This window comes from Mus musculus, chromosome 13 (genome assembly GCF_000001635.26).
Source record: "Mus musculus strain C57BL/6J chromosome 13, GRCm38.p6 C57BL/6J".
Taxonomy (NCBI): Eukaryota; Metazoa; Chordata; class Mammalia; order Rodentia; family Muridae; genus Mus; species Mus musculus.
Window position 1 is genome coordinate 105,075,829 of NC_000079.6, and position 288,358 is coordinate 105,364,186.

The 288,358-nt window shown below is 40.1% G+C and overlaps 2 protein-coding genes, 2 long non-coding RNA genes and 1 other non-coding gene across 17 annotated transcripts; 3 read left to right on the forward strand and 2 right to left on the reverse strand.

Moving 5' to 3' along the window:
- The first annotated feature begins 6,293 nt into the window (after positions 1–6,293).
- Nt5el (5' nucleotidase, ecto-like) lies at positions 6,294–45,954 on the forward strand. The gene is made up of 8 exons (NM_025751.3): positions 6,294–6,522; positions 24,606–24,757; positions 33,448–34,028; positions 35,270–35,417; positions 36,524–36,689; positions 42,823–42,970; positions 43,983–44,169; positions 45,409–45,954. The coding sequence occupies exons 1-8, from the start codon at positions 6,332–6,334 to the stop codon at positions 45,591–45,593; spliced, it is 1,758 nt and encodes a 585-aa protein (NP_080027.1). The 5' UTR covers positions 6,294–6,331; the 3' UTR covers positions 45,594–45,954.
- An 8,784-nt stretch (positions 45,955–54,738) lies between these two features.
- Positions 54,739–218,990, reverse strand: Rnf180 (ring finger protein 180). Of its 13 annotated transcripts, none has more exons than XM_017315607.2 (8): positions 218,924–218,990; positions 195,077–195,211; positions 176,424–176,519; positions 173,783–174,739; positions 170,835–170,870; positions 105,622–105,847; positions 91,700–91,825; positions 54,739–55,735 (listed from the first exon to the last, which is right to left on the reverse strand). In XM_017315607.2, the coding sequence occupies exons 2-8, from the start codon at positions 195,209–195,211 to the stop codon at positions 55,536–55,538; spliced, it is 1,776 nt and encodes a 591-aa protein (XP_017171096.1). In that variant the 5' UTR covers positions 218,924–218,990; the 3' UTR covers positions 54,739–55,535. The 13 variants fall into 13 exon arrangements, with proteins under 13 accessions (XP_017171096.1, XP_030103273.1, XP_030103274.1 ...); XM_030247413.1 differs by having other exon boundaries at positions 176,424–176,522; positions 218,924–218,949; XM_030247414.1 differs by having other exon boundaries at positions 218,726–218,935.
- Positions 114,619–196,087, forward strand: Gm52064. The gene is made up of 3 exons (XR_003950705.1): positions 114,619–117,806; positions 144,912–145,001; positions 195,955–196,087. It is a non-coding gene; the product is annotated as a predicted gene, 52064 (long non-coding RNA).
- Gm25631 lies at positions 147,441–147,570 on the reverse strand. The gene has a single exon (XR_003950751.1). It is a non-coding gene; the product is annotated as a small nucleolar RNA SNORA17 (small nucleolar RNA).
- A 16,610-nt stretch (positions 218,991–235,600) lies between the features above and the next one.
- On the forward strand, positions 235,601–249,090 carry Gm41049. The gene is made up of 4 exons (XR_873896.1): positions 235,601–235,649; positions 236,104–236,188; positions 236,442–236,629; positions 248,771–249,090. It is a non-coding gene; the product is annotated as a predicted gene, 41049 (long non-coding RNA).
- Positions 249,091–288,358: the final 39,268 nt, after the last annotated feature.

The following is a 288,358-nucleotide window of genomic DNA, read 5'->3' on the forward strand; positions in this document are numbered from 1 at the left end:
TATATAAACAAACTCAAAGACAAAAACCACATGATCATCTTGTTAGATGCTGAGAAAGCATTTGACAAAATCCAACACCCATTCATGATAAAAGTTTTGGAAAGATCAGGAATTCAAGGCCCATACCTAAACATGATAAAAGCAATCTACAGCAAACCAATAGCCAACATCAAAGTAAATGGTGAGAAGCTGGAAGCAATCCCACTAAAATCAGGGACTAGACAAGGCTGTCCACTCTCTCCCTACCTATTCAACATTGTACTTGAAGTCCTAGCCAGAGCAATTAGACAACAAAAGGAGATCAAGGGGATACAAATTGGAAAGGAAGAAGTCAAAATATCACTTTTTGCAGATGATATGATAGTATATATAAGTGACCCTAAAAATTCCACCAGAGAACTCCTAAGCCTGATAAACAGCTTCAATGAAGTAGCTGGATATAAAATTAACTCAAACAAGTCAATGGCCTTTCTGTACACAAAGGATAAACAGGCTGAGAAAGAAATTAGGGAAGCAACACCCTTCTCAATAGCCACAAATAATATAAAATACCTTGGCGTGACTCTAACTAAGGAAGTGAAAGATCTGTATGATAAGAACTTCAAGTCTCTAAAGAAAGAAATTAAAGAACATCTCAGAAGATGGAAAGATCTCCCATGCTCATGGATTGGCAGGATCAACATTGTAAAAATGGCTATCTTGCCAAAAGCAATCTACAGATTCAATGCAATCCCCATCAAAATTCCAACTCAATTCTTCAACGAATTAGAAAGGGCAATCGGCAGATTCATCTGGAATAACAAAAAACCGAAGATAGCAAAAACTCTTCTCAAGGATAAAAGAACCTCTGGTGGAATCACCATGCCGGACCTAAAACTGTACTACAGAGCAATTGTGATCAAAACTGCATGGTACTGGTATAGTGACAGACAAGTAGACCAATGGAACAGAATTGAAGACCCAGAGATGAGCCCACACACCTATGGTCACTTGATCTTTGACAAGGGAGCTAAAACCATCCAGTGGAAAAAAGACAGCATTTTCAACAAATGGTGCTGGCACAACTGGCGGTTATCATGTAGAAGAATGCGAATTGATCCATTTTTATCTCCTTGTACTAAGGTCAAATCTAAGTGGATTAAGGAACTCCACATAAAACCAGAGACACTGAAACTTATAGAGGAGAAAGTAGGGAAAAGCCTCGAAGATATGGGTACAGGGGAAAAATTCCTGAATAGAACAGCAATGGCTTGTGCTGTAAGATCAAGAATCGATAAATGGGACCTCATAAAATTGCAAAGCTTCTGCAAAGCAAAAGACACCGTCAATAAGACAAAAAGGCCACCAACAGATTGGGAAAGGATCTTTACCTATCCCAAATCGGATAGGGGACTAATATCCAATATATATGAAGAACTCAAGAAGGTGGACTCCAGAAAATCAAATAATCCCATTAAAAAATGGGGCTCAGAGCTGAACAAAGAATTCTCACCTGAGGAATACAGAATGGCAGAGAAGCACCTGAAAAAATGTTCAACATCCTTAACCATCAGGGAAATGCAAATCAAAACAACACTGAGATTCCACTTCACTCCAGTCAGAATGGCAAAGATCAAAAACTCAGGTGACAGCAGATGCTGGCGAGGATGTGGAGAAAGGGGAACACTCCTCCATTGTTGGTGGGATTGCAAGCTTATACAACCACTCTGGAAATCAGTCTGGCGGTTCCTCAGAAAATTGGACATAGTACTACCGGAGGATCCAGCATATATATCCTCTCCTGGGCATATATTCAGAAGATGTCCCAACCGGTAAGAAGAACACATGCTCCACTATGTTCATAGCAGCCTTGTTTATAATAGCCAGAAGCTGGAAAGAACCCAGATGCCACTCAACAGAGGAATGGATACAGAAAATGTGGTACATTTACACAATGGAATACTACTCAGCTATTAAAAAAATGAATTTATGAAATTCCTAGGCAAGTGGATGAACCTGGAGGGTATCATCCTGAGTGAAGTAACCCAATCACAAAGGAACTCGCACAATATGTACTCACTGATAAGTGGATATTAGCCCAGAAACTTAGGATACCCAAGATATAAAATACAACTTGCCAAACGCATGAAATTCAAGAAGAACGAAGACCAAAGTGTGGACACTTTACCCTTTCTTAGAAATGGGAACAAAACACCCATAGAAGGAGTTACAGAGACAAAATTTGGAGCTGTGACGAAAGGATGGACCATCTAGTGATTGCCATATGCAGGGATCCATCCCATAATCAGCTTCCAAATGCTGACACCATTGCATACACTAGCAAGATTTCGCTGAAAGGACCCAGATATAGCTCTCTCTTGTGAGACTATGCCGGGGCCTAGCAAACGCAGAAGTGGATGATCACAGTCAGCTATTGGATGGGTCACAGGGCCCCTAATGGAGGAGCTAGAGAAAATACCCAAGGAGCTAAAGGGAACTGCAACCCTATAGGTGGAACAACAATATGAACTAACCAGTACCTGGGAGCTCTTGTCTTTAGCTGCATATGTATCAAAAGATGGCCTAGTCGGCCATCACTGCAAAGAGAGGCCCATTGGACTTGCAAACTTTATATGCCCCAGTACAGGGGAATGCCAGGGCCAAAAAGGGGGAGTGGGTATGGGGGACCTTTGGGATAGCATTGAAAATGTAAACGAGGAAAATACCTAATAAAAAAAAAGAAAAAAAAAGAAAATATTCTTATATGCTAATAGAATTAGAAAAAATGAATATGACTTCATATGATTTTGCTTAGTTTGAAATTTCCAGTTCTTTCTTATTTCTTGAAAATTTTAGAATAAGTTTTCCATTTTCTGCATACAAGCTAGCATCAATTGATCAAATTGTATTGAATTTTAATTTATAGATCAATTTAGATAGCCTTAAAAGTATTAAACCTTCAATTCCACACACACAGAATAGCTCTCCATTTACTTACAGTCTCATTTATTTTTCTAGCAGCAACACTTTGTTGTGATTATTGACGTACAAAGCAGCCAGTCCTTTTAAAGTTATTTGTATATAGTTTTGTTCTTTTGAGTCCTATTTTGACTTGAATTTTCTTACTATGATTTTCAGATTGACAGTTGGTAATAAAGTACTATGATAGATTTCTGTACATAGTCCTGTGTACTATGGTTTTGCTGAACTAGTTTATAAATTCAAACATATATATGTATTTACTTTTCTTTTTTTATTTGATATTTTATTTATTTACATTTCTAATATTATCCCCTTTCCTGGTTTCCCCTCTGCAAACCCCCTACCCCATTCCTCCTTCCTCTGCTTCTATGAGGGTGCTCCCCCACCCACCCACTCCCATCTTACTGCCTTGCCATTCCCCTACACTAGGACGAAGGGCCTCTCCTCCCATTGATGTCAGATAAGGCCATCTGCTACATATGCAGCCTGTTCCCTGGGTTCCTCCATATGCACTCTTTGGTTGGTGGCTTAGTCCCTAGGAGTTCTGGGGAGTCTGGTTGGTTGATATTATTGTTCTTCCTATGGGGTTGCAAACCCCTTCAACTCCTTTAGTCCTCCATTAGGGTTCCTGTGCTCAGTCCAATGGTTGGCTGGGAGCATCTGCATTTGTATTTGTCAGGTTCTGGCAGAGCCTCTCAGGAGACAGCTATAACAGGCTCCTGTCAGCAAGCACTTATTGGCATCAGCAATAGTGTCTGGGTTTGATGTGTCTATATGCGATGGATCCCCAGGTGGGGCAGTTTCTGGGTGACCTTTCCTTCAGTCTCTGCTCCAAACTTTGTCCCTGTGTTTCCTTTAGATAGGAGTAATTCTGGGTTAAAATTTTGGAGATGAACAGGTGGCCCCATCTCTCAACTGGGGGCCTTGCCTAACCTCTGAATATGGTCTCTACAGGTTCTCCCTTTGTTGGGCAATTCAGCTAATCTCATCCCTGTTGGGTCCTGGGAGCCTCTTGGTTTCCTGGCATCTGGGACTTGCTAGTGGATATCCCCAGTTCCCCATCCCCCATTGCTACACATCTCTGTTCAATTTCCTGATCCATTGTGTATCATTCCTGTCTTCTCCTATACCTGATACTGCCCCCTCCTTCCCCTCCCCCTCTTTCTCCCAAGTTCCTCCCACCCTCTACCTGCTGTGAGTATTTTGTTCCCCCTTCTAAGGACCTGGATAGCGAAAACTATTCTCAATAATAGAAGTACTTTTGTATTTACTTTTCAAAACAAACTTCTAATTAAATTTTTTTTAGATTGACAGGATTATTGTGAAGATAGAAAAGGATGTAGTTTATTTATTTGTATTGGATACCTTGGTATTTTCTACATGTAGAATATCATATATACATAAGGAGATAATTAATTATATTTTTAAAATCTGATTTTATAGTAGCCACACCACAATACTTTCCCATTAATAGTGTGTTAGAGCTTCTTTCCCTATATCCTCATCAACATTTGTTTCTTAATGATAGTCATTCTGACTGTAATGATATGGAATTGAAGAATAGTTTTAATTTGTATTTCTTTTATGGGTAAAGATATTGAACACTGATTAGCTATTTGAACTCTTTCTTTTGAAAGTCCATTAGCCCACTTTTTGACCAATTTATTTTTTTCCTGATTAATTTGTATCTATGTGTTCATGAATTCTAAATATTAATCCCTTGTTGTGTATATAGATGGCATAATTTTTCTTTATTGACTTAAATGTTTTAATACTCAATGATCTGTTAAAACAGAGGTGGTGATAGGGCCAGGCATATTAATTTATTGATGGTTTTATGGGAACATATTTAAAGTTAGTTTTGTAGAATTTTGCTGTTGCCTTAATGGAATAAGAAAGACCATTTCTTCCCTTATGCAGCTGCAAGTTTTTAAATAGTAACTGCTTAACTCTATCAAATATTTCTCGCACAATTCGGCACTAAGAACTTGATTTCCTATTTTAAGATATTTTATGGTGAATAACTGATAGATTTCTGTTGTTGCAAATTCTTATGATTGATGAGGTAAACTAAGCAATATTTACCTTTTTGGAAGTATTAGATTTAGTTTAGAATTCTTTTTATACCCATGTTTACAGTAAGTTTATATGTTTATCTTTTTTTGTTGCCTGGCTTTGGAATTTTGCTTATACAAACTTTACAAAATAGACTGGCCTGCTCTGTATAAATATTGTTGGCCTTTAGTTTTACAGGAGGGAGTTTTAGCCACTACCCAATCTTTTAATTTCATTTATTTGTTCAAGTTTTATTTTTCTTATTTTTCAAAGTTGGCACTTTGTATTCTTGATGTATCCATTTAATCCAAGTTCAATTGAGCAAATGTCTGGCTGGCAATATTCCAAGGGGTTGCAGCACTCTGGGGTACCTTATTGATCGCCTGGATGAATTCCATCAGGCCACAATAACTGTGTAAAATGTAACTCAATAGAAGCATTAGTTTTTTCACTTGCTCTGTTCTACAAAACAAGCAAGCAAGCAAGCAAGCAAACAAACAAACAAAAAGCCCGTCAGAGTCCACAGAACTACATTTCAGGGTCAGAATGTTAGAATTAAGAAAGCTACGAGTGAAGAATCATGTGGTAAATCAGAAAACAAGTTGTGAATTGTCTGGCTCTTAAATAAAACTGAAGGAAGGAAATGGCATTTGAAGTATGAGAGAGGCAGAAAGGGGCCCCAAAGATTACAACTTAGTCTGGAAATAAAAGGGCTGAGGCAAGGTGAAATGATGTAGAGTTCCCCAGGATAAGAACTGGGTCTGTTTTTCTCTTTTTGGAATCAGCACCAGGCACAAGTGTCTGGGATCAGTTATTAGATTAATGCATACTCAGGATGCCTCAGACAGAAAGGAATCAATAATTTCGATGTTAAAACATGTATTTGAGGTCCTTAACAGGTGTCCTATTTTTCTGAAAAAAAAAAAAAAAAATAAAGGCGGGTTGCTGCAGTGGAAAAAAGAAAGGTAAGAAAGAAACAAGTGTTGACTATGCTCCTACAACTATGACCTCATTCTGCCAAAGAAGAAGCAAGGAGCATCAGGGTTTCCGTTGGGGTCTCAACGGCTGTCAGGCAACAAGACAGCCACTTCTTGCCTTAGGCACAGTCAGGAAAGCACAGGGCTTGAGAGGCCAGGGAACAGAGGAGAAGCAGAGGCCTCAACCCATGGACCAGGCCCTGCAAGTGCTGCGCATGCTCTGGCTGCCATCCCGCGCATGTTCCCTCTGTTATCTGTGCATGCTGTGGCTGCTGTCCTGCGCATGCGAACAGGGCTGCCGAGGTTCTGAGAGAGGCGTCCTAGACTGTACCTGAGAAATGGAGGCCCCTGAGGAAGAGCCACCTGCTCTGGCACCCCCTCAGCCTGCGAAGCTTGGGGAAGAACTCTCTCCCCAAACCCAGGGGAACCAGTCAGGAGACATGGACTCCTATAACTTGACTATACTTCATTTCAACGATGTTTACGATGTGGACTCGAGTACTGAAGAGCCTGTAGGAGGCGCTGCTAGGTGCGGGCCGCCATGTTTCTTGCCAGACCCTGGAGGGGAGATGGAGGGTGGTGACTTGGAAATCTGCTAGAAGGTTTGGAAGCAAGCAGGGAGTCATCTGTGTTAACTCTTTGGGGGGCACTGTTCAGTCTCCCTTCTGGACTTGGGTAGTAACTCCGGTGGTTTTAGAGGGGGAAACTGGAACTAGTATTCTATCTGCACAAAAGGGGATTAGCAACTTTAAGTGAAATCAATGGGCAACATTCTCTTTGAATTCAAATCTGTATTCAGATTCAGCCGTTTCTCCTAAACAAAGGCAATATTTCTTGATCCTGTTTCATCAGTTTTTAAGCAGAGTTGTTTTTCTTGCAGCTAAGTGAGGTAAATAAATTATGGGAAGCATCTATGGTAAAAAATTTGTATTAGTTGAAATTTTTCTTTGTTTATACTATGAAAATTTAAGTTCTCAGTGAGACATCTATAGGTACTGTATATTTTTTCACTTCTTTATTTTGCCAAGATTTACAAAAACCCTACAGTAAACAAGAAAGGAAGGGATTTAAAGAAAGGATGTGAGTAAGTGGAGATGGGAACCAATTTAGGGTTGGGGTTTGTAGGACCTCATTTCCCATATAGTTTTAATTTTATTTTTCTTGTGTTTCTGTTTGATAATGGATAATCTGAGGCAAATTGCTTTAAATACCATGGTGGGCTTTAGTTTTCCCTTTAAGTTTTAGGTTAGGAGGGTTTCTCAGTGCATGTGATTGCTCTCAGTGACTCAAGGATGGGAAGTTATTTGGAAATATGGAAGTATAGTGGTGGGAAGGCAGGGCAGTGTGACGCCAATGTGAAGGAGTAGTTGGATATTCCCCCTGGTGTACTGGAATATAAGGAATGCTAGTCTAGTAGTCTAGGAGTTACAAAAGTTGTATACATTACTGCAGACTGTCAAAAGGCATTTGTGATGTGCCCCAAGAAGTGTTTGAAGAAAAGGTGCTTTTGAACAGAAGAGGTTAAAAAATCAGGAGGAGAAATCAGTTGGAGGCCTTTTGTGTGAGTGTAGTTACAAGTAGGGGAATAAGAGTCAAAAGAACAGTTGGATTAGGAAGACAAAACAGTGTTTAAGAAATGTTCAATAGCATATGAGAGTTTGTGTATGTACCTGTATATACAGGGTAGAGGAGAGCATTGGGGGCAGCTCGAAGAAGAGAAGGGACCTAGAGTTGTTCTGTTGCATAATACCAAGAATCAAGAATTTTGAAGTGATTTCTGAAGGTGTAGTTAATTTGAGGAATCGATGCTGGAAAGAATATTTACTTTGAGATGCTTGATGCCTGTGTAGGTAGAAGTGACTATCAGGTACTTGGGTGAATGGCATCTCCCAACTATTCCTTCAGTTTTCAATTATTTCAGTCCCCCTATATAAATTCTTTTGTACATATATTGCTCTTCTGTATTTTTGGGAAGAAATTCTTATTCTTCAAGTCCTGTGACTTCTTGGGAGAGTCCATTTATTATGTTACTGGTCATTGGGGGAATATGTTTAATAAGTGTCTCTTCAAAAGTGTAGGTTAGTTTCTTTTTTCAATATACCCTTACTTACAGTCTGCCCATAAACTTTCATTGACAAGTGTTTAGTCTAAGACACTATGGGATCCATAATTGATACTATGTGCAATAGATCATGTCAGAAGTTTCCAAAACCTCTGTGGTGGTTAATTTCTTCTGCCAGCTTGACTGAATTAAACACTTGAGGACGCTTATGAAGCAAACCTTTGGGTGTCTGTGAGGCTGTGTCCAGAGAAGTTCACCTGAGAAGCAAGGTCCCACTCTGAGTGTGAACAGCACTGTTCCATGGGCAGGATTCTTGAATGATAAAATGGGGGAAAGAAGACACCAAGTTGAGGAATGGCATTTCCATTTCCATATTTCTTAGTTGGCATCATTGACCAACTTATTCCTACTCCCATTCCTTCTTGGCCTCTATGAACTGTATTTCTATGCCTGCCTCCTTTTAAATTTTTTCAAAAACATATGTTTGGTCATAGCAATGAGAAAAGAAATACAGTTACATCAGAAAATAGAAAGGTCAATAGGAACATTGTGTTTATTATCACTCTGAGCCCCCACAATTGTGTGTAGTGAGGAGTGAAAATATAACATCTCTGAATGAATGACCATGATGAATAGCACTACATTCTGAACTGATAGAATGGTTCTGAATGGTGACTTTTCAACATAAAGTAACTACAGTGGGAGTGGCGAAGTGAATCCTCTTGGTGTTTGGTCTTGATTTACTTTATTTTTTTAATGAACATTTGAGAGTGTTTTAGACTTACATAAAGATATGAAACATTGCAAAGGGATCACATAGCCCCTGTTACTTACATTTTACATTAGCATTGAGGACATTTGTTACAACTAATAAAGGGAAATGTATAAATTATTAATCAACATCTGTATTCCATCTAGACATCCTTAGTATTTATGTGATGTTCTTTATGTGTTTCAGGATTACATGTCAGAGACCAAACTGTGTTTGATTTTTCTCATCCTTTAGACTGCTTTAGATTTCGGTGGTTTCTCTAGATACTCTTTGTTTTTAATGATCTTGATATTTTAAAGGAATATCAGCTAGGTGTTTTAAAAAATGTCTTTTATTTTACATTTATTTATTTATTTATTTATTTATTCATTTATTGTGTGTGGTATTTTTTATTTGCAATTTTTTATTAGGTATTTTCTTCATTTACATTTCCAATGCTATCCCAAAAGGCCCCCGCGCCCTCCCCCATGTTTTCTTATGATTATACTGGAATCTATCTATCTATATCTATATCTATATCTATATCTATATCTATATCTATATCTATATCTATATCTATATCTATATCTATCTATATCATCTATATCTATATCTAATCTATCTATCTATCTATCTATCTATCTATCATCTGTAAGAAAACCACAGAAATAGAATTCTATTTGTAAATTACACTTTTCCAGGTCTGCATCTTGTTTACATTGCATATTGTGGACATGGACTTTTGTGAAAATATTCTACTCTGAAGATGCTTTATACACCCCTCTCTGTGGTGTATCCTTTGCAATGAGGTCATTTTTATGTAATGAAATTTTGCATATGAGTTCACATTTAAGGAACAGGGCTTACACTTCATCCCTTCATGGAAAAGTAACTTTATAAATCCTTTGAATTATTCCCTAGTTGGAAGATATGTTACACCTCATTATTTAATTATATCACTATTGCATTATTTTTCTAGGACTGATAAGTAAAGTATTGTAGAGTGAGTAGCTTAAATCAGTAAAAAAAAAAAAGTGTTTGTCCAAGAGCTGCAAATTAAATGGCTGGTAGAGTTGGTCTTTTATGGCTTCTCTCTCCTAGTTTCTGTTGAGGGCAGCAATCCTTGGTAATATGTATGCATTACTCAATTTCTGGCTCTGCTTTCACATGGCCATTACTCCCTCCTCTTTCCTGTCCCTTCCTTTCTCCCTGCCTCCCACACCACCCTTTCCCTTTTCTTGTCCCCAGCTCCCCACACCTCTCCCCCCCCCCACCCCGACCCCCAATCCTTGTGTTGCCTTATGAGGATAAAAGTTGTCGAATCATTTGCATTGAGCCTGTTTCCAAATATGTAGGGCTGGAAACAATTCAATCTCAACAAAGATGCCTTTCAACCTTTTGTAGAGGACCAAGTGAAAAGCCTCATGTTGACCAATGAACACGTGTCTGATGGTAGGATGGTATTTGGGAAATGTTTTTCTTGTTCGAATCTTTGTTTTTTTATTTTTTTGTTTTTTTTGTTGTTGTTGTTTTTTAATGGATTGTGTAGCTTGACAGAGGCACTTAATGATTTTCCTGCAGCAGTTCATTCTCTTGTGTTTCTTTTCAAGCATACCACTAATATACATATCAGACATGTTAATGAGAATGCTAGTATCTAATGTTATTGAAATGTCAGTTAACCCTCAAGACCAGATCAAAGGAGAGCAGTGACTAGAGCACATAGTGACATGGCTTTGGAGGAACAATGTGTACCCATCTGATTTCTAGAATTACTATGGTGATGAAGGAAACAAAAATAAAATCCCGAAGTCATAGGTGAACGTTCTGTGATTGGTACCTCTGGGAACGTTTTCATTTTAAACTGTTGTTCCTAGAAAAGAAGTTGCTCGAAGAATGGATGCTTATGTAGATTGGCGAGAACTCTAGATCATTTAGTTATAAGAATACTAACAGAATTTCTAGCTTTAGATGCCATAATTTCTTTGTCCCTTAAATGTTATGTTCTGAAGTTCAGTTGTCAACCTCTCTGTTTACATCTTTGCTTACTGGGGCAGATGTGGACTCAGTGTGCATGTGGTTCAACAGATACTCATTACTAAGATATGGTGTGCCTGGCATGTAGTGTCCAATAAAAAAGTGAGTTATTGATGTAACTCATCTAAAACACTCCAGGTACAACACTGGGCACTGTTCTTAGCAGTAATAGTGTAGTATGGAATAGGGAAAAAAAAGACCTCACCCTTATGGGAGGTTTTAGATGGAAAAAGATAGTTATATAAAAAAAGGAATTTTATAATATGCTGGATGGAAACAAATGCTGTAGAGAAAGATGATACAGAATACAGAGAATATGAAGTGTCAAGGGTTAAAGTTAGGATGCTTGTCATTTTTAAAGAAGTAAGCCCTTCTTAGGGCTGGTGAGATGGCTCAGTGGGTAGAAGTGCTTGCTGTCAAGCCTGACAAACTGAGTTCATCCCCTGAGACCTAGGCGGTGGAAGGAGAGAATCAGCTCCTGAAAGTTGTCCACTGACCTACACACATACACTGTGGCATGGGCACCTCCATATGCACACAAAGTAAATAAATTAAATAAAAATAAATAAGACCTCATAGTCAAGGGATATTTGAGGAGATACTTGAATGAGATGAGGCAGCATGAATCATTTGACTGTCTGCAGGGAAATTGTTTTTGAATGAAGTTGTGAGAGCAAAGATTCAGAGGTGAAAATCTACACAGTGGGTTTCATGAACACCAGGAGGCAACGATGGCTAATAGGGCAAGCACTTGGTTCACAGGGATAGGAACGCGTCTCTGGGGGATGGTTAAGGTGCAGATTAAAGAATAGACAGAACGTAATTAGACAGAATGAATACCATGTAGGGCACATGCTTGTTTAGTTTTGAGGTTTGAACCATTGCCTGTGTTGCAACTATAAATTAGCAGTTCCCAAATCATAGTCGAAGCACCTTAGAGATTTTCACGAGATTCCTATCTGTGAAAATAACAGCCACAGCCATTTTCATTGCTGTCTTGCTAGATGTTGGTTGCTTTGTTCATTTTTATTTTGTTCTGAGTGTATAGAGTTTGATAAGCTAATTCATATGACTTGACATACCACATTGACAACTATTTTTGGTATAATAGCAAAGAAAAATATTCACAATTATCCAGAAAGTTCACTGAGACGTTTTCCTAGTTACTTATCTGTGCAAGGCCAGAGTTTTAAAAATTATACTGCATACAAAGCAGCCTATTCCAGTAAATCGAATGAAACAAGAGATAGCCTCTCACCAGTTTTTACTTAGCTAGACATGAGGTTTGCACAAATGTGCCATCTGTGTTTGCAAATATATTCTTTACAAAAATACATGTACTAGGTCTTTGTTGTTTTTTAGTTAGTAGGTGCGTATGTTAATTTCTTAGCTTTTAGGGACACTGGGAAGGAGAATCTTGAGATTGAAATTTTGAGAGCTTCTGTCTATATTATACATTTTTGACATCAATATCAAACTATTTCATAATCTTTGTTTTTCTAAGACCTAGTAGTATAAAGCAGTTTGTAAATTCTTTTGGCTTTAACTACTTCATCTGTTCTATTTGTGGATCTATAATTCAGATCTAACCTCCTTTTTAGACCTATATTTCCATCTGCCTACTGAGGATACTCATTTTGATGTCTCCTTGAATAGGCCTAAAATCAGCTTGCCAGCTTCCTACAAATTCTTTATTACAACTCCGGATCCTCATTTGATTTTTATCTCAATAAATTATAAGATATTTACAATGAATAAAAATGCAATTGTTGTATATGTTTATAGGTTTAAAATCTAGTTTCCTGTATAACATTATTTCTCAACTTAATTAATTAAAAGTGTATGGGTGTTTTGTCTACATGTGTGTCTGTGTATCACATGCATACTTTGTGATCAACCAGGCTAGAAAAGAGTGCTAGGTCCCCTGGGACTTGAGTTAGAGTGTTGTCAGATACCATATGGGAGCTCGAAAACCTAAATCCTTGCAAAGAGCAGCCAGTGCTTTGACCATTGAGCCATCTCTCCAGCCCATTTCTCATATATGTGTCAGAATTATCCAATGGAGTTGTTAAACACAAGTTCTTGTATCTTATCTCAGTGTTTCAGATTATGTAGGTATGGGATAGGACCTGAAAAATGAATTTTTATAGGCAGCTCCTGATACTGGTCTGAAAAAAACCCTAGTAAGTGCTTATTTATACTATGTTAACATGAACACATCAGTTATCATGTACAGTGATAAAACTTTTGTAGTTTTGCTCCTAAAGTTTTCCTTGTTTGTTTACTGGATTCGTAGAAATCAGACTGAATCTTGTGACATCTGCTGTCTTTCTAGATACAGAGGCCATGTTGTGAAATCCTTTGAACTCATATGCTGCTCAGGGCTTGCATTCACGTATTTTTGTTGACTTGTATAAGCATATGTATTATTTTCACTTTTTAACTTTTAAAAGTAAGTTATTGACCAGATCTACTGATGTTTACAATTTTTTAGTCTAGGATTCTATATGGTTTTTAAATAATCAAAATATGAACATTTCTAGCATATCCCTGGACCGCTCATTCCCAACAGTGAGAAGATGGACTTACATCCACCATGCCTAATCCTACAGTGTGAACTCACTTATGTGGGCTTTTATGTAGCGATATTTTGTTCTTTTTCTTACTGAATCATGTTCTAATGTGTGAACTATACCACAATTTACTCATCTGTTCTAATGTTGAAGGATGTTTGGACGGTTCTAATATTTGCTATTATGAAATCACTATTAGCATTCTTACATAATTCTTTTGGTAGCTAGAAGCAATCATTTCTCTTGAGTACATGCCCAGAAATGGTTTCTGTGTCATGTACAGACATATGTGTAGCTTTACTGAGTACTGCCAGACATTTTCTCAAAATAGTTGTACCATCAGCAGTATATGAAAATTTTGATTATTCCATTTTCTTGATGTTTTAGCATTGTCTATTTTTATCATACTGGTAGGTGTATCGAAACATACAATTGCAGGCTTACTTTGAATTTCTTGTTGAGTAATGCTATTAAACATTTTAATACGATTATGGGCCAGTTGTATTATTCATTAGTTGTTTTTTTTCTATTTTATTTTTAAATTTATTTTTATTTCTTCTTTTAGTTATTTTGAGACAGACTCTCACTGAATTGTATCAGCTGGTGTCAGCCTTCCTGAATGCTTGCATTACAAGTGTGTGCCACCATGCCCAAGTCTATGGTATTTTCCCCCCAATTAAAAAACGGAATTGTCTTTGTGAAGTTGATTTATAATGGTTGTTAATTTGTTTTAGATGCAATCCCATTGTTGAATATATGCTTTACACATATTTTATTTAGTCAGTGTTTTTCATTTTTTCTAATGGTATATCTTGATCAGTAGGAGAGTTTAATTTAAACTATTTTATTTACCAATATTTTTTATTTTGTGATTTGTGCTTTTTTTTCTGGTCTGCTTCAGAAACCATTGCTTCAAAATCATGAAGACATCCTTGTATGATTTCTTCTAAATGATGTATTATTTTGTTTTTTTTTAAAAATTATATCTGTGATTCTAATTCATTTTTATTACATTCCTATATCATGCTTATTTGTCCATGTGAGCATGTGCATGTGTGTATATCTCTGTGTGTGTGTGCATGTGCATTTGAGTCCCTGTGTGTGTGTGGGGGGGGGGAGGGGTGGGCAGTGACTGAGGATAACTTGTGACAGTTTTATTCCTCCACCATGTGGGGCCCTGGAATTGATTTCTAATAGTTAGGCTTGGCAGCCTAACTTTTACCTACTGACCCATCTTACCAGTCCTCAGATATCAAACAGGGTCTAAGATTGGTGTCATCATGTGGGAGGAATTCTGGGTGCTTGTGAGAGACTCCAAGAAAACAAGAGGCTTGTGACCTCGGTTTCTGTAAAAACAGGAAGTTGTTCTTGGAATGCACTTCACGCCCCTCCCAGGTATGGCAGATAGAGTGAGTTTACGTTCGATTATGAATTACAATTGGCTATTGTTGCTTGTTTTTAATGTCTTTATGGAAAAACGTGGTTTTGTCACTTGTGGCTTGTCCTTGTGATTATGTAATTTATTCATGTGGTTCTTCTTAACACTCAGAGAATAAGTTGTCCGGTGCTCTGAATAAAGTTGCCTAAAGTCTCATGCAATAGTCCAGCTCATAGTTTGGTTCCATTCTTCCAGGTTCAATCACCTTTAGAGCAGTAAACACTTAATTTTCATGTATGACTGAGAAGGTATTCATCTTTTAAGCTCGAGTATCATTTGTATAATTACACATATATTTAAATACTACATTTAGGAGCACCATTTTATATACTTTTATATAGTTTTCATTGAAAAAGAGTGCCTTTTTAGTACTGAATTTCAGGAAAGTGTACGTATTAATAAATCAAGTGACTGTGTATGTATGCATCTGTTTCTGGATTACACTTCCACAATAATCTAAGAAATCATACACTATATCAGTCTTCACATCTTTATCATAAATCTTCATGCTCAACAATAGAAATCCTCTAATTGCATTTGTATCTTCATGTAAATTTTATATGGAAATCCATGTGGTTTAATGTATTACGTTAAGGTTTTCTAGTTTGTATGTAATTTCAAAATTATGACTAGATGTTGAAAATTTTATGCATAATTAAAAAAAGAGAGTTGTAGGAGATGGTTGCCATTGAATAAACCCTGCTAGTCATGATGTTTTAATCCTTTAATATGTTACTTAATTTAATTTGTTAAAATTTAGTTTATGACTTATATATATGTATGTTTGTACAGAATATTGACCTATCTTATGGTGTGAAGGTAATGGTAACATAATATTAGTTGGAACATATTACTCTTTTTATCTGAAAGAGTTGGTATAAGAATAGTGTTATTTCTTTAAAAATCTTTGAAATAAAATCTAGAATTGAAGTTATTGTTGAAAAGTTCTAAGTATAGGTTCATTTTTTTTTTTTAGTGGTGATAAGAAAGGTCAGATTTTAAAAATATCTTTGTGTCAGTTTTGGTACATTGCATTTTTTTCAAATTTATTATCAGAAAAGTACTTATATAAGATCTGTAGTGTTACATCCTTTTTATTTTGCTATTAATGATGACATTTTTCTCAGTCTTGCTTGGGTTTATCAACTTTGTAAATGTTTCAGTGAATGAACGTGTGGCTCGTTTGACTTTATTTGTGTTTTTTTCTTTCTGCTTTAATTTTAACTGACATTGTTTTCTGCCTTTCAAGACAGAAGCTTGGGTGTACCATATACATATATGATTTTTAACGCGATGTCACTGGGTCTTTTATTTTTATTTTTAAAAATTTATTTATCGAAACTATCTTGCTATGCAACTCTGACTGGCACAGAGTTGACTGTGTTGACTGGCACAACTTGTTATTTAGACTAGGCTGGCTTTGAACTCACAGAGATCTTCCTGCTTCTGCCTCTTGAGTACAGAGGTTAAAGTCATGTGGTACCACAGCTTGATTAAAATGTTTTGAGGTTTTATAATTTTTGTTTTATGTGTATGGGTGTTTTGCTTGCATGTATGTCTATGCACCACATGTGTTTAGCATATGGGCTGGAGCTGAAGTTATGCATGGCTATTAGCTATTATGTGGGTACTGGGACCTGAACCTGGGTCCTCTGGAAGATCAAGCAGTGCTCTTAACTGCATAGGCATCCTTCTAGCTCCCTTTTAATTTTAAAATTTATACATGTATATAATGAAATATATCTACTTCTTATTTTCTCCAATTCTACCTGTCTGCCAGTTTGCACCCTTCCAACTTTGCCTTTTTAAAACAATTTTCTTTTTGAGATTACTACTTTTTCTTTAATTGCATATACATAAAATTGATATCTTTGTTATATATATGTATATATGCACATATATACATACATACACACACATATATATATATATATATATATATATATATATATTCCTTAATATATAAACACAACCTGTTACTTTTATGTTTTTAGGGTTGACCACTTGGTGTTGGATAACAATTCAAAAGTACTCACTAAGATAATTGTAAACTCAACAGACATCGGAAAGATTATCCATGTTGACCAAGTTTGATTTATGTAAATTAGTAAATGCAATAAATGGCACAATTTATCTTACTGATAAAAAAACCACTTGTCATCTTAATAGATGCAGAAAAACCTTTGAAAAAATCCAACATGATTTCATGATAAAGTCTCTAAAGATCTGGACTAGGAGGAACATACTTCAAAATAATAAATGCTATATATGGGAAGCCAACAGCCAACATCATTGTACGTGGAGAAAAATTTGCAACAACCCCACTGATGTCAGGAATGAGACAGGGCTACCCACTATTCCCACTCCTTTCCAAGTGTGTTTAAAGCACTAGTTGGAGCAATAAGGCAAGAGAAGGAAATTAAAGGGATATTAGTAGAGAAAGAAGTCAAATGATTCCTATTTACAGATGACATGATGTTATATGTAAAAGATCCTAAAAATTCTACCTGAAAGCTAAAAATGATAAATGCAACATGATAGGAAACAGAATCAACTTGCACAAATCAATATGTTTTCTATACAATATCAGCAAATATCAAGAAAAATATAATGGATATAATTCCATTCCTAATAGCCCCACAGAAAATAACATTTTGTAATAAACCCACTCAACAAGATGACAGACAGCTACAATGAAAACCTTAAAGCTCCGGAGAAAGAGATAAAGACACTCTAACATGGAAACACATCTGATGCTTATGGGTCGGTAGAATTAATATTATGAAAATGACCATTCTACCAAAAGCTGTTTACAGATTCAATACAACCCCAATTAAAATTTCCATTTCACTCTTCATAGAAATTTTAAAAAAATGTCCTAAAATTAACATGGAACCACAGAAGACCCCGGTTAGCCAAAATGATCCTGGGCCAAAAGAACAATGGTTGATGGCTCACCATTCCAGATCTCAAGATATATTATGGAGCCATAATTAAAATAATGTGATACTGGTGAAAAACCAGAAAGCATTTCCTCTACAATCAGGAATGAGAGGTTGATGGGCACAGCAGTCATGTCTCAGCACGGATCCCCATTTCCTAACTCTGACATTCTTTCCATCTCCTCTTCTGTGATATTTCCTGAGCCTTGAGGGAAATGATTCATATAGATACTCCATCTATGGCTGAACACTCACAGTGTTGGTGGGTTTGTGAATCGGGTTGTTTGTCTTATTTCTTAGTAGACTAGTGCCTGAAATAGAGAAAAGGTACTGTATTTTGTGCGCTAACTTCAAATCCTATGATCAAAATATTTGTCAGATCTAAGTATTTTGCTAGAGTCATTAGCTAGGCTTTTGAGTAAAGGATCAGGTCCTCTGAGAATAGGGCTACTTGAAAATTCTTCCTGTGTATTTTGTCTTATTGTTCTAGCTAAGAATTCAAATGCTCTATTGAACAAGAGTGAAGAAAGTACACACTCTGGATTTTAGAACTAAGACTTTTAGTTTTTATCCATTCACTATAATGTTGGCTACAGGTTTGACATATGTAGCCATTATCTGTCTATTTTTAACCCCCCCCCAGAGCTTTTGTTAGCCTTGAGGGGTGTTGCTTTTGTCAATGGGGGGCTTTCCTTTTTATGCATTTTGAGCATACGGTTTTTGCTCATGGTTTTATTTATGTGTTGTTACATTAACTGATTTGCATATGGTGAACTGCTCTTGCATCACTGTATGAGAGCAATTTGATCATGGTATATATAATCTCTTTAATGTGCTGTTGAATTAGCCTTGCAAGTAACTGGTTTTCAGAGGTGATACTGGCTTTGTAGAGTGAAGCTTACAAGCATTCACTTTTTATTTTGTAGAAGAATTTGAGGAGCCCTTGGGGTTCTTTAAATGTCTGATAGAATTCAGCCATCTATCCATACAGGCCTGGGCTTGCCTGTTTTTTTTTTTGTTTGTTTTTGTTTGTTTGTTTTGTTTTGTTTTTTGTTTTTATCTTCTAAGATAAATTTCATTAATGTTTGCGTCTCTTTGCTGAATATGTCTTTCTGTGCTGCTTTCATCCAGTTGATTTTGGTAGGTCATATATATCTAAAATTTTATACATCTCTTCTAGGTTTTCCAATTTATTTTAGTATGTTTCAACACAGTCCCTACTGATGCCTGTATTTCAGTTGTATCTGTTACAATAATATCTCTGATTTTATTAATTGATCCCACTGAGATCTCATTTCTAACTCCTCTTTCATCTCTAATTTTATTAATCTGGTTCTTTTATACTGTTGTCACTAGAGGCTTGTCTTTTTATTTTTTATTTTTTTGCATGGAAAAATTTGCCCATTTTTACTTACTTAACTGTATGTTTTAACAATATTTAGTGTGCATTTCTTCACTTTAAAATATTTGCTAATGTCTATCAAGCAAAAAAGCTAGACTTGATTCCTAAACTTGATCCTGTAATAATGGTAGGAGATGTAACTGAATTACACTTCATAAGGTTTTCTGATTTTAATATTCTATAAAACTTTAGGAGAATTCTAAATGATTTTAAAGCTGTTTGCCTCTAATTTCTTGCTTAGAACTATTATCGAACTGACCTGACATTTTACCCTTGCCTGTATTTATTTATTTTTATTTATTTTTATTTATTTTTATTTTTATTTTTTTAAAATTTTTTTCCCATTTTTTATTAGGTATTTAGCTCATTTACATTTCCAATGCTATACCAAAAGTCCCCCATACCACCCACCCCCACTCCCCTACCTGCCCACTCCCCCTTTTTGGCCCTGGCATTCCCCTGTACTGGGGCATATAAATTTTGCGTGTCCAATGGGCCTCTCTTTCCAGTGATGGCCGACTAGGCCATCTTTTGATATATATGCAGCTAGAGTCAAGAGCTCCGGGGTACTGGTTAGTTCATAATGTTGATCCACCTATAGGGTTGCAGATCCCTTTAGCTCCTTGGGTACTTTCTCTAGCTCCTCCATTGGGAGCCCTGTGATCCATCCATTAGCTGACTGTGAGCATCCACTTCTGTGTTTGCTAGGCCCCAGCATAGTCTCACAAGAGACAGCTACATCTGGGTCCTTTCGATAAAATCTTGCTAGTGTATGCAATGGTGTCAGCGTTTGGATGCTGATTATGGGGTGGATCCCTGGGTATGGCAGTCTCTACATGGTCCATCCTTTCATCTCAGCTCCAAACTTTGTCTCTGTAACTCCTTCCAAGGGTGTTTTGTTCCCACTTCTAAGGAGGGGCATTTGTCTTTTTATTTTTAAAGAAGCAACTTTGTCGTACCAACCCTTTGTATTCTTGTTATCTCCAATGACCTCTTGGTCAAAGCCCATCATCCAGTGTACAGTGCTTTCACTTTTCTTGCCTTGATTTCTAATGTGATCCCATTGTAATCTGATCTGATAAGTGGTTTTTTTTAAAAATATTTTCATGTTTGGTAAGACTTGCTTTATGGCATAAAATGGTACTATTTTAGAAAGAATTGCATGGGCTGCTGATAAAAATCTGAAGTGGTTGGAAGTGTAGATGCCTCTTTTGTCCATTTGATTGGCGATGCTGTTTTAGCTCTGAAGCTTTTAATTCTATTTTTAATGCATTACATGTGTGTTGCATTCATATTTTCACATGTGTTTATGGTGTATGCACCTATGCATGCCAGAGGTAGAGTTGGTATCATTTTTTCGTCATTCACTATCTTAGTTTTTGATACAGGGTCTCTCAGTAAACACTGAGCTGTCCTTTCTTTCAGACTGCTTGCCCAGCAACCCCCCAACTCCCCTGTTTCTGTCTGTCCTGTGGTTACAGATTACAAGGCCATGCCTGGCTTCAGTGGGTGCTAGGCAACCAAACTGAGGTCATTATGCATATTCAGCAAGCACTTTAGCCACTAGTTATCTCCTTGCCCTCTTTATTTAGTTGTGTCTAGGTGATCCATTGATGAGAGTAGGTATTGATTGCTCTATCTGGATCTATCCGATAATATCCAGTAGTGTTTATTTTTATAAAATTGGATACATCAACAATCAGAGCATATTATTTTTAATTGTTTTATATTCTTGCTGCATTGTTTTATTTACTGATAAGTAGTGACCTTATTTATTCCTCTTGGCTAACTCTGGCTTACTGTCTGCTTTGTCTGATCAAGTGGGGCTACTCTTAGCTGCTTTTAGATTCCATTTGTTGGACTTCCATCTTCCAGCCTTTCATTTTCATTCTGTGTCTGTGTTTTGCCTATGAAATGCATTTCTCATGGACAAGAAATGATTATATTTTACTTTAAATTTATTTGTCCAGTCTGAATCTTAAGTGGAAAGTTAAGACTGTTTATGTATAATATTGGTAAGTAAGTAGAAAGTTTTCCTTTCACCTTAGAGATTTGGTAATTTACTGTTAATAGTTTTAATCATTCCATTTACTATTTATCTTCCTCCTTACATGATTTATTCTGCCCTAAGATCTCATGGTTGTATATATCTTTCTTCCTCTGACCATGTCTAGGATTTCTTGGGAAATGCTGTGCCGCTTAGGTGTCATAGATAAGTTTAATTTATGTTTATTGTGGAAGTTCTTTATTTCTCCTTCAGCATTAAAGGGTGATTTTGATACAATAACCTTGGTAGGTAACTGTCTTATTTCAGGGTTTCAAATATTATCAGCCATGTTTTTTTGGTCTTTGGGGTTTCTTTTGATGGTTTGTTGTTATTCTGATTGGCTTGTGTATTTTTATAAGCAACCCAGCACTTCTGTTTTAAGCTTTTAATATCATTTCTTGGTTCTGTACTCTTGGCACTTAGGTATCATAGCACACAGAAAGCTTCTGTTCCAATCCTGCCTGTTTTCCTTGTGGACTTGAACATCCATTTGATTACCTAAAGTTGGAAAAGGTTCTACTCTGATTTCATTGAGTAAGTCTCTTGTGCCTCTAGTCTCTTTGTGATGACATCATATAGTCGTAGGTTTGGTCTCCGAGTCCTCTCTCAGAAATTGGCGTGTGTTTCTCCCGAATGTAAGAAACCCTTAACCTTATCCTCAACCCTGATTTCTGTATTTGCTCCATGTCTGTGTTGAATTACTTATGCAAGTTGTTGCGTATCTCAGCCAACTTGATGTTCTCAACTCATTTAAAAAAAATAGCCTTGTTCACTTTATTAGTTTAGTTAAATCTTCACTGACGTCAGTTGTCATTTTTAAAACTAGAATTTTGAATTCTTTGGTACATTAGTCATTATTCTATGTTTGGATTCAGTTAATTGAAGAGCTGTGAAATTTTGGAAGAGCCATGTTTCTAGTTTTCTTTTTTCTTTTTTCTTTTTTCTTTTTCTTTTTCTTTTCTCTCTCTCTCTCTCTCTTTTCTTTTTTCTTTTTCTTTTTTTTTTTTTTTTTTTTTTTGGTTTTTTGAGGCAGGGTTTCTCTGTATATCCCTGGCTGTCCTGGAACTCACTTTGTAGACTAGGCTGGCCTCGAACTCAGAAATCTGCCTGCCTCTGCCTCCCAAATGCTGGGATTAAAGGCGTGTGCCACCATGCCCGGATGTTTCTAGTTTTCTTTTTTTTTTTTTTTTTTGTGGTTTTACACAGTAATTTGTTCATTTTTTGGAATAACTATCTCTTCCAGTTTCATTTGAGGGTCTCCTTTACTGGTAGCTTTCTCTAGGGATGAATTTTCAGTACCACTCAGGAGAAAAACAACTGCCATAACAATAATGCTGAAACAAAGCAGATATAGAAACAGAGCTAATTAAAACTAACTGCTATGTCATCAATAACCATAGAAAATAAGATTGCAGGATTAATACAAAACTATAAAGCTCAAATTAATTAGCTCAAAAAATGAAGCTGGGACAAGATAAACAAAAATGAAAAATGTTAAGTAAAAAAGGAAAGAAAAAGAGAATACTGTGACAGAGGAAAAGAGCAAGTGGAAAAACTGGAAGAGAAATCAATAGAAATTAGATAAAACAAAGGGCAGCGAGAGAGAGAGCGAGAGAGAGAGGGAGAGAGAGAGAGGACCCTGAAAATCAAGAGAGCCCAGCAGAACGGAAGACACTGAAGTGGCTGAGTGGATTTGCTTAACATCGGGACATAAGTTTTAAGTCCACAAAGAAGCATTATCTTCTGTTAAACTTGATGCAATAAATTTATACAAAACCACCTAGTTCAGCATCACATACATCTTTCTTTTATCTTTTTTAATATTATTCATTTTTTATTTATTCACTTTGCTCACTGCCCCCTCACTCCTCCCACAATCCTCTTCCCATCTCCTCTTCCCTTCTCTGAGAGGGTGGGAGCCACCTTGGGTAACCCCTAACCCTGGCATCAAGTCTCTGTGGGGCTAGGCACTTCCTCTCCCACTGAGGTCAGACAAGGCGGCCTGGCTAGAAGAACATATCCCACACACAGGCAACAGCTTTAGGGACAGCTCCTGTCTGGTTGTTCAGGAGTCACATGAAGACCAAGCAGCACATCTGCTTCATATGTGCGGGGAGGCCTAGGTCCAGCCTGCACACACATCTTTCTTGGTGCTCTCTGGGGGCACAACTTGTATTTAAGAATATGCATTTTATGGAATAGTTTGAATATTCTGACATGTATTAGAGTGTTTTCTTTTTCTTAAAAATTTTTTTATTAATTAATTTTTTCATACTCCATATTTTATCCACACCCTCATCCACCCTCTGTCTGTTCCATATTCCATACCTCTTCCCCACCCCCCTGTCTCCATGTGGATGTCCCCACCCCTCACCCCACCTGACTTCTAAAGTCCCTGGGGCCTCTAATCTCTTGAAGGTTAGGTGCATCATCTCTGAATGAACACAGATCTGGCAGTCCTCTACTGTATGTGTGTGTTGGGGGCCTATATCAGCTGGTATATGCTGCCTGTTTGGTGGTCCAGTGTTTGAGAGATCTCTAGGGTCCAGATTAATTGAGACTGCTGGTCCTCCTACAGGGTCGCCCTCTGCCTCAGCTTCTTTCAAGCCTTCCCTAATTCAACAACAGGGGTCAGCTGCTTCTGTCCATTGTTTGGATGCAACTATCTGCCTCTGATTCTTTCAGCTTCTTTTGGGTCTTCCGGTGTGTGGTCATGCTAGGTCCCTTTTTGCGAGCACTCCATAGCCTGCCTCAGTAATCGTGTCAAGCCTTGGTGCCTCCCCTTGAGCTGGATCCCACTGTGGGTCTGTCGCTGGACCTTCTTTTCTCCCGGCTCCTCTCCATTTCCATCCCTGTAATTCTTTCAGACAGGAACAATTATGGATCAGAGTTGTGACTGTGGGATGGCAACCCCACCCCTCACTTGATGCCCTGTCTTTCTGCTGGAGGTGGACCCTATAAGTTCCCTCTTCCTACTGTCTGGCATTTAATCTAAGGTCTCACCCTTTGAGTCCTGAGAGTCTCTCTTCTTTAAAATAGTTTCACATTATAATTTCAGGATATCTTTTGAGGCATAATACATTTTTAATTTAAATGTGGGTTGTTTTTTGTTTGTTTGTTTTGTTTTGCTTTTTGTTTTTTGTTTTGTTTGTTTGTTTTGAATAGGGAGCCTAGCTTGTCTTTTTCAGAATGCAAATGTGCTCCTGAGATATCTTGGCTATGAGAAATAATCGTACTAAGAGCATCTTTCTATATATTTTAGTTGTGCTGATTTTAAGGAAAAGTCCTGTTGTTATTTGAGACATTGCCTTTGTGTTTCATAAAGGCATTCAGTGATAACGCAGGTCGTTGTTCTCTTAGGTTTGCCACAGCCGTGAAAAGATTCAGCATCCTGAATCCACTCTTGATTTTCAGTGGCGACTGCTTAAATCCTTCCATCTTAAGCACAATAACAAAAGGAAAGCATATGATCTCTATATTAAATGAGTTGGGAGTACATTTTGCAGTTTTTGGTAAGTAATACTCTTTTACTATTTGAAGTTTTAAAAGCAATTTATGTAAAGCTAAGTTATTTGATGCCAAACAATAACAGTTAAATGATCCTATTTATCAGCTGATAGGTACTCAGAAGCAATGATCAGGATTGCGCAATGAACAAGAACACTTGTCCCTAACCAAAATTTGACTTTCTATGGTGATTTCCAGTTACGCCTGTCTGAACATAAGACATATCACTAGAGTGAGACCATAGCTTTGACCCTAGCTGGAGCTGGGTTGTGGGTCACCACACTGTCACTGAGCGATGACAAAAAAGGGCTGCTGTGCTTAATGGTTCACTCCTGGAATCCCAGCCCTCAGCGGGCTGAGACAGGAGGAGGATCATTATCAGTCAGAGGCCAGTCTGGGCTACATAGTGAGTTCCTAGCTGTCCTGGGTTGTGGAGTCAGTCACTATCTCCCTCCCTCCCCCAGAAATCCCCACACTAAAACCAACAGCACAACAATATAGCAACAAAAGAAAATGGTCTCTCAGTTGTTTTTTTTTTTTTTTATATAAAATTGGGAAAATAATAACTCACAGAGCTTCTCTGAAGGTTGAGGAAGCTAGAAGCTATGCATACAAGACACATGGTAAGCAAGCATTTCAGCTGTTTCACTCTTAAGATGAGCAGGTCTTAGGTAAGGAAAACGAATGGTGTTCCCACTATTAGTACAGTGTGAGGGAATCACTTTGGCAGTATTTTGGACGTTGGCTGCTTACGTTGAAGTAATTAGAGTGTTTCAGCAAGGGCTGAGACATACAGGTTTCTGCTGTTTATCTAACTCCCGTCCCATTTAGGGGATATGCTGCAGCCAACAGCGCTTCTGTTGGGATGTTCAGATGGTAGAAGAGATAGGGGTTTTTTGAGATTTTTATACAGTGAATGAATGAAAGATCAATTCTCAGCTTTTGAGCATCTTTCTGCCCCGGTGTATCGCACTGTTAATATTTTTACATTAAAAAGTGAAAAGTACATTGTGAACATTTCCTCATTTTTTTTATTATGGTAAAATAAACATAATAAAATTTATGTTTTTACCATTTAAATGTACAGTTCAGGGTCACTAAGTTCATTCACATTGCTGTGAATGAGATTTTATTTTTGTTACATTGGTAGTTGCAAAGTGTTCCATTTATTGGACATTGCTTTATTTAACAAATGTACTATTATTAATTTAGGTGGTTTCTGTTATTATTATTATTATTATTATTATTATTATTATTAATTTTTTACAATAAAACTGGGAGTATGGAGAGGTTGTTGATCAGGAGTGTTAGGACATTTTAGGTCTTAGGGATATTTATCGTGAGAATAGATAGGATGGCGAGGCCAGCTGGTAAAAAACCAAATTACATAGGACACCAGCACTTATGTTGTCCTCTCGTAGACTCATACTTGGCTAGATTCCTTATACAACCCAGGGCCCAGGGAATGGTGCTTCCCACAGTGGGCTAGACACTGCCATATTAACTAACACCCAAATCGGTCCTCCACAAAATCCCACCTTCCAGCCAATCTGATCTCTGCAATCCTCTGGTTAAGACTTTCAAACTCTCTTCTTAGGCTACATTAGATTGTGACAAGGTGACAATGAAATCTAAGACATCATCATTTAGCTTCACATTTTGTAATATTTCTTTCCAGTTTCTTTTGTGTACATTTTTTCAAGTAAATGAAATCACATTGTGACTATACCACTTTGTGGTTTTTCTTGATCATTCTATAAGTCATTCCCGGAGTATGTAAGTTTTATTCTGACACATAATAAATGACACATTCATGTGAGAAAAATAGGAGCAGTATAATAAGAAGATTTTAAAGATACAGGGGAAAGAAGAAAATGTGTAAGGGAAGGAATAAGATAGCTTTGAGCACTTAAAAACGCGACTTTACCCTTAGGTGTGCTGTAAACTTTATATAGACACTGGCATTTTAAGACTATGAAAACAAGAATATAAAATAGCTTTTCTTAATTTCTATTAAAATTTGGATATAGAAAATATTAAAACTACATTGCTCTTGTATACTATTCTATTAACATTATTTTTGAGCGTAGTGTCATGAGGCCTGAAAAGGGAAGGAAGGAGTTCCGTGGGAAGATCAGCAGGTGGGGTAGGTGAATGGTTTTCAATAAAGGGCACAGTCAGTCTACAGTGACCTGGAAGGAAGGAGAGATCCGAGTCGTAAATACCTTGACCTTATTCTGTATTCCAGCCAGTGCTCTCACTCCCTGCCTGTATCTACAGTTGGTTTAGTCCAATAGGAAGCAAGCAGAAGGAGCCAGCTGGTGGGGTCTACTGAACTTGGACTATCCGGAACCAGAGCAGGGTAGAGGAAGAGAGTGGAGCTGGGGAGGAGCCCTACCAGTGGTGCATGCCAGGCTGTACTGCTAGTTTTGTGTCAACTTGACACAGGCTGGGGTTATCACAGCTTCCGTTGGGGAAATGCCTCTATGAGATTCAACTGTAAGGCATTTTCACAATTAGTGATCAAGGGGGAAAGGCTCCTTGTGGATGGGACCATCTCTGGGCTGGTAGTCTTGGGTTCTATAAGAGAGCAGGCTGAGCAAGCCAGAGGAAGCAAGCCAGTAAAGAACATCCCTCCATGGTCTCTGCATCAGCTCCTGCTTCCTGACATGCTTGAGTTCCAGTCCTGACTTCCTTTGGTGATAACAGCAATGTGGAAGTGTAAGCTGAATAAACCCTTTCCTCCCCAACTTGCTTCTTGGTCATGATGTTTGTGCAGGAATAGAAACCCTGACTAAGACACAGACCAACTTATTAATGTGCCCTGTCATAAAATTATGATATCCATAAATATGTGTCTAGATGATAAAGTCATCAGGCTTAGTAACTAGAACATTTCATTGTGGAGCAAAATGTTTCTTTTCTGTGCTTGGCCCCTTCTGCTTATTTTCCACACTCCTCAATACTCTTTGCTTTTTTTGGGTTCTGTCCAAGACTATTTTGTCTGTCTAAACAAATATGAATGTCAGTAATTTTTATTTTCATTTCTTCTTGTTTCATCACCATCTCACCTGCACCCTTAAAAATATCAGTTTATTTTGTTGAAATGGAGCAGGTTGTAATTATACATTTAGGAACACACACACACACACACACACACGCACACACACACACCAGTAAAATAGAGACCGTGAATTTGAAAGAGAGCATGAGAATTTGAAATGAATTTGAAAGAGTACACGAGAGGGTTGGGAAGGAGGAAAGGCAAGGGGAAATGGTGGAAGTATAATCTCAAAAGATAAACTTGTATTGTTACGTTGTGACTATTGTGAACTACTGTTCCTGGACTGGGAAGTTTTGCTGCTTTTAAGAATCTTCCTTTTGTTGGCCATGGAGGACACCAGAGAACATGGTCCTCTGAGTCAACTAACCAAGATAGATATGGACTCACAGAGACTGAAGCAGCAAGAACAGGGTCTACATGGGTCTACACCAGGGCCTTTGAGTATATATTATAGCTATTAGGTTGGTGTCCTTATGGGACTCCTGAGTCTGAGAAGGAGGGGGTCTCTGACTCTTGTGTGAGATCTTGAGACTTTTCCTCCTCCTCTTCGGTTTCCATGTCCATCTTCAATATGATGATTTTAATTTATTTTATTGTGTCATGTTTGGTTGTCACTTGGAAGTCTCTTTTTAATGAGAGACAGGAAAGGAGTGGATCAGGAGGGGATGGGTGGGGAGGAAGGAAGGAACTGGGAGGTATGGAGGGAGGGAAGCCTATGATCAGAATATATTGTACAAGATAAGAAACTATTTTCAATAAAAGGGAAAACCAGAGAATCTTTCTTATGGCTGTGGTGTACCAGTGCGACTCAGGATAAACAGATGATGGGGAGTTGGGTTTGGGCCTGTTTCACGGGCTGTGAGCAACCAGGAAACTGAGTCTTCTTCTGGGAAATTAAAGGCACTTATCTCATTATGTGCCAGAGGTGTGGTGTGCTTTGTCTGTTCTTGTATCAGGCTGTTCAGAGCTGGCTTGGCTGTTGCTCTCCCTTGTTTCATCTGAGTGTACTTCTGACTTAATGGCTGTGGTTAAGCACACACACACAGAGGGATTTGTACTTCCCAAGTACAAATGGAAGTGATCACATGTTTAGGAGTCTAATCAGCTTATAAGAAATATCTTTTAAAAGAAACTTCCAGGTGCTAGAGAGATGGCTTAGCAGCTAAACATGTTTTGCACAAGCATGAGAACTAATGTTCAAATCCCAGCACCCATGCAGCAAGCTTGTAACTCCAGCTCAGATACCACACACCCTCTTTTGGATTTTGTGATGCAAACACACATATATGCATACATAAATAAAATTTAAAACTCACATAAATAAAAGTAAGCAAACGAGAAAATAATGAGTAAAAGCAGCTTCTCATCTTTTAAAAATGTGGCTGAGGTCATAATCATGATTTTTCAGTTATGGCCTTGGTATGTGAATTCATGATGGCTGACTTTGTATCTATACTGATCTTCTGGTCTATATTTACTGATATACTGGTCTTCAGCTGCATTAGAAGTCTGATGTTCAAATTAAATATAAAACAATTGAATGTTGAATGAAATCTGATCTTCCTTCATTTTAGTGTTCTTGTCATTAAAAACCAAGTTTTCTAAGTGCATATTTTGAATAAAAATTACTATATATATTTTATTAGTTTTACTTTTAAAATTAGTATTTAAATTGGTGCTACAATTACTTGCAAACACGAGTAAAATGTGATAAGTAAATATAAATATACAACATGGCATAATTATACAATGTTGAGTAAAAACTTAGAATGAACTGACATAGTCTTTATTTCATGCAGTACTTTGGTGACATTTGAGATGTCCTACCAGTCATTTTGAGCGGTCACATTGCTGTGGACACGTGTGAACGTGTGGCACAGCTCATGTTCCGTTGGAACTTGATACTTTCTCTCTTTTTGACAACTTCCTATTTTGTAGACTTTCGTTGCCTCAGTCTATAAAATATAAAAGAGGTTAGCCATCATTCTATTCATTGCTCAAATAGAGTCACCTCTTTAAAATATCTCACACGTAAATAAGTACATGCAGAAGTCTTTCTGTAGTGTGGTTATCTTTTACTTTTAATTTCCTTATGTTTATGGGATCACAGGATTTCATCCTTCCTAGAGGATGAATAATAGTCCATTGCGCATATATACACTTAAGAAACAGATCTTCTACTGATGGACATGGAGGTAGACTCCAAATCTAGGCATTGAGACTAGTGCTGCGAATCTAGGCATGGAGACTAGTGCTGCGATGAACTTGGGAGAACAGATATCACTGTCACATCTTGATTTTAGTTTCTTTGGATGAATTTTTAGAAGTGAAATTGCTGGGTCTTACAATTGTTCTATTTTTAACGTTCTCGCTGCTTTCTATAATGAGTACTAATTTACATGATCACTGATAGCACAAGGAGCTTCCTTTTCCCCACAACCTTGGAAGCCATTCTAATAGATGTGAGGATGCACTTCTCTTATTATCTGTCTCATCCCAGGCTACAAGGACCCAAAGGCTTCTGTTTCACATCTGTTGTGTGTTTAAGACCAAGAACAGTGCCTGACACAGAGCAGTGCTCCACAGCGCTTAGATCTCTGCATGGTGTCTTGTTTTCTTGTGGCGGTGATCAAACACTTGACAAGCAGCAAATGTAAGACATGGAGGATTGGCTTTGGAGAGGGGTAGTCCATCATGGTAGAAAGGCATGGTGTTGAGCAGCTCTGTGGCAGCTGAGATGTGTGTTTGCATCTAGATGGATCAGGAAGCAGAGAAAGAGGACCCTCAGGACTTGGCCATTTTACTCCATTCAGCCACCCAGCTCATGATTCGATGCAGTCATATTTAAGGTGTGTCTTCCCCTTAGTTAATTATTTCTAGAGACAGCCTTACAGACATGCCCAGAGTCATGTCTAAACATCTAAATGATTCCCAGTGCAGTCGGGTTGGCCATAATGGTGATCATAGTAGGAGTTTACATGGTATTATTGTTATGATTATAAGATTTTAAAAATTATTTTATGAAACATGTGGCCTTTGTGTACAGGTTCACTATTCTTGCCTCCAAAATTCTTTTAGAATGGGGTAGCCTCTCTCATATGTAGGTTGCCAGGGTCTCTCAGTCAAGTCCAGAGGTCACTGGTATTCGCTAGTTTTCCTAGATTTAAAAAAATGTGACTATGTAGTTAAAACAACTTTGAATACAAATTGAAGGAGATGAACCTTCTCCACTGGATCGTCTTTACTCCTTGGTCAAAGCTCAATCTATGTAGTTTTGTGACTCTTTCCATCCTGCTGATGACTGATTTGATCGGTTTACTTGTCTGTTACTTGCATTACTGACTCCCTGTCATGAACACTGTTGATTTTAGTACATCTTCAAGTTAGGTAACAGTCAGCCCTCATTTATTTTTCCTTTCCATCAACATGGTGATGCATATTTTGGCTCTTCGTGTAAACGTTAGAATCAGTTTGCTAATACTCATGGAATGACTTTCTTAAGTAGAGATCTTGGGTAGGAAGGCATTGAATCTGTACAATAGTTGGAAAGAATTAACATGGAAATTATTGGGCTTTTTGTCCATCAACACATGATCTCTCTGTCTCTGTCTGTCTGTCTGTCTCTGTGCACGCACAGGCATATTTTCTCTCCATTCGTTGGCTTGCCTTTTCATTCTTCTGACAGTGTCTTTTAGTAACAGAAATGTTCAGTTTTAGTGGAGTGAAGCTTATGAACAAACACACATGTATATCTAAGCAATTTGTTAGACTTATTCCTAAGTATTTTATTTGAAGGGGGGGCAGTGTAAATGGCATATTGCTTTAAGTATCAATTTCCTGGTTTTCATCTTAGTTTATAGGAAAGATGATTTCTGTAGATTGTCTATATTATCACCTTGTTTTACTTTTTTTTTTGGGGGGGGGGAGTGTTGAGACAGGGTTTCTCTGTGCAGCCCTGGCTGTCCTGGAACTCACTCTATAGACCAGGCTGTCCTCGAACTCAGAAATTCACCTGCCTCTGCCTCCCAAGTGCTGGGATTAAAGGTGTGTGCCACCACTGCCCGGCAACCTTGTCATAAAAGCTTATTAATTTTATTGTCATAGCATTACTTCATAAGACTTGTGAGAATCAAAGTGTTATTGTAGAGAAATATAACTGGTTATTTAGCTAATACAGGCTGGACATTTCATACTCAAAATGTTTGGGACCAGAAGTGATTTGGATCTCAGAGTCTTCTTTATGTCACAGTATTTACGTTTTAATAATGAGATATCTTAGAAATGGAATGCAGGTCCAGGCCAAAATAATTTACATTCTATTTTTTCTTGAAGGAAATTTCATGCAATGTTTTACTTCTCTTTATTTTTAAGAATGACCTGTAGCATGGCGTCAGGTATGGAATCACCTGTTTGTGGGCTCAAAACACTTCAGGTTCGGGAGCATTTGGAATTTTTAGATTATAAAAATCTGCACTTCATCATTACATATAGAATGCCAGCAAAGAATTTCTCCCTAAACCATGTGGGAAGCAGTAGATATGCCAGGGTTTTCAATGACTGAAACCTCAGCTAAATATAAAAGTCTCTAAGCGTATAAAAGGCAAAGAACATTCACTTTGGCCTGTGACTTTTCTAAAGGATATGGTGCCACAGTCTCTCAACGTATCTTTTCAGAGGAAAGGTGCCAGCTTACATCTTAATGTTCTGCTGAATCGTTGGTTGCATATATCATATTGATTAATTCTAAAATGCTATAAATATTTTACTGTATTCTTAAAATATGCTGCTTTATGTAAATCCGGCGCTTTTAAATATGCAATGATGAGATGTAAATTCATGGGACATTTTTCTCTTTTGAATTTTTGCTTAGACAGGGGTCTGCCCCAGGATACTTTCAGTAGTAAGTCCTGGTTACTACCTAAGGGTCAATGGTGTTGCATTTTCCTTCTGTGTGCTAGGCCAAGTGTTGCATGCACGGCTCTGCTGTATCCAGCTTGCTTTCGCTTTCTGAGACAGGTATTACTAACTTGACCAACAAGTCATGAACTTAGTTTATAATACAGGCTTTGAACTTATGATTCTCCTGACTCAACCTCCCAAATCGCCAGGACTGCAGGCTTGTACCACTGATTCTGACTTTTATTTTCCTTATTACCACTTATTTACTCTTGTGACAAGTACAGTTCTTACAGAATGCAGTAGAGATATACCAGGACTTTCTTCTTATCACAGTGTGATTAAATTTTATGAAATTTTCAGTTAGGAGTAAAAAATTGTCTTTTTTTTATGAAGTATGTCTGCATGCTCACATACACTAAAAATAATTTTTAAATTAGGGAATTATTGCGCAGTTATTGGTCATACTACTGCATTTCCCTATATTGCAGGGCTTCTTTTTTAAACTCCTTAAAATTTTCTTTGGGACTACAGTGCTTTCTGGATTGCAAAGAGACATAGCTGAAGGTCTCTAAAAACCATGGCATTTGTAACTGAAAGTTGGGCTAATTAACAGACAGGTGTTAAAAATGCTTTCTCTTAAAATATAGTCTTGCACGTACTGAAAGTTGGGACTGGAAAAACATTCTTGTGATTTAAACTTAACTTTTCATGTGATTTTTTTTTTAATTTTAGGAAACCATGAGTTTGATTTTGGTGTTGATATTTTGGAAGAGTATATGAAACAAATGCACTTTACCTGGTTCCTCAGTAACGTCCATGACAGATTCACATCTGAACCTCTTGGGCATGGTGCAGTCAAAAAGATAGTTAACTGGAACAATCGGAAAATTGGCTTAATGGGACTAGTTGAAGAAGACTGGCTTGATACTCTGGCCACAGTTAATAAGGCCAATGTAAATTATAAAGATTATGTGGAAACTGCTAATGAGCTAGCCGTGGAGCTCCGAGCAGAAGGGGCTGACCTTGTGATCGCCATGACGCACATGAAGTGGAAAAATGACACCAGGCTTGCCCAGCATGCAGAAGGGCTTGATTTGATCCTGGGAGGCCATGACCACGAATATGGGATCAAGAAAGTGAACGAGACTTGGATTGTCAAGAGTGGATCTGATTTTAAAAATCTGACAAAAATAGACATACAGCTGTTCGATGCTTCGTTCCAGTATGTATTTGAGAAAGTGGAAATTTTGAGCTACTTGGAAGAAGATTCATATATCAAAGCAATAGTAAGAGATTTTACTCAAAACATACAGGTGGGTGAGGATTGTTAAGTTGTTCAGCTTGTGTGGGTTGATTACACGGACATTTTAGACAGCATTGTAGACCACATCATAGCCTGTGATTGATGAGCGACACTAAAAGAGCATCTTCAGTCACAATAAATTTGTGATAGTTTTCTATCTTTTTAAATTTACACATCCACTTAGTTTTATTTTGACTTTGTAAATAATGATAGGAATTTAATAAATTAGATTTATTTCTAATATGCTTTATATTATATTCTTGTTATAAGAGCTCATTAATTTTATTTTCATAACTTCATAAGACTTGAGCATCAAAAGTGTTATTGTAGGAAATATAATTGGTTATTTAGCTAATACAGGTTGAGCATTTCATATTCAAAACGATGTTTTTTTTACTTCACATATCTATAAGTTATTTGGATCTTAGAGTTTTCTTGATTTCATGGTATCTACATTTTAATAATGAACTATCTTGGAAATGGAAATAAATAATAAAAGGAGTTTAGACATTTCTGTCTATTTTAACTGATATCAATTAAATATTTTTCTGTACTCAAATTGTGCAAGTATTATGTCTTTAATAAAGAGATTTATATTTTTGTTAAGCATGAGGTTAGTACAAAAGCACAGGTGACTTTTGTAACAATTTGTATTAAAAATATTCCACCTTTAAACTTTTGTCATCTGGTCACTTAGGGATTGCCTTTGTTCTAGGGCCCCAAGCATGTTGAGCAAATTTTAGCTACTTAAAAGTGTGTGTGTACACGTATGTGTGTGTGTTCACTTTTGTGAAGGATTTGTGAAACATAAGCCATGCTATATTGATATCTATGCATTTATTATTTAATATAACCTTTGGCACATATGTTAATTCTGTAAGAAACAGAGGCTTCTGTTATATTTCAGTTGGAAGTAATTAACTGATCAGTAAGTAATTTCATGTTGGGTCAGCTTGTTTTCATGAATATTGCATATTTTTATAACAGGTTTCTGGCTCTAAAAGGCTAGGATAGAGGTTTCAAAACTGTATGGTAACGTGGTTTATTGCATAATTTAAAAGTGAATCTTTGTTGGGTGGTTATTAGTTTGGTATTCTTTTGGTACTGTGACATGGAAAAGAAGAGTTCCAGTAAATTCTTTGGATGTTTAACTTGAAGGTAAAAATAAGTGGTCAAATAGAGAAAATTAAATTTAAAAATCGATAAAACACAAGGAATGTTGACTTTAGAAAGCTATTTTTCTTCTTTTAGTATATGTTAGAAGAAGTTCTTTGCCCAATTGATGTGGCATTGGATGGCCGTGAGATTACTGTAAGAAGATGTGAGAGCAACCTTGGAAATCTGGTGACAAATGCAATGTTAGAGGCCACGCATGCTGATGTGGCACTCCTTAATTCAGGTGACTCGGGTGTTAGAGAGGACATAAAATGACCAAGCCCAGGTTCTCAGAGCTTGTAGTAATAGTAGTCATTTGTAAGATTCATAAAGTCCTACTTAGAAACGTTATTAATTGCATGAGTTCACCAACCCATCTGCTGCCATGATTGGGTATTTGGAACCAGACTCTGGAGATGAGTTTGTCAATGAAATTTTATGAAGATATCACCTGTCACTCATCTGCCTTAAACCTGTTGTGCTGTTAGATTTTTGACTAAAAGAAAAGCAATAGATGTAAGTCTTTCACTGGAAGTTCTTGCATTTTGACCAGTTTTGCCTTCCTACCTCTTTAATAAGGAAACGTTTTTCTGCTGGACTGACAGGGACCTGGTCTTAGCCTCTTCATTTTTGTTTGAAGTTGGTTGACTTAGGAGTTTTAAGACTTTAAGAGTCTACAGAAAATTAAAAACAATCCTCTAAAAACAACTTTCATTCATATACTGTAACTGAGAGACTCGGGCATTATCTAACTGCAGAGGCTGGGCCCCCAAGTTTCTACAGTTTAGAATGTAGGGTGGAGCTGAAGCTCAGCGGAAGAGCTCTGGGCGGGTGTGTAGCAGGCGTTGGGTTTGATCCCATTTCAGCTTCTGTGTTCCGCTCCCCAGAATTTACAGTGTAACCCCACTTAACATCCTAACGATAAACTTCTTAGAATTCTGTTTTTCATGGAAGATACAAATGGTCTTAACTACATATGAGTGCTTTAGAACTGTCCATGGAAACATTTCCCAAGAGTGAAATTTTTGTAGTTGTTTCTGTGTGAAGATCTCCATTCTGCAATTCATAGGCCTAGTTCTGTGGACACAGGGAGAGAGGGCAGAGGCTTTCCAGTTTAATACTACAACTTTTAGTTAAGAAGAACGTGGTAGGTAACATGAAATCAGATCTTCTAATGAATATGTTGTATGTAAAATTAAACTGAAAGTAAATGTGAGGCAGACATTAGAAACCAGATTAGGACCTTTTGTCCTAGGGATGTAAGAGTTGGAGTTTATGTGTAACACTGAATCATCCCAGCACTTCTGGATGGGAAAATGAAAGCATTTCTCCCCTTTGGAATCACTGTAGGTACTCTCAGGTATGACAGAATACACCCGCCAGGGAATTTCACTCTGCATGACCTTTTGGCCATACTCCCCATTGTGGACCCAGTTTTAGTTGTCAGAGCAACGGGTGCACAGCTGCTGGAAGCACTTGAAAATGGGGTTTACAAGTACCCAGCTCTGGATGGCAGGTATGTTCATATGTTGCTACTAAGTTATGTACTTAACTTCACAATGGGACTGTACAAAGACAAATTTAAAAATGGTTTAACAATTTAAAATCCATAAAAATGTAAGCATAGTTTAAAAGAATCTCTCACTATTTTTACTAAAGGATCTTGAGAGTGACAAGATATTGGCATGTAAAAAGTAAGAATCAGTATTACTTTTAGTGATATGCAAGTATATTTATGCACTACTTAATTTTAGTATTTAAGTACCTAAACCCACCTTTGAACTTCCTTCAGATTATTTAAAAAATAAAGTAGTGCTTTGCTGTTTAGCTTCCATATCCAGATCTCACTAGAATTCTTAGCTAGATGAGGCTAAGTGAGTAGACTTAGGTGCTTCTCCTTTGTGTTATAGCCTTAAATCAAGTATCTGAGAACATTACAATCTAGGTATTGTCATATCACACCTAGGCTACCACAGTGCCAAGAAATATAAGCTGAAAAAATATGAAAGAAATCCTCTGGAGAAAGAAGTCAGAGAAACACTTCATGCTTTCATAAATTTCTATGTCAAATTTGGTTAAAATATGTATCGGAACATTAACATACCATATGATTCAGCCAGTGAATCTGTACAGTTGTTTCCTAGCTTTTCAGGGTTGTACAGTTATTGTCAGAATCAATTCAGGAACATTTCATCACTCTGCAAAGGGACTGCCAGTTACTTCCCCTCAGCCTCAGCTCTAGGCAAGCATGGGCTCCTTTAATCTCCCTGGTTACCTGGTATGCCAGTTATAGGAGCCATTCCTGTAATGCGACCCCTTTAAGAACTTCTTTCACTGAGCATGCTTTCAAGGTTCATCCACGTTGTAGTATGCACCCGTATTTATTTCTATTTATTGCTGAGCAACACCCCCATATGTGGGTAATAGCACTCACCCATCTATTGATAGAACCTAGTGGGGAAGCCCCCACTCAATTTCCGATTCGGCGGGCACCCAAAGAATCATGAAAAGGCCTTGATGTAATTACATGAGGTAGTTTAATGACGGAGCTCCAGGCCAACATGTATCCCACACAGGAGATAATGGATGTCGGCCACGAGGCTCGGAAGCTAGGGGTTTTTATGGGGTAAGGGGCTTAGGGGTGTGGAATTCAGCATAGCGACACACTATTGGCTTATTCAAACATCAGCAAAAAAATTACATGTACGTGCAGGGTGTCAGAGTTCTGTGAGTTGTTGACTCAGTTCAGATAGCCCTGTTATGTCCTCACATTCCTCTTATCTTTATGGTCAAGGATGTTCCCAGGAATGTTTTAACTAAGGGGCATACCCGGGCTTGTTTTTCTTTATTCTCAGCCCCAGGCAGCCTCTAGGCTCACAAACAACCAGCAATTTCTGAGTACTTTATATGACTTACAGGTCTTGAAATTTCATCTTTCTTTCACTATCAGTTGATGGACACTTCAAGTGTTTCCTTTTTTTCTACCATTATAAACACTGCTGCTGTGAAAATCCAGATGCAGGGTTGGTTGGGCTCTCAGGTGTCCAGTACATGTCAGATTCCAAGTGCTGAGTCCTATGGAACCTGACAGGCTGTTTTCCAAAGTGACTGCACTGCTTTAACACTGTCCCTGCAGGATGTCACCTAGAGGCTTCAGTTTCTCCACTTCCCTGCCAACCCGTGTTCCCTTCCTTGCTATCTGTCCTAGTTAACGTGAAGCAGGGTTTTGTGGTGCTGGTTGGCATCTCTCCGATGGCTGCTGATGCTGACCATCTCTTCATGTACTTATTGGCCATTTGTCTGTCTTCTTCAGATGCGCCTCTGTCTTTACCCTTTTGTAAAGGTTGTTCTTAAAACAACTCTTACTGACTTACATGTTCTTACAGACGGAGCCTCAAAATCTTACGTTATTTATAGAGTGGAATGGAGATTGCCAGAGCTGGAGTGCAGGAATATTAGCCCAGGGATATAAAATTACAGTTGATAGGGGGAATAGTTCCAAAGATTTATTACACAGCACAATGATTACAGTTAATTAGGATATATTGTATGTTTAAAAATGATGTAAGTTGAGTGTGCTTAATAACAGTGACTATGTGAGGTAATACACATCAATTTGCATATTCTACCAAGTGCATTTACTTTAAAACATACAGAATATGCTAAATTTTAGTTTTGTTTGTTGATGCAGAAGTAAATTTTCAGGTTAAATGATATCAATAAGATAAGAGTATGATTATTATTGGAAAACAGTTGATGCAACTTTTTACTTACCTCCATCCTAAAAATGCCCTTCCGTCTTCCAGTGTTGCTTCCTCAACTCAAGGCAAGTAAATTTACCCAAAAGTTGTCTTCAGCTTCACCATATTTCTTATAACTGACATGTATCTTAGAGTTCCTAGTGCCATGATAAAAAGCACCATGACCAAAAGCAGCCTGGGGAGGAAAGAGTTCATTCATTGTACATTCATCCCTGAGGGGATGATTAGGGCAGGAACTCTCAGCAGGAACTTGGAGGCACGCTATGGAGGAATACTGCTAGCTGACTTGCTCCTCAAGGCTTGCCTAGCCTGCCTTCTTATAGCACCCTGGCCCATCATCCCAGGGCTGGGTGTTACTGCCCACAGTAAGCTGGGCCTCTCACAACAATCATCAATCAAGAAAATGCCTTACAGGCTCACTCACAGACCAAGCTGGGCCTCTCACAACAATCTTCAATCAAGAAAATGCCTTACAGGCTCACTCACAGACCAATCTCAATTGAGGTTCCTCTTACCAGATGACTGTAGTCTGTGCCAAGTTAACAAAAAACTAACCAGTACAGTATATGATAAGGAAAGCCTTGTCTGCCTGTGGGCAAATTCAATGAGACAATGATTTTTAGCCTGCTTATAAATGGAATTAGAGGTAGAAAAATGATTTTCAGGGAAATGAATAGTGTATATATATGGAGAGATGAATATTAGGCCCTGACCATGAAATTGATGTTCGAAGATAGACATACAAGATAAGCAATACTAATCAGAGTGTGCTGAGCCTGGTACATAATTAGAAGGGTAGTTTAATTGATGCCAAATATTGCTATCTTTCTCATGCAATTTAAAGATATTTGAGAATACCTTTGCATCTAATTTTAATCAAATTTCTGACAATACTTCTGCATATAAACTAATCAACTTCCACCTGAAATTTGACTAGGTAATTACAGCTGAGAAACCTCTCTGTGTCTATTCCCAACAGGCCTTCCACGGGACTACACTCCTCACATGTTAATGCACCAGTTATTTTTCTAAAAACACCAGTAGTCAATGTAGTGCTCCTGCTTAAACAGTTCCCTTAGCCCACAGCAAATGAGGTCAAGCACTTTGGAGGCATCTTCTCACATTGGCTCAGTGTTGCCTTTCCAAACCCAAGCCACCTGTCAGATGTAAACTGTAGTTCTGCTCTCTCATTTATTACAAATCTCATCTTTTACCTCCCAATGCACAGGCTGTCTCAAACCTGTGTCTCCAACAGCCCGGGACTTCTGCCTAGCATACCCTTCCTCTGTCACCTCAGATTAGTCATCCCTTTCTGTTGTTCTCCTGGTAGAAGTTTAATTACAGCTTTGAGATCATTGTTTTCTAATACAAACATTCAGTTTTGCAAATTTCTCTATAAGCACTATTTTCGTGGCATTATAAGATGGTTGATATATTGTATTCTTCTTCTTACCCTTTTTAGCTCATAACACTTAATTTTCTTTGATATTTTCTTCATTATGTATGGATACATATTTAAGTTTCTAAGATTTTCTTGTTACCTTTGCCATTGGTTTCTAGTTTCTACTCAGAAATCTTATTTTGTAGGATTTCCATTCTTTAGTATTAGAGTATTTGTTTCATGGTCTTAGTTAAATTTTCATGTATATTCTAATATATACTTTTAAAAATTGGTGGTGAATGTTTCTGTTCCTCTTAAATCCTTGCAACTTTTCTACCAATTGTAATATTTAATAAGGAACATGGAATGCTTCATTTGGTCATGACTTGGTTTTTCTCTTTCATTTGTTTAGGTCTTGGTTCAGTTTCGTTAGGTATTAGGTATGCATATATATATTCAATGTTGTACCATATTGACTATTTGGCCATTTTATTATATACAGTGAAGGGGTAAAAAAAAAACTATAGTATTTTTTTGTTGTTGTTTAATTCAGTTGTCTCTATTATTGTAAATAAACTTTGTTTCCTCTTAACCAGACATATTCATTTAGGTGTTCTCTGTGACTTAATACACTGAGTTAGATTTGTGTATTTGTGTAACAAAGGCAGTATGGCTTGTGAAGCCTAGAATACTTAGCTGCCTATTCTATGAGAAGAATAATATTCCCTTTCATCATTTGTCTCTTCATCTCTTTGCTCTGGAGTATACTGCGGGCTTAATACACCCAGTCCAGGTTTCTTGGATATGTCTTTGTGTTGTTCATTTTTGTGTGCTCACTTATTTTTAAATTATGCAAGTCATTGTTCTTTAAATTAGATACTTATAAGATAGAATACAATTTGTGGCTTATATTTAGTTTCATAATTTCTCTATTTGTGAGTTGAAACCTTTTGACTCTACTAAATTATTTTTGTTTTTGCATGTTTAAATACTTAGTGTTTATTTTGTATTTGATTCTTTTTTTTTATTCTGTATTTTGTGTGTTCTGTGGCTTTTGCCTAGCATACCCTTCATCTGTCATCACAGATTTGTCACCCCTCTCTGTTGTTCTCATGGTAGATGCCCATACATCTGATCTTGTCTGGCCTCCTACTGGGGCTAGACAAGGCAGCCCTGTTGGGAATCCAACAGAGGGCCAATATCTAATATCTTTCTATCTATCTATCTATCTATCTATCTATCTATCTATCTATCTATCTATCTATCTATCTATCCTATGTTTGATATATGTATATATGTATATATATATATATATATATATATATATAAATACATACACACACACACACATATGTATAAAACTCAAGAAATTAGACACCAACAAACCAAATAACCTAATTTGAAAAGGGGGTACAGAGCTAAACAGAGATTCTCAATAAAGTAATCTCAAGCGGCCAAGAAGCATGTAAAGAATTGTTCAGCATCCTTAGTCATTAGAGAAATGCAAATCAAACAACCCTGAGATCCCATCTCACACCATCAGAATGGCTAAGATCAAAATGGATCAAGGGGAATACTTCCTCATTGCTGGCCGAGTGCAAACTTACACAACTACTTGGGAAAGCAATCTGGCAGTTTCTCAGAAAACTGGAGATAGTTCCGCCTGAAGACCCAGCTATACTGCTCCTGGCCATATATAGCACCGAACCACAAGGGCACGTGCTCCACTATGTTTGTTCATAGCAGCTTTATTTGTAGTAGTCACAAACTGGAGACAACCCAGATGTCCTTCAACTGAAGCGCGAGAACAGAAAATGCGGTTCTCTTACACAATGGAATACCATTCAGCTATTCAAAACAGGGACACCATGAATTTTCCAGACAAATGGATGTAACTAGAAATTATCTCAAGTGAGGTAACCCAGCCCCCAAAAGACATGCATGATGTATACTCACTGATAAGTGGATATTGACTGTAAAGTACAGGATACCCAGGAGGACCCTCAGATTCACATCTTAGTCAATGTTGGTCTTGAATTTGTGATCGTCCTGCCTCAGTCTCTCAAACTCTCAGTCTGTGTTACCAAGCCCAGTGAGTCATTTTTAAAGATGGGAGTAATAGTAAACACTAATAGGTGTGTCAGGTTGTTTCTGAAGCTTATGGGGGCTGTAGTTAGGCAGCGTTTTGAAGATACATGTATGGTGTCTATTTTATTTTTGTATCCCTTTCGTAGCAGGATGGAAATTGAGGCAGTGGTCTCACAGGAATTCAGAGTTCTAGGAGAACAGAAATTCTCGAAGTAAGGATACAATTACTTAGAGTTGCTTTTATTGTTTGACGTTTTGAAACCAAAGTTCACTTGGCAAGTCTGCGGAGATGCACACAGCTTGTGTGCACCCTGCCTGACAAGTAGCCTCAGGGGAGATGCTGACCAAGTCTAGCATTCTCTCACTTCTGATTAGTGTGGTGCAGAACTGTGTGAGAAGAAGTCGTTTTTACATTTCAGGTTTCCTCAAGTTGCTGGGTTAGAATTTGGATTTGATCCAGATGCAGAACCAGGCCATCGAGTCATAAGAGACACTGTGAAAGTTCAAGGACAGTACTTACAGAGGAAGAAAGTCTATCTGCTGGCCATCAAGGAGTACATTGCAAACGTAAGAATGCTTTCCTTTGAAAGGTTTTAAGAAAACGGACTGTTTGGTGCTATGCCCACACACATGTAAGGTTCCTACCATGAATTCAGACACTTAGAAAATAATATATGTTTCCATTGCATTTTTATAATTCATGAAGTGAATAAAATTTATCTCATGGTATACAAGCACAATTACACTGTTTATTTATTATCAGATGTAAAAGTACAGGCCCTCTAAAGTCCATGCATAGCAATTCTGTTCCCTAAATGACTAGCAAATATAGCCGGAATTGTATAGCCCCAAAGTGCTAAATTGGATTGCTAAATTCAAATTTAATGATAAGTAGTCCTAAAACAGTTAATATTTCTACTTTAGATATATTTTAATTACGTACACATTACTCCATTACTTAGAATGAAATGCAGATGACTATGTTTTAAGGACTTTACATAAGAATTTGTTGTGTTTTCCTCCCTTTGATCTACAGTCCGGAGTGTGAGGAACTTTGTAAGATGCATTGATTATGTGTTCTAATCCTGAGAGCCCTTTAGTAAGTTTCAGATTAGAGCAGGCAGTAGTGGCACAAGCCATCAATCCCAGCACTCAGGAAGCAGAAGCAGGCAGATTGAGTTTGAGGCCAGCCTGGTCTACAGAGTGAGTTCCAGGACAGCCAGGGCTACACAGAGAAACATTGTCTTGAAAAATCACATACACAAAAAAATTTTCTGATTATATTCTTCAGTATCATCCTAATGGCCCTCTTTGTTAATGTTATTTCACAACCACCTTTGGAGACTGTAGGGGGCCTATTTTCACGGCCATGGAACAACTGAGGTGTCACAACAGGGTCACAGCCGCCATGTCTAGATTTATGGAGTAGGACAATTATTTAAAGTATATTAACTCAGGTTTAAGAAAATGTCATTATGTACAAAGGTAAGGAATTCCTTTCAACACTGGGATACATTTAAAATCTATGTCTGCTGTACTACCCCTGGCGTGGAACCTGAGTTCTGTTTTGGCATTTCAGGGGAAGGATGGCTACAGTATGTTTAGAGCTTGCCCTCGGATGTTTGACCCCGAGACAGCTCAGGTGCTGTCTACAGTCGTCATGAATCACTTTGAATCCATAAAAATTTTGCAAGGAAAGAAGAAGTGTCTTTCCGGCCATCGGATGAGTTTGATCACGACGACAAACAAATCGCCATCCCTCACAGGTGACAGACAGGATGGTCACGTTTCATGTGCTGCTGCCTAAATAAATGTTTCTTAGACTCTCATCTTTCGGTGGGCGTCCTGACGTGTGAAGAGAATAAAAATGGACCTGTATTTTCCAAGGTGAAATGACAGGTGCAAGGGAGAGAAGTCACAGGGCCCGCACAGGTATCCAAAGCTATGGAGAACAGAGACGGTCTAGAAAATCGTGTCCTTTTCAGGGTTTTCCGCTTCACAATCTTCAACTACCTTTGGAACATTTACCTTCTAATCCAGATGAAAAAATTATAACCTGCCAAATTAGCTTACTTCTGTCCAATTAAACATTTTGTCTTGTCCTACTTGATAGATGCTGTGCCTTGGAATACAAGTCCCCACTTACTGAGTTTAGAAACTTAGTTCTCTTTTTAAGGTCACATCAACAACAATCCAAGGCAAATCTTATCAAATCATAATTAGTTTTATAATTGGCTGATTCGTTGATAAATAATTATATTCCTAAATATATCCAAGTTCTAGAAGTTATAATTACACCTTTTGGAAGTAAAATGAACTAGCTTTTTTTAAACAAAAGAGTTCTTTTAATATGCCGGCCATATTTTCTGTCTAATTATTTTTCAAAAATGTACAATGGAAGAGAAAATGACAGCTGTCACATATGATCACCACTAAATAGACTCAGCAAGCTGTAAAACCCACCCACCCACCCACCATATATTTAACAATAATTTAAAAAATATCATGAATTTGAGAGGGGGTGGTGGAATGGGAGGAGTTGCCATGGAAAGAGAGATAGAAATGATGTAAATATAGTGCTCATGAACCAAAGTCTAGAAAACTTAAAAATATAATTATGAAGTAAATCCTTTTGAGATATTATGTAGTAATACTTTAAAGGTTTAAAAAGTTGACATAAAATTGCATCATGTGTATCATGTGATATTTCCATATGTGCATTCATTGTATAATGTTCAAATGAAGGTAAGCATATCTATTTTCTCAAACATTTATTAAGTATAAAATATCTTAAAGTCAAAATGAATTGACGCCTTTTTGTTTATTAATTTCATAAATTGCTTTATGTACTTTTGTTCATGGATGAATTCTGTGATGATGGAGAAACAAAATCTCACTACTGTTTATAAATTTCAATTCGTATTTTCTAATAAAGCTTTTGTTATGACTTTAGAACGTCTGTTTGGAGCGCATGCGTAGTATAACTGGCTCTTCTGCATTTCTAGCCTTTGAGGAAGAAACAGATGGGCCATTGGGAGTAATTGCAGTGCCTGGCCTAGAAGGAAGAATCTTCCATATTTCTCCAGACATGAAAGAACATTTGCACCAACTTAGAGCTGCGAGACAGCAAGGCCTGAGAACTTTCCCCACCATTAGTGACAGTGCACGTGAGACCTCTGATTCTGACTAACTGTAATGGAGTTGGTATGTTTTGTTAGTGCTCAAATGGATCGGACCAAGTTTAGCAGTGTTAGACATGGTAACAGAATCTTGATTGCATGTATCATTCTAGAATTGATGATAATTCTAGGGATATTGCTCTAAATGTTCTTTTCATTTAAATTTTATCAAGTCTTGTAACTTTTGACTCTTCATTGTGTTGGGCCAGAAACACAAACATTTGTGATTAAAGTGTAAACAGTATAGTGTTTATTATTAAATGAAATTCATGCTCACCTCTTCACAGTACTTATTTGTATAGTAACCTTTTTTCTCTTAGTATTGCTTATTTTTCTGTTCAAATGAGTGAATAAATACATATATATCCTCTCACTATTGGTTAATTATTAACTCTTTTGACCTTGTTGGAATTCTCTGATACAGCACCTGAACATATCTTCTTGGTAAAGTACTGAACTTTTATATTAATGACTGCAAACCATGGGCTTTATGCAATGTACTCACTACTGTTGTTCCTACTGAAGCCTCCTTTCTTACTACAGTGAAATCAGAGAAAGCAGTAGTATGATATCTAAAATAGACTTAAATATTAGCTAAAATCAGACAAGACCAAATTCACAACTGGCTTGTTAATGAGTAACTGATTGGCGATACTTCCTTGATTTACTTTTTCTTTGACAGTTTTTAAAAATTCTGTTTGTAAGTAAAAAGTTCCTATCTTTAAGTCTTCTGTTATTTTCAGAAACCACATCTGTTTTTGGAAGACCATGTGGGCCTTCTTTTAATTGGTGGGAAGTAAAAGGAGCATTCAGTGTTTATCTTCATGCTTGGTGGTGGCCACAGGAGCTGTGCACAGTACCACAGCTAAGGGAAGTGCAAGTTTACCTAATGGAAGGAGCTAGAGCTCAGTGCGCAGTTTCCAGCTCATTCTGCTTTGGTGTGCGCTCCCTATGTTCAGAAGTGAATTTGTGAACTTACATCACCTCTTAGTCATCTCTGATAATAGAGGATAAGAGTAGATACGTTTGCTCCCAAAAGTAATGGATTAAATTATTTTGTCTCATTTCAGTGATGAAAATACCCTCACAAAAATCAGCTTAAGGACAGTTGGAAGGGTTATCTGGGCTTATGGTTCCAGGGTACAGTTCACTGTAGCACAGGAGTCATGGTGGCAGGAGTTTGAGGTGGTTGTTGGTCACAGTGCAACCACAGTCAGGACGCAGAGAGAAGACGAGTGCTCCTCCCAACCCCCATTGTATTTTGTTTTGGCACTCCAGCCCATGAAATCAAGCTGCCTACATTGGGCACGGGTCTTCCTACTTCAGTAATGTATTATAGAAAAGTCCCTCATAGACAAAGCAAGAGATTTGCTTCTAGGATGGTGTTAAATCCCATGCAATTGACATTATTAATCACCACAAGTCATTTTGATTTCACTTGAATAATAAGACACCAAGCACATTTCTGAAATTGAAACCACTGTTACTGTTCTATGAAATGGACATGCGCATTAAACCATCTCCTAAGTAATTCCTTTAAAACCACAGAGTAGTGTTTCTCTCAGCCTTCATCTTTGTGCAGTAGATAATGCTTAATATTAAAAGCCACAAGTGGTCCATGTTCAGAGGCTAAAGACAGAGAATAAAGCAGCATGCTCAGCCCTAAGTGGGACATCTTTATCATATCGCTTCCTCTCAAGGCTCAGGGGTTACCATGGCAAAGGTGGTAGAGAGACTACTGTAAGACAGAGATCGTGCATGACTTCAGTGAAACTTTTTCTGACATGGCAGGTTCATTGCACATGTGACATCACAGAGGCTGGGACTGCACAAGTCCTACACTAGAGTCATCCAGACAAGATGCCAGCATGGGCGGGGGTGGGGCTCACACAGTGGGAACTGAGGAACTACAAGCAGCTGATGGCTTCTGGGAGAGGAAGAGTCAGTTTTCTTCAGTGTAGACCCGGAGAGCCTTGACACAATGTACTAGCCTGACACTCATGCACACAGTTAGCACTAAGGGGATTCAGACTCAGTGGACTTAAACGATCTGGATGGGGAAGTTTGAAGGAGTGGGGAGGAATGTTGCGCGCGCTCAACAGGCCAGGAAGAACGACGCTGCTACAGGATCCTTCTGCACACGTTTATTCAGTCCTGTTTCTTCTTGTTTATATCTCCCTTGTTTATATCTCCCTTGTTTTTATATCTCCCCCCTAATAGTAATCCTCTCTCGAATAATAATCCTCCCTCTAACCCGGGCCTCTCACTCTTATATACTCTCAGTTCCCATCCACGCACAGCAGGCCACGCCACCTCACCAGGCACACAGCTTCAGCTAATCAGGGCAGCAGGGGCAAATCTCCACCAAATTGGATTCACCTGTATCCTGGTACACCTGCGCAGCACTCAAGATGTTTGTGTCTTATATGAGGAAGTCAGGTGCAAGTCATATGACTTAGCTGCAGTCCCTGGCGCCTTTGGGACTGCCGCCACACCCGCTCCCCACAATTCCCCCTTTTTTCTTTTTTGGCAGAGAGAATGTCTGTAGATAGCCCCCCGCAGCCATGCCCCTTACCCGTCCTTGGGTGACAAACAGCATTGGTTTGATCCCTGTCTTAGGTTGGTGACATGCCCAGGGAGTCTTATCACTGACTACCTCTCAATCATGCCAAGCCACTCCTGGGGAGATTGTGTTTTGCTTGTGGCAGGTGCATCAAAAGGCCAGGATGTTAATTAACCTATGGCCAGATCTTAATTGCTGCAAGCAAGCCTCATGGGTGAAGGTAGAGGTCTGATCCCCAGTGTGCAAGCATAGGGGCCCTACACAAAACCATCCCTTAGGCTCATCACCCAGAGAGGTCTTGGCCAGCTCCCGTGTCGTTTTTCCTAGGGGAAGGGAACTAGGACACTGAACCTTCATGCAATCAGACGTACCTTCCACAGGATGCCAACAGCAAGCTATCCTCTGTGCAGTGCTTAGCCTCGCACCCCACGGCATAACGCAGCATAATTTCTTTTAGAGCGGCAAACCGAATCTGAGGAGATTGTCCCGCCTCCACTGCAGCAAAAGCCTACGCTACCATGGCGAAAGTGCGGGCCGCACACTCTGCACCTAACACATGTGCCAAACACAAAAAAAAACACACACTATAACAAGCATACATCCCAGGGCTCTCATCCCCGCTCATCTTCCCTGAAGCAAGGGATAGATAGCCAGAGGGGCTATCTCTTTAAGGGAAATTCAGGGATCAAAAAGGCATGGAAAAATGTGAACGTCATGTCGAGCTGGTATCGGCTTCTGGAACACTGAAAGGATCTCCCATCTCGGCTCCATCCTTTGTGCTTGTGGGATCATCCACCACATCCACAGGGGCAACTGGATCAGGAGCCTCATTCTTGTAGCGTCTCACCAATCTCTCCAGCACCCAAAGAGGTTCCGTCTGGTCCTGTGGAAACACACAAACAGACCCTCTCGCCCACGTCAACACCTGATCTACTCGATCCCCAGGGGAGATGGACACAATACCTCGTGGTAATGAGACCATAACCTCAATCACCTGTGTGTCCATCTGGGGAGTCAATACGCCAAATCTCTGGACAGAAGGTCCACCTATAGGTGGCTGCTGAGGAGGCATAGGGAGGGGGAGCAGAAGCTAATTCGCCTTCCTCCTCCACCTCGGCTCTTTTATTTTGTCCTTTCTGTCCACCTGATTTTACTGTGTCTTCTTTTTCCTTTTTCTTTTTAAGCCCTTCTCCTTTTCCGACATACTTTCTTGTTGCTCTATAAGGATTTTCTGACCTGTCTTGACTGCCTCTTGATTCAAACAGTAACAGAGTCCATATATCAGAACAAACAAGACCAAAACTATCAGACCTACCCACAAAGGGTCAATGGGAGAAAAAAGCATAACTACACAGCGAGGATCTATTGATCACTACACTGAGGTTATCATAGTTCCTTAACTTGTCCCCAAACCAGGAACCTTAACTTGTCCCAAAGCCAGGAACCTTATCGTTACTTTGTGCCTGCTTCCTGGCAACTTTATATTCCCCTCTATTTTATCCGAGGTCCTTCCCAAACTCCTGGGGTCCCAAGTTTCACTCACCATGAACTTACCCTGCCAGCAACCACTGACTGCTGAAAGTTCTGAACTCGGTGGGGGAGTTGGTTCCCCGTACAGGCCACCAATTGTCGCGCCCACTCTCAACCAGCAAGAACGACGCGACCACCAGTCCTTCTAACAGCAGTTTATTCAGTCCTCATCTTTCTTCTTTCTCTTCATCAGTACCGTTCCCCAGCTGAAGAGTTCTGAATCCACGCCGGATCCTTCTCAACAGTCTGTTTTATGAGAACCTTTATTAACCCCTTCTTCCCCGTTATGCAGTTCTGAATCCTCCCTGTAGCAGGGGGTCTTCACTCTTGCCTGAAGATGTTTCTTTTCCCGGGTTTCAGCACCACTTGTTGCGCGCGCTCAACAGGCCAGGAAGAACGACGCTGCTACAGGATCCTTCTGCACACGTTTATTCAGTCCTGTTTCTTCTTGTTTATATCTCCCTTGTTTATATCTCCCTTGTTTTTATATCTCCCCCCTAATAGTAATCCTCTCTCGAATAATAATCCTCCCTCTAACCCGGGCCTCTCACTCTTATATACTCTCAGTTCCCATCCACGCACAGCAGGCCACGCCACCTCACCAGGCACACAGCTTCAGCTAATCAGGGCAGCAGGGGCAAATCTCCACCAAATTGGATTCACCTGTATCCTGGTACACCTGCGCAGCACTCAAGATGTTTGTGTCTTATATGAGGAAGTCAGGTGCAAGTCATATGACTTAGCTGCAGTCCCTGGCGCCTTTGGGACTGCCGCCACACCCGCTCCCCACAATTCCCCCTTTTTTCTTTTTTGGCAGAGAGAATGTCTGTAGATAGCCCCCCGCAGCCATGCCCCTTACCCGTCCTTGGGTGACAAACAGCATTGGTTTGATCCCTGTCTTAGGTTGGTGACATGCCCAGGGAGTCTTATCACTGACTACCTCTCAATCATGCCAAGCCACTCCTGGGGAGATTGTGTTTTGCTTGTGGCAGGTGCATCAAAAGGCCAGGATGTTAATTAACCTATGGCCAGATCTTAATTGCTGCAAGCAAGCCTCATGGGTGAAGGTAGAGGTCTGATCCCCAGTGTGCAAGCATAGGGGCCCTACACAAAACCATCCCTTAGGCTCATCACCCAGAGAGGTCTTGGCCAGCTCCCGTGTCGTTTTTCCTAGGGGAAGGGAACTAGGACACTGAACCTTCATGCAATCAGACGTACCTTCCACAGGATGCCAACAGCAAGCTATCCTCTGTGCAGTGCTTAGCCTCGCACCCCACGGCATAACGCAGCATAATTTCTTTTAGAGCGGCAAACCGAATCTGAGGAGATTGTCCCGCCTCCACTGCAGCAAAAGCCTACGCTACCATGGCGAAAGTGCGGGCCGCACACTCTGCACCTAACACATGTGCCAAACACAAAAAAAAACACACACTATAACAAGCATACATCCCAGGGCTCTCATCCCCGCTCATCTTCCCTGAAGCAAGGGATAGATAGCCAGAGGGGCTATCTCTTTAAGGGAAATTCAGGGATCAAAAAGGCATGGAAAAATGTGAACGTCATGTCGAGCTGGTATCGGCTTCTGGAACACTGAAAGGATCTCCCATCTCGGCTCCATCCTTTGTGCTTGTGGGATCATCCACCACATCCACAGGGGCAACTGGATCAGGAGCCTCATTCTTGTAGCGTCTCACCAATCTCTCCAGCACCCAAAGAGGTTCCGTCTGGTCCTGTGGAAACACACAAACAGACCCTCTCGCCCACGTCAACACCTGATCTACTCGATCCCCAGGGGAGATGGACACAATACCTCGTGGTAATGAGACCATAACCTCAATCACCTGTGTGTCCATCTGGGGAGTCAATACGCCAAATCTCTGGACAGAAGGTCCACCTATAGGTGGCTGCTGAGGAGGCATAGGGAGGGGGAGCAGAAGCTAATTCGCCTTCCTCCTCCACCTCGGCTCTTTTATTTTGTCCTTTCTGTCCACCTGATTTTACTGTGTCTTCTTTTTCCTTTTTCTTTTTAAGCCCTTCTCCTTTTCCGACATACTTTCTTGTTGCTCTATAAGGATTTTCTGACCTGTCTTGACTGCCTCTTGATTCAAACAGTAACAGAGTCCATATATCAGAACAAACAAGACCAAAACTATCAGACCTACCCACAAAGGGTCAATGGGAGAAAAAAGCATAACTACACAGCGAGGATCTATTGATCACTACACTGAGGTTATCATAGTTCCTTAACTTGTCCCCAAACCAGGAACCTTAACTTGTCCCAAAGCCAGGAACCTTATCGTTACTTTGTGCCTGCTTCCTGGCAACTTTATATTCCCCTCTATTTTATCCGAGGTCCTTCCCAAACTCCTGGGGTCCCAAGTTTCACTCACCATGAACTTACCCTGCCAGCAACCACTGACTGCTGAAAGTTCTGAACTCGGTGGGGGAGTTGGTTCCCCGTACAGGCCACCAATTGTCGCGCCCACTCTCAACCAGCAAGAACGACGCGACCACCAGTCCTTCTAACAGCAGTTTATTCAGTCCTCATCTTTCTTCTTTCTCTTCATCAGTACCGTTCCCCAGCTGAAGAGTTCTGAATCCACGCCGGATCCTTCTCAACAGTCTGTTTTATGAGAACCTTTATTAACCCCTTCTTCCCCGTTATGCAGTTCTGAATCCTCCCTGTAGCAGGGGGTCTTCACTCTTGCCTGAAGATGTTTCTTTTCCCGGGTTTCAGCACCACTTGTTGCGCGCGCTCAACAGGCCAGGAAGAACGACGCTGCTACAGGATCCTTCTGCACACGTTTATTCAGTCCTGTTTCTTCTTGTTTATATCTCCCTTGTTTATATCTCCCTTGTTTTTATATCTCCCCCCTAATAGTAATCCTCTCTCGAATAATAATCCTCCCTCTAACCCGGGCCTCTCACTCTTATATACTCTCAGTTCCCATCCACGCACAGCAGGCCACGCCACCTCACCAGGCACACAGCTTCAGCTAATCAGGGCAGCAGGGGCAAATCTCCACCAAATTGGATTCACCTGTATCCTGGTACACCTGCGCAGCACTCAAGATGTTTGTGTCTTATATGAGGAAGTCAGGTGCAAGTCATATGACTTAGCTGCAGTCCCTGGCGCCTTTGGGACTGCCGCCACACCCGCTCCCCACAGAGGAACCGGAAGGAGGGAATGGGGATCAGAGTTCAAGAATGCATTATATGTATACATGAAATTCTCATTAAAAATAAATGACTTGATTAAAGTATTTAGAAATGTAGCTCATTCAGGTATTTATTATTATGAATATATATATGTGTGTTTAAAATTAAGCTTCCAAATTATTAAGCTCCATAGAAACAGAAATTGTTGTTGGTGATAAATCATAGGAATTAACTTTTAAAATAATATTACTGGGACAAATATTGCATTTCATTAGATTTAGGATTTCTCTTTTCCTTTCTTCGGTTCTTGATTGGAAAATGAAATTTTATGTGATTATATGAAAGATGCTGGAGAGGCTCACAGTGAGTTTTTGTGTTAAGTTTATGGGGCTAAAGAGGTGGCTGAGTTGTTAAAAGTGGTTGCAGATGCGCCTGATTATTGTATGCTAGAATGCAGAAGGAAAATAATTATGGTACTGGATATGGAGTCACCCAGTCAAAGTGTGGGAGATAGGCTACGCTGTAGCTGGGGTTCCTGGAGATCAGAAGGGAGCAAACACCGACCAGAGAGGAGCCTGGCTGTTCTGCCTCCAGATAGAGGGAAAGGCTTAGATGACTTCTGGGATGGGTCAAGTGATCATCATTTTGCCTGGACGACCTCAGGTGCTCTGACTCTTGTAGATGCTAAAATGCTTGATCTGGGACAGAAGGGAGTGCATGCTATGCATTTAACAGACAGGCTAAAGTCTCAGCAACATGCTTACCCTCCATCCTCCTGTGATCCCTACCTGTCCCAGTGTATGGACATATCAGGCCTATCTAGCTTGTCAGAAAGTGGGAGCTCTAGGAAGCACTACACTTAGTATTCTGTAGCTTTTACCTCCAGTGGTATAAAATGTAAACTTATTTTAAAGTAAAATTAGAGATTTATAATAAATGTTCCCAATGTAATTACTTTAGTGTTAGGACAGGCAGACAGATGTTTGTTTTTAGGTCCCAGGTACACAATAATAACTAATAAGTGCCAGAGACAAGTGAATGAATGTTTTCTGTGAAATATTATTCTTATTTTCTTAATTTGCATATAATAAAAAACTTCTAAAACAATTTAGGCATGAATCAAGACATACTTTCTAGGGCACACAAGCCATGAATTGCCTGGAAAAGAGCTGCATTTGGTTTTAAGGCTCTTAATACATCGTCCCTGTGTGTGTTTTAATTGTTTGATCAGTGCATGTACTGTGGGAGCAGCGATGGTTTCCCATATCCACATTGTTTTTATCCAGAACATAGCGAATATAGATATTCATTTATAAACACAAGCATGCATCTCTTTGTGAATTGTATTTAATTTTATGTTTTCTGGATTTGAAGGGTCTGATATAGTTGATTATGGTTTTTACAACTGTAATTGTGAAAACAGAGATAAATATTAGAATAATAATCTACACCACTTTTGTATGTCTTAGAAAATTGCACTATCAATCTAGGGCTTTTATCTGATGTAATCAACAATTGTGCTGGCGTTTTGGCAATTTACAGTCTAAATTGGTGCAGCGTATCTGTTTTGAACGGTGGTGGTATTATTAGTGCCACAAGTCACATGTTTCTTATCAGGTTACAGCAAGACAGGCAGAAAGGGTGGAGTAGCAGTTCATTACTGCTAATTTATAAAATCCTGTCTGAGTCAACACATTGGCTTATGTCTCCTTTTGCTTAGTGTTCTTCACTCTGAATCCCGATATTGTCCCCGTCTCCTGCTCACGTTGTTATGGTTATATGTTTTCTTTTCTTGGAAAGAACTTAACTATAACAACTGTAATAGAATAGAATACCATTTTCTTTATATAATTCCATAACTCCATTTGGCAACTCCTTATTCCACACATTAAGTCAAAAAACAATAAAAATGTAAAAGCCACTCTTTATTGCACATTGACAATATAGTTGACAACTGTCTAGTTAAATGAATCACCAGGTTAATTACAGTTTGGACATGCACTGATCAGTAAGGTTACTAAAAGTCAGATTTGTTATTTCTCAAGTGATTCATTGTGAAGTTGGAAGGTGTTAATATGGCTCTCAAACATAGCTCTTGGGTGTTAGTCTTACTGCATGTAATATTTTGTTCTTACAATAGTTAAAAATGTTGCACCAAAGCTATGAAGTCTTTACAAAAGGATAGTCACATTTTTGGTAATAGGAGACAGAAGTAGAGATATTCAGAAATCAAAATGCAATATATACCCTGCTTGATTAGTTCCCAGAGAATATGGTCTATCTTTAACGTACATCATTTGCCTAAGAATACATAGTGCTTGACTAAACATCTTAGTAATAATGATGGTATCCATCCAGATTATTCATTTTTTCTACTATTTTTAAATGGAGGTAAAACCTCAGTCTTTACAATCATAGTAAGTATAAAAATGACATTGTAAAATCAGAGCCCCAAGTCCTAAAGTAAAAAGTATGAATTAGTAGTGCACTGTTTCTAATGGCTGGAGACCAGCTCATGAATAAAGTTTAGGTTGTTACATGAAAGAAATTAATAAATAAATCCATTACCCTCAGGATTTCTATAAACACTAACAATTTTTATAATGCAATATTATAAAAACTTCGAAGCACACTTTGAAAATGTTCAAGCCATTGTTGTTTACATTTATGATTGTTCAATTAGAGCAGAGTACAACGATTCCTAAAACGGAAAGAAAAAATAGCAAAGAAAGCAGAAAACAACGAATCCAATGACCCAGTTCACTGAATAAATATAGATGATCACCATATCCATGTCAAACCACCATCCACGGCTGTCGTCCTCGAAGTGCAGGTAGTCCATCCTGTGAGCGCCGTGCGGGAACTGCCTCCGTGTCACTGGGGCGGCGCGCCTGTGGAATCCTAGGAGATACCGGAGGAAAATTACTTTCCAGCTCACTGAACTCAAACACTTGATTTTATATATATATATATATATATATATATATATATATATATGTATATATATATATATATGTATATATATATATATATGTATATATATATATATGTATATATACAGTAGTATCTCAGCTCTTGACAAAGCCCATCCTGGCTTTATTGGGTGGTGTCTGACAGTTGATATTTCAAAAATGAACAAGTGTCAGAAGTCCCAGTTTGGGGGGTACATAGGGCAGGGCAGCAGACACACTTGGATCAGTGACCTGGACCACATTATTCATAACATTGGCATCATCTGACATAACTTGTCAAGGTTATTTTCACTTACAAATTTTTCTAAATTTAAGCCCCAATCACAACTGCTGCTGGAACTTCTGCTTGTCCCCTTGGATACCAGCTGACTTTTGTACCTTCCACCTTAACGATTCTGTGCAGTTATTTGAGCAGAGTTCTATGAGAATGTATTCATGCTTTAGCCCTGAGTAAACTGGACAGACATAATACAAAGAATATTAGCTTTAATTTTCATAGTCTTCAAACTATGGGCCTTCTTAGGGGACTGAATGGCGGAGAAAAATATAATCCCTTGATAAATTTCTGAAAAATACCACATCTCAGGACATTCTGGGTGGACTACTAGCTAAGTGTCTAGTGCCTTAGTACAACCTGACCAGCAGAAACTTGGTTTTGTTGGTGGGCCAATGTAATGGCTAACTTACTGGCAGCTTGAGACACCTTGAGAGAGGGAAGATCAATTGAGAAATCATCTAGATCAACTAGTCTGTAGCCATCACCCTGAGGTATTTCCTTAATTGAAAAATGATGTGAGAAAGTCTGAGACGCTGTGGGTGGTGCCACTGCTGGGCAGGTGGGTCTGAGCTTTATAAGAAGGGCAGCTGAGCAGCCAGAGGGTGAAAAGCAGTGCACAGTGTTCGTCTCCAAGCTTTGCTTGCGTTCCAGCCTCCAGGTTCCCGATTGCTTTCCTGGGTGATGGACTGTGACCTGTAAGCCAAATAAGCCTCCTCCTTCCTCAGGTTGCTTCCGTTTATAGTGTTTGCCATAGCAACAGAGACGCAAACTCAAAACAGCCAACATGTAATATCTAAGCTTACCAAATACAAAGAACATTTAAGAAGATCTATACCTCACTATTAACTTTATTTTTGTTTAGCTATTGCATACTTTATTTATTTATTTATTGCTTAATTACTGTAGAAGAAGGCAGTAAAATATACTATTTGATTGTATGGAAAAAGCTTCTGGCACTTGCTAGTGATGGGTGGTCAAGGTCAGATGAGGCTCCAGCTCAAAGCAAATTCTGCTTCATCATCTGTAGCAACTGAGTGTGTGAAGTGGCCTGCTCCAGATTTGGCTGCTAATTCAGACAGCAAGGGTGGATTCACCTGGCTCTCGGCATGGCTATTTAAAGCCCAACCTCTTTAATCGGAACAGTTCTTGCTGCTGTTTGTGTCAAGCTATGGACTTATTTGTAGTATGTAGGCTGAAACCACAAAGGACCAGTTAAAGGGAAAACAGTGTATGCTTTAGAGTGGAATATGGGCAGGTTTTAGACAATCTGTAATCATCCTTACCTGACTTCCTATCATTTCACTTGATATTTTTAATTATTAACATTCATAGACTATAACGAGCTCAATTAGGATGATATCAGATTTTTTGTTTGTTTGTTTTTGGGGTTTTTTTTTTGCATTGTTAGCAATCAAACAGGCTTATTTATAGGACTCTATTTAAGCCCCTCTGTGAATGTGTCACCTTCAGTATACTGCAACATGTGGAAAAGGAACAAAGTAATGAAGTCAGCCTTGCTGGGTTGTCAAACATCTAGCTTTTCCTTCCCTAACATCACATACCATGTGCACACTCTGGTATAAGGCCTCATTAAATATTACTAAAATATTTTTTCCTATCCCAGCAGCTAGCAGCAGCTAGTAAGTGCTGGGAGAGAGACAGCCAATCTCCTTTAAGTGTGGTGATCCTTAGATCATCAACCATGCTCCGAGAGTAGGCCCCGTCCCTAAAGTGCTCTGGGCAAACACATTGGACTTGATGGGCTTAAAAGAAAATTTTAAGCCAGAATCATTCCTATCTAAAGGAAACCCAGGGACAAAAAATGGAGCAGAGACTGAAGGAAATGGCATCCAGAGACTGCCTCACCTAGGGATCTATCCCATCTGCAAACATCAAACCCAGACACTATTGCGGATGCCAAGAAGCCGACAGGAGCCTGGTATAGCTGTCCCCTAAGAGGCTCTGCCAACACCTGACAATACAGGTGCAAATACTCACAGCCAAACATTGGACTGAGCCCTGAGACCCCAATGGAAGAGTTAGGGGAAGGACTGAAGGAGCTTAAGGGGATTGCAACCGCATAGGAAGAACAACAGTATTGACGAATTAGACAGCCCCCCCCCACCCCCCGAGCTCCCAGGGACAAAAACCATCAACCAAAGAGTATATATGGGTGGGTCTACAGCTCCAGCTGTATAAGTAGCAGAGGATGGCCTTATCTGGCATCAGTGGGAGGGGAGGTCCTTGGTCCTCTGAAGGCGAAGGCCTGATACCCCAGAGTAAGGGGAATGCGAGGGTGCTCAGGCAGGAGTGGGTGAGTAGCTAAAGGAACACCCTCTTAGAAGCAAAGTGGGGGTGTGATGGGGAGTTTGTGGAGGGGAAACCAGAAAGGGGTCAACATTTGAAATGCAAATAAAATAACCAGTAAAAAAATTAAATAAAAGAAAAAAACCAAACCAACCAAGAAGCTGAAAAGTGACTAGGAATGTGGGAGTGTATCCATGAGGAGGTGGTCAAAATACACTGTATAACGTTCTTAAAGACATAAAATATTATTTTTTAAATTTAATTTTTCTGTGTTGTGGGGTAAAGCACATATGTGCTATCTTTTTTCATTCAGAGGAGCTGGACTGCTGTGCACTCAGCCTGTGGGCCTTATCACGAGATAAGAGAATGCCAATCTCAGCAGCCTTCCTGTTTACAAAGCTGAAGTCAGTACTGTAGGAGAAAGACGAGGCAGGGGGAGCTTTTCTCACACTCATAATCACCCAAAGGCACCAAGAGAAAGTCCCAGAGTTTTTATCACCTTTCACAGCGTCTCCACCTATGCAGGCTAGAGATGAGGCAACGCTGCTCATTACAACTCACTGTTAGGATTAAAGATGGGCTCTTTTCCTTGGTCCAAAAGGATGCTGTAAAGGCCTGCATTGTTCAGATTTCAAGCTGACTGGTCAGAACTTAAGTGCATGGGTCAAGTAACTAACATTGCTAGTATGTATTGCACTAGTGATACTAATGCCAGAGAACATGAGCCAGAGTGGACACAGGACAAGAACCGACTCATGATGGGTAGGGGTCCACGGCTGCTCTCTCAGGCATCCTCGGCTGAGTTGAGTGCTGTGATAGTGTCTTCCACCCTATCAGCGTTACCATTCTCCTGTGTGCCTATATCCTGCACATCTGGAAGAGGGCAGGAGGAGACAGTGGGGGAGATACAATGCATGGCACCAATTAGATGAGATGGTTTTTATGTGTGAACTAGATAGTGACCACAGGCTGGCTCATTTTCTTTGAATCTTTTTTAAGCAAGGAGGGAGAGAGTGGGAATTTACAATCTTTGGGATTTCTTTTTTTTTTTCCTTCTAGTTTCTTTACTTTTTTATTTGATATTTTATTTATTTACATTTCAAATGTTATCCCCTTTCACTGTTTCCCCTCTGCAAACCCCCTATCACATCTCCCCTTTCCCTGCTTCTATGAGGGTGCTCCCCAACCCACTCACCTACTCCAGCTTCCCGGACTTGGGATTCCGCTACACTGGGGCATCAAGCATTCCCTGGACCAAGGGTCTCTCCTTCCATTGACACCCAACAAGGCCATCCTCTGCTATATATGTGGCTGCAGCCATGGATCCCTCCATGTATACTCTTTAGTTGGTTGTTTAGACCGTGGGAGCTCTGGGAGTTTGGTTGGTTGATATTGTTGTTCTTCCCATGGAGTTGCAAACTCCTTCAGCTCCTTCAGTCCTTTCCCTAACTCCTCCATTGGAATTTCTAAATGGCTGTTTTTGAATCAAAGTGTAAAACGCACTTGACAGATATTCTGTAGGAATAAGTAAACTCTGAGATCCTATTAGAAAACGTTAGAATACAAACCTCCGTGTTTAATTTTGTCTCCACTAGACAATGATGGCTACACAAACACAAATGCCACGTCCAGTATGAGGATGGAATGAATTAACCCAAGCATAGGGATGGTCCACAAAGAACATTCAGTAATAGACAGACTCATGGTTTTGATACAGGAGGAACCTCATTGCCTTTTGTATATATATATATTTTTTTTTCTGAATTACTAATCTCACTATTCTTAGCTCAAATAATTTCTACTTTCCTTCAAATTCATTGATTTTTTTTTTCTCTAAGTCAGTTGGTGACCTTAAAAACACCATCAGGATATCACATGGTAAAACCAATTTATTAAATCTTATGGAGAGTATATGAACTATAATTTAGCAAAGATCTAAAGGTATTTTGATATGGTGCCTGCCATAAAGAATTTCAGGCTTCCGAGCTTCTGACCTAATATCCACTTATTAGTGAGTGCATATCATGTGTGTTCTTTTGTGATTGGGTTACCTCACTTAGGATGATATCCTCCAGATTCATCCATTTGTCTAGGAATTTCATAAAATTCATTGTTTTTAATAGCTGTGTAGTACTCCACTGTGTAAATATACTACATTTTCTGGATCCATTCCTCTGTTGAGGGACATATGGACTTTTTCCAGCTTCTGGCTATTATAAATAAGGCTGCAATGAACATAGTGGAGCATGTGTCCTTATTACATGTTGGAGCATCTTCTGGGTATATGCCAAGGAGTGGTATTGCTGGATCCTCGAGTAGTACTATGTCCAATTTTCTGAGGAACCACCAAACTGATTTCCAGAGTGATTGTACCAGTTTGCAATCCCACCAGCAATGGAGGAGTGCTCCACTTTCCCCACTCCTCGCCAGCATCTGCTGTCACCTGAGTTTTTGATCTTAGCCATTCTGACCTGTATGAGGTGGAATCTCAGGGCTGTTTTGATTTGCATTTCCCTTATGATTAAGGATGTTGAACATTTTTTTTTTTTTTTAGGTGCTTCTCAGCCATTCGGTATTCCTCAGTTGAAAATTCTTTGTTTAGCTCTGTACCCCATTTTTAAATAGGGTTATTTGGTTTTCTAGAGTCTAACTTCTCGAGTTCTTCGTATATATTGGATATTAGCCTTCTATCGGATTTAGGATTGGTAACGATCTTTTCCAAATTTGTTGGTTGCCTTTTTGTGGTATTGACAGTGTCCTTTGCCTTACAGAAGCTTTGCAATTTTTATGAAGTCCCATTTGTTAATTCTTGATCTTACAGTACAAACCATTGCTGTTCTGTTCAGGAATTTTTCTCCTGTGCCCATATGTTCGAGGCTCTTCCCTACTTTTTTCTCTATAAGTTTCAGTGTCTCTGGTTTTATGTGGAGTTTCTTGATCCACTTAGACTTGAACTTTGTACAAGGAGATAAGAATGGATCAATTCACATTCTTCTACATGCTAATTGCCAGTTGAGCCAGCATCATTTGTTGAAAATGCTCTCTCTCTTTTTTCCCATTGGATGGTTTTAAATCCTTTGTCAAAGTTCAAGTGACCATAGGTGTGTGGGTTCATTTCTGGGTCTTCAATTCTATTCCACTGATCTACCTGTCTGTTGCTGTACCAGAACCATGCAGTTTTTATCACAATTGCTCTGTAGTACAGCTTGAGGTCAGGGATGGTGATTCTACCAGAGGTTCATTTATTGTTGAGAATGGTTTTTGCCATACTAGGGTTTTTGTTATTCCAGATGAATTTGCAAATTGCCCTTTCTAACTCTATAAAGAATTGAGTTGGAATTTTTATGGGGATTGCATTGAATATGTACATTGCTTTTGGCAAGTTAGCCATTTTTACTATATTAATCCTGCCAATCCATGAGCATGGGAGATCTTTCCATCTTCTGAGATCTAGCACATGAAACTCAAGAAGAAGGAAGACCAAAGTGTGGATACTTTGGTCCTTCTTAGAAGGGGTAACAAAATACCCATGGAAGGAGTTACAGAGACAAAGTATGAAGCAGAGACTGAAGGAGTGACCATCCAGAGACTGCCCCACCTGAGGATCCATCCCATAGAAAACCACCAAACCCAGACACTATTGTGGATGCCAACAAGAGCTTGCTGACAGGAGCCTGGTATAGCTGTCTCCTGAGAGGCTCTGCCAGTACCTGACAAATATAGAAGTGGATGCTCACAGCCATCCATTGGATGGAGCACAGGGACCCCAATGAAGGAGGTAGAGAAAGTACCCCAGGAGCTGAAGAGGTTTGTAGCCCCATAGGAGAAACAACAGTATGAACTAATCAGTATCTCCAGTGCCCCCTGGGACTAAACTACAAACCAACGAAAACACATGGTGGAACTCATGGCTCTAGTTCCATATGTAGCAGAGGATAGCCTAGTCAGTCATCAGTGGGAAGAGAGGACCTTGGTCCTATGAAGGTTCTATGCCCCAGTATAGGGGACTGCCAGGTCCAGGAAGTGGGAGTGGGTGGGTTGGTGAGCAGGGGGAGGGGGGAAGGGATAAGAGGTTTTCAGAGGGAAAACTAGGAAAAGGGATAACATCTGAAACATAAATAAAGAAAATACTAAATAAAGAATTTCAGTCTTCAACGCTGATAATTTCTTAGAAATTATCGTCCTCATAGCATGTAAGTTTGATTTATTTTAAACTGATTTAATCAGTAAATTAAATCAATTTAAATTTAAAACCTTAGTTTCTCCTTAGCAAGATGAAATAAATAGTAGGCTAAGGATTTCATCTGATAGGGACTGGTTTCTGAGTGCCACTAATCACGGTAATAGCTGTTAAGTCTTTTCTGTTTCAGGAGCCATGCTTTGCCCCCATACAAACGACATCATCTCGGAATCAGTGTCCCTGAATCCATGGTGAGGCATACAAATACTTGAATATCTGTAACCCTGCCACGCTAGAAATATGTCTGAATTGGAGTCAGTGGAGCAACGAGATTCTGAACCTGGAGTTCACTTTCATGAGCAACATAAAACTTCTGTGTACAGCCAGGGTTAAGAATTACTTGATCCAGTGTATGTATGGATGTATTTCAACCATGCTGTATTAAAGTATAAACAAGCAAGGAGACCCATGTTCATGCATCCTGGAGGGCTTATCATTCCAGGGTGGGAGCATGAGAAAGGATATTATAATGAAAATTGCAATCTTCAAGGAACCTTAAATTGTGTATTTTTGTACCAATATTATGAATACTCTATCAACTCAAGATACTGTCTATGTGTATTTGGATGTCTACACAGTCCTCCCCCCGAACCTCCCAGTCTGCTAATAAGATGAATTCAGCTATATTTTCCAATTTTTCTAATGTGGAATAGCTTTTTAATGTATTTAAAGTTAGTATGTATTATAAATGGGTTATGTTATGCAGTTTCCATGCACTGTTCTTACTAGTCCTCCTACTGTGTTCCTCGCCCTGTGCCCCAGGTTCCAAGCCTCTCCTTGGTCTCCTCGTCCGTCCCCGACAGTCCTCTCTGTCTTCCTGCTTTGCACATTCTATCACCTGCTTTTTGCTTCTCTCTGTTGAGACTTCTTTTTAACTGTTATAGTATGTGTGTGAGTGCCTGTCTGCATGTGTGTAGGCACACATGTGCCTTGCACACTGTGGAAGCCTGAGGTCACTGTGGAGGGCCTTCCCTGACTGAGTCAAGGTCTCTCACCAAGCAGAGCAGGATTATCAGGGTAGTCAGTTGTCCTGCTTGCTCCTGGGATCCCACCCCTGCCCCTAAGCACTGTGAACATCATCGGGTGACCCCCAAGCACTGTGAACATAGTTGGGTGTTGGGGATCAGAACTCTGCTTCTTACACTTACGTGCCAAGTGCTTTATAAATCCACTCACTGAGCCATCTCTCCTGCCTTACGGTCTTTTTTCTTCTTACTGTCCTTTTCTTGTTCCATTACTCATATCTCCCATATATACAAATTAAAACACAGGATAACCATATGAATGGAAACATGGTATTTTGTCTTTCTGTGCCTGGTTTATTTTACTTTCCATAATAATTTCTAGTTCTTAATGCTTTAAAGTCTACTAAAGCGATAGATTTCCTCCATGTTTATATTTTAAAATCACATCTTTCTACACACTACCAGTGCCATACTGCCTGCTGTTAACTGGCTTACCTTGTTCCTATTTCATGTGATATTTCTTCACACTAAAGAGGAAGTGGGTCTGAGATACTGCTTTCCTGGTTTTGCCTGGTTTGTGTATCATGTCTTTTCTTTACTGCCTTTGTAAAAGACGTTTGTGGTCAGACAAGGTTTCTCTATCGTTGTGTGTCAATATGTTTTGAAAGCAGAGATAATGTCTGCATTCTGGCCTATCCCTCCAGTGATATTTGTATAGTACACAGTTGTGAAAGATAACGTGTTCCCACTAGAGCAGAGAGAAGGTTTGCACAGTTTGGAGGCACAGTACACTTAGTGCTTGCTATTAAAGACAGGTTCACAAGCTCGGTATTGTGCTGTGTCTCTCACCCCATGACACACACAGACAACACCTGCTCTCCTGTGAGATAGCCGATGGGCAGGAGGCTCAGGTATCTTGCACAAAGGCTGCCTCTCTGGCTAATCTGTCAGAAGTCTTGTGTACTTCACAAATATCCATGAAACTGGATAAATAATGTGTTAACTTGTAAACAGGTTAAATGTCTGAGGCTTAACAGTTCTGGACACTCGAAAACTTGTAATTGTTTTTTAGCTGCAGGAACAGTTTGCATAAAGTTAGAGTCCTTGAAAGTTTCTTAATGTATCCCATAAAACTACTTGAGTCTATAGTCTGCCCAGATGCAGAGATAATCTCTCTCTTTTTCTAAAATAAAGTTTTAATTCTTTGATAATAATTTCATTCAACATATTTTGATCATATTATTTTCCTTCCCCCAACTCTTCCTTGGTTCTTCCCCACCTCATTACCTGTCCGGCTAATATTATTTCTCTCTCAAAAAACAACAACATGGTGTCTGGCTGTGTGGGCCAACCACTCCTGAGCACAAAACCTGCACTGGAGTGTGGCTGATGGACCACACTGATGGATCAATGCAGCGAAGAAAACTGAGGGCTCCTCTCCTGTCAGCTGGCAGCTGCAGTGGCTTCTTGTGTTGGGGTGCAACTTCATTCCTCCTTCTCTTTTGTGCTGAGATTTTACAAAAACCTAACACCAGTTGATTTAATATCATGTTTTCTAGTCTTGAGTCATATATGTAACAATTAATATTATCTTATTATATACATTCAAATAAACTGAGCGAAACGTCTCACAGCTAGGCTACGCTTTGGATCCTTCATGGATATTCTAGTCTTGTTCTGAGTTTGGGGCTTATTTTTATGTCTTTGCTGCTGGAAGCCAGACACGACTATGACACTTGACTTTTAAAATGACTGCAAAGAACAAATATGTGCTTCTAGATGGATTTTTTAAACATCACTTTTAGATGCTGCAGGGGTCTCTTCATCCACCGCAGCAGCCAGTCATGTGACAGACAGTGGCTGCTCCGTTGTCCTAATGGCTGACATGGAACGGAGCAGCCTGCAGTCCAGGGAATGGTATTTTGGTGTTAATATGAATTCTAACAAAAAATAATGAACTAACTTATCAGACAGAATCTGACTGGTTTTATTTTATGAGAAAAACAATCTTAATGAAATGAACTTCAGTGAAATCAAGGAGCAAGAGAGACCCATTTAAAACTCTTCCAAATTGCTGTTAGGTTTTGAAGGTGTATAAAATCCATTAAACTTCCAGAAGTGACTGTTTCTATTTTGTAAAAAGAATTTTACCTCCGAATGATGACTCTCATATCTTACATAACAGGGCTGTGACCTTTTTCCCCTACAAAATATAGCTCCACTTCATCTTTTCTGTAAGGATTGTAAGGAGCTCCTTTCGAGGCACTCGGCGGTGTGAGCAGCGTGCAGAGTGTTGGTTCTCCGTGACTTTCTGTATGGTGTATTTGCTGCGTGAATGGGTGGGTGGCCGCCCATGAGCACAAAACTCAGTGAAGAGGGGAAGCCATTAGTGTCTCACTGAAGCATGTCCCGAATCAAGTCTTTCAAATGTATTTCCGCAGTGATTGAATCTTATTATGAATACACTGAAAAGACAGTTTGAAGTTCTCATGGAAAAAGTTCTTTACAGAGTCCTGGAATAATGCTCAGAAGGAGACATGCCCTGTTTTTCCTGTGGGATGGGCCAGGCGAAGGACAAACCCCGGTGTTTCACCGCTCTGCATCGTTCACATTACGTAAGGGGTTCTGTGTGTGGAAGGCTGACTGATGGAAGGAGGGCTTAGTGGAGGTGGAGCGAGATATTTATAGTCACAGATAGGTATAGACTTGCTTGGTTAATAGACTTGAAAAGTTAGTGCACTTGCATTTCAAATGTCATCCTCATCTTCATCTTCAAGTCCCCAAGTCTAAGGTATTAAGCCTGCAGAATTTGGCCTTTTATATAGAAGTTAAAATGTGATTACTTATCGCTCTAGCACACTTAGATTTTGGATCTTATCATTTTACCATGCTGAATTATGAAGTAAAATGGTTTTTGAATCTATAACCAAGTGAGAAGTACTATGCTAAAATTACACACACACACACACACACACACACACACACACACACACAATTTGCTATTAACTATCTTGGACAGAACAACTCAGTCAATGTCATTAATTAGATGCCCAAGGCTGTGCACACCATTACGACTGTTAATCCACCTGCCACCGTAACCCTCAAACAGAATCATAGTCAGCAAGCAGGAGCTTCCTTCCCCTCTTCCCTAGACTCTGCTTATCTCTGATCTACGGTCTGTTTCTGTGAGTTCACTTATTTCAGACATATCGGTGGGATCATGAGACTTGTGTCCATACTGCAGTGTGTACGGTCATGGACCTGCTTCCGACCTGTTCTATGTACACACTACGTTTTGTTTATCCATTAAACTGCACAGGGATACTTGGCTTCTTACTACCATTTGGCTACTGAGGACAATGGAATAATGAACACTGTCATGCTTGCAGCTACCTTGTTTCAGCTCCTGTTTGAACTCATGTGTGTGTGCGCGCGCTTATGCATGCAGGAGTAGAACTGTAAAGTCATATGGTGATTCTACATTCAGCCTTTTGAGGATCTTCCAAATTGCTTTCATGGTGGGCTGCACCATTTTACATTTTGCTAGCAAGGTATAAGAATTTCAATTCCCTCTTGCCAGGATTTCTTATTTTCTGTTTTAATTGATGTTGCCACCCTATCATGCCTAAGTCATCTTGTAGCTTCAAATTCCAGAATTAATTCCATAATAATACATGATATTGAGAAGCTTTAAATACACAATGTAGCCACTTGCATGGCTCATTAGGAGAAGTGTTGATTCAAATCCTTTAACTATTTCAAAGCCGATTTCTTACTGAAGTGTTTCTTTAATATATAATGGATATTAAGTGCTTGTGGAGTATGCAAATATTTTCTTATATTGCCCTTATTATTTTCTTGATAAATGTGATTTACACAGAACTCTATTTGTGATGAAGTACAGCTTACCTATTGTATCTTTCGCTGCTCGTTCTTTTCATATGTATCTAAAGTGTCTACTGAGCTTAGAGCTTCAGCCTTCTGCTTTATTTGCACAACTATATGGTGTTTAGGCCTTATTCTTAGGCCATTGCTCCATTTGAAGTTAATGTTTAATAATATATTTTAATGGACACACAGCGATTATTTACACTAACATTATTGGTGGGAGCTCAAACACAATACATTGCTCATTTTCTTTAATGTAGTATAATGTAGTTGTATTCTTTTGCATAATTTGCTGAAAAAGTTTCTCCTTGTTGAATGGACTTAGCACCCAGTAAACACCTATTGTCTATAGATATATGGTATGTTTTGAGTCTCTATCTCTCCCACCAATGTGTTTAGCTTTACATATGATCATACCATACTGTTTCAACTACTATACATCTATAGTAAGTTTTGAAATTGCTAATACTGCATTTCTTTACTTAAAGTGTCTTCCCATGTATTGATTTGTTTATTTATTTTGTGTACCTGTGTACACATGAGCCTGAGGACATTCATAGAAGACAGAAGACAACCTTGGGGGTTGGTTCTCTTCCCCCACCATGTGGGTCCAGGGAAAGTCTTTGAACCGAGGTCATCAGGCTTGGCACCAAGTACCTTTGTCCCACAAGCCATCTACCCAGCTTAAGACCTTTCCCTCTTAATTTACTCAGGAGTCCTTAAATTGTGGTAGGAATTTGTAAACTCATCTTTTAGTTCTTAAAGAACAGCTGTTAATATTCTGATACACATTGAATTGAAACTATTATTAGCTTTGTGTAGTACTTATATATATTACATTAATATTTTTAATCCAGTCACATAATTTTTTTCATTAATTTCTATTTTTTATTGCCTCTCAGAACTCCTATAATCTTCAGGCATGTTATTAGATACTACTGTATGGATTGCCTTTTAAATGACCTTTTTGCATTCTCAAGCCTTGTAGTGTAACAGACTAACCCTAACCCTGTAATCCTCCTGCCTCTCTCTGTTTTCTGAGTGCTGAGATTACAGGCTTGGACTACCACACTCAGTTACAATGGATATTGCTAAATTTGTTTACTAGTATTTGCAGGTTTTTAATTATCTGTGACTTTCTATATACATTTGCAATGCCATCTGTATGTAGAGAGAGTTTTATTTTCTGTTCTGGAATCAATCGTTTCTTTTTCTTAGCTGTGCTTAAAGCAGATACTTAAATGATTTCAATCTTTTTAAAAAAAAACATCAAGAATTAATTTGTGGCAGGGCTTAGTGTTTAACTTTTATATTACACCAGAAATGAATGTGGCTCTATGTATTTTAGTATTTTCCTTAGTTTGGGAGTAATATAATTCTCATTCCACTAGGTAACATAGCATGACACTATGTTTATAGTTCTATACAATCTAGGTTTTTATGATCTGTTAAAAAGTTACCACAATATGCTAGCTATAATTTATTTTTATTTCTGTTTCTAGGATAAACATGATGAATGCTAAAAGTACACTTTTTCTATTAAAAAAGAAACGAAGTAGGAATTATGAAGTCATTTAGTGCAATAGTTCACAACTTGTGAGCTGTGCCCCCTTGGGGAGGCTGAACAAGCCTTTCACCGGCACTGCCTAAGACCATCAGAAAACACAGATCATTACGCTTCAGAATAGTAGAAAAATTACAGTTGTGAAGTAGAAATGAAGTAATTTTATGGTTGGGGTCACTGTAACATGAGGAACAGAATTAAAGGGTCACAGCATCAGGAAGGTTGTGAACCACTGATAGAGTGAGATTAGTGTTAACTAGGGTGATTGCTTTATAGGATTTGGATAAATATCTCCAACATCCTTCTATTTTTAAATTAACATTATTAAGTATATGTGGGCCTAGTATTTATTCTTTTCCTTTTTATACTTTTGAAATATGGACCATTGAATTTAGGGCCTTCACACACCAGGCAGATACTCAGTCATTAGTTACAGTCTCAACTCAGAAGGTTTCAATGAAACAACTTCATAGTCAGATTTGAGGACCTTTCCCCAAACAGTAAAATATAATGTCTTTCTTCCCGGAGAAACAGAAATTGATTGTTTACTTCTTTCTCTGACTAATATTGAGTACAGAATAAAGTGGATGTGTCTTAGGGTTTTACTGCTGTGAACAGACACCATGACCAAGGCAAGTCTTATAAAAAAACAACAACATTTGATTGTGGCTGGCTTACAGGTTCAGAGGTTCAGTCCATTATCATCAAGGTGGGAGCATGGCATTAAACAGGCAGGCATGGCTCAGGCCAAGCTGAGAGTTCTACATCTTCATCCAAAGGCTGCTAGTGGAAGACTGACTTCCAGGCAACTAGGGTGAGGGTCTTAAGCCCACACCCACAGTGACACACCTCCTCCAACCAGGGCACACCTATTCCAACAAGGCCACACCTCCAAATGGTGCCATTCAATAGCCCAAGAATATACAAACCATCACAGGATGTTTATCAAATTTTCCATTTATAACCACTTAATGATATGTTAAAATTTTAAGTTTATTGGTGAAATTGTGACAGGAAGCTTAGCCCAAGGTCTCATTTCATTTTACACCAAATTGTACCATGTTGTGAATTAGTTTACCAGGAAATACCCATGCATGTTGGAACAGGACGTTCTGGGTCATCATAACCTTTAGTAAATTATTCACCTATCAGGAAGGCTCCACTTTACACATTAAAAATCAAGAAAGACTTGAGTTTGGCTAGCTTACTATGGATTACTTTTGAACTGTAGTTTCAGTTGGGACAGAGCTACAAAAAAGATACCAGTATTATGATATCTCATGCAAAAATATCCAAAATGCTGCTTTTTTTGTAAAGATAATTATTTTTCAAATCAAATTTGTATTTAGCCCCAGCTTGGTGTGTGTATAAATATGACAAATACAGACATATATGTCTTTTTAAAATTCCTTATGACATTTAAAGAACGAGCAACACCTTATATTCTAACCTGTCTGTGGCCTCAGCTGCACCCAAAGGTGCTGGCACAGACATCTGGGTATGTCTGGGTGTGGGGGCTTTTCCATTTGGCTGGATGTGCCAGTGTTCAGCAGTGCTGGGACCTTAGCAGCACTGGTGAACAGTGATGCATAAGCAGAGCTCTGGAAACACTGGAGTGGCCAGTTGTTTTCCAGGCTTTTTGTCAGCTAGAAGAGTAAATAAGCAGAAAATGGATGGTGGGAGGGAGTTAGATTATAATTAAAGCTTACTACTGGACAAATCTATCTTGGAGATCATGGCTTAAATATTTGAGGTATCATCAAAGCTGTGAGATCCATTTCAAATCAAAATATTTTCTGCAATTCTACATCTATAAATATAAGTTATTAGGGTGGTGAATTAACTTGCCCCAGGATTATCATGTAACACTTGGGTTTATAATCTACATAGTTGGTTAGAAGCTAAAAGGGAATATATTTTCTTCTGTTTTGATGTATGCAGTGATTTTCTGGTACTAGTTAAGTATTTTGAATTCTAAACCAATAGGAAATATTCAGAAAAGTCAGACTCTGCTAATTCAATGACAACTCAATTTATGATGCAACACTTTTGCCATTTTTAGAGAATGTTTTTCTTTTCAGAATTCGAGTCAAAGCACTATTGCTTCCAGATGTCCTCTTTCCACAGGCATGTAGAATTCCCAACATCAGTGCTCTCTTGACAGCCACATTATCAACAGAGCCCTGAGGGCCTCACATAGAGCTATCAGTTTGTGTGTGTGTGTGTGTGTGTGTGTGTGTGTAATTTTCTTTTAAGGAGAATTCACTTATCTACTCTTTTTTGATGTGTATGAACTCTTGGGACTTACCAAATAAAGAATCTGGACTACAGTAACTAGAAAAGGATAATAGCTATTTCAGAGTGGATTCAAAATTTCAAGTTATTTCAAATCTTTTTGGAATGTTTTGAGAAATTACAGCCTTATTTAGATCAGAAAAATTAACAAAAGAAAATATGTCTTAATGGAATATGTTAATGTTCTCTTTGGTTAGAATATAGGATTGAGGATAGAATAGTAAATAAATATTTTCAAATTATAACATAAAACCCATAACTCACCTGTAACCCTGAGTTCTGCTTAGCCTACCTCTAAAATATTTCAGCCCAACAAATATTTTAAGCAGTTAACAGTACCGTCAATTTTATATTACCAAAATGTCATTTTTTACCAAATAGTGATATTCATTACTTTTTAATGGAATCATTATTACAGTACAACCTTAGAAAACTTAAAGCATGATGTACAATAAATCCCTTACTAATAAAAACTGTTTCATTTCCAACATCCCTGTGAAGATTTTCTGCACTTAACATTTTATTCTTGAGTGATAAAAACTGTAACATATATGGCAAGGTAAAGAATTCAAGTTTCAAAGTGTTTGGTTGTTTGCAAGTTTCACTGAGAAATGACACTATGAACTTTAAAATGCTTTCATACTACCCTATAAAATTTAATAAGCTCATACAATAGTAGTTGTTGAAATTTGTGAGAGTAGACCTCTGCTTTAGTGTTCTTTTGTTTCAGGCCATAAGTCAGTTGCCCTGTGGAATCAAAGGAAACATCTGTAATACAACATCCTGTGGTAAGTCATGGTGGCCGCTCCATTAGCTGCACAGAGCTCTGAAAGGAGCAATCATCTTTATGTGTGTGCATGCCTCACATTTCCCAAGGGAGAAGCGAGACCTCACTTTCCTTGACACGCCTGTCACTTATTTTGGGCACTTTTTTCTCTTTTGTGAATCCCCTAGTGGCCATTCATTAACACACTTTGTTCTGTCCTGTGGATTTTGACAGTCTGATGCTCTGTAGCACAGACAGCACTTCACGGACTTCCTCCCTATTGTCTGTCTCATCATAGATCTTTCTGTCCTCTCTTCTGCTGTCTTCATGGTATCACATGACATGGTGAATGCAGCCATGAACTCAGAGCAGCAGGCTGCTGGGCAGACTTGATGCAAGGGCTGCCAACATTCTGTCAAGGTGATGGGCTGTGAGATCATGGGGACCTGTTGGGTATGGATAGATGCTGGAAGAAGACTCATCACTTTTAGTGATCAGCCCCTGGTGAGTCCCCTATGCACCTGTGGAAGGTTCCATCCCATGCCCATGTGGATGTTCCTGGTTTAAGTCAGTGGATCATGCACAAAGTGGTGGCAGACAGATGGGATGCAAAGGGTAAGAGAGGTTTGGAAGAGATGGAACGGAAATGGGACCAGAGTTATTACATACACATATTATGTCCATATATTACATTCCATGTATTACATACATGTATGAAACTGTCAAAGACCATGTTTAATAAAAATGAAAAAAAATTCAAAATTAAAAAATACAAAAACATGGTACTTTATGCAAAAAAGGGAAAGTACAATTAATGACTTAGACACAGCATTGCTGGTAGTAATAAGCAGTCCTCAAATACCATAAAATTTTCTCCCAGCATGGTGCTTTCAGTATATGTACTAAATTGTAATTTGGGAGATTGCAAATTTCTCAAAATTGGACTGCACTTTTAATTAAATTCTTATTTTCTAACCAAAACAAATGGGAAACTCCCACAGACTATAAAGTACCACTGTAGTAGGCTTCTATACCAGTATATAGTTAGCAACATTTTTATGTAAGATCAGACTCTGTTGACCGCTTTATAATGTCATATTCCCTCTGATGAATCTCACTCTTCGTAATAATTCACACATTACAATCTGAAAGTCAGAGATTTTTAAAAAAGGATCATTCAAGGTCCTTTTCCATTCAAGACTTTCCAATTCTACTGCTTTTAGAGTCTATGCCAACCCTACTGCCCTGCACGAACACAGAAATCACTCAGAGGGCTTTAAATAACACTGACCTGTGCTGGTTTCTTAGTTGAGAGACTAAGAAAATGCCTTCATGAGCTATCTGGTAAACACCCTGTGGGACATTTTCTTGATTAACGTTTCATGTGAAATGGATCCACTCACTGTGGGGTAGTGCTACCCCAGGCAGTGTCCTGAGTGGGATAAGAAAGCAGGCTGAGCGCGCCATCCATGCGAGCAGGTCAGTAAGCAGCACCCCTCCATGGCCTCGTATCTCATTCCTGTATCCAAGATCCTGCACGGCTTGAGTCTTTGTGCTGGCTTCCCTACATAGATGGAGTGGTACCTGAAAGTATATGTGGAGTAAACCTTTCCTCCATGCTATTTTACATCAGCAACAGAAATCTAAGATGGGATTCCTCTCCAGAGATTTTTGACTTAATTGGTCTGAGATTTGCCTAAGGACTAGGATTCATTTAAACTCTAAGTAACAAAAGAATAGAAACATAATCAGAGGGTTTTTTCCCCCCCAACAAAGAAAACAACAAAACCTTAGCTTTTCAGTTCCTTCATGTGGCAAAGAATGGAAAGTCTATGTTTGGGAGATAGGTCAGTTGTTAAAGCTACAGCATGAACAAGAGGCCTGAGTCTCATCCCATGTACAGAGCTAGTTATGGTCCTGTTATCCCACACTGGGAAGGCACCCCAGGGAGTTCCTGGGGGCTTGATGGTCAATTGTCCTGGCCTAATGGGTGAGCACCAGACTCAGGACCTAGTGAGAGATACTGTCTCAAAAGGTCAAGAAGGCCAGCTTCTACAAAAGGGACCTTGAGATTGGCCTCCATACATGGGTGCACACGTGACATACAAAGAAACATTTTACTTTTCAAATAAAGGTAGTTGAGAATTCTGAGTATTTCCAAGATGAGATTAAGACTTCTGTCTCATGTGAGTTGACTTCCTTTATGGCTGTTTTGGTTTGGTAAGCCCAATTCCCGAGGTTCTGGCTTGAGAACATGGAAGCTGGCGATTTTCCACCCCAGCAGCTTTTGCTGTTTATCTGTGCCATTAAGCTAAATGTCCACTCTAGTGATTGAGACAAAACCAACATTTTACTTTTCCTAAGGATTTCTTATAAGCTGATTATTTTATTCCATTTGAAATATATTTTAACTACACAAATATAATCATACCCTGCCAGAAAAAATTTAGTAAAAAATCTCTTAGGATTTTATTGGTTCTAAAACAAATTTATCACACACACACACACACACACACACACACACATGTATAAAAAATAATGGCTCATGAACAGAAGTGGGCTTTTGGCAATAACATGAGTGGTGTATCAAATAATTGCTCAAACTTTCACTTCGATAGAGGCAGCAAGTTGTTTATAATATACTCCTTTCTTATTTTCTGCATGTGTCAAAAGAGGTCTCAGGAGTGTTCCAGGTTGGAAGTGACCCAGGCTTTAAAAAGCAATTCCAATTTTCAAGTCATTAATTAAATCTTGAGTAGATTTTCCACTGATAATAGCTTAAGAAATAACAGAGCACATCTCTTCCATGTATCTAAAATAAACACATTTAAAATTCATTTTATTTAGGGAGTAGCTCTTTCTTGATTATCTTTGTCCTTGTAGAAATGTTCAGGCTATCATGATGCTTTATGATATAACAAGGCATGGGGGCCAAGGAGCACCCCTGTCAAAGGCAGTGACCTTCCATAATTATGAGGCTGTCCTCAGGACCAAGGAGCCAACACATAATTATTATCAGGGAAAAGACAAAGTAGACAGTGGCCATATATGGGCAGTTCTGCAATGCTCTTTTGTCGGGCTGCACACAGACAGCCTGGTCTTCAGTGGAGCATAGGTCTTTGAACCCCTGGGAGGGGGACCCAATGGGTGACGATTTCCACCTACATGGGACAGAAGGCGTTTGATCATGTCTCCTGGACCTCTGGCTCCTGTTGAAGTTACAGCCCCCACAGCCCCACAGGAGAGGTGTATGACCATCAGTCACGAAGACAATGTCCCAAGCTTCTGGCATTCTGGCTAGACTCCACCCCCACAGGTACCTGACTATAGCCAGGTATGTTCCTCCCCATAATTACCTGACAACAGCAAGATAGCCCAGCCCACTATAAAAGGAGCTTCTTGGCCCCTCCTCACACTCTTTAAGCTCTCACCTTTCTTATTCTCATCTCTAGCCCTCCTTCTCTCCCCCCCTTCCCCCCTTTTTCCATGTGGCCATTTTTTTCTTTTATTTTATTGGGTATTTATTTCATTTACATTTCCAATGCTATCCCAAAAGTCCCACACACACTCCCCCCCCCCCCCACTTCTTGGCCCTGGTGTTCCCCTGTACTGGGGCATATAAAGTTTGCACAACTAATGGGCCTCTCTTTCCACTGATGGCCGACTAGGCCATTTTCTGATTCATATGCAGCTAGAGACACGAGCTCCAGGGGGGTACTGGTTAGTTCATATTGTTGTTCCACCTATAGGATTGCAGATCCCTTTAGCTCCTTGGGTACTTTCTCTAGCTCCTCCATTGGGGGCCCTGTGATCCATCCACTAGCTGACTGTGAGCATCCACTTCTGTGTTTGCTAGGCCCCGGCATAGTCTCACAAGAGACTAAACGCATGAAACTCAAGAAGAACGAAGACCAAAGTGTGCCCCTTCTTAGAATTGGGAACAAAACACCCATGGAAGGAGTTACAGAGACAAAGTTTGGAGCTGTGACGAAAGGATGGACCATCTAGAGACTGCCATATCTGGGGATCCATCCCATAATCAGCTTCCAAACGCTGACATCATTGCATACACTAGCAAGATTTTGCTGAAAGGGCCGGTCTTTCTCTTTCTACCTTCTCTCCTTCTCCCTGCCTTTGTACAATAAAGCCCTAAAACCATAGACAGTCTCTGCTCATCAAGGCCTGCTGTGCTTGAACGATGGGATAGGCTTTCCTCTATAGAGCTATGTCTAACCTCCTGCCAGAAGGCCTTCCTGTGCTCCAGCCATGGACCAGACCAAGGACTCTCAACCCATGTGGGAACCACACAGCGCCTCCCTCTCTCCTTGCCCTCCACCCTGGGGATGAACAAACCGCTGGGGGGTGGGGAGGGCTCATTCTGTTCTCAGCTCTTCTGCAGTGTCCAGCTGTGTCTGGGATGCCGGAGGCTGAGAACCTGGTACCTGGGGTTGCCCCTTGTCCACCACCCACTGAGCTGGGGTCAGTAGCCTCCCACAGCCAGACACCCACCTGGGGCCGCGTGGAAAGCGTGCAGCAGTCCTTCCACACGTCTGCCTGCCCAGAGCACCAGAATTCTGGCAGGACACAGATTTTCTCCCACTCCCCTTATTCCTCCACACCTACTACCCCACACTCTATAGGATTCCAGACAGCACCTCCACACAGACCCCTGCCAATAGTGCCCTTGGAGATGAGCTATGTGGCATGTCACATGGTATGGCCCTCACTGCTTTGCTTTTTGAAAATGAGGCAGGTAAGCTAAGATAATCTTTTTGAAGACGCATCTTGAGGTTCTTAGGCTCCTATATACTGTACTTCATAGGCTGTATCACATTTCCTATAGAATTGCTTGCTAGCCCAGTGAGTCTCAGACATCACTTTAAAGAAAAGACAACCAGTAGCAGGCCTACAGAAGCAAGGTTTGTGGTAAATGAAAAGCAAGAGGTTTCTTGCTTCCTCTTTAGTCTACATCCACAGTAAGAGTACAACTAGGCCAGCATACCAGGCTCCCAGTCTTCTTAATCGATCCTGCTTCATGGAGAAAGTGGATGTGAAGATTCTGTTGCTGAAATCCATGACAGGCAGAAAAAGATTCGAATTGAGAATCGGCTTTAGAAAAGCTTATTTCGCCTCACAGAGGCCACGCAAGGGCATCTGCTGCAGTGCAAGACACAGGAGGAGAGCAGGCAGCAGTGCTCCTCTGAGGCAGAGTTGAACAGAGGCCCAAACCATAGTTTTATTCCACTGATTTCTAAACTTCAGCCTTTCAGACTACCTATTCCTCTCCCTGGGGAGCGGGGGGTGGGGGGGGGGGAGGGGGGGAGGGAACAACACCCCTGCATTGCATGTATGTTGCGTTTATGTCTGTGCGCACATGCACATATTTCCCTTGTGTTTTCCTACAGTCAATATTTTTGTACCCTTCTATTTAAATAGTTTCATAAATAGCACCCTAGTTGGCTCTTTTAATTTGATGCTCATATTTGCTGTTCCCATTCTCCACTGCCTTTTCACATTGTTTTCCGATGGGTTAATCACATTGTATTGCCAGTTTCTCCACATTAGCTGTGCTTTTGATGATGTTAAACTTTGAACAGCTTCAAATTTACACACATTCACAAGATAGTGTGGCGATCCCATCTAGTCCATACTTGCTTTTCCTTATTATTAATATCTCATACTTGGGCACTACAAGACACAATTCATGGACCCGTGTTACCATGTTATTGTTATAGTCTATAATTCTAGTGTCTGCCAGCATGGACTTACATGCTTTCAGCTAAGATGGCGCATTGCATTTAGTCATTGTGTATTCTTAGTTCTACTGGCTGCGAGTTTCCCTTGTAGTAGTTCAGAGGACACTGCTCAGATACGGTGCAGAGTGCCTTTTACTCAAGGCTTGCTTGGTTGACTGGAGTTACACATTTAGGAGTGGACATACAAATTTCTCATAAAATATACATCTCTACTTGCTCACCTTCAATTTTCTTTGTGCAGTGACTCGAGGCAGTAAATGTACAAACCTGGTTCACTACAGCGTATGGTACTTTTATGAGACCATTGCAGCAGTTTAACGTCACCATTGCCTTGGCTGTGACTATATAGGTTTGTTTCCAGTGTGTCAGCTTAGTAGATATTGCTGCAGCTGAATTTAAAGAGGGAACATTTGCATATACTTAAACCTGCCTCCTGCTTCCTCCCTCCTGCTGAAGTCCCCTGCTTCCAACTGAAGTGGTTCCCACTGCTGTAAACGCCCCCTGCAGGTGAGTGCAGGTCTGCTGGATGCCCAAAATGGTGTTCATTTCATCTTGGACAGTCAGCAGGGTTTTTTGATTTTTTTTGTTTGTTGTTGTTGTTGCTCTCTTTTGTCATAGCGCACTAAATATGTCATTCAGTGTCTTCTGGCCCTGGCTTCTGTTTAGAGGCCAGTCACCTTCACTACTTGGTAGGGAACACTGTTTTCTCTGAGTGTCCTTGAGACAGACCTCTTGCCTTCCTGTTTTTTTTTTTTTTTCTTTTGGTTTTTCGAGACAGGGTTTCTCTGTATAGCCCTGGCTGTCCTGGAACTCACTTTGTAGACCAGGCTGGTCTTGAACTCAGAAATCCTCCTGACTCTGCCTCCTGAGTGAGTGCTGGGATTAAAGGCACGCACCACCATGCCTGGCTCTTGCCTTCCAGCTTTGGCAGCTTTGAGCATGCCTTCTCTGGGTGTGGCTTTCATTATGGCTTGCTGAGTTTTAGCCACATATGTTGATGTCTTTTATCAGGGCTTGGAAATTTTTGACACTGAGTTTGTCTGATACTGTTTCCTGTCTAATCTCTTCAGGGACATCAACCACATTATGTGCTGTCCATATTGCTGCTCAACTTCTCTAACACATTTTTCATAAACATATATATATATATATATTGAAAAATATATTGAAAACATCATGCACCAAAATAAACCAGAATCGCATCATGGTTATGGAATGCCTGCTTTATAATTTGCACAGTCTTCATTATATAATTTTAAAAAGATTATTTTTATTTCATGTGTATGAGTGTTTGAATGTGTGTGGTTGGGTGCGTGTGTGTGAACACCTGCATATGTGTGTGTATCATATGCCTGTAGTTCTTGCAGAGGCCAGAAAGCATCAACTCCCTTGGAACTTGGGTTATAAAAGGTTATGAACTACTATGTAAGTGCTAGGGACCAAACCAGGATCCTCCCTGAGAGCATCCAGTGAGTGTTCTTCACCATGGAGCATCTCCAGCTGTGGCTCGATTAGTAATCCCCTCTCTTTTACCTAGCCTGTTTTTCCATATTTTTCTTCATCATAATGAACTAGAACAGAGGCCATTTGTTTATTTATACTTTCTATGTCATGGCTTCATGGGAACAAGTTCTAGTAGCTCAGGGTTTTTCTACTGATTTTCCCACAGGATGTGAAGATGAGATTCTCTGGGTGAGAGAGGCCAGTGCTTTAGTTGAATCCCATTACCTATTTGGCATATGTATATGTATATGCATATGTATATGTATTATATATACACATATATATTATATGTGTGTGTTTCTATTATGTGTCTTAGAAAGCTACCTCAGTTTATATCAGTTTCTCAGTTTGTCAAAACACACATTTGTGCTAGCAAAAAAAATAAAAATTAAAAATCTTGCCCTTCGCCAGTTTGTTCACAGTAATGTCAATGACATGCTGCCTTCTAGGTACACTCTGTGAGGCGTCCCTTTTGACCTGTGCCCGTTCTCTTGACGCCTCCAACATCATCATACTGACAGATCTGCAAGCAATCAGACAGAGGAACTGGAAGAGTCACTCTGCCTTCTGAGCAGGCTTCTAGAGCTGGCCTGGCTCTCTGCAGATGCCTGTGAGGAAACTGGCTTTGTGTCTGGTTTCCAGTCAGAGGACGGAGTCCACACAGCTATCAGAACCCCTGAAGACTTCTCTCACTGCTGCAGACCTCTCACCCTGCGGCAAGAATGATCTTCACTTACTTCCTAGGTCCAGAAAATATAAACAGTGATGTACACAAGCAGCAACATTAGCTTTTCTGGTGTAGGTGCTGTTGTCTCTCGATGAGGGGGTGTCTCTCAGCGTGGGGGTGTCTCTCAGCGTGGGGGTGTCTCTCAGCGTGGGGGTGTCTCTCAGCGTGGGGGTGTCTCTCAGCGTGGGGGTGTCTCTCAATGTGGGGGTGTCTCTCAGCGTGGGGGTGTCTCTCAATGTGGGGGTGTCTCTCAATGTGGGGTGTCTCTCAGCGTGGGGGTGTCTCTCAATGTGGGGGTGTCTCTCAGCGTGGGGGTGTCTCTCAACGTGGGGGTGTCTCTCAACATGGGGGTGTCTCTCAATGTGGGGGTGTCTCTCAGCGTGGGGGTGTCTCTCAGCGTGGGGGTGTCTCTCAATGTGGGGGTGTCTCTCAGCGTGGGGGTGTCTCTCAACGTGGGGGTGTCTCTCAACATGGGGGTGTCTCTCAATGTGGGGGTGTCTCTCAGCGTGGGGGTGTCTCTCAGCAGGGGGTGTCTCTCAGCGTGGGGGTGTCTCTCAGCAGGGGGTATCTCTCAGCGTGGGGGTGTCTCTCAGCGTGGGGGTGTCTCTCAATGTGGGGGTGTCTCTCAGCGTGGGGGTGTCTCTCAATGAACCAGAACTTTTGCCGAGAATGAACTTCACAGCTCTGGTGTATTGTTTATGAATGTGCATTTTTGGCATTTACCATTTCCTCAGCACTGGCACTGAGAATGACGGCTTTACATCCTTGATCCCAATCATACCGTGCTTAGAAACACAACTTTCCGCTGTTTGGTATCAGCAGCAAGAAGCTCAGCTTCTGTCTGCCACGCTCTTCCCTGGGGCTTGTAGCTGCCTTTGGTTTTGTGTTCATAAGCTGGGCCCTCATCCCTCTAAGAAAGCCTCATCTACCCGCGCTGTCTCTGTTCCTGTGGAACATGTGCGATCGATGCTCTTCCAGTGCTGGAGTGGGAGAGGGCTCACCCGTTCCCATTTCCTCTTTATAGCATGTCTCAAACATGTCACAGGTCCACAGCACATAAGAGGGCTGCCACGTTTACATAAAATGTTCCAATTATTGGCAAACACCTAGAATAACTGGTAGCAAGAGCAGAGACCCATCTGTACCCTCCGAGTATGTTCCTGCTGCTTGCTTATCTCCACATGCCAGGGCTGAGTACCTACCACCACACCTGTGTATTCTGCACACCATGACTACAACATAAAATACAGCACACTCTCCTAGCATCATCTCAGTTAATACAACCAGCTCACTGAAGCCCCACCTCCAGGAACATGCATGTTTTCCTGTGTGATTCCCAGTGCACGTCTCCTTCACTGCTTCAGTAGGGCTGTCTCATATTGGGAATCTTTAGAAAACCTGAATAATTATGAAGTTCTTTTTACGTCAAATGACATTGCTTATTGGCATCAACAGTTATGTTTGAGCTTGAATGTGATGAATTCATGTAGCTTTCCTTTGAAGTACAATAACCTACTTATCAGTATTTTATACATTTGACCATTTCATGTGGTGAGCGGTCTACACTGCACTTAGGGAAAGCATTGGTACAGCTCATTGTATAGAACTATGAACTGTGGGCCACGGTCAATAATAATTTTTCCCACAAGAATTTGTCTTTTTGTGCTAATTTCAGAGGTCTGTGGTTAATGGGTTTATTTTTGAAGTGTGCACATAGGTAAGCAAATACGTATTATATACTGTTTTAAAATTCAGGCAGCATTTTCTACCAATATGCAACTTCATAGGCAACCAAGCAAATCCTATAAATGTGAAACAGAGCACTGCTGGCTTTTGTGAGTGCTGTGCTGTGCATCACTTGTGAGTGTGTGGGGTGAGTGTGGGCAACGCAGGCAGGGAAGGGGGAAAAGGATCAAGAGACGAAAATCTTGTTGGAAATTTTCAAAGTAGTAGCTATGAAGAGATATTTAGATAAAATGCACAATTATATTAAAACGTATAATGTCTCATAAGCTTAAGGTAGAAACAAACAGGGCTTTCATTTTTAGTTCACTGTCTAGTTGAAATATTTACCTTTAGACACAGATCATGCTTTCAGTGGCCCAATATCAGAATTACAATGAGAACTTTGAAAATGAATGGGAGTAACAGGGATAGATGTGAGCTAGCCCTACATCTCTTATGATAACATCATGACTCATTTACCACTTCCAGGCCTCACACGGACAGTTAGTTTATCAGCATCCAACTGGTATCATTTTGCCTCTCTGGCATCTCTGGAACTGGCTCTTGAAATCCTTAGGAATAGTCAAAGGAACGCCCTTGAGCTATTGCATGAGTCTGTCTATGGATGAACAGTCATATAGGAGAATGCTACACTAAGACAGATCAGCCAAAGAGAGGGAGCTGTAAGGCAGCAGATTTCCATTCAATGCAGACTTTTATCTGTAGAGTTGTTAAAATGGAACAGCTTCTTCTGAAAGGTGCTGACCTCCCTGTCACCCATGTGACAAGCAGAGACTAGATGTCTACCTCCAAGTGTGATAGCTGAGGCAGTCTATGCAGCTGCTGTCAAGCTACTTTACCCATCCTCTAACCCATCAGAATTCTATATAACAGTGGGAATCTATTTCTCAACTTGTTTCTAAAGTAGCATATGATGCTGTGGGCCTTGCTATGGGATTGGCTGCTTTAAAGGTCAATGTAAGTGACACTGGTGAGAACAGAACCAGACTCTATCAGAATAGAAAGGAAAGGAACTTCAGAATTCGTAGTTTTTCTCCATAGTGTTCCCATGAATGAAGCTGTTGCCGATTAGAGTAGCTGTAAAGGCAACTGTACCTTTCAGTTAGAAGCCAAAGCACACTGCAAGTCTCTGATTCCCCCTTTAACATTCTGCAAAGGTGATTTCTAGCCTACATTTAAACTCATGCTTTTTGACCAAGCACGTGTGCTGGTGTTTTCTATTACAGACAAGCAATCTTTTCCGTGCGGGTATTCTTTGCTTTACCCCAGACATGTTTGTTCTTGTGGATGCAATCTAACACCTTCAGAACAACTGATCACCAAACAGCACTGTTCCTTAGGCTTTCTGAGAAATGGATACATCTGTCCTGTTTACATCTCTGACCTCTGCGTTTTACGTGACCAACAAAATCAGGGCATGGGATCCTAACTTTTAGCTGGTTGTTTTAGAATTCTTTCACTTAAGTATAGTTAGTAAAAGAATTCAATATGGAGCTTCTTTATATTTTTCTATGGTGAGGAGATTTAAATACAAATTATCAGATAGCTTCCATCTGCCCAAATATGTGAGTATGTTACACAGAAGTACAAGCATCATTTTGAATAGTTCTCCCTCACACACATATACGAGTGGGTTCTGGAGGACTAGCTTAATATGACTGAAAACCTTGTCAGTTTGACACTATTAAGGTGGAACACTATAAAGGAAACTATTGCCTAGAAATGGAAGGTACCTCACAGGGACATCTATGACCGTCAGCTGGTCAGCACAGCTGGACTTGCTAAAGCACACTTTTGTTTTATACTCTACTAGACTATCTGCATTTCTTTTCAGGAAATATTATTGGTTATATATATAAATACACAAAGTGTATGTTTGTGAGAAGAAAGTGATTAGAAAGATGTCTGCTTATTTAGTACAGATCATTTCATAAGCTACAAAGGAATGTGCCAATGATGAAAATGTTGAGTTCAAAATAGTTGATGTGAGTTGCTGTGGTTAGGAAACTTGCAACAAAGTTATATTTTCACCCGGAAACATTAATATTTAGATCTAGAGGTTGGAATGTTTATTTTCTCTCACAAGCTCCCTCTTCTTACCCCATCTCTTTCTTTCTAAACCAAATTCAGAAATGAAGCTGGACTGTAACTTCTTAGGGAGCCTTTGAACACAGCACAGGTGGCGTGGGGTGTGGAATTGTGTGGTGTAACCATAAGACCATAGCCAACTTGTCTTAAAGGAACCTGCTTTGTACAAAATGTGATTTCAGGTGAAAGTAATTAGGAATGAAGGGTAAAAATTACATTAGAGGAAAACTTATGCCCTTAAATAACACAGTAAAAAGGTTAAAAGTTATCATCTTCTGGATCATCTTAGTAAAGAACAAAAAGAAAAATAAGTCCAACGGGAATAGGGGAAAGTTAAGCAGAAGGCAATAAGAGACAAAGTAAAGGCATGATAACTCAGTAAGAAGTGATAATCTAAATGAGCCAAAAAGCATTTGTAAGTAATGTGAACTCACCAACAGCATTAGTTATGGATATACAGCCACCAGATGGAGTAAGATATATTAAAATATAGAAACAATTTTATTGCAATAAACTTGAAAGTAGGAAAAAACATTCCTTAACAAAAAGATACACTCTTAGAAAGGCAAATGTAAAATTCTGAAATGTTAACCAAATATAGCAGTATGCAAAATGATCATCTAGATGTATCCGTGGCGCAGAGCAGGAATCCACACAGGGAAATCGGCTGTAGTCCAGTAGGGGAGCACTGTGTACTGTGCACTGAGAGACTGGAGGGAGAGCTGTGTGTGTGTTTCTTGAGGCACACAAAACAGTCTCAGACGTAAAACTTTGTTAACAAAGCAGGAGACTGCAGAGGGGACAACGTTTCTTGCAAGGGGTGCAGGCTCCAAGCATAACACTTACACTCTGTGGTAAATATTTAACATGGCCCTATAAAAATCTGGGAGGTGCATTTTTTTTCATTTTTGTTTGTTTTGTTTAAGATCAGACAGGAGTACTAGATCATAAAGTCTGGCAAGGAAACAGAAAAAAAGTAAGTGCCCTAGATTTCAAGATGCTCTATCACTAGTAAAGACAACCATAGAATTGTTTTATTGAAAGTACCCAGTGACTTAATTAGAAGACTTAGTCAGTCAGGTTGTTAGGTAGGAAGAAATTATCTCATATTCAACAATATTTTTATAAATCAGTAGTTCATAAATGATCTTAAACCCAATGATACTGTAAAATAAATATTTGTGGAAAGCGAGTTACCGCTTCAAAAGGAGATGTGAACCTCGTGCAAACAGAGTGTAAGAGGTGGCTCTAGAAGAAAGCCTCAATGTGAAAGTTAAAGAAAAATGCAGTAAACAGAGAAAAATATCCAAGGGAGAACCTCCTGACCTTGGACAAGACAGAATTTTAAAATTAAAATCTACAGCATAAATGATGAAACACTGTGGATTTAATTACATCAAAGTGAAGAGATCTCATACCGAAGGGCAACACGTACAACCTTTTTATGTCATGATAATGCGGTAATATATTTCTAGTGTCTACCCAATGGAGAATATTAACATTGATAATGAGTAGAACAAAAAGCATAAGAAACCCTGGAGAATCGAGGGGAGGGGGTAGCAGCCCAATTAGAAAGAGAATCTAGATAGTCTTACGAGTCCTCCAAAAGACAAGGCAAACTTTAACAGATCTCAAACTGTTAGTGATCACAAAATGGAAACCAAAATAATGACTGAGGCCTCACCTGCCAACAGCTGTCATCTGTCATAGTCCCTGGCTTTTCCAAATGCTAACTAGAGCTATCACCCTGGCCAATCAGGGCTGACAGCACTGTTTCCACAGGCAGATTTGAACTCTGTGACCCAGACTGCTGCTCCTGAGTCTACACAGCAGTAAATACTCTCATGGTCTACGCTAAGATATTCTGTGAAGTGTTATTTTAGTGGTAGCAGGCTGGGAGTGTTAGATTCCAGTGAGTGAACACACTGATAGAACTTGGCAGATGCACACTTTGACAGAGGCCTAAGGAGGAGTCACACATTGGAAACACTAGGGTGGCTCAGAACATCAGGGAAACATGCAATACAGGAACCTTTCTGTTTAAAAACAAAACAGTGTATGCGAAGAAAGTACTATCCCTTATATAAGACTATAAACAAAAAATGAATATTAAATAAATCCAGTACAACGGGCTTGCTGAGTGACAAGAAGGGGACAGGAAGCTGGAGGGAAGTTAAAAGGAAAGGAGAGCATGTGGTCTAGCAGTGACAGGTACTTTGCATGGGGGGAGTTTGGCCATTTTCTGCATGCAAGGCTCAAAAGCAGGGAAGAGACCAATGATAAAGCTAGTATAGAGGGGCCAAAGAAGTGGACATTCAGGAAGGAAGTCATCTAACTGATTATAGAAGAGTGAAATAAGGAAGTCATCTAACTGATTACAGGAAGATTATAGGAAGAGATGGGCCGTAGCATTAATGGGTAGGAAGTTATTGCTGTTGACTTTCAATTCTCCCCAAATTATTTATGTTGATATTAGAATGTATGTATATATGTATGCATGCATATATGTATATATGCATGTATTCTTGTATGTATCTGTGTTTCTATTATCTATCTATCTATCTATCTATCTATCTATCTATCTATCTATCTACCTACCTACCTACCTATCCATCCATCCATCCATCCATCCATCCATCCATCCATCCATCCATCAATCCATCTATCTATCTACAGTATTGGGGACTGAACCTAGTACCTCTTGTATGCTAGGTTAGTGCTCCACCAAAGTCTAAGCACAGTTTAGATATTTAATAGCAGTACCCTATTCCTCCAATTTAACAAAGTTTTTCATGAAGCTTTACAAGATGATTCTAAAGTTCGTTTGAATGAGCAAAGGATGAAAAACGGCCAATATACCCTTGAAGGAACACAAGCTGGAAGAGGGAACATTAAAACATAATAATTTTAGTTTTGAGACAGTACAGTATTGTCGGAGAGACAGACAGACACATGGATCCCAATCAAGCTCTAGAAATGCCCCCCCCCCCGAAATTTGTATGTTATTCCATATTAGTGGAGAAGTGATGAATTGTTTTTAAAAAGTGGGGGTGGGAAGGATTATCAAAACTCATAGAAAACTGGATTCCTATTTGTAAAAAATGATATTAAAGAGTACTATAGCCGGGCGTGGTGGCTCACGCCTTTAATCCCAGCACTCAGGAGGCAGAGGCAGGTGGATTTCTGAGTTTGAGCCCAGCCTGGTCTACAAAGTGAGTTCCAGGACAGCCAGGGCTATATAGAGAAACCCTGTCTTGAAAAACCAAAAAGAGTACTATAATTCCATAGTTTTTAAAAACTAAAACATTTAAAGGAAAAAATCTTAATGATCTGGGGAAAAGTAATTTTTAAAATAGTATATACACTAGAAAGGTAAGAACAAAAAATGAAGAACTATAATGAACTATAATGTACTGAAAGACTCCATAAATTGAAAAACACAAAGCTATATTAAGATGATAGCCAGAAACATAATTAGTGGAAACGTAGCAGCTAGTATTGCAAAGCCAACCAAGTAGGAAATAAATAAGCACCTCAAAGAAGAAGCTCAAGGAACTTCTTCAAGTGATTCAGATGTTCTTATTAAATATTCTGGGTCTGGGGTATCCTTTGTAGCAATAAGTTAAACTCCATGCTATTAAAATAAACATAAACTTTTATGATTTTCTAAGAGTTTTCAAAGTCATCATCAGCATATAGTAATAATTTATAATATTTTATTATTATGAGATTAAAAAAGATTGATTTGTGGTACCAACAGAGGTCAGGGGAATCCCTGAAGGCAATTTTCTCCTTTAACTGCTTTGTCTTTGTCTTCCATCACTTGTGGGGAGGATGTGGTTTGTCCTGGCTCCTTTGACACCAGAGGTCCTGCCCTGAGTGCTCTACAGTGCTGCTTCTTGTCTCTAGCAGTTTTAGCTGATAAGCCCAGGTGTAGCTTTCTTTGAACATAGCTAGCTTGGGTTCATTATTATTCTTGCCTGTGGCTGGGCATCTTTCATACGCTCTGGAAGCCCTTGGCTATTATCTATCTCTCCCCTTTGACATCTAACTCCATCCCTTTTAGGAACTCCACCGCCAATCTCTTTATTCTTCCCGTTCCTTCTTTTTATCTGCACGTCACCTTAAATATTTTTACTCCCTTGTATCCAGACTTTCAAATGTCCCTAATACATGTTTAATTTATAACCTAAAAAAAGATTGTAGCCATAAACATAATTAGTGGAAAAAGTAGCAGATAGTATTGCAAAGCCAACCAATAGCAAACAAGTGGGAAATGAGCACCTCAGAGAAGAAACTCAAGGATCACTATGAAAGGACAAGGCTGTATCCAGCCTCCATCAACAATCATAATGATGCGAATTTAAACTGAGGTGAGGCTGGGGGATGTAGCTCAGTGGTAGAACACTTGTCTAGCGTGCACAAGGCCCTGGGTTAACAGTGCCAGCAGTGCGCCAGCACACACATGCTCACACTCAGCACACACAAGCTCAATGCAGCGCTAGCTGGTCTTGCAGATAACCTGACTTTCATTCTCATCAACTAAATGGTGGTTCAAACCTGCTTGTAACTTCACTTCCAGGGAATACAAGTCTCTCTCTGGCTTCCACAGGTACCAGGCACACATGTGGTACAAAGACAACACATGCAGGCAAAACACTCAAATAAAATTAAAAAGATAATAAACCAAACTACAGAACTTCCGGTGAGAATTTACTTTATAGGCATCAGACTAACAAAATCTAAAGGACTGAAAATTGTAAATGTGGCTGACAGAGGTGGTGACAAGCCAGGGTGTCCACATAGGGAGGACACTGATGTAGGTGACTGAGTGTAGGTTTACTCTCATGTGACCATCAAGCTGCTCTGAGCACATAGTCCAGAGGAGCTCTTATGACCCAGGAAAACGTAGGCATTTATAGCAGTGTTACAAAGACTGACACAACTTGGGCGTTCTACTGTCCTTCACTAGAGGATGGGTACATTTGGTATAGCCACAGAACTGGCCACAGTTCAGGAACAAAGCTCTTTACTGAAATAGATCAATTTCAGAAACCAAATAATGAGTGACAAAGCAAGTTTAGAATATACATATTTGTTATCAATGCAAAAGTGTAAAAGCAAGTATAAATAACACTGGTATTATATATATATATGTATGCTGGCATAAAAATGATAAATCTGAGTCACTGAGATGGCTCAGCAGCTGAAGGCAACCACAGTCAGGCATGATGACCTGGGTTTGATTCCTAGGACCCACAGGTGAAAGCCTCGCCTCCCCACCCCCTCCCTTTCCAGGATAGCAGGAGGTCAAGGAAAGGGAACGAGGAAGGTGCTTTGGGATGCTCTGTGGGCTAGAAGTGTAGTTCATGATAAAAATCCTATGCAGGGATTTTCAGGCCTGACCTTAGGCCATTACAGAGAATTCTCCTGCTGGGTTCTGCAGAAGCTGCCCTTTGTATGGCAGACTTGGTGACAGTGGTGCAGTAGGGTCTCTGTAGGGTTGGCAGGCTGGTCCCATGACCCAGTTGCTCATGCTTTCATGCAGGCATACTGATTCCCTTCCTTGATCCCTTTCTTTCCTTTCCTTTCCTTTCCTTTCCTTTCCTTTCCTTTCCTTTCCTTCCCCTTCCCCTTCCCCTTCCCCTTCCCCTTCCCCTTCCCTTCCCATTCTCCTTCCCCTTCCTCTCTCTTTCTCTCTCTCCTAGATTGAAGATATTCTACCTCTAACACAACTCAGTACCTAAGTCCCCCCCTCCCCCTCCCCCCGCAACTCCTCTCTCTGTTTGACCCCAGGGCCCATAAACTGCCGGAGCCTCTTGTCTAGGGCTCTTTCAACAGCAAGCCAACCCCTATATTGTCTCTGTCCCACCCGGTCCTGGACACAACACTGTTCTATAGAGGAAAGATAAATGGGCATGTCCTATGGTTTTGGACTCTTGTTTACGCTACTGGAGACGTGAAGTTTGGTTCTTTCCTCGTGGCTTGCTGCTGTACTTGGCTGGCTACCAGCTGCTCAGCTCTTCTACCACTTGGCTGAATTGGTGGCAGTGATGTATTTCTTAAGTTGGGTGATGTAATAAAGCTACTTTGAACTTTCTCCACAAAAGTGTATTAAGAATTAAGTTTGGAAGAAATCAACTGCTTATTCATCTGGTGTCTGACAATCTGAGGAAAAGTAAGATGCAGAAGATGCAGAGGGACACTGGGGATTGTGTGGAACAGACAGCAACATAAAAAAGCAAGATGTTGTCTACAGAGGGGCCCTATGGGGCTGTCTGCTAAGTCAGGTCAGAAAGTTGACCCTCACTCTGTGTGCCTCAAACTCTGTGACTGAGCTGTACTGTCCACCCATAGAAGCAACTGGATGTGAACATTTCTTACTCTTTCATTCTATACATCTTAATTCTGAAGAAGAAGAAGAAGGAGGAGGAGAAGGAGGAGAAGAAGAAGAAGGAGGAGAAGGAGGAGAAGGAGGAGAAGGAGGAGGAGGAGGAGAAGGAGAAGGAGGAGGAGGAGAAAAGAAGGAGAAGGAGAGAAGAAGAAGAAGAAGAAGAAGAAGAAGAAGAAGAAGAAGAAGAAGAAGAAGAAGAAAAAGAAAGAAAGAAAGAAAGAAAGAAAGAAAGAAAGAAAGAAAGAAAGAAAGAACGAAGGAAGAAGAAGAGAGGAGGAGGAGCAGCAGCAGCAGCAGCAGCAGCAGCCATCCCTGCCCAGTGCTGCTTAAAACCTTCACTTCAAATGCAATAGAGTTTGCATACAATTTGTTTTTTGCCTCAACCATACAAACTCTGCATGCATATGTCCTAGTCTCTTATTTGCTGAACAGATATGCTTGACCTTAAGTAGCTCTCCATGGTCCCTGGTCCCTGGTCCCTGGTCCCTAAGAACACAGTTACCCTATTTGGATGTTTCCTATCGGGCCTCGTGAATGATAAGTGGTATGCAGAGGCCTCAGGAGTGACACAGTGGGTAAAGTGCTTGCTATGAAAGCATGGGAGCTGAGTTTTGATCCCCAGAACTCAAGTAAAAGCTAGGGATAGTAGGATGTCCAGTGCTGTAAAGAGAGGAGAGAGAGGGAGAGAGGGAGAGAGAGAGAGAGAGAGAGAGAGAACACGAACCTCCTAGGGGTGCACCGGCAAGCCTGACCATCTAAAACAGCAGTTCAAGTCTCACTGAACTCCAAAACCGGTGGAGACAGATAAAGGAAGACACTTGGCATTGATCTGTGACCTCCACCTTCATACAATCAGGGCTGAGTTCATTTCATACACAGGTACACACATGTGCCCCCCTCCCCCATGAACTCACACAACACACACATGTGTGTACATACTCAAACAGTAAACACCAAGACTGCATAATGGTTCATGTTCTGTCAGATAACACTTTTATAAAACACTAAATTAAATTCCGTGTTTATATTGTATGGCTATGCAGTAACACCTTCTCGAAACTGAAGTAGAGGTCTGAGACTGCCTTACATTTTGATAGTTGTTTACATGGTGCCATTAGCTATAATGTATACTGTGCTTTCATGTTAGCTAATTTGATCTTTACCATGTCCATATAATTAGGTACATATTAATTTTTTATTTTTCATATAGATATTCCTTTTCTTCATATGTACTTGTAGCTTTTTACAAAGACATTATTACCGAAATTCCCGAAAGTGACTGATGTAGAGACTGGCATTTCTGACTAGGAAGCCGCTGGGAGCCCTTGCCTGGACACGCCCACCAGACAGCTTTGGTTTTTGGGTTGCTTTCCTTACCTCCGAAGAGATGGAATCCTTTCCTGCAGCTCGGCAAGGGCCACTTCGCAGAGCTGGATTTCTGAAAGCTTTGCTTGATTTTCAAATATTCTTTAGTAAAGAATGTCTTTGTGGCATTGTTCAGTTCTAGAGTAAAAGGGAAGAAAAGAGCATTCTGATCATTAATTTGAATAAAATGGCAAGAATGCAAATGAGTTTCATACGATTTTAATAATAAATTCAGATCTCTTTAAGTCTATAAATGTAAAAATGTATGTAATTTTAAAAATCCCTAATATGTCACCCAAATTCCTATTTGCAGCAGCTTTGGAACTGCTTACACACAGAACACATGTTTAGAAAGAGAAGCGTCTGCACTGGGAGTCATGCAGATCAACGAGATGACAGTACACACAGGCTGTCTGCTGTCCAGAGGACTGCTGCACACTAAAGAACAGAACCAAGAGACAGCAGAAAAGAACTCACAGGCCAACCTGAGGCTATGCATGACCTTTCCTTCAAACAGCAGATGGCCTGAGAGCCAGAGCCACACAAGGGCAGGCAGGCCTAACCTGAGCCTGACTTCTCGCAAGAGTTCTCCTTGGAGAGGCTTGTACTGGAGAGGGCACAAGAAACAGCCTGCGTCTCCATCAACCGCCTACCTTTATCTTCATCACCAATGATCCCATGTATCTATCACCTGGCACCTCCGGATTCTTTCCCTCTTCTTTCTGAGCCTTGGCTTATTCCAGCTGCGTACAACTGTTTATGTTTGACCTATTACTGCCTTATGCTGATGCTCAGGAAAGACAAAAGACAATCTCACTCAGGAGTGTACATTTAACAAGGCCATAGATGAAGGCGGCGACTCCTGCTCCATCCCTGAATCTATAGCTGTGGGCCAGTAACTCAAGCACATGAGTGAGAACAAAGGAAAGTTCTAGTCTTGATATTTATATAACCTGGGCTTGCTATGGCTCCTATACTCTTTGTCCTTTATATGTTTAAATGCCTAACTGCTTTCAGGGTGAGGATCCTTGTGCTCTTTTCTTCAGGGATACACACCTGTTTTCCAACAGTCCACTGCCAGGAGCATCCCTTCAGTCAAGTGACTATTCATCTCCTGACTAAGTGGAATCATTACCACCGTGCCTCCTCTGTGCAATTCACACTCTTGAAGCTGAGAACAGAAGCCATCAATGACTTATAACATTGTCCTCCAGGGCTACTGATTTTAATTTGCATAATTTCCCAATAACTCAAGTATCTGATAGGTGATATTTTATTGACCATTAGGGAAAATAACACAACATTCTAAATGCCCTCATAAACAGACCGAGGTGGTAAGGTAGATTCCAAGACACAGACAACATAAACTAAGCAGAGAAGCATCGTTAACTCAAGACTGTTTATTACTACCCCCTACCAAGTTCAAAATGTTGATGTAGTAAACAAGGACATCAACAAACTCTCTCTTATTTAAAAACTTATTTGGAAATATAACTGAACTCTGGCAAAAAAAAAGATTTAAAAAATATAAAAGCCAGTCATTAGCTTTTTCTAGGAGGAGATGGGAAAAGTCCAATCAGTAATGGTGCCTGAGCTACTGTTGGGACGAGCGAGAGAGAACCATTCAAAATGCCAGCACTTCACTCTCAGACTCCATTTAACCATAGTGAGAAACCAAGTTCAAGGTCCCAGGTCCTAGGGGAGCTGAGCAGTCTCCACTGTAAGAAACAGTCGTCTGAGTCCACACATCTCAAGGACAACTTCTCCATCCTCCTGGCAGGGTCAACCTGATTTCATGATCCTCGGAACCTACTCATGTCCTGATTGGTGAGAACTCTGTTGCTCAACCCCTTACATCAAAATATGACTGCCCCACTCCTCCATGATTTGTGGTCTCATCTTTAAAATATGCTGTGCAATTTCTCTTCGGGGTCACAGTTCACCTCTCAAGTTCATTATGTGGCCCTGATTGGTCAGTGGCAGCTTGATTACAATTAATTTTTGTCATCTACATTGGCCTAGTGTTTGAGTTATGTTGGATTTAAATGGACCCCACAACACTACTCCACTTCTGGCTTAAAGGAACTTAACAGGTAGTGAGCTTTAAAAAAAAATCAGCGCAGTGAAATACTTAGATAACATTCAGGGTAAACAAAGAAGAACAGTATGATTATGGCAATGATTACAGCTTGCAAGATACACTGCAGTTGAAGCTGTACATGCACCTGTGTGCCTACAGCCTGATCTCGTGAGACGGATCATTTTGGGTGATTTTATTTGCTACACTTGAATAGAGAGACATGTAGGCGAGAGAAGATCAGGAAATCATTGCTGCAATTATTGCTGGGCCAAGTTAGAGCTGGGTTTAAGGCTTTTTAACTGTGGGGTTCTCTATCAGCTAGCAAGCTGCTTTTTAATTCTGCTTCCCACCTAATCTCTAGCAGAAATTCACTCTGATCTGCTATGTGTCTGATACTTTGATGATGTATTTAGGGATAGAGATTAATTAAATATAATTATGTCTAGGACATTGTATTAAATCCACATTTTCAAAATGCCTGGGTAGGTGTCAAAATCACTAAGACACTTGCTAAAAAGGCACGTTCATCCAGCTAATTTGGGTCAGCACTGTGTGTATGTGGGCTGTAAGCCTCTCTTTAACAAGTTCCTTGAATGATTCTGATTCACAGCTAGAGTTGATAGCCACTGGGTAGAATGATCTTAAGTTCTTTTTTGGTTGTAATAGTATTTAAATGTATTAAGCCTTACCTTACATTTCTATAAACCTGAGTAGTACCATTATTGAAGGGTGCTATTATCCTATAGATATGTATTATTTCATCTCAGGGGCATTTAAGGTTAAAAATCTAGGCATAGGCAACAACAAATGGAACATCCAACATGACATCTCTTAAAACAACATATGAAAAAAACAAGGACAAGCTTGAGACAGGAGAAAGGTGACAGATTTTCTGTGTCACTTTCAGCTGCTACTACCAATTGGAGAGCACAGGCCTCCTTGTTTTGTTTGTTTGTTTGTTTGTTTTGTTTAAAAATGTATTTAATGGGCTAGCATTAAGAATGGAAACAGGCAACCTCGGAAGATAGGAATGGTGGGACCCTCTAGAGACCTGGAATTTGAGAGACACTTAGGATTCAGAGGGAGGGACCTTAGATGAAATGCCCAAAAGTGGGGAGAGAGACCTAGTAGAGTCCACCTCTAGTAAAAAGATGGGACATTAAGTAGAGGAATAGGGCTGCCATCCCACAGTCAAAAACTTTGACCCAGAATTGTTCCTGTCTAAAAGAATGGCAGGGACAAAAATGGGGAAGAGACTGAAGGAAAGGAGATCCAGTGACAGGCCCAAATTGGCACCCATCTCAAGAAGAGACTTCAAGGCCTGACACTATTACTGATGTTATGGGGTGCTTACAGACAGAAACCTAGCATGGCTGCCTCTGAGAGGCCCAACAAGTACTGAAAGAGTCAGATGTAGATACTTACATTCAATCAATGGACAGAAGCTCGGGACCCCTGTGGTTGAATTAGGGAAAATCTGAAAGAAGTGGAGGAGGAGGAGAAGGAGGAGGAAGAAGGGGAGGAGGAGGAAGAAGAGGAGGAGGAAGAAGAGGAGGAGGAGGGAGAGGGGGAGGAGGAGGGGGAGGAGGAGGAGGAGGGTGATCCCATAGGAAGACCAGCACTCTCTACTAACCTGCATTCCCAGGATCTCATAGACACTGAGCCACCAACTAGGCTGCACACACAGTTGATACGAGGTCCCCAACACATATACAGAAGAGAACTGCCTGGTCTGGCCGCAGTGAAAGAAGCACCTAACCCTCGAGAAACTCGAGGCCCTAGGGAGTGGGGAGGTCTGATAGGGTAGGGGTGGGGGTGGGGGTGGGGTGGGGACATCTTCTTGGAGATGGGAGAGAAGGAATGGGATGAGGAACACTCAGAGGGCAGACTGAAAGGGGAATGACTGGACTGTAAAAAAAATTAAATAATAATAATAATAAATAATAATAATAATAAGTAGTAGTAATAGTAGTTTATTTATTGTGTGTGTTGCAGAGGGGTCCATGCATGCCACAGTTTTGGCGTGAGGGTTGGGGTAGGTTCTCTTCTTCCTCTGTGTGTGTCCTGGAGATTCCATTCAAGTCATCAAGCTTGGCGATAATTGTCTTTGCCAGATGAACCATCTTGATGGCCCCGGATGTTTACTTCCTATTACAAAGTACACTAGAACTTGGCAGATACAATCAATATCCAATCCTATTGAATATACTAGAAAATACTGAAAGCTTTGCATCTGCTCAGATGAGACACTTAGTTAAACACAATGGAAATATCAGTGGAAACTGTAGTATGTCGTGCTTTCATTTAAAAACCAGTTAGTACTAGAGGCTGGGGAGGGGGCTCAGTCAGTATAATACTTTCTTTCCATGTGTGCTGATTTGAATAAGCATGGTTCCTATGGGCTCATATATTTGAGTACTTGGTTCCCAGTAGGTAGAAGTGTTTGGGAAGGATTAAAAGGCATGGCTATGTTGGAGGAGGTGGGGGGGGGGGTGCTTTGAGATTTCAAAAGCCCATACCATTCTCAGTTAGCTCTCTTTGCCTTTTTCTCCAGTGCCATGCTTGGCTGCCATGCTCCCTGCTATGATGGTCATGGACTCTAGGAACTGTGAACTCCAAACAAACTCTTCCTTGTATAGGTCACCTTGATCATAAATAAATGTGTTGGTAATAACATTGAAACTGTAGCATTTGAATGCAATCCTTCCATAAAAATCAAAGTTAATTATGACAGGATGGGGAAGAGGCCTATAAAGTATTTGCCATGGAAGGATTAATACTTGTTTGATCCCCATAAAAAGCTGGATATGAAAGCACAGAGTTTTAACCCCAGTACTAGAGATGTACAGGTGGATTCCTGGGACTTGCTGGCCTACCTGCCTGGCCAGTCAGCCAATCTGTGAACTCTAGGTTCAAGGAGAGTCCTTGGCTCAAAAAATAAGGTGGATGCTTCAGTTCTTCTTAGAAGGGAGAACAAAATACTCAAGGGAGGAAATACAGAGACAAAATGTGGAGCAGAGACTGAAGGAAAGGCCATCCAGAGACCTGGGGATCCATTCCATATACAGACACCAAACCCAGACAGTATTGCTGATGCCAATAAGTGCTTGCTGACAGGAGCCTGATATAGCTGTCTCCTGTGAGGCTCTGCCAGAGCCTGACAAATAGAGAGGTGGATGCTCACAACAAACCATTAGACTGAGCATGGGGTCCCCAATGGAGGAGTTAGGGAAAGAACTGAAGGAGCTGAAGGGGTTTGCAACTCATAGGAAGAACAATATCAACCAACCAGAGCTCCCAGGGTCTAAACTACCAACCAAGGAGTACCCATGGAGGGACCCATGCTTCTGATTTATATATAGCAGAGGTCGGCCTTGTTGGGCATCAGTGGGAAAAGAGGCTCTTGGTCCTGTGAAGGCTCAATGCCCCAGTGTAGGGGAATGTGTGGTTGGGGAGGTGAGAGTGGATGGGTGAGTAGGGGCACATTCTCATAGAAGTAGGAGGAGGTGGGTGGGATATGGGTTTTCTGGGAGGGAAATTGGGAAAGGGGATAACATTTGAAATGTAAATAAATAAAATATCCAATAAAAAATTAGAAGTAAAAAAATCTCTGGTTGGTGGTCACCACAAAATGAGGAGCTATATTCAAGGGTCACAGAATTCGGAATGTTGAGAACTACTGCCTTATGAAGTGTCCTTAGAATGTTTTTTACTATTCTGGGGAATATAATCCAGTTTTGTTTGTTTTGTTTAACAGTGGAAAGGGTGAGGTTGGGTTAAAATGCTATGTCAAGCACATCTGAGATCCCCTTCACACAGGGATGGAGAAGGGTAAACATGTTTGACACCTAGACACTGTTGAAAAGCAATGGAAATTAACAAGCTGTTACCAAGCTATTTTCAGGGCTTCAAGGCAATAATTATGTATACCTCTTCAGGAAGGGCAAGAAAGTTCCATTTGAAATGGATGCTAACACTCCTACTGAAATGCATTTTGCATACATTCAGGACACTTCAAAATGTTTAGTGTCAACAAGGTAGAGAAAGCTCGGTCTGTTGTAAAGGTCTAAATTTAATGGGAAATTACCAGTTTCAATCACAGAAATGCACAAGGTAAGACAGAACGGTATAATCATGGGGCCAGTTCTTTAGGCCTGGGGAGTTCTTACTATGTGCTAATTGAAGATCTGCCACTAACTCGGAGTCTAATGGGACTTACATGCTGGGAGGAAAAGCCAACCAGGACTCTCACTCAGTTCTGACAAAACCTAACCTATACAGGCTCATCAAGTAAATTTCAATCTGACTTTCGTATTTTCCTTGTGACCCATTCACTCATAATTAAATCTGCTTTGGGAAGTACCATTCTGCAGCTAAATATTCAGCCTGAAGAGACATAAAACAGGGATGGAAGTCTAAGGCCACACTCCACTTATTTATCATTTTGTCAAAGAGGAGCTACAGAGTTTATACTGTAGTTATCACTGAGAGCAACTTATGCTTAGCAGTTCTGTGATATGTAGGAGTTCTTGTCATTAGCAAGATAAACTTTTGTTGAAATTTTGTTCATTTTGATTACATTTTTCCCTTTAGCACTTGCTACTACAATATTTGGTTTTCATAATATAATTAAGGTAATGGTGTACCAGACTAAAGAAAGAGTTGGTATGATGATATTTTAACCCTTTAGTTACGAAGCTAGAATTCAAAGACTTTGCTTAATGACTTTTACTACATAAAACAAATTTAAAATTTAAATATATTTTTATTGTATTCTTTTCCTCCCTATGTCTTTCCAGAATCTCTCCCCATCCTTACCCATCCAACTTTTAGTTCTTTCTCAAAAACTGAAATAGAAACCCAGTAGAACAAAACCTTCTTCAAAACAAGAAAACAAAACACCACACACCCTTTCAAACAAAACAAAGGAAAAACTAACAATCAAAAAGCCCTCTTTACTATAACAAAATATAACATACACCCCCCCACACACACACAAACTGTGGAGTGCATTCTATGTTGTCAGCTACTCCTGCATATCTTGCAGGTAGTGCAGCATTTTAGATAAGAGTTTGTGGCTGGCTTGGTGTTTGTTTCTCTTTTGACAGCGTCTTCAACAAATGGTACTAGTCAAACTGGATGGCTGTATGTAGAAAAATCCAAATAGAGTCATATTTAACATCTTGCATAAAACTCAACTCCAAAAAGAATCAAATATGTCAGCATAAAACCAGGTACACTGTGCCTGATAGAAGAGAGATCAAGGGATAGTCTTGAATGCAGGCACTAGGATCAGCAATTAATAATTAATAAATGGGACCTTCTGCATGGCAAAGATCACTGTGATTTGAACAATATCAGAGACTACCGTGAGAAATATTTTATTTTATTTTTTACCAACTATACATCTGATAGGGGGCTAATACACAAAATATATAAAGAACCCAAAAAATCAGATATCAAGAAAAAAAATAACCAAACTAAAAAGAAGGTACAGATCTAAACAGAAAAACCCCAAATGGTTGAGAAACATTGGGAGAAATGTTTGACATCCTTAGCCATCAGGGAACTATAAATCAAAACTGCCGTGAGATTCGATATTATACCTGCCAGAGTGGCTAAGGTCAGTAAAATAGGCGGCAGCTCACTCTGAAGAGGGTGTGGGATACAGGAGCGAGCGCCTCCCCACGGCTGCAGGGACTGCCAGCATGGAAATCAGCGTGGTGGTTTCCTCTGGAAGATGGGAATTAACCTGCCACAGGATCCAGCTTGAGCTATGGGCAGAAAATGTTTCCTGTTATCACAAAGACACTTGCTCAACCATAGTTAAGCACTCCTCTCTTCAAGACATCCAGAGCTAGGAAACAACCTAGATATCCCTCAATAGAGAAGTGGACACAGAAAATGTGGTACAGTTACATAACGGAGAAAGACTATTTAATATTACATCTAACCAAACATTTTGCCTCAGACAATTATATTTATTTTGGATTACCAAATCTTTTGGTAGCTTTGGAAAATTATTTTCAGCTTTATTCAAGGATGGCCAATTGCGCCCATGATGAAAATTCCAAAATGCTATCTATGGAATTGAGCTCAGTTCAACAGTAACTGAGCTCTTTGAATGCTGTAGACAAAAACGTTAAGCATTCATAGTGTTGTAACATTTGTTATATGTTGTTGTAAATTACATTTCAAGACAACGTTTCTGAAAGCTATGGGAAGGGATACATTTGTGGCCCCTCAGAGGTGATTAGTATAGAAAATCTTGGCTTTAGCAAAATCCACATTTCTCTGTATTCTATGTAAAAAGAAATACTTCATTCTCCTTTCTCACTTAGTGCTACTAGTTTAAGCTATTTAGTTATTTCAGGCGATTGAGACAAAGTTTTACTCTGTATCCCAGGTGGGCCTGGAGCTTACTATATAGTCTAGCCTGTCCAGAAACTCAGTGATCCTTCTGTCTCAAGCTCCCAAATTATGGGTGAAGGTCTGACCCTGCTACATAACACTGCTACAGTATTTTGTAAAGCAGTCAAAGCAACACACTTCAATGGTTAAAATATCAAGTGTTAGAGGAGCTTAAGGGAAAATTAAGAAATGCAGTATTGTGCATCAGTAGCTGCAGTTCCTTGGGAGCCTTAGGAGAGATGGTTACTCATCCAGGGGGATGAGATAGCCTAGGTAACACAGCAGATGCCACATGGGTGATCTGTTACTCCTACTTAGCTCACTCCTAAGGAGGGTTTTAAATGTTTTGGGTTTTTTTTCTTCTAGAGGCAAGTCTCTGTAAGTGTGAGTCAATGTTTTCCAGAGATTGGGTTATAAACCATTAATGACATTTGAAGTGATTCTGGATAAGATTGGATATTTATAACTGCCACTTATGCTAAATTAGATACAAACTAGAATATCAAATCAATAAATTCACAGACATATTGCTAAGTATGAGGCTAAGATAAATACTTGACAATTATGTTCATAAAATCCCTTAGATAGGAAAAAAAGTCTCTCCTAATATGTGGACAGAGTAAATTTTATAAAGATGGTACAAAGATGCCAGAAGTCTGAGAAACCATACTTTAAATACTTTGTATATATTCTTATTTTTAATAATAAGAATGTTCACTTCCATAGATTAAAGTTTTGGAGTGACTACACAGAAGACAAATGGACACAGCCAAATAGTCTCCCTGATAGCGAATCCGTATGGGTTTCAGAGGCAGAGATCATTCTATATGAGATGAATTGGAAAAAAGGAATCCCAGAGGAACAAACAGAAGCAGAACCAGAGCCACATCAGCATAAGAATTAATAGACTAGACTTGCTGGTGTAGAATTGGAGAAACTGTGAAATGACCTTCCCATAAATTTGGACATGACCAAGGCAAATCACAGATGGTCACAGTAAAAAGAGGTTATTAAAAAGTGTGATATTCTTGCTGATAAGCTGTACATCCTGGAGAGAGTCCGGTAGGACATTGGAAGGTCAGACAGAAACAGGATAATTGAGAAATATTTGGGACTGTCCCAAAAGCTGCAAATGCCTCTGCCTCTGCCCTGCTGCTTAAAAGCAAATGGCATCTTAATGTGACAGCTAAAACAACTCTGATGCGGTATCATATTTCTCCTTTATGCTTAAAGTCTAAAGTCTCAGGTTAGCTTAAATGTTATTTCCTTGTTTGTTGAGAGATTTTCAAGGACTGCAATTTCTTTATATCTGTTTATCTATACTGAATTCTACTGAATCATGGTTAGGGAGACAGTCAAAGGGGGAAGGCTGGTTGAGAAGAGGAAAATATTAGAACACAGGTAGGGCTTTCCTTCTAAGATCAGGGTGTACTGTGAATAGGAAAGGGGGCAGGAGGTGTGAGTGATTGTCTAGTAGCTGTACTGACTCTGTAATTACCCCCTGTAATACCCGGGATATTCCCACCTTCTGGGTAACTTACAGGGTCTTTCCATATGGACCTCAAGTCTATTAGTCAGGATGTTTGTAAAAAGATCCTCACTTTGTTTTTTGCCCTTTTTTGATGTATCTACTTTAAAGTAAAGCTTAAAAAAGAAACTAATGAAGTCTGATTTATCCATTTCCTCTGAATGTTTGTGCCCTAGGTGCTGTATCTATGAAACCACTGTTTAATCAAAGTTCACGAAGTTAAAATCTTATGCTTTCTTCTAAGAACTTAGTTTTATTTCACTCTACATTTATGGCTTTGTTCTGGAGTTAACATACACACAGCTATTGCGAGGCAGGACTGCAAATTCATTCTTTCCATGTGGTATGCAGTGGATCCAGAAGTACCCGGTCAACCATCATCAGGGCTAATTTTTGGCACTTTTATAAAAAAAGCCTGAGACAAGGGACTTGTGTAGAATCCTCAGGTGCTATAAAGGACAGATTTTTTGCTATAACCTTTGACAATAACAATCCTATGGTCTACTCACAATCAGAATGATAACATTAGGAAATTTTTATGATTAATTTATTCACTAAGTAATTCCTAACACTAAGTCAGATGACAGAAACAGAAGAATGCGAGACGAGGTGACTTTTTCCTAACGTATCAATAAAAATAGCCAAAACTAAAAGAAAACAATCAATGTTATAATAACAACCAATGACTACATACACATAAAGTCAATATAAACTGTGCAGAGCCTTTACAAAGGGAATTATAGAACTTTACTGAAAAGTGACAAACTATAATAATCACTTTTATAAAATATCCACTAAAATGTCACTCATCCTCAAATTAATTTAAACTTTCTAGTTTTTATATACAAATACTAAAATAATTAGAAGTGAGATCATGGTTCCTGACACAGTAGCAAAAACAGCTGCCAGGAGAGACAGTTCCATTGGCACAGAGGCAATGCCTTGTTAAGTGTTGCTGGGACATGTGCCTAAGGATTGCAGAATGGCACTTTATCCTCAGGTAAGCCAAGCACCCCAGGAAAAGTGGGAAAATGAGAACAGAATGTGACTTAAAACCTAGGTAAAGGGAAGGCTTATAAACTTGTAGAGTTGCTAGGGTCTTTATTACCTAAGAATTAACAATAAGGACAAAGGTTAAACAACTGACGCTACCAAAAAGAAAACCAACCCAACCCAAAATCTAGATACTTGACACATTGGTAAAATATTGGAACCAAAAATTAAGGTGTGAATGACAAAGGGGCAAGATTGCTATCCACATATGGCAAAAAGTGGCATGAAACATAAAAGAATCCTATGGTCGGGAATTTAAAACAGAAAACTAGTTGACCAAGGTGGTAGAGACCAAGCCCTCACACACTGCTCTTACTGATAATTCATGGTCTACATTAAGACAAGAGTTTAACAGCTACCTCTGCTTCTCAAAGCTCATCACAAGGAAGCATGCTATGGTGTATTCAAACATTTATCCATGTGGGCCATTAATGTACAAATAAAATTATAAATAAAAAGTGTAAATATTCCATAAAAGTAAATGGGCCAAGTGGAACACGATGTCATTACAAGAAACACAAGGACTTTAGGTTAAACAAGGAAACAAATTAAAAACATTGTTCATATGATCTCATAGTTTGGGTTTAACAATGAGAAAAGTTTAGACATGCATACACCCCACATGCTCGCACCTTCACCCTCCCCCCCCCCACACACACACAGACAGACAAATACAATACTGTGTAAAGCAATCCATTAAAGGCTGTGCTGAAATGGTATGAATGAACACTGGTGAGTCTGAGCTTACTACCTGAAATTATTTTAACAAGAAAACTGAGCCATATTGCTTTAGCAATTAGCAATATGGCTCTCTCTAATTTATACTGGTATTTCCTCAGGTTTTATTTAAAATACCATAAGCAACAAAGAGAAGTCTTAATGCTACATTTTCTCTGAGGATGTATTTGAGGACATTGCTTATGCCTGATATGTTTCAGAGAAGTCACACGGAAGTTTTTCTTAGGACTAAGTACCAGAAACTCCTTTGCTTATCCTTAAAAATTCATATTTTTCCTTCTAATGGATCATGAAAATTACGTCTTTAATGACTTACTTGTACTTTTTTGTTATGTGTTAGAACATCAAAACTCCATCAACCTGTAGTTATTGGGAGGACCCCACAGCTTATGTTAACCTGTAGTTACTGGGAGGACCCCACAGCTTATGTTAACCTGTAGTTACTGGGAGGACCCCATAGTTACTATGAGGACCCCATGGCAAATGTCAATCTGTAGTTACTGGGAGGACCTCATGGTGAATGTTAACCTGTAGTTACTTTGAGGACTGCATGGCTTATATCAACCTGTAGTTACTGTGAGAACCCATGGTGAATGTCAACCTGTAGTTATGTGAACCTGTAGTTACTGTGAGGACCCCATGGAATATGTCAACCTGTAGTTACTGGGAGGACCCCATGGTGAATGTCAACCTGTAGTTACTGGGAGGACCCCATGGTGAATGTCAACCTGTAGTTACTGGGAGGGCCCCATGGTGAATGTCAACCTGTAGTTACTGGGAGGGCCCCATGGTTAATGTCAACCTGTAGTTACTGGGACAACCCCATGGCACACGTCAACCTTTAGTTACTGTGAGGAACCCACAGCTTATGTCAACCTGTAGTTACTGGGAGGACCCCACAGCTTATGCATCTGCATCTGTTCCTGTATGTAGTCTGTGTTCCATTCAACTTTTATTTCCCTTGTCTTAGTATTTCATTGACATATTTTTTAAGATTTTATCTTAAATCTTTTTGAGGTAGTAAGAAGGACACCCTCTATTTTATCAGTCTATAAATGAAAAGCATGCATAGTTTTCTCTTAAAGAGACTGTTAAAATGACTTATTTTAGAATAACAATTTGAAAATAAAGAAAAATGTGAATTTTTTTTTTCTGAAAATAAACCAAGAGAGAATTTAGTCATTATTAGTTTCAGGCATGAAGGAAATACATTTTATAACTGCTATCTGTATTAAACAAGATCCTAGAAGACATGGGTAAGATCGATCTGAACACTCTACAGTGTTTAGTGAGATCCTGTGAGGTAGGGACATCACAAACAGCTGCATCCCATCAAAACAAGCTCTTGGTAGGTGACAGTAGCTCTGGGGATAAGGTGCTCTCCCCTCCCCTGTTAGCTCATGGCACTGTGGCCAGGATCTGCTATGACAGCCGAATCCTTTCTTCCCACATCCATGTTCTAGTCACAAGACAGAATAGGAACATCCTGTAGGCTTCTGCCCTTTTAGGGACAGTTTTCCTCTTTCCATCTTTGATGCTTATGCTCCCACGAAAGGAGGAGTAACTGCTGAGAGACTTGGGCCCTGACCACATTTCTCTGCTGGGTAGTATTGTGTGCTCTTGGTGAGCACACAATTGGTCACGAGACGGGCAGTGATTCTGCAACAGTCTCCTTGCACAGGCAGATCAGAGGCCCAACACATTCATAATTAACAACATCACGTAACAGTGCCAAACATTAGGCATTCCTGGCTCAGAGATTTGGGAGTCTGGGTAACTGTCCTCAGACACGAGGGACACAGAAACAGCAGCAGAAGGCCAACAAGAGGGTTAAGAAGTGAGCAGTTTTGCTTCAGGTCACCATGGAGGTGTCTTTAGAGACATAACAGCAGCTGTCTAGGTGCTTAGCAGGATCCGAGTGCAGAGCTAGAGGTCAGCAGGAAGTCCTGCTTTCACCTGTGGTTCTGGGATAGCACTATTAGTTGGATAAGCATTGCTTTATACACTAGAGCAGAAGTCACATCATGGATGGTTTTCACTGATTGCACAATTATGCCTTTTGAGACAAAGCCAAGAGATAATCAGAAAACATTACTTGACTGTGATAATGAAAGAGAACATTACCTGTCTGGAGAAAGACTCTAGAAATAATTGTCCGGCACAGTGGGCAGGGAGTGCTTGCGGGGTTGTCTTTGGCCAGAGTTCGTAGGCAGGGCTCGCAGAAGATGTGGTGGCAGGGGTAGCACATGTAGGGGTTGAAGTACACATCCAGGCACACTGCACACATGTAGCTGTCCTTCTCCTCTGGGAACTCCGTTTCCTCATCTGTACTCATCTCATTACTCACGGTCTGCAACACACAAGGGAAACATTGTCTTAGTTTAGGATGAGGCTGGATTCCCTGAGAGAAGGTGACTTTATATTTTGTTAAAATTAAAATATTTATGAGATGCCTATAGTATCTGTTTCTGTAACACATTCCAAGTGATATAAGCTTAATCTGTTAAAGTGAGAAGAAAGAGAAAATAGAATATTTCTATATAAAACTAAGCACTAAACCATACCTAAGCATAGTAAGTATACCTGTGATTCTGACCAGTACTAGTTAAGAGTTACATCTACCAGCACTGAGATTATATCCCCCCACCCCCAATGAAAATGGTGACTGTCATCAGTTACAGAATGTTGCCATGACATCAGTCTCTCTTCCTTCTTGCACTGTACCTGGAACCCTTCTCCGTCTACCCCTTACATCTTTATGGGCCTCAATGCCAAAAACCTGTCAAAGTTAAGGGAATGTCAGGAGGGAGCCTTGGCAAAGCAATGTGGGTTGATTATGGGATTAGCTTTGTGGCTAGGAAATATGAGGAACTTCTCTTCCCACATGCAATAGTTTGGGAGAGGCAGCATAAAGTGTAGAGGAAGAGTTCCTATTGTTTAAGCTCAGAGTTGCCCAAGCTGTGAAGCTGTGGGGATTAGACCAGGTGATCCACTGAAAACACTTAGCTCAAATTTAGAAGATGATAACCATGGCCACCCTCCTCCTCATCTGCTCCTCTCATCTTCTCTCACCCCAGACTCTGTAGGTCCTGGGGAAGTCTTGGGGGAGGTTTTCTCAAGCTAGGATATATTCAGGGAAAAACTATCAAAATTGACTTCTTCTCTCCTCACCATGATGAGATCAGTGAGTGAGATTTGAAAGGACTTTGGGTTTATTAAATATCTCTAGTATGCAGGGAGATGTAGATGTATACAGAAAACAAAGCTTGAGACACAAATGAACAGAAATTAACTACCGAACCCTCTATTACACATTGAGTGTTCATCTCTTGAAAGCGTCTACTGAACATTCCTCAGTGTAACAGCATGAAGGGGTGAGACATAGGTGATAAGTCACAGAGCAGAACTCTCAGGAACTGGATTAGAAACCCATGTATGGGCTGAGGAGTAAACTCACCCCTTTCATTCTTCCATTCTTCTGTCAGTGAGGATTGCATTGCTTCACCTGACACTGACCTTTCTAAGACCTAGACTGTGAGCTTTCCTGCTTGCAAGAGTATGAGACATTCCTATCCTTATAGATTTCCCAGTCTATGGTACTTGTGTTGCAGTACCAAGACCTGGTGGTTTGTGCTGCAATAACACCATGGTATAAGTTATTATTTATCTAGATATGTTTACTTTCCATAGTCATTCTCATTTCATAAAAGAACACAGCTGAGTTTGAGCTAATTTATTTTTAATTTGAATTTTCACTTTTCTTTTAGGCATGGGGACATTTGTATTGAACCTCATTATTCGTTGGTCCTGAGTAATGTATTATACATGGTTTTCTCTGCTCTAGTTTGCCTTTTTTCCTTTCCTAGTATCATCCTTTGATGGAATGCATTCTTAATTGGACCACATTATTATATTTTATTTTTTCCATTTTGTATTTATGTAAGAACCATTGTCCTTTTCCAGGGCTATTAAGTTTGCATTATTTTTATACTTTGTATTATTTAAAGATATTATGTATCTGAGAATGATTCTTATGTATGGTGAACCTTACAGACAAGTATCATCCTCTTGCTTAATTGATTTTGCATTTTTTTCCACAAAGAACTTCCATTTGTACACTACAATGAAGAGTTACCTTACCAGCAGAAATCTGTCTTTTTTTAAAAATCCCAGCCCACTAGTGTATTGCCAATCCTGCCCCATAATCATAATTTACAATTTTAGAGTAAGACTCAGAATCTGACTGTTGAAAGCCTTTAATAGCTCAACAGTGCTATGGTTGTTCCTGACCATCCCTTGACCGTGTATAGTTTAGAATTACATTGTCATGTCATGGTTTAAAAGCTGCAATTTTTACTTGAGCTATATTAAGCCTATGGATAAAATTATGATGCATTAGAAATCTTTATAATAAAAAGTCTTAAACCTTAGAGGCTGGTATTTTCCCATTTAAACAAAAGCATTTAAGGTTATCTGGATGCAGTTCTGCTTTTATTTGAGCCAGTACTTGCCTTCATTCCTGCTGCTCACTCCCTCTTCTCAGCTAGCCCAGTCCTCTCAGTGAATGTGACATGCATGTTCCACAACCTTCACACCCAAACAAGTATGTAAAGAAAAACTGCCTCTCTAGTGCAGGCTGACTTTCTCTTCTCGATTTCAACAGTAAAACTTCCCAAGAGACTCAGCATGTTGTAGGTGATCTCTGCTTCTTATTTCCTATCCTCTCTTCATCCCACTAACTTGCCTTCCACTCTTAATATAAGGCGGGGACTCCTTGCTCACACAGTAGCAGCCCTGGGTGCAGCCATATCCAGAACACCTTCCAGACTGTTTTCCCATGATCTGTCAGCAGCATTTTTCAGATAGACCAGGAATCCTGAACTTTCAGAGCCCTGAAGCTGGAGTTCTAGGCAGTAGAAGTCACCTGATGTGGGTACTAGGAACTTACCCATACACTTTATTAAACACTGAATCACTTTCTCAGCTATGTCAAATGTTAACACTGTATAAGTATATCTTTTAAAGATATGACTGTTTCAGAAATATTACAAATTTCATGTTTTAGGTCAAATTAATTAAATAAGCAGTGACCATTACTAAATGAATAATAACTTTAAGTTTTGTGTTGAGACTTATGAAAACTTGTCCTAGGCTAGATGGGAAAGGGCTCTAACTATTTTTTATTGTCTGTAAATGGTCTTTGGAGAGGGTAACAAGTGCTATGTGAAATGTTTCCTATCCACTGTTTCAGAGTCGACAGGTTTTCTTTGTTTGTTTGTTTTGCTTTGTTTTGTTTTGTTTTGTTTTTCGAGACAGGGTTTCTCTGTGTAGCTCTGGCTGTCCTGGAACTCACTCTGTAGACCAGGCTGGCCTCAAACTCGGAGATTCGCCTGCCTCTGCCTCCCAAGTGCTGGGATTAAAGGCATGCGTCACCACTGCCCGGCAGAGTCGACAGTTTTTAATAATGATTTATGGATAGTTTGTATTACATTACCTATTGGCTGGTTTTACTCATTCAGTGGAAACAAGGTAATACATATTCTCATATATATATGTATATATATATATATATGTGTGTGTGTGTGTGTGTGTGTGTGTGTGTGTGTGTGTGTATGTTTATCATTATTAGTTTAAATTTACTTCATTTCCCAAGATGTCTTTTGTATTGTACTTATTAGATTCTACAGATTTTCCTTCTATTAAAAAGGAAACCCATTGGGCTGGTAGAAGTAGTTCAGGTGGTAAAAGTACCAAGCACAGAGATGAGGACTCACATGGTGGGAAGAGAGAACCAACTCCCTACATGTTGTCCTCTGATCTACAGTACACACAAAATAAATAAAAATGTAACACACAAACAAACAAACAAACAAACATCTTTATTGTCATGTTAGCTTTTTGATAGTTTCCCCAGTCAGAAAAAGTTGGCTCTGGTTTTAACATTCATGCTTTTCCTTAGTGAGTCTACCTCTTACCATGATATATTAATCAATGCAATACTTTTTTCCCTCAAATAGCTTTTAGATTTTTGATGTTTATTGTTTACATTTATCTATTTATTTTATATGTGTATGTGTATGCCATAGGCCACGGAACAACCTGGAGAAGTTGGTTCTCTCTGCCCACCATGTGAAGTCTGGCTCTAAAACTCTTGTCATAAAGAGTGGTAGTAGGCTCTTTTACCTGTTGAAAACCCCACTCGTCCTCACTCTTAGATTTTCAAACTGAGTATTAAACATGTTACAATTTGTGAGTAAATGTAATAACTCCACAGAAAGTAGATGGTGATGTTTATGCACACGCTCTTAAGGGAGTTGCTGAGTTCTGGCCAACACCCACAACTGTAGAACTTTATGCTATAGCTTATGGAAAGGCAGCATGGATGGGGTAGATGAGGCATCCATGTATCCATTTATATGCTTCTACCTACAAAGGAATTAATGTACTCACGGACATCAGACTACTCCAAGAAAAGTGAGCAAAGATAAGGAAAACCATATCTAATCAGTTTCCATAGTGTCATGTTTATAATTCTTCCAGGTCACCAACAGTGGTTGCTTTATCCTTCTAGATACAAGGATTAAACATCACTAAAACACAGCAGAGGACAATAAGTAACCGAAGAAAGAATTCTGTTGTGGGTAGCCACCGGGAAGCAGGAGCAGTCCATTATCACACTGGAGGTGACAAAGAGAAAGCAGGTTCAGGAACAGAAGTATCGATACAACACAGTCTAAACTACTGCATATTCATATAGTGAGTAAGCTGCTATTAGGTGCTAGAAAGTGACAACTCACTTTTGTCCTGGCATGCATTTGAGAGAAACTGTCACCTCCGATAAACTGGGAGTCAGACAGTGAGCAAAGCAAGCTTAGGAAGGACTCACTGATGTGACTCGGCTACTGTTGGTCTCATGTGACATGGTAAAAAGGAAAAGATAAGTTCAGGGAAAAGAGGATCCCAGACATGAAAGGAGGAAGGCGACATTTGGAAATTCTATAACTGGTAGCATTGAGAGCAGACAACTGGTTCTCATACTCAATCGATAAGGTACTCTAAAATGTTTAAGAAACAGAGATCACCTGGAGTCAAAGATCAAATGGGTGTACAACTGTCCAACGCGTCAGTGCAGAATCCCAGGGTAAACAGTGGCATTCGGTAAACGCTTTCTAGATTAACTGCAGTGTTCCCTATGAATTCTTGGGTAAAGTCAGTGAGAACCAAACGTGTGTCTTCATATATTAGTGTGGCCAGCTTCTCGCATCTGTGATTATGTCTAAAGTAGTGGGCATATGTTGAAAGTAATTTAATGTATGTCTACTGACAAATGTGATAAGTGAAATCAAATAGATCAAAAAGCAAAGATTAGACAGAATATTGCAAAGATTCATCCTGGCATGTGCCAAGATTATTAGAAACTTTAAGTGCCTTCTTCCACAACAACTAAATATTTCTTCATGGAGGATGTCATTTGCAACACACTGTGGTTTTAGTTCAGAATTTCTTTTAGAGATTCAAGATGCTAAATAGACAATTAACACAAACCTCCTCTTCCACAAAATGAACCAAAGTAGCAGGTAAGTAGCTACACTCTGAAATGAGTGATTGGTGGTCCACCAAAGATGAGCAAGAGAGGAACTGGTATGTTTTCATATTCAGAGACCTGTGCCAACAGTATAGTGAGAGGAACAAAACACAGTATTTGTCAGCCTGGTTCTTTGGGTGAGGTAAAATGAGTCTCCTGTTTGTAGGTATATGAGTCAGAGAAAGCCCCAGGATACTTGTGGATGCTGGCAATCTGCACTGTATGAATCCCACAATCCGTGTAAGCTTGTAGCCTACTAAGGTGGATAACCTGAAATTGGCACAGTGGCTTTGCTTGAGAAAGTGTATCATATCATGCGACCCAGAAATTGCCCAGAATGCTATACAGTAGCCATCTTGTGAAATGAGCTACTTGTCTGTATTTGGGTTGCCCAGAAATACCCATCTATTCTCATTGTATACACTGTGCCCGACATCACTAACCATAACAAAATTTATGAAAGACCATAATATACTCAGGTAGACTAAAAGTAATATTGTATAATAGATACTGTAAGGCATATTTTCAGAAGTAGGTCATTTACTAAGTCAAAAACTCTCTAAGTAGAGATATGTTAAGGTGCTAGACATTCACATATCTCCTGGGAACACAGAGAATACATGAAGATTTCAGGTTTCACAACGATCTCCAAAGAACACAGAACTCTCTAGGAGCAGATGGCAAAGAAATACAGCTTGAGATACCTATCAAATATTAAAAGAAGAATTACAACTAGGCTCAGTGACATTACACACTACAGATGGTTCAGTGGCTTAGAATGTGTATGGTGGCACAAGTCTGGCTGCTAGCACTCACAGCAGGCAGTTCATAACCTCCTGTAATTACAGCTCCAGGAGATCCAACACCGTCTTCTGGACTATGAAGGCACCTGTACCCATACATGCCCTATCTCTCAAGTGTGTGCATGCGTGCACACATGCAAGTACACACACATAACACACACACACCCCTAAAACTAAATCTTAAAAAAGGGGAGGGCGAGGAGGGGATGTAAGAACCAAGTGCAAGGAAGGGGCAATGATTAATCTGCAGATTTCAAGGACTTGGAAGTTGACTGGTTGCACTGGGGAGTTAAGACATTTCAAATAAAGTCAGCGGGAGATAATCCCCATGTGAGCCAATGAATGTAACATCGGTTGTCTAAGGAACATTTTCGATTTTTTTCTTTAATGTCTTAAATAAATCATATCTTAAGCTCATAGTTTTTGAGATGAAGTATTTCATTTCTTATGAAGATCACTCAATAAATAAAAGGCCTTGCTTCTGATTACTAGATAGGTAAGAGGTCTCATTGGGAGTCTGCTGGGAAAGAAACCCTACTCAGTACCATCTCTGACAAAAGTCTATCAGTTGGCTCCAGAAAACACTGATGCAGCCCCTCCTAAGTCAGGCTGCATCACATCTCGTGCACACACACGAGGCATGTCTGCTGGTCTTGTTTCTCTTCTAAAGCTTACAGGCTTCTTCCCTTGCCTTAGGCCTTACCATATTTCTTTGCAGCACATAAAACCCATGTATATATAAACCAAGGTGGTTTCTGTTGTTGTTGTTTGCAGTTTTATTAATCCACGGACCCTCTCTCTTCTTTGGGAAGAAGCAGATAATATTTTGGTGTCCCAAGGAATGGAAAACACACAGTATGTAGTTAACAAAGAAGTTAACTTGGTAAACCATGTAGCATTTTATTTTCCAAGTGTATGTATCATTCTCAGCACAAGTGGTGGATCTGGAGCATCTCCATCAGGCTCCTCCTATCTTGTCCCTCTGCAGTCAACACACACACACACACACACACACACACACGATAAATACACTGCAGCGTTATGGAAAGACACTGCACTCAACAAGCACTACACAAAGGTGCTATGGTAAGACATTGGTAGATCTCTACCTGATCCTCATGCTTCTCCTAGTTCTGAGTTGAATATTGCCCAGAATTGTGTAGGCAAGGAACGCCTACATCGTGCTATTTTCAGAATTACAGAGAAAGCAAGGCTCCAGAATTCTTTCATGCACAGGGGAGTAAGGAACAATGGAGGATGGTGCTGAGGCATCATGAGTAGACAGTAAGGGTTGCTTAGTCAGCACAAGGAAGATACTACACGGAATTGGGAGGCCGAATACTCAACAGGCATCAGTCAGGCCAACTACTCATCTCTTCTACCAACATCCTGACACTTAGAAAGCACTAGAAACGTGAAAACATAGGCTGAGGGGGATGGCGTGTTGACTCTACATAGACTAAGATTCCTTTTTTTAACCCACATAACATGTGTGATCAGACAAGTTATTTGACCAAACGAATATATAATATGCACTATTTTTATATCTTGCATGGAAGATAATATGAAAATGATGAAAATCACAGTTCTTAATATCCAACTCTATAGAATACACTTAGTACTAAGAATAAATTATTTTCTTTTCATTATATTATTTAACATCTTCACAAAACTACTTTATTTTTTATAAGACTGACATAGCATTCACACTATGTCATAGAAAGACCTTAGATATTAAGCTTATTAGATAATAGTAATGATTAAGAAAACAGCATATGGAAGTCATCTTAAATATAGCTCTTTCAGAATCCTTGAAATGTATGATTCTTAAAGAAATGTAAACTTTTACAAATGTCATTGTTGTGTCATAAGAATTTATATTTCTGTCTCAGAGTATGACTTTAAATTTGCATAAATACATATTCCAAATTTGACGGTTTGGGAGTTCTAACATATGCCAGTTTCCATAAGAGCCATCAAAAATTACATATTTTAAGAAATAACTAGAAGAGCTTTTTATATCACTGCAAACCCCTACTTTTAATGAATATAGAGAACCAGTCAATGCAGGAAGTCTCACTTCAGGGATGGTTGAGTAAAACACTAGGTGAAGGGTTCTCTCTCTCTCTCTCTCTCTCTCTCTCTCACTCACTCACACACACACACACACACACACACACACACACACACACATACACTGTAGACATAAATAAAGCTCTCATTTCTGTGTGTAAACAAGTGAGAGTGCTTGGTGTGACAAATGTGGATCAAAGGCCTCCTTGGCTTTGATAAAGAGGTTCCAGAAAGTCATCTGCACTCTAGTGTCCATTATTGGGGCTGTGGGCTAAATTAGTCCCTCTAATTTGGAAGCCTTGAACTGAAAAAAGAAAAAAAGGAACTCTAAAATAAGTCCTTCATTATTCCTGTATAGTCCTGAAATATCACTCCTAATCCATATTCTATTTGGTAATGCTTGCTCAATGTTGAATGAATAACACACACATATAATATTTAATGATAACATACATTATACATGATTTTATATATACATATAATGACTAGTGTGAATACTAACTTTTAAAAATTTCTTATTTCATTCTTTTTAAAACAAAAACAAAAACAAAAAGAAAACATGGATTCTCTACAGGTGTCTGGATGTCCTGGAATTTACTATGTAGACAAGCCTGTCCTCAAACTCACAGAGATGCACCTGTTTTTGCCTCCTGAGTACTGGGATTAAAGATGACATCATCACACAAGCTGACTTTCCTTTTAGGCACTATATTGAGAAAAGTAGGAGCAGTGTTTAAGCCTGGGTTGCACATGTGTATGGGCATATACATGTGTGTATGCGCATGAGTGTGGAGGCCTGAGGTCAGCCTTTAGTGCTGTTCTTCAGGTCCTGTACACGTTGGTTTTTGAGACACAGGCTCTCCTGGTGACCCAGGACTCACTAATTCAGGTAGACAGCCTGGTCAGCCAGCCAGAGATCCACCTGCATCCTCCTCACTGCTGGGATTCCCAGGGTGCCCCTACTGCGTCTGGCATACAATGCCGATGCTAGCGACTGAACTCAGGTCCTCATACTTGCATGGCAACCTCTACTAACTGCTGTCTTTGCGGTTTTCCTTCATGACCTTTATATAAAATTATGTAATAATCAGGGTTCACACCAAAGATAAATTTTGTTGTAATTTGAAGTTACTGACTTGCCTACTTATTCTTGATTCCAACAAGAACAGATGACCAATAATCATATGAAATTTAACTAAGGACATAAAATGCCCCATGAGATGTCTGATCTTCTGCATTTACATATTTATCTGTGCATGCATTTACTTATTTGGTGTATTATGTGCATGATGTGGGGACATGTGTCACACAAAGTACAGAGTTGGTTCTCCTTCCACCACGTGGGTCCTGGGGATAAATTTAGTTTGTTAGGCTTGGTGCTAGCCCATATATGATTCTTGGAAATTAAGTATTTTATGGTTTAATCCCGTCTTTGTCTCTTAACTCCAGAATGAATGAAAATAGTATAATTGTCTTTTTTAATTTTTAGATTTATTTTTATTTATTATATTTAAGTACACTGTAGCTGTCTTTAGACACACCAGAAGAGGGCATCAGATCTCATTACAGATGGTTATGAGCCACCATGTGGTTGCTAAAATTTGAACTTAGGACCTCTGGAAGAATAGTCCACTGAGCCATATCTCCAGCCCATAAATGAACTTTTAAAAATACTGAATTGTCTTAAAAGAACTTTACAGGTTGCTTGTTTTTCCTTTTTAAAAAATGTTTTGAGACAGAGGTTGGCTACATAGCTCAAACTGGTCTTGACTTGCAATATGCCCAAGATATAGTCTCAAAAACACAGTAATCCCTCTGCCTCAGCTTCCTGGAGGCTGCAATGCAAACATGTAGATATAACTTAATATCATCTTTATATTCATCAAAATTAAAAATAAGTAAATATAGCCAGGCATGGTGGTGGCACACACCTTTAATCCCAGCATTTGGGAGGCAGAGGCAGGCGGATTTCTGAGTTCGAGGCCAGCCTGGTCTACAGAGTGAGTTCCAGGACAGCCAGGGCAATACAGAGAAACCCTGTCTTGAAAAAACCAACCCCCCCAAAACAAAACAAAAAAATTAAATATAAATTTACTATAACATGCATTTGTAGTATATTTAGAATTATATGCTTTCCTCAGTAAATAAAAATATAATTTTGAAAAGACAAAAAGAAAACCACCAAAACATTAGTGGTAAGAAATAGAAATAAATGCTTTAAATATTTAGAAGTATATTGCTTCAGGAAGGCAAAACTGAGTTCCTTGTTTTCTCACTTGATGGACTGATCTTAGGCAAATTACTTAACATCTGAATCCATTTACCCATCAGCACAATTAGAATAATGCCAACCTACCTGATTTAAGAGTTACAAGAACAACCTCTTTAGGGTCTTAGGGACACAGAGCCCATGTCACCTAGGAGAATACTTTGCAATTTTTCACTGTGGGGATGGGAGCACAGCACTGTTCATCTGAGTTCCTTTTCCCCTCCCTACAACTGAAGGGATGAGGACAACGACCAACCATGCTCTTTCATGTGGACTCTGACATTGCTGAAGCTCTGTGTTTAACTTCATCCCATAGGGACAGGTCAGCAGCAGCAGCAGCACTCCTATCTGAAAGCTTTATGAATGCAGATATGGAAATCTCAATGGTTTACTCATTTATTCTAAGGAGATTCACAACTCCTTGTGTCTTGCTGTGAAATATATAAATCCTTCCAATCCCCAATAAGAAAGAGTGAACAGTTTTTTTGTTTTGTTGTGCACTGAGAAGTGAGGAGAGAGGGTGTGACTCTTAGCAATAACTATGTACAGACTTTATCTTACCCATGGATTTTAGCCAGGCAATAAATGCCTAAAGTGCTTCCTGTAGCAATGCCTGCAATAAATGAAAATGGTGGCTGCCTCTGTGTTCCACATTCAATTTTTATCTAGTAGGTCATTATTTCATATATATATGCCAGTACCTGGGATATTTCACAGGAAAGCCAGCCTAACTCAAAAAATAAATGTTGAGGCTTGATAATAAAGTCAGGAATGGTCTAGCGGCTAATCACAGTCTCTAATGCAGTGGTTCTCAACCTGTGGGCTGTGACCCCTTTGGGAGTTGAACAGATCATGTGTCCTGCATATCAGATACTTAAAATTCATAACAGTAACAAAAATCACAGTTGTGAAATGGCAACAAAAATAATTTTATGGTTGGGGGGTCACTACAACATGAGGACCTGTATTGAAGGGTTGGTTATAACATTAGGAAGATTGAGAACTGCTGTCCCAAAGGCTCCTGTAATCCAGTGTGCACTGCACAGATTAGCGCAGTAGGGCTAATTTGAATCACAGTTCATCTCAGACAAACACCCTGGGACCTCAGCGAGGGATCCTGAAAATTACTTATGCTTTCATTACAGATGAAACAGACCTTTCCCAGGCTTTTACCTGAACATACAGGAACACTTAAAAGACACTGCAGTGCTTTACAAGTCATGAAGAGACATGGAATAGGTACATCAAATTTGCCACATGTGGGTTGCAGCTGGCATGACAACCCATCACAGGAAATTTTAGGGAGAATAAAAGCATCACATATTTCCCCTTTAAAATTATGACAGAAAAAAATGTGATCGGTTTAAGCGAGGAATACATAAATTAAGACAGCATAAAAATAGTATAGACATGTCAAAAAAAAGTTAAAAAAACGAGTAGAGAAAGACACAGCAAATCTGCTGTTACATGGGATTTCTGCAACCATTCATCAAGGGAAGTTACAGGGCATCGAGAAGGCAAGCAGAACACAGGACATGAAAGACATGGACGAGACTGGACAGGAAGTGGCTGCAGACAGGTGTGTATCGCGTGGCAGAGCTGTTACAGCAGGGCCCGAGAGGTAAAGTGAATGTGAGCTGACAGTTCCCTCAGAAGAGAACGGCGATGCTGTGCTATGTACGGATCAGTTAATGAAGGGTTGCTTGATGAGAGGAACATTGGAGGAAGGAGGGTTAAGGAAGAGCTGGCAGCTCTGTAAGTGTCTCACAGAAGCTGAGAGGAATGACAAGCAGTCCAGCTTCTCAAAGACTCCTTTTCTGTGGTCCAAAAATGAGATGACAGGAGCTGGCCTGAGTTTTTGGCAGCTGAATTTGCAGAAAAATGAGCAACAGCTATAGTAAATTTTGCTGTGGATAGGGACACATTTGTTCTTTCTGTAATTCAAACAGTTTTCCCTCTCCCTCTCCCTCTCCTCCTCCTCCTCCTTCTCCTCCTTCTCTCTCTCTCTCTCTCTCTCTCTCTCTCTCTCTCTCTCTCTCTCTCTCTCTCTCTCTCTCTCTCTCTGTGTGTGTGTGTGTTATACACTCATGTGTGCAGGCATGACAGCCCATGGATGACCATGAAGAGGCCAGGAACACTGTATCTTCCTCTACTATTTCCCACATAGGTTTTTGCGACTTGGTACCACAGTGGAGCTGGGACGTACCTTCTTAGGTCAGTGACTGGTTAGCAAGCTCTAGGGTTGTACCTGTCTCAGCCTCCCCTGTGTTCTGAATTGGGGTTCTTGGCATGTGTAGCAGTTCTGGCTTTTGCATAAGTGCTGTGATTTGAACATGGGTCCTCTTGTTTCCACAGGAAGTATTCTTACTCAATGAGCTATGTTTCTAGTCCTCAATCAGCCATTATCTAAAGGGTAAACTTCTAAATCTTTGATATGTTTTTTTATATGTACAAGAGGTACTATAATTTTAGAATTTAAAGATTCACTTAGATGGCTGGATCAAAAATGTCAATACAGAAATGTCAGTGGAGGATATACAAAGAGGCTCATGTTCCCCTACATAAATTCTCTGTAAGATGTTTAGAAACCTTCTTAATTTAATTTAATTTTATATGTAATTCATTTTTTACACTCCATATTCCATTCCCTGCCCCTCCCCATCCACCCTCTAACTGCTGCACATCTCACACCTCCTCCCCACTCCACCCATCTCCATGTGGATGCCCCCACCCCCACCCCACCTGACCTCTAAACCCTCCAGTCTCTTGAGGGTTCGGTGCATCATGTCTGAATAGACATAGACCCGGAAGTCCATGGCTGTGGGAATTTTCCAGTTGGTAGAGGTATCAGCCATAGACCACAGATGGGCCTAGGGAGAAGACAGAGAGCAGTAAAGGGAAGATAGGAAGCAACTGTCTCTCACATGGAAGTGTTGGGGACTCTGGCTAAGATTCTTAACTCACAGTATACATTACTTGATGCTAAAATAAATTTTCTACATGAGAGCTATAAAATAAATCAAAATCCTCTAAGGACTCCATACATCAATGTCATTGTGTTTCTGAAATTAGTGTTGCCTATTGTAGTGGTTTGAATAGGTTTGGCCTCCATTGACTCCTGTGTTTGAATATGCTTGGCCCATGGAGTAGTGCTATTAGGAGATGTGGCCTTGTTGGAGGGGGTGTGTTCTGTGGGAACGGGCTTTGAGGTTTCATAAATATGCTCGAGTTTGGCCAGGGGAAGTCTTCTGGTTGTTTTCAGAATAAGATATAAAACCCTTAGCTCCTTCTTCAACACCGTGTCTATATGGACACTGCCATGTTTCCTGCCTTGACAGTAATGGACTGAACCTCTGAACCTGTTAGCCAGCCCCAAGTAAATGTTGTCCTTTATAAGGGTAGCCTTGGGCATCATGTCTGTTAACAGCAATACAAACCCCAACTAAAACACCTATGTAGGTTGCTTAAACGATACAATAGAATTTTAACTGAGTTATTTTTATTACTTCTATTGTTTTAAGAAGTAAATGATCGATCTCCCATTATGGCTTAGGCTTGCCTTAACCTCACTATGTAGTCCAGGCTGGCCTTGAACTTGTGACAATCTTCCTGCTCAGCTTTTCAAGTGCTTCAATTAGATAGACATTAATTAATTTAAGTTTTTTTCATGATTAAAAAGTCTATTCCCAGTAAACTGTAGATTTAAAATTCATATTAAATTTTAAGGCCAGGCATGGTGGCACATGCCTTTAATCCCAGCACTCGGGAGGCAGAGGCAGGCGGGTTTCTGAGTTTGAGGCCAGCCTGGTCTACAAAGTGAGTTCCAGTATAGCCAGGGCTACACAGAGAAACTCTGTCTCGAAAAACCAAAAAAAAGAAAAAAAAATTTAAGGGACACAGTGGCAGGAAAGAGATACATTTCTACAAATCCTATAGCAGGTTCAAATGGAGGAGGATAGATGCTAGCTTTTGGATAATCATTTCTGGAGTGTATGAAGAGCAATGTAAAATGAGTGGGTGCTGTATATTACCCAACACAGAGCCAGGGCATTGGTTCCAATGGCTGTCTTGTGGTTTTGCCAATCTAATTCCCCTCTGACTATTTTTATTTACTTTTGAATGTGATTAAAAAGGAAGAAGGCAGGAAATTTAAAGAATAGGTGATTTAACAATTTCTCTAATCTCCCTAGGTATTTGATTAAAACAATGTGTCCTTTTAGTAACTATATCCTGTAAGTAATATGACAGAGATCACTACTCAGATGTAATACTTACCAAAGGCAACACCAATATGAGAAAAGCATTCAGTGTATATAATAATGACACTTCATAAGAAGTTTCTGAGAACAGAGATGATACTGGCTGAGATCAATAACAATATAGCTTTGTCTTCTGGTCAATAAGTCATAGAAATTATTTTAACTAAGTAGTGTAATCTTCAGTAGTAGAAAAACACCAAAATCACAATGGAAATCACTTAGGCAAATCTAATACTAGTAAGTCATTTTGATCCCACTAACCTATGTTAAAGAGGACTATCACAGTTCATTATCTTTTTTAAAATATTTTTTATTAGGTATTTTCCTCATTTACATTTCCAATGCTATCCCAAAAGTCTCCCATACCCCCGCCCCCCACTTTTTGGCCCTGGCATTCCCCTGTACTGGGGCACAATGCAGGTAGGGGCAATGCTTTCTGATTTTTAAAGTCATAAGCAGTTGTGCTTGTATACAGCAATGAGCATGCCATTTTAGGGATACCATGAAACAAATTTGTGTTGTCCTCTAAAAAGTTGAGAGTCTAACGTAGGGTCTATCTCCAGGTAGGGAACAGCACACTGCACATGATAGCCTATGTGCACATGATACCCAACAACCCGACTTATTTCCATGATATTTCTTTCACTGTCAATAGGACTTATAGGGCCAAGATCCCTGGGTTCAAATTTTTTTCCATCATCATTAGGTGAGTGACCCTAGATAAATGACTCCATTGCTTATGCCCCCTTATCTATAACATAGGAAAGAATAAATGTATCTTCCTCATTGTATTTGTATCACATTACCACATGTGAGAATGACTGCCGTGAGACATGTTGCTTGAAGCTTGCCTTTACAAATCACCTTGTACCCAACCTCTTTCTCACCAAGTCAACAATGTCATTTGAGATCATTTATAAATATGTACTCATTTTGCTTATATGTTGTGCATTTGACCTGTTTGTAATTGAAAAGCAATGTAATCAATCTTACTATGCTTTGGAGTCACCAATGTATTATGCTCCCTATTTCCCCTATATGACCTATTCATGTCCTTGACGCAGAACAATGTGTGCATGCACAAGATGTGGGAAAATCATTTTCTGGAGGCAGAGAGCCATTGAAAGCAATGCTCCCAGACAAAAGCTGTCGATAGCAATGTGTGGGCATAGAATGATAATATCTGATTGGGGTTTTGTGTCCTATTCTGAGTCAACAGGGCCAAAAAACCAATTTCCTTCCTTCTGAGACTCTTGTAAAAGACTAAGACAAAAATTCCCCATTTTTCAATATCATATTTGCTGTGCTGGTCAGCAGATAGTTATGACTTTTTTTGTCCAGCAGAGATCAGAGTTCTCCAGAATAAATAAGGTCTACTCTTAGGTAAACAATACTAGACATCAATTTCTGTTATTTTATTTTATGTGACTTCATCACTAACATTTACTAAGGTATTTCTAAAAAGTATATTTTCATGATAAAAGAGCAGGAACATATTTTTAAAGATCTACTTTTAATTTTACTTGCATGAAAACTTACATGTCTGTATGTATATATGTCACATGTGTTCATGTGCCCAAGTGGGCAAGAAGGTGCTAGATCCTCTGGAACTAGAATTACAGGCAGTTCTGAGCTGCTCAATGTGGATGTCAAAAACAAAACTTGGTCTTTTGGAACCAAAGCCAACAGCATCCGGTCAAGGTGCACCTGCAGCCTCTCTGACTCCTCTGCTTCCTTGTCCCTCTGCCTGCCTCTGAGCATCTGCTAAACATCCTGAGAGAGGTAACTCAATCACAAAAGAGCACACATGGTATGTACTCACTGATAAGTGGATATTAGGCAAAAAGTGTGGTACACCCATGATACAACTCACAGACCACATGCAGCTCAAGAGGAAGGAAGACCATAGAGTGGATGCTCCAGTCCTACGTAGAAGGGGAACAATATACTCAAGGGAAGTAAAGGATGGGAGGGACTTGGGAGGAAGATAGGAGGGGGAGGGGTGAGGCCTCAGCTATAAAAGCTCCGAATAAACTGCCTTTGTCCTCATTCGGATGGTCTTCATCTCTGAATAGTAATCACCTATAAAAGGCTCAAGAGAAACTGCTATTTAAAGCATATGTTTACAACATTTAATCAGATAACAGTGTTTTTAGGGATAAACAGAAAGGACAGAGAAGCCAATAAATTCATTATGTCTGAGTGAGGCCCCCCCCTTTTTTTTCCCAGAAAAGAAAATGCTCTAAATGACACATAAATTATTTATAGTATTCTGAAACTTAATGAGTAAAACATACTGGTATCAGGGATTTGTAAAATGATACAATAAGCAAGGAAGAGTTTATTCTACCTAAGTAGCCTGTGGACAGAAGCGTAGTGATAAGTGATCTGGGAAATGATTTGTGATCTGTAACAACCAGAGATAAAGCTGCTATTCCTGCATATGTTTAAACAGGTCTGTATGAAATCAATGGGATACCGTTTCTATATTGTTTTACCTACTTGGTCACTGACACAGTCTGCATTTAATATACACTCCAGAAGAGGAGGGCAATTGAGATCAGCTCATCCCATAATGCACTGTGGAGAGGGGAGACTGAGCCAGGAAACAGAGAAGAGTAGAAGTGGGTGGTACTCACTCTTTGGAATGAACACAGGCCTCATACTATTGTTTTGTTTTGTTTTTTAATTTTTAAACTGGATATTTTGTTTGTTTACATTTCAAATGTTATCCCCTTTCCCGGTTTTCCCTCTGCAAACCCCCTATTCCATCCCCCCTTACCCTGCTTCTATGAGGGTGCTCCCCCACCCACCCACTTACTCCTGTCTCACTGCCCTAGCATTCTTCTACACTGGGGCATCAAGCCTTCACAGGACCAAAAACCTCCCTTCCCACTGATGCTAGATAAGGCCCCTTCAGCTCCTCTAGTCCCTCCACTAATTTCTCCATTGGGGTTCCTGTGCTCAGTCCGAGGGTTGGCTGTGAGTATCCACATCCATATTGGTCAGAATATGGCAGAGTCTTTCAGGAGACAGCTGTATCAGGCTCCTGTCAGCAAGCACTTCTTGGCATCAGCAATAGTGTCTGGGTTTGGTGTCTGCATGTGGGATGGATCCCCAGGTGGGGCAGTCTTTGAATGGACTTTCCTTCAGTCTCTGCTCCACTCTTTGTCCCTGTATTTCCTTCAGACAGGAACAATTCTGGGTTAAAGCTTTAGAGATGAGTGGGTGGCTCCATTCCTCCACAGGGGGTCCATGCCTAACCTCTGGATATAGTATCTCCCTCCTCTTTGTAGGGTATTCCAGTTAATGTCATCCCCATGGGGTCCTGGGAGGCTCCTGCTTTCTTGGCATCTGGGACTTTCTGGTTGCTACCCCTAGTTCCCCATCTCCCATTGCTACACACCTCTGTTCAATTTCCTGACCTCTCTGTACATCTTCTCCATCTCCTCCCATACCTGATTCTGCACCTCTTTTCCCCTCCCCTTCCTAACTTCCTCCCAAGTCCCTCCTACCCTCTACTTCCCTTGATTATTTTGTTCCCCCTTCTAAGTAGAACTGGAGCAACCACTCTATGGTCTTCCTCCCTCTTGAGTTTCATGTGCTCTCTGAGTTGTACCGTGGGTATTCCATGCTCTCTGTTTAATATCCACTTATCAGTGAGTACATACCATGTGTATTCTTCTGTGACTGAGTTATCTCACTCAGGATGATATTTTCTAGATCCATCCATTTGCCTGTGAATTTTGTGAAGTCACTGTTTTTAATAGCTGAGTAGTACTCCATTGTGTAAATGTACAACATTTTCTATATCCTTTCCTCTGTTGAGGGACTATGGGTTATTTCCAGCTCCTGGCTATTATAAATATGGCTGCTATGAACATAGTGGAGCATGTGTCCTTATTACATGTTGGAGCATTTTCTGGGTATATGTTCTAGAGCTTTCAGGTGTGCTGTTAAGCTGCTAATGTAAGCTCTCTTAAGTTTCTTTTTGGAGGCACTCAGAGCTATGAATTTTCCTCTTACCACTGGTTTCATTGTGTTTCATAAGTTTTTGTATGTTGTGCCTTCATTTTCATTAAATTCTGAAAAGTCTTTAATTTCTTTCTTTTATTTCTCCTTGACCAAATTATCATTGAGTAGAGTGTTGTTCAGCTTCCATGTGTATGTGGGCTTTCTGTTGTTTTTGTTGTTATTGAAGACCAGCCTTAGTCCTTAGTCCGTGGTGATCTGATAGGATGCATGAGATTATGCATCAGTCTTCTTGTATCTGTTGAGGCCTGCTTTGTGACCGATTATATGGTTTATTTTGGAGAAGGTGCCATGAGGTACTGAGAAGGAGCATATTATTTTGTTTTAGGGTGAAATGTTCTATAGATACCTGTTAAATCCATTTGGTCCATAATTTCTGTTAGATTCACTGTGTCTCTGTTTAGTTTCTGATCTGTCCATTGATGAGAGTGGGATGTTAAAGTCTCCCACTATTATTGTGTGAGGTGCAATGTGTGCTTTAAGTTTTAGTAAAGTTTCTTTAATGAAGGTGAGTGCCCTTGCATTTGGAGCACAGATGCTCAGAATTAAGAATTCATCTTGTTAGATTTCTCTAGGATGGTGATATACCCAGCCATTATTTTATTTTTTAGGATTGTTTGGGTTATTGCGGATCTTTTCTGTTACCATATCAAATTTAAGATTAGCTTTTTAATCTCTGTGAAGAATTTCATTGGAATTTTGCTTAGATTACATTAAAATCTGCAAATCCCAGAAGATGGGATGGCCATTTTCACTATATTAATCTTACCAATCCATGAGCATGGAAGGTCTTTCCATATTTTTTACCCCATTTTCATTTTATTTTTCAGTGTCATAAAGTTTTTATCATATAAGTCTTTCAGTTTCTTGGTAAGACTTACTTCATATATTGATGCTATTAACAATGGAATATAACTTAGGACTCAGATATATATCTATCCATCTATGTTCACCTAACTTTTGACAAAGAGTACAACAATAAACAATGGGGTAAAGCAACATGTTCAACTGGTTGTTTGGGTCAAACAGGATTCAATGTAGAAGAATGAAACTATATTCTTAGCTCTCACCATGCACAAAACTCAACTCCATAGGAATTAAATATCGCAACATAAGATCTGATAGAGTAGAAAGTGAATATTCTTGAACTCATTGATACAGTGAAGGCCTTTTTCAAACAGTGTCCTGAGAGCATAGGCATCAAGACCAACAATTAATAAATGGGACCTCATAAAACTAAAAAGATTCTGTATCGAAAAGGACACCATCATCTGAGTGTAGAGACAGCCTACAAAACTGGCAAAAACTTCATCAGCTACACATCTGACAGAAGGTTACTTTCTAGAATAGTCAAACAACTAAAAAAAATAATAAATAAAAAGACTCTAGGCATGGAACTGAACAGAGAAAAAAGTAGACTCAAAAGAAAATTACAAATGGTTGAGAACCTTTATAGAAAATGTTCAACATCATTAGCTACCTCAAAACAACTTTCAAAATTCATTTTACTCCAATCAGAATGGCCCCCTAAAAAACCCAAAAAACAAAAAACAAAAACAACAACAAAAAAACAAAAAACAAAAGAAACTAATGACCACAGAAGGGTGGTATGAGTGTGAATAAAGGAACACTAATTCATTACTGGTAGGAGTGCAAATTAGTGAACCCATTATCAGTGTGCAGGGTCTTCAGAAATTTAGAAATAGATCTGCCATGTAATTCAGCTATATCACTCTTGGGCATATACCCAAAGGACTCTGTATTCTACTTTAGAAATATCAGATCATTCATATTTACTGATACTCTACTCACAATAGCTAGGAAGTAGAAACAGCCTACATATCTATCAAATGAAGAATAGATAATGAAAATGTGGTACATTTACACAATGGAATAATACTCAGCTGTTTTGAAAAATGAAATTATGAGATTCACAGGTAAATGGGTAGACCTGAAAATAATCATTCTGAGTAAGGAAATATAGACCCAGAAAGACAAATGTCACATGTTGTTTCTCATATGTGGATATCAACTATGAATATGCAGATAAGTAAATTTCACTTCAAATACAGACAGAGGACAGAAAATGACTGAGGAGCAATGAGAAGGGGATTCAATTAAGGGGACAGAATGAAGTGCCATGAAGGGTTACAGCAGAATAAAGGAACAGGAAAGGCTAAATTGAAGTAGAGGAAGGGAAGGTATGGAGGGGAAGGTTAAATAACACTAACCGATCTTTTAGAAAAAAATCATATGGAATCCTACTAATGTGGAAACTTACACACACACACACACTTATTTATATATGGAAGTTAAAATTATTCACCCTATAATGGGGTGATGCTATCCCCACAAGTGAACAAATAAAAGCTCCCCTGCCTGGAATGGGTTATTTCTTTTGGAGTTTCTGTCTACTGAGGTCCCATAGGTCCCCAAATATTACAGGCTATTGTTGCCAATGTTCTTTGTTACCCTCCAAAACATGACAGTAAGACCCTATTGCTGAAAACACCACATACTTGAGTTATAGAACACTGTGATATCAGGCTGGTCCTGACCTAAAAGCTCCTTTCCTCCTGGTGAGTTTTCATAGTGCCAGAATGTACTGTGTATGCCTCCAGAGGAGAAAAGCAATAATGAAAGTTCCCCAGGAGTGAGCTTTGTAAGCTCCAGCACACTGTCCTGACAAACCATGTTCACATGCAATTGTGAAAGAGTGCAACAGTGGCATAAGCATTACAGAAACAACAACCCTCTTTCGGACTGCATTTTAGTCCTGCCCCACAAGATCGAATCCACACCTAACAAACTATCAGTCCAAGAGCCTGTGGCTAGACAGGTCACAGGCCCTAGAGGACATGCTACTATTATTCTGCAAAAAGAATATAATGTTAAACTGATTCCTAATGAATTATCATTACACCCACAGATATGGATATGCATACATTTTTCAACCTCCATAAGAAAATCTTCCATTAGTGGTAGATGGTAAATAACACAGAGACTTAGAACTGGAAAAGGTACAGAGACTAGGAGACTTTAGAACATTCAAGGATATCACAAGAAGAACTGCAGAGTCAACTAACCTGGGCCCCAGTGTGGGGGTGGGTCACGGACACTGAAGGAGCAAGCAAAGAATATACATGGGCTAGACCTATGTACACTTGCAGCAGATGTGCAGCCTGGTCTTTATGTGGGTCCCCTAACAACTGGACTAGCACTGTCTCTGACTTGGTTGCCTGTCACTGGGGTCCCTTCCCCTAACTAGACTGCCCTGTCTGGCTTCAGTGGAAGAGGATGTGCCTAGTCCTACTAGGACTATATGTCCAGGGGTGGGCTGGTACCCGAGGAATGCTTCCCCGTCTCTGAAGAGAAGGAGTGGCGGTAATGAGGGGAGGGATTTGTAAGAGTAGGGCTGGCAGGAGAGGAGGGGAGGGTCTGTGATTGGGATGTAAAGTAAGTAAAAAATAAATTAAAAAAAAAAAAAAAAAGAACTATGAGAACCCACTTAATGAGAACCCAGAGAAGCACATGGCTCTTCTTCGTACTTGTTTCTTGTGTTCTTTCTCCACGTACCATTCTCTCACAGACTTCTTTCCCATCATGCCCTCTGATGTATTCTGGGCTTTCCCAGGGCTCTCTAGCCTCCACTTCCTGCTCTCATTGTCTGGCCTGAAACTTTTTCCTTCCTCCCAAGAGACTGCTCCCACAGCATCTCTGCTAGGAGACAAGGAAGTGGGGCGGTCCACTCCTCCTTACCATCAGGCCACAGCTCTTCTAGCTGCCAGAAAAACAAGCTTTCAGTAGGGAAGTGAGTAAGAATATGCCCATTAACATACCTCTGTTACATAAGCCTCTCTCTGCCCTTGCCTTTTGTCATCACTTAAAAAACAAAAAACAACACTCTTTCATACTTCAACCTCAGCCTATTGTGTCAGGCTCTGCCTTGTCCACGCCTCATTTATTTCCTCAAGGTGTATCTACAACTCTTCATTTTGCACATTACCTGGGTTCCTTCCATAGACCCAGTCACCTGAGAGATTTCTCCAAATTGCATCTGGTACTTAAACATAAAATCAAACTCTGTATACGTCTCCATGCATGCCCCAGTCCACAGGTCCACAGGTTCCCAACCTGGCGGCATTGCCTGCTTCTGTGATCTAAGGAGACAGCACCCTAGATGGATCTATCAACCCCCTCCAGTCTTCTCCCTCTGTCAACCGTGACCACTGTTTAGGACATGCCCTGCTCAGACGCTCTCAGATTTGTCGTTTGTCATGTCTTTTTCCTGGTTATTCTCTCAAACTTTCTTATTAGAATTTCTGTAATAACCTTCTGAATCATTGGTTCTCAAACTGTGGGTCGTGATCTCTGTGGGGGTCAACTGACCTTTTCACAGGTTCACATACACATATCCTGCATATCAGATATTTACATTATGGTTCATAATAGTAGCAAAATTACAGTTATGAAGTAGTGACAAAAATAATTTCATGGTTGGGAGTCGCCACAGCATGAAGAACTGTATTAAAAGGTCACAGCATTAGAAAGGTTGAGAGTCATGGCTTCAAGTCATTTTTCCCCACACTCTAAGCCTTATTTTCCTCTTCCCTCCTCTCACCCACCCCTCATGTTTCTGGCTGAGTAACTTAAAATGCACAACCTTATTACATTTTTCTTAACTTTATTTAGCAAAGCATAAAATGGTCATATGGTTGTGTCCCCTGCAAAACTTTCCATTTTAGTTGCTAGTCATAGTGTTCCCCTAACTCACCTTTCTAACAATGTTACAAGACACTGAGGTAAATCCACATTGGGCTGCAGGCTCCTGAGGTATGAAATCGCCTAGTCAATACCCACTATTAAAAACTTCAGGAAGCTGGGCAGTGGTGGCGCAAGCCTTTAATCCTAGTACTTGGGAGGCAGAGGAAGGCAGATTTCTGAGTTCAAGGCCAGCCTGGTCTACAGAGTGAGTTCCAGGACAGCCAAGGCTACACAGAGAAACCCTGCCTCAAAACAACCAACCTCCCCCCGAAAAAAAAAAAAAAAAACCAAAAACCTTCAGGGATCCCAAGCAGAAACCCTCCCTGCGCCTTTTCCCCTCTGCAGTCTGATGTCCCTCCATTTCCCTTCCTTTGTTTCCTCACTAAATGGCGGTGCCCCACAGCCTCTATCCCCACCTCAGCTGTCCCTGAAAACCCAGAGGACAATCTCTGTCTTGTCTCCATTTTCCAACCCTCAGTCAGAGCACTCTCTATGGAGCTTTCAGGAAATGCTAAAGAGTGTGATATATACCATGAGTTTCCACTTCACTCAATATCTACTTTTTTTTCCTGTTTAAATGGATAAAGTTTAAGGCTTTTAAAAATGTCAAGAATTATAATTTACCTTAAAGCTGATTAATATTTCAAAGATACTTTCAAAATGTTTTGATTAAGACAATCATGACCTTTCTTTAGAAATATGGAGAACATAATTTATTCATAGGAAAATGTACAACTGGAGCCGGCTGTAAAGTGGGCTCTCCCCACAAAGATTGAGATATCAAGTATCGTACCAAGAGCCTCAGGTATATTGGCCAAATGACTTTCTGTATTCCCTTATGGACCTCTGAATCCAGAAATTACACTTAATTATTAATGACGGGAGAAAAGCATAAGAATTAACGTTTGCCACTGCTTTCTACATATGGGGGGAATACTTTGTTTTATGCCTAAAGGTTGCCATACTTTAATAATCAGTTACATCTATTCTGATTACATATTCTAATAAAAGGATTACATAAGAAAAATGAGTGATATTAAAAAACTATCCCTATAGGTTTACAACAGCTTGTCTCATAAGTTTTTCACTTCAAAATTTAATTTTAGAGTTCACTGATGAATTCATTTTCTGTAGCTTAACTGTTATGCATGCTTTTTAATATAAAACATTATAAAAAGAACATTGCAAAATGCCAGAGGCTTTCTTTGATTTCTCTAAAGCATAAAGTGAATATTTACAATTTAAACAAAAACGACGACCTTAAGTAAACAGTTCCTGTATGAAGACCTGTACATTGCCAGAAACAAACCATCAATATTGGTGCCTGTGTCTGAAGGAAATGAATGACAGATGAATTATCCTTTAGGCCTTTCATCTTTATCTAGTTACCAGATCTCAGTCACCCAATTACTACATTATAGTGACGTCCTTCAAAAGGGCTAAAGGTAGATGCCCTAAGGTTTGGGGTCTCTAAAAGGCACACGGGTGTTCCTGAAGCTTAAGAGGGTCTGTCCTTTATAATCTTGATTATTGACATCTTTTTATATAACTGAACAGAATTTAAAATACCTCCCATAAAGTAGAAAGTTTGGGGCTAGTTTTAAGCTCATAACATCTAAATATTCAGTTATACTTTTTATGTTAATATTAGTGAAGCCATTAAGAATATGTGAAGGCCTGGGAAGAGATGGCCCAGCCAAGTGATAGGGACAAAGTTAGTACAGAATAAAGTTTAATTTTAATTATAATAGCTATTTATCAAATGACTGCTGTATATAAGGTCTATTCTAAAAATTAAAGTGTATTATGTAATAGTAAAACCCAAAATAACCTTAGGGAGTCGGTAATGCTACTTTTAATGTGCTGATCAGGACACGGAGCCAGAGGGGTTGAGTTACTTGCCAGCTAATATCTGAAAGAGCCAACGTTCAGTAGTACTACTCTGATTCCAACATTTTGGCCTTAGTAGCTATGCTAACCTGTTTAACTTCTTTGATTAGTACCCAGGAGGCAATTTATTTAAAATGCGCTGAATTTATTAAACAGATGAACACAAAAACAGACAATTGATCATGCTAACTCCTCTCAGATCCAGCCCTATACCCCTCAACTTCATGTCCTCTTTAAGAGTTTAATTTTAATATTTACTTGCTTTTATATAGGCTTTTACTAGTTATCTTAATTTTACTTCTTTTATTTTTGACATTGTAATTACAGCATTCATCCTAAAATATTTTTATCCCCTGCTGTGTCTAATTTGTACTGTTCATATGCACATGTGTGTGGGGCCATCCACTTGCCAGGGACAATACACCTAAAGAAAACTGACAATCCTTCGGCTAGCATCCACCAAATGTCAATAGCTTCCTAGCTAGGGAAGGGAAGATTGTGTGATATCTTTACATGAGTCTTCTCAAGGATTCAAGGGAAGCTATTCACTTATTTAGTTTTGACTATTATTTTTATTGGATACTTTCTTTATTTACATTTCAAATGTTACCCCCTTTCCTAGTTTCCTCTCCGGAAAGCCTCTCTCCCATCCCTCTTCTCCCTGCTTCTATGAGGGTGTTCTCCTACCCACTCACCAACTCCCACCTCCCCACCCTGGCATTCCCCTAAACTAGGGCATTGAACCTTCACAGAACCAAGGGCCTCATCTCCCATTGATGCCAGATAAGGCCAATCCTCTGCTACATATGCAGCTGGAGGCATGGTAGCTCTATGTGTACTCTTTGGTTGGTGGTTTAGTCCCTGGAAGATCTGGGGGCGGGGGATCTGGTTGGTTGATATTGTTGTTTTTCCTCTGGGGTTGCAAACCGCTTCAGCTCCTTCAGTCCTTCCCCTAACTCCTCCATTAGGAACCCCATGCTCAGTCCAATGGTTGGCTGTGAGCATTCTCCTCTGTCCTTGTTAGGCTCTGGCAGAGCCTCTCAGGAGACAGCTATATCAGGCTCCTGTCAGCAAGCACTTCTTGGCATCCACAATACTGTCTGGGTTTGGTGACTGTATATGGGATGGATCCCAAGGTGGGGCAGTCTCTGGATGGAGTCTCCTTCAGTCTCTACTCCACACTCTGTCTCCACATTTCCTCCCATGAGTATTTTGAAAAGCTTTTAAGGCCCATCATGTAGCCTCTGATGTATTGTCATTTTCTAATGCTTTCCCAGTTCAAGGTCCAATGATGGCTCTCACTGTCATGATGCTCTTCTGATAAAGTCCAGGGTATTGTATATCAGCTCCTTACCCAACCTAAGCCAACTATGCATTTCCCTTTTTCTTTTGGGAAGGTATGATAGGTGAGCAAATCTGATAAGATACAGAAACTCTAAAAAGCAAGGATAGTGTAGGTGGGCTGGCTAGCCAGCTTCCATGATCCCCTTCCTAAGAAGTATATGTTGGGCACTATTTCTCTGTTACAACTGCAACAAATTTTAACAGATTGTGAAGAAAGCCCCCAAGTCTGTAGACCATACCCAGACAAGGAGTTAATGAGAAACAAATACAGCTACCTCTTAGGAGCATGCTAACTCCTAAATGTGGGATCAAAGACAGTTTAGTCTAATTAACAGCACTTGAGCCACCTGCATGGTGGGAGAAGTGAAAGGTCAGTTAAGTGCCAAACAATCAAGGTAGGAACTTACACAGCCTAAGTCAGAGACAGGTCCAACTAGGTACCTAGCACATGACTTGCACATAATCATCTCCCTTGTTGAGTCAGGGGGACATCACACAGTACCTTAGCCCTCCATTGGCTCAGCCCATAACAGTCTAGAGAAGAAACCAATCTCAATAGAAATGATGTCAACCTTTGTCCAGTTCTTGCTGTGGCCCTATAATAACTCCAGAAAGGAAGTTGGCTTTTTTCCCCTCCTATTTTGGAGTTTCTCTCCTTTCCCTTTAATTTCACACTTGTCTTCAACTTCTCACTTGTCATTTTCTGTAGCTTAGCTGTCATACATGCTTTTTAATATAAAATATAAAATATTACATAAAGAATATTGCAAAATGCCAGGGACTCTCGGATAACCCTAAGCATGAGATGACTATTTACAATTTAAACAAAAATAAATCATCAATATGGGTCTACTAGGGAAGGAATTATTAATAAATTATCTATCTATCTATCTATCTATCTATCTATCTATCTACCCATCTATGTAGGTGTGTGTGTGTAGGTGTGTGTGTGTGTGTGTGTGTGTGCGTGTCATTTAGAAAAAGACTCTCATAGCTCATGCTAGCTAGAACTTACTATGTAGTATAGGATGACCTTAGACTTCTGATCCTCCTACCTCCATTTAGTTTCTAAGATTGCAGGCCTCAGCTTCTCTCATATAAATGTCATCTCAGTGGTCCGTGGGATGCTTGGTGCAAACCATCCTCTGACTCGGACATGCAGTGGCAAGGAGCACTCAGGACTTGGATAAGGACTTGGATTCCATGACCCCAGGAAATGCTCACAGAGCTCAGGAGAGTGGCTCCGGGCCACGGAGTGGACCAAGAAACAGACAGAATAAGGTTCAGCATTTTTCCAGGTTGGCCCACAAGAGCTAAAAGTTTCAGTGAGGCCAGAAGTCTGCTTCAGTCATGGTCACAAACCCTGGAAGGGTTTGGGACACTGTGGGAAAGACCCCAGGAGACACTGTACTAATTTTTATTTTATTTATTTTATTTTGTATTTAAAAATAAGTTTTCAGCATTACAGTTACAAAGTGTTACCAAGGTAAAATAGTCAAATTTCCCTTTTGTAGGATTTGTTTAAACCTCAAGTGTAAGGTCGCCTTATGATGGTGTGCAGCATCTTGTAATGAAGAAGCCGAGGCAATGCTGCTGGGAGAGGGGAGATTCTTTACTTGATACCTACTCACCACAGACTTGACTTAAAATGGGGAAGGGCCGCTCCAGACAACACAATGTGCTTCTCTTTCCTTCTTTGTTACCTAGGAAGGTTCAGGGTCATGCTGGTGCATCTCACAATGGACTAAACTAGTTTTTATTGGTTTTGGTTTTTGTATCATGTTTTAAGTTTAATCGTTAGTAATTCCATGCCTCAAATTCCCTCCCCTCCCTGACCTTTCCCCACCTCCCAACCCATCCATCCTCAGGTTCTTTATCTCTTAAGACAAACACCAAAGCAAACTAACAAACCATGGAGTCACATTTGTGCTGACTGATTGCTACTGAGCACGATCCCAGAGAGGGCTTGGGAGGTACAGAGCTTACACAAATGAAGCCATCGCAAATAAAAGAGGCAGAGACACAGGACTCCTACAAGTTGTTTGCCAACGTTGCCGTCATTGAGAACTCACTTGCCCAGAGAACTAACTGTTCTGGTCAGTATGCCCCAGAATCCAGTGATGAACCTTGTGCACCTATCAGGCCCCTGGCCATCAGCCCGTCAGTTTGCAATACTGTGAAGCCCTTTTCGGCCGACTGTCCTCTACTGTCCTCTCAGATGCCGTACATAAAACTTCGTAGCTTTCTACACTAGGACTACTCAGTTCTGGGAAGCCTTCCCCACCACCATTCTTTGTATACCCAACTCTGCAGCTGGCACTAAAACAGATGGCTTTTCTACATATTTGCCATTTCCCCGAGCCCCACTTTTAACGTTTATTTTCATTCTTTAAATGAAATTGTGTGTATGTATTCTACACATGTATAAACCACATAAACTTTGATGAATGACTATATCTAGCTAGTTAATTCGTGTAGTTACCAATTTTGTGGTGAGAATAATTTACATCCATTCTAGCATTTTTCAGGAACACAGTATGTTAACGATAGTGGTTGTGTTGTGCAATCCCTCTCTGCAGTTTACTCTGCTACCTGAAATTCTGCATATACTGAGTCCACAGTACTCTGTACCTACAACAACCCACACGTCACCATTTAACACTTTCTAGGACAGCAATTGCTTTTGATGCCCCATGACTGAAATCACACAGTATTTGTTTGTTTGTTTTCTGTGCCTAGCTTATTTCACTGAGCATTTAAAATGTATATTAAATATAAGATATATAAAGATCTTATACTTTTTCAAATATCTATCTATCTATCTATCTATCTATCTATCTATCTATCTATCTATTTAATGTGCACAGATGTTTGATCTGTATATAGGTCTATACACAGAGTATATACCTGATACCCAAGTAGTCTAGAAGAGAGCACTGAATCTCATGAAACTGGGGTTATACCCAGCTGTTAACTGGGTATCAAGAATCAAACCTGGGTTCTCTGAAAGAGCAGCCAAGGGTCTCAACTCCTGAGCCATCTCTCTTGCCCTACCATATTCTGTATCCACTTATCCACTGACAAACAAGTTGATTGATTCCATATCTTCGCTACGGTGACTAGTGCTGCAATAAATATGGCCATGCTGGTGCTGATGTGACTTGCTGAGTTATACACAAGAGGAGGGCAGTATGGTGGTTTTATTTGTAATTGTTAGAGGGCTTCTGCAGTGTTTTCTATGACAGATATACTACTTACACTTCCATCAGAAGTTTGTACGGGTCCTTTTTCTCCATTTCCTTGCCAAAAGTTAATATATTTTATCTATTATAAATAGAAGTAATATTTACTGCAGTCTACTCTGATTCCTTTTTTTTTTTTTTTTTTTTTTTTTTTGGTTTTTCGAGACAGGGTTTCTCTGTATAGCCCTGGCTGTCCTGGAACTCACTTTGTAGATCAGGCTGGCCGCAAACTCAGAAATCCTCCATGCCTCTGCCTCCTGAGTGCTAGGATTAAAGGCATGCGCCACCACGCCCGGCTGATTCTTTAATAATTATGTTGAACAATTCTAACATTTCTGTTAGAATTCATCTAAGAAATGCCTATTTTGATATTTTTTTAAAATGGGCAGTTTTTGCTATAAAGTTGTTAGCATTCCTTAGATACTGTAGATACCACCTCATCTTATGGAGTTTGCAAACATTTTCTTCAATTTACATGTTATTGTTCCATCTGCATACTGTTTCTCCTATGGTATTAACCATATGGTCTTTTTCAACTTTGGTATAAAATAATAAAAGTAATGACAAATACTTTGTTTCTATTGCCCCCATGTTGGCATTCTAGCCAGATGTTGCACCTGGAAGAATACCAGTGATTTTACCTTACATTTCCATTTTACCTGCAGCCCAGGCTGCTCTCAACCTCATAACTTCCCTGTTTCCCAAATGCTTGATTCCAGGAGTGCCAGGACACCTGCCTTTTTTTCTGTTGCCTTTGGAAGTTGTTTTGAGTCCTATACTGAAGTCTTTTATTTTCTTGAGTTGAATCTGGTGGGAATGAAGTTCAGGTCGAATTTTGTTTTCCTGTGTTTGGCACATACTCCTGAGTACAATCCAAAGGAAGGCTATTCAGTGCTGCCTCTCTGTTGTTATGAGGAATCACTGGAACTTTTAACTGAGATGTACAACACTTGGGTAAGTGCAGACATCAATAATATTGATCATGCTAGCCCTTGAACACTGGTTATCTTTTCATTTTATTTGTAGATTCTTTAATTTCTTTCACTGGTGTAGAAATGTTTGGTTCTGTTCAATTGAGTTATTCCTACTATTTCATTTCTGTTGTTTGTATCTATTTCAGACAAGTTTTTCTTGATGGTTTTTAGGTGATTTGCTATCAGCATACAGAAACGCCCTGATCATTTAATGTTTGTGCCTTGGCATTTTACGAAGTTCATTTATTATTTCAAGATGGGAAGCTAGAATAAAAGGATTTTCTGTCAGTAAGATAGAACAGTCTATAAACAGCACACTTTCATTTCCTCCTTTATAAACTGGGTATTTTTAATGTTCTGGGCAAAACTTCCAGTGCTATTTTGAACACAGTGCTAATTTAGTATTCATGTGGCCCTGGGATTAAACCATAGTTCCTAACTAGTGTCAGTATTGGAGGTAGGAAAGGAAAATGGCAAAATGATCTCCAATCTCTTCCATGCCCAATGCTCCTTAATTTGATGGCCTCTTTCTTTGATTATTATTGTTTTATATATATATATATGTATATATATATATGAATAAGTATATAATGTGACTTCCTGAGACCATTTAGAGTACCTTGTTTATATAAGACTCCAGAGCTCACTACTTTATAAACATTTATATGCCAACATTTGGACAGCTGTCATGAAATGGACATACTCTTTGATACATATACTTTACCAAGACTGGATCATGAATAAAGAAAATCTAAACAGACTAATAGGAAAGGAGATTAAATTACTTATAAAATGTCTCAGACAAAGACAAGAACTGAACCTGATTGGCCCCATTACTGAATTATTGCAAACACTTAAATAAAACCCAGTGGCGAAAATAATCAAAAAGTAGGAATTATTACACATTTACTTCATAAGGCTAGGTGATATTAAACTCAGAAAATAATGTACAATTAAGAAAAATGAAGTATAATGTCTCTCTAAGCCCACAGGCAAAATACTTAATAAAATACTTGCAACCCACATAAAACATTTTGAAATTTTTCTTAATGGTCAAGTATCATAAAATGCACTTGACTCAATAAACTTATAATTATAAGTGAAATAAAATTAACATGGTATACCAAAACAATGACAAAATTCATATGATCTTTTCATTGTATGCAGAAAACTGACAAAGTAAGCAGAGTTATTTGACAAAAACTCTCTCTATATTAAAGGTTTTAGATAACAAATATATGTTTCTAATAATGCTATACTGATGTTGTATCTATTATGCCCTTTCATTTCCAATTTTGATTTTTTTTTTCTTCTCTAAGTAAGGATTTGCTTTTTAAAAATCTCCTCATCATTTTTGATCCTCTGTAACTATTTTTCTAGAACTGCGGCTCTCAACCTTCCCAAAGTGGTGACTCCTTAATACAGTTCCTCATACTGTGGTAAGCCCCAAACATAAAATTGTTTCATTGCAACTTCGTAATTTTGCTTCTGTCATGAACTGTAATGTAAGTACCTGATATACAGCCCCCATGAAAGGGTCATCCAACCCCAACGGGGTTGTGGCCCACAGGTTGAGAACTGCTGATCTAGTCTCTTTTTCAATAATTTCTATAATGACCATTATTACTTCCTTCTGATTTGGGGCTCAGTTCTTGTTTGCCTACTTCCTTGAGGTGCAGAATTTGGTTTTGTTTTTCAGGCTATTCTTTTGCTTTGATACAGGTTTTGTCTCAGTAAAGACTTGATGAAAGACTGTTTCCCTGGTTGCTTTTACCCCTTGAACTATGTATTGATTCCTGTTTATCTGAGAAGGTCTCCACCTATTCCAGTCTTCATAAACTAGCTTTTCCCCTGGGAGAATCCCAAGGAAAGGAGAAGTCAGTGGCACAGACCAGTTGTGGCCACTGTGCCTCCAGGAAGTGTCAGAAGTGCGTGCTGCCTAGCACTGACTAGAGCCGAAGACCAATGGATTTAATCCAATGGAGGTATGAGCTGGGAACCAAGTTTGATGTGGCAATATGAAGCCTAGGGTTTTGCTGTCCAAGTGCTATCACCTCAGGCCTCAGGGCTTAGTATAAAGGGACAAGAGTGGAAAATGTGGCGATGGATATCTGGCTGGCCCTGGGTACCAGTGTCTAAGGCCCACATCATCATCTGATATCACATGTTACATTCTATACCTGGTCTTTCTACAACGCAGATGTCAGCTTTCTCCATACCACACTGCCTCAGACTGGAATGGGGCTGGCACTAATACAGCAGAGAGCCAATACCAGCTACTAAACAGAGCAGCAGAAGACCCTGAACTTGAAGACACATAAGCACTGCAATGAGCATTGTAAAAAGGCCAGTTTGCACAGTTTCCAGCACATCCCTTCTTCCTGTGCTGTACTGGAAGCTGTCATGCGGTTTCCTTGTTGGCTGGGGAGGTATCCGTGGTTTCCCTGGTTGGGGACAGGGAGAAAGACTGGGAAGGCATTTCTGTGGCAGGAAGATTCGCAGGGAGTTCCACTGGGGCATCTTCTTTTGCTTTCCTCTAGTCTTCGCAAAATGACCTTTGGCTCTACATGGCGAATCCTGAGCATCAGTGGTACATCTGTATTTTCCTTGTTGGAGAAACGGAACCAAAACTACACAGCTGAGATGAAGCTGTAACGCATATGCTTCATAGCTGGATATTTCCCTTAGCAATTTCACAGACACTGACGCTCTTTTCCTCTCTGTGGAAATGAAGTCAACAAAATTCCATAATTTTTGTTTCAAACTTGAGTCTCTTCTCAGTCTGACTAAAGTGGCTTTCAGTGAATTTGGGAAGATAATTCAGGTGTTCATAAAGTATGTAGCCATGCTAATTCTTGTTTATGTATTTTTCTCTCTGCCTCTCATCAGTTACGTAAGCTTCAAAACCCACAGTAGGCCGTTTGCCTGCTGGAGAACCAGGGAGTTCAAGGTCTTAATAGCCTTAGAACCAAGAAAATCTGTCACAACTTGTAGTCTGAGGCTACAACTCTGAGGGTCAGAGGGCTGGCTGCTAATACCAGCCTGAATCCGAGGCACCAAGCCTGGGTCTAAGGCAGGAGCTGGCCCTCCAGCCCTGCTTTCTATCAGCATCATTGAATTTAGGATTAAGATTTTCGATAGCCATGCATGAGAACAATGTGTTTTCATCCCCGCCCCCCCCCCCCAACCCCTCCCATGACCTCCATTAGATACTGAGGACGTTCTGCCCTTTATTCTGCTCATTTCACATCAATGGCCAGAGTAGGTAGATACAGGCCTCCCACACATTCACATTCACTTGTGTCCCTGCTCAAACCCCTGGGTAAGGGGACACAGAGAACACGCCTCTAAGTGCAACAGACGTGAGCGTGTACAACTCAATACCTTTTGTTCTCTGGTTTTTGTTTTTGTTTTTGTTTTTTTATTTTTGTTTGTTTTTAAAGAGAGCCTTACCATGTAGCTTTAACTAGCCTCAAACTTGCTATGTAGATCAGGCTGGCCTTGAACTTGCAGATATCCTCTCAACCCTGCCTCCTGAGTGCTGGGAATAAACATATACACCAATATAACCAGCTTCACTGAATTTTTAAAGGCATGAGTTTTATGCCTAATGTCACAACTTTGTCAGTGGACTTTGTCACTTTGTCAGAACCCTTCCTACCAAAAAGCCAAGCTCAAAAGCTTTCTTCAGGGGCCTTTTCTTTCGGAATATATTTATATAGAGAATTAAAAACAATATCATTTAAAAAGGTATTCAACCAGATGAAAACCCAGAAGTACTGCTGTATGGCTTTGATTTCTGTGGAACTCTGTTTGCTCCTGGCTGACAAAGTGCAGAGATTGCTGTCTGAGAAGAGAGGAAAGATGAGGGGGGAAAACACGGGTAGAACGCTGTCAGTGTACAGGGGAACCCACCCGGACACGGGTGGATCTCTGTCAGTCAGTGTACAGGGAACTCACCCGGATGAAACATGTGGGCTTGCTTCTTCTAATGTGGAAATGGGAAGCACTTCTAGAAAAGCTCAGCTCTTTTACCCTTAGCTAAGACCATAGCAGATCATTAGGATTTAAGGGGAAACGCATTAGGAAGTTTGAGTTGTTTAAGAGAGGTAGGGAGGGATATTTGGATATCAATGTGAATGAATGAGAAACTCATGGGGTTACCAGGGGTGCAGGTGGGAGGTAGAAGCCATGATACATGTGTTCAAGGGGATCAGTGTAGGTATGGTACAGAGAGTGAGGAGATAGAAGGCCACTGGTGGCATCGCAGAAGGCAATGCACTGTAGTAAAGCTAACTTTCAGACAGTACTTACTGCCAAGAAGTTGTAAAGTAATGACATAATGCCTCAATCCTCTAATCCCAGAGAGTTGAAGGCTAGTGTTGGCTACAAAGCAAGTTTAACGTTAATGCTGAGGCAGCTTTGTCACAGTTCTATTGGGAAATTCAAGCCAAGGGCTGTTTCAGGTGTACCAGCTCAGGACGACATGCACAATAACTCCATTTAGGAGTGAAGAACCTCATGTTAGTCTATTATAAACAAAAGATGTTCTCATCAACATGCACATGACTCACCAAGGCTTGTCATAAATAGTGGTGGAAATACTAGATAAATCAGAACTTACCAGCTTTACTGAAGGTCACCAGCAGATATGTTGTGGGGACTTGACATAATCTACAAAGTTCACACTCGAAAACCAAAAACTTGAGTAACAACAACAAATAACACACACACACACACACACACACACACACACACACACACACACACATAATCTCAAAATGTTTAAAGTAAATATTCAATTTTGTATTGGTCTGCATTCATGGGTATACTCAGCTGCATGCAGACAATGGACCCAAAGACAGACACATACAAGGAAGCTTTTGTTACACTAGTACATTTATTTGGTCTCTAAAAACAGGATATAATTTGTACAGTTTTCCTATATATGTCATACTCTACAAAACTGGTACCATTTTATAGAAAGCAGGGTCTGAAATGCTCCTGGTGTGTTGGTATATTGATGGTTAATGTGGAGAGATATAATATCCCTTTTTATTTGAATCCATCTCCCTGCAAAAGGAGAGGGGATTGAAAAGAAATAATGTACCAAGAAAATATACTCAAGTCTACTTGGCTCTTGGGTGTAGGCCTTGGCAGACACCTGCGCATGGGTGAACAGTGCTGGAGCATCTTCTACTGACGAAGGCATTCTCTTACGGTGGGCAAACACCTCTGAGCACTTTCACTCTGCTTCCCACTTAGAGTGCATATTTGTTTTCCATGAAAAAGGACTGTACAAAATAAGCATCTTCAAATGAAGATGTCTGTTTTTAAAGATAGTAGTTATGTATTTGTATCCATGCAGGTAGATTATAAAACATTCATTACCACTAGTATATCTTTAGGAGAAAGGTAAGAGATCTATGCCAGAGAGCAATAAGATCTCTGGTTTTAAAACTTTCCACCTGCCAAATGAAGTCAAATTAATAATTCAGTTAGCTATAAAATACCGCAATCAATAAAACAGCTTTTAACTCAATTGGGGTGCAATGCTTTAAGACAATTGCCTTATAGACCACTCCATTCTTGATTTGGCACACACACACACACACACAGAGAGAGAGAGAGAGAGACAGAGAGAGAGAGAGAGAGAGAGAGAGAGAGAAAGAAAGAAAGAAAGAAAGAAAGAAAGAAAGAAAGAAAGAAAGAAAGAAAGAAAGAAAGAAAGAAAGAGACAGAGAGACAGTCAATTTTTCAAAAATAAAAGGGGGGTAGAAAAAAATGTAGCATGCAACAAAAGCAATTGCTACCAAAACAAAGTCAGCTGTTTGCTGATCAGGAACAGTAGGAAACAAAGTAGCCAAAGACAGTACATGGCCAAGGAACCACCTGCTAGACATATTAACATGAACACTACAACCTCTAGGCAGACTGGGATAAAGATAAGCCATTTCCAGCAAGTTCTGAAATGTCCTTTGTCCATGGATTGTACTCTTGATAGCAGGTTACAAAGTAGACTAGTAATGAAATTACAACAACTCCATGCTGTGTGACAACTGGGCCGCACAGAACAAAATGACCCTAAAATATGTCTCCCCCCTCCCCCACATGTTTAACTGGTAGAAAAATCAACAGTATGATCTCACTAAGCAAAGTAAACACAACACCCATAAAAACTGCCACTACTGTAAAATCAATCCACAAAATTTAAAATGTCAGCATCTTACAAATGAGAAAAAGAAGTAGTCAGAATTACAGGGGTTCCCTTCCTGTGCTATCACAGTCACAACAACAGAAACAAAAGTAAATAAGTGGGACCAATCAGAGAAAACGATCTGCATAACAGGAAACAACAGACAAGCCTACAAGCTGTGCAATAGGAAAAAATCTGCAAACCACACACCTGTAATAGGCTAATCTACAGAGGATGCAAGGGGCTCTTACAGCTCAATAGTTAAAGATACAAAAGCCTTCTCACACTAAGGCAGAAAACAATATATACTTCTATAGAAACAGACATACAAATAGCAAGTGCACAGAGAAAAACTCCACTTATTAATCCTTAAGAAAATGCAAATAAAAGCCACGGGGAGATTTTACCCCATTTCTGTTTGGGTGGTGATTATAAAAGAACAGCAAGTGCTGGTCAGCAGGTGGAGGAGAATAAGCTTTATACACTGCTGTGTGTTGGGGAGGGTGGTGCAGACATGACAGGTCCTCAAAAAAGGTTCACAGAATGAAACTACCGTATGGTCTTGTAGCCCCATTTCTGGGTATTTATACTCAAAAGAGTTGAACGCAGGGTTTGAAAGATGTCTGAAAGTTCATTGCAATACTATTTATTTTTGTCATATTTCACAGGCAACAGCCATGTACATCAACATACAACCAATGGACAAGTCTTGAATGCATTCTATCTAGTGAGGTAATCTCACAGAGGCAAATAGTATAATCCCATCTGCACTTGGGCAAATTCTCCAAATCAAAGCAAGGGATGACTGCTGCCAGCAGGCTGTGGGAGAGAACAATAACCATTATGAATATATTTTATTGCTACGATGTTCCTTTAAGCACGATGAGTCAATGTTGAGATATTTACTATAAATCATTGTACTTCCAGTCAGTAAAAATGATTCTAGACTTCAGAATCTGTTATCAGAGTGGACTTCAAATTGTGCTCTTAGAAAATGAGCATAACAAAACTGTGCAAACATCAAAGGAAAGTTGTTTCCAAAAAGATGCCGTCTCTTACCATGGCTATGCCCATTTGGGGACAAGCTACGGTGGAAGCCTTTCTGAGGAAACAGTGACATCATTTGAAACGATAGCAAGAGCAAGTTTCTATTTATGTGCAGCATGGTTTTCTAAGAACAAACCAGATTATTAGTTAAGAATGTCAAATTCTGTGTGAATTACAACAGTCTGAGGCCCGGCCTATTCTCCTGGAAGTCTTGTGGGGTGCATGCATGCCACAGACACTGGTGTCTAGCTCTTGACACATTCAGATGGTATGCTTTTGGGTAATTCAAGTCTGAAATAAACATCATTAGTGGGCACTGATCTAACAACTCTGTGTTGGGTCCACTAAGGTCTCTTTCTATAGATACTGTTATTTAGAGGTCTCCACAGACTGCCTTGGTATTCTATTTTCTGATTTTCCAATTCACAGAAAGCTTGTCTCTGTATCTATACCATGCCAAGAATAGTAATTGCTCTAAAACGCAGCAAGCCTAGGTTACATGAACCCTGTGTTAGAAAAACAAACAACCACAACAAAAATCTGAGAATGGCAAGACCATTTTATTTTAACCAGTCTTAGAGATATGGAGTGTATGAACATCTTTAAGCCCTAGGGTCAGAGCATCACTGATGTACATGATAGAACACTGAATAGTATGTATAGCCAACCTGTCTATGTAATACAATTATAGCTTGGACCGTGTTCCTCTCTCTGCCTTCTGGCCAGGCTCCCTGTCGTGCTCCTTATGCCTGTTAGGTGTCTGTCCCCTTGCTTTCAGCAGTGTTCTAGGGAAATAGAGTCCTAGAGCTCTCCAGTCTATTTCTTGGCTCCAACCTGACCCCCTGGGACAAAAGGGTTTTCTGTTCTCAGGCTCCCCATAATAGTTGCTCCCTCTACAAAACAATTTTCTCCTTTCCTGCCTTTTATCTCCCACAGATCACATGCTAGCTTGGTTTACTGCTAGACTTCCATGTTGAAGAGATTGTCCAGACAACTTCTAGTCCTTGTAGGTTGTGTGACAGCCAGGTAAGACAATTTATTCTTTCAAGTGTGCTTCAACCCTTGTCTGTTAGGTTCCAGAGCATTAAAGATGAAGCTCTGTACTCACTTTTGGTCCTTTATGTAGTATCACAGGAGGTGCAGGCTTTGGGACAGCTCTATGAGCACAGTACTTTGTGGGTAAGCATAAAGATCTGAATTCAGATCTCCAGAGTTCCCACAAATCTGAGCACAGCAGTGTTCCTCCTTTGACAAGATTAGAGTCCATATAGACCCCAGAAACTAATGTACCAACAAACAAGACATCCTGTCTCAATAAAGGAATAAAACAAGAACAGACATGAGGCTGACCTCTGACCTCTACATGTGCCATGTATATATGCCCCTCCTCCCAAAAGATAAAGTGATCTGCAAATATTTAAAAACTACAATTAAGTTTGCTGTACATAACAAAGCTGTACTTGAAGATTTTCAATGGTCTTGACGTTCTTTTTAAAACCAAGTGGTTTAATACCAGTGTGCGCATATGCGAGTGGGAAAGTACTTGAGAAAACGGTTCTTCTGTTAGTGGCATAAAGAAGTATGTGTATACAGACACAAATGAATTCATGAATATTCTTGTTTCTAATTTTGTAATGATTTAAGTGTCCCTTACTAATACTTCTAAATGTTGTTTCTAAACAACTTATATATAATAAATTTCACTTTCCTGAGACAGATTAATTTTTTTCCAAATTTTTAAAAATGTATTGGTTCTTGTGAATTTCACATCATGCACCCCGGCCCACTCATCTCTCCCTGCCCTGGTACCCCCCCTCCACCCTTGCAATCTGGCCCCTAACAGAGAAAAACAAAAATCGCATTGTGGGAGCCTCTGGTGTGAGGCCTCTGGCTTCTGCTATTCTATCAGTACTGGGTCCTCTCTGGGACTCCTCTTGGATATCCTGTTGTTGCCTTGTAACATGGAGAATCTGCAGCTTTGGATCTGTAGAACCAGTCTCTTCCTGCACTCCAGCAGTTCATTGATGAAGAAAATGTTGGGGTGAGCCAATTCAAAAGCTTGGATCTGGGCCAGAGGGGTACCTGAGCTAGTCAGCCCTCCAGCCCTTCTGCTCTTCTGCCTTCAGTGGTGGCTCCCCAGCAAATCCTGCAAACAGGGCTAGCTTTACCCTGCTGCCCAGGGGAGGTACAGAGCCTGCTCTCTCAGTGTTGCAGCTAGTGAGAGGCATGGCTAGCTATCAGTTCTTCCACTCTCAACAAGGGAAGGGAGGAGGGCAGCTTTGCCTAGCCACCACCCAGCAGACAAGATCAGGGGTGACTTTCCCACATTCATACCCTTGGGCCCTGCTCACTTCGACCCCCCACATCCAGGGCCAGCTCTACTGTACTGTGCAGGTGAGGTGCAGGGCCTGCTCCTAAGTGCTGTAGCACACAGGGCCAACTCTACTACTTTGATGGCCTTGGGGCCAGGTCTCCTGCCTGCCATAGGTAGCAAGGGATGAGGGCAGCATCTCTCCCTCACCCATGTAACCACATGGCGTATAAGTAGCAGGGCTCTCCCACATGCCTTTGGAACAAGCTCAACTAGGACCCCACCATCAGGGTCAGCTCCACTGTGCTGCCCAGTCAAGCTGCAGGACCCATTCTCCCAAGTGCTGCAGCTAGCGTGGGGCAGGGCCAGCTCTCCTGTTATCATGCCCTAGAGCCAGGGCTCCCATATGCAGCAGACAGTGAGGAGTGAGAGGGAGGAGGGTAACTCTCCCTCATCCACACTACTGCACAGGAGAAGAGTGGTAGGGCCAGCTCTCCCATCCTAGTACCCTCAGGCCAGCTCACCCGCAGCTCCTGAAATGTGCTAGTCGATTGCCCTACTGCAGCTGGTAGTGGTGGGGTCAGGTCTCCTGTTCTCATGAACTTAGGGCTAGCTCTCCCACAATGCCCAGGTGAGGGGTAGGGCCAGTTACTGCCCTCAGACAGCAACATATCTCTGGGTTGCAGCCCTGACCAGGGACATCTGCCTGGCTTTTGGTGGTAACAGACCTCTGATGCAAGGCTAGAGACCTAGACATGGCCCCCAATAGCAGCACAGGCCAGGACCCCACTATGGTCCCAGGTGGCATCACTGGCTGCTCACATCAGACATTTCTCACTACACTTGCATCTCCATTTCTGCCTCTCTCCATTGTTCCCACATCCTTCTGTTTCTCTTTCTCTTCCATTTCTCTACTACTTACTTGCTCGTCTTGGTGGTGCATGGGGTCTACGAGTGTCTGGGGGTTCATCTCAGGATTGGTCTCAGGAGTGCTATGCCCTGCTTCTGAATTATGGTACCAGGCAGGAGTCACCTTGAGCTTACTCTGCCCTGCAAGCCCTGCATGGCAGCAGACTTGTGGTCATCTCAGGATATCCCTGTTCAGGCTCCCGGGCGCTGGGATGATGGTTGTCTCAGCCTTGCTTTTCTCAGGGAATGTTAGGCTACTTATCATTTAAATGTTCCTAGGTCAGAACACTGAGCATCAGCACAGCCTCTCTCCTCTCTGCCACCTTCTGGTTTATGTGGGACACAGCAGCCACATCTGCAAACTCTAGGGACAGGGGCAGCTTTACTTTATACAATATCACTGCATATTTTTATTTAAGGGCCATGAATAATTAAACCCCTTAGTACTTCTGGCGTAAACAATAAACACCTCCTATTGTTCAGGTAGCAAAATATCACCTTTGTACCTGACATAATCTTGAAGTGTTTCAGTATTCAGTTTCAGTTTCAAAATTTTCCTTCTCCATGGTCTTTGCTAATGAATGACAGATGGGGGTGTGGCTGGTGGGAAAGGAGATGGGGAGGCAGAGGGAGGGGAAACTAGTCAGATAATATTGTATGAGAAAAGAATCCATGTTTAATATAATGGGAAAATAATGTTCATTTTCAAAAACCGGTTAAGATTATACTTGACTGGGAATAGGGATTTACAGTGGTAATTTCAGCCTTTGGGAAGCTGAGGCAGGGGATTATTAGTAAGACCCTGTCTCAAAGGAACAAAAATAACAGTAGAGAAATCATGCTGACAGCTTACTTAGGCTTAATTTTGAATGCATTTTTAAGTTATCTATTAGGAAGCTGAAAAGCGCAACCCGTGCTCCTTACAGGAGGAACGGCTGGCAGCTCACCCTTTTCAGGGGAATGCAGAAGTCAAAAACAAAATAAACCAAAAACCGTAGACAGAAACCACTGGGGAGTGGCCCACAGGGAAAACAGTAAGGGGTTAATTGGCAGAAGTCTGGGAATGGTAGGCAAAATGACGTGTTCATAAGTTCTGATAGACAGAACTGCTTCAATAGGCTAAGTCCTCTTTCCGAGTGCGTTTTGGTGCTGGAACACCCCTGACCCATGTCTAGGGTGACCCCGTGTGACCGCTGTGCATCACTTAGCACTCTCCCTGCTGTGTAGTTTCCCTCCATGGGGAGTGCATTTGCTCTGCGGCGACTAACAGGGGTGGTTGATCGTCATGACATGTGCGGCTTCCTGTCATATGCTCACAGTGAGTCTGTGTCTTCAGGCTGCTCGCTGGCCCATTTCCTCAGGTAAACTTATGAGAACCTCACATGACTTTGTCTGGGGTCTTTATTCCTCACACAAATTTAGAACCCCAATTACTGTGAATGGCTTTCCATTTAATTTGTGTTTTCAATCAAAGTGCAGTACATAAAGTCAAACGCAATGTTTTAAAAGTCTGAAAAGAAAACAAAGCCCAACATTTTCCTTGTACTTGGTGCTAGGAGTGGGAACAAGCGCTTCTGTGTGAGCAGTTCCTCTGTGTTCTAGCCCAGATTCCTTCTACGTGACTGTTCTCAACGCTGACTGCGTTACTGAGAAGTTACGACTCACAGGCAATTTTAATAAAATCCTCAAGCTCAGATTTTATTGTTGCCTGTCAGATATTAAGCTGAATGACAGATCTCGTCGAGTTTGAATGGGTCAGAGCTTACGGAGGCATTCACACAAAGCTTACAGAGTCGAGGTGGCAGAGACTCAGGTGAATCTTCCTGGTAACTTATTTAAAGTTTAATATTTAAAATGAGTCGACAGTTCTTAAATGGAGGCTATACGGATAAACCAATATGGAAAATAACTGCATACTGGAATACTTATATAGCGTATGGACCTGGGAGAAAAATAGATCAAGCTGAGTTTGGTAAACGCTGAATGGGGTGTGCTGGCAGGTGACAGACACAACAGGAGACACGGAGGGCTGAGATGGGAGTAAACGTGTACAACATCCTCCAGAGGTGAAGATCCACAGACCTAAAGCCTGACTGGCAGCAGGTATATTAGCTACAACTCAAGGATCGAGTAAGATTTGAATTCTCAACAGTGAGAGTCAATCAGACACGGTGCAGGTTGAAGGAAGAAGGAATCAAATATTTAATATTCAACTGTGTGACAGTGCTAAATACATGTAAGATGGAAACTAAGAATTACAAAAGACTACCATGTTTCTAGCAAGTGGTGTTAAACATTTCACAGAAAAACCAGGCAAAATGTTATACATGTCCCCAGCTGCGCTGCCCATCTTAGAATCCTCTGGAGTTGTGTCTGGTTCAGCGGAGCAGCCATTGTCCCAGAACTACAGGCAAATCTGTCCTGAGTGTGACTGTCTTTAACTCTCTGTATGTGTTTTCTCTTCAGTGGGAAAAGTGCCATGCTATACAGGAAAAAGTGCTTTGTTATATAGAAATGCATGATCAAATATTTAGAGAAAAATATTAAAATGACTCTAAAGCTTTGTAAAATCTTGGTGTTTGCTTCTCAATTTTGTTAGCGGTTGTAATGTAATTTTAAGACCTGCCATGTGTGTGTGTGTTACTTAAAACGATATCACAACGTTTTCAAGGTATGTGTGTGTGTGTGTGTGTGTCCGTCAGTCAGTCTGTATGTATATGCATGCTTGTCTGTCTGCGCGTGTATGATATGAATGTGTTCATAAGCTCTGGGTGAGGAGGTAGGCAAGTACAAGCAGGCATACACAGATGGAGGTCAGAGGTCAGTATCAGGTGCCTTTCTCAATTGCTCTCCACATTATTTTTGACATAGGGTCTCTTCCTGAAGCTAGAGCTCACGGATTTGTTAGCCTAGGTGGCCAAGTGAGCTTCAGGGGCCCATGTGTCTCCTCTCTTCTCTTCTTCTCTGGCTTTTACATAGGAGCTGGGCATCTGAACTCTGGTCATCACGCTTATTTGACAAGCAAAACTAAGTCATCTCCATAGTCATTCAAGGAAAATTTTTGATAAAAATAGTTACTTAAAGTATACTGAGGCAAGGGAACTGTCATTTTGAAAAGATAGCCATATAAGACGACGAGAAAGAAGAGCCAGGGAGATACCTTAGTGGGTAAAGAAAGTTGTCACCAAGCCTGGAAACCAAAGTTCAACCCCCAAGTCCTGCATGGTGGAAGGAGAGAACCAATATCCATGTTTGCATTGTGGTACCCTCTGCACAATAAATAAATAGAAGAAAGAGTAATTTCACACGGTTTTAACGGACTGTATTAGAAATTCCTCGTCGGCCATCACTGCAAAGAGAGGCCCATTGGACTTGAAAACTGTATATGCCCCAGTACAGGGGAACCCCAGGGCCAAAACGTGGGAGTGGGTGGGTAGGGGAGTGGGGGGTGGGTATGGCGGACTTTTGGGATAGCATTGAAAATATAAACGAGGAAAATACCTAATAAAAATAAAATTAAATTAAAAAAAAGAAATTCCTAGACTTTTATTAAAAGGAAAATTCTCTATAAACTAAATGACTCATTGCATGGCTCAGAATCTCATTTAATTCTCATTTTCTAGGTAAAGCACTGAACAGAAGAAACCAAGGCTCGCCTGGCTTGGGTTCTTTGCATCAGCATCAGAAAATCCAAATTCCATCTGTTTGGATTTCTTTTCCTAATATACTATGTTAGCTCTCCCCAACTGCAAGCTGTACCCAGTTAGCTTTTCAAAACAGTTCTGGGAATTTTTAATGCTGGGAAATTATTTGAGTCACTGAGTTCCAATTTCATGTGAAAGAGAATTTAGTGTACTGGGTTATTATTCCTGGTTTTTCTTCCTCGGAAGGTTATAATATATCATTCCTCCTTCCCTTTTCTCCCCGCAAACCATTCTTATATCCTACCTTGTTCTCTTTCAAATCTGTAGCCTTTTTCATTGATTGCTATTACATGACTATATGTATATGCATTTATATTCCCAAGTACCACCTGCTCAGTCAGCTTATTGTTACCTGTGTGTGTATGTTTTCAGGGCTGACCATTTGATATTAAATAACCAATCGGTGTGCTCTTCCCTGGGGAACACTATTTCTCCTGCTCTCAGCATTCCTTAGTTGCCTGTAGTTCCTCATAAAGGGCTGAGGCCTCGTGCTTGTTCCCTTTAACCCCTTTGGCACATCTGTTGTTGTTCTTGTTTAGGTCATGTTTAGGCAGTCATGCTGGTAGGACTTTAGAAGTATAGCTTCTGACATTCCATTCATTCTTAAACATTACAGGCTATTGTTATTGTCCTTGGTTGCTCCCAATGGCGTAAAGTAAGTTCCTTTTGTTGGAGACACCATTCACTTCCAACACAGGGCCCAGATGGATCTGAGCTGGAACTGACCTGAATATCTCCGGCCTCAGATCTAGCTTGCATGTTACCAGGAGGCCCCATGAAAACTTCCAAGGGAGGGAAGCAACCAACAGTCTTACCTAGCTATGACACCTATGAACCACAGCAACCACCAAGATGATACAATAACCCTGAGTATAGGGTAGTGGCATACATACCTTGGTGGCAACCAATATCTCTCTAAAAGGATTAAATACCTGCTCAACAAGAGAGAAATCCTGCCTGGTACTAGAAACCTAACCAACTATCCAAGGCTAGTGATGTCTTCTTCGAGAAGAAGCTACAACCACTTTATTAAACCAGAATGATCCCTACTTGCATCCTAAGTATTTGTCCTTATGTCTGCAGTCAAGTGTTGTAGTGACACGACATCAAGGAAACCTCACTCTGAAACTGAGGCATTCAACAGAAAACCACAATCAAAATACAGGTTGTGGCACTAAGTCCCAATGGATACACATGCAAAATGCCTAAGGATCAAGGAATATTTCTCAAGAGGGAGTAGAAAGATTATAAGAGCCAGAGGATTAGGAAGTGACTCTTTCCTATTTTAACAGTTAGCACTATAATATTCACAATGGTTGCTGCACTCTCATTTTCTTTAAGTGGAGGCCAAACTGTCTACCAATACTGATGTCCTGACCTGTGCAACCTTTTGAATCCAGTTGACAGAGATAATGTGAGTAGGACCAAAAGAAGGAGTGGTAGTTTATACTAGTCCACTCAAGTGACCAACCAGATGATGAACAAATAAACTGTGATTGTATCAGGCTCATAAATGTTGGAGAACTATTTAGTAATGGACAACCAATGCAACAGTCTAAAGAACACCAGCCCTTAAGGCTAAAAACAAAGTAACAGTTTATGAACTTTAGTAAGACAAGAACAGAAACCAAACAAAACTTGGTAAACTTTTTTCAGTTTTCACTCAATAATTCCCTAACAAATTCCTAATCAGAAATAGAAATGAAGAAATACATGTAAGAACTGTCATATCAGCCAATAACTTGCTAAAAAAATTTCCTGAACATCTTCCATTGCAAACTGTAGACTTTTTTTTTACTTGTCAGATTGCTCATGTTTTAAGACACTCACAGTTCTGAAAACTTCTGAAAACTAGATTAACACAAAATATATTCTGCATAAATGAATTCATCAAAACTGTCATCATTCAGTATGTTGCCTTCACAAACAGTTAGGAAATAGTTTCTACACTGTATCCACTCATATAACATCTCTCTTTTGGCTGTCAAAATCCAAAGCACTATGCTAGAGGTCCAAAGAGGACTGAAAGAGACCTAGTTTGATAATTTCTTCCTCACTTAACAAAAATATATAATACAGGGAACAGGACATATTTGAGAGTAATACCCAAGAACACAATGACTTACTGTTATATATACAGGAGATGGAGGATGTTATGAAAGGATGCCATGTATATGTGATAGGCATTTCAAAAACATGCCCTGTGTATGAGAGAACAATTCAGACAAGTAAGCATGAGAGGAAGCTAAGAGGTTAAAATATTCAATGTGTAGAAAGAAGTCCATCAGAAAGACAAACATGTACTCACTTATAAGTGGATATTATCTGTAAAGTAAAGGAAAACCATGCTACAATCCACAGTCCCAGAGAAGCTCAGTAACAAAGTGGACTCAAAGAGGGCCTGGGACAGGGAAAGAGAATAGATATTGTGGGTGGACTGGGGATGGGGGTGGGCAGAAGGAATCAGGTTGGGGAGGATGGAGGGAGAGAGTCCTCAGAGACTACTGGAATGGGGATGGTATCTCTGGGATGAACTAGAAGCCTAGAGCAATGGAAACTCCCCAGATTCTAGAAGGGTGACCCCAGGCAAGATCTTAGTAATGGGGGATATGGAGCCTGAACTGACCATCTCCTATAACCAGGCAAGACTTCCAGTGGAAGGATTGGGACACCAACCAAGCCACAAAAGCTTCAACCTGCATTTTTTTTCTGCCTACAATATGTGCTGGGGTAAAGGTGGCTCTGAAATTGTAGGTGTGGCCAACCACTGACTCATCCAGCTTGAGACCCATGGCAAGTGAGGGATGCTACCAATCACACCACCTGGAGTGCCAGGACCCAGAGGTTGAATAGCCCAGAAACCTAGGCTAAAACCAAACATGACTGACAAAGAAAAAAAGTCAATGAAATAAATTCTATTGATATTCTGCTATACTCATAGGTTAGTGCCTAGCTCAGTTGTCATCAGAGAGGCCTCATCCAGCAACTGGCAGAAACAAATGCAGAGACCCACAGCCAACCAATAGGTGGAGATCAGGGAATCCTGCAGAAGATGGGTAGGAAGGATCATGGAAACCAGAGGGGTCAAGAACTTCACAAGAAAACCCACAGAATCAACTAAGCTGGGCTCATGGGCTCATAGAGACTGAACAGACAATAATGGAGCCTACATGGGTCTGACCTAAGCCCTCTGAACATAGGCCTTTTTGCAAAGATAAATGGACGAGGAGCAGATGGCTGGGAGACTGGGGAGGTAGTGAGGGATGAGGGACTCGGAGGGGTGGAGGGAGGGGAAACTGAGGTTGGGATGTAATATATGAGAGAAGAATAAACTTAAATTTTCTAAAGGAGTTCAATTTGGCTAAGCTATAAATTACATACAGGAATTGTGGAATACAATTAATGCCAGATAAGCAAGGCCCTTGAGTGATAATCTACATAGTTACTGGGGGGTGGGTGGGGAGCTGTGGGAAAGGTGATTTGGGTTGAGGAAATAAAAGGAAATAAATGTGGAGCTGTTGCTTAATAACACAGACTGAGAAGAAAGAAGAGGCTACTTAGGGAGGCTGGCTGGGAGACATGAACAAGTGTTAAAATGAGAAGAGTCCTATGCACTATTGCCACAGGCAGGAACCCCAGAAGTAACAGGGGAGAGCAGTGGTTTAGGTTGGTGTGGAGGTGGCATCAAAGGAAAAGCACAAGGTGTTGTCTTTATGCAGGTAGTGCTGTGATGATGTCATATCTTCCCAAACGTCTCATTTCAGATAGACAGCAATGTATAAAAATGTGTTCAGATGCTAGAAGCTTCCATTCTTACTGTTAGAGAGCAACGTGACTTCGTGTAATTTAAACACTTGAGCCGGTTATCAAAGATATGAAGAATCACCCTAGAGTCACTTCCCAAGACTCACTGTTTCTTGGGCATCTTCACTGCTGGGCACTCAAATCCCAGGAGACCCTCTTAATTTTTCCTTAATGAACTTTCCTGAGGACCTCTTTGTACTCCACTGAAGTAGAATGTCCTTAGAGATGACCTGGTGATTATATATGTTGTTTCAACTTTGTAACACACCAGCTCCATCCAGATCTTTACCTAAACTGTATAATTCAGAACATTTCAAATTAACCCATCAGTATGATTTATTTTTATCTATATTATATAAGTCATGGGTTTCTATTGTCTCCTTTGAAAGTTTCTACTTGATTAACCACAGAAACCTACAGCTACTGGAATATGCCTGCCAATACCTTCTAGACAATCTTAAATGGCAACATTTTTCACTTTATTTTTTCATGACAATGACAGCCCCAATGATTGTGCATCTTACTATGTTAAGTGCACATCATATAAACATTTTTCAGTTTGGTCCTACCAATAAACCTAAAAGAAATATATTTTAGTATTTTTTGAGGATTGAACCAAGACCTAGAGGGAGTAGATGATTCATTAAATGATGGGAAACTTAGCCAGAGACATGCACCATTTGCCCATGTCTTCATAACGATGGACAACACAATTTTTCTCGCACATTATCACGTGTGAGAAATCAGGCCTTAAAAGAACGGAGAAATCCAATGAAAAGCACCAGGCACAGCACAGTGGTGAGGCGCCTCACAGTGTGAGTTTGAATTCCAGATCCAGCCGCCTACTGGATGGCACCTAACTTCATCTCTAAAACAGTCATAATAGGGTGACAGTTTATTGGAATCTTTGAGATTACATTGAGTCACACAGCTAAAGGGACCACAGCTGTACCTGGGACACAAAGAGATTTAGAGAAGTTTCTGATGCTTTGGTTGGTACGGCAATTGTTTATTGGCCTCAGTGTTACCATTCTTTGGTTCCAAAGTTAAAGTATTCACTTTGAAGTCCATCTTTACATTTAAGAAGATTCACAATCATTCATCAATTTCTATCCTTTGACCTTTGGCTGGTGTAGTCTATTAACATCAAGAAACAAGTGACCTTCTGTGTGTTAACGCAGACTTTAGACCAAACCACTCAGCTGTTATGGGGCTGGGGCCATGTAGCAGCAGTTAAGATCACTGGCTGCTTCCAGAGACCCTGATTTGGTTTCCAGCATGATGTGTTAGCTCACAACCATCTGTAACTCCAGTGTCAGGGATTTTGACATCTATTTTTGTTCTCACAAATGCTGCACAGATGTGGTGCATATGTGTACATGCATGCAGAAAAGAAACTCACATATGTAAATAAAAATAATTTTATAAAAAAGTTTTCATCCATGGTTATATATTAGAATTAACTAGAATAGTTCCAAAATTTAATGTATTTTTGGATTTTATTGTGTTCGAATGCATGATTTTAAAATTGGTATTTGAGTAGCTGACTTTATTTTATAAAAACACATGTTAATGAATTTGTATTAGGATTTAGATAGTATTTCCAACGAGTTCTGAAATGGCCCTAACCATACTTATACTATTTTATACCAGGTGTTTATGCAAAATAGTGTTCTTAACACTAGCAATTATCAAACTAAAATAGTAATCAACTCTGAAAAGTGTTAAGTATGTTATACATCATGAAACATCAAATATTCAGTCCAAACTTTACTCATGATGTAAATGCACATCCATCTCTCTGTGCATTTTCTTTTCATAGCTAATAAATAATAAATTTATGTGTATATAAAGTAATTGTTTTAAATTTGAATACCATATATAATTAAACAAGTCAAATTAATTACCATTTTTCTTAATATGGGAAAAGTGTATGTTTTCCAAATAATTATTTTAAAATAAATTTCTTTATTATTTATTACTGGTAAATGTTTGACTTACATATTTATTTTATATATCTGTATGACTGGAGTCAAGTAAAATTTTCTCATGCCAAAAAGGGTTGCAGGTGAATAAAGAAAGCTATGGTCTAATGCTAATATACTGAGCAGAGAAATTTGGGCTGGAGTGTCCAGATTTTTCTTGGCCTCTGTGAAATATTCCCTCCAGTTGGACCTCTTCTGAGTTGGGGTCTTATGATCTGTTATTAAATATGATAAGTCACAGGATGTCTTTATGGCACAATCTAAGACAGAAAGGCACAGGTGATTGGAATAGATTTTCAGTTTGTTTTGTTATATTAATAAAAATAGAATGCTTCCTGGGACCTGAGTAGCCCAACATGGCAGAAAGAACCCTTCACTTTAGCTGCTGATAAGCTGTTCATAGCTACCAGACCAGAACCAAAAGGACAAAACCCGAAGAAAAGGGGCACTTACTGTTTTACTATTTTTAAGAACATTTCTATTCTATTTCTTCTTCTTTTTCTTTTTTATTGAAGATAGGTTCTCCTCTCATATATCGAGCTACCATTTTCCCTCCCTACAGCCCTCCCACACCTGTTCTCTCCCAGATCCCTTCAGAACAGAGCAGGCCTCCGAGAGACAACAGCCAAAGAGGACAAAACACGATACAAACAAGACAAGGTGACAGCCCTCATTCTGAGGCTGGATGAGGCAGCCCAATAGGAGGAATAGAATCCCAAGAGCAGGCATTAGAGTCAGACACATCCATGCCCACTGTTAGAATTCCTACAAAAACACCAAGCTCACAGCCATAACATGTATGCAGAGGACCTGGTGGAGACCCATGCAGGCCTCATACTCGCTGCTTCAGCCACTGCGAGCCCATGTGAGGCTTCCTTAGCTGACTCAGTGGGCTGTGTTCTTCTGGTCCTACATGCCCTCCAACTCCTACAATTCATTTACTTTAGTTTTGTGTTGTTTACATGTATGTTTGTATACCATGTGTGTACCCCTTGAACTTGAGTTACATGTGATTATGAACTGTCACATGGATGCTTGCATCAAATTAGGATCCTCTTTAAGAGCAGCGAGTGTCTGCAGCTGCTGACCCTTCCCTCCAGCCCTTGATTTAGTATTTTTAAAACCAGCAACAGCAACAGTCAGGTCAGGTGAGGTGGCTCAGCCATTAAGAGCATGTAGTGCTCTTACAGAGGAACCAAGAACGATTCCCAACACCCATGCTGAATGGCTCACAACCACCTGTAATCCACTACCAGGAGATCCAACACCTGTTCTTTGGCTCTGGGGGCACTTGCGGTCACATGTGAATAAACCTGTATGCACATATACACATAATTTTAAGACAAATCTTAGAAATATATAACAAGGACTCTGGGGCTTTGTGATTCAGGAAGTCTGGATGAAAATCTCCCCTCCCTCCCCTCTCTCTCTCTCTCTCTCTCTCTCCTTCCTTCCTAATGCTAATGATCTGATCGCGTTAAACTTCAGGAGCCAGGACCCTTTTTGCTGGCAGAGGTTCTTGTCTTAATGGGATTCCTGAACAGGGCAGTGTTACTGATAATGCAAGTGGCAACAGTAATTTGCTAAAACAAAGAAATCATTTAAAAAGGGAATGATGAAACTTGTCAGGGAGGGTGACTGATTCTTCTCTTCACAAGATAATACCATGTGACCATGCCTGACAGCACTGTGTCTATTTTTGGTCATTTTTAAATCCTGCCAAACTTGTCAGTGCTTTACCAAGTAGGATTATGTGATACTCCAAACCCGTTGTTGCGGATGGTGAGACACCACAAAGCCCACTTTCTTTGCTCATTCATCAGAAGCAAGTCCTTAGCAGCTGAACCTTCACCATGAGATGGTAGTCCCACCTCTGGAGACAGTCTATCTGTCTTGCTGATTCTCCATCGCATCTGTTCTTCCATTTTTGTTTTGATGCCTTCAAAGTAATCTACAAGAGTTGGAATCGACTTCTTCCTAGATGCTGTTACTGCTTTTACTTCCTCGCATGAATCACACAATGTTCTTAACAGAATCTAGAATGGTGAATCATTTCCATAAGGTTTTCAATTTACTTAGCCCAGATTTCTCAGAGGAATCACTATCTAGGGCAGTTACAGCCTTACAAAATAAATACCTCTTTTCAATAACATTTGAAAGTCAGAACTACTGCACGATCCGATCCATGCGCTACAGAAGTCTTGATGGGGCAGCAGGCATGACAACTACTCAACTTTTACTGTATTCTTCCACCAGGGCTCACGGATGACAGAGCCACTTGTCAATGAACAGCAGAGTAATATTTGTAATGAACCTTCTTTTATCCAGAGAAGTCTCACACTTGGGAGTAAAATATTGAGAAGCCATGCTATAAACAGATGCACTGCTATTTAGATTGGTTGTTCACTTACAGACTACAAGCAAATTAAACCTCACTTGACGTGAGGGCCCTGGCATAATGGTCAATGAACACTGGATTCAACTTACAGTCACAAGCTGCATTCACTCCTAACAAGCAAATCATCCTGTCTTTGAAGCTAGATGGTGGAAGACCATCTAGCCATGAAAGCCTTAGATGACAATTTCTAACAGAAGGCTGTTCTATCTTCATGGGAACATCTCTTCCTTAGGCAAGCTATCACCAATGATCTTGGTAGAGTTTCTGGAAAACTTGCTGTTGCTTCTCTATCAGCATGTGGCACTTTTCTACTTATATGTTTGGGATATGCTTTGTTTTATGTTTTTTTCCTTAAGATGTATGAATCTAAAAAGAAAAAAAAATTAAACCATCTCCTTACTTCTCGAGCTTTTACATGAGAGATGACAGCTAGAACTTTGCTCTGAATTAGGCATTGGCTAAAAGGAATATGGAGGCTGGTTTAATGCTGTAAATAGATCAAATATTCCTCCATGTCAGATAGTGCTCTTTTTAATTCCTTTTAATTCTCTGGAGTATCACTTTTTATTTCCTTCCAAAACTTGTGGAAAAGATGCTATGAGGTAGAATGCCTTCCCATGTTCACAGATTGGCAAAATTAGTACTGTGAAAATAGTTATATCATCATAAGCTGTTGGGAGCGACAAAGACAACACAATTGTCCTGATCTCTGAATTGGGCCTCTCCCCTCCCCCCAGAAGAAAAGGGGGTCAAAAAGCGGGCCACCGATGCACAGCTCCGAGAACAACCACAGATTGTTCCAGTCCTAAGTCAGTGCCGGATGTCCTGACCACAAGATGTACCCTGATACCACCAAGTTCCTGCTTCCCCGTGTAGTTGCCAAAAGAAAAATTTCTGCTGCCCCACCCCTCCTGCTGAGAAGTACTTCCCCTTTAGCTTGTGCATTTAAGCCTTGAGCCTTGCTAATACAGTGACACCTTGATGCTATTCAGAATGGTTCCTCGCACTTGGTGTGTCCGTCTTTTCTCTCCCCCCACTTGGTTCTTAGGAGAAGGTCCCCTCGAGACCCTCGAATAACTGGACCTGCTAGACGGGTCAATAAGAATAATGGCTATGACATTCTTCACAGAACTAAAAACAAACATAAAATTAAAATTGATATGGAACCACAAAAGACTCCAAATAGCCAAAGGAATCCTAAGTAGAAAGAACTATGCTCGATGTAGCACAGCTCCTGATGTCAAATTTTACTACGTAGAACCACAGTTAAAAATAAAAAAGAAAGCACCATGGTACAATTATAAAAACAGACATGTAGACCAGTGGAATACAACCTATACAGGTCCACAAACTTAAAGAGACAGCTTCTTTAACAAATGGTGCTAGGTAAACTAATTTCCATACATAGAAGGAAACTAGATCCCTATCTCTAACTCTGTAAAACAAACAAACAAACAAACAAACAAAAAGGCAAATTGAAGATGTCTCCAATAAGGTAAGACCTGAAGCTTTAAAACTACTAGAAGAAAAGATAGGCAAATGTTTTATGATGCAAGCAGAGGTAAGAAGTTTTTTTAAAAGAACTTGAATAGCACATGGAATAATGACAAAAATGTCTGTGACAGGATTACTTTACTTTAAAATATTTGTGCAGCAGGAGGCCTGTGATTGGAGAGGGAAAAGGGAGGTGGAGCTAAGCATTGCAGAGACAGAGAGCCTCTCAGGAGAGGGAGAGAAGCCAAGATGGAGGTGAAGGGACAGGAAGAAGAACCTGAACCAGCATGGCTTTAAATAGCCATAGGCAGTTATGATATCGTAACGGTTAGAATAATTGGGATAATTTGTCCAATCTAGGTGGGCAGCTTTTATCAATATCAATTGGTTCTGAAATTATTGTATTGGCATCTTGCCAATTGAGAATTTATTGATACATAAGTCTGACTGGTTAATTATAAACTTCAAGAGTTTTGATTTACTTGGTTACTGGAATGTGGGACCACTGATTACAGGGGTCTATTGCTGAGAAGGAGCTAGCAGAGTCAGAGACAAGAGAACCAGGTCGATGCATGGGGCTAGTTAGAGACAGAGCTGGTGGGACTGCATCCGGGCAGAGAGTTGTGGCAGCTGACTGATGGGTGGATGGTCATTGTGTGTGTGTGTGGGGGGGGGGGGGTGCGGGGGGGCGGGGCAGGGTAGACTGTTGTTGTATGGGGCTGGCATGGCAGAGATCCTCCAATGAACTCCAGCCCAGAGAGACCTCCAAGTTGAGGTCACCCAGCTGGAGCCATGTGGCCCACTGGTGCCCAGCAGTAGTGTGGGAAGATTGCTGGTCCTTTTTAACATTTTCTGCAGCAAACATCAAATGAGATTGCAAAATAATTGGGAAGCTTCTGCATAGCAAGGAAGAAATCATTGGATAAAAATCTTTGCCAACTGTACAGCAAACAAGGGGTTAATACCTAGGACATAAAAGAACTTCAGAACTTAAACATCTGAAAAACAAATTATCAAGTCAACAAAGGGCTAATGAACTAAACAGCTCTCAAATCCAAAGGACCAATAAGTACTAATGAAGCGAATGGGTGAGCGCTGCCTCAGTATCAGGCAAGTTTGTGCCACCTACGGCCTTGTTTGACTGCTGTGCTAAGAAAAAGCCACGTGGGGAGGAAAGGGTTTATTTTACCTGTAACACACATTCTATCACGGAAGGAAGTCAGGGAAGGAGCACAAGGCATGAAACTGACGCAGAACCACAAAGGAATGATAGGTCCTGGCTTGCTTTCCATGGCTTGCTCAGCAACTGTTTCTATAACGACATCACTCATGGTGGGCTGGGCCCTTTCACATCAATCATCAGTCAATAAAATGTTCCACAGATTTGCTTACAGGCCAGTGTGATGGATGAAAATGCCTCAACTGACATAGCTCTTCCCGATGAGTCTGATTTGTATCTAGTTAACAAACCATAATAGAACCTGAACAATCTATGTCCTTTTAACTTTAGATCATCTGAGAGGAAATCAAGAATGTCTTTCCTGTGCCACTTAGTTGGTTCAAAATATTGCATGGAGAAACTCCTATGGTACTGAGCTTATTTAGTAACAAGCACAAAAGTTAAAATCCAAAACAAACATAAGGTACACCAACTGAAAGTATTTCTTTATCATTAATCTGCCTCTTGTCTGTGGATAGTTTTTGTAATATTCAAACAGACTCTCGTTGTCTGGAGGCCTGGACATAACCTAGAGCTACTTCAAAGTTATGCATGTGAACTTTTATTCAATTTAGCTTCTTCTCTCATAGTCCCGGTTCCACATGAGCATCTTTCTATATCCAAAGACCATGAAATCTTTTCACACTATGCCTTCTGCCTCTTGTCAATCTTGATCTAGAGGTTCCCCCACTCAAATGAATACAGGCTTTGGGTATATTAGTATAGATGGACTAATATTATCACTTCTGGCACGATAATAATAAAGATATAATCAAGCTAGAGAAAGTACCCAAGGAGCTAAAGGGATCTACAACCCTATAGGTGGAACAACATTATGAATTAACCAGTACCCCCAGAGCTCATATCTCTAGCTGCATATGTATCAGAAGATGGCCTAGTCGGCTATCACTGGAAAAGAGAGGCCCATTGGACATGCAAACTTTATATGCCCCAGTACAGGGGAACGCCAGGGCCAAAAAGTGGGAGTGGGAGGGAGGGTATGGGGGACTTTTGGGATAGCATTGGAAATGTAAATGGGGAAATATCTAATAAAAATATAAAAAAAAAATAAAGATATAATCAACGAATCACAGCTCCTGGAAACTCTTAGAAAACTCTGTAAGTTCAGAGAAAGTACTGATTTGTCTAAAAGCCATCAAGATTCATAGCTAGCTCTTCTTTTTAATGCTGCCTTTACTTAAAAGCAATTCTAACTACAGGAGACAGAAGAAATGCCTTGGTCTAGCCCTGGTCTTATTCACAAAGAATGCCCGCATCCTGATAGAAGCCAATCCTGTGAGTACACTAAGTGGCAGTGAGGAATTAGGATTAAGGACCAGATCATGGTTGCTAATCACCCTGTCTTACAGAGATTACTGTAAAGCAATTGGAAGGGGCAAAGCAATCATCAGGCCATCAAACAAGGAAGGTGAAAAGAGAAGAATCAAAACCAGAAACGGCAAAGATGCAGATGATTCCAGAAAGGTACAAAGAGGCATCCACACTCTACATGGGTTTCGCCTGGATCACCTGTGCCACACACTCGGTCGAGTCAGCTTGACAGGCTGTGTAGCCTAAAAGCCACCCACAAGGCAGAGAGTTTCAAGGAAGCTCACCTCCTGGAGTTTTGGCGTTCTCATACTCATACTCTATTCCCGAGTTAGTCTGGTGTACAGATCTACGAGCTCTCTTTTAATATTTTATTATAAATGCCTTTTAAGATTAAATTCTGTTATGATTCCACATTGTTCCAAGGTCCCAGAAGCCTGCAAGCTTGAAATCTGAGCTTGAAATCCAGCAGGACTGGAGAAAGGAAGTTACCTATTCAGTTACTAATTAAGCATTACAAAGACAGTAGCTCAGAGCTGGTCTACAAAATTTTTACCAAGGACAGTAGCAATTCTCACCCAAACTAGGGAATAATAGAGCTAGGGAATCCCACTGAGACAGAGATCTTCTCTACAGCTAGGTATAGCAAGCTTCACATTAGAAGCAAGTTGGTAAATTCTTCTATAGACCCAGGAAATAAGGTGTTGGGGTATTGCAGTATTCATGATAAGGTCTGCTAGTGCAGAACCCCTGGTGGTGGGTTTAACAATAAACTAGTTTATACCTGACCCCCTTCTTTTGAGGCAGCACCTGGTCCCCACCTTCTTTCGATGTATACATTCCTTTTGTATTGCGTCACTGTAATTTGGTGGATTGTATTTTTGCCTGGTTTCTTGTTATTTCTTTGGTATAAAAAGTTTGATGCTCCACCTGACACAATACATTCAGATTCTACACAACCTCTCTTGTGTGCATCTGCCTGTCATTTCATGCAATGCTTTGCCCACCTACGACTAGACACCCGTTCCACGCAGACAAAGGGGCCCAGAGGGTCTGTGGCACACCTGTAAGGGAATGTAACCCTGATAGGGCCTTTATTTTGCAGAGTGAGACTAACCTTCAGCACATTTGAGACTTCTAACTTTTGGAAGCCAAATTCATTTGTGTGTTTAAAACAGTGAATTTATTTTAAATTTAAAATTCATTACAGCAGTAACAAGAAACAATTCACCTTCACAATATGTAGAAGGAAACAGCAGTTTCATTTCCTTAAAATATGTGTGTTGTATTTATTCTGCTAGGTGATAATGATGCTTCATAGAAGACAGCTTAGATAAATTATGAGTTATTGTGGCTGAAGATAAAACTTCTAACCATCAGAACTAATTTAACATTATGACACAAGAATATACTTTAACATATGACACAAGAATAGTGTTAAATGCTTAATGGATAAAAATGTAACAAATGGAATGAAGCTATTGGCTGTCATGATGGAAACTGATATAAGCACCATTTTATTCCAGAGTGGGGGGAGCATGGTTTGTCAAATGCATGAAAGAACAATGACAAACACGTGCGAGAGGAGCAGCTCCTTGTGAAATGGCTCCTCCCGTCTTAAGTTACTTGACTTTCTTCTCACACCTTCCTCTGCAGTGAAGCACATGGCTTGCCATTGATCTGATTTCGAATTCAGGAGCATGCCTACTTTCCAGGAAACTGCAAATAACACCTCAAACTTAAAACCCCAACAATGTACTTAAATATATGTAAAAGTATCTCAAATACTAACCCAAGGAAACTCTTTTTTTTTTCTTTTTTACCTCTGAGCAAAGGGACAACAAATGTCCCCACAAAACTGGAGAACCAAAGCAGGGGCAGAATCTAGCTGAGACATACTGGAGAACTTACAATTGACTCTGTAAACTTTGTCTTACAAAGGATGAAGTCTCATCGTTTTTAATCATCAAGGGATTACAATACACCCTTCCATAGTGTACTCCAGGACATGAAAGTCTTACATGCAAAGCCAGGAGTCTGTTTTGTTCCAAGAGACTTGTGCCCTCTGGTGTTTAATTTCACCTTTACAAACTAGGACTTCATACAAACAGAACCGAGAAGCTGAACTGCAGCTAAAAATGCAGCACAGATTCACAATTATTTAGTGAAAATTTTTCATCATGGATTATTAAATATTCTGTTTTTATTCTGAAGACATATTAGAAGGTCATTACTAAAGGGCTGAGTCCTGAGGAAGGGAGAAGGGCATGGGAAATTTGAATGAGAATTAAATATAATCCATGTACATTATACGAAACTATCAAGGAATAAATCAAAATTACTTTTAAAAAGTTAAGCCCTGTCCATACAAGAGTCCTTGCCTGGATGATCTGTATTTTCCCTTTGGCTTTACAAGGAGAACAAAAGCAAGTGATCTAACATTTTGCAGCAAAGTAATGACTAAGTAGAGCATGATGTTATTACAGCAGTATGGTTCATTAATGATTTATAAAACAGTAAACATACAAGATGGATTGGAAAGACGATGTCTGTGAGAGCATTGCCCAGTGTAAGAAATAAAATGTGATCAAGAGTTTCAGCCCTCTATATAGCAACTCAGATTATCTTTCAGGGATAGATAATCACTCTCTTAAATTTGACATCTAAATGACTTATTTTTAAACTTAACTTCTTTAGGGTTTATTTTTGCAGTTTGTATAACATGGTTACCTTCTTTTTAAGGTTGAAAATTAACTTTAAAATATTATTTTGTAAAAAAAAAAAATTACAGGTGAGACCAACTATAGTTGATTACAGAGGCAAAAGCGAGGGTCCTGGCATGTTGGCAGCAAGGGGCCATGGTTGCTGTTCTTGTGTTACCTTCGCATGTGAGAAGAGTGCATGACAACTTTCATCCCAGCAGAGACATGATTAAGGGGGGTAGAATTAAGACAGTGTTATATAATCAGTAAATGGCTGTGGCCTTAAAAGGTTACACCTTTAATGTGTCCTATGATGTTCTACAGTTTTAAGGTGTTCTATGGCCACACTACCTGAATGTAACCAGTCTTCCTAAAGGATGTAAGGGGAGAAATGGGTCAGTGAGTGAGAACCTCAACTGGGTATATTTTTGCTTTGGCTGATTTGGTAAGTGAAGCCATATATAAAGAGTTAGAATGGAAGCGTAAGGCAGTATATCCCGGAGTCTGAAGTTGAAAGAGCTGAAGCCATGAACTTGTCCTGCTCATTGAACAACACAAAGCTTCAATGTCGGGGGCTGTCTCACTCACTAGCCTCAGAAATGATCCACAGTCTTAGTCTGTCTGTGTGGCTATCACAGCATGTGACATGGCATGGCTTATAAAGAATAAGACACTATTCCTCACAATTGGAGAGAGTGGGAAGTCCAGATTGAGGCACCGGCCTGTGGTCTGCTGAGGGTCTCCTGCCTTCATCCTCACTTGGTAGAAAGCAGGAGGCTGAGAAAACAAGCTAATCAAATGCTGAGAGAAAAAAACAAATGTTTGGGGGTGGGGAGGGGGTATGTGTGTGTGTTATGTGAGTGGTGTGTGTGTGTATGTGTAGTGTGTGATGTGTTGTATGTGTAGTGTGTGGTATGTGTGTATGTGTAGTGTGTGTGTAGTGCATGTAGTGTGTGTAGTGTGTGTGTATGGTGTGTGTACTGCTTCCTACAAGATCATGGCCTCCATTTTCACTGGTTGTTATTAAATGCATAGGTGTATTTGTATACACATACACATAACTAAATATAATCTGTTGAATTCTATGATATTATTTGTATGTACAGTTTCAGAACTGACCATGCACTGAACAAAGAATTGGTAAGTCCCCAGGGAAGATCACCTCCCCCACCTCTCCCACACCCAGCTTCACTTGGCTGCCTGTACTTCTGGGTATGGTTGGGACCTCAAGGGCTTTCTCCATCCAGTTTGGCATGCCCATTGGTGTCATATTTGTTCAACTCATATTTGGACGGTCATGTTTGGGGAAAAAAAAGCTATTTTTAAGACCAGAGTCTAGATATGTAACACCAACTAGCCTCTAGCCTGGTGCTTTCTATGTAGACCAGGCTGGCCTCAAACATGGACAATCCTCCTGCCTCAGCTTCCTGACAGTTAGGATTATTAGAGTGAGTCGACAGACCTAGTTAAAAAGCCTCACTCCTAAGAGTAGTTAGGTGACATAAACTGGACTCCAGTGGTCTGAAAGGCTAAAAGAGAAACCTTCAAGTTGGATGGGTAAGGAGGTGAATGTGGGTGGGGGTCTAGGAGGAGCTGAGGAGGTAAATACTATCAAAACAAGCTATATGCATTCTCAAAGAATTAACAAAGTGTGTGTGTGTGTGTGTGTGTGTGTGTGTGTGTGTGTTGTGTATGCATGTGGACCTTTGTTTTAAGAACTGTATCCCTGCAGAAGCTCTCATGGCCTAACTTTCTGCTAAGGCAGACTCTAAGCTTGCCTCGTTGGCAACAGCTGAATTTTGGAGAAGGCTCTGCACACATCCACTACTGGGACGATCACCTGGATCCCTGAAGTCCTTGTTTCCCACCCCAGGTTCTGAGCAGGACGATGGATGCTCACTTACACAAACCTGCCCTCTGGGAGCTCCCTTATGCTCCGGGGACTTAACAGTTCACATAAATCAGCCCGCACAGCAGACATCGCATGCTGTCCCTCCAGGTCAGCTCAGGAAATGCTGATAACATCGCTCCCACCACACTTTCCTCTCACCTCCTGCTCTGAATCAACTCATCCTGCCAATGCCAAGTAGAGGAAAGCAGCCTGAATGTAACACACACAGACACACACACACACACACACACACAAGCACGATCCAGGCCAAGTGAAACATAATCTTCATAGTGAGAATTACTGGTAATTTCTAAGGCTCTCATCTGGGAATTCAACTTGCAGCCAGAGTTACCTGAAGTCATTCACCATGGCTGAAGTATGAGAAACATGTTTTATTGGTCCAACTTATTCCTGGGCATCCATTCAGCTGTCTCCACTGTGAAGTTGGGCACTGTGCTGAGAACTGACCAGCAGCTCCCTGGCACCCACAGAGCCAACTGCATCACAACTCTCCATCAGCCATCAACTCATCCCCTTCTTTGTAATTAGCGTCCTTATATTTGCATATTCTTCCCTCCCTCTCTTTCCCAGACAGCCTTGGTATTTCATCTATTTGTGTTCTTGGATTTTCACCTACATCCTAAGGTCTTAGCCAATGCTGTATGGTAAGAATACTATCAGCCATAACCATCTATATATCTTCCCCATTGCCTTGGGTCTCCACAGGGAGAAAGGTATTTTATTCATTACTATGGTCTCCATAGTGAGTGGTGTTTCCAACAGAGCAAACTAGCAAGTGGGCATTATTTAAAAGAAGGAAAGGATGGCTGGCTGAAGAATAAAGATACAGGATGATAAAACGCTTTCCTCAGCCATCAAAAAAGAAGAAGTAGGCCACGTGTAATGGAACATTCCTTTAATTCCAACAGAGGCAGGTGGATCTGTATGTCTTTGATGGTGGTCTAGTTTACATAGCCCAGGCCAGCCAGGGCTACAGAATGAGACTCTGTCTCAAAAGAGAGAGGAAAAAGGGGGGAAGGTGTGAAAAGCCTTTTTAAGAATTCTTACATTTTATTTGTTTGGCTCTGTGTGTTCATGCCACCACACATGTATGGAAGTCAGAGGACAGCTTGCCAAAGTTAGTTCTCTCGTTCTATCCTTGTGTCCATGGGACAGAATTCAGGTCAAGAGGTTTAATGGCCAGTACCTTTACCCACCAGGTTGGCTCACAGGTTGAACTTCAGTTGTCCAGGTGGGCTTGTAGAACTTACAAAGAATGTACACAGCAACAGAAATTAACTCTTAAGAATGGGGCCAGGATGAAATGAAATAAAAGCACTCAGGAAAGAATCTGCAGAGGGAGTGGAGGGAGGCAGCATACTCACTGGCTACCGCTGTGGACATGGTCAGTTCCTAATTCCTGGAAATTATGACTATTGTTTTAACAATCTGCAGTGAGTTAAGGACCTCGAAATGGGGTAAAGGACCACTCTGGATGATCTGAATGTTCCCGATGTAGAGTCAGGAAGTAGGGAAGTGTCAGAGAGGGGGCTACACGGATGCTCAGCAGTTAGGAGTGCTGCTGCTCTTCCAGAGGACCTGGGTTCAGCTCCCAGCTCTCTCATTATGTAGCACACATCTACATCAAACTCTAGCTCCAGGGGATGCAACACCCTCTTCTGGCCTCTGTGAGTACCCACACACATGTGGCAGGCAGATGCATGCACATACATATATGTTTAACATTTTTAGTTTTTACAAAGCGTCTCTAAGAAGATACAAATAAAAATAAAAAAAACGACAAGATTACAGCACGGTTGTTGCCAGATGAACCATAAACCAATGAAGGGAAGCCTGTAGACACTTTAACAATCAAGGAAGAGTTCTGCCCAGGTCTCCACCAACACCTTGGCCTCAGCAACAAAGGCTCATTTGCACAATGCTACCCTATTACTGTCAGATGATAAACCACATTGTCCTAGGCTGTAGCATCTGTGGGGGCTTCTGAGAACAAAAGTTGGAAGCCAATGTAGGGATGCTATTCAACATCAAGAGCAATGTATTACAATAGGGCATATTTGTGTAATGAAGGAGAATTTTTCATCTTTGAGCTTCATCCCAGAACTCTATAAGCAAATAACAGTTGACAGAGTAGGCCTATGTACTTATAAGGTTAGCCTTGTTTGCTATGCAAGAGCTTGGGTTTTGAATTTTGTGGGCCTCCCAACATGGTTGGTTGATAAGTGTGCATCAATGGTCCTTAGCTATGATTAATACAGAACTCTTGCCACCCTTTCCCTTAGGGGAAAATTCCTTCTAGTTATGAGAACAGAATTATCACAGGGCCAATCGACCAGTCACGGGTGGGAGGAGCCACTTCTCAGAATGGGGACTCACCATAAACCCTGCTAAAGAGACAGGTGGGAAAATCATCCCTTTAATGAGGCACTCTACCTTCTCTACTCGCAGTATATCCTGTTACAGAGCCAGAGACATGCAGCTTCCAAGGTCTTGCCAGTTTTCTACGTTAGGCTGAGAAGAGCAGCCTAGCTTCTGTTCTCCACCTACTTCTTCTCCAACATGGCTTCCTGACACTTCTGGCTTTTCCTTCTTTCCTCTGTTCTCCTCCTCTAGACTGGGCTGGCTGAAGCTTACCACTTGCCTACCCCCCCCCCCCAATATTTTTCTTTTAAGCCATAATAAAATTGTCCTCAGGCTTATAGAGAAATGCACAAATGAACATATCTCAACAAGTGTGAAGAAGACGCCCCTCAGCTTTGCTGAAGAGACTTACTGAAAATTGGCTGTAGTCTCTCTTTGCTACTCATCTCATTTTTATCTTTCTACTAAGACTTTTAGTAATATATTAATACTGTTAGTGCTTTCAAACATGGTATACATATAAAAATCAAGGGGCAGGTGCGTTACAACCAAAAGCCTGACACCAGTACACACAGTATTAGAGTGACCGAAACACAAAGAGTTAAAGAAAACCGCTGTCGGCTTCAAGGATGCACAGACATGAGAAATCCCATCCTCAGCTGTTCAGAACACAGTGCAGTCTCCCAGGGAACCTACTTGACAGTTTCTTGTATAACTCAATATGTACTTACCATGTGATCCAGCAAGCCCACTCCTGAGTATTTACCCTAGAAAAATAAAAAAATTATTAATTTATTTAAAGTTATATACATCAGTTTATAATAGTTCTGCTCATACATGACTAACACCTGAGACAATCTACTCATCTTTTTTATGGTAGAGAAATCATGGTTCATTTACAGAATGGAATATTACTGAGCAGGGAAAGGAACACACCATAGATAGGAATTCCTGGAACAATTGATAAATGTCATAGACAAGCTTGCTTAGTAAACAACGTCAGTCTCCAGAGTGCACGCTGTGTGACTCTACTTCTACGTCACAGCTTTATAGTATCATCAGTAGTTAAGACAAATAAATGGAGAACAGATTAGTGATCCTCGAGGATCAAGGATGGGTAAAGGCATGTGGAACAAAGGGGTCTGCTGAATTCTCTCTGCTGGGGCATGAGGCGAGCCTAAAAGTGCATTTCTATCAGAGACCTATACATCCTGAGTGAGTACATCTTTAATAAATGGCAATTAGGGAAGAGATTATGTTTGTTTGGAAGGACGTTTGGTAGCTGAATACAGCACAGTTTCATGCTTTCCCCAAAGACGATGTCAATGCATGCTTGTTGAACAGAGCAGCGACTCTATCCAATCGGCTGCACTCTCTCTCTTGGAAGCAATACTCTAACTTCGGGCTTTAAGATTTTTGGTAAAATATTAATACTATTTCTATCATGGTATATGCTATGGAAATATTTCTGGTTTAAACAATGCTTCACTTAAAATGTCAAGTGACAGAAATTTAGTTTTCCCAGCCAATTATTTGAAACTCTGACAAATATCATTAATAAGATAACAAACAGAAGCACTGTTGAGAAAAACTGAAGATGAACATTAAAAAATGGCAAGGCATTGAATCCACAGACCGGGAGAGTGGCCAACATGGCAATAGAGGGGTCTGCCCGCAGGGACAGTGCAGTCCCTACGGCAGTCTCCAAAACCGCAGCAGCACAACCAAGAACTTCACTAAAAAATGAGTTTTAATTACTAATAATTGTAACCATGATTTTTGTGTGTGGCTTTCTAATTAAAAAATAAAAATTTAAAAAGGCAAGAGGAGCACCTGGGCCCAGGGCGTGGCTCCGAGCCAGGGAAGTCACCTAGTAAGGCCACGTCTCTGGGTTCCTCCCCGTACAATAGAGAACAAAAATGAGTTGTTTGGACGGATGTCACTACTCAAGGCCTTGCTACCTCAAGCAGGCATATGAGTAATGTTCATGGAATGAATCTTGATTAAACATGGATGATTTGTCAAACTGTGCCATTATTTTATCTCAGCTATTAACTCTTGCTAGTATCTGCCTTTCTGTTTGAATCAGCGAGACACACTTTATGAAGTTATCATTATTTCTAGCTCTGACAATGATGTGTGTGAATCATAAATTCACAGATTTTCTGCTTACCATATCCTCGGCACGTGCCTGTCTGCTGCGCAGTCTACCAGTGACGTCTGTTAGGATCCTCTCTGTTAGTCGCTATACTGACAGGTAGCACATCGGACTCAAATTCCTCAGTTCTGATGAATCGGCTAAGCATACTAGCCAATAGTGTGTGTGTGTGTGTGTGTGTATGAATGAATAGAAATAATTTCATCTATCAAAAATTCAATACTTTACTCTGTGCTTGTTTCTCTCTAAACTGTAACACTTTGGTATACAGAAAATCCAATTTTCACAATTTTTAAAACATTTTTACTTGCAAAACAATTACTTCAGAGCCCTGCACATTGTTTTGAAGATATTCTTTCTGAAGAATGATCATCTCCAATTTACTTAGGTATCAATAAACTTCTCCATAAACACTTTTAATTGTATAGCTTCACAGGATCCAACTTCTTCATAAACACTTTTAATTGTACAGCTTCACAGGATCCAACACCATGGGGAATGATACAAAAGCATCCTCATTTCTATAGTGTGTACGTGGGTATCATTTATAAATAATCAAACTGGAATCATCTCACTAGTTACAAGTCAAACACGCAAAGGACAATGCCTATAATTATGCTACGTAACTGACGAAGGAAACCCTACTTACTCTGTCTGAAGCACTCAGCGCAGCACTTTTATTTATTTATTTATTTATTTATTTATTTTTCACTCTATGAATAGGATCATAATGAGGTCACCTGGGCAGCTTCAGTTTTCTTTATTTTAATTCTTAGGATGTTGTTAATATAGAACATACTAATAAGAACTACTGCCTGTGATTAAGCAAACAAAAAAGGTAATCTTCAAAAAGAGTTTATACTAGCTCCCAAACTTTCAAACTCCATAGCTTATCAGCCACTGACTTTAATTGGTTTCCACAGGAGATAAATTTTATTATTTGCTTTCATACACAGAACCATGATAACATTGTGAGGGGCACACAAGGAGTTCAAACTGTAAAGAATCCAGCTCTGCTACAAATGTCAGTCTCAACACTCAGTCAAGTTATTTATGTCCAACCATATGAACATATGGATGCAGTGTCTTGAATATTAAATTAAAATAAATGTCATACAAAGTGAATGAATTGTTATCAGTTTAAATTTGGAAAGATACTTTTTTTTCTTTAAATTCAACCTGAAATAAAACCATAGCAAAGCAATTCAAACATGGAATAGATTTAAAATATTTGGGACAATCATCCAGTCTCAGTATCATAAGGTAAGTGGCTTCTAATATCCTAGCAGCATTGGGGAAAGCAGCAAGGGGCCTCTCTATGAACACAGAAGCAGTGCTTATACATATACACAGTGCTAAGGCGAAGAGGGCCGCATAATTATTCAGTGTACACAGACTGACACATCATCTCATAACTTAAGACTAAGATTTCAGAATGCGTACATTCACATTGACCTCTGTGCCACAGACCCCAGTACTTAGGGACACTATTTCTTGCTAAACTGGTTGCAAAGCGCTTACCTGCTTCTGTAGCCATCGTTCGCGCCTCTGCTGCCTTCGCAGAGTCCTCAACTTGCTTCTCTCCCTGTTGTTCAGCCTGTGGTTAATGGTGCCCAAGGGGAAGCTGGCAGAGCGCAGGAAGTCCAGCTGGGAGAGGTGCTCCTCTTGGTCCGAGGCCTCCAGCACGCTCCTCCCTGCTGAGGGCAGATCCATCAGGAATGGCAGGCTGTTAGCGTTAGCGTGATCCGAGTAGACTGAAGAAGCTTCTAGGCCGCACTGGCATTCTCTTCCCCTTTGTGCCTGGGTCTCATGGGGAGCCACTGAAAGTCTGTGCAGCAGCATATTCGGATCAAAACTAGGTGGGCTTTGAAAGGAGCAGCTACTGTTACTACACGGTAAAGCCAAGCCTGAAAGGTCAATGGGCCCCGTTTCATTTAGCCTGGGATAGGCAGTAGGCTTACGATGTATTTCATATAAAGTGGGTAATAAAATCAGCTTCTCACTGATGTTCAGGTCCAAACTGTGTGACTTTCTGTGAGACGCTCTTGAAGGACACCTGCCGGTGTCAGGCTGAGGAACAAAAGGCTGGCATTTTGGGTCCGAGGCTTTGAAGAGCAGTTTTTCATTCTTCATCTCAAAATACGTCGCTCGCACCTCCAGGCAGAGTGCTTCTGTAAGTCTTCCGAGGCCGTTACTGTTTCGGGCCATGCTTAAAAGCCAGTGGTTTCTGGTTTTGGAGCCACCACCTGTCAGCAGAGTTTCCTTATCACAACCTGACGGGACTCCGGGATGTGGCAAATGTTTCAGCGCTGGTCTCATTAGTCTCCCTCCCTGTGCTGCTTGGTGATCAGTCCGGCTCTTGCAGAGATGTACAGCTGCAAGCTGGCCACAGGAACATTTTGGAGTGCTGACAAAATTAAAGCCCCCTAATCGGGCCCCACAGAAAGGACAATTCAGTTTCCCAACTGTCCACTGGGCCTACAGGTAGTAAAGGGAAATAAAGACAATGCTGTCATTGTAAAGTGACCAGAGAATGGGTTTAGAAAAAAAAAAAACAAAAAAGCCGATCACATGCACATTTCATTTCTGCTACTGAAAAGGCTAGCCTTCTGTGTTCTGATTAGCAGACAGGACGGCAAATGGAAACAAACCTTCCAGAAAACAGAGATAAGCAACCAGCTACAAACTTCTAGAGTGATACATGCCTGCCACAAATCATGCCTATCTGAACAACCAAAAATTCCTAAAGAAAGTCTCTGAACAATAGGCTGAATACAGATACAGTGTGAACTAACGGGAAGAAAAAAATACTCTATGGAACCAGGAAGCAAATCAGTCTACAGAGCTTCATTTGCAAGTAAAATCCCACAGAAAAGTGTCTGTTCTGATTCACTTCTTGCATGCCAAGCACAGGGGGAGGAAACTTTATCAGCCAACAGAAGAAAGAGCTCCCTGGTTTTCTATATACAACCGAGAGGTATCAATCGCCTAGCTTAGATAGTACATTTCCATATTCAGATTAGAAATTAACGAACTGATTTAAAATTGTCAAGAAAGACAGTGGGGTCTCTGTAGGGTTGTAATCTATTCTGTGAAGTTCAGGACACTTAGAAGCAGGGTGCTAGCATGCTCCCAGGAAATCAAAATCTAAGCATGGATTCAAATGAGAGCCACCACGTGGCACTTTTAAACAAAAACATAAGTTACTCAGTGAAGAAATTTAGTTACAGGTTTTCAAAGGTCAGATTAATTATACCTTTTCAAGACAAGTATTTAACAATGCAAAATAAAATACCTAAAACATTCAATTAACAAGAGAGTTCTTTTTCTGATACTATTTTATTTAATACTACTGAGAGGAAAACATTTCCATTTTCATCACTGCAGAAGAGACATTAATTATCCAGCTTACTTTAAATGTGTGTATGTATGGTGGATGCATAAAGATATTTCATTCTCGTGATACAACTATCAATATTGGTATTGTACTATTCTGGGTGCAAAGGACATACGACCTAGCAAAGAGTAAAATTTTCTGGTTTTATGTTGTTTCCATTCTGTTGGAGGTCCTTAGAAATTAACAGGAAAAGAGTAAGCTCACTGTAGGCATGTTTGAGTGTGTGTGCATATGTGTGTGTGTGTGTGTGTGTCTGTGTCTCTCTGTGTGTATATTTGAGTGTATGTATGTGTGTGTATGTGTGAGTGTGTGTGTGTGTGTGTACGCACACGTAACCATGTGTGCTTGATGATATATTTGCATGTCCCTGTATGCACATGCATATTCACCAGTGTTATATAATGCTGTGTGCATGAGTCTGCATAAATAGACATATAAAGCAGAGGGGAGAGAAAGGCAGTGAGAAGATGGACAGCGGTTGCCAGTTGCTAGGCAATGTCTCACTTGAAAACAAAGAACAGTAGAAATGGGACAAACCAGGTTAGTTAGTATCTGGGCGCACATTTAGAGGCTGGAAATATCAGGTGCACAGTTGTACAGAAAAGTACTGAAGTGCCCCAGAAAGAGTGGACAAGCAGGTGAGTGTAATCAAGAGAACCAGAATTCCTCGTTGTGTTTTGAAACAACACGTCTAAGGAAGAGAAGCCCATGTGACTGGGTTGAAGGGTGTGTAGTCTTCACTTTCTCTGGAACCAAGAAGCTCACCTTCTGCAGCAAGCAGCTGATCCACTCCGGAAGGGCGTCTACATTCATGTGCCACAGGTGACAGGTGTTTTGAGCATCAACTGATTCATGTCTGTCCTGCTATGGAAAAAGGATACGAGTGACTATCATTGCAGAATTTATTTCACAATTTCCATATTAAAAGAATAAGAAATAAAAACCCCACTTTAAATAAATCAAATGCACATTGCTTTCTTTCCCTTCTTCCCACATCCAAAGCTAGGATCCGATTTCTTTTTCAGGAAATAACTACCTGTGATTCAAAAACTGTCGCTGAATGACATATCTAGTGGCTCATTTTTAGATCCATGTATGACATTAGTGTTGTTTGTAGAAACTGTCCCCAACCTTCAATCTCTGACTCTGACTTTCTTTGGATCCTACTGTCAATAAAGAAGTATGTGCATCCTCTATCAGAATATTAATAAACATGATTGGCAGGAAGGGAGTGAACACAATCTGACATGCTGACAACCAGCAGAAACAGGAGGCCTCTGGCTCTCCTCCTGCCTTTTGTCCTGAAGTCATCGAAGTTGAGAAAGAGATCCTGACTCCCTCTCATGGAGGCCCTGAGACTTTTATGTGACTGGTATCTTCCTTACGCAGAAAAGGAACACCCTGACCTGTGAGCACAAAGGGTCACAGAGTAGACTCCCGGTGGGCAGCCCATGTTAAATCCCCCAAGATGGTAACCATAAAAGCACATTCCCTGTACAAGCTCCACCAAAGAGGTCTAAAGTAGCCATACAGGATGTGATAAATAGTTGAGACATAATGGCTTCCCATCACGTCAGAAAGCTATTCGGCAAATCAAGGTGAAGATTTCTATCTTGATTAGGTATGTGACTTCAGGCTAGTAAATTTACATCTCTGGGCTTTAGCTTCTCTTCTGCAAGTTACTGCCTGGAAACTGTGAGGCATCTCAGGACTGGCCTAGGTGTGCATTCCACTCTGTGAAAGGCCATGAAGGTGTTGGTTAAGAGGAACATTGAAAGGATAAGGCTCCTACCTACCTACATGCCATTTCTCAGGGTCAGATTTTATACCGAATAGTTCTACAATTGCCAAATTACAGTGCTCTCTAAAGATTTCTGAGGCAATAACACAACTGTCACCATAGTCAGGTTAACAAAATAACGAACAGAGGAGTTTCTACCCATCTATTAACTGTGCATCACAGTGATATGTGAAAGTACTTGGGTTGACCAACTCAAAACGTACTTCATTAAATCATCCACCTTAGCTTATGACTTGGAGCCAAGACTACCTGAAATAGTTTATGTATAATCTGTGTATAATTTCCCAAACTGAACCCTCTGGGGCATTAAGGCAACTTTTCTACCATTGGATCTTAGTAGGCGTGGATGAAACATTGCAGTGTGATTTATTTATACATTGGTAAGATCTATAAGGCAGGCAGTTCAATGCACTTCCTTTAGAAAAACAAAATGATGACATGACAAGGTGAATTAAAAGTGGAAAGGGACATGAGGCACTCATCGTTCCATGCTAGACAACATGTACTGTCAACTATCATCAGTAGTAATCTCTGATCAAGGGGCACTCACAGCAGTAAATGCAAGCAGCTCTAGTGTGCGCTTACACAGTACAGTGAGTGCGGGGTGACAAGAAAATGCATTTATTTCAAAAAGGAAGAAGGATCATGAAGGTTTTTTAACCATTAGGAAATAGAAAGTTCAATATAAATACACAATCAAGATATCCCATTATCTCATTAAAATGTATTTTTTAACATTCTATGTGTTATATAAAAGATACATTTAATAAAGAAAAATAAAAGATTTTTTAGATGTTTTTCTATTATAATACCTTTAAAAAACCTTATCTCAACAGAGTTTGAAAACAGTTTCAATGGGAGCTAGAAAGTCTTTTGGAAAATGTTTCAGCTGCCTAAGGAAACTTTAACCAAGGTGCCCAAACTTCAGCTCAGCCTATAGAAGACAGCTTTCCCAGGTTTCCATGACAAAGATGAGAGCCTTGAAACAGGGGCAGTGAAATGCATGAACATATGAAGAGGACATTACTGCATAGGTGAAAACTTAGAAAAGGAGAGGTCATGGTAGAGAGTCTCCAGCTCTTTCACAGTGGCTCCCTAATAGCTCCTGAAGAAGAATACGCCAACAAGGTAGAAACTGGCTCACTGATTCCTTTTCTTGACACAGGGCATAGGGAAATACAGGCAGAAAAGATCACTAATGGCTGCAGTATTGTACAGTGGGAACATTTCCCAATCTAGCCTCCTACCATGCCATGCCATGTATAGAAGGCAGAGTAGTTCTTAAATTGATAATTAAGTTGATTTCTGCAAATATTTTAAAACCTGAATATTTTTGTTTGTTATTATGTATTTTAATTTGATGTTTCCTGACTTTTTTAACCTTTTTTTTTGTACAAAGTTTTTAAACTGCAAATTGGTGGAATTTAATTTTTGTTGATTTGTGGAATTTAGTTTTTGTTATCAGTAAGTGCATATTGTGTTTGTTCTTTTGTGTCTAGGTTACCTCACTCAGGATGATATTTTCAAGTTCTATCCATTTGCCTGTGAACTTCATGAAATCATTGTTTTATCGCTGAGTTGTATTCTATTGTGTAAATGTACCACATTTTCTGTATCCATTCCTCTGCTGAGGGACATTTGGGTTCCTTGTGGATGGTGCCATCCCTAGGCTGGTAGTCTTTAGGTTCTATAAGAGAGCAAGCTGATACATTTGCAGCTAGAGACACGAGCTCTGGGGGGGGGGGGGAACTGGTTAGTTCATATTGTTGTTCCACCTATAGGGTTGCAGATCCCTTTAGCTCCTTGGGGGGGGGGGAGACTTTGGGATAGCATTGGAAATGCAAATGAGGAAAATACCTAATAAAAAAATAAATTAAAAAGAGAGAGAGAGAGAGAGCAAACTGAGCAAGCCAGGTGAAGCAAGCCAGTAAGGAACATCCCTCCATGGCCTCTGCATCAGCTCCTGCTTCCTGACCTGCTTGAGTTCCTGTCCTGACTTCGTTTGGTGATTAACAGCAATGTGGAAAGTGTAAGCTGAATAAACCCTTTCCTCCTCAACTTGCTTCTTGGCCATAATGTTTGTGCAGGAATAGAAACCCTGACTAAGACAGAACCCATTAAGGGCCTGACCTAAACTACCTTTCTGAAAAGTTCAGATTTAAAAAAGAACACAAGTTTCTTTATTTTATATGCTTTGGTGTGAGGGTGTTAGGTCCCCTGAGTTTAATTCCCAACACCTGAATGATGGCTTAGAACTGTCTGGAACTCACTGAGCCATCTTTCAAGCCCCCAAATTTTAAATTTTAAAATTAAAATTTGACAACATTTTCAGATAAATATAGGCGTTTTCGGTAGAAAGGCAAATGCTTATGACCTAGATACCGCATTTCCTAGCTTCTAGAAGAGTTAAGATTCTTTTTCCTCTTTAAGTCACCAGGTCTCTGGGCTGGAGGGATGGCTCAGTGATGGACAAGAACTGCTCTTACAGAATGGCCAAATTTGAGTGCCAGCAGCCACGGTGGGTAGTTCTCAACTGTCTAGAACTCCAGTGCTAGGAGAGTTGATGGCTTTGGCCTCAGTGGCTAATTGTACTCACAAGTATATATATATATACATACACACGCACACATACACACACACACACACACACACACATACAGAGAGAGAGAGAGAGAGAGAGAGAGAGAGAGAGAGAGAGAGAGAGAGAGAGAAACACTTAAAAAGAATAAAACAAATCCTGCTTAAGTTACGCAGTGTCTGTGTGGTGTTTCATACTGTGGTACAAAACAGAACCAGGCTAAAAACTGGCACCAGACAAGCCTGGTGTAGCTATTAACAAACCTATGAACTGGGCTTTGGCACTGGGTAATGGGGAGAGGCTGGAGCAGTGTGGAAGGGCATGCTGGGAAATATGTACATTGCTGTGAATCAACTGGTCCCAGCAGTTCTGGGGAAGGTTCAGAAGGAAAGGAGCTGCAGGCAGGTCCCAGGCCCTTCAGGTTAGTAGGTGGTAATCATACATGGGTAGAAATGCAGGTCCTGAGGTGATCTGGATGACATCTCAGGGTGAAATGAGGAACAAGGAGCAGAGGTCACTGGAAATGGGCATGATGGTGAGTGCCTGGAATCTCAGTACTCAAGAGTCTGAAGCAGAAAGGGAGCACTTGAGGCTAAAACAGGCTCTATGTTGAGCTTGGTTGGTTTGTTGTTTGTTGTTTTTAATTAAATTTTTCCAAAATTAAAATTCCAAGCAAGTACTACCAAAAGCTCTCTTTAGGGGGGAAAAAGGTGCAAAGAATTTGGCTGCCCTGAGTCCTAGGACTTTAGGGAATGCAGAGCAAAAGTGTGGCAAACTGGGATATGGGAAGGTTTAAAAAGGTTGCAGGGGCTTCTGGGTCCTCCCCGGAATCAAGGAGTCAATGAAGGTAGTGTTTCCCATAAAGAGGCAGCACCTCTGCCCTGTTGGGTTTCACATCTACTGGGGACCTGCAGTCCGTTCTCCTCCTTTTCAAATGAGACTATCTTTCCTATGCCTGTCTGGACATTGTGTTTTAGGAACCACAGGGCTTATACTGATTGTGTGAACAGACTCCTGTCGGGAGGAAAATGCACCAGCCTCATCTACATCTGATTTACATGAGAAAGGCTATAGAAGTTTGAAGCGGACTGGAACAAGTGAAGACTTTGGAGTTAATGGGAAGGAATGATTATATTTCACATTTGAAAAGAATGTGGACCGAGGGGGCACAAAGTGCCCTAAGGCTCCAATGCTCAACTCTGGCACCCAGCAGCTGGTGTTTGGTTTTTTGGTTTTGTTTTTGGGTTGGTTTTTTTTTTTTTTTCCCTTTGGTTGGTTGTTGTTGTTTGTGGGGGGAGGGCACTTCTGGAAACTTCAAGAGGAAGTAGGTCACTGGATGGGGACAAGACTTTGAAGGTTCCAGCTAGTCTGTCATAACAGGAGGAGCCTCTGCTGAACTGACACCTGGGTTATTGTCTTACTCCAGGCCCAGAACACAAAGCCCAGTGACAATGGACTGAACCTTCTCAAAAGATAAGCAATTAACTCCTTCCTTAAACAATTAGAATGTTTCAAAGGCAACTGGGAATTCTACCACAAGAGAGCAAGATGTATTAAGCAATAATATTAGGACATAGAACTAATTTGAGGAGTTGGTCTCCTACACAGGACAGAAATTGATTATATGCAAATACTATTACATATAAATGCTGTACATATGGATGAGAGCACCTGGAGAACAGTTTCTATGTGGAACCAACTTCTCACTGATAGCAAAGATAACAGAAAAGGGAGTCTCAGGGGCTGCGAGCAGAGATGTCCTACTTGGGTTTTCTTATTTAGACTTTGTAACCACACACAGTGGTTACTCCTACTGATCCAGTCTCAAAGATTCAACAACTGACTGAGCTGGCAAAGTTCTCCAAGTTGACAGCCTATAAGGTCTGCTGAACTACAGTCTAAAGAACACCGTGCTTTTCCACACCAGGCTAATGGGTTCCAAGCTAAAACCATGGTGGGCAGTAAGCCCTGTAGGTTCTTTCAGATATCTTAAGGAAACACAGCTCGACCTTTATCAAGCAGCACTTCAAGTTACAGTGGGTCCTTACTTGCGCATTCAACAGCAAGCGCACTGCATAAAAACAAGAAAGCACCTGGGTCATTTTTCTTAAACTCGTAACACAATACAATTATGTGTGCCGCCATGCTTGCCCGCCCTGAACCCCAGGGGGAAACATAGCATTGTGCAATCACTGATAATTCTAGAACTTCAAACTTTAATCTGAGAAGTCTGTGGATGCTACTCACTGTCGCCTTTAACTAGTAATCTGCGGCAAGTTCTGGAGAAAGTATAAGTAGCACTCAAGAAAATAATCTGGGTCAAGATCCTGAGTCTGCCGAAGGGCTATCTCAGAAAGGTGTATCCCAGAACATGGGTCCCATGTCACCATCATGAGTGGCACTGGGATGCTCAAGCTTTGACTTACCTCTTCCTCATCACAGTGACGACACACTAGATGTGCCACTTAATGATTCTCTGTGCCTCGAGGTTAAGAATCCCGAAATATATGAATAAATTTTTAAATCTATATAAATATATATACACAAAAATATATAAATGTCAAATATTAATATCCATCTATATCTATCTATCTATATCTTTTTAAATCTGAATTTGTATGCCTATATTATCTGCCTTTTCTAGCATTTTAAGTTTTGATGTTGAACGTCTTGCAATGACAGTTCAGGCATTATAAGCTGCCTTCCTCCAAATCACACATAGTTCAGAATGATTGGACAAATCACAAAACTGAGAATCCATTATAACACCAAAATATTTAAGAAGTTTGAGAAAGCTACTGTCAAACTTGAAGCACACAAGCAAAACAAACAAACAAACAAACAAACAAACAAACAGGTTGGCAGTTGTTTAAATGTTTCTCTCTAAATGTTTACTTTGCTCTTTAAATATCCCTACTGGTTCTTGTTAGTATCTATAGGATTGTAATCATCACAAATACATTCTTCCAAGAAGAAAAAAATCATTTATAATTACATACATTCCCAAATATATTATTATTTTCTATGTTATTTACTCTCTGCATACATTGCCTGTAAATCCATGGATCCAATCAACCAGAAAATTCTGAACAAAATGCATCTGAATGAGCAGTAATTATTCCTAAACAATATCATATGACAAGTGTTTACACAGTTTAAATCATATTAGATATTATAAGTAAACCAGAGGTAATTTAAAATATATATGAGGATGCACAAAGTTACATGTAAATATTTTACCTATGGGCCCTGAGCATCTGTACATTTTAATATTTGTGTAGGCTCTGGAAATTAGTCTCCCATGTATCTTAAAAATGAGTATAATTTTATTTTCTCCATATCCTAACATCTGAAAAATAATTTTATTTTGTTCACATTGGAAGGAATATTTAATCTCCTGAAAATTCTCAATGCAAATTTTGAAGTAGTGACCTTTCTTTCTTTAGTTGCTAGGTCTCACTCTCATTGAGAAACAAGCTACATGTAATGGATACTTAGTAACCATTTCACGCACAGATCACAGGTCAGTGCCTGAAAGACAGTGGACCCATAGAGGCTTTTCCAGATGAAGGAAAGACACCTGCTTGGCATTGGCATGTAATTTTCAGTCACTCTCGTCATTACCAACATCAGTCACTTTGGTGTGGAAGTCTTTTTGTTTGTTTTTTATTTTGTCTTTGAAAATTTATCAAAATGTACATAACAGCACACATGCTTTTGTTTGGTTTTCTACACTGTTAAACTGAAATTATTAACAATTTGCTTCTATATGGCTACAATTCGCTAAATCAAATTTTAATCTGTTTATAAAAATTCTGAAAAATCTATTGGAAAAGACTCAATTAAAGTCAACAACACCGTTTCCCCTAAATCCTCTGCCTTTGAAACAAATGAAAGGATGAATGAAGTATGGAGGCTTTTAGAACAGGGTTAATACATCCCAGTATTAATGGGTCTCTTTCCATTAGAAGGTGATACTTGCATAGATTCGTACAGCTAACAAATTCTTAAAAGCCTCATACAGACTGCTCCTGCAAAGACTCCATATCCCAACAAATCCTAGAGAACCTGCTGCACTCAGAACAGTTGGTAAGAAACCCCCACCCCCTGCCCCGAGTCCCAGAGCTGATGCTGGGAGCCTTGTGTACTCAGGACTCATCACCCACCAAAAACCCACCCTCTTGAATGCCGCTCCACTTCCTTCCATCCCTTCCACCCCTTCTGCCTGGTCCTTGATGCTAAGGCAGACTCATAGGTGGTCTGCTTCCATGAAGACTCCATATCCCAACCCATCCTAGAGGACCTAGCTGCACTCAGATGAGTTGGACCCACTGCACTCAGAGCAGTTGAGGATCAGCTGCACTCAGCACAGTTGCACAACAGCTTGACTGCTCCATGGCAGATCCAACAGTCTGAAGGCCTCCCAGGAGATCTACTGCAGCCAGTACAACAGATCAGCAGCTTCTCTGCACCTGTGAAGAGCCCCCAGTTAGAAGGTCCCACAGGTGGTCTGTTACAGCCAGGGCCTAAAGTCTACCAGGAGACCTGAAACAACCCAGAGACAAATGAGGCAGACTCCATACAGTCACCCAGATCAACAAACATCAGGGATATCCAGACAGTGAAAGGCAAGTGCAAGATCATAAGCAACAGAAGCCAAAATACATGGGCATCATCAGAACCCAGTTCTTTCACCACAGCAAGCTCTGAATTTACCAACACACCTGAAAATCAGGAATCTGCCCTAAAATCTTATCTCATGAAGATAGTAGAGTCCTGTAAGAAGGATATCAATAACTCACTGAAAGAAATACAAGAAAACACAGGCAAACAGGTGAAGAAATAGAATAAAGCGATCTAAGATATAAAAGTGGAAGTAGAAACAATAAAGAAAATGCAAATGGAGGCAAACCTGGAAATGGAAAACTTAGATAAGAGGTCAGGAATTACAGATATTACCAACAGAATACAAGAGATAGAAGAGAGAATCTCAGAAAATACAGTAGAAGAGATTGACACAACTATCAAAGAAAATTCAAAACATAAAAAACTCCTAACCCAAAGCATCCAGGAAATTCAGGACACAATGTAAAGACCAAATCTAAGAATAATAGGAATAGAGGAGGACAAAGATTCCCAGCTCAAAGGATCTGAAAATGTCTTTAACAAAATCATAGAAGAAAACTTCCCCAACCTAAAGAAAAAGATAGACATAAAGGTACAAGAAGCTAATAGAACACCAAATAAATGGGACCAGAAAAGAAAATCTTCTCATCTCACAATTATCAAAACACAAAATGCACAGAGCAAAGAAAGAATATTAAAACCTGCAAGGGAAGTCAAGTAACATACAAAGATAGACCTATCAGAATTACATCAGATTTCTCAACAGAGAATATGAAAGCCAGAAGAGCCTTGTCAGAGGTCATGCAGACTCTAAGAGAACACAAATATACCCAGGCTACTATACCCAGCAAAACTCTCAATCAACATAGATGAAGAAAACAAAATATTCCAGGACAAAACCAAATTCAAGCAGTGTCTATCTACCAACCCAGCCTTACAGAGGATCCTGGAAGGAAAAATCCAACAAAAGGAAGATACCTGCACCAAAGAAAGGACAAGATATTAAGCATCTCACAACAAAGTCAAAAGCAGAGAGCCACAAGCACATAAAGCCACCTACAAAAGCAAACATGTCAGGAACAAACAGTCATCTCTCTTTATTATCTCTCAATATTAATGGACTCAACTCACCTATAAAAATACATAAGCTAGCAGACTAGATATGCAAACAAGATCCAACATTTTGCTGCATACAAGAAACACACCTCAACAACAAAGACAGGCACTATTTCAGAGTAAAAGGATGGAAAAAGGTCTTCCAAACAAATGGTCCGAGGAAACAAGCAGGAGTCCTAATATCCAATAAAATAGACGTTCAAACAAAAGTTATCAAGCGTGATGAAGAAGGACATTTCATATTCATCAAGGGGGAAATCCACCAAGAGAAACTCTCAGTTCTGAACATCTATGCCCCAAATGCAAGAGCACCCAAATTCATAAAAGAAACTTTACTAAAACTCAAAACACACATTGAACCCCACACAATAATAGTGAGAGATTTCAACATCCCACGCTCACCAATGGATAGGTCATTGAAACAGAAACTAAACAGAGACACAGTGAAACTAAGAGAGGTTATGAACCAAATGCATTTAACAGATATCTACAGAACATTTCACCCTAAAAGAAAAGAATACATATTTTTCTCAGCATCTCATGGAATCTTCTCCAAAATCGACCATATAATTGGTCACAAAACAACCCTCAACAGATACAAGAAGACTGAAATAATAGCATGCATCCTATCAGATCACCATGGCCTAAGGCTGGTCTTCACTAACAGCAAAAACTACAGAAAGCCCACATACACGTGGAAACTGAACAACTCTTTACTCAGTGATAAATTGGTCAAGGAAGAAATAATGAAAGAAATTAAAGACTTCCTGGAATTTAATGAAAATGTTGACACATCATACCCAAACCTATGGGACACAATGAAAGCAGTGCCCTAAATGCCCTGGTAAAGAAACTAGAGAGATTTTACACTAAGAACTTAACAACACACCTAAGAGCCCTAGAACAAAAAGAAGCAAACTCACCTAAGAGTAGAAGGCAGGAAATAGTCAAACTCAGGGCCAAAATTAACCAAATAGGAACAAAGAAAGCAATACAAAGAATCAGCAAAACAAAAAGTTGGTTCTTTTAAAGAATAAACAAGATAGATAAACCCCTAGCTAAACCAACTAAAGGGCCAAGAGGCAGTATCTAAATCAATAAAATTAGAGATGAAAAGGGAGACATAACAACAGAAATGGAGAAAATACAAAAAAGTCATCAGATCCTACTATAAAAGTGTATACTCAACAAAACTGGAAAATCTAGATTAAATGGATGGTTTTGTAGACAGATGCTACATACCAACGTTAAATCAAGTGCAGGTAAACTATCTAAACAGGCCCATATCACACAGGGAAATAGAAGTTATTAAAAACCTCCCAACCAAAAACAGCCCAGGGTCAGATGGATTTAGTGCAGAATTCTACCAGACCTTCAAAGAAGACCTGATACCAATTTTCCTCAAACTATTCCATAAAATACAAACAGAAGGAACACTATCTAACTCATTCTATGATGCCACAATTACTCTGATGCCTAAACCACACAAGGACCCAACCAAAAAAGAGAACTTCAGACCAATCTCACTTATGAATATCAATGCAAAAATAGTCAATAAAATTCTTGCAAACTGAATCTAAGAACACATCAAAACCATCATTCACCATGATCAAGTAGGCTTCATCCCAGGGATGCAAGGTTGGTTTAATATATGAAAATCCATTAACGTAATCCACTATGTAAACAAACTCAAAGAGAAAAATCACATGATCATCTCGTTAGATGCTGAAAAAGCATTTGACAGAATACAACACCCCTTCATGTTAAAAGTATTGGAGAGATCAGGAATTAAAGGCCCATAGCTAAACATACTAAAAGCAATTTACTGTGAACCAACAGCCAATATCAAATTAAATGGAGACATACTTGAAGCAATCCCACTGAAATGGGGACAAGACAAGGATGCCCACTCTCCCCATATCTATTCAATGCAGTACTTAAAAGTGTTAACTAGAACAATAAGACAACAAATCAAGGGGATACAAATTGGTAAAGAAGAAATAAAGGTATCACTATTTGCAGGTGATATGATAGTATATATAAGCGACCCCAAAAATTCTACCAGAGAACTTCTCCAGCTGATAAACAACTTCAGCAAAGTGGCCAGATATAAAATTAACTCAAATAAATCACTAGCTTTCCTTTATACAAAGAATAAACAGGCTGAGAAAGAAATTAGGGAAACAATTTCCCTCACAATAGCCACAAATTGCATAAAATATATTGGGGTAACTCTAACCAAACAAGTGAAAGACATGTATAACTTCAAGTCTCTCAAGAAAGAAACTGAAGAAGATATCAGAAAATGGAGAGATCTTCCATGCTCATGGACTGGAAGAATTAACATAGTAAAAATGGCCATCCTACCAAAGGCAATCTATAGATTCAATGCAATCCCCATCAAAATTCCAACACAATTCTTTAAAGACATGGAAAGAGCAATTCTCAAATTCACCTAGAAAGACAAAAAACCCAGAATAGCACAAACAATTTTAACAGTAAGAGAACAGCTGGGAATATCACCATCCCTGACCTCAAGCTTCACTACAGAGCAATAGTGATAAAAACTGCAGGGTATTATTGGTTCAGAGACAGACATGTTGATCAATGGAATAGAATTGAAGACCCAGGAATAAAACCACACACTTACTGCCACTAGAATTTTGACAAAGCTGCCAAAAATATACAATGGAAAAAAGAAAGGATCTTCAATAAATGGTGCTGGTCTAACTGGCTGTCTGTATGTATTAAGAATGAAAGTAGACCCATATGTTTCAACCTTGTACAAAGTCCAAGTGGATCAAGGACCTCAAAATAAAACCAGATACATTGAATCTAATAGACTAGAAAGTGGGAAAGAGCCTTGAACTCATTGACACAAGGGGAAATTTCCTAAACAGAACTCCAATGGCTCATGTTCTAAGATCAAGAATTGATAAATGGTACCTCCTAAAACTGGAAACCTTCTGTAAGGCAAAGGACAGAGTCAATAAGACAAATTGTCAACCTACAGATTGGGACAAAAATCTTCACTAACCCCACATCCGATAGTTGGCAAATATCAAAAATATATACAGAACTTGAGAAGTTAATCACCAAAAAAACCAAACAACCCAATCAAAAAATGGGGTATATAACTAAACCAAGAATTCACAACTGAGGAATCTCAAATGGCTGAGAGGCACCTAAAGAAATGTTCAAAGTTTTTAGTGATCAGAGAAATGCAAATTAAAATGACCCTGAGATTCTACCTTACACCAGTCTGAATGGCTAAGATCAAAACCTCAGATGATAACACATGTTGGTGAGGATATGGAGAAAGAGGAACACTCCTCCATTGCTGGTGGGATTGCAAACTGGTACAACCACTCTGGAAATCAATCTGGAGGTTCCTCAGAAAATTGGAAATAGATCTACCTGAAGATACAGCTCTACCATTCTTGGGAATATACCCAAAAGATGTCCCACCATGCCACAGGGGCATATGTTCTACTATGTTTATAGCAGCCTTATTTGTGATAGCCAAGAGCTGGGAACAACCTAGATGTCCCACGACAGAAGAATGGATAAAGAAAATGTGGTTCATTTACACAATGGAATACTACTCAGCTAATAAGAACGAGGACGTACTGCATTTTGCAGGCAAATGGACAGAACTAGAAAATATCATCCTGAGTGAGGTAACTCAGACCCAAAAGGACATGCATGGTAAGTACTATAGATTAAAGGAAGTTGGAATTGACAAATATGATCACCTTTTCATGAGAAAGTCCAGAATTTGCTCTGACTTTTCAAGACTGTTTACATATCAGGAAAAAGAATAAAAGAAGAGAAGGAACAGATGAAAGAAAAAATTCCACACTGGCAGAAACAATAATAGATTATTAACATTAAAGTACATTCATGTTAGTCAACTTTACAATATTTACTAATCACTGGGTACAGCATTGACCACAAAGACCTGGTAAGAAGATTTATTAACACGTCAGGAGCTTTGCTGTTCATGTGTCATTTCTCTATACTGATTTCTTATTTCATCTAAGCTTATAAACTGACAATAATATTCCTCACATAATATTGATCATGATTCCAATTAACCACTAACTACTATTGAATCTTTACATTATTCTTGAATGTTCCTATATTATCAAATATCAAAACCGTATCTGTTCACAGGTGAAGTTTTATGTTCTTGTGAATTTGGTTAAACAGCAAATACAGATGTTATGCTCGCTATACCCCAGGAACTGCTTAGGCAGTTGCCACGTTATAGAGAAGAATGCTGAAACAAGGAAAATTAAGCCACTTCTCAGAAACTTGTCAAGGACACATATTCAAAGATAACTTAAAGATCCCATCCAGGCCTTCCCGCTTCAGAGTTCCTGTTCTCAGACAACGGATTTCCAGCTGCTGCATCCTGTAGCAGGTACAGGTTCTAGGACCATGCACCGCATCTCCCACCTGAATACATTTAAAGCATTGACATTTTTTCCAACTCTCACAGAAGCAAACCTAAACTTACTTTTAAATTAACCAAAACAACAGACTAGTATATATGGAAATGTAGATTTGGAAAGCTATTTCTGCTTCGTGATATCCCAACAAAACCACTTTTATTTCAGAACTATTAATATAAACCAAATGTGCTTGCCTAAATAGCTATTCTTACATGCTAGAGGAACAAATCTAGAAGTATGTGTATATGTATGTGTGTGTGTTTGTGTGTGTATGTACATGAATGTGTGCATGTGTATGTATGTCTGTGTATATGCATGTATGTCCTTCTGTACATACGTGTGTATATGTGCATATTTGTGTACACATGTGTCTGTTAATCTTTGTATGTGTGTGCACATATGCCCATACAGGCACATGTACATTCTTCTGTGACATGCAAACTGGATGAAGACTATTTTCAGGAGGTAAAGTCAACTAGAGTGGGGAAAGAGTCAGAACCACAATGGTGGGGAAAATACAAGAAAAGTTCAGTGCTGTGTGCATGTATGATAACGAAGGCCACGGTTCTGTACTCTAAGCAACTACATAATAAACATAAGAGAATAACAGACTCCGAAGCATCCTGACCAGGGGAACTAAAAGCCTTTCTAACAGCATAACAGGTCATCTCCTTGCCAATAGGGAACTTACATGCTAGACAAGGCTATTTCACTAAGATTGAAACCTTACTAGGGAGATTTTGTCGAGTGAGATGCGACATGGTAGAGGGAAACACATACACACACACACACACACACACACACACACACACACACGGAAGCTAATTTCACACTGAGCTGTAGGAAGATAGTTACACAATGTTTGTAAATAAAATAATGTATCCAAGCAGCAGGGGGCACTAGTGCACCTCTCTGACAGTTTACTTTCTGAACCTGGAATGGCTTCTGCTGTCCAGACAGGATGTATATTCTTTTTCTCCTTTGGATGGGACTTAATTTTTTAAATAACACTGTATGGTTTGAATGTTTAAATATAGATGATTTAATGTCATTAAATAATATTCTGACAAATGTTTAAAACTTAGTTTTCAAGTGTAATCAATAACAGTATCTCAGCAAATTTATTAGAAATAAGTAACTCAAATCATCTAACTACTGCATCTGTGCACAGCCAGGGACAAACTCTGTCACAGGACTATCAGTTAGCAATGTTATTTGTTTTCAATTAAATATTTAAAGAGTTACATGTTTAAAATCCCCCAACTTTTTGGATTCTTTGTCTTTTTGGGTTTTTGTTTTGTTTCTCTTGTGTTTTGTTTTGTTTTCTCATATTCACGTGTATCCTGGAAAGTTTTTTTTTTTTTTTCCAGAATGAAAAGCTCTAATTAAGAGATCTGGAGGGTGGGCCAAGAGAGAGGGAGAAAGTAAGGGCAAGAGAGAGCTCGGGAGAAACCTCCATCCGTGCTCTACACTCTTCAAACTATGACCAAGATCCTTTCAGAATTCAAAGGCCATGACAGTCACACCCTACCAGAGACTTCTCATCTATGACACAGATCGGACTGTTTAGTTTGAGTTAAGTGCTGGCACCTGCCCATCTTTCCAGCTTCACGTCTCGATCAGCCCTCCTTTAACCCTGAGTGCCAAATGTTCTGTGGACACAGCTCAGGGACTCAGAACACACTGCTGCTGAAGGCCTCCACGGTCTTTGCCCTGCACTGCCTTCTCTGGCTCAGTTCCTGAGAAAAGCCTTTTCCTTGCAGATAAGCCCAGCATTCTGCCAATCTCCCACTCTTACCAGGCCCTACACGTTTCCTTTTACCAATTCTACAGATAATAATTGAACACTTCTTTAATTGACTAGTATCTAATATTTTTATGATTTTAAAAAATTAAATGTTAAATATTAAATCAGAAATTTAAATTCTTGATATTCATTATAATGGATTTATAAATATAAAAGAACTGTGATTATGATAATATGGTATTAATACTATAGTGAATGATAAATCTTGGAAACTTCACAAAGATCATTCTTCTGTTTGTCTTCAAATTTCCAGTGCCTCTAATAGGACCTGTGGGGGCCCAATCTGCTCGGGCTGCCGTAATAAAACTCCATCAACAAAAGGACCTCAACAGCAGCAATGTACTTCTGTATGGTTTTAGAGGCTAAGTGTTGAAGGTCAGGCACAAGCTGTCTGGCTCTGGTGAGGGTAGACAGCTACCTTTTCCCTTGGCCCTCACACAGTCTCCCTTGCCTTATAAGCTGAAGCCCTGCTGGATTGGCCTTATCCTTATGACTTATCTTCCCTTAGTTATCTAGAAGCCTCACCTACAGTACCATCCCAGCACCAACAAATTGACCCAAGAAGCTTACAATTCGGCCAAATTGGATGGAACTCCTTACACCTTTGGGTTCTATGTGACCTTGACAAGTTGTTTAACGTTGCTTAGTGTTGCTGATACCATGAGTATAGATTTGACAGCTGTCAGTGTGTGTACGGAGCAAGAGACGATGGGGCCCAGAATGCCTATTGGTTCAATGTGAAAAATGCCAGATCACAAACAGAATAAGGAGAGTGCTGAAAAAGGCAGGCATGACATCTAGGATGGACCATTAGTGGAAATGAAAGGAGAAACAGCCAGACCCTGAAAAGGGCACTGTTGATTAGTGATACATGTTATAGGGTGAGCTAGGGGACCTGGCATGGCCTTCAGTGTGCACTCGAACATCACAGAACTCTAGAGGATGCTGTTGTGTGAAAGTTGCCTCTCAGATTTGTGCAGAGATGGCATAAACACTCTAGTGTCTTTATTTACAGACCCTCAGCTGCGGATTGGTTTTTAACAAAGACACTGTGGATCAGTGTTTACTGCAGCGGGGAGAGTCGTCTGGGCAGGTGTCAGAATGTAGGGGTTTAGGAAAGAGAACTAAGGACCTCTCCAGTGCTCACTTCAGAACTATTAATAAAGAACTGGTTTGACTCTTCCATCACCCACCTGTGCTAACTCAGGGGCTGCCGTGAACACAACCAGCAGCTACTTGTTCTAATGACAGGTGGGTCACGTGATGAGTGGGTCACGTGGTTCCTTTACCTTTTTGATGATTCTGTTCATATTCTTTCTGGCCTGATTACCTAGATGGTATCTTTTGTTCATAATCTTAAGATGTTTCATTATTTACTCGTTATTTCTAAATATTTTTCTGTTTCTCCAGTAGCAGCATAACCAGATATATTTTAGTATATGTAAAATTAACATATACTTAATTATTATATAAATATATTTTATCCTATAAGACAGTTTCAATCATTTACATATATTATTTTAATGGTGAATACTCATTATACTAATAATGCACAGAGAGAAAAGGCAGACTGGAAGCTGCTGGGGACAGTGGCAAGACAAATGGGCATGACAAACTTCTGGGTCTCAGTTCCTAAACTGTTTGGTGCTGGTTGGTATTTGAATAACTGAATTGAAAGTATTGAATATTACTGGATTATATTCTTAAAATGAGTAGATTTTTACAGTTCACAAATTACATTTTCAAAATATCTAAAAATCCATATATACATGTATGTCTATATATTTCACAGTCTCTCTTCTAGGAAGCCTTCTTGCCCAGGCACTGGTGCAGGCTCTAGTGCAGGCACCAGTCTGCTCCCATTCCTACCCCGGCACTTATCAGACTAGGCTACATGGGTCAGGTCTGTTGTAAACCTTAAAGCTCCAACGCCTGGTCTGCACTGTGCATCACTCCCTTCCACGTCATGTCCCAGTGTTTCCCAGAGCTGTCCAGGCTCACTGCCTCCACACTGTGGACTCAATCATCTACCCTTGGTATCTCAGTCTCCTTACACTTAAGGTAGAGGTAACAGATTATCTTCCTCAGAGGGCTACTCTGAAGAATAAATGATAGAAATACAAATAATGTAAATTTAAACAACTCAACTATTGAGTGGCTCTGAATCAATTAGTGATGAAAAGGTACCACCACCCCCCATCATTAGTTGCCAGAAAAATACAAAGCTGATTCTAAGGGTAGCTGATTCTGCTGCTCGTTGGCCTGAATGGACAGACTGCAAACATGAAAGTAGGAGAGCAACTGGAATCGTCACGCACTGATACTGGAATGCTCACTTAGGAAGACTTGTTAGCAATTTCTTTAAAACGTAATGCATATCTGCCACGTGACTAAGATACTCCTCTCCAAATACATCCCCAAAACTACAAAATAAGAGAGGGATTTACACAAATTTCTATCACCTAATATGACAACAACGACAAGCACAGATCATTGAAAATGTGTAAGTACTGAGGTCCCTCAGCAGGAAACAGCAGTGATTGTCACACTCATAAATGACATAGAATTCAGCAAACTACTGCACACAGTATACAAGTGAAACTTTAAAATCTGATGCTGGGGCAGATACAAGGCAAAGGGAATGCACGTGATTTTATTTCATTTGAAAGGAGACAAGGATAGGTGACATCAGCCAATGGAGACAGAGCTCTGCAGCGAGTACCTAGGAGTGGGAGGGCCTTGTCTGAAAGAGGGTAAAACAGACTTCTCTGGTCATGGGAATGTTGTATATCTTGAACTGATATATATATATTAGAATTAATTAAATTTACCAAGCTGTAAGCTAGTCTCATTCTATACAAATTATATCCAATAAAATGTTGACATGAAAAGTTTCAAGTTTTCGCCCTCTGAAGTGTACCAGATCTTAAAAAGTATTTGTCATATGCTCGGGTGTGGCAGAGTAGGTGTGTACAGACAGGTGTGCCTCCAATGTTTGTACAGTCTAAAACCCTTGAAGTCAACAAAACTCACCTCAACCACTTGAGTCTCAAGAGGAGTCATGAAGCAACCAGAACTTGCAATGCATTTTCTACATCTCCAACAATGAAGGGTGCCTGTTTGCTCCTCGGGGCTCTGCGTACTTGTCGACTCTTCGCTTCTTTTCATCTGTGGGAACAATAATGATCATTAGAATGGTAAGAGCCACTGGAGAAGTTTGACTTCCGAATCCCCACAGCAGCAGTTCCGTGTAGAGATATGAGAAGTATCTTGTACTGTGGTGTGAGATGCCGAGCTCCTTCACTCTGTGTCCTGACCAAAGACATAGCAGTGTCTGGGGCTGCTCTGTGACACAGCCAGCTGCAGGGCTCCATGGCAGGATGATACCTATGCAGGAAATTTCAACATCCCCAGCACTGGTAATAACCAAAACACCTAAAAATTTGGTCCTGTGAACCAGAATTCCTTAGACTTCCATAGATAAATTCCCTTCCCAGAGTACTTCAGTGGACATGCCTTTTCTGTCATCTAAAACAACACACTTTTCACACAATGCAGATTATGAGTGTAAGCTGTAGCATTCTGCGGGATCCCAAACTGATGCTGTCAACAGCGCAGTGTATCCAGGAGTTTGGAGCTATGTTCTATGGAATTCCAACTTAGGTCATGGACAGGTCCTGCTTTGTGAAAGAGCCCGGCTACCGCTTTTGGGATGACCTCAAGAGTGGGTTTTGTGAGAAGGAACAGGTACCTATCTGCTAGTGACTGTGTCTGAGGCAAGGAGTGCTTTATAAAAAGTCTAACATAGAAACTTTCATTTAATTCTGATCATGGTAGTGCATTATGCAGTGGCTACAAGCTTATTTTCTTTCTAGAATGCTTTATGTCTCTTATTACTGATTTTTTTAAAGGCAAGAGCTCAAGGGAAAATCTATAAAGCCATCACAGTACTTTTAAGAATCACAAGAGGATTGCTAGGAGGGTAGAAACGATTGCTGCCTACCCTGAAGACCGATTTGATCCAGCAGACCTACATGGTAGAAGAGAAGCAACTCCTGAAGGTGTCCTCTATCCTCCACAAAGTGCTGTGGTGGGTGAGTCCTCCCTTTATACACATAAGATATGTAAACAAATAAATGTGACTTCTTTTCCAAAAAGAATCATGGCAAGGAAGTATAAACAGTGTTGATTTTGATTTTCATTTTTGTGGGGTTGTTTTGTGGCTTTTTTGTTTTTGTTTCTTTCTTTTCTTTTTGTTTGTTTGTTTGACTTTTGTTTTTGAAAAAGACCAAAAATTGAACATAAAATTGGGTGAGTATAGAAGTGGGAAGGATCTGGGATGAAATGGGATATGGGGAAATAATCAAAATAGATTGTCTAAAAAGTGTTATGTAAAGGATTAAAATTTAAGTATTCATGTTTACTTTTTAGTGAAATTTAAGTGTATTTTTAACTTTTTATTGATTCTTTGTGAGTTTACATTATGCACCCAGTCCTGCTCATCTCCCCATCCCCTTATATCTGCCTTTCGCTCCTGTATCTGTTCCCCCAAATAAAACACACACATACAAACCAAAATACAGCACAGAAAAACATCTCATCAAAGAAGCTGTGGTATATCACAGTGTTTTCCACAGTCTGTCCCTCTGTCCATCCATCTTCACTTGCAAATGTTCATTGCAATGAGTCATTGGTCTGGATCAATCAAGGTCTCTGGCTTCTGTGACACCATCATTCGATTCTCACAGGGACTCTTCCTGGTTATCCTGTTGTTGGCCTGTGTCATACAGATCCTGAAGCTTTGGATGAGCAAGACTAGCCCTTTCACCCATCCCAACCATTTGCAGATAGATGATATAGAATTTTGGGGTGGGCCAACTCAGAGCCCTGCACCACCAGAGGAGCTCTTCAGCACTGCTCCTGCTAGGCCACCCAATGCTGCCATGGGCAGGGTCAGTTCTGCTCTCATGCCCTCCAGGCCAGCTCATCTGCACCCATGCCTCCAGAGTCAGCTCTACTGTGCTGCCCAGTCAAAAATCGGGGCCCAACTTCCCAGTGCTGCAGCCTGCAAGGGGCCGGGCCAACTCTCCCATCTTCACATCCTCAGGCTGGCTCACCTTGTGCCTTTGCCATTAGGGCAGCTTTTCTGTGTTGCTCAGTTCACCTGTTCACACATGTGCTCCAGTCAGGGAGGGGCAAGGTGTCTCTTTGCCCATTGGCAGAGGGGCTTACTTTAAAATGGTGGTCAACAGGAGATCAAGGCCAACCAAGTCAACTAAGTGGGTCTTAATTGGGCTCACAGAGACTGAGGTGGCAAGCACAGGGCCTATAGGGGTCTATACCGGGACTCTGCATATATGTTATGGCTGTTAGCTTGTTGTATATGTGGGAATCCTGACAGTGGGAGTAGATGTTTCTCTGACCCTTGTGTCTGCTCTTGGACTCTTTTTCTCCTATTGGGTTGCCTTGTCCAGCCTCAGTGTGAGGGCTTTTGCCTTGTCTTTCTGTATTTTTTTTTATTATTATGTGTGGCTGTTATCTATTGGTTTCTTGGAGGCTCTTTTCTGAAAAGGAAACAGATGGGGAGTGGTTCTGGGGTAGGGGTGAGGTCTGGGTGGTGGGGAGCTGGAAGAACTGGAGGGAGGGGAAACTGTGGTCTGGATATATCATATGAGAATCTATTTTCAATAAAAAAAAGAAAATAAATAAGGTCGTGATGGTCTCTCTCAGACTGCAGGGACTTTGAACAAGCTCAGTCAGTGAAACAGTTTACTGTGCCCAGTGATAATGCAAATGGTTGAGTTCAGAATAGCTCCATCAATTGTGAGTCTATCTTTAAAATTTGAGATTTTTTTTCCCATTAATGCTTTTAGATCTACTCATATAATATTTACTGAAAGCTTCAATATGCTGGACTCTGAGAACATGAAGATGAATAGTCCTATCTTCTGCTTAGTGGTGCTCCTAAAACACATTATTAGCAGGTCTCATCCTTGGTACATCAAAAGTGCTTAAGGAGCCTTAAGTAACAATGCACTAAGCCCTACTCGTGGAAGTTCTAACTTACTCTTGAACAATGAGCTGGAGATAGGTAAAAACCTCTAATTCTGAAGTGTTGTTAAAACTAAAATGAATATGTATATATAAATGTAATTGGCTAAATTTTATCAGCTAAAAGTCAGAAGCATAGGAAAAGGAACATAAAGATCTATAATATGCAAGTAGAAAGGATTTAATTATAATAGTTATGCATGATGGGAAATTCTCATAATCCTGCCACTTGGGAAGCTGAGGCAGATGGGGGTGGGTGGGTTGAGGAGAGTCTAAGCCACATGGTGAGCACTAGACTAGCCTAGGCTAAATAGAGAGATGTTTTCAAAGACATAGAAAACAACTACAAAACACACCCCTGGCTAGCAGGCTCACCAACTCTCTGCTGGTTAACCCAGCTCTGATCTTCCAGCTGACAGGCCATAGTTCTGCCTTTGTCAACTGACTCATCTTCAGAACCCACAAGAGCCACAGATCACTTTACTGAAACCATCAATGATAAGGACTATGATATGTAAAAGCTCCCCATCTTGTTTCTGCATTGTTGGAATAATCCCCACCTTGTCTTACTCCCCAAGTGTTTCTCTTTCGCCTGGATATCCCTAACCTCCTCCATCCCCAACTCTTTTACCCTGTGATTCTCTTCTCAGGGAAGCCTCACACCAGAATCAAGTCTGAAAGTGTCCATGTACGTTTATATGCCCCCAAATCCAGATACTCAGGTTCCTCTCAGATAGTCGCCCATGTCCTCTTGACTTGCAGTGACATACAAATAAAGGTCAATAGGAGATTTCAGTAAGTCTCAGTGACCACCACCAAAGACTACACTGTGACAACTCATCCTTATAAATGATTTTTAAATCTATAGATGTCATTTTGATCTTGTTCCAAAGATCTAGGCCAGTATTTCCAATGTACAGATGTTGCATGAACATCTTTTTAAGACTCTGCTCTGGGAGAAATGTTTGTCCTGGCAGTTCATTAAGAATAAATATGTGCAAATCTATAGATAATAACTTAACCAGATGTGGTTACATAGTACTTGAAATGTAGCCAATCCAGATTGTACAAAAACATATAATAGATTTTGAAGACTTGGTAAAAAATAATGAGAAATATATTTTAAAATGTATGTTAACTATATAATCAAATTTTAATATACTAGTATTGTATAAAGTTAATTTAACCTGCTTTTCCCCCTCTATTTGGAATGCATGGTTGTGTGTGTAGTATATGCATGTTTATGCACATGTTCATATGTGTATGAGCATGTAGAGGCCACAGGTCAACATCAGATGTTCTTCTCTATTGCTCATTGCCCAATTTTTAAGGCAGTGTTTATTTATCATGTGCATATGTGTGTGGGCATGTGTGTACCAAAGCACATATTGAGGTCAAAGAAAAACTCTATATTGTCAGTTCTCTCATTATATCATGTGGCTTTAAGGAATTTAACTCAGGTTGTCAGTCTTAAAGAGAGGTGTCCTTTACCTAATAAAACATTTGCTTTTTCTTTTTCTTTTTTTTATTAGATATTTTCTTTATATACATTTCAAATGCTATCCTGAAAGTTCCCTGTACCCTCCCACCATCCTGCCCCCCTACTCACCCTCTCCCACTTCTTGGCCCTGGCAGTCCCCTGTACTGGGGCATATAAAGTTTGCAATACCAAGGGGCCTCTCTTCCCAGTGATGGCTGACTAGGCCGTCTTCTGCTACAAATGCAGCTAGAGACACGAGCTCAGGGGGTACTGGTAAGTTCATATTGTTGTTCCACCTATAGGGTTGCAGACCCCTTCAGCTCCTTGGGTACTTTCTCTAGCTTCTTCATTGGGGGTCCTGTGTTCCATCCTATAGATGACTGTGAGCATCCACTTCTGTATTTGCCAGGCACTGGCATAGCCTCATATGAGACAGCTGTACCAGGGTCCCTTCAGCAAAATCTTGCTGGCATATGCAATAGTTTCTGGGTTTGGTGGCTGATTATGGGATGGATCCCTAGGTGGGGTAGTCTCTGGATAGTCTATCCTTTCTTCTTCGCTCCAAACTTTGTCTCTGTAACTCCTTTCATGGGTATTTTGTTCCCTTTTCTAAGGAGGAATCCATCCATTGGTCTTTCCTCTTCTTGATTTTCTTGTGTTTTGAAAATTGTATCTTGTTCTATGTTTCTGGGCTAATATCCACTAATCAGTGAGTGCATATCTAATGACTTCTTTTGTGATTGGGTTACCTCACTAAGGATGATATCCTCCAGATACATCCATTTGTCCAAGAATTTCATAAATTCATTGTTTTTAATAGCTGAGTAGTAAGACACTGTCAATAAGATAAAAAGGCCACCAACAGATTGGGAAAGGATATTTACCAATCCTAAATCTGATAGGGGACTAATATCCAATATATACAAAGAGCTCAAGGAGCTGGACTCCAGAAATTCAAATAACTCCATTAAAAAATGGGGTACAGAGCTAAACAAAGAATTCTCACCTGAGGAATACCAAATGGCTGAGAAGCACATGAAAAAAATGTTCAATATCCTTAATCATCAGGGAAATGCAAATCAAAACAACCCTGAGATTCCACCTCACACCAGTCAGAATGGCTAAGATAAAAAATTCAGGTGACAGCAGATGCTGGCGAGGATGTGAAGAAAGAGGAACACTCCTCCATTGCTGGTGGGATTGCAAGCTTGTACAACCACTCTGGAAGTCAGTCTGGAGGTTCCTCAGAAAATTGGGCATAGTAGTACTGGAGGATCCAGCAATACCTCTCTGGGGCATATATTCAGAAGAAGTTCCAACTGGTAATAAAGACACATGCTCCACTATGTTCATAGCAGCCTTATTTATAATAGCCAGAAGCTGGAAAGAACCCAGATGCCCCTCAACAGAGGAATGGATACAGAAAATGTGGTACTTTTTTTTTTTGAGACAGAATCTCTCTCTGAGTGTGATGCTTGCTGACTAGGCTAGACTGATAAGCCAGAAACGTTCTACCCCCACCCCACCCCTGTCCCTAGGATCTTCTTTGCCTCTGTCTCCTCAGGGCTGGGATTACAAGTATATACCACCATGTCTGGCCTTCCCTGTGAGTAATGGGGATCCAAACTGGTCACGTGGAACCTATCGATACATGTGATAAGGTTACAAAAACCTAAACATAACGGGCAAAATATGACAACTAGGATGGTGTACATATGTCCATCCTTTGACCTGTGAGCCACATGGAACCACATATGGCTATGAATGAGGGCCAACACAAAATTATAAACTTAAATTATGTGAGACTATTTTCACAAGTTTAATTTTTTATTTATTTATTATTTTTTTTACTGGCTCACACCGTTCTAGGGTATACTTTGAAGATGATCATGTCACAATGTTCAAAGGCTGGACATAACCCTTCTAGGAGTACATTTGCCAAGAGTTCCTTGGGTAGGACTTGTCTACCTCCCCTCTCTCTGAATCTACAATTTGCAATTAAAGATGCAATTTAAAATTATTTTTAAATATTAAAAATTACTGCAAAAACTATGAAGTCAAAATTATAGTCATCATGTTTTTATCAATGAACTCTTTTGACACAGTTATGTAATTCTCTCTTACTCTCCTTCCCATAGTTTTGGCTGCATGGTTTTTTGAATACAGATACTTGCATAGTTTCCTAGAAACAGTGCTTTCTAACTCTTAGCCTCTTTCTGGTACAGAATTTTCATTCCCTATGGCATCTTTGAGCCAGTAGTTGTTATCCTTTAAGGATGAAGTCAATGTTAAATATAGCAGGTGGACTCTAGGGATATTCACTTTCTCTTCTTTCAGTACATATCTCCACAGAAGCAGTCAAGTTCTATCATTCTTAGTTCTGTTTTTCTTAACAATTCGAGTTACTAAAAGGCATTCTCTACTCATTCCAGTCACATAATCAAATGCAGTATCTGATCTTAAGAAACTCACAACAAACATTTACTGAAATCAGACAAACAATACATAGATGAGAGCTCCTCACATTCCCTTTATCTCTTCATGGAAACAGAAGATCTGTTCAATAAATAATACAAGCACGCTGATCTGAAGTGTCAAGTTATAGGAAGCCTATATTTAAGTTCTGACCTCTGTACCCAAGTGTCCCAGATCTATTCCTGGTTCCCTACTCACTCACCATTGTGTCTGTGTTGTTGTGTTTCTCTCCACCCAGTCCCATTTGTGCTGCCAATATACCTTTGTATATGTGGCCTTCCACTGAAGCGTGCTTGACTTATCAGGGACCACCCCTCTCCCAGCAGCTATCAATCAGTTGCCTTTAGCTCCATTGCTAGGGGTAGGAATTCATGTCTACTTCACCTTTCCAGGCTGGAGTTTAGTCTGGCTTGGGCTTGTGGATTCTGGGCTCACAACTGCTATGGATTTATACGTACAAAGGCCCTACTGCATCTGGAAACTACTGTTTCTTTGTGATCCACCAGCCCTGGCTCTTACTACCTTTCACTCCCCTCTTCCGTAATGAACCCTTAGGAATGAGGGTGTAATATAAGTCCCATTTAGGGGTGACCATTCCATGTTCTCTAAGTCTTCTCAATTTGATCAGTTTTTTGATCTGCTACTGAAGAAAAAGAAAATCTCTGGTGTGGATTGAGAAATACACTAGTCCATACTACATGGCTCCTTACACTTCTGTTTCCACAGTTAATTATTAATTATGTTTGAACTAAAGTGGAGTTCTGCAGCTATGGAGAAGAGGGGCATAAGAGAAAGATGTCTAGCTGTGTTTATACTTATCTGAACTTGAAAGGGGAAGCAACAGATGGTTATCTGCTAGCAATCTGTTTATAAAAATGAGATGGCTTCTGGCCAATAACTTATGTTAAAAGGAAGGATGAGACACCGAAGTCTAACTTATTAACAAAGTGGGTAGTCCTTTGAAAAGTTTTGAACAATTTATGTGTGGGACACAAACTCCTCCAGCTCAGCAACTGAGACACTATAGTACTGGCTTAAGCAAGTCAAGGAACTATGTGACTATCTTGTGCAAAGCTTGCAGGTAGCAGTCCAGACAGTCTTATGGTTTTCTTAAAGCACAGTACCCATCCTCACACATACACTGGCACCTGTTTACTACATCACTGCCTGTCCTGCTCCTGCTATAGTGGCTGGCGCTTCCTGAATGTTATTGCACATTTGGGAAACATTGCTCCAAGAGTTACAGCTCTCAAATGCTGAACACGTCAATGGCACAATACTGAAAACTTACACTCACAAACATCACCATCAACCTCAGCGAGAATATTCTTTGATTACAGGACACCAGTAAAGCTCGTAAGGTCACAGTAATTGTCTAAAATTTTCATTTTAACTTAAAAGATCAAATTTTGTGGCACATAACAAGTATGAAAATGCTCATATCTGAACACCTGCAGCCTGCCAGTCATTTTAGTAAACATGTTTCACATTGGACAGGCTTCGCAGTAGCTCACAACTGAAACACGGGGCATCTGGTCAGCTTTCAGTAGCATGCAAGTTCTTCCTACCTTTTTAACCACAAAAATATTTAGGATTAAAGATAAAATGAAGCCAGCAGGAAGCCATAACTCACTGCATGCTTGGGGCAGTAGAGAATGAAAGGACCACTGGCAGGCAAGCCTGTGGTTCTATTTACCAACCACTGCCTTGGTGTCTCCAGTGAGAACTGCAGTGGTGAGAAAGGCAAACCACGCCTTAACATTATCTCATTTCTCAACCCGGTCTTAGCAATACAACTTGAGAACTGATACTTAACACAAAGTAGATCTCTCCAAAACATCATCTATGCAAATTCCCTTGCCCGATTATATCCCTCAAAATGGCTAAGGAGGACAAATAAGTCCCTGTGAAAGAAACATTAGGAACGGCTTAGGCTGTAATTTTCTGGAACACTGAGCACGGCAATTACAACCCCCGTAAAGAAGCTCAAGTCTTTGTCTACCTCTGACTGTTATTTCCCTCTGTGGAAAAACGTCAGCCTTGGCTCAGGTATAATTCCATATGAAGGAACTTGGAATTTCCTTATTACCAATATATTTCTTTAAAACTAAGATTGAAATCAAGTGAGGTGAACTTGGTAAATATATGAAAAAAGTTAAAGCACAGCAACTTAGAAAGCCAAATGGTTATGGGACTTGTTCAGTTCAGTCCTGCAGAGCAACACCATCTCTATCTTTCGTTGTTGCGTTTTGAGGGTTTTCTTTCATTCTTGGTTTTGCTGTCAAGCTCATGCTGGTTTTGAACTTCCGGACTCGAGCAAGCCTCCTGCCTTAGTCTCAGTGTAGCCAGGACTCCAAATGCACACAACCATGGCTAACCAATTTTTATTTTTAAGCAGATCAATATGTTTATCTTTGCTTACAAGCACTATGATGTATTTGTAGGCGTTATTCTGTAGGTTACTCAATCTCCTAAAAGTTGTATGATTGGCAGATCTCCCTGAAATGAGAGAAAGTGTCTACTTTGTAGATATTAAGAAGCAACATCTTTTAATGCTAGTGAGATCTCACCATATGGGATGCATGAATTTAAGTAGCAGTCCACAGCTGCTTTGCAAAAGCAGCCTTCTGAACCAGTGGCTGCTGCCTCCTGGACAGAACGCCATGCACAAGTCTGCTGGGAATGGCCTATACCCATAAGGTCATTATGTAAAATTAGTAAGATGCCAGCCCATGCTTGTGCTCTTGAACCCTGGCGTCTGTTTTGGCCCCAGAAGAACTGCAGTGCAGAGCACCCCAACCTAAGTAATTTACAACAAAAAGTTAACAAAACTGAAGTTGATCTACTAGATAGAACTGGGGACAACTTCTTAGCTATGTCTAGGCTCTTTTGGACTTTATGGCTCCTACTTAGTTCAATAAATAGTTTAGCACATGAATTATTTAGTGTAAGCTGGCTTGTTACCTAAGCTCCCTTTTACATTGGCATTCACTAAGTCAAAGATATCAAATACTTCTGCAGAGATAGGAGAAAGAATTGGGCTATTTCCAAACTGCCAGTTTAACAATTCTAGGCACTGGACCTGCAGTGACTAGAGCCTCTAGTTTATTAACTCTAAAAGTGTCTAAATCCTGAATTACAGAGACCTTAATCTTCTTTAGTAATTGTTGGCCTTAAACACTTCTGGGTTTGAAACTGATGAAGTCAGTCTTAACGGTTCTTGGATATTCACAGTCAAACTGTCTTCTTAGAAAGCCCCCCCACCTCTGTTAGGAAAAAAATACCCAGTCTACCATATTCCCACAGAACTCCTATCCCATACCTATCCTATGCCTTATCTGTCTTCCTAGGATTCCTCAGTTCTTAGACACTATACAATTCACAACTTTAGCAAGTGTGGTGCTTTGAATATGAAATTTCCTTGATGGGCTTATGTTCTAACCACTTGGTGCATGCTGATGGAGTGGTCTGGTAAGGCTGTGGAAACTTTAAGAGGTGATCCTTGAAGTAAGTCACTAGGACGAGAGCTAAAGGCTATAGTATGACCCCACTTCCCAGTGTCACTGCTTTCCAAATGTAAATGCAGTTTGATCAGCCAGCCTCATGCTCCTGCTGCCACATGCTTCTAGGCACCTGTCATGTCTTCCCTGTCACATCTTCCCTGCCTTGTCTTCCCTGTCATGTCTTCCCTGCCTTGTCTTCCCTGTCATGTCTTCCCTGCCATGCCTTCCCTGTCTTGTCTTCCCTCTCATGCCTTCCCTGTCATGTCTTCTCTGCCATGCCTTCCCTGTCATGTCTTCCCTGCCTTGTCTTCCCTGTCATGTCTTCCCTGCCATGCCTTCCCTGCCTTGTCTTCCCTGTCATGTCTTCCCTGCCTTGCCTTCCCTGTCAGGTCTTCCCTGTCATGTCTTCCCTGCCATGCCTTCCCTGTCATGCCTTCCCTGTCATGTCTTCCCTGCCTTGTCTTCCCTGTCATGTCTTCCCTGCCTTGTCTTCCCTGTCATGTCTTCCCTGCCTTGTCTTCCCTGCCATGCCTTCCCTGTCTTGTCTTCCCTGCCATGCCTTCCCTGTCATGTCTTCCCTGCCTTGTCTTCCCTGTCATGTCTTCCCTGTCATGTCTTCCCTGTCTTGTCTTCCCTGCCATGTCTTCCCTGCCATGCCTTCCCTGTTATGTCTTCCCTGCCATGTCTTCCCTGCCTTGTCTTCCCTGTCATGTCTTCCCTGCCTTGTCTTCCCTGTCATGTCTTCCCTGTCTTGTCTTCCCTGTCATGTCTTCCCTGTCATGTCTTCCCTGCCTTGTCTTCCCTGTCATGTCTTCCCTGTCTTGTCTTCCCTGCCATGTCTTCCCTGCCATGCCTTCCCTGTTATGTCTTCCCTGCCATGTCTTCCCTGCCTTGTCTTCCCTGTCATGTCTTCCCTGCCTTGTCTTCCCTGTCATGTCTTCCCTGTCTTGTCTTCCCTGTCATGTCTTCCCTGCCTTGTCTTCCCTGTCATGTTTTCCCTGCCATGCCTTCCCTGTCTTGTCTTCCCTGCCATGTCTTCCCTGCCTTGTCTTCCCTGTCATGTCTTCCATGCCTTGTCTTCCCTGTCATGTCTTCCCTGTCTTGTCTTCCCTGCCATGTCTTCCCTGCCTTGTCTTCCCTGCCTTGTCTTCCCTGCCTTGTCTTCCCGGCCATGCCTTCCCTGCCTCTCTCAGAAATTGTGGGCCAAAATAAACCCTTTCTCCTTTGAGTCACTTTTATTGGGATGTTTTATCACAGCAACAAGAAAGTAAACCAAGACAATGAGAAAAAAATTACATGAACTTGATACTTTCATGGATTTCCTACTCTGCCCAACAGGGTCTTAGACTGTATCAGCTTCAGCTGAAGTTGTGTACTACTTCTCAATAGTGAACAGCTCACTGCAGCTTGGGCAGGTGAGTCTTGAAAGCCCCCTGCTGTTTTTCAAACCAGGTGACTCTTTGAGGGATTGTAAGGTTTCACTGAAAGGATACATTTTCCAAGTTCCACACCTGGATTACTTTTATCCATTTCAGCTGCTGTTACTTTCTGGTAAATGAAGTGGACCTCAAAGAGGAGTGAAACCACTAGGTGAGTATGAACCATATTCTCACATTTCATAGACTATATTTTGTAGGGAAAGTATGGTGTACAAATTATGAGCAAAATTGATGAGGTACTGAAATATGCCTTTGAAACTAATGTGTATATACTTGTATTTATGTGCATTCCAGCTATGCCCCACCCCCTAAGTGTCCACTATCTCTCCAGACCTCTCCAGATAGCACCACCATCTGGGTACATATGTAGGTCTGTGGGGGACATTTCTCATCCAAAGTATAACATCACCGTATGATATCTTAAGTTTTGTTTTAATGAATACATTTATTGCTGTCAATGTTAGTTTTTGATGGTAACTGTTTCAAATTTTTAAAAGTTGAGGAGAATCTAGTATTAACATCTATTAATAAGAAGACAACAAATATCTCAGAATGCAAACTGTGTATCTTTAGATTCTTACATTTCTTTTCTGTGAATGAACAAAATATTGCATGCCTAAATCTCTAAAACGAAGCACTATTCTGCACACAATTCCAGCACATTCTCAAGTCAGAAAGGTAGAGGTGGAGTGGCATGGTGGACAGAAGGCTAAATTGCTGGGCTGCAGAGCAGGCGGCTGCCAAGCAGGGGCAGCTCCTACCTGGTCAGCAGAGAACTGGGGAGTCTCTGGAAGAGCAAAAGAATACAATCTGTTTTGCAACTTAAAGAAGGACGCAGTGTTCAGTGTGGAGAATTAAAATGCTTCAGATTTCATACAACAAACCTTTGATGACTACAGCCATAATTTCTGACCCAGCACTTACGAGCTTGCACATTTTATGGGCTGAAGTATCCTCTTTGATCTGACAAGGAGACATCTACTCCACTGGACCTCTTTGAAAGTTCTAACATGGAAGCTCTGACCTCTGTCCACCTGGATTGGATTCCTATCCCTCCTTTCTGCCCTTTCCCTTCAGGACTCTGAAAATCCTTTTACTGAAGTTTTCAGGGCAAACCCCGAGAATGGCAATTATGATTCTGAGTAACTTCATATGTCATTGGAATTAGCCTTTCTCACAGCAGTTAACAGAAGTAAAAAATTCTAGATGTTATGATATGAACAAGTAAATACCATCAAGATGCACAGATTAATTTAGAATAAAGGAAGAGAGAGCCCTGGGAGCTAAAAACAAGGAATAGGGGAAATAGCTTATAGGACATAGATCACAAGACATTATATCTATCTTGACACGGGCATGGAGTTGTGTAAGGACTTGCATTTTGATGTCTACAAGAGAAGCAGCCTCTGGTACCCATGATGCTGAAACTCCTAAATGAAGCCAAAGCGGGGAGGGAACATTCTCATTTGGACAGTGGATTAGGGATGAAAAAGTAATCAACAGACTAAGAGGGATTATAAAGAAGTCTGTGTTGACCTAGTTTTCAAGTAGAAGTTGAGAAAAAGTCTCATATGAATATTCTGTTTATCAAGTTTGGTTTTAAACCTCTTGTATAAAATTTAAATCTCACATAAAAAAGAATGTTATGGGTTCTGAATTTATCACCCATCTTTAATAGCTATTACTCTTCCATTTCTCTTTTCTACTGTATATAATTTGCTTCTGTATTACTTACTTTGGTCAGAGAAATACTTTAATATTTACTTCCAGCCTGAATATCTTTAAAGTTCATAGTGACAATGTTGTATGTTATCTTCAATATGATTAACAGTTTTTATTACCATCCACTATATAGATTATGTATGATATTCTCCATTCTAATATCTATTTTAGAGTGTATTTGTTTGATTAAAGATTATAACAAGTGTAGTCACTGAATTTGATGGGTCTCTTTTCCCCCATCTCTTGATTCTTTTTATTCATGTATTATAAATTTAAATATAATAACTACAAATAATTTTGGAATGCAAAGTGATAAAGTGACAATTGTGTGTATTGTACATGACAAGCAGTATGTATAGTTGTAAATACTGTATATATGAATGTTCACACAGTACCCTATAGTTAACCACATTCATTGGGGGGCTATACAATAACTGTAAAAGTGTATTCTTCCTGTCCCTATCCCTTGACAAATAGGTACAATACATCTCATTTGTTTCGAGTTACAGGCAGAAGGAACAGTAGTGTATAGCAGGGCCTTAGCTGGCTGTGCAGGGATGCAAGCAATGACCAGCAGAGGAGGGAGCAGATGATCTGCTCAAGGCCATTGTTAACAGTGGCAGTGCTGGGAGTCCTACACACTCTTGGGAGGACAGTGAATTAATAGGGAAACAAGCTCAGGTTTCCTGCCTTGCCAGTCAGTCTTCAGTCTACTTTTTAAAGTAGGCTCCGTTATCTACAAATACCTTCAGTAGCCAAAAATCTTTTGTTCTTTGTATCAAAATAATAATAATAATAAGGTCTCTTTACAATTATTCCCTTTCTTCCGAGAAGAGCAGTGCTAAAGCTGGATTAGTGATTACCTGTGCCTCTGTACTCTCTCCTGATTCTCTTTGGCCCATTAGGGATAATCTACTCATCAAGTGTAAGTGTGGCAAGTTTCAAATAGCTATTAGCGTTCAGCTAAACCCAGGCTTCCTATCACTGCTATATCCTTAATATAAAGTGAATGGGTTTTAGTTTAGCCCTTATCTCTCTGAAAAATCACCTGAGGGGTGTGTGTGTGTGTGTGTGTGTGTGTGTGTGTGTTTGTGTGTGTGTGTGTGTGTGTGGTATTGGAGGCTCCATCTCATTTCATACATGGGCCTTCACTTGGATGTTTCCCTGTGAGAGTCTTTAAATTGTTTGCCTACTATCTCACATCCAAGAGAGTAATAATAATCGAGCCGTTCCCACACTGCAAAGCAGTAGCCAAGAGGCCGAAGGCTATTTGTCTAGTTTCCAGAGTGGAAGAGGAGCCATGTGAAGAGAGCTTCAGCAGAGAGGTAGGATGGAGCTTTTAGCTCTGTATTTATCAGCACCCCATCCCTGCAGCAGAAGCTAATGTCAGGATAGTCCTCCTCACTTGTGTGCTTTAGAGGATTTTCAATTTCTCAAATGATGTTAAGACTGGAGAGGACTGGCTCAGGCCCCTTTCGATCCTTCCACCTTATCCAGAAGGATACAGCCATCCCTTTAGAAGCAGGAACAGGAATCTCATCAGACAGCAAAGCTGCCAGCGCCTGCTCTTGGCCTTCCCATTTCTCAGAAGTGTAAGAAATGAATTTCTGCTCTTTAGAAGCATCCTAGTCTCCTGCATTTTGTCACAGCCACACAAACGGGCAGGATATAGTACATACAACATACTTATAACTATTTAAAGCCTGAAAAAATTTACAAAACAAATATCTCTGCTAAGAGGTATTAAATAAAGTGTTCAGGACACCATTCTTAAGATTGAGCTCCTGTGAGAGGCCCTAAGATATGAATCATCTTGCTCTTGTCTTAAGACTGAAAATAGAATTGTAGAACCAACCTCTGGCCCTGAGTTATTACAAAAATAAATTAGAGTTTCATTGATCTGAATTTCAAGCTTCTATGAAATGCATTCTCAACCTAACAGTGTTCTGGTGAGATATGTGATCTGTGTAAACAGCTTCTACTTTAACTTAGGAAAAAGTCAGTCGGGGTGCTAAACAAGAGATAAACAACAGATTACAAAGCAAATTAACTCTTTTCAAAATGTTTGATACTGTGTAGCTGCACACACAGGTACAGAATTTAACCTCCAAGCAAGCATTCTCCTTTTAATGGTATCTTCAAGGAAGAATGCAGGCAAAGACATTCTAAAGTGTGTCGTTATTGAACATTTTTCATTTTGGCTGTTCAAGGGATTGAACATGGGAGCTCAAATGTGCCATAGGCATGCACTAAGCTACATCCCCAACCCTACCTTGTTTTTCAAATCCTTCTTTTAAACCGCCTGCATAATCATCAGAAAATCCTTTAACTATCTTGAATAGTTACAGACTATCCAAGGTAGAACTTAGTTTGGCAGCCAAGCCAAAAATCAGTCTTCAAAACTCAGCAAAGAAAATAGTGCTCAGGCCAAGTTAGTTTCTTGATTTAACAAAATACAAAGGCAAATGCTTAAAGTAACGATACCTTTGTGTTGCTTGCAAAATGACTCAAAGACTCAAAATAATTTTGAATAGCAGTGGCCCTATTCCACTGCTATCAGCCTCCTTGGGTGATCATCTCCTTGAGGCTTAAAACATATAGCATGTTTAGGGGAGACAAGAATGGAATAGTCCCGCTATGAAGAGGAAAACCAGCCTTTTCCCACCCAGCTCAAATGATTTCCTAACTATGAGTACATTCTCTAACTATGCCTTTTTTCCAGACAACTTTGTACAGGCAGATGAGCGGAGGTGGTCAAAGGTAAGTACAGTGTCCTGTAAAACAGTTTTTGTCATGTAGTTTTCAAAATTCAAGTGAAAATGCTTAGCTTTCTGCTTATTGCTGAAAAGTATATGACTACAAAGCACTGTCACACAGGTCTGAGTAGCACAAATGATCACAGGGGCCTATTAAAAATCATTACTAATTCACTGCATTCCTTGCCTGGGAAAAAAATCCCTGCCTGGTATATAGATGTACTTATTAAAAAGAGTTTGAGGACTGCCCTTAGATACACTCATACATGTTCTAGCTGACACTAGAGAGAAAGTACGTTTCACTTTTAGAAGAAAGCCCCTCCTTCTGAAAATCCAAATATAAATGAGAGGGAGATGGAGCAATAAAAGATCTATTGACAAAACAATTTAAAGGCGAACCCTGGGGGAAATTGGTTAACTGCTGATAGCTGTGGGGAGATAAGAAAACAATCTAATATGGATGCAATTACTGTATAAGCTGATTTTCACTGAAATGACTGTTCTCCTAAATTGTTCAACAGGAAGCTAGCACTCGGGCTCCATGCTACTCAGTTACTGATGCTGAGGGCCTGTGCCATGCTCAACACCACTCTGAGTACTTATACAGGAAAGGAAAGACAGGCAAGGCAAAGGCTTTCTGCACGACATTAGACTTACAACTTTTCCACAATGGAAACTATTCAGACTTTTAATGACTACTTTCAGGGATACAACTGCAGGAGTCTGAAAGGATTCCACTCTGTTTTTAAAGAATTTTTTTTTTTTTTTTTTTTTTTTTTTTTTTAGCAAAGAGTAAAATAAAAGAGAAGCTATCAGAGTTAGGGTTTCTACTGCTGGGATGAAACACCATGACCAAAAGCTACTCAGGGATGAAAGTTTATTTAATCTTACAACTTGTAGTCTATCATTCACTGAGATCAGGGAAGGAACTCAAGGCTCAAAACTGGAGGCAGGAACTGAAGCAGAGGCCGTAGAGGAGAGCTGCTTCTTACTAGCCTTCACCACTTGGCTAGCTTAGTCTGTTTTCCTAGTGCATCAGGGCCACCAGCCCAGGGGTGGCACCATCCACAATGGGCTGGGCCCTCTCACTTCACTCAATCAGCAACCAATCCTCAACAGAGAAAATGCAAGGTAGGTTTGCTACAGGCCAATCCAGTAGTGGCATTTTTCCCAGTTGCGGTTCCTTCCATTCTAGCTTGTGTCAAGTTGACATAAAACTAGCCAACACAGAACCTAACTGGCACTCTTTCAGCACTAAATTTTGCTTGAGACTGGGAGAGCAACTGGGTCAAGCAAGGCAAAGCTGTGTCAGGTGTTGTAGTTCATCAAAAGACCCTCACTCACAAAGACCTCAGAGACCGCCTCCATCACTGCAAACTGCATGAAGATTCTTATGGATCTAACATGTTGGGGACCCTCCTCTCAGCACGCAGGCCAGAGGAGAGACCAAGAACAAAGAAAGAACACACTTTTTATACCTGGAACTGGTGAGATGTCTTTGGGGTACCCAGCTCATTTGGTGTAGCCAGTTGTGACCAGACTTTTTTTTTTTTTTTTTGCACCATCTGCAAGCCTTTTAACTTAGCATAAATATCATTATTACAACAACATATGGGTTCAAACACATCATTTAAAACAGTTAGAACGAGACTGAATCAAGAGGGAGGATTTCTGGTTCTAAATAGGGCAAGGGGAAGGAGCACCCCAGTCTGCGCCAGTCTCCATGGTTAATTTTGTCAAGGTCTTTTTTAAGGTTTTATTTATCCTTTCTACCTGTCCTGAACTCTGAGGTCTGTACACACAATGTAATTTTTATTTGACCTCTAAATACTTGGCCACACCCTAACTTACCTGGGCAACAAAGGCAGGGCCATTATCTGACCCTATTACTTTTGGCACTCCAAATCTTGGAAAAAAATTTCAATAATCTTTTTGACTACCATCTGAGCAGTCTCATTTTTACAGGGAAAAACTTCTATCCATTTCAAGAACGTTCGTAAAAACCAGAAGGTATTTTCCTCAGTAAAGTCTACTTTCCAGTAGATGCCAGGTCTGTCTCCCCAGTACCTCTTTTCTGGATCCACCATGGTGTGGCAGACATTGACTTTTTGGCAGGGCACACACTTGTGCACCACCTGCTCCACAAGGCGTTTTAAACCTGGTACATGATACTTAGTCTTGGAGAATGCCTGGATGAGCTTGCTTACCCCTAAATGAGTCCATTGGTGCATCTGTTTGATCACAGTCTCTGCTTGTCTTTATGGCAGGATTTTCTTTCCCTCAGAGGTGTACCACAGTCTCTTATTTTTGTTGAACTGGTGATTGGAATCTTTGGAAATGAGGGCTAAGTCCTCTGCTGTGTAGGCAACCTTGAGCTCTGTTGCCAGGAGCACCAGCAGGGCCATGGCTGTAACCACTTGTACCTCTCAGTCTGTCACGTTAATGTCTCTTGTTATCACGGTATCTCTCTTCTGATGAGTAGAGTGATGTTTACCTTGGCAGGGTCATTGAGTGCGTCAGTAGAGCCAGCATTTCTTCTTTGTTCTTATTTTCTTTTCCTCCCAATATGAGTAGACACCTCTGTTGATATATGGCCTCATGGATGTGGGCTGTGGCAAAAACGTACCTGCTATCCATGTAGATGTTGAGTTTTTTGAGCCAATGTGTCCTCTGGCAGGGCCTGTCCAGCTACCACGGCTGTTCCAGCATGTTTTCTCTCTTCTTCTAGATAGCTATTCCAGTCTGTGAAGCAGGTAACATCTGTACCCTCTAGTGGCTGGTCTGTCAGATCTCTATGCCACCTATGTGTCTCAGCAAGAAGTCACTGACAATCTGTCTCTGGGAGCAGGGTAGCTGAGTTCAGACTTGTGGAGGGCAAAAGTGACTCTATCAGAGGTGAACAATGAATCACGTGAGCGTTAGTCAGCCATCGGTCAGGGGACTGACGGACCACACTTTCTAGGTCGTGCACCAAGTTCTATCCCAGAGTCAATTTATCTGAGTCCTTGACTAGCAATGCCACAGCTGTCACTATTCATAGGCAAGCAGGCTATCTTACAGCCACAAGGTCTAATTTTTTTTTTTTTTCTGATAAGTACATCACAGGTCTTTTCCAGGGCCTCAATCTCTGAGTAAAAACCCCTTTTGGCAATAGCTTTGTTCTCAGTCACATCTGGGAGGCCAAAACCTGGAGCTGACATTAGGGCAGTCTTAATGGCATCAAAGGCCTCTTGTTCTTTATTTTCCCATACGAAGGGCTGTTTATCTCTTTAATTCAGCAATACCTGGAATCCACAGTCTACAAAAGCCCCCACTTGTCCTGTACTGGTTGGTGGGGGAATATGAAACACAATCTCTTTTCTAGCTTCTTTGACAGGTAGGCCATGGGCCTCTTCTAAGGACTCGGCTTCTGTGTAGCACTCCTTTCTTTTGCTATCCCTTTATTTTTAGCCATGAACAGGTGGAAGGGTTTGGTCACATGGCAGGTGGTTCCTCTTCTTCTTATTGAGGCAGACTCTCACCCAGTGTCCTTTTTTTTTTTTTTTTTTCCAGTAAACACATTGATCGTTAGTCAAAGGCTTTTTGTTGTTGTTATTGTTGCCAGGTACTAAGTTTTCTAGTTTCCCTGATTCTGTGGCCAAAATTTTATGCAAGTTTCTCTTTTGTCTCTTTATCCCTTTTTAGTCCCCTGGCTTCCTATTACTTTTGTTTATCATTTTCAAGTGCTAGCATTCTCAGCATGTATCACTTTGCTAGGTTCTAGTCTTGGCTATTTACCTCTCTTTGCTCCTGTTTCCTAACTGTAATGGAGATCTCATACAATGTTCGTTCTCTCTCTCTCTCTCTCTCTCTCTCTCTCTCTCTCTCTCTCCACACACACACACACACACACACACACACATTTGTTTCTCCTCCTTGTCTTTGCTTTCTTTGGATGTTATCTAATTATCACGTCCCTATCCTATCACTCATCCTCTCTCATAGTTCGCCTCTGCCCTGGTTTATCCTTCTGTCTCACTACACATCTATGATTCTCACTCTGGTCTCTTTCTTTGTTAGCCTCATGTTTCTTATTTCTATATAGCAACCCTTTCTCTTTGCCTGTCTCTTACTTACTGGTTCCTCCTCTAAATATTTCCCATTCAGAGTATCTCTCTCATCTCAGAGCTCTCTAATCTCCTTCATTTCTATGTCTACCTCTCCTTTCTGTTAACCTCTCTATTTGCCACTGTCATCCATCTCTCCCGAGTCTGCTGAAGCTTTGCTCTTCCTTACAGTCTTAGCTCACTTCTTTCCAGACCTCTATACACATCTGTCTTCCTCATCCTCTCTCTGTTTCTCCTCCTCTGCACTTCTTTATCGACGTACACAATCCTTTTACTGACTTACCCTGTCCTTTCTTCTAATTTCTATTTCTACCTGTTACCTAGGTCAGATTAGTGGAGCACTTTCTAGCCCCACAGAGAGGAGACCCCCGTCAGAGCCTGGCTGTAGGTAGACTCGCAGGTGTTCCCTACCTTGGACAGTTGAGGGGGCCTGGACTTCTTAGCCTCTGCTGACAATCTTCCCGTGGGGGGTGGGGCTGCCAGAGAAGATGCAGCCACCAGCCACCTACAAGACACAGGGCACGGGAAGGGAGCACAGCACTCACAGCCCACTGACATCTCAAAGTGAAAGCACTTTTTCTGCTAACAAGAGGCACTCTGGCTTACTGCCAAAGCCTGGAGGCAGGCAGGCAGGCAGGCGGGTGGGATGCAGGGGAAAGGGAAACATTATTAGGCAAGTACTAGAAGCAGCCAGGGTGACCAACACCAACAGGGCACTCCTGGCCGGACACTTCCACAGCCTCTTCTATCTCCCCTTCAGCAGTGACAAGGACTTCTCAGGGGCCCCTGACTTCTCAGGGACCACCCCTCATCTGTGTCTGCTCTGAGTTTCCTAAGCTCACTCTTCCCTAGGCTCCAGGTCTATGGGCAGGACCACTGCAACCTGCTGGCTGCTCCCTGGAGCTGGAGAGTGGGAGGCAGGGCAGCTGAGGATCTGAAAGGAAGAGGTCAGCATTGGTGTCTGACAGGATTCTTAAGCTTTTTTTTGGAGGGCAGAACTCAAAAACAGTCATCAGTCCTTAGTCCAAGTCCGAACACAAAGAGACACACAAGACACACACAGAAACCGTTCTCCAGGCGACCACTATAGAATTACAGTACCACAGAAGATGACAAACACAAGCAAGACCAATACAGGGCGCCTTACACACCGGCACATCCTCCAGCGTTGTGGCCTGCAAAGTTTTGGCATGTCTGCCTATCGCTGCGACCACCCCAAACAGGCCCCTCTCCATGAGAAGGCCCCCAGAACCTGAGACCGGCCTAAAACCAAACCAAGATAACTAATTGTCCCCTTGGGACCAAAACCAGACCTGAAACCAGACAAACCAAAAGCAAAACAAAATCAGAAGGTGGTCTAGTAGAGGACACACAAGTGAACAAGACAGACAGACAACGAGATCCCATTTTACCTTTGATGCACAGCGTCTGTGTCCTCCTGAGGAGGGCCTTCCTGGCCAACACACCAAATGTTAGAGTTCGTCAAAAGACCCTCATTCACAAGAACCTCAGAGACCACCACCATCGCTGCCAACCCCATGAGGATTTTTATGGATCCAACATGTTGGGGACCCTCCTCTCAGCGCTCAGGCCAGAGGAGAGACCAAGAACAAAGAAAGAACACACTTTCGATACCTTTGTAAGGGGCAGATTTGAGCAACAGGGTTCTCATTGGTGTAGCAAGTAACCCTTTCAGGCATTGGTTAGTTTGGATAGCGACTAAGTAACTCTTTGGCCTAGTGACTCACTTTGCTTGCCCCCATGGTGGGTTATTATGATTTGGCCAGCAAAGTAATAGTACATTTTGAACTTACGGATCAGCTATTAACATCACAGCTATTAACGTCAGGGGGATTCTCACAAGGTCAGGGTGGTTAGTTGTCTTTCTCAGAATTCAGTGTGGGACGGGGGCAGGAGAATTGCTAATCTTGTTGTGGTCATTTCTCTGAGAACAGCTAATACTGTTTTGGCAGCTTGTAGGCTCAGTCACTTTGACCACTAAAACTATGTTTTTTACATTTGTTTAGTCGGCCAGCTTCCTCATCTGGCTTTGCACTTGGCCTGCTAGTACAGTTTGGAAAGTCCTTTTCGAAGGGGGAAGGTACTGGGTGGTATTGAATTCATTTTGGATATTACATCAGGCAAGTTCTAATACCAGCTTCCACAGGCCTGCTTCGTTTTTTTTTTTTTGATAGAATCACTTTTCTTCGTGGGTGCCCCAGCTGTCTGGTCTGTAAAATGGGATAATAACTAACCTGCCCACACCGTACTCCTTTGAAGTTACCTAATAAACGCTCTTATGGGTGCACTTAAAACTATTAGATGCTACAAAAATACGGAAGGTTATCTGGAAAAGCACAAGGTAACAGCCACATGTTACTGCTAATTACCATGCTCAGAATAACTTCCACCCCGGGGACCCTTGGCTCCACCGGGTCCAGATGCACTTCAGAGCTCGCTCATCATCTCAGCCCCGGCAGAAAGTCTGCACAGTCCCGACTCTGGGCTGCAACAAAAGCAGCTGGCACGCCAGGACTGAAATGCACCAGACAAAAGAAAGTGGGTCGGTGCAGAGCGGGGCGCCGAAGGGGGTGTGCGCCTCCGCCCAGCCGCTTGCAGCCCGGCGGGGGAGCCGCCGAGCTCGGCCCCCACTCCCACCCCGCGGGCTCCTCGCCACGCCCCCGGCGCCACCGCCCCACCCGGCTCCAGCCCCCGGTCACGCCGGCCGCGCGGCCGCCCAGGCCCCCCGCATCAGGTGCGGAAAGTTGAGCCTCCGAGCGTCACCTGGGGCCGGCGGGAGGCGACGGGTGCGTCCAGCCCCGGCCCCCGGAGCCGCGCCAGGCCCAGACCGGCCCTTACCTGCGTCCGCGCCCCGCCCGGCTCCCAGCACTCACGGCGAGGCCGGCTCCAGAGACGGGAAGCGGCAGGAGACAAACCCCGCGGAAAGCGCTGGAGATGCTCCCGCAGCCCGACCCCTTGGCCTGGGATTCGGCGCCCAACATCCGCCTGCGCTCCCGCTCCGCGTCTCCCACGAGCCGCGCGTGGGCGGCGCCGAGCCTGACCCCGCGTAGACCCGCCGGCCGCGCAGGCCCCGCTCGTTCGGCCCCGCGGGGCCGTGGGAAAGTTTCCCCCCTCCGCTCAACCCCTTACCCGAGCAACAGAAGTCTGGGCTTGTCTCCCCGGTCTTCACCTAGAGCCTCTGGAGTGCAGGCTCTAGGCTACATTCTGGGTCTGTTCCCAGCTAGAAAGAGCAGGCATCTGAGCCACTCATCCTCATCCCTGACTCTAAAGGTGGAACCACCACTACCTGGGTTCGGTTTTCCCTCCTGATGTGTCTCTGTCACTTACCTTCTTGTGACTGTTGTTCCACTCATGCGCAACCGAGATTAGCTGCTAAAGATATCTGACTCTTGGCAAATTACAATTGAGAGGCGAGTTGGTATACAGGTAAATCGGGAGTACTATTCAGGAAGTGAAGGGGCCTTGTGGGGTAAATGTTGACTAGTCAGTCTATAAACTTTAGGTTCGGAGCAATTAAAACGGCTGATCAAAAGATTGCGAATATGCAAAGCATATTTGAAAAACCGGCCCGGGAATCGGGAATGGAAGTGGGAAGAACTACCCCCCCCCCAAAAAATATATATATATATATCTTGCTTTCACTTGAATACCAAAGTTTACATTTGCCTAGAGTGATTTGTCTTGACTTCTCAATGATTTCTCCTTTGAGAAGTGAAACAACAGCCGACCAATGCTGGGCAAGGTGCTCACATGTGTGAACCTGAAACTGATGAGGGAGGCCAAAAGAGGGGGATTGTCTGGGGTAAAGAACCCACCTATGACCCACAGTTGAAGGGCAGCCTGGGCTTCTACGGGAGATCCTGCCTCCAGAGCCAAACAACAACAAAAGTTTCAATGTGAAGGACACAATAAAGTTAATGACATCACACAGAAAAATTAAAGACCAACATACCAAAGTTTCATGGATATTAAACAGAAATCCTCAATGAGATACTCGCAAAGGAACCTAGCAACTAGAAAGGTCTTAATGCCATATGATGAGCTATGGTTTATCTCACCAATCCAAGGTTGATATGACATGCAAAAGTAGTATAAAACTTTTTATAGATCATTTTAACAAAAATGATCCTCAACAGATGAAGGAAAAGTTGTGTCACTAAGGAGTCAACAGACAGCAAAACAGCTGAGTGAGATGTTTATCAGCAGTTATCCCAGACTTTTTGGGTAGAGAAGGGGACCCCAGAGTCGGGGAGACCACCGACTATAAGGGGAGTTGGGGTTTTATTTGGGTTTAATGTATCCTGCCCAGTGATTTCCCCTCCCTCCATATTTCAATTGTTCTGAATCTGTGCACACCTTCTATAGCTGGCAGGGATTGGGTCTCTTCTGCATAATTACTGATTTGGTGAAAGAGTGGGCACCTCAACCTCCCCTGTTTCTCGTGGCTTAACAGGTATGCAGAGACCAGCCACATGTAGGGGAAAAGTGGGCAACATTTGAGAGAAAAAGAAACGCAGTGCCATTGACAAAAGCCACAAACAAATGGAGACTTATTGCATATTGCTGGGGACAGAAATCCACTACGACACACACACACACACACACACACACACACACACACACACATCAAACTTGGGGTCTTAGTCTCCCCTTTCTCATGTAGGCCTAATACCAGTCTCAAAATATTTGACAAAATTTCATGATCACACCCAAGGAACTGATAGAAAATTTCTCAGTGTAATGAAGAGTATCTGTAAAACACCCCTTGTTAACTCCATATTTTTGAAAGTATGGCGACTTTTTACTAAAGTCAGGAATAGGACGAGCACATCTATTCTTTGCACTCCCTTTCAGTATTGGGCTATAGATTTCATCCAGGACAACTTTTGAAACAGCTCAAGACAACAAATCAAACAGAGAAAATAATTAACACATAGAAAACCTGGATACTAGTTCTCAGAACTGGAGGACAACAACACACAAGCTCTTGGCTCAGTACACAGAAGTTATCCAAGCCAAAATTTATTAACTGTGAAACTTGAAATAACATGCATTGAAGAAACCCAAATGGCTTCTAGGGAGGGAAGAAGGTAGAACATTAGTGAAGTCTCCGAAACCAGAGTGGCACTGGACTTCTAAAAATAAACACTGAAAGGTAAGCTCTGTGGGAAGTTAAGTGCGAGTTATTGAAATTGATTGAACTGATGAATATTTCAAAATAACAAGGTCTTCAATATGCTTTTCATACCATCCTCCCCATACTGTGTATATAGGTGTGTAACAAAGGTCTAAGTGTTATGGTTAAAGGACACCGACGGTCACATCCCAAACAAGGCAGACGAAATAGACAGAACCCCCTCACCAAATATTCATATCACAGTCCCAGGATCTGTAAAAGTCTTGTCTTATAAAGCAAAAGGGATTTTACTAATGTAATTAAGGCTAGAGACCTTAGTTGTGAATTATCCAGGTAGATTTAGTCTGGCTTTAGAAACAAAACCATTCTCCACGTGAAGTCAGACAAGAGGTGACTTCAGAGTGTTCTGAAGCATGGAGGGGCTGGGGTGGGGGACTGGCTTTCCCCTGGTGGAAGTAGCCAGGTTAAAAAAAAAAAACCAGAAGGGTGGAGCACAGACACCTTCTGGAAGCAAAAACAGGTTATCTAGCCACAGTGGCAATCCTTGCTTTACACAGAACTCTTAGCAGGCCTTGCATTTCATAAACAGCCCTGAAAGAAGGAGTAAGACTAATGTCTTGAAGATGTCTGGTTAAGGAATGTAAATCAAGTTGGTTTTATACCGCGATGTCATAGTCATAAATGATAGACTGACATTTGCCAATCCGACAACAGGATAACCAGTTAAGATTGAATTTTAGAAGAACTGTTTCCTCTGAATCCCCACGCTCCCTCCTGGAAGAAGAGGAAGGTTCAAAAGATCCTGGAGCTAATGCCACTCATAGGGCTCAGAACAACAAAAGTTGACTAGGCCTCTCCCCAGATATAGAAGCACAAAGCAGTTGCTCAGAGAGCAGACCCTGCAGTAGAACTGTTTTGCAAGCTGGGGAGGGGGGCAGGGAGGGTGTCCAATGATGTCATTGTGCTGGGGTGAGATGCTTTTGGTGATGTAGCTACCTTCTGGTTAGCTACAAATCCTCTTGTTCCTATAAATCCTCAGCCATTGATGGTTAATGATGGTTGTCAACTAGACAATGGAGAGTCTAGAATCAACAAGCAGGCATGCCTATAGGCATGTCTTCGAAGAATTAACTAGATTAGGTCAATTGAGAAGATAAGAAAGACCCTTCTTGAATGAATTTTTATAAGCCGGGGGTCTCAGATTCCATAGAAAAGAAAGTTAGCTGAGCTTACCCACTTACCCTCTCCACTGCCCTACTGTGGATGCAATCCCTAAACACTCCAGTTGTCACTCACTTGCCCCCTTATAACCCACAATGAAGGAACATTTTTTTTCAATAACCATCTTAACAAATTCACCATAATCTGATATTCCAATATTTTAGGGGAAACATCTTACTCTTTAGCAAAAGGGCAGACATAACTCAACTTTATGACGACTAGATACAGGATAAGCAAATGTGCTTTAACTATTAGACTACTGAAATCTAAATATTTGACAACCCTACTTCACATTTCATCAAATAAAGTGGCTGACTACTAAGAATCCCAAAGTTAACATATGCTACTAGTCCTTGGATAGTCGTTCATCAATATCCAGAATGAAGTGTCCCAGGGCACCATCAAATATCCAAATCTGGGAAACTCAAACTTTTTGTGCATGATTGTATAGTATTTGCATGTACTCCACATATATCTCCCTATATACTATTAATGTTTACACTTCTAGAGATTGGACCTAAGGTCCTGTACATTCTACCACTAATTTGCTTAGGCGGGCCTTTAACATGCAATCCTTCAGTCTCCATCTCCGAAGTAGTAGAAATTATAGGCTTATGTCATCAAGACTTCAAAAACATTATATATATGATATATACACACATATATGATGTATATATGATATATGGGATATATATGGTAGTATATATATGTGGGGTATATATGGTAGTATATATGTAGGATATATATATATACATACATACACACACACACACACACACACACATATATATATATATATATATATACATATATACATACACACATATATATATATTACACACTTATATATATATATATATATATATATATATAGTAGTACACACTTGTGAGTCAAGGTTCCCAGGGAGTCCAGAGAGGATGTTGGATGCTCTAAAGTAGAAGTTACCACTGATTGTGAGTCACCTGAAGTAGATGCTGTGAATGTAGTTTCTCTGCAAGAGCGTAGTAAGTGCTCAGAACCACTGAACCATCTCTCTATCCCCAATCCCATACAGATTTAAAATCATCTTTAGATTTGGAACAATTTGTAATACAATGTAAATCTAAACTACTGTAAGTAGTTGTTACATTGTTTAAAGAATCCTGTCATGAAAGGAAGCCTTCAGTATGGACAGTTTTTTAAAAAATATTTTCTGGCCAAGCCATGAAGATGGTGGTAGTGCCTTCAATCCCAGCACTTGGGAGGAAGAGGCCCCCAGATCTCTGAGTTTGAGACAAGCCTGGTGTACAGAAAGAATGTCATGGCTGCACAGAGGAATCCTGTCTGGAAAAACAAAAACAGCAACAGCAACAGCAACAGGTGAAATTGCAGGTTGAATTTCTTGGAGTGGTGCCTTGGTAGTTGATTTTGAAGGTGCTGAAATTGAAATTGTGAGAGGAGCAACTGTGCTAACCAACAATTGAATTTTATAACCTCTGTGTTCAGTTAAATTTTTTAGCCAAAGCTGGAAAAAAAAAAAAAAAAAAAAAAAAAAAAAAAAAAAAAAACAAGCAAAAAAACCAAACCAACCCAAACCAAACCAAAACCAACCCCCAAACCAACCCAACAACAACAAAACAACCAAAACCCTTTCTTTCTAAGCCTAACACAACGTGGCACAGGCAGCATTACTTGAGTCCCTAGCAGGGTATTTCCTTGCTTTGTGGACAGCAGGCAGTTCAAAATAAGAGGTTTGTTGTAATGGTCTTGATGGGTAGGACATACAGATTTCCCCAATGCCTAAGTTTGTAGTTGGGACAGATTCCTGTAACAAAAGGTAGCACAACAAAAGAAAAACCTGTTCAGTTACAGGTTTGAGAGAAAGGCAATTGTAATTCAAGGCTGTTGTGTAAGAACCTACCTTAGACGGTGTTTCAGCAAAGAACAATAAATTTTAGAGATGTGACAAAGGAGAAAAGCTCCAGGCTTTAACAGTTGTGTAATGGATATTTTGTTCCTAAATTGTCATGTGCGGTTTGAGTTCCATGAGAAGATGATTCAGGAAGTAGGATTGCTATCACCCCCATTGCAGACCCAAAAATATTTATCTCAACATGACCTCCAGGGCCCCTGACTTGAGATGGGACACCAACTCTCTGATAGGGAGGAGAGGGCAACTAAACGACCCAAGAGTAAAATCCTTGGCAGCTAGAAGGTAAATTATTTTCAAAGAATGTTACTATTGTTTATCCCGTGGGGGAGAAAAAGTATCTGTAGCAAAAAACAGAAGCTGGAAGTGTTGGGGTGGGAGGTTCAGCCTTGGGAAGGTCAGCCACAGAAGTCAGCACAATCAAGAACTCCAGCTGTCTGCCCCAACTTCCCCATTCAGTTTCTGCCGGATGCTGATGACATTCAATGTGACAGTGTGGTCCGTCTCTGTCTGTTACTCATTCTTTTACTTAGAAACCAAACTTGTGGAGACACTCTGCTCTGTCTAATACTCTTTACTGTGAATTGCAGTAGGCTTTCTACTTGACTTATGTTAAATGCTTTGAGCACCCAATTTGATGATACTCTGCCGTCTCTGTCTGTCTGTCTGTCTGTCTGCCTATCTATCTATCTATCTATCTATCTATCTATCTATCTATCTATCTATCTATCATCTGTCTATCTATCAATCATCTATGATCTATATCTATCTATCCTTCCATCCGTCCATCTGTCCATCTTTATCGTTTGCTATTTATTCTTCCTATTTGACTTGCTGCATAGTTAGTAAACCCATTATTTCAAAAGTGAAAAAAATGGCTTAATGTAGATCATTCTCTAGACTATAATAAACAAGAAGGCAAAGTATGGGACAGTAAATTCCTGGAAATAAAACCTACTGACAGGGTCCTCCGGTGCCACTCTCTCTGGTGTGATCATTAGGCATTACCTCTCTTGTACAGAACTAATCTCATATCCCATTTGAAGAGAGTAAAGCATTGAAAAGACAGCAGAAAGGTTTCTTTGGAGGAGTAGCTGTTCCACTTTGGGGGGGGGGGCAGAGACTTCCCTTGCACTTTCATTGTTTTGAAATCAACAATCCTTATGTTTTAGGGAAAGTGTTTGGGTTTCTATCAGTATGAGTCATAAGAGAGGTGATAGTTCAAGTTGTGAATTCACCGGAAGTGTAGAGAACCTGGGGGTAGGAAGGACTTTGAGATGCAAGGCAAAACATTTTAAAGCTAAAATTAAATCCTATTAAAAGACTGTGAGAGTTGTAAGGATAAACACATGGTATCCAATGCAGACAAGGGGCTAAGAAAGAGGAGGAAAGCCTCTGGATTTGCTCTAGGAAGCAGAGTCTCACAGACATAGATCTCTGAAGCCAACATGTCCTCATTTGGATTCCATCCTGCCATTTCACATATATATCTCTGTTCTCATCTGCAAAGGGAGATCATAATGGCACTTACAGGATTATTATGAGGTTTTGGTGATATTTCCCCCCCCCCCCCCCAGGTGAAGTGCTTTAAAAGGTTATCTGGCACACACTTACCACTTAGTAAACACCAGCCATTGTTAGTGTAAGAAATAAATCATTGCGGTCCATTTCCAGTTTTAGGTGCAGTTAGAGATCATCAGAGAATCACAGAGAAGAAGGAGGCACTAGTCACTAGATGCCCTAGCTGGCAGTTGCCACCTGCGTTTCTACTTCATCTAGGGTTGAAAAGTCCCAAGTGGAAGCTGTTTGACTAAGTTCACATAGCAGAAAAAGGAGGGGATCTCAGGCCCCAAGATTTAGATAAGGCTTTGTGTCTTGAGCCAGTCAGAGGGAATTTGGATAGGGAAACTCCTCGACACCAGGAAGATGGTTCCTTCCTAAAGAACTCAGACAGGAAAGAATTGATTTAGAGGGCCTTATTCTGGTGTCCTTCATTCCCTCTGACATCTATGCTCCTTCTGCCTCTTCTTCCATAAGAGTTCCTGGCCTCTGAGGGGTAGGATTTGATGCAGACAAATAAAGCATGTGTTCCAAGGTTTCTCTGTCTCTCTGTCTCTGTCTCTTTCCCCCTTTCTCCCTCTCCTTCTCCCTTTCTCCCTCTCTCTTAAAAACTGGCTGTGGGTTTCTATATATGTTCCCATCTGCTGTTGTGGAGGAAGTTTCTAATGACGGCAGAGTAAGGCACTGTTCAATGAGTATAGTAGAATATCATTAGGAGTCAGTTTACTATTATTTTTGAATTTTTTAGACCAGTAGTATTTTATTTTACCCTAGGTCTCTGTGATATCTCGTCTCTGGTTTTTGGTCACTCACACAGTGTTGTTGGTTATGGGATTCATCTCATTGAGTGGACCTTAAGTCAAGTCAGTTACTGGTTGGTCACTCCAAATCAGCCTCGGTGTCACCATCCTAACATATTTTGCAGGTAGGGCAGATGGTAGATGAAAGGCTTTATTTTGCTGTGTTGCTGTTCACATTTCTCTCTTAGTAGCTTGCAGGGACCTTCCTATTACCAAAGACACTAGGAGATGGGAGTGAAGGGTCTATGTAGGGATCAGCCTGACCTGTCTGTGTTCAGTGAGTTGTATGGGTGTTGTCTTCAGCAATGAGGACTTGCTATCCATTTGAGGAGAACAACCTATTATCTTGCCAACAGCCTGGGTTATTTGGGGATTTCCATGAACAGCTCAATTGGATGTCTAGGTATGGAAAGCTTCATTTGGTGACAAAAGATAGCCAGATGGGATTCCATTTCTCTCATTATTTGGAAGCTTCATTAGGCTTGCCTTCTTATATTTTAGGATGTTTCAATTGTACTCCGTTTCAATACCTGCCCTCAAATGTTATTTAATTCCAGATGTCTCTCCTCAAATATCTTCCCTCAACCCTATCTCCCCTCCCTACCTGACCTTCCCATTTGTGTCCTGCCCTGCCCCAGTCCACTGATAAAATCTTTTCTATTTCCTGCTCCTAGGGATATCCATGTGTCTCCCTAGTCACTTTCTCTATCCCTGACCTCTCTGCAACTATGGATTATAGCTGGTTACCTCATATAACCTTATTTAACACCTAATATACAGATATAAGTGAATGCATACCATATTTATCTTTCTGGATCTGGGTTACCTCACTCAGGGTGAAGTTTTTTGTTCCATCCACTTGCCTGCAAATTTCATGATGTCATTTTTTTTCAGCTGAGTAATACTCCATTGTGTAAATATATTAATTTTCTTTATCCATTCATCTGTTGAGGAAAATCTAGATTGTTTCCATTGTCTCGATATTATGTATAGAGCAGCAATGAACATGGTTGAGCAAGTGTCCATATGGTAGGATGGAGCATCCTTTGGGTATATGCCCAAGGGTGGTATAGCTGGGTCTTGAGTTGGATTGATTTCCAACCTTTGAGGAGCCGGTCGGTACCTGGTCCTTCATGTTATGCTATCAAACACTGCAATAGATTTCTACTGGCAGTCATACTCTTCAACCATAGTGGACTTACCATCTACTCGAAGAAAATTATCTGAGTTACTAAGGTTTACAGCAAACAGGATTTTATTAATCCCTAGAAAGTAACCCTTTGTCATAAAACATGTTTTTAAGTCAATATTTTTCAGATATGGCACTGGTATTGGAGAATTTGGAGATTAATGAAACAAGAATGATTTCCATTCCCATGAAATTCACACTGTGTGATAGAAACTATCGAAATAATTGTCCATTGTCCATGTGAAGGTTAAGTCAGAGTAACATGTATATCATAAGAGACAGCATATTGGTGGGAGCTCAGAGAGACCTTTTGAAAGCAGTCGTGATTGTGATGTACCTGAGAAAGAGAGTGGGCAATTTGGTGAAATGAGTGGTTAACTGTATTGTAGGGATGACAGAGTCTATGTCAAGATCTGGTGCTGGGTTACAAATGGTAAATTTAATAGATGAGAGTGACACACAGCCAGAATGAAAATAGTATAAAATGAGATTGGCAATGTACTAAGAATTTCACTAGCTATGCTAAATATTTTATCCTTTGGGTCTAAAGTAGTAAGAATCCACTGAAGTGTGCAAGCAACTGAATGGACTTGTGTTTTAAAAATACCATTTCAACCAAAGTGAGGAAAACTATTGGAACAAAGTTAAATATAGACTCAGGCATACCAGTTAGGTGGCTATTCCACTAGTCTGGAGGAAGAATATTGGGGTAATGACAGAAAAGGAGCTACTGACATACTTGAAAGGCCCGAGAGGATAAATAGGCTAGTGGGGAAAGCTGATATCCTTGATGTCCACGTTGCTTTTGGTTTGCATAATTGACTAGATGGAGTAGCATTAAATTAAATAAAGGACATTGGAAGAAGCCTGGATTTTAGAAAGGAAGATGGAGTATTTATTAGATGGCTGATTTGAAGCCTAAGGTCCCATAGGGCAGTCAGAAAGGGAGGCCACATAGGCATGTGAAAGGCAGTCTCTGTGGTTAGTGTTAATCGTCAACTTGATAGCATCTAGAATTACCTTGAATATGCCTCTAGGGATGCCTGGGGGGCGTGTCTTGATTACAGTAATTGAGGCCAGAAGACCCTGCAGAGCAGGACTGAAAATGGCCATTCATTCATTTGCTCTCTGCTTCTTGATAGAGGATGCATGTGACAAACTACTTTGCGCTCCTGCTGCCTTGGCTGCTCCTTGCACTCCGAGCTAGAATAAACCCTTTCCCCCGTAGGTTTATTTCATCAGAGTCTTGTATCTCAGCCACAGGACAAGAAACGAAGGAAGTCTGGAATTCAAACACATGACTGACAGTTTTTGTTGCTGGTAACCATGGTATTAGTTTTGTCTTGGAAATATTTAACAATATTTTAAAACCTGGTTCTGTTATTTGAGAGGGCTAGACATTTTGGCCTTAGTTCTTAACTAGCTTAAAGACCTCATCTTTATGTTTTCTGTTTTCTGAAATTTGACAGGATACTTTCTGTGATTTTACCCAATTTTGTTACTGAAAGATCCTGACAGAATGTAAAAGGTCACAGAAGCCCTGAAATTGGCAAGATAGATGTTACTGTTAGCAGAACTAGCTTCACTGATTTAGAAAAATAGAGGTGCAAAATGCTCTGGCCACTCCTCGAACCTGTGTGTCTGCCAATGTTCTGACCAGGTGTGTGCCCATTGCTGCACCTTCATTAGACTCTTTCCTTGTACCCCTCCCATGCCCATTTCTTGAGAATAGACATTGTTTAGATCTGGAAATCCCCTACTCTCCCCCTTCTCCTTTCCCCCCTGAGGGCCTATAAAAACTGGGACCTCTTTCCCCTCGAGGTCGACTCCTCTATTCCTGCGTGGGATATGAGTCATCCCCAGAGCTCTGGCTTTCCCCGAATAAAGCCTCATGTGGTTTGCAACAAGCTCGGTCTGTCGTGAGTTCTTGGGAGTCCGCTATTGTCCTGAGGCCTGAGCGAGGGGCTCCTTTTGGAGTCTTTCATTACCAATAGATAGGCAATAATAAATCCTAAGCATGAGCTGTTGGAGCCACGTGTGGTAGCTCACACCCGTAATTCCAATAGCCAGGAACCCAAGGCAGACAGGTTATGCACCTTTGAGGCCAGCCAAGGCTACATCGTGAGTTCTAGGCCAGTCAGAGCTACAGGGTGAGTAAGACCCTGTCTCTAGGCTATCTAAATGTTTTACATTTAGTAGCTCCAGGTACCCTATCTTATTTTTCTTGGTGTATATGTGTTTCTCATTTCACCTATGTGCTTTTGATGTGACACACCTGTGAGATGGAATTGGATAGCTAAAAATATAATTGAAAAAATGAAATAACACATTTTTTAAGGCACCAAATGTTTTAAGTTTTACTGCAAGACAACTAAGGGAAGAAGACTGTAAGCCAACCATATGCTTTTATCACTCTTTAGAAAGCTAGTCAGTTCCTGTTGAGGATTATGTGCCTGCCCTGTACAAAGCTGTGATTTTTCTCATCTGAAGTGTGGAGCTCCATGCCCGTCCTTTCCTGTATACTATCTTAAACGCCTCTCCAACTCAAAACTCCATCTGTATGAACTTTTGTATATCCCAAACTCCAACTTTCTCCTCTTCCCATGTTTTTTTCTATTTTCACAAGAAATTAAGCATGAAAACTATACTGTATCCTATAGTTCTTGTGGATTCCCTAGTGGTCACATTATGCCATGCATAGTAGCTTGTTTTAGAAATGGAGAAGATAAAGGTGAAGACATGGCTCGGCAGCTAAAAGCACTCAGTACTCTTCCAGAGACCTGGTGTTAGTTCCCAGCATCCTTATTGCTCCAGCTTCAGGGGATGTGACATCGTCTTTTAGCTTTCATGGACACACACACACACACACACACACACACACACACTGTTTCCCCCTTCTCAAAATAATAATAATAAATCTTAGCGAAATTAAATTTGCAGTTGGTTGTTCCTTCATGGGTTGTGTCCTACTTCCCTCTGTGTCCTCCTTGGGTGACTAAATTTCTGCAGAGTCTCTCTGGCTGCTGGCTTCTTCCCAGTTCTCTCTTCCCACAGTCCTCTCTCTCTCTCTCTCTCTCTCTCTCTCTCTCTCTCTCTCTCTCTCTCCTTTACAGTCCAGTCTTTATCCCCCTCCCAGTGTGCCCTCTCTGACTGTTCCTCATCCCATATCTCCTCCTCCATGTCAAAGAGGATGTCCCTATCCCCCACCCCCATACCACCAGACCTCTCCACTCCCTGGACCCTCAAGTCTCTTGAGGGTAAGGTGCATCTTCTCTCACCGAGGCCAGACCCAGCAGTCGTCTGCTGTATATGTGTCATACCAGCTGGTGTGTGCTGCCTGGTTGGTAGCTCAGTGTCTGCGGAACAGTGTAATATTTATATAGTTCTTTACATTTTTATATCTCACCTTTTCTCCAGGAGCCAGTTGCCTGTCTTCTAGGGTAATGGGAGACTATGACTGTTTTTATTCTGGATTATTTATAAATCTCCCCCCCCCCATTATTTCTAAACAGAAAAAAATCGGGCCATTTTCTCAATTCCTCAGTGCCATCCCAGGGAAGAACACATGAATGGACATAAGATTTGTTTCCAGAGAGGCTAATTCCTAAAGTAAAGAGCAGGGACAGGTAGAGATGGAGCAGATATGAACTATGAAAGCTAGAGAACTAAGAAAGGTAGACGCAATTGGCTGGCAGGCTATGGATAAACAGTTCTCTGTTTGACATTGTTTTATTGTGTAAAATCAAGTCCTTGAAAAGCGTAAGTGAGAAGGGCACCAGTAACCAAGTTTTCTGCAAGGAGAAAAGTAGTTATGTTATAGTTCTGTGTATCAGTGCCTTAGTGAGTCTTATGGTTTGGAACTGTACATTACAGGGTAAAGTATTTGTAAAGGTTAGAAGTTTATCTGGCATGCAGTTCTGGGGACTGGAAAATCCAGGGGCCTGCTGCTGGCATCTCCTCAGCATCTCACAGGGGTCTTTCCGATAGGCCACAGTATATCAAAGGGCATACATATATGGCGAGGCAGTTCAAGCATGCCAGAGAGATCTCACTGTTATAACTATGCCGCGTATGCCATACATTAGCAATCCATGGCTGTTAATTCATTCATAGGGACACAACCATTTTCCACAGATCACATTTCTCAAATGCCATTAACACATAACTTTGAGTGGTACCATGGTGTTAAGTAGAACATATATGTGAGAAATGATTCTACACTGGTGTTCCCAGTGTGTAGCTGGTCTTAGCTACTTTGTGGGTCCTTCTTCCCCCCCACGTTTCACCCCCTATTACTAGATAAGAAAGAAAGGATGGAGAGAGAGAGAGAGAGAGAGAGAGAGAGAGAGAGAGAGAGAGAGAGAGAAAATCACCAAATCTAAGTTCTTCTTGTTTCTTCTTTGAGCAAATCTAGTAACAATCTGCAAATAACTGACCATCAACCATCAACCTTTTAGCATTTATATACCCTCTGAAAAGCTCATAGAATTTAAAATGTCACACAATCACAGCAACTATCTGCAGCTGGAAAAACCATACCTCTGCTAAAGCATGAGGCACATCATAGTCAGCTGCTGTGGACGGTCAGAAGCAGCCCCACATCCCCATTCCTGGGATTAAAATGAAAGCATATTATAATCTTTCTGTTTTTTTAAGAAACCAAAATTCCAGAATTGTCACTATAGCAGTGGTGTCCAAAGTATACAGATCATCAGAAGACATTGCTTAGTCACCTTCACAAACTTGGGAATTCCAGGAGGCCATGCTGCCTTGAGTAACTTGACCCTAGATTTAAAGGCTTCATCATGTCCCATAAAAGCAGTTTTGGACACAGTTATTTTATGATATTGCAGGATCATCAAAAGAGAATTGTAACTAGAATTGTTTCATCTGCACCACATGAGTCTTTCTTGCCCGGTCAAGTCATTGAAAAAAGAAAGAATGTGGGTGGCTCTGACTTCACAGCACAGGTTAGTCACTCTCATCTCTGCCTGCTGTCCTCTTCTGTGGATGGATGTGGCAGGTTTGGTCTGAACCTCCTCATTGCAATAGTCTTCATTCCATCTGCTAACAAGACTTGTGGAGGGGGACTTGTACCCTCAAGCTTCTTTTCCAACTGATTCTTGGTTACTGACAAGAATCTAATAATTGTGAGTGATTGGCTAATCTTTGGTTTGTCATCAGCAGCTTTAACTATTGATTTATTAAATCTCAGAATTAGAAACAAATTTTCAGAAATCAAAATAGACTCTGATTCAGGGAACAGCTTATCGTTAGAAACTGTGGGCTGGAGAGCCAACTCAGTGGTGAAGGACACTTCCTGTGTAAATGGAAGGACCTGGGCTCAGATCTAAGTATCACATATCAAAATGGGATTACCCACTCCCACCACTACACACCTGTATCTCCAGCTCTCTGGGATCCTATGCTCTCCTGGCATCTGCATGTTCACAGGCACACACACCTGCACACACACACACACACACACACACACACACACACACACACACAGACACACACACACACAGACACACATGTCACATATATTCTTTCTCTCACACAAACACACTCATAAAGAGGTGAAAGTAAATCAATATTGAAAATAAACACAAATTTAACAATAATATGCTTCATTCTTTAATTATTAGTTTAATATTCCATTTGCATGCTTTTTGTAGTTTGAATATGATACATTCCCAAATACAATGACATGTGCTTAATGTTTGGTCTATAGCCAGTAATGGTGGTTCATCCAAAGAAGTCGCTCACTGGAGCATGCCAGTGAATGGTGATGGTGATACTATTCTACCTTTATTCTACCTTGTCTTGTCTTCTTTCTCTTGGCCTATGTGGTCTGAACAACCATTCCATGGCACCACCACCACCAACAACAACAACCACAACACAGCCACCATCACCACCATCACCTTCTCTATCACCATGATATCCTTTTCAAGGGCATGGAGGCAAAACACCAGGAACCAAAGTCAATTCTCCCTCATTTCTCACACCACGGCGGTGACAAGAAGAATTAATGCATGAAATAGTTTCATGTAATTCTGTGGTTCTCCAGCTTTTATTAATAAGTGGATTCCAAATTGGAACTCAGATTTTTAATTCTAAAGGTTATTCATTTCTATTTTATGTGTATGGGTGTTTTGCTTTCATGTATGTCTGTGTATCACATGCATGCAGTGGTCACAGAGACCAGAAGATGGCCTGGAGCTTTTATAGTGGGAGCTGTAGATGGGTATTAGGTGCCATGGGAATGCTGAGACTCTAACCTAGGCCCACCAAGTGCTCTTAACTGCTGAGAACTTTATCTAGCTCCTGGAATTCAATATTTTAAAAGGCTTACTGATATTGTGTTCCAAAGTAACTTTTTTTCCCCAGGTATTATCATAGTTTAGGTCAGGGAGTGGTAAGGGAAATCCTCTTACAAATCCTGTCCATGTTCTGGTGTGCATCTATGAACAGAGCCTTTCATTTCCGCATTAACATTGCAATTGAAAAAGAGCCCAAAGAGAACAAAGAGAACGGGAGATAAAAGAAATCAAATAGAAAATGTTGCCAAAAGGAAGTACTGCTACAGGGATTGGGGACAAGATGAAATGGCCACGATCAAACTGATAGGTTACTGATCACTGTGGTAGAGAAAATGAATTTTGAAAACGTATTTCAAAGTATTAGGAAACATATTTCATTAATAGAAGCTAACTGTGGAAGCAAGTACTGTTTGTACGTTCAACAAACAGTATCTTATGCTTTAACTCCATAGTTACTCCATCTCAGCATTAAAGTAGCAATTATTTGTTAAATAATAATGGCATGGTAGTGTGATTACGTGGGACGAAAATATGCATGTTTAGGCAAGGTGTGCTGGTATATCCTTGTACTCCAACCACTTGAGAGATTAATATAGGATGATTGTGAGTTCAAGACCACCCTGGACTTAAGGAAATGGGGTATGGTCAAACACATGTACTAAGAAAAGAGAAGGAGGAAACGCTGGGTGTAGCAAGGCTTACTCATGGATGGGGGTGAGAGGTGGGAGAGATGAAAAGGTGAGGGGTAAGATTAATTAAAACTAAAGAATCCTGGAGAAGAGAAACCCACTAGTCGATAAGCCAATTAAAAGACATAATTTGAAAAAAAAATTTGGATGGAGTTATTGTGCATGCTGATCTCAGAAGCCATAGCTATTTCACAAAAACTCCAGTGGCTGGTTTGGGACACCTCCTTAGGAGTTGGCCAGGAAGATCCCAAGTGGCAAACTGTACAGATTATAGCCATTGCAATTGATTATTCATCAAAGCTGGATGGTAAGACCCCGCCATTAAAGACACCACACTACTCTGTTGCAGAATCAGAGAAACCAGGATAGAAGTGAGCTAGAAGCATCCTCCCGGCTAGCTAGCCTTTACAGTGCAGGAAGCTGTTACATAGGGAAGTGAGCTAGAAGCTTCCTCCCGGCTAGCTAGCCTTTACAGTGCAGGAAGCTGTTACATAGGGAAGTGAGCTAGAAGCTTCCTCCCGGCTAGCTAGCCTTTACAGTGCAGGAAGCTGTTACATAGGGAAGTGTGGAAGAAGAGTCAGCAAATATCCCTCAGCTTTAGACACTGCATGCTACAGTACCAACCTGCCCAGCAAGAAGCACACACTGGCACCATAGTGGTACAACTATTGCAGAGGTAACCAACAGTGTTTTAAAAATCTGAATCTGAAGTCTGTTCCATAGGAGCGAGTTTATGACCACTCTTATACTGTGGACACGGTCAAAGGCCTTTGCTGGGGAGGTCCTGAGCACTCGGGTTAAAAACTGCTACATTTGTTTTGCTAAATGGACACATAAAACTGCCTCCTAAATCTTTCTGTCCATCCCTGTAGATCAGTGCTATTCTTAGCCTTGATCAAAGGCACTTCATTTTTTAAATTTTATTTTATTTATTTTATTTTTTTATAGTGAACAAGTTAATACAGAGACTCAGTACTTGTCATGGGTGGAGAACAAGTGACTGTTGAGTGCTCATCATCAAATTAGTTCCTCCTAAGCTCTGGGAACATAGTAGCAGAGGGAACAGAAAGAACCTAAGAACCAAATGACAAGGGGAAGGGGGAGAACCACGGACTGTTGGTTTATGGGCATTCGGTGTCTGCAGCACCAAAGAACTTGCAAAAGCTTCAGTTGTTTTTGTAGGACCTGCAGGAGGCTCAGCTGGTAAACTTTCAGTAATAGGTAAGAGAGGGGCTCAAGGGGATCTACCTATGAGCTAATAGCAATCCAGGGCTGCTGGAGGAGAAATCATTATCTTCCATGATGTAGCCACTGGTGAGTTTCTCATACTCCAGTGGATAGTGTTACAGCCATGTTCACTCAAGTGGTCCTGGTTAAACACAGTGGGTCACAAAACCAAACAAGGTGAAACAAAGATGTAAAAGAGTGGTGGGGACTTAATGGAGAGAAAAAGGTAGGGGCGGTGGTAGAAGTGGGGAACAATAAGAGCAGTGGGGGAGGGGATAGTTATGATCAGAATTTACTCAACATATGTATGAAAATTTAAAAGAATAAACAAAGCATTGTTTACTTTGAGCTCAAGTATGAAATGAGAGATATGAGGATCTCAAAAGGTTCAATTTGTCAATGGTAGGAACCTATCACATTATAAAAATCATATTGTCTTCTTTTGTAGTCTTTCCATGCTGATTCCCAACATACGTTTGATAACTAAAAGCCATTTCAAACACTCGTCAGCAGCTGGTTAAATGGCTCAGCAGGTAATGGTGTTTGACAATGCTGTTGATGCCTGTCTGGTCTGACTGATGACCTGAGTTCCATTCCCAGAGTCTCCATAAAGATGGAAGAAGACAGCTGATTTCAGAGTTGGCATTTCTCTGATTCTTTAAGCATCTTAATATGTTGTAAACTATTTTCAACAAATATTTTTCTGTTCAGAGTGTGAGTTGTTTGGTTGCTTGAATGAGAAATGTTCTCCATAGACTCACATTCCCTGTTGGTGATGATATTTAGAGGAAGTCACGGAGCCCTGCTGGAGCAAGAATGTGACTGGGCAGGGGCAAGGTATGAGAGCCCGCAGTCTTGTCAACCTGTCCTTTGCACTCTTTGGTTCCTGTGCGACAGATATTGCCAGTCAGCATCCTGCTCCAGCTGCCCACTGCTGTGCATTATTTGTCACCATCAACACCCTCTCTGGAAGAGTAAGTCCAAATAAAGCCTTCCTTTTATAAGTTGCTCCTTTTATAAGTTGCTCTGGGCCATGCTGTTTTATCTCAGCAATAGAAAAGGAATGACTACAGGTTGTTTGGCCAATGAACTCTGCTCTAACTTAAAAGATAAAGTTTGACAAGTCACAAATTATTTAACATACATTCACATGTATTTGCTTTAGTCAATCTACCAAAGTTCTTTATGCACCAAAAGCCATGTGCATGTCTACCTGTCTGTGGAGGGAATCTTATCAGCATCCCAAAGCATGTGTGTAAAGGGGGGAAATCTGTAAATGTCACCGAGTGACACACTCTTCATGCCTTGCCTCACATGCTGTTGATGCCTGTCTGGTCTGACTGACAGGTATTCTGTTGCCTATAAACCAAAAGGCTCATGTCCTTTTATAGAGCAGAGACTCATTTCTCTTAAGCAATCCCTGCAGGAAAATAGACACTATCTTCCTGGAGCCCAGGGCACACCCCCGCTGCACTCCCTCCCCCCACCCGGGGGCAGAGTAGACTTTGACCAGTGACTAACTGTAACATGATTTAATCTCTTATCTCGTGGTGAGATCAATCCTGTGGTACAGTTGAGCTCCAGAATGTACTGTGCGATCAAATTAAAGAGAGTCATTAGCCACGCCTACATCCTTCAGGGTCAATTTGTCAGTGATTTCAAACCATATTCAAAAACTATATTGTATTTCTCAGACTTTCCTTAGTGACTTCTAAAGTACAAAGTTGACAACAGAAGCCATTAAAATAGTCAATAATTCTGGCAATATAGCAGTATTACAGCATAGTTTATAAGGGTGGGTGTCTCAGTTAGATCATTTATACTGGCGTTAGATAACAGTGATGAGATCCCATGGATGATAAGAAAAATGTTATTGTTCTTGGCATCCTGCAATTAAATAGTTGCTAAGACTTTAGTTCACCATATATGAGGTATTGGTGAAAAGGGACCCATTGCCTGGTACTATGCCTGGAAGATGTTGAAAATCTGGGAAAAGAGAGGGTGTGATATTTGATGTCTCTTGTTGAGTGTTATAAATATATTTAATAGTAGTAACTGCTTTGCAATTCTAGTTACTTGGGAGGATAACATAGGAGGCTTTCGATCTAGGCTACATAGTGAGTTCAAGGACAGCTTGTGTACTTTAGTGAGACTATGTTTCAAGTTGAAAACTAAAGAAAGAGTCAAGGAAGTAGTTCAGCAGTAGAGCACTTTGTAGTGTAAGGGAGAACCCTGAGTTCAATACTTAGTATCGCAGAATTTAAAAAGAAAATAACATACCTACATGCTAAGTGGATGTGTTGTCAAACTATCTTTTAAATATTTTAAATACCTTTAGTGTTACTCATTCCTTCCCAAATGACCTATTCTACCTTGCCTGCCATTCCTCCACACCAATTCAACCCTTCCTATTTTATATTTCCCCCCTTTAATCCTTTATAACAATATGTTCTATTTCCTCTCCTCTTGGGCATTTATGACTGTAGGTTACTGCTGCTCTCAGTCTTGGTGAAGGAATCTTATTTTTTCAAAGGGCAGTGGATAATGTAGACAGAAGGAATATAAGAGCTGGAGGATGAGAGGTGTGCTAAAGGGCTGTCTTATAGACAGGTTCATTGTACTCATGAACTCACAGTGTCTATGGTTACCTGCACAAGACACACACATGATGGGACCTACCCACATTGCAGCACTGGTGGGGGAGGGGCTCCTGAGTCCACTCTCTTGGCTAAGTTTTTATTAGACAGTTAATGGTTATTGAGTGACAGGAAGTTACTGTTCTTAAGGGGCGAAGCCATTGATAATTTACCTATGATCCAATAAATAACCATTCACCCATGCTAGCACAATACTAATTAAACTTTGGCTTATTTTAAAAGGGAAAAAAGTGAAAAGGGATAATACAGAGCTAATGTGTACTGAGAAGAAGTGAAGAAAGAGAGATGGGAGGGGAGGGGGAAGAAAGGGAAGGTGAGAATCGATCAAGATGAAATGATACAAAAACCCCATATAGAAACCTATTATTTTGTAAGTTAATTTAAAAATTCGAAAATAAATTTTAAAAATTAAAATTTGGGTCACCATATGCATTCACTAGCCAAATATGCTTTGCCCAATATCCATTTGTGGTGGGACAGGCATAGTAAACTATGCAAGAAAACAAGAGGAGTATTTAGAATGTGAAGCAGAAGGGTCTGGAGAGTGACTTGAACAATCTATCAGTACTCACCAACAAAGTCAGAGCCCTAATAAACCCAATTGGCTCCCAGTCGTCTTCCAGTACATATAAATTATAATGCCACCCAATGAGAATATACTATGTGCTAAGCACTGCAGGCACTGTACGCAAAGCAGAGGGCATCCACCAAAACACAGTACTCCCTTCAAATGGTTGGGAAGAAACTGTTAAATACACGAACAAGTAAGAGATAAGACAAACCAGGTAGTGCATGAAAATGGAATAAAGTCAGAGCAGGAGAGGGAATTCAAACTTTAGAATAACTTTAGATGAGATCTCTCTGCGACCTTATGGTCGTGATGGAAGTGAGCACAGGTGGGCACCTATACGTTTAAGGAATACCAAGCAGGTCAGCATCACTTAAGCAATGGAGTAGAAAGACTCAGGCTGTGTGAGCTATCTCTTCATCGTTGAGATAAACACCAGAGGTAAAGGTTTGTTTGGGCTCATGGTGTCAGATGCCTCAGTCCCTGGTTGCTTAGCTCTGTTGCTACTGGGTCTGTCACAGAGCACTACATGATGACAAGATTATAAACTGGAAGAAGCATCTTTCCTAATGGTGATCAGAAACCAAAGAGAGAAGCAGGAAGGGCTGGCAGGCCCTCAGTAGCTAACTTCTTTCTCCTAGATTCCTCTCTCTTAATGTCCCACCACTTCCTAATAACACCACAGGTTGTGAAGCAAGTCTTTGAAGACAATAAAAGTGTAAGCTCTCACAGAAGGTATGGTTAGACACAGGTCATAGAGCTAAGTGTGGAAGGGCACACCTGTATGCATGAATGCTTCTTTATACGTGCACAGACTCACACAGATGAGCACATAAACATATTCATGGATATGTATTTTTATCTGAATCAGACTGGAAGCTCCTGGGGAGTTTTGAATCAAGGGGAAAACTAGTATGACACACTTAGCCACAGTCACTCCAAGGAGTACAAGCATAATAGACTGCAGGAGTGGGAAGAGACAAGCAGAAGAAAGTTTAGACTTAGGTAAACAATGATAGTTGTTTGGTCCAGCATGCAGGATGGAACTCATAAGATATGGTTTAGTCTGTGGCATATTTTACTGGTGAATTGGATGGGGAGGTGTGAAGGATGTCAGGATGACTGAACAACAAGACAGCTGGAGCTGTCTTGAGGAGTCAGTAGGAAGGCCAGGAGGTCAGTGGTGGAGAGAAGAATGGAGATTTACTTGAAATATTTGGTTCGTGACCCTGTTTGAAGTATTTGGTGTTTAGAGCCACATGATCACACTAAGGACATTAATTTAATATGATGGAATTATGCTCAGTAAAAACTGATTCTGTGGCAGTGTGAATGAGGCTTTGATCGCAATGGTGCATTTCCACTGCAGTGTATGATAGCTTTTGGCCCTTACGTTAATCTCTTTGAACTAACGTGAAACTATAGCTTGCACACATCACTCTGTTATCACTAGTTTTCACACAGCACCATCCTCTCCTTTATGAGTCACATTCACTTCCTTTTTCTCCCTTATACACAATTAATGGACAAATATTGCAGTATCATGGAGTGCTTGCCATGCACAGTTCTCACAATCACATGTTCGGCCACAAACGTTCTTTACATCTTTGAAGACTCAATTGAAGGGGTGGTCCCTTTAAGAAGCCTTCTTGATGTCTCGACCATTTCCTGATTCTCCCTTTTTTGTGTCTTTCATCATGCTTTGTTTTATCCCTCAATTGCAATCAAACCCGTCCTGCCTCGGAAAAGAGTAGTTGTGCTTTATTCATATGCTTGATGACAGATACTGGCACATAGTAAGTTCTCAATAAATATTAAATGAATAAATGAAGTGGAAATGTTTGGTTTCTCAGCTGCTGGTTTGTATTTTGTGTTTGCTACTGGATTGAACTGCTGATATCTTGAAAACAAAGACTGGACTAGCCCTCGAAGAACTATTTCTAAACAGGTCTACTTCCCCTGTATCTTGTGTTCTACTACCTCTACTGAGTGGTGGGCTGGAGGGGAAGTTTAACTTTTATTAAAAATTTATGCCTACAAATGAATGCAATTTATTCTGAACACAATGAAGGACTTTTCAGTTGGGGCACTTTTACATGAATAAATTAACATTGCATACTGTTATTTGCACATTATTCTATAATATTATTTGCATATTATTATTGCCTAATGCTATTCTGTATCTATATGGCATCAGATAAAGTGGGAAAAGTCTCCCTACTCCTTGGGAGGGGTGTAGAGAATAGTTAAGAAGGTTTTTATTTCATTTAACATCATTTCAGTCAGCTAAGACATTTTATTTGAAGAGCTGTTCCCCCTTATTCTTCATGATTACTCATTGGCAAGATGCATATCCAAGTATTTTGTGAATGTATTCATGTTGAGCCTTCTGGCTCCTGTACTAATTTGGATTGAAAATCTATTGGGGAGATTAACTGTGTGTTTCCTTGGTGTTGGTTGAGTCTTTTAATCAAGAATTACAGCAAAGAACTTCCTTGGCTTATTCCCATACCTGTTTCTAGGCAAACATGAACCGAGGAATTTTGGCTCTTTGTGTGTTTTGTGCTAACTCATTCTAAATTTTATTCCCATTTGTTATTTATAATGCAAGACTTTAGCTGCTAAATCATTTTCTTTATGGAAAAGTACCTTAAAGCCTCTATATTCCAAGGAGTTCAGATTGAACATAGCAGGCATTTAAACTAGTACTTTGCCAAATGTTTATAAAGTGATCGCTATGGAAATTCCCTGTGTGTCAGAAATTGTTTAGAGGAACACGGTAAGTAGGCAAATATCCTGTGCTCTCATGACCTACATATTCGAGTCAGTCGAGAAGAGGTGGCACCAAAAGGACAAGTTCTGTGATTTCAGATATTTCTTTGTTGCAAAAGAAAGGAAAGGCAGACGTGGGAAAGGGTAGCTGAAGCTAAGGGTGCATGCTGAGGCATTGTGCATGCTTGATGAGCAAGCACAGGCTGCATTCTGATCAGAGTATGGAAGAGTAGGAAAGTCAGCAGACAATTGCTAACAGGAGTGATATGAGACTTCATATTTTGTGTTCCACAAACATCATCATTGTATGAGCACATAATAACAGTTCTATGATCAGCACTTGTCGCCTTTTGGGAGCCAAGATGTCCGAAGTTGTATTGTCCACAGTTCATTCTTCCTTCCTCATCTGGGGGATTTTGTTTCACCTGTATCCATCATTTGACAAGTGTGTTTTGGAACAAGTACTTGAGTTTCTGTTGTTCTAGTTTCTCTATTGGAAGAGTGGGGAAAGCAACAACAGATTTGTATGTTTGTTTTGGGTCTTAAAGGTAATAATGGGAACACCTTCTCTAAAACAGAGTCTGTTTTAGACAGATGGTGTGCACTCAAAGTGTTCATTGCTATCTCTTAGCACTATTAATGATGATTTTTATTATTGTTTGGTTTTCTTAGAATTCTTAATTTTGTGTAGTATTTCTGAGAAAGAGTCATAACTTCTCTCTTGGCTTTCCCTCTCTCTTTTTAAATACTTTCTGAGATAGCAAAACACAGAAAGGATTCATTGAGATCTCTCACTGTAACTCTCACTGGGTGATTTATAGTTTAGAGACAGTGGTTGTATGTTTGGAAAGTGGGCACACATTTCTCCTTCTACTCCTATTCTCAGGAGTAGCATTTTCTTCCTCTGCTTCTCTGGCAAGAATATACACACACTAGACGAGGAAACAGACAATCTCTGCTTTGTTTGTTCTTGGATCTGAACAATCGTCTTTTTCTACCCATTTATGTCCTTCTTTTATCAGTATTCCTAATCTGGCCCAAACATTTTGATTTGTGGTAGCACCATGAACTCCTTGACAATTCTTAAGAGGACAAACTCATTTAAATATAGTCCGTTTTAGAATTTTAGGTTAATTTTTTTTATTTTTTAATGAAGCCCATTCATCCTTCAATTTAAACTGCCATCTTGAAGCAAACCCACCGTGTTAAACATAAAGTGAATTGGATTTATACTTTCAAAATAACTCTAGAACACTCATTTCAAATATATTCTGCTTGTAGATACATTGTATTGGAAGCTATATACTCTAAAGCTTTCATGGAAATATCAACAATTAATAAATCCCCATACTTAGACTGTTTACATATGGTTACAATGTAGGTGATTTACTAGTAAGTACCTAAGAGAAAGGCCAGATTGCACAACTGCCTGCAATGTAGATAAAGGCATATGCATATGTGCCTGTGTGCATGTGCATGAATGCATGCCTGCAACTGTAAATGTGTGTGTGTATGTGTGTGTGTGTGTGCATTTGTTTGTGTATCTCTGAACAATAATGTATGCCCTACTCACTTACCGGAAAAGACATTTTTATTAGATGTTTTCTTAATTTACATTTCAAATGTTATCCCCTTTCCTAATTTTCTCTCCCCAAATCCCCTACCCCAATCTCCCCCCCCCCCACACTCCACAACTTACCCACTCCAATTCCAGGTTCTGGCATTCTCCTATACTTGGGGCATATATCCTTCACAGGACCAAGGGCCTCTCCTCCCACTGATGACCAACTAGGCCATCCTCTGTTACACATACAGCTAAACCCACAAGTTCCACCATGTGTTTTCTTTAATTGATGGTTTAATTCCAAGGAGCTCTGCGGGGTACTGGTTAGTTCATATTGATGTTTCTCCTATGGGGCTTCAGACCCCTTCAGCTCCTTGGGTACTTTCTCTAGCTCCTTCATTGGGGACCTTGTGCTCTGTCCAATGGATGATTATGAGCATCCACTTCTGTATTTGCCAGGCACTGGCAGAGCCCCTCAGGAGACAGCTATATCAGGCTCCTGTCAGCAGGCTTTTGTTGGCATCTGCCATAGTGTCTAGGTTTGGTGGTTGTTTGTGGGATGGATCCTAAAGTGGGGCAGTCTCTGGATAGTTGTTCCTCAGTTACTGCTCCAAATTTTGTCTCTGTAACTCTTTCTATGTGTATTTTGTTCTGCCTTCTAAGATGCATTCTGAGCTTCTGGGCTAATATCCACTTATCAGTGAGTGCATGTCATGTGTGTTCTTTTGTGATTGGGTTACCTCACTCAGGATGATATCCTCCAGATCCATCAATTTGTCTAAGAGTTTTATAAATTCATTGTTTTTAATAGCTGAGTAGTACTCCATTGTGTACATGTTCCACATTTTCTGTATCCATTCCTCTGTTGAGGGACATCTGGGTTCTTTCCAGATTCTGGCTATTATATAAGGCTGCTATGAACATAGTGGACCATGTGTCCTTATGCATGTTGGAGCATCTTCTGGGTATATGCCCAGGAATGGTATTGCTGGATCTTCTGGTAGAAGAACTATGTACAATTTTTTGAGAAACCCCCCAAACTGATTTGTAGAGTGGTTGTACCAGCTTGCATTCCCATCAGCAATGGAGGAGTGTTCCTCTTTCTTCACAGCCTTGCCAGCATCTGCTGTCACCTGAATTTTTGATCTTAGCCATTCTGACTGATGTGAGGTGAATCTCAGGGTTGATTTGATTTGCATTTTCCTGATAATTAAGTGTGTTGAACATTTTTTAGGTGCTTCTCAGACATTCAGTAATCCTTAGCTCAGAATTCTTTATTTAGCTCTGTACCCCATTTACTTCTTGAGTTCTTTATATATATTGGATATTAGCTTCCTATCAGATTTTGGATTGGTAAAAATCCTTTCCCAATCTGTTGGTGGCCTTTTTGTCTTATTGACAATGTCATTTGCCTTACAGAAGCTTTGCAATTTTATGAGGTCCCATTTGTTGATTCTTGATCTTACAGCACAAGCCATTTGTGTTATATTCTAGAATCTTTCCCCTATGTCCATATCTTCAAAGCTCTTCCCCACTTTCTCCTCTATAAGTTTTAGTGTCTCTGGTTTTATGTGGAGTTCTTTGATCCACTTAGACTTGAGCATTGTACAAGGAGATAAAATGGATCAATTTGCATTCTTCTACATGCTAACCACCAGTTGAGCCAGCACCATTTGTTGAAGATGCTGCCTTCTTTTCACTGGATGGTTTTAGATACTTTGTCAAAAATCAAGTGACCATACGTGTGTGAGTTCATTTCTGGGTTTTCAATTCTGATCCTTTGATCTACCTGTCTGTCATTGTACTAGTACCATGCAATTTTTGTCACAATTGCTCTGTAGTACAGCTTGAGGTCAGGGATGCTGATTCCACCAGAGATTCTTTTATTGTTGAGAATAGTTTTTGCTATCCTAGGTTTTTGTTATTGCAGATAAATTTGCACATTGCCCTTTCTAACTTTGGGAAGAATTTAGTTGGAATTTTGGTGGGGATTGCATTGAATCTGTAGATTGCTTAAAAAGCCCAGGACCAGATGGGTTTAGTGCAGAGTTCTATCAGACCTTCAAAAAGGACCTAACTCCAATACTCCTCAAAGTATTCCACAAAATAGAAACAGAAGGTACTCTAGCCAATTTGTTCAATGAAGTGACAATTACTCTGATACCTAAACCACACAAAGACCCAACAAAGAAAGAGAACTTCAGACCAATTTCCCTTATGAATATTGATGCAAAAATACTCAATAATATTCTTGCAAACCGAATCCGAGAACACATAAAAATGATCATCCGTCATGATCAAGTAGGCTTCTTCCCAGTGATGCAGGGATGGTTCAATATACAGAACTCCATCAATGTAATTCACTATATAAACAAAATCAAAGACAAAAACCACATGATCATCTCATTAGATACTGAGAAAGCATTCGACAAAGTTCAACAACCCTTCATGATAAAAGTCTTGGAAAGATCAGGAATTCAAGGCCCATACCTATATAATAAAAGCAATATACATCAAACCAGTAGCTGACATAAAACTAAATGGAAAAAAAGTGAAGAAATCCCACTAAAATCAGGGACTGGACAAGGCTGCCCACTCTCTCCATACCTATCCAATATTATACTTGAAGTCCTAGCCAGAGCAAGTAGACAGCAAAAGGAGATGAAAGGAACACAAATTGGAAAGGAAGAATTAAAAATATCAATATTTGCAGATGATATGATTGCATATATAAGTGACCCCAAAAATTGCACCAGAGAACTCCTAAACCTGATAAACAATTTTAGTGAAGTAACTGGATATAAAATTAACTCAAACAAATCAGTGGCCTTTCTCTACACAAAGAATAAACAGGCTAAGAAAGAAATTAGGGAAACATCACCCTTCAAAATAGTCACAAATAATATAAAATACCTTGGTGTGATTCTAACTAAGGAAGTGAAAGATCTGTATGAAAAAGCATTTTTTGACTTTTCATTTAGCAGTCTTAACACCATTACTGATTCTCTTTCTATACCAAAGATCCATCAAGTAGTTAACTGATTTTCCCAAGCAAGATCAAATGACAACTTTTTCACCTTTTTCTATCAAACGGGAAAAATAAGTAACAGAGTCCACAAAGCCACAGATCTTGATTATGTGAAACTTGGATAGACGATGCTTATTAATTTTTTAAGGCAGAATATAGATACAAGAGAGAAATATAGAGGGCCAATGATGGCAAGAGAATACATAAAATAACCTTGCTCATTTGCTCCTCATTTACCCCAATGAATATCTCACATAATGAGATAGACTCATCTTCTATTGGACAGCCATCATCTGCCGGGCACATTTGATCTTGAAGTATCCAATAGAATTTCTGGTGCAAAGGAGGAGTGTTAAACATATCCTAAGAAGTACTATGATTCCTTCTTGAATTTATGAAATTCCTAGCCAAATGGATGGACCAGGAGGGCATCATCCTGAGTGAGGTAACACATATTCACAAAGGAACTCACACAATATGTACTCACTGATAAGTGGATATTAGCCCAAAACCTAGGATACCCAAGATATAAGATACAATTTCCTAAACACATGAAACTCAAGAAAAATGAAGACTGAAGTGTGGACACTATGCCCCTCCTTAGAAGTGGGAACAAAACACCCTTGGAAGGAGTTACAGAGACAAAGTTTGGAGCTGAGATGAAAGGATGGTCCATGTAGAGACTTCCATATCCAGGGATCCACCCCATAATCAGCATCCAAACGCTGACACCATTGCATACACTAGCAAGATTTTATCGAAAGGACCCAGATATAGCTGTCTCTTGTGAGACTATGCCGGGGCCTAGCAAACACAGAAGTGGATGCTCACAGTCAGCTAATGGATGGATCACAGGGCTCCCAATGGAGGAGCTAGAGAAAGTAGCCAAGGAGCTAAAGGGATCTGCAACCCTATAGGTGGAACAACATTATGAACTAACCAGTACCCTGGAGCTCTTGACTCTAGCTGCATATGTATCAAAAGACGGCCTAGTCGGCCATCACTGGAAAGAGAGGCCCATTGGACACGCAAACTTTATATGCCCCAGTACAGGGGAACGCCAGGGCCAAAAAGGGGGAGTGGGTGGGTAGGGGATTGGGGGTGGGTGGGTATGGGGGACTTTTGGTATAGCATTGAAAATGTAAATGAGCTAAATACCTAATAAAAAATGGAAAAAAAAAGAAAAAAAAAAGAAAAATAATCATTAGCACTTGAGAAGTTAACAAGGAATAAAAAACAGTCTATGCAGAATAGGGCACACTTCAAATGATCTCATATCACACTGCTAATTAAGTAAATAAAATTGAGCTAATTTCAATCCAAAAAAAAAAAAAAAAAGAAATACTATGATTCCTTCTTGTTGACTGTTTCTCTAGTACTTCATCCAGTGTGATAAGCCACAGAATTATAGTAGTCAAGAGCTGAAAGGACCTCATAGATGACCCTGTGGAGTGATTTTGAGGTTTCCCAATGGATGGAAATTGCCTCTTACCCTTAGTCATTCTGCTTTAGTTGTTGTGGATGTGACCTTGCTCCTGAGGGTCATGATGACTTAGTTATGTTATAAATTGAAAAGCTAAAAGAAATTAAAAATACAAAGTGAGCATCTCAAGTGATTATTATGTGTACAAGAGTTTGGAAACTATTTCAACACTAACCTCTAGAGCAGTGGTTCTTAACCTGTTCGTCATGACCCCGTTGGGGTCACATATCAGATATCCTACATACAGATATTTACATGACATTTATTAGCAGTAGTAAATTTACAGCTGTGAAGTAGCAAACAAAATAATTTTGTGGTTGAGGGTCACCACAACATGATTAAAGTGTTGCAGCTTTAGGAAGGTCGAGAACTAATGCTCTAGATTTTCATACGGCATACACACACACACATACACACACACACACACACACACACACACACACACACACACACACACACACGCCAGGACTTGAAAGGTAGTCACAGATTATTTATATCTGGTCATTTTCCATTGTTCCAGTGCCTTTCTGAATGACAAAATATTAAATGACAGTAGATATAAAATATCAGATCAATGTTTCTACCCTTACAATAGTATGAAATATAGCATATGAGCATTAAGGAAGGAAGAAAGGTTAAAATAGACCATTCAAATGTTATTGTTTTTATTAAGATGCATAAATGAGTATACTCTTAATATTGGTAAGGTACTGATGAACAGAGTTAATCTCCACAAGGGCTAATGTTCTTCATATTAGATTATTTTAAAATGGTCTTGGTCTTGTAGCTTGAATAAGAATTATTCCCTTTGGGTTTCTGTGCTTGGATACTTGGTCCCAAGCTGGTAATGCTGTTGTGGAAGGTTAGGGAATCCTTACTAGGTAGAGTCTTGCTGAGGGAAATACATTGCTTGGATAGGGTTGGGGTAGAACTGGGGCTGAGGGATGGGCATTGAGGTTTTGTACCTCCGTCCTACTTTCTACTTTCTTCTCCGCTTCCTATGTGTGGATGAAATATAATGTTTGCTTCATGACTCCACATAGGCCCTCACACTCGAGCTCCCAGACCTTTCCTGACATCATGGATTATACCCTCTGGAACAGGAAGCCAAACAGACAAATAAACATGCAAGCAACAGTAGCAGCAGCAGCAGCAGCAACAACAACAACAACAACAACAACAACAACCACCTTCCCTCCCTGATTTTTTGTTGGGATCATCTACTGATACAACAGACAATTAACTAATACAAATGTGTTGGAATAATTTGTCATTTGTAGGATGAGTCATTTTCTAATATCATTTTGTAAACTGGGAGAAAGCTGAAGCTCTCATGTGCAGCCCAGTGAAAGTTTCTCCATTTGGTTAGCCAAGAAATAATTCTTTAGAAATGCTTAACTATTTAGTGTATTCCACATGGTAATAAGAAGGTCATAAGCAAGCAACAAGAAAGCAATTTGAAATAGCAGGATGGAAATTACATTTAATAGCTACAAAAACATTTTATATCCCTTGGTCTCAGTGCTTCCGTTAATTCTTGACTCTCTGACCTCATTTTTGAACATGTCTAAATAAAAGATGTACAGGTGGTTTTTGTTGCCCTTGAGTTCACAATGGTGTAAACAACTTCTAGGTAGCCACCAGCACTGCCAGGGTTCTCTCTGCTGCTTCCATTTCTCTAGTAATAGCGACAGCGTGCCAGTTTTAGTTTTGATTTAAAGGAAACCTAGGCAGTAGGTCCAGGCATCGAATCTACATATATTGCCACCTGAAGTCTTCATTAATGTTTATATATTAAGACATATACATTTAAAATATTCTGAATTTTCTAGGATTAGATTAGTGTATTATGAATTATTCCATAAATACACCACATGTATTTATTTTGGGTTGAGAAAATGTTAATAGTGGTTTTATATCACATTTTCCAGTTTAGAATTGTAATAAATTTAATTTCTTTAGAATCTGTCAATTTAATGCAAACAGAACAGATAGTTACTTAGCGGGCATTAATGGGACAGAAAATCAACACACACAGAGAAAATACTGAATATTATGTAAGTCCCAAATATCTAATAGGCAAAAAGTAAAGTATAAAAATGAAATGATCTGATAGTCTTAAACACTCAATTGGAAAACTGCAGATATAAGATAAAAGAAATTTTATTTAAGAAAAAATTCTACCCCACCTGGGGATCCATCCCAGAAACAACCACCAAACCCAGACACTATTGCATATCTCAGCAAGATTTTATTTTTTTCGAGACAGGGTTTCTCTGTTTAGCCTTGGCTGTCCTGGAACTCACTTTGTAGACCAGGCTAGCCTCGAACTCAGAAATCCACTTGCCTCTGCCTCCCAAGTGCTGGGATTAAAGGTGTGCGCTACCACAAGATTTTGCTGACAGGACCCTGATATAGCTGTCTCTTGTGAGGCTATGCCAGTGCCTGGCAAATACAGAAGTGGATGTTCACAGTCATCTATTGGATGGAACACAGGGCCCCCAATGAAGGAGCTAGAGAAAGTACCCAAGGAGCCGAAGGGGTCTGCAACCCTATAGGAGGAACAACAATATGAACTAACCAGTAACCCTAGACCTGTGTCTCTAGTTGTATGTGTAACAGAAGATGGCCTAGTCAGCCATCATGGGAGGTGAGGCCCTTGGTATTGCAAAGATTATTTGTCCCAGTACAGGGGAATGCCAGGGTCAGGAAGCAGGAGTGGATGGGTTGGGTAGCAGGGCAGGGGGAGGGTATAGGGAACTTTCAGAGAGGAATCTAGGAAAGGGGATAGGATTTAAAATGTAAATGAAGAAAATATCTAAGGAAAAAAAAGAAAAAATCTTATTGAGACTTCTGGTTTTGTTGAAAATAAATTGACTCTCATAAATATTACATATACTGTGCTTGTCTCTTACGATTTGTATATTGCAGGATTCTGAGCTAATGGAGAATTTGGGCAAAGAAGAAAGTCTTAGATATTTGGCAAAGGGAAAATAACACAAATCAAATTGTGTTTAGATAAAGACAATCATTTAGAAAAGCACCTCAAAATATTGAGATATTTAAGGATTTGAATATTCAGATATCTTAGCAAACAGTTCATCTTTGTCTTGATGACTTTTAAAGTATTTTTAGAGACTATAGTACAATAAAAAAACATAATTTCCCCCTTCCATTTTCTCCTTTCAAACCTCAGAAAATACTCTAGCTTACTCTCTTTCAAATCCATGGCCTCCTTTAATTTGTGAGTGTGAGTATGTGTGAGTGTGTGTGAGTGTGTGTGTGAGTGTGTGTGTGTGAGTGTGTGTGTGAGTGTGTGTGTGTGTTTCAGGGCTGACTATTTGATATTACATAAACAATTGATGTATTTTGCCCTAGGGAAGACAATTTCTCTCCCATGTAGAATTCCTAAGTTGCCTATAGTTCCAAGTCTTTGTTTGAGGCTTTGTTCTGAGCTTCCCCATTCCATGTTACCAGGTTCGTTGGTATCATTCTTGTTCATATTTAGGCAGCCATGTTGGTGAGACTTTTCTTTTAGGGAACACAATCTCATAGTAAACTTCCTGTTTCTCTGACTTTTACAGTCTTTCCATTTCCTCTTACACAAGGATTCCTGTACCTTAGGTGCAAGTGTTGTGTTGTAAATGTGTCAGTTGGGACTGTGCTCCACAACTCTGCATTTTCATTAGTTGTGGTTGTCTGTAATTATCTCAGCCTGCTCCAGAGAGAAGTGCCCTTGATGAAGTGTAAGAATTACACTTATCTGTGGATATAAGGATTATATTCAAAATGCAGTCAGGGATGATGCTGGTTTCGTCTGTGGCAGCTAGAAATTCTCCTCTAAGATCCATGACTTCATTAGCCCTGGGTACCTGGCTAGGTTTCTAGGACTAGGCATAACTTCCCTCTTGTTGAGCAGGCTTTACATCCAATTAAGGAGCTGTCAGTCAGTGTGAGGTATGTGTGCCACTTTTACATTCTTGCCACCATCCTGATGGTTGCTGTGGTTTGTAGGCATCATAGGTGGGTCGGGTTGTTGGTTGATTCCCTATGGTACCCAGAGAGTGGGCTCTCAGACAGGAAGTATCCAGGTCAGGTTTTCCTCAAGTTTCTGGGCTGTGTGTTTAAAGTGAATGGTGTCTTAGCAATAGGAATTTTCCACCTCTAGGGAGGGAACGAGAGTATGAAAACTAAAACAATAGCAATAAACTATAAATATATGGGAGCCTTTTAGCTTACCAATTACTCAAATAACTTCATTACCAATAACTCAAAAGAGGACTTCTCATGTCTGGTATTGGGGGTTTTGTTACATAGTCTATGGCTCTTGGGGAAAGATTGTCAGCCCAAATGAGAATTGTTATTTTTTTTTTAATTTACAAGCTGTAAGCCTGGATTGAGTAGGTTTTGAACTATTCTAACTTTATTATTATTATTATTATTATTATTATTATTATTATCATTATTATTATCATTATTATTTTATTTACAATCCAGCCACTGCCCCCGGATAGTTCCCTCTCCCACAGCTCCTCCTCCCATTCCTCCTCCCCCTGTCTCTGGAAGGATGCTCCCATCCTACCAGACCTCCTCCCTCCCTAAGACCTCAAATCTCTTGAGGATTGGGCATATCTTCTCCCACTGAGCTCAGACCAAGTAGTTCTCTGTTATATATGTGTTGGGGGCCTCAGACCGACTTGTGTATGCTGCCTGGTTGGTGGCTCAGTGTCTGGGAGCTCCCAGGGGTCCAAGTTACTTGAGACTGCTGGCCTTCTTATGGGGTCACCCTTTCTTAGTTTCTGCCATAATTGTCCTAATTCAACCATTTTAATTAAACTATATATGAATAGACTGACTTATGTATGTACATATAGTAATAAGTAACTATAGTATATACTTTATATATGCTATAGGTATTTTAGGTAGATAGTATGATTATGACATTTTCAGATCTTTTTTTCTACCTTCTATATTTATATCCTCCCCCTCCCCTAATTAAAGTTTTTCCCTCTCATATAGTTCCTACTTGCAATGGTCTGCTTTTACTCTATTGGTTTCTACAGTTACTCTAGCTACACAATCTGATGATACTTTTGTGATAATTACTCTTCATTGGCTGTGTGATTAACTTGTACTATCCTATGTTGTTTGATATAAATATGATTCTTGACTAACTTTTGTCTATTTTTAGGAGTACCATAGGCTGTTCTCCTTACTTCGATAAAAAAAAAATTATATTTACAGAGTAAAGTGCCCTGGGACAAAAACCTTAACAAACTGTAATTCAGAAGCTAAATCATAGGATTGGAATAGCAAGGAACTGTGGAGGACTTTGGGGCTTGATTGGCTCAGTGATTTTCTATTCTAGATAAAGAATTGAGACATTAAGAAAATGTAACACTGTAGTTCAAGCAGCAACAAGTAACATGCTGCCAAGGTAAATATAAATGATCCATAGGTCACTCATGGGGTGTTTCTCTGTCCCAGTTTTTCTTTCTTATTCATTTTAGAGTCAGATCTTACTGTATGGCTTTATGTTTAGCTTATTACGTGAGGTTGTCTAGTAGGGTGTGACCTCAGGGTGTGACCTCAGAGTGTGACCCCTAAATTGTTAGTGTCAGTATCATTTAAGAACCTGATAGAAACTATTGGGCTCGGTGAGAGTTGGTAGTATGTATACCCTGGCAGAGGCATCCAGCAATCTGTTTTAAAGGCAACTTAACTTATTTTGGAGTCTGGAGCTCATAGGATACTTGATCTGAGAGAAAGAGAAATGAGGTCTTACTCTATATTCTACAAGTAGCGACTGTGAAATATGCACTAAATTAAATCTAACATTTTTGTCTGCTCTTGAGTCTTCTACAGTTCTATAGGAAATGTGTTTTACCATTCTAGCTGGATGTAGGCTGATAATTCAACAATTTCTTCCATTTGGAGTTGGCATTCCAATCTCAGTTCCACTGATTTCTTGTCAGACCCTTGCCAAGAATGTTTTCATCCTTTTCCGCTGAAGCTCAGTTATTTTTATGAGTCAGACTAAAGGTCAAGACTTTTAGACTTCTCCCCTTTTTATTACAGGCTGGGCTATGGTTTTCATAATATCCCATCCATATGGCATTACTGAGAATTGAACATGTAAAGATATTAACTATCTAAGGGAGCAGAAACAAGTTTATTAGGACAAGATTGTCATGTCAAATGTCCTGTTCTAGGAGTGGGTTAAAAGAGGGCTGGTATGACTGGAGGGGAGACAGTAAGTGGGACCAAAGTGTGCAGGCTGAGGATGGAGAGGTATAGAGGACCCAAACCATGTAGAGCATTGCAATTAATAACAGGGATTATCTTTGTCAAAATAACGATTTGAAAAATGTCAACATTCATTAATAAACAATTATTTGGGTTTTAAGATTTGGGTGCTAACAATTACTCCAAGGTGTTTAGTTTTCATACCTAGTGTGTTTAATCATTTAGTTGGTGGACATGAAGATTAGGTTTTAGGAAAAGTTTATGGGCATCAGGAATTTGAGGGAGGTCAAGGTAAGTAGGTCTCTAAGAAAGATACAGGATTAAAATAGAAATTGGAGTACACAAAAATCATCCCCAGTCAGCTTTTCTTGACTGACTTAGTAATGAAAACCATTTTGTAATGGTTTGACTTGTGAGCTATAAATGAGAAAGTGGGAAGCAAAACGCTAGTAAGATGAGTGAATTGATGCTGGGGCAACTTGGTTAGGGTGGGACTAAGGCTGCTGGTACATTTTGGTTATGGTGGGGACTAAGGATGCTGGATCATCTTGGTTAAGGTGGGGACTATGATCCTTTGCATAATCTTTCCATTTGATGTTCAGTGTGTCTTTGGAAGGACTAGTGTATGTGGTTATTTTTTTAATGTCTTGCAGGGGTTTCTTGTTAATTTTTTATTATACATTTTTCCAAACAGAATATAAACAAATTTGTAATAAACTCATTTGTTTTTTCATTCTAGCCAATGTAGGCCAAAAGTTCACATCTCATAACTGAAAATATTGGCTATATTGAATATGCTTGCTAGATTTGCAAGGATAACACACACAGTTAAATGCTTTGAAAATAATGTAATAGGAATTACAGCTTCTATATCACCAAAGTTAATAGTTTTTTCACTATAGATGGAATATTTTGGAGCACCCTGAAAGAATCTTTGAGAAGATGGTCAGCAAAAGCAGATGCAACTGTTAATTTCTTTCTTCTCTCCTGTACATTCACTGATGTACATTCTCTCCTGTACATTCACTGATGGCAATGGGAGTGGTCACTCAGCTCCCAGCATAGTCAGTTGATTCAGACTATTGCTGTTTTGTATTTTTTGTTCTCCTCAGTGCTCCTTCTGCACATGAATATTTAATATCCACACATTTGCTTCTTGTTGAAGTTTAATGCTACCTTTTTTTCCTTACTGTCACTTTGATATATCCATTACAATGAAAAGACAAATGCTAATTACATTTGTGAACCAAGTCTAAGATTTGTATGTGTTTGTGTGTGTGCGTGCGCGCATGCGCGAGTGCATGCATGTATGTATGGAGGACAGATAGAAAAAGGAAACATTTAAAATTTGAAAAAAATAAATCTTGGATTCTACATGAAATATTTAAGAAAAATGGGCCTTCCAAATTCAATAATTATAGAATATTAACATGAAGCAATATTAATAAATTCTTATAAAACTAGGCCTTGGGGAGACCAATTCTATTTTAAAATATGTATTTATTTATTTCATGTGTATTTACCTTTGTGTGTTCATGTGTGCAGGTGCCTGCAGAGGGCTGAAGAAGGTGTCCAACCCCCTGGACCATCATGAGCCTGACTGTAGGTGCTGGGAGCTAGACTCCACAGGAGCAGTTTGTACTCTAACCTCTAAGCCATTTTTCAAGTCTGACATTTGCTTTTAAAATGTTCTTATTACCACATACTAGTTATACATGATAATGGATTTTGTTATGACATTTTCACAATGTATGTTGGTCACCTTTAGGCCTCATTACCCTCTTTAACCCCTACCCACTCTCCCCGATTCTTTCCTGCCTGTTTCCAGCAAGATCACACTTCTATTCTAATGATTCCCTTTCTTTTTTCTTTTGGTGACCCAGTAAGTTCCAGCAGGTTCATTTATTCGTTTACAGGAACATGACCACCTTGCCAGTGACTGCACCACTGAAGCATGCCTGCCCTTCTTTTACTGTTAACCATTAACTGCATAAAATCTTCCGTAGGGGTGTTTCCCTCTCATGAGACCTCTTCCGCTCCATGACAGGATGTTGCTTTTTCCAATCTTGGGTAATCTTGGCATAGATTAACAGCTGCTGTAAGTTCAACATTCTGGGCCGTTTTCACCCCCAACCTCTGCCTGCCTCTCTCCTCCAACTCCTATGCTCCTCCTTTGATGATATTCCCTGAGCATTAGAAGGAGCGATATAGATCTGCCATCTCCAGATGAGCACTCAACTGTCAGTTTTTCTCAGCAGTTATGAGTCTTTTCATTTACTACTGACTACTAATGAACAAAAAATGAAACAAAACAATGAAACCCTCCAAACATTCCTGACCGGATATTCTAGGATCACTGATTTGTGGACATAAGCATAATTCTTTAGAGGAATTAAATGGGTACATAAAGTCCATTTCTCAAAATAACAGCAGTGAGATTCCCCCACTAAGGCCTATGAGCTCCCCAAGCATACACTCTTGATCAGGTTTACTGTACCAGACATGATGAAGATATCATCAGCAAAGAGTTGATTACCCCCATAAGACAGTCTCTACATTTTATCAAGTGGGTTTATATTAGGTGGCCAGTGGGTAACATTAGAGCCCACGTCTACAGTAAAGTAAGACCATCACGGGCAGTTCTCTCCAGCAGCCCTCATAGCATCTTCCAGCACAGTCAGGACCAACCACTATGGAGGAAACTCCCATCTTAGTTCCAGCTTGAGCACATTTTGTGCTGTGAACAGGTCACATGATGTCTTCAGCAAGAGGTTCTTGACAGCTAGTCTGGTAGGGGCTTCAACAGCAGTAAAAATGTCCTGTGTTGTTTAGAGAGCCTTGGGGGACATCCCCACCTCCCCTGACCAATAATCAAAAGAGAATTATCCCCCATTTAACTCAGGAACTTTGGTTTAAGACATTATAGTTTCTGTGATCAGCTTTTTCCACACACAGGATACCTCCCTTCAGAATATTGTTGTGTGGGCTTTTAATTTTAGCTTTTGATTGTCTTGCCAAGTATCAGCTTTCCTTGTGACATTTTCATGGATCATTAGTTTTTATTCTCCTCCTCCCACCATTTCTTCTTTCTACCCCACCCTCTTAAATAGTTCCACCCAAGTAGTTTCCTTTCCACTTCTGTATTTGTTAAAAAAAAAAAAAAAAGCAAAACAAATCATCAACAACAAAGTTACAGTCAAGCATTGCTTCAGAAAGGTATGATGGGTTCTCTGAATACAGTAAAGGAGACATATCATTGAAACTTTTCAGAAAATGAGTCTACTAGTAAGAGCCATTTTCTTTCAATATGTTGGAATAGACAGTGAGTTGAGGAACTAGGAAAGGGACCAGATTCCAAAACAGTTACCTTAAAACTTTCGCATGCTAGTATGTCAACAAGTTTGCTGCTACTCAGTTGAAAAGAAAGCATAAACTTTATTTAAACTCAGATAGTGAACTGATCACTTTTATAAACCATCATGCTCTCCTGAACTAAAATTAACATAAGTCAGAAAGCTAATACATGGTGATGAATCTGCTTACATACTTCAAATCCCATCCTGAATTTTGGTTCGTACAGTTTATTTTTAATTGATTGGACAATTGATACCAACAGTATATTATTGTGTTTATTAATTTATTTATTTTTGGTTGCCCTAAAGAAGTGGAAAACAAATTTGTGCTCATGGATAAGGTTCATATTGGACAGAATGCAGGTCTCATGCCTAGGTCAAGAAAATTTAAATGGACAAAGTTTCAAGTACCGGGTTCTCTTGTTGTATTCACCTTGACCCTTAAAGTATGTTATCTTTTCTTTATAATAAACTCTCTTAATTTTCTCTAGTCTCGGTATCAATCTTCTGTAATACTAGAGAAGGAAATTCTAAGCTTAGGTTTTCTTGACTAAGGACTAAGATGAATCCTGGTTTTCTTGTAACAGAAGACTTGGCTGTACTTCCTAGTAGAGATTGCATCAGTAGATGACTCTGGCCAAGGAACATTATGATTTTATGTGACTGAGCTTGTTTTGAAGATACCTTTCATACTGTGATAGTTTTGAACCACCAATATTTAAGCACTTTGGAAAACATTGTATTGGATGAGATAACCCAAACCCAGAAAGATGAACACTATATGTTATCCTGTATACTTGTACATATAGATCATAGCATCACATTTTTATGTTTTGTATTAAAGTTGAAATGCATGTCTGTTAAGCCCAGCAAGCAAGAAAAGACCATAGTTTGGGGTAGGTGAATCTTAAGCAAGAAGGATACTAAAAATATATGTGGCATGAAAGTAGAGAGGAGAATGAAAATACTAGGCATGGAAAAGTTTGAATAAGGAGAAGGTAAGGTTAGTATAAAGAAAGAATGAGGAGAGGAGATTCACCCAACTTAAAGGTGTACAAAAAATCCAAATAGAAACAGATTCTTTATAAGCCAAGTAAATAATATAAATAATTATGATGATGATGGTGATGGTGGTGGTGATGATGCTGATACTTTGAAAAGAGGTACCTTGCCTGACTCCTCCATGGTTAGCCCTGGTGCTCCCCCAGTTGACCCCTGATGATCCCACAGATTGTTAAATGAAATCCAGTGACAGATGTGAAATGCCCACCCCCACACAAGATGTTGGCAAGAAACTCTTCAGATGATGTAGGTTGTTGTCATTGTTCTAGAACTAGATAATACCTCTCGCTAAAGACAGTATGTTGTTTAGATCCAGGACATAGAGCGATGAGGCTGGAAGTTTTGTCCCTGCTAGTTAGCATTCATAGCATTATAAAGTAATGTGTAGGCATCTGGGGAGAGTAGTCATTAACTACTTAATGAAAGACTTAAGTCCACTTAAGTAAGACTTACTCAACTGTAGACCCTGAGTATAACAATATGGTCCTGGCCTGCAAGATAAATCCATTGGTACAATAATGTCACAACTTTGGGGGATGAACAAATAAATACCTACTGATTGAAATTTAAATTTACTCCATGCCTCACACTGCAAACCTTGTCAAAGGCCTATGTGTGGGGAGGCTCAGATGAATAAGCTGAGCCCATTAATATCTTAGGAGTGGGAGATGTATAGTAGCCTCTTGGCAATAATAGCACATGATAAGGAGTCCAGATGATTGCTTTCAAGAAATTCACTTAAGTAAATAGCTACAGAAGGATATTCAATTAGATGGAAACCTAAAGTAACCAAATTAACTGTACTGAGATCTGACAAAATAAACTTAGAAGAAGGAGGAGGAGGAGGAGGAGGAGGAGGAGGAGAAGGAAGAGGAGGAGGAAAAGGAGGAACATGAGCAGGAGAAAGATGTTGAGGAGGAAGAATAGGAGGAAGATGAAAAGAAGAAAGATGAGGAGGAGGAAGGGGAGGAGGAAGAGGAGAAGGGGAGGAGGAGGAGGAAGAGGAGGAGGAAGAAGGAGAAATGTAAAGAAAGACCAAGAACAAAGAAGGCCATTATGAACTGATCATCGGCTCAATTCAACTGGAATATATAATTACTGTCAATCTATATACAAGTAGTGCAGGAGAATTTTAGAAAACAAACACTACTAGGCTTAAGTAGATATTTTCAATGGAATAACAGTAGTGAATTTCAATAAGCTATTTTTGTCACTGGGCCTATTTCTAGTAAAGACTAAACAAAGCAACTTCATAAATCAAATGGAGTTAATAGACATTTACAGAATATTTCATCTCATATTTCAGAATACTTATATTTTTCACTAGTGTATGGTGATTTCTCTAGACTGTGTAAGAAACAATAAAAGCATTGTAATTTGAAAATGTATAGTCTTTATTAGAGAAAAAGAAAAAAGAAAGAAATATTTTTTCAAATCAAAATATTTTAAATGTTTAAACATTTGAAATACTTAAAATTGTTTAAGGACTTGGGAAATTGTGAGCAATCCAAACCAAAATTTAGGGGAAAAGTAACAAAAGTCAGATAGAAATAAAGACAAAATGACTTAAAATTTTAAAAATTCTTAATGGGGAAAGCTAAATGCATGCTTTGAACTCATGTCTTTATGTCTTCTATCCGGTATGGTACTAGAAACTTTGGCCAGATCAATTAGGAAAGAGAAATAAACTAGCCAGCCAAATATGAAGGAAGGAAGCCAGTTTCTCCTGTTCGGAGATGACAGGATTCTATACATAAAATAACCCAAAAGTCATTGTTAGGAAAAAGGAAAGAAGTTCACAAAATTAACATATGAAAATCAATAACTTTTCTATGAGGAAAAAATAATGGAAACCATTCCATTCACAATGACATAAACAACCAAGTCATCATCAACAACAACCCAAACAATAACAAAACCTTAGACGTAAACCTCATCTTCACCTCCAAGTAAAAGTAAGAAAGTCTAAGTCCTCTGCAATGAAAATGACAAGCAATGGTAAAAATGACCGAAGATGACAGAAAGCAATAGGCTTTTCATCCCTATAGATATAAGTAATGAATCTAGTTAAATGTCAATATTAACATGAAGATCAACAGGCTCAGATTTTAATTCCATCTAAATGTCAGTGATATCCACTGTATAAACAAACTGAAAGAAAGAAATACATGATCATCTCACTAGATGCTGAAGAAACTTTGACAAAATCTAATATTCCTGCATGATAAAAGTCTTGGAGAGATTGGGAATAGAGGGCACATAACTAAACACAATAAAGGCAATACAGTAGTCAATATCAAATTAAACAGAGAGAACCTTGAAGCACACTTGCAGACAGAAGTTTACTGTAATTGTCATCAGAGAAGCTTCACCTAGTAATTGACAGAGATGGATGCAGGTTCTCACAGCTGAACATCGTTGGGAGGCTGGGGAATCCTGTGGAAGAGTGAGAGGAAGGGTAGTAGGAGCCAGAGGTGTCAAGGAAACCTACAGAATGAACTAATCAACTAACCTGGTCCAATAGCAGCTCACAGAGGCTAAGTAGGAGCTCACCAGGAAATGTGCATGGGACTGACCTGCCCTCTTCATATATGTAACAGTTGTATTAGCTTTGTCTTCAAGTGGGACTCCTCACAGCAGGAGCAGGGGCCGTCTCTGACCCTGTTGCCTACCTTTGGGACAAGTCCTATTGGACTGCTTCATCTAGACCCAATAGGAGAGGGTCACCTAGTCTCATTGCAACTGGATATGCCAGGGCTACTTAATATCCATGGAAGGCCTCCCCTTTTCTGAAGAGAAGAGAAGAGAAGAGAAGAGAAGAGAAGAGAAGAGAAGAGAAGAGAAGAGAAGAGAAGAGAAGGAGGAGTGGATGGAGAGTGGGGAGGAATTCCTGTAGCAGAGCATTGTGGGGAAACTGTAATCCAGATGTAAATTAAGTTAATTAGTCAATTAATAATTAAAAAATGTCAGTGACAGTCTTTTAAGAGCTAGGAAAAAAAATCCTGAAATTTGTATGGAATTATAAAAGACCAGAAATACAAAAGCATGGAGAAACATCAATCCTAGAAATGTCACGAGACCTTTGAAGAGACCAGAGAGCAGTGACAACCCAAACAGCACGGTATGGTGATACAACAGACACAAAGAGCAGTGTAATCACATAGGTTATAGAAATAAGAGGCCACAGGTTTGTAGCTAACTGACTTACAACTAAGATACCAAAGTCATTGATTGGGTAAAGGGTAGACTCTTCAACAAAAGGAACTGGGCAAGCTGGATATCTACATGGAGAAGAGTGAAACTTGATCACGGTCTCTCACCAGGTACAAAAAAAAAAAACCCCTCCAAATACATCAAAGATCAAACATCAGATCTGAATCTGATCCTATCAGAAGAAAACATAAGGGAAGCATTTCAACACATTGGTCCATGTTAAGGTTTTTGTGTCAGGACCCCAAAATCAGTAGCACATCTTCTCCTGCTGTACTTCTGTCTCCTTTTCTACAGTCGGATTGCTGTGGCTCTTTCTACCCATGGTGTGTCCAGCCTATGGATACATCTCCACTGCCTGATGAGTGTCTCTTTAGTTGGCTTTTCTTGTGGTGCCTGTGTCCCTGAGAGGTTAGTATTCCTTAGCAGCCACTGCTGATTCCTGGTGTGAATAGTGTGGAACAAATGGACACAGGTTGGTGGCCACCTTTGACTCCTTCCTTTGTGGGGAAACTCCTATCAAGTTTTATTCTTTTTTTTCCCTTCAGTTCCCTTTTATAGAGTTAGGGTCAGTGTGTATTTTTACCACAGCTCTTTCATCAGGTCACACATAGGCAACTTGTAATTCATCATCATATTCTGAAGTCCATAGTCCCCCTACACTCTTCACAGTGGGTGAGACACAGAAGGAAACTAGGTGTCCATCAACACAAATGAGTTGAAAATGAAGAATGAAATCCCATTATCTGTAGCAAAATTGATGGGATAGGAGAGTTTATGTTAAGTAAAACAAGCCAGGCACACAAAGGCAGGTGAGATTCCTCATGTCTAGGAGAAGTCAGCCTGAAAGCAGAACAGTGGTTGACAGGCTGGAAAGGATGGATGATGAAGAGGGAGGATTTGGTGAGAGATGTTGTATTTTTGTGTAGAAATATCACACTGAGTCTCATTAATTAATGCACATTGGTGTACATTAGTATAACTGATTAAAAATAAAAACAAAGTATTTCTTCAGACCAATGAGAAATATAAAGAAATGCCTTGGATCTTCAAATTTATGATCTTAATTCCTTAAAACGTAATAAATTCTAAAAATCCATATTACTCAAAATTGAGCTATGTGTATATAATATTTTACGTAGAAAAGAGAATATTCATTCAAAGAGAAAAAGAAAAGCCAAGAAAAATGAAAAGATAGCAAATACTTGGATTGCTATGAAGTATAGAAACCTGTAATTATTTTTAACATTATGTAGTTTCTTTAAAGATGTATATATCTATAGTAGTCCCTATTATGGTTTCACATGCTAGAGAGACTCCAAGCAGACACCTTTAGGGCATGGTGCCTGTTAATATAATGATGAAGTTGCTTTTTCCTTTCAAATATCAGTTATGTCAAATTTTCTTCAATGCTTTTATCCCCTGTTGTCTTTTTTTTTTAATTTACAAATGTTTTATTATTGACTTGGTCCTTCAGAGAAAGTTACCAAGAATGGAAGAAAAGCCCAAAGTTACATTAGGATCATTATTTTTAGGTGACCTAGAGTAATTTTGCTCATTACAGTACCAAGATTCTACCCAGAAGTGTTCATTTCTGCCATGCTGTCTGAATATGTGATGTGACTATTGTGAGGATGCTCAGGGATGTGATCACATCTACTTGTGATGCTGAATCTTTCCTGTATCAATATACATAGGTTTGCCAATAAAATCTCCTTGACTGTTTCCTTTGGCAAGAACACTGTATTGAGAATTATCTCCTTTGTTGCTGCATGGTCCACAAGTGGATTCAACTAAGGGATCTGCAGAGGTCTTTCATCTTGCCTCAGTAGCTAATGGAAATTCATTATTAAAGAACCAGATGTGACAATACATTTATTTAATTTGCAGGAGCAGCTTGAACAATTAACTGGGGATGCTGAAAGCTGATTTCTGCTCATTACTTTATATTAAATAGATTTGGCGTGTCCCTCTTTACACTTTCGGAGTTTTGGTGCCTCTGTGAGAAACTGTGAGGAAGGCTCATTTCCTTGATTTCATTGTATTTCTCATTTTAACTAACCTATCAAAGATTGTAAATTATGACTTAGTAGCATATAAGGCTTAAGACTGCCATTTCCAAAGACAGCCAGAGAATAAAGCCAGGTACTGTTTAATGTGATCCAATATTTTTACCCCTGGCTAAATTAAGGAATATTACAATACTAATCCTTCCTTAAAAATGGTCTAAAGACTGAAAGGGTACTGTGGAGGCATGTGATGTGGGTGGTATGCACAAGTCTGGGATTTAAACACCACAACCAAAATTAAAAAAAATAAAGAGAAAGACCCACATAGAGAAAGGCATAAATGTTCCTACAGTGCATAGCTTTGGACATTTGTGCTATCATGTTCATTAAGTATTATCCTTATGACTTACCATTTATGTTTCCATTTTGCCTTTTTCCCCCAAGTCCAGAGAAAAGGATTTTCAAATTATGATACACCTTACTCCCTGGTTTTAAAATATATTCTTAAAATCTTGAAATTAAAATATAATTGCACAATTTTACACTTTCATTTTCCTCCCTCCTTTTTCTCTCTCTCAAATTTGTGGTCTCGTTTTTTGCTGTACTTAAATCTATGGATGTGTGTTTTAACATAAAATCATGGAATCATGTCAATAGATACTCTCTTAATCTCCCCTTTTAAGTGTGGCAACCCCCTACACACACACACACCACACAAACACACACACATGTAGCAACCCCCTACACCCACACCAACACCACACACACACACACATGAGCATATTAAATTGCAAAATTTTTTAACCAACATTTTTGGCCAATGGAAGTACTTAGTGGATTGTACCTCAGCAAAGGGACTTCATTATCTATTAATCCTTGGCTTAGATTTTATGAAATTTCAAATAGTAGTAATTGAATTTTTAAGGCATAAACCTCTGATTGCAACCACTGTTAAAACTAATACACTTCAGGGTTTCAGTGCATTTATCAACAGATACAGCAACTGCCAATGCTATGGGCAAATATAGTCCACATTGGACCTGACAAGTTCTTACATATCTTAATGAGGTTTTCTGAGCTATGAGATTTCCCTTTGAGATATTCTCCTTAAGAGACTGCGGGGTGGATAAAGAAGCTTAGGTTATTATTGTAGATAATGCTAAGGCAATGTATAGAAAAAATAAAAAGTTAAGTGACAAAAATAATAACACACTTTGGAAATTATATGGAGGTTGTCAAACAAAACAGAAAATGGCTGGATATCACCAAATGTGCAGCCAATATAATTGATTTGCCAGGAGAATTCCAAAATAGCACCACAAAGTCATCCTTCCTTGTTGAAGGAATTTAACCTGGGTAAGATCATGCAAAATCCTCTCACATGTAGTCTATGGGCACAACAGCTGAATGGAAAAGGCAGATCTAGAGATGAGGTCAGGTTTGATCATCAACCATAGAGGGAGGATTCATGACACAGTACTAACTGCCATCTGTTTATGAAGCTATCCAGTGCACTGGCACAGTTGCTTTATTTTGATGAGCTCTGTTTACATATCACATGCTTTAGGGTGATGGGGACCCATATCCATGTTCCTGTTTCTACACCAAATGTGACCAGCAGAAGGGGAAGTGGCCTACTTTGCTATCAAATTCCTGGGATATGGGAAAAGGGTCTTTAGTAGTAGTAGACATAAAAAGCTAAGAATCTTAAGATAAGGAGAAACTGAGGAGATAGAATGAGGGGGAGAGAGAGAGAGAGAGAGGAAGAGGGGAAGAGGGGAAGAGAGAAAGAGAGGAGAAGAGAGGAGAAGAGAGGAGAGGAGAGGAGAGGAGAAGAGAGGAGAAGAGAGGAGAGGAGAAGAGAGGAGAAGAGAGGAGAAGAGAGGAGAAGAGAGAGAGGAGAAGAGAGAGAGGAGAAGAGGGAGAGGAGAAGAGGGAGAGGAGAAGAGAGAGAGGAGAAGAGAGGAGAAGAGAGGAGAAGAGAGGAGAAGAGAGGAGAAGAGAGGAGAAGAGAGGAGAAGAGAGGAGAAGAGAGGAGAAGAGAGGAGAAGAGAGGAGAAGAGAGGAGAAGAGAGGAGAAGAGAAGAGAAGAGAAGTGAAGAGAAGAGATGAGATGAGATTACAAGAAGCCAGAGGATTGGTGTGATGAAGCCAATAGCTAAGGAAGTCAGTAAAGTCACACAGTAACTAAACCTGACTGAAATAAGGAAAGGGTGTCTCTAATTTACTGGCCTGTTTGAACTTTCTGACAGACATTGGCTATCAAACACTGAGGCTTAAGAACCACTAAATTCAGCAAAATCTTGCTGGCATATGCAATAGTGTCTGCGTTTGGTGGCTGACTATGGGATGGATCCCCAGGTGGGGTAGTCTCTGGATGGTCCTTCCTTTTGTCTCAGCTCCAAACTTTCCTTCCATGGGTATTTTGTTCCCTATTCTAAGGAGGAATGAAGTATCCACACATTGGTCTTCCTTCTTGATTTTCTTGTGTTTTGCAAATTGTATCTTGGGTATTCTAAGTTTCTGGGATAATATCCACTTAAGTGGATATCAAGTGCATATCAAGTGACTTCTTTTGTGATTGGGTTACCTCACTCAGGATGATATCCTCCAGATACATCCATTTGCCCAAGAATTTCATAAATTCATTGTTTTTAATAGCTGAGAGAGTACCCAAGGAGCTGAAGGGGACTGCAACCCTATAGGTGGAACAACAATATGAACTACCCAGTAACCCCAGAGCTCGTGTCTCTAGCTGCCTATGTAGCAGAAGATGGCCTAGTCAGCCATCATTGGGAAGAGAGGCCCCTTAGTCTTGCAAAGTTTATATGCCCCAGTACAGGGGAATGCTAGGGCCAAGAAGTGGGAGTGGGTGGGTAGGGGAGCAGGGCTGGGGAAGGGTATAGAGGACTTTCAGGATACCATTTGAAATGTAAATGAAGAAAATATCTAATAAAAATTAAAAAAACCCACTGAATTATGTTCCATAAAAAATCACACAAAAATCTCATAAGATTTTAAGTAAGTTTTTAACTTTGTGTTTGGTTACATTGATTGTTACCTTTGGTGCTTGAAGCCGATGGACTACAGGTTGGGCACGCCTGTGAAGCAGCATGGCCCTTTTAATACATACCTTATCTTTAGATGTACAAACTGTAGAGTAAATCTGTTGTTTAAAATTGTCAGGTTTTCCAAAGCTTGCTACAAAAGCCACAGGGAACAAATACAATGTCACCCAATACACACACACACCACATCCGCAGACACAGAACTTTTCATGCTGTTTGGATTAACCACAATATTAGTTCACCTGAACTCTAATCATAAAGTTAATTTTGGTGCCTGGGATGTTCTTCTGTCCCTCCTAAGCTAGAGATCAGCTTTAGGAAATTGTGACTTGTAATAGTTCACAAGGCCTGGTTTCATGTGCCTAGTATCTTCTCTCTTCCCACTTAGTAAATTACCTCAAACCTTAGTGGATTCAAGCAAAATTATTATGCTCTGTAGACTGACAAAGGTCAGCTGGATGAGCCTGTGGACCTCACTTAGGACTGAGATCGCATGCCTTAGGGGGCATGTGAAACTTCTATGTGAGTGAATAATTAAGATGGTCACCACCAGAGTTGAGTCAATTTTAACCATCCACTGGAGTATCAGCTAGGGTTGAATTTGAGGCATCTCCACATGACCTCTTGTAACTTGCGCTTTTCATAGGATGGAAGCCAAGCTTCTGAAGAGAAGGTTTTCTTGAAACTAAGAATCGAAAATGCTGGAGTAGAAAAGGCAATAACCTTGCCATGCTGATATACTTAATGGTTGACAAGTCTACCCTGGGCTCAAAGGGTTGGAGAAAGGGGCTTTTCCTTGTTTCTTGGTAAAAGAATAACTGAGAAAGATGCAAATGAGATAGGAAAGGAAATACTTTTGTGGTCATCTTGAATACACACACACACACACACACACACATACAGTAGTGGTCCATCTATAATTCCAAATTAGTAAAGATTCTTTGCGCTTAAGACAAAAAAGACTGAAATTCAAAGTCACTGAGAAAATACACTACTTCAGAAATAATCCTCATTCACTGTATTTGTCTAGGCCAGTGGTTCTCATGCAGCAACCCTGTGGTGGAATTTCCCCCTAGTTAATTGATTGGATAATAAAGATGGCAAGAAGCCAATTGCTGGACGAGGAGGAGGCGGGTCTTTTGGTCGGAGATAGGAGGAGGGGAGGAGGAGGAAGGAACATCCCCTTTTAGTGAGCAAAAGGAGGCACCATGTAGACTGGGAATTGTTAGCTCTGGTGGAAGAAGCCACCAGAAGATTTCTAACACAATATTTGATGGGTTAAGAACAATGGATTCCTTGCCCAGCGGTTGTGTCATCTGTTGCTTCTAAACTAAGATTGTCTGGTGTTTTCCATTTTGCAGAGTCTCAGGTAGGCCAGAGGGACAGAATTTAGCAGAGGTGGAATTCCAGCCAGGATTTGGGAGCGAAGATTTGGCAAGGACCGAGCTCCAGGGGAAGAGGTAACCAGAGTGGAGCGCAGGCTTGCAAGAGTGCGCCCCCAGCTAGCACACTGGAACTTGGGAGTGCAGAGCAATTTGGCAGAAGCTGACTGCAGGGGACCAAGAGTGATCTCAAAGAGCTGGTGTTTGTTGGAGACATTGGCTAGGAGAAACACATGGTCTCGGGCTATGTACCTTGCTGGGAACAGTCCAAGACTGTCAGTGCCTAGCTGGCAATAGCTTGGACTGATGTTTAATAATTACATGCTACACAATCCTTTATTGCAGTTCCTCATGTTGTGGAGAACCCCCAACAAGAAAATTATTTCATAACTAATTTTGCTACCACTATGAATCTCAATGTAAATATCAAATATGCAAAATATCTAAAATGCAACCCTTGTGGGGGTTGTAACCCATAGGTTAAGAACCAGTGGTCTATGCTTCAATTGGAGTCTCCCTTTATTTCTTCTGAATTCTATTAAAAGAAAACTCAAGGCAAAGGGTGAACTTGGATTCTCTTTAAAACCTATGACCAACCAACTACATCAAGTGTTTACTTCATGGCATAGCTGGCCTGTTATCCATGAAAATGAATCAGGCTGAAAAGCAGTGGATCAAGTCCTCCTTTTACTTTTGTTCTTTTCCAGACTGACATTTCTGAGGACTTTAGACAGACATATATAGAGAGAATTTGTCTTATTCAAACAGAATGAAGGAGCAGAAAACACTGGCCAGTAAAATGACCTATGACAAAGTACAGAAAGACACTTCAAGACACGGTATGTTAGTTTCACCAGATCATAAAGATATACGAACTATGATAAAATGGGGACAGATAAAAAGGGGAGAATAGAGAGATAAGAAAATCATTACTCTCTCATTTTTCTCTACAAAAATTTGTAGGCTCATTTTAAAAGTCAATTGAATATTCCACAAGCACAAACCAATGTTTTAAATTTTTGAATATAAAAACAAAATGAATAGTCAGTCAGCTAGAAGGTAGGAAACAACTGGGACTAATAATAGATTAAAGGGATGGAGGAATTCCCTCAGCCCATCCTAGTGTTCTGCTGTTTTATTACTAAATCAAATAAATCTTTTTTTTTTTTTTGGTATTTTCCTCGTTTACATTTTCTTTTTCTTTTTTTTCCAGTTTTTATTAGGTATTTAGCTCATTTACATTTCCAATGCTATACCAAAAGTGCCCCATACCCACCCACCCCCAATCCCCTACCCACCCACTCCCCTTTTTGGCCCTGGCATTCCCCTGTACTGGGGCATATAAAGTTTGTGTGTCCAATGGGCCTCTCTTCCCAGTGATGGCCGACTAGGCCATCTTTTGATACATATGCAGCTAGAGTCAAGAGCTCCGGGGTACTGGTTAGTTCATAATGTTGTTCCGCCTATAGGATTGCAGATCCCTTTAGCTCCTTGGCTACTTTCTCTAGCTCCTCCATTGGGAGCCCTGTGATCCATCCATTAGCTGACTGTGAGCATCCACTTCTGTGTTTGCTAGGCCCCGGCATAGTCCCACAAGAGACAGCTATATCTGGGTCCTTTCGATAAAATCTAAGATATAAGATACAATTTCCTAAACACATGAAACTCAAGAAAAATGAAGACTGAAGTGTGGACACTATGCCCCTCCTTAGAAGTGGGAACAAAACACCCTTGGAAGGAGTTACAGAGACAAAGTTTGGAGCTGAGATGAAAGAATGGTCCATGTAGAGACTTCCATATCCAGGGATCCACCCCATAATCAGCATCCAAACGCTGACACCATTGCATACACTAGCAAGATTTTATCGTTTACATTTTCAATGCTATCCCAAAGGTCCCCCATACCCACCCCCGCAATCCCCTACCCACCCACTCCCCCTTTTTGGCCCTGGCATTCCCCTGTACTGGGGCATATAAAGTTTGCAAGTCAAATGGGCCTCTCTTTGCAGTGATGGCCGACTAGGCCATCTTTTGATACATATGCAGCTAAAGACAAGAGCTCCCGGGTACTGGTTAGTTCATATTGTTGTTCTACCTATAGGGTTACAGTTCCCTTTAGCTCCTTGGGTAATTTCTCTAGCTCCTCCATTAGGGGCCGTGTGACCCATCCAATAGCTGACTGTGATCATCCACTTCTGTGTTTGCTAGGCCCCGGCATAGTCTCACAAGAAAGAGCTATATCTGGGTCCTTTCAGCAAAATCTTGCTAGTGTATGCAATGGTGTCAGCATTTGGAAGCTGATTATGGGATGGATCCCTGCATATGGCAATCACTAGATGGTCCATCCTTTCGTCACAGCTCCAAATTTTGTCTCTGTAACTCCTTCTATGGGTGTTTTGTTCCCATTTCTAAGAAAGGGTAAAGTGTCCACACTTTGGTCTTCGTTCTTGAATTTCATGCGTTTGGCAAGTTGTATCTTATATCTTCTGGGCTATTATCCACTTATCAGTGAGTTCATATTGTGCGAGTTCCTTTGTGATTGGGTTACTTCACTCAGGATGATACCCTCCAGGTCCATCCATTTGCCTAGGAATTTCATAAATTCATTTTTTTTATAGCTGAGTAGTATTCCATTGTGTAAATGTACCACATTTTCTGTATCCATTCCTCTGTTGAGGGGCATCTGGGTTCTTTCCAGCTTCTGGCTATTATAAACAAGGCTGCTATGAACATAGTGGAGCATGTGTTCTTCTTACCGGTTGGTACATCTTCTGGATATATGCCCAGGAGAGGTATTGTGGGATCTTCCGGTAGTACTATGTCCAATTTTCTGAGGAACCGCCAGACTGATTTCCAGAGTGGTTGTACAAGCTTACAATCCCACCAACAATGGAGGAGTGTTCCCCTTTCTCCACATCCTCGCCAGCATCTGCTGTCACCTGAGTTTTTGATCTTAGCCATTCTGACTGGAGTGAAGTGGAATCTCAGGGTTGTTTTGATTTGCATTTCCCTGATGATTAAGGATGTTGAACATTTTTTCAGGTGTTTCTCTGCCATTCGGTATTCCTCAGGTGAGAATTCTTTGTTCAGCTCTGAGCCCCATTTTTTAATGGGGTTATTTGATTTTCTGGAGTCCACCTTCTTGAGTTCTTTATATATATTGGATATTAGTCCCCTATCCGATTTGGGATAGGTAAAGATCCTTTCCCAATCTGTTGGTGGCCTTTTTGTCTTATTGACGGTGTCTTTTGCTTTGCAGAAGCTTTGCAATTTTATGAGGTCCCATTTATCGATTCTTGATCTTACAGCACAAGCCATTGCTGTTCTATTCAGGAATTTTTCCCCTGTACCCATATCTTCGAGGCTTTTCCCTACTTTCTCCTCTATAAGTTTCAGTGTCTCTGGTTTTATGTGGAGTTCCTTAATCCACTTAGATTTGACCTTAGTACAAGGAGATAGAAATGGATCAATTTGCATTCTTCTACATGATAACTGCCAGTTGTGCCAGCACCATTTGTTGAAAATGCTGTCTTTTTTCCACTGGATGGTTTTAGCTCCCTTGTCAAAGATCAAGTGACCATAGGTGTGTGGGTTCATCTCTGGGTCTTCAATTCTGTTCCATTGGTCTACTTGTCTGTCACTATACCAGTACCATGCAGTTTTGATCACAATTGCTCTGTAGTCCATCTTTAGGTCGGGCATGGTGATTCCACCAGAGGTTCTTTTATCCTTGAGAAGAGTTTTTGCTATCCTCGGTTTTTTGTTATTCCAGATGAATCTGCCGATTGCCCTTTCTAATTCGTTGAAGAATTGAGTTGGAATTTTGATGGGGATTGCATTGAATCTGTAGATTGCTTTTGGCCAGATAGCCATTTTTACAATGTTGATCCTGCCAATCCATGAGCATGGGAGATCTTTCCATCTTCTGAGATCTTCTTTAATTTCTTTCTTCAGAGACTTGAAGTTCTTATCATACAGATCTTTCACTTGCTTAGTTAGAGTGACGCCAAGGTATTTTATATTATTTGTGACTATTGAGAAGGGTGTTGTTTTCCTAATTTCTTTCTCAGCCTGTTTATCCTTTGTGTACAGAAAGGCCATTGACTTGTTTGAGTTAATTTTATATCCAGCTACTTCATTGAAGCTGTTTATCAGGCTTAGGAGTTCTCTGGTGGAATTTTTAGGGTCACTTATATATACTATCATATCATCTGCAAAAAGTGATATTTTGACTTCTTCCTTTCCAATTTGTATCCCCTTGATCTCCTTTTGTTGTCTAATTGCTCTGGCTAGGACTTCAAGTACAATGTTGAATAGGTAGGGCGAGAGTGGACAGCCTTGTCTAGTCCCTGATTTTAGTGGGATTGCTTCCAGCTTCTCACCATTTACTTTGATGTTGGCTATTGGTTTGCTGTAGATTGCTTTTATCATGTTTAGGTATGGACCTTGAATTCCTGATCTTTCCAAGACTTTTATCATGAATGGGTGTTGGATTTTGTCAAATGCTTTCTCAGCATCTAACGAGATGATCATGTGGTTTTTGTCTTTGAGTTTGTTTATATACTGGATTACATTGATGAATTTCTGTATATTGAACCATCCCTGCATCCCTGGGATGAAACCTACTTGGTCAGGATGGATGATTGTTTTGATGTGTTCTTGGATTCGGTTAGCAAGAACTTTATTGAGGATTTTTGCATCGATATTCATAAGGGAAATAGGTCTGAAGTTCTCTATCTTTGTTGGGTCTTTTTGTGGTTTAGGTATCAGAGTAATTGTGGCTTCATAGAATGAGTTGGGTAGAGTACCTTCCGTTTCTATTTTGTGGAATAGTTTGTGAAGAACTGGAATTAGGTCTTCTTTGAAGGTCTGATAGAACTCTGCACTAAACCCATCTGGTCCTGGGCTTTTTTTGGCTGGGAGACTATTAATAACTGCTTCTATTTCTTTAGGGGATATGGGACTGTTTAGATGGTCAACTTGATCCTGATTCTCAAATAAATCTTAATGGTCTAAATTTAAAGCATGAATATGGTGTATTATAATTTCTATAGAGCAGATTCAGCTAGTTCAGTGTTTGATATTTTAAGATGGACATCTTGGTAACATTAGAAGGGTTAAACAATAAGGATGAAATCAGTTAGAGACACTGTGGGACACAGGGGGAGTCCAGTCAGCTCCAGTAATGGGAGGGAGCCTTTGGGGCTTGAAGAGCAGAGAGAGACCATAGAAATAGCAGGAGAATGTGAAAAAAGACGTGTTAGTACAAGGAACAGGGCCCAGAATTTCAGCAGCAAACTTCAACACCAGTCTAGGGTAGGATTAGTCTTTTTGCTTATTTGTTTGTTTTTGACTTTTGAGACAGGGTCTTACTAGATAGCCATGAATGGCCTGTGACTTGCTAGGTAGGCTGTGATCTCACAGAGATCCACCAGCTTCTACCTCAGAAGAACTGGGATTGAGGGGTCATTCCACCATGACTTAACCTTAAGGTTAATCTCATTTATGATAAATTATATTCTATAATTTATTTATTGGGAACTATTTTTGATAATAATATTTTGTATCTCATGACATACAAAGTATATATATATATATATATATATATATATATATATATATACACACACATATATGTCCATATATATATATATATATATATATATATAGACATATATGTCCATAGATATTTTGAAAGTATATTTTTATTGCTGGATACTACAGAAACAGAAATAGATAACTCTTTTCACAGCTCCATGTTATCAATATTAATATGCATCAGGAATATATAATTTTAGTATCTTGGTAAATGTTTCCATTCCTCAGAGTTTTCTTTTTATTTATTTACTTTGTGGTGTGGTGTGTGTGTGTACATGAGTAAGAGAGACACAGAGAGACAGAGACAGACAGAGAAGAGAAGCAAAGAGTCAGAGAAACATACACAGACAGAGAATTCTCAAGCGTACTCAGAGATGCCTGTATGGAGGTCAGCAGACAACTTGCAGGAACCAGTTCTCTCCTCCACCCCGTCCATCCCCCACCCCATAGAGGATTCCAGGCACTGAACTCAGGGCATATCGATTGATGACAAGCACTTGTTTTTTTTTTTTCTTTTTGCTGAGCCCACATCAACCAACTTCTCTCAGTCATTTTTGTACCTAGGAAAATTAATGTAATTTGTGAAAAAAATAGATATTCTCAACAATACAGTGCTCATCAAAAAGTCTATCAATTTAATTGTACAGATATAAAACTTTTATTCGTGGTTTCTCATTCTGAATCTGTGTATAATGATCTGTCTGCTCTTTTGAAATTCATGGGAAGGGTAAACTGCAGGAAAAGCTAGCTCAGAGATACATCCCACATTATTTTGATTAATTCACAAGAATGCATTGACTTTCTTCTTGTGTCTTCTGCAATATGTTGTGAAATGTGGTTTCCAACTTTTCAGTACTTGGAGTGGGACCCCTGATGGTGAGTGGTAGTGTTGTAACAAGAAGAAGTCTACTGGAAATTATGAGCTCCTGAGAAAAATTAGATGGATATCAATTTAGTATGAGATTTTTATTAAGTCCAGGAATCCTACCCAGTCTCTGGATAAAATGAAATTTAGTTAAGTTCCTCTTTTCATATTTAGAAAATAATTAAATATATGCACAAAGGTTTATTCAAAAGGGAACTTAATAACAATTGTGTTCAAATGAGCATAATTTTAGTTTTCACTTAAGTTAAAATAGTTTGTTTTTTTTTCCTATCATGGAGATGACTTTGACCCATTTAAACATTATTTAGATTTATGTTTTATATTGGCAAATATATGTGTTGGACTGAACAAAGATACCTGTGTTCCTTTTTCCTGAGCAGGAAAGTTGTTGTAATTCCAATTGTGAAATAATTGTACAGGAATACTGTGAATCATGGGTGGGAGTCAACCTCCACTCATATAGCATTATCAATCTACTGTACTTGAATTTCCAAATGGCTTCTGAAATTATACTTAACTTCTTTGTTTTATATATATATGTAAAACTGTTCTTTTGTTTTTGCTTTTCTTTTATTAAAAATAGGTTCTTTTTTCATACAATATATTTTGATTGTAGTTTCCCCTCCCTCTAATATTACAGGTTCCTCCTCCCCTCCCATCCCCTCCTGATCTCTTATTAGAAAAGAACGGGCTTCCAGGAGATAACAAAACATGGCAAAATAAGATATAAAATAAAGCCAAAGCCATCACATTGAAGTTGGACAAGGCAACTCCACAGAAGGAAACAAGTCCTAAGAGCAGGCACATGAGTCAGAGGCCCATTTGTTCTCACAGTCAGGAGTCCCATAAAAATACTGAGTTATTATTATAAAAATACTGAGCTAATTACTATAATACACATGCAGAGGGCCTGATGCAGACCCCTGTCAGCCCTGGGCTTGATGCTTCATTCTCTGTGAGTTCCCATGAGCCTTGCTTAGTTGATTCAAAGGGCTTTCTTCTTTTCCTTTTAAAAATTTTTTATTAGATATTTTCTTCATTTACATTTCAAATGCAATCCTGAAAGTATCCTATACCCTCCCCCCCCCACCCTGCTCCCCTACCCACCCACTCCCACTTCTTGGCCCTGGTGTTCCCCTGTACTGGGGCATATAAAGTTTGCAATACCAAGGGGCCTCTCTTCCTAATGACGGTCAACTAGGCCATCTTCTGCTACATATGCAGCTAGAGACACGAGCTCTGGGGCTACTGGTTAGTTCATATTGTTGTTCCACCTATCGGGTTGCAGACCCCTTCAGCTCCTTGGGTACTTTCTCTAGCTCCTCCATTGGGGGCCCTGTGTTGCGTCCAATAGGTGACTGTGAGCATCCACTTCTGTATTTGCCAGGCACTGCATCGCCTCACAAGAGACAGCTATATCAGGGTCCTTTCAGCAAAATCTTGCTGGCATATGTTATAGTGTCTGCGTTTGGTGGCTGATTATAGAATGAAAGGAAGCAAATTCACCCAAGAGTAGTAGGTGGCAGGAAATAATCAAACTTAGGGCTGAAATCAACCAAGTGAAAACAAAAAGAACTATTCAAAGAATCAACCAAACCAGGAGCTGGCTCTTTGAGAAAATCAACAAGATAGATAAACCCTTAGCCAGACTAACTAGAGGGCACAGGGACAGTATCCTAATTAACAAAATCAGAAATGAAAAAGGAGACATAACAACAGAACCTGGGGAAATCCAAAACATCATCAGATCCTACTACAAAAGGCTATACTCAGGAAAACTGGGAAACCTGGATGAAATGGACAATTTCGTAGACAGATACCAGGTACCAAAGTTAAATCAGGATCAGATTAACGATCTAAATAGGCTTTCTTCTTCTGATGTCCTCCATCCCCTCTGGCTCTTAGACACACTCTTTCTGCCTCTTCTTCTGTGGGGTTTCCTGAGCTGTGAGGTGAGGGATTTGGTGAACAGTTACCATTTCGACTCTCTCTTGGCTTAATGTTTGGCTGTGGGTCTCTACATTTGTTCCCATCTGCTGCTAGGGGAAGCTCTTTTGACGGTGACTGCTAAGGCACTGATAGCTGAATGTACTAGAATATCATTAGTAGCCATTTTATTGACACTTTTTTCTTTGTATTAAGGTAGTAGTGTTTGGTTTTGCTATATAGGTCTATGGGGTACTAGTCTCTGTTTCTTGGTCACCCAAGGAGGGGCATATTTGGGCTTCATCTCTTGAACTAGACATTAAGTCAAATTAGACATTTGTTGGCTACTCCAAGTTTTGTGTAATCATTACCAAGGAATATTTTACAGGCAGGACATATTTTAGGTCAAAGGTTTTTGGCTCGGTTGGTGTTTATGCTTCTCCTTTAGTGGACTACCAAGTACCTTCTCACACTAAAGATATTAGAATGTAGGGATAAAGGCTTTACTCAGGCACCACCTGGATGTTCAATGGGTGTTGTCCTTGGAAATGGGTCCATACTGTTAGTTTGCAGAAAATAACTGTCTTAGTAATAGCCTGAGTTGTTTGGGGATGTTCATGTGATCCCCTTGGCCAACAATTCAACAGAATGTAACCCAGTCCTGGTAATGGAAGCCTTGCTTCAATTGAGACTCCGTATCCCTTATTATTAGACCTTTATATATTTTAGGAAGTTTCCATTGTAGTACGTTTCCATATCAACCTTCTAATGTCCCTCAATTCTCATCTCTCCTTTTACCCTATTAACCCCACCCCTTTCCTGCGCCACCTGCCCCCAAGTCCACCTGCAAAATATATTCTATTCTATTTCTCCCTTCCAGGGAGATCCATGGGTCCATCTGGGTGTTTTGTTTATACCTAATCTCTTTGGGTCTACAGATTATAGCTTGCTTATCATTTACTAAATGATTATTGCCACATATGTAAAAGCAAATACATATCATATTTATCTTTATACTTTTTGGGAGGTTTGGGTTACTTCACTCATGATGGGTTTTTTCTAGTTCCTTTCATTTGCCTGTAAATTTCATGGTGTCATTTTTTTTTTTTGAACAGCTGAGTAATACTTCTTTGTGTAAATGTAGAACATTTTGTTTATCCATTCTTCTGTTGAGGGACATCTAGGTTGTTTCTAGATAATAGAATATTCTAGTTCTAGAATAGAGTATCAGTGAACATGACTGAACAATTGTTCTTATAGTAGGGTGGAGTATCCTTTGGGTATATATCAAAGAGTGGTATAGTGGGATCTCGAAGCAGGTAAATTCCCAGCCTTCTGAGAAAATGCCACCATAGTGGCTGTACAAGTTTGCACTCTCACCAGCAATGGTTTTATTCCACATTCTTGCCAGCATGGGTGTCACTTCTATTACTGACCTTTGCCATTCTCACAGGTGTAAGATGGAATTCCAACATAGTTTTGACTTGAATTTTCCTGATGACTAAGAGTATTGAATATTTTTGGAAGTATTTCTCATCCAATTGAGTTTCTTCAATTAAGAATTCTCTGCTTAAATCTATACTTGATTTTCTACTTGGATTAGTTGTATTTTATTTGATATCTGGTTTCTTGAGTTCTTTATATATTTTGGATATTAGTCCTCTATTGAATGTAAAGTTGGTAAAAATATTTTCCATTTTGTAGGCTGTTGCCTTGTCCTATTGAAAGTGTGCTTTACAGAAAACTTTAGTTTCATGAAGTTTCATTTATTGTTAATCTTAGTATCTGCATTATTGGTGTTCTGTTTGGAAAGTCTTCTCCTGTGCCAAGGATATCACCTACTTTCTCCTTTATCAGGTTCAGTGTATCTGGTTTTATGTCCAGGTCTTTGATCCATTTGGACTTGAGTTTTGTGGAGGGTGATACTTATGGATCTATTTGCATTCTTCTAAATGAAGACATACAGTCTGACCAGCACCATTTGTTAAAGATGCTGTCTTTTAATGGCTGTGTATTTCTGATTTTTGGAATAAAAAAAATCAGGTGTCCACAGGTGTGCAGTTTTATGTCTTGATCTTCAATTAGATTCAATTGATTAATATATCTGTTTTTTATGCTAATACCATGGAGTTTCTATTTTGTGAAATAATTTGAGGAGTATTGGTGTTAACTTTTCTTTGAAATTCTGGTGAAATTCTATGCTAAAATCACCTTATCTGTCTGTCTATCTATCTATTCTTCTCTCATGTGATACATAAAGACCATAGTCTCCTCTCCGTCCACTCCTTCCAGTCCCCCTGCTCCTCACCTCTCCACTCCCTATATATCCTGCTCTTATGATTCTGTTCAGAAAAAAGCAAGCCTCCTGGAATATCAACTGACCACTACACAACAAGATGCAAAATGATTGGCACAAACCCTTACATTAAGGCTAGATGAGGCAACCCAGTAGGAGGAAAAGGGGCCTAAGGGCAGAGAAAAGAGAAGTTTTTAAAGTATGGCCTTGTGATTCTCTGAATTTTCTCGGTGTCTGTTGTTATGCACCATTTTCACTTCTGATTTTGTTAATTTGAATATTCTCTCTCTCTCTCTCTCTCTCTCTCTCTCTCTCTCTCTCTCTCTCTCTCTCTCTCTCTGCCTTTTAGCTTCTTTGGCTAAGAGTTTGAATCTCTTGTTGATTTTCTGAAAGAACCAATTCTTTTTTTCATTGATTTTTTTGTATTGTTCTTTTTGTTTTTATTTTATTGATTTCAAACCCTAGTTTGATTATTTCTTGCTGTCTACTACTCTTGGGTGTGATTACTTCTTCTTGCTTTAGAGCTTTCAGATTCTAGGTGTGCTCTTAGGTTGCTAATATGAGATTTCTCCCCCTTTTTTGGCACTTAGTGCTATAAACTTTCCTCTTAGCACTGCTTTCATTGTTTCCCATAAGTTTGAGTATCCTGTAATTATTTTTATTGAATTATAGAAAGTTTTAAATTTTTTTAAAATAAATGCTGTCTTAACCTATTTTTAAATTCAGTTCGGTTTTCATGAGTTTGTAAGCTCTCTGTTGTTTCTGTTGTTGATATCCACTTTTAGTCCATAGTGGTCTGATAGGATTCAGGGGGTTATTTTAATTTCTTGTGTCTGTTGAAACTTGCCTTGTATTTGAGTATGTCCTCAATTTTGGAGAAAGTTTCATGAGGTCCAGAGAAAGAGTTTATGTTTGCTTGAAATGTTCTGAAAATATCTGTTAGGTACTTTTGGTTTATAATGCCTGTAAGCTCCAGTATTTCTCTGTTTAGTTTGGCATGTCCATTGGTAAGAGTAGGTATTGAAGTCTTCCAATATCAGCTTGTAAGGGCCAGTATATGATTTAAACTGTAGTAGTGTTTCATTAACAAAAGTAGGTATCCTTGTTTTGGGACATAGATGATAAGAGTTGAAATGTCATATTGGTACATTTTTTCTAGTTATGAGTATGCACTGTACTCTATCTCTTTTTATTAGTTTTGGTTTGAAATATATTTTGTTAGATATTAACATAGCAACAACAACTTGGTTCTTAGGTCTATTTACTTGGAATATATTTTTCCAACCCTTTATCTTGAAGTAATGTCTATTCTTAATGTTGAGATGTGTTTCCTGGATGCAGCTGAAGGATGGATTCTGTTTTTACATTCATTGTTATTCTTTATCTTCTTATTATGGAATTGAGACCACTGATATTGAGATGTATCAATGATGAATGACTGTTGATTTAATTATGTTGTTGTTGTTGTTGGTAGTGGTGGTGGCGGTGGTAGTGGTGTGTGTTTGTGTGTGTGTGTGTGTGTGTGTGTGTGTGTGTGTGTTTGCTTTTGATTTTGTTGGTCTGACTTTTTTTTCCCTGTGTGTTTTTGGGTTTAGTTAACCTCCTTAGGTTGGAATTTTCCTTCAAGAAGCTTCTGTAGGGCTGAATTTGTAGATAGATATTGCTTAAATTGGTTTTATCATAGAAAATCTTATTTTTTCCATTTATTTGGATTGAAGGTTTTGCTGGGTGTACTAGTCTGGACTAGCTTCTGTAGTGTCTTGGAGTCTATAGCATATTTGTTTAGGTTATTCTGCCGTTCAGAGTCTCCAATGAAAAGTCAGGTGTAATCCTAACAGGTCTTCTTGTACATACTATTGGTCATTTTACTTTGAACATTTTAAATATTCTTTCTTTGTTCTGTATAATTAGTGTTGTGATTATTGTTCCAGTAAAACGTTTTGTTCTAGTTCAATCTATTTAGTGTTCTATATGCTTCTTGTACCTTTGCAAACTTCTTTAGTTTAGGAAAATTTTCTTTGATGATTTTTTAAAATTATTTTATTTATTTATATTTCAAATCCCTTTCCAGTCCCTTCTCCATGAGCACCCCACACCATCTCACCTCCCCTTTGCTTCTAAGAGGGTGCCTCCTGCCTACCCACCTACTTCCACCTCACCCCTCTTGTATCCCCATTCTCTGGGGGCACCAAGGCTCCACAGGACCAAGCACCTTCCCTTTCACTGAGGCCAGACGAGGCAGTCCTCTGTTACATATATAACAGGAGCCATAGACCAGTCCATGCATATTCTTTGGTTGGTAACTTAGTTCCTAGAAGCTCTGAGGAGTCCAGTTTGTTGATATTGTTATACTTCCTGTGGGGTTGCAATTCCCTTCAGTCCTTCCCCTAACTCTTCCATTGGGGTCCCTAGGCTCAGTCTAATGGTTGCCTGTAAGTATTGGCATCTAGTTCTGTCCGATGCTGTTAGAGCCTCTCAGAAGACAGCCTTGCCAGGCTCATGCCTGAAAGCACAACATGGCATCAGCAATAGTGTCAGGGTTTGGCATCTGCACATGAAATGGACCCCAAGTTGGGGCAGTCTCTGGATGGCCTTTCCTTCATTCTCTGCTCCATTTTTTGTCTCTGCACTTCTTTTAAACAAGAACAAATAAAACTAGATATGCTGAATCTAATAGAAGAGAAAGTGAAAATAACCTCAAACACATTGGGACAGGGGAAACTTTCCTGAACAGAACACTAATGGTTAAGACTGTAAGATCAACATTTGTCAAATGAAACCTCATAAAACTGAAAAGCTTCTGTAAGGCAAAGAATAATGTCAATAGGACAAAATGGCAACCAACAGATTGGGAAATGATCTTTATCAACCATACATCCCTAGAGGGATAATCTCCAAAATATACAAAGAGCTCAAGGAGTTAGACCCCAGAAAAACCATATAATCCAATTAAAAAATGGGTTACAGATCTAAACAAATAATTCTCAACTGAGGAATCTCAAATGGCCGAGAAGCACCTAAAGAAATGTTCAATATCCTTAGTTATCAGGGAAATGTAAATCAAAATGACCCTGAGATTCCACCTCACACTAGTCAGAATGGCTAAGATCAAAACCTTAGGTGACAGTATATGTTGGTGAGGATCTGGAGAAAGGGGAACACTCCTCTGTTGCTGGTGGGATTTCAAGCTGATGCAACCACTTTGGAAATCAGTCTAATGGTTCCTTAGAATATTGGAAATAGTTCTACCTGAAGACCCAGCTATACTACTCCTGGGCATATACCAAAAAGATGTTCCACCATATCACAAGAACACATGTTCCACTATGTTCATAGCAGCCTTATTTATAATATAGCCAGAAGCTAGAAATAACCCAGATGTCCTTCAACGGAAGGGGTGGATACAGAAAATGTGGTACATTTACACAACAGAATTCTACCCAGCTATTAAAAATGAGGACTTCATGAATAGGCAAATGGATAAAACTAGAAAATATTTTCCTGAGTGACTCAAAAGGGCATACGTGTTATGTACTCACTGATAAGTGGACGTTAGCCCCCAAACTCAGAATAACCACATACAACTCACAGACCATATGAAATTTAACAAGAAGTAAGGTTAGAAGGGGAACAAAATAATCATGGAAGGCAGAGGGAGGGGAGGTCCTTGTGGGAGAGGGAAGGGGAGGCAAAAGGGGCGCAGGGTCATGAATTAGGGAAGACAGGAGAGAAGCCCAGAGGGCCAGGAGAATGAATAGAAATATACAGCAGTGTGGGTTGAGGGATGGGGGAACCACTAGTAAGTATCAGACACCAGGGATGTGAGATGCTTCCAGGGTCCAATGGGGATGACATTAGCTGAAACTCCCAACAGTGGGTATATTGAACATGAAGAAATCACCTCTAACAGATAGACATGGTCCCCATTTGAGGGATGGGGTCACCCACCAATCTCAAAATTTCTTCTATGATTTTATTGAAAATATTTTCTGGGCCTTTGAGCTGAGATTCTTCTTCTTCCTCTACTCCTATTACTTTTAGATTTGGTCTTTTCATGTGTCCCACATTTCCCGGATGTTTTTGTCAGGAAATTTTTTAGATTTTTATCTTTTCTTTGACTGATGTATCCATTTCATTCTGTTGGTGAAGCTTGTCTCTGTGGTTCTTGTTTAAATTCCTAAATTTTCCATTTCAGAATTCTGTTTGAGTTTTCCATTGCCAGCTCTTGAACACTTGTATTCATTTCTCTCCACTGTTTGTTTGTGGTTTCCTGCATTTCTTTAAGGGATTTATTAATTTTCTCTTTAAGGACCTCTATCATATTCATAGATTCGTTTTAAGTCTTCTACCTCCTCCTCCTCTTCCTTCCCCCTCTTCCTCCTCCATCTTCTTCATTGTTGTGCTTCAGCTATGTTGGAGTATTCAAGGCCTGGTGTAGTAAAATAACTGGACTCTAGTGGAGATATATTGTCTTTTTTTTGTTATTTATATTTTTATGCTGGAGTCCCAGCATTTGATTTTGGGATAATTATAGGTCTAGGTGATGATTTCTGGAGTTGACTTTGTTGGGTGGATCTTTTGTTGCTTAGTTTTAGTTTCCTCTCTGGATTTCTAGAGAGCATAATGCCTATGAGTTGCCTGTTTTCCTGGCAACCTGCTCAGCTGCTGTGTTTACATGGATTGCCTGGTGGTGTTGGAGGCTGGGATACTGGGTTGAACTGTGGGAATGAAGGTTGGAGAAGAAGGACTTTGTGGTCCTTTGGAGATGGAGCCAGAGATTTTAAAGGAGGCTGCAGAATATTTTATGTTGGAGAGCTGGGGATAAGAATGGGGTATTGGGTATGGGGGAACAGAAGGAGATGAGACGATCAGCAGGCAGACTGCCTGGTTTTCTCTACAACTCCTTTAAATATTAATTTAACTGGATTCTGAAGGTACTGTTTGTGAATCTCCATCTTAAAAAAAAATCGACTTAATCAAAGCAAGTTCTTTCAATAACCCTGTGTGTGATGTTGTACATGTAACAATGCCCAGTGTACCTTCTTTTGTTTAGGGAGACATTTGGGTTTGCATTTCTGTCTTGCTTTATGGGTAGTATATCTCAAGTTGCTAGTTCATCAGAAAGTGACAGGACAAGCACACCACTCTTTGGTTCCCCCAGTTACTATCAGCTTTTTTTTCATTTACAGCAGTTGCTATTTAAGAACTTTCTAATCACTAGCCAATCTGTTCTGCTATGTCCCTTTCTCTTGTTACCATAACAACCAAGGAGCTGGTCAAAAATTTATATCTTTTTCTTTTACATGCCAGACAGAGTCCTTGAAGAATTACCACTATCTTTAAAGGCATAAGAACGGTTGAAATTTTCAGCAACCATGCATATGATTGTATCATGTTACATAAGAGTTGGAAAGGACCTTAGACTTTCTCTACTGTTCTTTTTCACCCAGTCCACAAGAGAACCTTGATAGGACACTCTTGCTTTTTGATGCATCCTGTTCATTGCTGGCAGTTTCAATGACTTTAAAGTTCTTCCTTGGGTTGATTAGGAATATGCTTTCCGTGACTTTTACACATTAATGACATTCTTATTTTGTCATTAAAATGTCAAAAATACCTTTGGTTTATTTTTAATCTGTCAAAACATTCAGATATTTGAAGGCAGATATGATTGGTCATCTTGATTTTGCCTGCTTAGTTTCCACTTATAAATCAATTTTCCAATTAAGACATCATCTTCACCCTATTTCACAAAGGAGGAAATAAGGAACAAAGAACTTAATCACTTGCTTAAGAGTAATCAACTGAAGACCTGAAGCAATGAAGAGATGATCTAGGTTTTGTAGCATATAATTCCTGCTATTGTTTACTCCCAAACATGAACAGAGTACTAAGGAAGTTGCTGTGATCATTGCCTGTACCTAACATGCTGTCTCTTGCACACACACATATGTCTGACTTCTCTACAGCTCTTAGAGGTTGTGCATTCTGTCCTGTTCTAATTACCCAAAAATTGCTTAAGAAGGCTATCAGTATGTGGTAAACTTTATTTGTTAGTATGTGAGCCACTGTACTGAATAGGGCCATAAGGATTGATTATGCAGTTTTATATATGGACACATGTATTAAGTGTTTAATATTAGAGTGAAACTATCTGCATATCATTGGAGCAACTTTTACAGTTTCACAATGGATTGGAATTGAAGCAAAATACTAACAGATGTCAACTATGAGAACAGGAATTGACATTTATACTAATTAAATTAATATCTAAACATTGTCTTGATTTTGCCCCATTTTTCTAAACGAGTAATGTTCTAAAGATTAATATGTAAGTGACTAAACATCCAAGCCAAATTAAATGTTTGAAGTTGAGGAGAGTCCTCAGTGAACTTCAGGGTCTCTCGACTCCATTCTGATGACTTTTGTGTAGTTGACCTACACAACTGAACTTCCTACTCTCTTGATTAGTTCATTCTTTGTGACTCAACTGAAAGATTTGCATCCCCAGGGAGTAAAACTAGTCAGCACTTTGTGAACTTTTCAGATCTACAAGGCTCTGAATTTTAGCAAATCTAGGGCATCTTGGCCAGAGAATAAGGCACTATTCTGGCTGTCATTTCTGTCTCTATGTCACATTGTGTTAGGCCTGCTGTGCCAGCAGGTGTCATTTGGGGCTGTACTTTCCCATAGAAATATATCAGGTGAAAATTCAGAATTATTTCTTTTTCTCCAAACTGTGAAAATAGTTCAATAGCCTTAAGCATTCTGGTGTACAGAACTGGTATAATGTACCATTTTAATTACTGCTGCATCTGATGTGAAGTCTTTCATGACCCTTCCCTTTCCCAACATGTCCTTCATAGGAATTGCATACAACATTATGGTTTTTAATGTTGTCTAGTAGTCTTCCTTCCCTAGAGGGGTTAAAGAATATAGTTGTTTAAAAGTTTTCTGTGCTAGGGTTGAGGTTGCCATCCCAGGGGACATACATTTAACTCATACATGATTGACATCATAACCATATGAGAACATATAATACCAGGGATATCTGGGAGTCATTTTACTGCTATGTTCCTCTAGCAGAACAATAGTATTTGTTTTTCTCCTAGGTCTAGGACCTACCTAATTCCAGGTTCTTGGATACCTGAGTAATGTCCAACAGTCGAGTTCCATCTTATTGAGTAGGCCTTAAATTCAATAAGGTAGTTATTGAATAAGGTAGTTATTGGTTACTCCCATACTGTTAGTGTCACTATTGGACCAGCATTGTACATTGTATGGCGTGTAGCTAGGTTGAAGGTTATCTTTTCCTCTGGTAGTGCAAAGAGCACTGAAGAAATCATATTTGTTTTACCAATGGGGCTATAAAATTTGTATATTTGAGAAAGATTTTTATCCATGGAAATATACAATTTAGAAAAGTTAAAATCAGGAACTAAATCTCTAAAAACTTCATATCTACAATAAGTCATCATTACATTACTGTGCCACAGGATTCATATGAATGTAAATACAGCATGCGTATATAGCATGTGTGTACCTTTTAAGAATGAACACACAAAGACTAGGGTATAGATGGGCATGTGTGTTTAGCATACATACAACTCTGGATTCAATTCCTAGCACCATTAAAAATATGCTGGAATGATGATAGCTTTAATGACACTCCTCTTTAAATTTAATGTTCCACATGTATAAAAGCATTGCCTAATTTTTAATTGCAGCAGATCTCCAAGTATCTCTCAGTGAAATCTTTACTGCATAGCTTATAGCTCTGGACCTTGTGAATTCATTAATTTCATATATATGAGACGAACAAGTAATTTTATTTTTTTATCATAATCTCCTTCAGGTAAATTTTAGCTCTTCTACACATTATAAGCATAACTGTAGACTCATGTTATAAACTGGTGAGGTTTAAAAGTCTTGGAAAGATTAGGAATTCAAGGCCCATACCTAAACATAGTAAAAGCAATATACAGAAAACCAGTAGCCAACATGAAGCTAAATGGAAAGAAAGCTTAAGCAATCTCACTAAAATCAGGGACTAGACAAGGCTGCTCGTTCTCTCCCTATCTATGCAATATAGTACTTGAAGTTCTAGCTAGAGCAATTAGACAACAAAATGAGGTCAAAGAATAGAAATTGGAAAGTCAAAAATATCACTATGTGCAGATGATATGATAGTATATCATCTTAAGTGACTGCAAAAACTTCACCAGGGAACTCCTACAGCTGATAAACAACTTCAGTCAAGTGGCCTGATATAAAATTAACTAAAAGAAATCAGTAGCCTTCCTATACTCAAAGGATAAACAGGCTCAGGAAAAAATTGGGAAACTACACCCTTCTCAATATTCACAAACAATATAAAGTATTTTTGTGTGACTCTAACCAAACAAGTGAAAGATCTGTATGACAAGAACTTCAAGTCTCTGATGAAAGAAACCAAAGAAGACCTCAGAAAGATGGAAAGATCTCCCATGCTTGTGGATTGGTAGGATTAATATAGTCAAAATGGCGATCTTGCCGAAATCAATCTATGGATTCAATACAATCCCCATCAAAATTCCAACTCAATTATTCATTAAGTTAGAAAGAGCAATTCTCAAATTCATTGGGAATAACAAAAAACCTAGGATAGCAAAAACTATTCTCCACAATAAAAGAACTTCTGGGGGAATCATCATCCCTGACCTCAAGCTGGACTACAGAGAGCAATTGTGATAAAAACTGCATAGTACTGGTACAGCGACAGGCAGGTAGATCAATGGAATAGAATTGAAGACCCAGAAATGAATCCACACACCTATGGTCACTTGATCTTTGACAAAGAAGCTAAAACCATTCGGTGGAAAAAGGACAGCATTTTCAACAAATGGTGCTGGTTAAACTGGTGGTCAACATGTATACGAATGCAAATTCATTCTTCTCTTCCTGTACAAATCTCAAGCCCAAGTGGATCAAGGAACTCCACATAAAACCAGAGACACTGAATCTAATAGAAGAGAAAGTGGGGAAAAGTCTTGAACACATGGGCACAGGGGAAAAGATCCTGAACAGAACACCAATAATGCTTATGCTCTAAGATCAAGAGTTGACAAATGGACCTCATTAAATTGCAAAGATTTTATAAGGCAAAGGACATTGTCAATAGGACAAAATGGCAGTCAAAAGACTGGGAAAAGATCTTTATGAATCCTACATCTAATAAAGGGCTGATATCCAATATATACAAAGAACTCAAGAAGTTAGACTCCAGAGAACCAAATAACCCTATTAAAAAATGCCGGAAAAAAAAAAAGAAATGGAACTATGTAGATGGGGTCCCCCTTGTCTACTTTTGTGTCTGTTGCCTGTGCATTGGTGATGTGTCCATGAAATCATAGCCAAGAATAAAGGCAAAGCTCTTCCCCCCTCCAAAAGAAATGCAAAACAGAGCTAAACATAGAATTCTCAACTGAGGAAATGGGAAGGACTGAGGAGCACCTAAAGGAATGTTCAACATCCTTAGTCATCATGGAAATGAAAATCAAAACATCCCTGAGATTCACCTCACACCAGTCAGAATGGCTAAGATCAAAAATTCAGG

What these genes read in the sequence shown, in the direction of transcription:
- Nt5el (NM_025751.3), top strand. Translation starts at nt 6,332, where the DNA reads ATGGAGGCCCCTGAGGAAGAGCCACCTGCTCTGGCACCCCCTCAGCCT. An exon ending in AGTACATTTTGCAGTTTTTG is followed by an intron (nt 24,758 to 33,447) that starts GTAAGTAATACT and finishes TTTTAATTTTAG; the next exon opens with GAAACCATGAGTTTGATTTT. An exon ending in ATTTTACTCAAAACATACAG is followed by an intron (nt 34,029 to 35,269) that starts GTGGGTGAGGAT and finishes TTCTTCTTTTAG; the next exon opens with TATATGTTAGAAGAAGTTCT.
- Rnf180 (XM_006517761.4), bottom strand. Translation starts at nt 216,133, where the DNA reads ATGTCAGTGGGCTGTGAGTGCTGTGCTCCCTTCCCGTGCCCTGTGTCT. An exon ending in TAGAGTCTTTCTCCAGACAG is followed by an intron (nt 91,826 to 105,621) that starts GTAATGTTCTCT and finishes CTTTTACTCTAG; the next exon opens with AACTGAACAATGCCACAAAG. An exon ending in AGGATTCCATCTCTTCGGAG is followed by an intron (nt 55,736 to 91,699) that starts GTAAGGAAAGCA and finishes GGTATCTCCTAG; the next exon opens with GATTCCACAGGCGCGCCGCC.